This window comes from Apus apus, chromosome 22 (genome assembly GCF_020740795.1).
Source record: "Apus apus isolate bApuApu2 chromosome 22, bApuApu2.pri.cur, whole genome shotgun sequence".
Classification (NCBI taxonomy): Eukaryota; Metazoa; Chordata; class Aves; order Apodiformes; family Apodidae; genus Apus; species Apus apus.
Window position 1 is genome coordinate 3,117,800 of NC_067303.1, and position 282,292 is coordinate 3,400,091.

Genomic DNA, 282,292 nt, shown 5'->3' on the forward strand with positions numbered 1-282,292 from the left:
TCTCTGTGCAAAGCCACGTTTCAGGGCAGAACCTGTAGGTGAAGCTCGTGGTTGTGTCAGAAACGTTTCGGTGGGGCACGAGGATTCCAGGGAAGCTCCTCCAGGGAAGCTCCTCCAGGGAAGCTCCTCCAGGGAAGCACACCCTCCCCAGCTGCTTTGCTTGCACTTCTCGCTTCCTTTCAGTCGATGCAAAGTCGATCGTGAGATGCGGAGTTTTAGGGGAGATGGTTTGTTGTTGTTGTTGGGGTTTTTTAGGGGAAAACCCTCACAAAGAAATCCCTCTTTTTTAAGGGTTCTCGTTAACTAGGAGGGGAAACACCCGCTCCAGAGCAAAACCCGGCTGGGTTGGGATAACCGGGACGTTCTCTTCGAGTTCATTTCCAGCTTTTGCTGGCTCAGAAACATTTTCACTCCCCCTCCCCGACCCCACAGCCCCCCGCCCACCTCCTTACTCTCGCTGAACTTCCCCTCGGGACACGCTGCTCCAGCCGAGCTCCTCTTCCCGCAGGCAGCCTGAAGTTTCCACAGGGAGCAGCCTCGGGATGCTCCCGCTTTTGTGCGGGAGATGCGCTACTCTCCCCCCCCCTCCTCTCCCCGCACCCCCCGCATCTCTCTCTTCCCCGCTCCAGCCCTGCCCACCCCGGACCTGCCCCCCGGGCCGTGCCAGGCTCCGGGACCCGCACCCCCCGCCCCGGTTCCCCCCTCCCCGCCCCCGGCCGCCCCCGCCCCGGCATTGCGCAGGCTCGGCCGGGCTCCGCACACCCCATCATGGCGCTGCGACCGGCGCTGCTCCTGCTTCTTCCCCTCTTCGGTGAGTCCCGCAACCGGCCCCGCACCCACCGGCACCGGGGGCACCTCAGCCCGACCCCGGCTCAACCCGCCGGAGACCCCCGAGCCCGCGTCCCGGGGAGGAGGGACCGGCCGCGCAGCGGGGAGCGGGGGAGATGCGCTGGTGCCGGGAAACGGGGTGCGCTGCCCCATCGCGATAGTGGGCAAGGGGGGGATGTGCTGCCCCATCGCGATAGTGGGCAAGTTGGGGATGAGCTCCCTGGTCGCGATAGTGGGCAAGGGGGGATGCTGCCCCATCGCGATAGTGGGCAAGGGGGGATGCGCTGCCCGGTCGCGATCCCGGGGAAGGGGGATGCTGCCCCATCGCGATAGTGGGCAAGGGGGGGATGTGCTGCCCCATCGCGATCCCGGGGAAGGGGGATACTGCCCCATCGTGATAGTGGGCAAGGGGGGATGCTGCCCCATCGCGATAGTGGGCAAATGGGGGATGTGCTGCCCCATCGCGATAGTGGGCAAGGGGAGATGCTGCCCCCGGTCGTGATAGTGGGCAAGGGGGGGATGTGCTGCCCCATCGCGATGGTGGGCAAGTTGGGGATGAGCTCCCTGGTCGCGATAGTGGGCAAGGGGGGATGCTGCCCCATCGCGATCCCGGGGAAGGGGGATGCTGCCCCATCGCGATAGTGGGCAGGGGGGAGATGCTGCCCCATCGCGACGGTGGGCAAGTTGGGGATGCGCTGCCCCATTGCGATAGTGGGCAAGGGAGGGATGCACTGCCCCGATCCCGGGGGGATGCAGGGACGGGATGGGGGGGCTCCGGGCCCGGCCCGCAGCGAGACCCCCCCCCCCCCCCGGCTGCCCCGCGTGGGGCTGGGAAGAGATGGGGGGGGGGGGGGAGGGAGAAGAACAGGAGTGAGGGGCGGGGGGGGGTGAAACATCCCAAAACCCCAGCTCAGCAAGGAGCGGGTCCAGGGCTGAGGGTGCCAGGAATGTGCAGGCTCGGCAGGCGGGCAGGGCGGACACTAGTGCCTATTCAAGAGCCCGCACAGGCGCCTATTGTTCCGGGGGGCCCCGCATGAGTGTTTGCAGTTTTAATTGCGAAAACATTTGCTAATTCCGCTCAGGGAATGAATTTGGGCTCATTTGTTGTCTGGCTATTAATAGTGGGGGGGGGGGGGGGATAAGGAGGGGGGCAGCAGCCGGTGGGCTTGCATTACCCTCCCCCCCCCCCCCCTGCTGTCTGCCCAGACGGCAGAAGGAGATGGGATGGAGTGGGGACAGGGTGACAGCCAGCAACTGATGGCTGAAATGCACATGCACATGTGTGCAGACACACTGGTAAGTGGTTTGGGTCAAGTCGAGACTGAGGCATATTGGAACCTGGCAAAGAGTTTCATCTGAGGACAAACCAGCTCTCACATAACTTGCAGGGCCTCACATCAAGTGAGATTTGGGCACTTCTTGTCCAAAAAGTGAGTGGAGGGGGAGGAAAGAAGATGACCCCGACACTTCCTGTGATGAGGAGATGGTTGTCACACATTCCAGGGACTGTTCTTTCCTCTGGAGCAGAAACTGTTTCAGCAGGAGAAACTGGGAGTCCCTTATCCTGGAGCACCACACAGTCTCCCAGGTGCTAACTCTGGACTTGGATGCTCCCTTTAAGTGAGAAAAATGACAGACTGAACATACCTTTTCCTGACATTCAGGCTGCAAGGCAGAAAGATAACCCAGTTCCTTCCTCTGGGATGTGAGCAGTGCTGAAGTGTCCTGTTGAATCTGGCCTAAAAGAGCCAGAAATGAACTGCAGACATGTTCTGCTTTTCTTTAGGCAGACAAAAGTTGCTAAAAGCAACCAGACAGCACTAATTTTCACACCTCTGCCTGAGAACATTTATCTGGTGAGCAAACCAAGCAGTAACAGGGGTTGCTCTCCATTAAGCAGAGTGAGTTCTGGCCAAATCAGAGTGCCTCACTCTGCAGTGATTTCCAGTTGTTCCCAAATTTGGGGTCCTAAGCCCAAAACAGAGGGCAGAAGTGAGGCTGAGAATAAAGAAGTTTGTGCTGCTACACTTGGCTTTAGGTACTGGGGGACATCCCACCAAGATCAGGTCACTCTCTCATAAAATCAACACTCTGTACATGAAATGAAGTCTTTGGGGTTGGTGCTGGGATAGGAGTGAGACCTAAAGATGTGTTTGATGCCAGCTGGTTACTTAAAAAGATAAAAGGCACCAAAAAGCAGACAAAAAGTAACAAGATGCTGAGATCCCAAGCTGCAAACCCCTGACATTTCAAGTCCGTAAGTGTGCTTCAGACTCTAAGGTGCTGCTTGGACTAAGTGATGTGGAGCAGGGATTCTGCAGTTTTAGTGCCCACATGGACTCTGGATCACAGGGAACAGGAGCCAGGACATGGGGCATGTCGTGCAGAGCCAGCTCTGGGCACTGAAAGCATCCAAAGATTCTGCACATCAGGGAGATGCCAGGGTCATGATTATACTAGTGGAAGTTACTGGCATCAGGGGTGGGAAGTGGAGCCTCTAACTGACATCAGTTATGTCCTACCTGGAGGTCTCTGTTGGAAGCTTTCCATGGAAACAGACATTGGGATGTTGAGGATTTCCCTGTGGAGCCCTTCCCAAAACTCTCTAGTATTTCCTGTTGAAAATAAAACAAGTTGATACCTTCTAGCCTCTGATGGGGAGATACAGCAAGTCCCTGGCATATTTCAGTTTCAGAGCTCAATCACCTCTCCCTTTTGATTTAATTCTGAGGGTTTGGGGTAATAGGTTGGATTTTGCAAAAGGCTTTTTAAAAATCTACGGAGTAGAAGTTTCTCATTTCCTTTTTTTGTGTGTGTGTTAATATATGAAGTCCATCTGTCCCAGCCACCAGCAACTGTTCCGAGTCAGCTGTCAGTGCCAGAAATCACTCTGTGGAAATGTTGTTAGCTCTGCTGCAGTTATGATAAGTTGCTTGTTGGTATTTTCTGATGGGAAGAATTTGCAGCATTGCTTTCTTTTCAACAGGCAGTAAAAACTCGGGACAAAGAGCTTTGAGAGCCATGCCAAGATCAGATGCTTAATAACATCTTCAAAAAACATTCTTAGGAAGGGCTTGGTGTTCTTATTTGGGTAAGCAATATCTGGCATCACCACCAAAGAGGAGCTGGATGCACATCCACTTTACAGCTGTTGACAAAGAATGTGACACCAGCACATTCCCCCTCTTGCTCTGAATACGTCTGAGAATTATTTAGTTACTGAAGCACAAGTAGATTCAGAGCAGGGGATTGAGATGTTGCTGTAAGTGTGAACTTGGGTTCTTTCACTGACCTGTTTATTTTCCTTGGACAAGTTGAATTCTGGGTCTCTTGGCCCACTGCAGCTGTTTTTCAAGGATCTGTCCACACCCTGAGGATTTGCACCAGGAACACGCCTTGAATTGCCAAAAATCACCTACATGAGTCAATAAAGCAGAATGAGCTGCTGCAGCCCAGGTTGGATGGGGCTTGGAGCAACCTGGTTTAGTGGGAGGTGTCCCTGCCCTTGCAGGGTTTTGGATTTAGATGATCTTTAAAGTCCTTTTCAACCCAAACTATTCCACAATTCTATGATTTAGCTTCAGAAATAAGGACAGAAGCTGCTGTGCATCATGGCTGTGGGTGGGCCTGGTTTCTGAGCCTCCTGCCAGCTTTCCCCTCACTTTAGCTGCTTCCAAAGGGTAAAACCATGGGTTAACTTCACTGGCTCCTGCCTTCCTTGCATCTTACTGGGATTATTATTTAAGTTTCTCTTGCAAATTGCACTCCCTGCTTGATCATCCTCTGCGCCGAGTGTGCGCGTGTTGGAGCAGAACTGGCCTCCCAGTTGTGTATTTAGAGAGCTCATGCTTCACAGTTGATTGCTTCAAAGCCCTGATGATCTGGAGAAGGTTGGTGAACTCCTTACAGAGCAGGCCTGGAGCAGTGGGAGGGAGTTAGCAAGAGGAAAGGTTTCCACAGACCCAACAGGATCCCGAGCCCTCAAGAATCCTTCTCTGCAAAACAAGATCAAATGTGGCCCCTCAACAAGACACAAACAGCTGCTCTCTGCAGAAAAGCTGGTGGCCTGCTTTGAAACTGCTGTTTATCTAAAAAAGAGATGAGTTCAAGATATAAAATTAATTAGAGTAATTACATTCTCAATTTGGCTTCTCTATCAACTGGAATATCAGCTGTACCATCCTTTTTTTTTATTTCCCAATTGGTGAGGGCTGTTTGCCTTCCCTCTGATCCCCTAGGGAATATCATGTTTTTATGAGACACAGGATCAAAAACCAAATGCAACCACTAAATGTCAGTTCCACATGGTGGAGGAGCAAGGGCTGAGTGCCATGCAACTCCTTTGCTGAGTCAGGACGTGGCCTAAGAACCAGTTAATGGCTTTAATTGCACTAATGAATGTTCTGGACACAGTCTTAAATTTTCACCCGAGGGGGCTGGATTGCTGTTTGGGCAGGGTTCTGTCAATAGTTGTGCTTGGGGCAGGGGAAGTACCTGCTGGGTTGTAAGTTTTCCAACTCCCATAGTGGAAACGAGAGTTTTCAGTTTCAGAAAAATAAACAATTACATAAAAACTGGCCTTTTCTTTGGCTGGAAAACTCAGGTCTCTATTTGCTTATGACCCTTCAGAGTGCTGACACCTCTCAGCATTAACTTGAGATTAGATGTCTTGTTTGGAGAGTTTTAAATCTTTTTTTAGAGATTGAAGCAGCATGAGGGTACATCTGTGGGGAACAGGACAGCAACACCCTCCATGGACTTCACCAGAACAAGGGTCTCGAGGATAATAACCATAATCCTAAATGATCACCAAGTCCTCACAAACTTCTGCTTCTCATTTCAGATAAGCAGAGGTCAAGCAGGCTTCCTCTGGGAGTAGATGCTGAGGGAGGTTAAAGATGTTTCCTCCTGCAGAGGGATGGCCAGCTGAGGTGCTGTTATCACTTCTTCCTCAGCAGCCACTCCCTTGCTGCATCTCCCCCTGTAAGAAAGCTTTGTGTGACTCCTGGGCAGAAGCTCAGCTGTCTCCTAGACAGCTTGGAAGTGCAAAACTGGGACAGCTGCAGCATTGAGCTGGTGCCCCGTTCATGTTAGAGCAGCATCCTAAACTAGGCCTTCAGATGTCTCAGAAACAAGTGAGGGCTGGAGGGGCTGTTCCTCTGCAGCTCTTCAGGGTCTTGTCAAAGCTCCTTCTCTGCTGCCTTGGGCAGTGAGGGAAATTGCTTTTGGGTGCATGTTCCAAACCAGACAACTGGCAGGGAAAAGAGCAGCAGATGCAGAAGCAAAAGGTATACATGGGAGTTGGCAAGAAAGAATTTAACAAAAATCCCCTTTTTTTGCAGTTTCTCCTGCTGCTGGGAGCACAGCTGGGTCAGGTTCCCATGGACTCACCTGCAGGCTGCTGAGAGCTGTCAAACAGGAGTCCAGTCCACACTGGCCTGGCATTAGCTAATTAATTAAAAAGAAAACCAATCACACACATGCTGGAACCTGACAGCCCACAGGTACCTGAGATAACCTCCAAACATTCCTGGGAATTGTTCTGTCATGCACAAATCACTTGTCAATATAAGTAATAGGATGTATTGGGTTCTGTAGTGGCCCTGGTGGGGTGGAGATCAGGGCTTAAGAGAGTCAGATACAAGGGGAAATGAAGGTTTCAGTGCAGCACAATAGATGAAATTAAATTGTGTTCAGATAATGCTCAAGGTTTCCTTTTTTTTTTTTTTTAAGTCATAAATCCCAGGGATTTCAGAGTTAAAGCCAGAACACACACTGGCCTCCTCCCATCAAGGTACCTGATTATTGGAACACAGATGTAAGATCAGGAGGTTCTTAAGAGTCCTCCTAATTCATCTGGGCACAGCTGGCTCATCTGAAGACCCTGAGCTTTAGAACTGCACTGTGCCAGGGACTTCCCATACCTGTGGCATGTGGCTAAAAGGTAGCAGGTGAGAAGTGTTCAGCACTAGGGCAAGATTTTTCATCACACTCTTAAAAAAAAAAAAATACACATTTTGGTGGCCTAGGTAAGACTTTCTGCTGAGCTGGAGAAATGCAGTGAAACTTAAGGGGATTTGTTCCCATGAGGAGGTTGTTCCTGATGCCTTTGGCCTCTTCTGAGAATTCCCACCTCAATCAACTTTGGGGCAGCTCCATGTTTATTTTTTTTTTACAGGTAGGATGTAAACAGGAGCACTTGGTTTTAGACTCTGGTTTGGAGGGTGGAAGTACAAGACTTCTAAAAATCCAGGTCCACTGAAAGCATCTGACCTTCCTGCACTCTCCCCCCACCTGAGACACCTGATTCACTGGCCATTTTTGACAGTCTTGCCCAGTATATCTCAAAATCTAGAACCATTAAGTCCTTCAGTGGTTGCTGGAGGAGCCTGTCATATTCTGTGTATCCAAAAGTAAGCCAGAATTTTTGCTTCATTAGCAAGAAGGGATAAAACTGGCAAACAAAGCCAGGAAAGAGCTGTTTGGAGAAACCAAGCTCACCTTTTATAAGAGGAGCAGCAAGCGCTCTGCACAGCAGTCCTGCTTTTCATTCCCAGCAGAAAGATTCCTGCCACTTTCCACCTCTCCAGGGTGGCTGTGTGCTCTCTCATGCCTGCTCCAGTAGGGTGGGTTGCACAGCTGAGGGCTTCAAGGTTTTGTCTGCACATAAATGTACGAGGCTCTGCTTGATCTTTTAGACTAAGAGCAGCCAGTAGTTTTTGTTTTGCAAGGATGGCAAACAAAGGCCTTGCTGGATGTTGCTGCTTCAACCTGCATTACAGCAGCACATCCAGCTTCTGTCCCTGGGTTGGTGTCTGTGCCAGGTGCTGTCAAAGGAAAAAAAAAAAAAGAGTAAGAAGAACCTCACTATATTAATTTGTGTCCAAACTACCCAAAAAGACTGATTCTACTGGGCTGCCATAAAGATGAGGAGCATTCCTTGGAGAACGGGATGATAATGACTGTGTGAGCAGCCCCTAAATCACAGCAGTGGAAAGAACCCAGTGTCCAGAAGCAGGGCAGCTTTTCCCACATACCCTGAGGATCCATTAAGGATCCTGCTGCCTGCTAATGGACTTCCTCCTGAGCCTCTCTGGCTGCTAACACCCTCCTCAATGATTTCCGGGAGCTAACGGCAGGGAAGGTGTTGCAAAGTCCTGCAGTTCTGTGAAACAGCTCTTTTTTTATCCCCTCAAAGGATCTTAGCAGCAGCTATTTTTAATACACACTGAAATCTCTGCTTTAATCCTTTCCTTCTGCCTTGATCTCAGCCAAAGCCCCAAGAGAAAGATTTCTTGACCCACACCGTGTTGTTTGGGGTTGGTGATTTTTAGAGCCTGGAAAACATTTGCTCTGTAGCAGTGAGGCCCTGTGCTTCAGGAACACACCTTAGAAGGGTTTGGACCTCTGGACCAGCCCCAAATTCCCCAATCAGTTCTCCCAACCCATCCTTGGAAGGGTGGGTTGTTCTTGTAGCAACCACAGAGGTGGAAGGAGTAATAGACAGCCCCTGCTAGCATGGGTGGTCTGTGCTTTGCTTAAAGGATGGACACACATGCCATGAAACAGGTTTGCTCCAGCCACCATGGATCTCCTGCTGATCTAGTAGCTCCTGCAGCAGAGGAGGTGGTTTCAGAGAATCACAGAATGGTTTGGGTTGGAAGGGACCTTCAAGATCATCTAGTTCCAACCCCCCTGCATGGGCAGGGACACGTCCCACCAGCCCAGGCTGCTCAGAGCCCCATCCAACCTGCCCTTCAACACTGCCAGGGATGGGGCAGCCACAGCTTCCCTGGGCAACCTGGGCCAGGCTCTCACCACCCTCACACTCCACAATTCCCTCCTCATGTCTCACCTCAATCTCCCTCTTCCAGTTTTAATCCCTTCCCCCTTGTCCTCTCCCTCCCTGCCCTTGTCCCAAGCCCCTCCCCAGCTTTCCTGGAGCCCCTTCAGGCACTGGAAGGTGCTCTAAGGTCTCCCTGGAGCCTTCTCTTCTCCAGGCTGAACACCCCAACTCTCCCAGCCTGTCTCCAGAGCAGAGCTGCTTCAACCCTCTAATCTTCTCCAGGAGCTCCAGAACTGGCCACTCCAGGTGGTGTCTCACAAGAGCCAAGTAGAAAGGGGAGAGCTGGGGAGTTTGTTGTCCTCTTTGGTCTTGGCTGCACTGCTGGGCTTGCACACAGTGTCCATTGGTGGGGCTGGTGTGGTTTCCCAAGGAGTGAGGAGGCAATGGCTCATCTCTTGTGCCCCAGCAAACAGCTGTTAGCTGGCTGCACCTCGGCCAGTGCTGGTGGAGTTGCCTTTGAACTGGTGATCTGGAGATGAAAGGCAGAGTGCCTTCTAATCTCCTTCAGAGTCTCTTGGGTTCTCCCTCAAGCAGAACCACCCATTTGAGTGGGGAAGCATCCTGGTGTATCTGGTGTTTTCCCTTTCTTTTGGCCACTTTTCAGCACCCCATAAATAACAGGGCAGCGTGCAGCTCTGCCTGGCAAAGCCGCCTCCTGCGTGCTGGCGGGGAGGTTAAACCAGGTACTGACTTCTTTCTTCTTCCATCAAAAAAAATCCTCTGGTGGGCCTGGCCAACACACAGCTGTCCTCACCCACAGGCACTGTGTGCTCTCCCACACAACAGGGCAAGATAAGCCCTTTGAAGTCTGTGTTTGGGCTGGCAGCAGCTCCTAAGGCACTCGCGTGCCCCCCTCTCCCAGTTGCCAACTGCAAGTTCTCCAAGTCAACAGCTGAGCTACCATCAGTGGCTGCAGTGCTGGGGACTCCAGATTCCAGCTTCTTTGTGGTGCTCTGGGAGCAGGGGAGGGCTCAGGGACTTTTTCCTAACCTTGCACCCACCAGCAGTCTGCTCTTGGTCAACAAATGTGATTGTTCTCCTCGCCCAGGGAGGCTCCTGGTGTTCTGCTGCAGGCTCCTTCATCCTCCTCTGTCTGCAGATATTTGGAACAGATCCTGTTTGGCCCTTCTGACAGCTTGACTCAGCTCTTAAATGAAAAGGCAAGCTGGCCCCAGGTTTGCTGTGCCACCAAGTAGCTCTGCAGAGAGGGGAGATGAGGGTCAGCTGCAGAGATGAGGCAGCAGGAGGATGTGGGGTGACCCAGCCTCGACTCTCAGGGCTGGAGCTGGCTGGCATGCAGCAGCTCTGCCTGCAGCATGTCAGGAGATCCCTAGCCTTCTTGGCTCTGACACTGCCCAGCCTCCAGGACAGTGTGTTTCTGGAGCTTCTTGTGCCCTAGTGACAAACATAATTCTGGCTGCTTCAGTATTTCCCAAGAGCTTTTCAATTCCTGGCTCATCCTCAGTCACTTCTGAGGCACACATGCCATACGTCTCACATCTGCCACTCAGCCTCATGTTTTGGACACCAGGCAGAAGCTTTCACTGCTACAAAGGCTTCCCTCTTTTCCTCCCCTCCCTGGCTTCCTTTTTGCATGTGTACCTCCTCAAGAAGCAGTAGCTCCTTCAAAGAAATGCCAGGGAGCCCATTTGCAGAATTTACAGCTGCTCCCCAAGGCTTGAGTGTCCTCTTCTTTGGCAGCAAGCTGTTAAGCATGTTCTTAAGTGGGAAGATAAGTGGTGTTATGATCCTTTCATCTTCTGGCTCAGAGAAGGCTGGAGATAACTGATAAGGGGATGACAGCAAGCCAGGAAGATGCATAGACACCTTTGGATTTAATTCCTGCTTTGCAAGGCAGTCTTTAAAGCACATCTCTGGTGGGAACACAGGCTGGTAAAATAAAGCTGGTCCCTCTTTTCTCAGCATATGTCTTTTCCTCATGTCTCTGAGGCACATCCTCTTCTCTGTGCCAGCAGAGCTGGTGCACTGAGCTAGGTTCTCCATTTCAGAACCTTCCTTCTGGTGCTGACATTCGAGGGACTTGGCTTGAATTGCCTCTAGACACTGTTTGGGCTGGTGATTTCATTTCCACAGCTCTCTTTTATTTTTTTTTTTTCCAGCAGTCCTTTGCAGACTGGGGTTGTCCTTCAGGCAGGGCTGGATCTGTAGCATGGGAGCAGCAGTCCTGCCCAGGGTGGGCAGAGATGGATTCCTCTGTAAGAGAGCAACTCAGCAGCAACAGCTTCCCGTGGGTGGGAATCTTCAGGCCACTCTTCAACAGACTCTGCATTCAGCTCCAGAATTCCTGGTTTAGCCCCTCATCTGCTGGCTGAAACAGGTGGCAAGCACATGCCTGTGAGGGTCTTTATTGGGGGTGGTCTTCCAGGCCAGTGGTATCTCCAGCCCACATTCCAGCTAAGTCCCTCTACCTTGTCTTCTGGCCACCCAGCCCAGAGGTTCCTAAGCATGGTTCACATGGTGCTTGTGGAAAACACACCACTTGAAAGCAGTGTGTCTGTGGCCCCAGCCTGCTGCATTTTCCTCCAAGGAAAGGGGAAAAGTGGGCTTCAAAGGAGCCCTAACTAGCATTTTCCAAGTGCCTGCTCCTGCCTCTACTCCTGTGTGAAGCACAGCCTGCTGCTCCCAGCGTTCTCCACACTCTCCACGGTGGCAAATCTTCTTCAGATGAGGCTACAAACCTTCCCATGGCAAACCCCTGTCTCCCCTACCTCACCTGGGGAGCTGCTGCGTGGCTGAGCAGTGCTGGCTTCTCCACTCTCCAGCTCTTCCATCACAGCCCCAAGTGTGCACAGAGGCTGCAGCCTCCCTCCCACACCAGCCCCCAGTGCCTCTGCACCTCAATGTTACTCAGCACTTTTCCCTGACAGGGAATTAAGTAGGATTTCTAGGTCATTGTGGGCTTGTCAGGAGGACTCGTCTCCTGCAGCCCTCATTATCAAGGCTTTTTCTGCAATGCCAGACTTGAGAACAATTGCAGCCTGGTTCCCTAAACACTGACTAATGAGACAGAGCTGTTAGCAGCAGTTGGCTAAATAAAGGCTGTTTCTGCCTGAGACAGAATAAAACCAGACTGGATTTTCTTAACTGTCTGACACACTGAAGGTATTTCAAAGGACCCTTATTAAAATAATGAGCTAGATGTTGCTCTGGTGGTGGCTTCATAGGGTCCATCACTTGATGCTAGTGCCAGGTGCTTCCCCAAAGCAGTGACTTCAAGTCATTTGTGCTCAAGTTATCTAAAAGCCTCTCCAGCTTCCACGGTTTCGAGGTATCTTGAGCATTTACCTGAGCTCCTGTCCCTCTGTCCTGCTCAGAAGGTGCTTTGCTGCCTCGTGGTGGACAGGCTGCCTGGAGCTCTCTGTGCCCTCCACCTCCTCGGCTTCCTCTGGGAGATATTCTTTGATCCCTGGGTTGTAGCAAAGCTTGCTCAGCATTCATGCAGGTGGCTTTGGAAAGGAGTCTGAGCAGGGGGGACAAGTGGCACAAGTCACTGCTGTGGCAGCTTTTGGAAGGAGCTGGAGGTTTGCAGATTCCAGGTGAGATTCCTGCCTGTGCCTGGACCCAGAGCAGGGAGCACAAAGCCCCCACTGGAACAGGTCTGAGGCCAGATCACTTCTTGTTGATGTTCCTACAATGAGATTTTTTTCCCCTCCTGCTCTCTTCCTGTTGTCAGAAGGGCTTGGATTAAAGATGAACCCTGAAGCACGATGAGATGGGTCTGACTGCCTCTGGCTGGAGCAGGCACAGTAGAGCTGGGGCTTATTGCTCGGCCAGTTTGCAGGTTTGTTTGAAGTGGTGCTTTGATGTGGCACTGGGAGCCCATGGAAGGTAAATGGTGTCTAGACAGGTTTTTCTCACTCTCTGTTGTTGTCTCCGAAGCAGCAGAAACGGTGCCAAACAGGCTGAACGGCTCCAGGATGCAAGAAGCAGAGCTATTTCTAGAAAGATGGAACAATGGTTCTTCAGGTGGAACAATGGTTCTTCAGGAGAACCCAAGCCAGCTCTCCCTGAACCCTTGTTGAACCTCCTGCACTGGAACACTGCACTCTCTGTGCCCCACACACTGCCTGGATCAGTTAATTGCAGCTAGAAGCTAATTAGAGTGAGCAAGGGGAAGTCCAAGAGGTGGCCAGGGTGTTTCCAGGTGAGCTGGCATGGCAGAGGGGTACAGCAGAGGTCCATGAACCAGTGCTCTGGCCAGCAGGGTTGGGAATCCAGGAGGTCAGCCAGTTTTGGCAGCTTTCTGGGAGGGATCAGCCCGGCTCCAGCAGCAGTGTGCTGAGAAAAGGCTTCCTCAGTTTGGCTAGCTGGATGCTGCCAGGATTTGCCCAGCAGAGCCGGCCTGTATGCCCAGGAACAACTGTAGCCAGTGGTTCAGCCCTGGTGGGAGGGAAAGGAGAGGCAGGCCATGATCTAGAGAGAGTTGTCTGCTGGCTGGCGAGCTGTGCTCTCCTGGCTGTCTTGGCTCTGATGTGCCATCTCCCCCAGGCTGCTTGGGAGGGGAAGTGGAGGCTGCATTCAGATGCCTATTGTCTGTCCTTCAGCTGGGAGCAGAGCCAGGAGAGAGAGAGAGAGGCTCTGGCAGCATGGGATACGGGGGGCAGATGTCAGGGGAAAGATGCTCCTCCCGACAACGCTGCCGCTGGGATTTTCAAAGGAGCCTCAAAGGTTAAGTGCCCACGTGCTGGAATGTGCACATGAAGGTCAAGAGAGAAATCCTGGGCTCCTGGGATTCCTGCTGAGCTTGGGGCAGCTTTTGGAAGGTCGCTCTTGCCACTGGGACAAGCCCTGGTGCAGCATCTGTGGGTTGTCCGGGAGACAACAGCGTGGCTGGGGAGCAGGGCGAAGCCACACGGTGCCAGGTTTGATCTCTCCTGGGGGCTTTCAGAGGTGTGGGATTGAGTTCAGCCTGGCCCCCCTCCCCTGGAGCCAGCTGCCAGCTTCTGTGAGCATGAGCTGCAAGCTGAGTGTTGCCTGTCCTCTCCCTTCACCCCTGCCAAAGCAGGGCTCGGCCACAGGTTTCAAGCAGAGCTGGAAACTTGGCAGGGAGGCAGGGAGCAGAGGAGAGCCCAGCTTGCTCTTCTGTGCCTGGGCTGGCTGCTGCACTGCTGAGGGGAGGACAAATATGTTCCCAATCTGTTGGCTTCACTGACGTGACTCCAAGGCACACAGGGAACAGGCAGACTGACCAAGAAGGGGCCATTGTTAGAGGGACCTTCTCTGCAGCTCTGCTGGCACCACCAGCCCCTCCATTGCTGGGCTGCAGCCTCCCAGTCCCTCAGCCTGAACTGCCAGGGGCTTCATTCCTCTTTTACTCAGTTGGTTCATCCCTGTGCCCTGGCCCTTTGATCTACACGCCCACCTCTGGCAGGCAGGTGTTGCATCAAGCTGTAGATAAAAGAAGGTACAAGCCATGGCTGCCTGGTGAAGCAGCCCAGACATTCCCTGGCGTGTTGTCACACAGGGGCTGACGGAGCTTGCTGAGCACTGAGGAGCCAGGGGAAGGGAGGGAGGGACTGAAGGACAGGTTAGAATTTGGCCTAAGGAGGAGTAGGGGCCCCGAGAGAAGCCGAGGAGAGGAAGGGAGTTACCTCACTTGTTTCCAGCAGCCAGAGCAGGGTTGTCCTCTGAGAGGTATTTCCTTCAGCTTTCTCCAGTCCGATTTTAGATGCGACTTTTATGAACAATAAAGGCTTCCATGGTTTCCCTTGGAGGACCTGGAATGAATCCAAATAGATTTTAGTGCTGAGAAGCAGATCCTGTTATTAATGTCAGCCTAATCATTTCTCTCTATCTCCTTCCCACCATTTTTGCCATTCATCTTCCCAAACAGCCCGCAGGCACTCAGCAAGTCCAGTCCACCCTCTCTTCTTTCACTGCTTCTGAAATTCCAGACCAGACTGCAGCTTCTCCTGGCTTTTAGGGTCTGGAAAAGCATGTACAATGTAATGGCATTGTCCCCCGTAGCTAAGGAGAGACCCAGCAGTGCAACATGTGAACCCCAAAGCCGGCAGGACAGTGGAGCTGATCTGGGGACCAGCACTGCTGGGGCTGTGTCTTTCTGGGAAAAGGGCCTCCCTCAGACCAGAACTCAACTGGGAGCATTCAGCTGAGAAAATTCTCTGCTAAAAATAGCAGCAGGCGATGTTGAAGGAGAAAAACAAGTCAAGAGTCTGGGAGAAGCTAGTTCCCAGATATGTGGCTAATTCAGCCCCCCCAGGACAAGTCATCTTTTAACCCCTCCCAACCAGGGCTGGTTTCTGCTCTATGGAACAACTTGCCTTGGTCAGGAGTCCAGGTTGGGACAAGCCAAATGGCTTTTGTCACCACTTACTGCTCTGACATGGCATTACTTTCTTTTCTCTTGCCCTGCTCATTTATTCCAGCATCTTCCTAATAGTGCTCTGTGTCAGGCTTTTTCATCTTGAAACGATGTCTGTGACTTCATCTGGGCTCCCTTTAATTCCTAACGTACTTGCTAAGAAAATAATCTCTTCCCAGCCCTGCAGCTCAACTCCCTCTGCAGGTCTGCAGCCCTTGCTCAGGCTGCTAACCAGGTAAGTCTTTTCACATCAGCTGCTGTGATTCAGGGCTGTCCCTAGGACAGATTCCCCCCCCCAAACTTGCATGTCTTCAGGCCAGCACATGGCTCACCCAGCTTGCTTCCCAGTGCCTGTTTCCCCCCCGGTTGGATCTGCATCCTCTGCGCCCGACAGATCGGCTGCAGAGCTTCAAAGCTGCCTTGCAGAAGGCAGCCCCACCTCCTCCCGCATGGAATGAAGGCAGGAGTTTCTCAGGCTCTTGGTCACAGGCTCCCAGGCAGCCGTGGATGTTCCCTGCAGTCACTCAGGCTCTTGCAATGCTCATTTGTACGTTCTTCGTGCGACGCGCTCGCCAGACAATTGGATCCTGCACCCCAGGCTAGAATGATACACACAGACAAGAAAAAAAATGGTACTGTAAAATTGGAAGAAAATGTTCTTAAAGAGAGGGCTGTTTTCCTCTTGTCACAAATGATTTCTCTGTTGTGCTTGCTCATGCCCTCTTCCTGTCCCCTTCTCTTATCCTACATCCAGCTCTAATGACCGCGACTCTCTTCCCAACTCCCATTTTCCACAGGAAGATGACACAGTCGGTCTCTGATAAGTGGAACTTCAGAGATGTGTTTTGTTGGTCAAGCTATAGGCTGGGGGAGACCGGAGGATCAAGAGATTAGAGTCACAGACAGGGGAATAGAGGATTACAGGCTGAAGCCCTGCAAGTCTCTGTATTGATGGCTGGGCCACAGCCAGACGCTGAGGAGCGTTGCAAAGCCTGGTGCTGATAGCGGATCCGCTTAGCTCCTGGCTTTGCATTTCAGGCAGCTTGGGCTGAACGTGTCCTCATCAAAAGGCAGGGTCAGGCAGGTACCCAGCACCCTAGCCCCTCTCCAAGTCAAATACCTGCTGAGATCAAGTCTGTGCATTGCCTGGCACTCAGCCTGGAAAACGTCGCTTTGGCTTACGAGATTCGCAGCGATCCTGGAGTCAAGCTCCCACACAAGACAAAAATAAAGGAACCTGCCCCTTTTCCCTGTCATTCCCCTGTCCCATCTCCCTGATCCTGGCCATAGGTCCCTGCCACGTCTCACTGACCTCACTGCTCTGGACACTTCCTTCAGCATCTGCTTGCTGCAGTGAGAGGAAGGGAGAGGACGGAGGAAGACCATTGCCCCTGGCTCTTATCACAGTTATCTGCTGGTTCCCTCCCACTTTGCACTAATTTGGTATCAGCATCTGCCACTTTTGGGTGGAAAGGGACTTGTTGAAGTGAGAAATAATGTAGGATGTGCTTGTATGGCAGTTCTTGGGGCTGGGTAAGGAAACAATGGCAGGCAAGTGGGAATAGGCAGGAAGGGTTGGTTTCAAGCCTGCCCTCTGCAGATATCCCACTGCTTTTCACTGCTCACCCTTGTTCCTGGCCTTTGCTTTTGCTGTAGGAAGGCACTGTCATCCAGGCAGATCACAGAATTCTCTATCCATGGTGTGTTCCTTGCCCTGCCTGCAACTTCCCTTTCCTCAGGTTTTTCTGCCAGTGACCTGGAGCTGTACATCCTTGCTGAATTGTCAGTGACTGAGGGTTGAATGATCAATACACAGCACTTGAACAGAGGGAAAGGATCAGAGGGAATCTGAGAACCTCAGCAGCCATCCGGGGGCCCAGCCAGTTGTATGCCTTGGGTTTTCAGGCTCCACAGCAGAGGTGGGGATGAGCTGGCCTCCTGAGATCCCCTCCTGTCCCACTTTTCTGTCCATGCACTAATTTTCATGGTCCATCCTGGCTGTGAGCCAGACCAGTTTGAAGATGTAATTACACTGTCCATTTGTTGATGAAAATGGCAAGAACAGCCCTCAGTAGCACACGACTGCTTTGATGGATTCCCAGCCAAGGGATCTCTTAATTGTTTCCTTGTTGCCTTATTTCTCCTCTGGCTTTTGCCAAAGACTTGGTGCAGACGTAATTAGAAGCTCTCCTGCCTAATGGGCTTCCCTCAGAGCCACACAGCAAGGCCTCCTGCCCCTGGTTTTGCCTCCTCACCAGTCAGTGTCCCATTGCAAGGCCAAAGTGTAAGGGGCCTGAGCTCTGAGGCAAAAGAAATGATCTGGACTTAACCCCCTGGTTGGTGGCATCTCATGCAATGCTGAAGCTTCGTGGCCTGCTGCTTCCCCAGTGAAAAAAGACTTCCAGTTCAGCCTCATGTTTCTTTCTGGGGAGGGAGAAGTAATTCAGGAACACCAGGGCTGGTAAGAGCAGCACAGCTTTGCTGTTCATGTTTCCTTTCCATTCCCTCTCCAAACCCGCCTTCATCCCAGATTTTGAGGGGCATATTCTAACTCTTTGCCTCTTTTCTTTGAGCTGAAGATGCCTTGAAATGTATGACAGAAAGAGGTGCAAGCTGACATGCTGGGAACTCTCTACATTCAGTCCTTGCCAGGAGAAGAGCCAGAAACCAGGGCCTGAGCTTGGGAAAACAGGAGAGCTGGGACCAGATCATGCACAGATCAGGATGTTGGGCAAGGCACCTACAGCCACATCTGCAAAGTATTAAATGTCCATCTTCCCCTTGGTGTCAACAGTATTTAGGCACCTCCTGGAGCTCTGGGGCTCTAGAGCCATGTCTGTTCCCGTGGGTGAAAACCTGTTTCAGCAAAATGAGCTAAGTGTGCTAGGTCCTTCATCCTGGGAGCTTTCTCCCCAGGTTGCCAGTCACTGGCTCAGCTCTGCCTCTCTCCTCAAGCATCTGTGCTCCCTTAGGGACAGCAGGACATGAGGAGCTGCTGGTGGACACATTTCAAGCTCAACATGTCCAGCTCAGACTTGTGCTGAGACTGTGAGAAAGCTTGAACTCTTCCTGTTCAGACAGCTCTGGAGCATGGCTCATGGTGCCTCCTCCTCCTCACATGGATTTGTGAAGTGGGTGGTGAGCAGATCTGATCTGGGATGGGCTGTCTCATCTTTGTCAAGGTGCAGATCTGCAGGGCCTCAACATCTCATCTCTAAACACACCACAGTGCCATGAGCAAAATGGCAACCAAAGGTTGGGAAATTCTTACCTCCAGAAGCCTTGTCAGATGGATGTTTGAGGCAGTGTGTCTGCAGCTGCATCCCATCATAATGAAACCAAGCTTTGGGAAACCAAAGGAGGCTGAAACCAAACCTTGGGAATCAGAAAGCATCGTGTGGTCTTCACCAAGCAACACCTGCAATTCTCCCTGCATGGGAGAGAGGAGAAACGTTGCCTGCAGAAGGAAGTTGCTTTGCAGAGAGGCTTTTGGTTCTTAAGAGGGCTCCACATCTCCTTGATAGCAAATCTGCTTCACTGCTGAGTGTGGGTGTACAGGCTGTGTCCCAGTGGCAGTGCTGGCTGATCAGCAGGTAGCACAGGAAATCCTCCTCCTGGATCAGGGGGGAAAGGGAGAAAAGATGAAATGAGAAAGAAAAAAAGGAGGAAAAAAGGCTGTGTGCATGGTGGGGGTGCTAATGGGCCTTCTCTGCTGCAAATACTGCCAGGTTTTTAAGGTCTCAGTTTAAATAAGGAGATTTAAGTCAGGAGATTTAAACAGGTTAAGGTTTTGTTCCAGAACTGTACCTACTCTGTTTGCAGACAGGCATCTCCTTGCCCTCTCTAGTGGTGAGCAGGAAGGGAGTGAATTAAAGGCAAGATCCAGAATTCTTCCATCTTCAAATGGATGCCAGTACTCCATGATCTTCCACCCAACTTTGTCCTGGGGGGCCCTGGTCCTGCTGAGACCATCAGAGATTCCCTTACCATTAACATTTCAGAAGAAACAAGGGCCATCAGCTCATTACCTAAGAGAAAAGCAAAAACCAGAACCTCTTGAAACACCAAACACTGCTCTCTAATGTTGCATTTGCCTTTTCTAGGTTAATTATCCTTCATGTTCCCTGCCCAGGCGGGCACATCTCAGTTTGTAGGTGTCTCTCAGAGAGCTGGCACCCTTTTAACTGAGCAGTACAAGTCATGCATCTAAAATAAGTCATGCTGTTCTATGGTAAAAATAAAGCCTTACCAGCACAAGCAGCTATAACAGCACAGAGGATTTATGATTGAGTGGGTTTTTTTCCAGGGTAGGCTGGTCACAGTCTGGTGATGGCCTTTTTATAACCCTTATCAGCTCCCACACAGACCAGGTCCATCTGTTACTTAATTTGAACGGAGACACTCCTCAGCTTTTGTTTTGCTAATCTCTTGCTGCACATCTACATTGTTCTCTAGCAGGGCAGCCCACCCCTGAGTCAGGCTTGGCTTGCTGATCCTGGGGAGGTGCCATGGAAAACTAGAATAAAAGAAAGGCAGGGAGCTGGCTCTGGTCACTCGACCCACACGGTCCACCTGCCTGCTCCCTTGTTCCAGCTTGAAGGGGCTTTTAACCTGCAACTCAGATGCCAGAGCAAACTTAGAGCCAGCTCCTTGGAGTGGAGGCAAGGGCTGAACGTTAGGACTGAGTATTACAAAGCAAAATCCTACTGACTGCATCTGATCATGGAATGGTTTGGGTTGGAAGGGACCTTCAAGATCATCTAGTTCCAACCCCCCTGCACAGGCAGGGACACCTCCCACCAGCCCAGGCTGCTCCAAGCCCCATCCAACCTGCCCTTCAACACTGCCAGGGATGGGGCAGCCACAGCTTCCCTGGGCAACCTGGGCCAGGGTCTCACCACCCTCACACTCCAGAATTCCCTCCTCATCTCTCACCTCAATCTCCCTCTTCCAGTTTCAATCCCTTCCCCCTTGTCCTCTCCCTCCCTGCCCTTGTCCCAAGTCCCTCCCCAGCTTTCCTGGAGCCCCTTCAGGCCCTGGAAGGCATAGGCTGGGTTTTACAAACAGACCTATATGAGCTGTCACTTAGAAAGGTACTGAGGCACCTAAAAATGTAAGTGAGGATCAGTAGGATGCACTGCAATTCATTAAGAAGGAGGCATGCCATTCAATGATGCCCACACATTTCTGAACCCTTTATAAATCAAGTCTTTGTAAGTCCCTTAAGTTATTCCCAAAATCCCAACCAAAGGACAGCTGGACTAAAAAAAAACATTAAAATGTGCCAGAGGGGGTTAAAGACAATTTTTGGTCTCTCATTGCTACGCTGTGCCAAGGTGTCTGTCCTGCAGCACCTTGGCCAGGCTGGCACAAGTTGCACTGTGGAACTGCAGTGAGATTCCCTAGGGACAGAGAGGAGGGAGAATGAAGAGACTGAAGCACTGAGAGACAAAAGGATGGAGATGTTGAGATGCAAAATGGTTAGATGTTACTGCAAGTGAAGGGTTGATGGTGATTTCCTCAAAAGAAGCTGAGGGCAGAAACCTGGCCTTCTTTCTCAGCACTCTGTGGCTTCCTCAGCTCTTCCTCTGGAGTTTTCTCACACATTTACTAGTTGGCTTCCTCCCTGCTGCACACCCAGCCCACTTCTAAGGCAGGGACAGCCCTGGGGGCAGCTGGGCTGCCCTGAAACAACAATGCTCATCTCCTGCCTGCAGCTCTGATCCTTTGCTCTGCTGTCCTCGGCACCGTTTCTTTCACTGCAGCTCACAGGGCTGAGGATGGATGTTTAGGGGGCACCTCCAAACTGGCAGTCAGAAATGAGCCCACCTCACATCCTCCTAACACCTATCCACGTGTCACCCACCCAGTGCTCCTGCTGCAGAGGAGACACACCATCCAGAAGGCTTCACCAGCCATGTGGTTTATAGCAGCATCATTCCCACATGGCTCAGCTGCATTTTAAATTGCACATCAAGCAGCAGTTTCCTGGTGATGGGGCACCTCAAGAAAGGCAGATTTGGGTTGCTTTGGTGGGCAGGTGTTTAAATACAGCTGCATGGTTTTGTGCTGCTTGTGCCTGACAGTGCATTAACTAAAACCAGCCTGTCAGATAACTGCAATATTGGCAAGGCAGCACTGGGCAGAACTGCAGCATGGACTGCTGGCAGCAACTTCTCTGAACTGTTCCCTGGTCATCCTTTTCACTTGCCTATTATGCTTCAGGAACACTTCACCCCCCTCTTCACATTTCTGCCTGGGGTTTTTCAGCAGAGCAGAGGCTGGGATGGAAGCAGATGGAAGGTCAGGCTTTACATTCAACCTGGCACAAAGAAAGGAGATTTAACACAGTATATTGGCTATAAAGCTGCTAGGGTGGTGGGTTTTTTTTTTCCCCCCTGAAACTGTAATTTCAAGTGTAGCATTTTAAAGTGATTCAGATGACATGAGTCACAGTAACAAGCATGGGCTGGATCTCTTTAGCAGAAAGAAGTGCCATAATAATATGCTATAGACTTCCCTGCCTTGTCCTGGATTCTATTTTGGAGAACTGCTGGCATTTGGGATTCAGCCATACGTCTGGCTGAGTCTGTAGCACATACAGATCTGGTAGGTGCCTCTGTTGTGGCACACATGCTGCTCCAGCAAGGAACGCAGGTCTGTGCCCAGCTCTTCCCCACATCCTGGATGTTGAGGCCTTTGAAGTGAGATTTAAATAACACCAAACCTCTGCTGCTCGTTTGGGCTGCAAGAGGCCTGAAGGAGCAGCCTTGGAATGCTCTTCTCAAAAGCTGGCAGTTGCCATTAATGAGGATTTAACAGGCAAAACAAAGCAGCTCCTGAGCGGGGTCACCAACGCTAAGAGGAGCTGGAAAGGTGTTCTGCTGCTACTCTACCACCTCTGTGGTTACTGGAGGGGTTTCTTTTGGTTGTAGTTGTAAACCTTCTTGTCATGTAGACCTGGCTACTTGCAGCATTCTTCTGCCACACACAGAATAACAACTCTGAGCAGTGATTGAAGCAGCACATTGATCTCTGCCCACAGTCAACACAGCTAATGATGTCAGAACCTCTCACACAATCTCCAAGGACTCAGCTTCTCTCTCCAGTTTGTTGGCACCCTGCTCTGTGCCCGAGGGACAAACCTCTCAGGGTTTAGTGGGTGGGGAAAAGCCTGCTGAGAACAGTTTCTGAGGAAGGAGATGGGGCTGGAGTCTGATGGGGTCCCACTGGCTTGGAGTGGCTGCTTCTAGAGTCATAACTCCCTCAGAGTAACACAACCTCGTGGTGCCTCCACCTTCCACTGAACTTTTATTGCAGCTACAGCAGCTGTGCTTCAGGATTGCTACCCTGCTGTCTCCTACACAACCTGCTGAAAAAAAGATGTGCAAACAGGGATGTGTAACAAAAAAAACCAAACTGGCACATCAAGTTTTCTTTAAGGAACTAGAAACCCTTTCCCTCCCCATCTTTCCTGAGCATTTTCCTGAAGGGGGATTTGTAGGATAGTACAGACCAGATAGATGCAGTCTTCTGCAGCTCTTCAGTGCCACTCTCTCTAGTCATCCACTTCTTCAGGTCTCTGGAGAGAGCTGGGGTTTTGTGTAGAAGAGCCTTTGCAATGCAGCTCCCCAGGGAAGGAGGGTGCTGGCTGTGAAGGAAGCAGAACCTGCAACATCCCCCCTTTTGGAAAACTGAGCCAGGGGCATTATCAGAGCCAGCTGGCCCAAGCAGGAAGCCAATCAGGATCCCCCCAATTAAGCTGAGTGCTCAGGCCTGGGCCCTCAAGAAAAGCTGTCTTGGTTGCAGAAGCAGGAATCTCACAGCAGAAGCCATCAAATGCCTGGCTGGTAGGAAGTGCCCCACACTGTTGTTGAAAAAGTATCCAAAGATTTAAAAAAAAGGATTTTTCCCAAGATTGTTTCTTGTCTTGTGAGAACTAGCTACTCCTAATTCTCTGGGGTTTGCCTGGGATCAGTGAAATCTGTTTATGCTGACGAGGGAGCAAAGCAAGGATCACCACCCCAGAGAGAACACCTGAGAGGATCAAAGGATGAGCAGAGGGCAAGGAAGGTGTCAGCACCTTGTGGTGTCACTACCTTTGTTCAAGGGGTGGGTCTGGAAGCTCCAGGCCTGATGAAAACGGACCCTTCTTCACAGCAGACATGAAGGAGGTACTTGTGGTTGCTCAGACCACCTCCTGGCTGAAATGATCTCCTGCCTCCACCTGCTGAGCCCCAGCCATGGCAACCTGGCTCCTGCAGTGCAGCATGAGCAGGGCTCCCTGCACTGCCCTCTCATTCCAGTTCTGACTACATGACAGCCCAGGGCACTGGCATCTCAGTTCAGTACTGGATTTCTCCCAAATGCTGCATGAACATCTCCAGTGCAGAAGGGGGAAGGATGGAAAGGTCCTGCTAAGAGCAGTTCTGGCTGCCCCAGCTAGTATTTTGTGGATTTTATGTAATGATTATTTTGTACACAAAGGCAGCTTCTAAACTTTGCCAAACTTCAGCTCTCCCCAGTGGTCTTTGGGACACTGGGAGAGTCAGCATTTAACAAACAACCATAGAAGGGTTTGGGTTGGAAGGGAACTTAGTGATCATCTCAGTCCAGCCCCCTGCATGGGCAGGGACACCTCCCTCCAGCCCAGGCTGCTCCAAGCCCCATCCAACCTGCCCTTCAACACTGCCAGGGATGGGGCAGCCACAGCTTCCCTGGACAACCTGGGCCAGGGTCTCCCCACCCTCACAGCCCAGAATTCCCTCCTCATGTCTCACCTCAATCTCCCCTCTTCCAGTTTGGAACGTTGAAAAATGAATTGGAAACGTTTTGGTGCTCAGGGCAAGATTTATCCCTTGTAAAGGGATGTAGCTTGTGCTGTGAGGATGCCTGACAGCATTCCATGATTGAGCTTTTGTCCCAGTGTCAGGCTGGCTGGGACTCTTATGAATAGGACTCCTCTTTTCTCCAGAATTGCAGCCCTTTCTTGATTTATTACCTTGCATTTCACATTACACGCTGAGTCTTCAAATACATGGAGGTATAATCAGCATATGTTAGAGTCCTGGCATGTTTAACCTTCTAGGAACTGACCAGAACTCTTGGGTTTGCTCTGCTTCTTGCCTTTTCCTCATCATCAACTCGATTTGCCAAGTAACACATTCACTCTTGCATTGCCAGAGTTCCTTTACCATCTAAATAAACATAAAGCACAAGGAAATAGCTTGGGCTGGCACTGGTTTTGTACCATGATGTTAATCCTCCTCTTTAACTGCTGCTTCTAAAAATTCTGTTTTCCTGTATTTACGCCATAATTTCTAAATAAACTGTTGGACCAGCCATTAGTAGCCAAGAAGAGGTTTTATCAAGGGAAGTTAGTCCTGGTAGCAGGCTGGGGAGCTTTCTCAGCAGGCAGATGTGTTCCTAGCTGGGTGACTTACGAGCTGTGCTATTTCTTATTACCTTCTGTTTGTTTTTCCAGGCTGCAGACTCTTGGCTGTGGAACTGACATCCAGCAACACCAAGCCCGTGGTGCAGGAATTCCAGAGTGAGTGCTGCAGGCCCTCCTGGCTGCACCCCCCCCCCCTTTTCCCTGGGAATTTGCATCAGTCCAAACAATTGAGAAAAATGGTCCTTCTTGCTCCTGGTTTCCTGGGGGAGGCAGGACTGCCCAGAACCTGAGATTCAGAAAAGAGATTAAGAATCTGTCTTTATCCCTCCCTGTTTAGCAAAGCTCTTGATTGAAAGGGTTTCTTGAAGTCCCCAGCAAGCCACTGGCATTGCAAAGTGTCTGCCTAAGTGCTTTTTTGAACTGGATCCCAAAAGGAGGGAGAGGCAGTCGCCCTGCAATTAATACACTGAAAAGGAGGTCGGGAAATTTCAATTTCATCTTGGCCCTGCTACAGATGAGCAGTGAGATACTGGGTAAAGCCAGCCCTGAGCCCTGCTGCCATGCCTTCTCCTGCAGGGGAGATGGAGGAGACAGTGCCTGCTTCAAAGAGGGGTTTGCTGCATTTATCCCCAGGCATCGTGGTCCTCAGTCTGTGACCAGACACCACCCAGGGAGATCCTGCATCCCTGCCTCCCAGTGCAGGCTCTGATGGGCAGGGAGACAGTGCTCTGGGCTCACCCTGTTAGGAGGTCTTGTTTGCCATAACTTACAGCCTGTAGAGAACAGTGTGTTCATTTCTCTCCCTAGCTGATATCTAGTTCAGCTCTTATTTTTGCTGGCCAAAATCCCTCTTCCCCAAGAGCTCCTGGAACCCAGCAGTGTTTCTGTTTGTCAGGCAGATGAAAGAGGAGGCTTTGCTTTGTGGGCAGCTTCTCCTAATAAAACACTGTACAAGACTGCCTGAAGCAGAGCACAAATACAGCTGCTTCCTATTCATCTGTATTTCCTTTCTTTCCCCTGCTAGGTGTTGAGCTGTCCTGCATCATTAAATCCACTGTAACACCAGATCCCAGAATCGAGTGGAAGAAAATCCGAGATGGCGAAACCTCTTACGTGTTCTTTGACAACAAAATGCAGGGTATGAAGATCCATTGTCCTTAGACTTCCAGAACAGCCTCAGAAACAATGCAACTGGGAGCAAACAAGTCTGTATAGGGCAGGGCCTCTGGCTGTCTTGCTGGTTTCTTCTGGAACCAGAGTTGAGCAGGATGTTCTTTGCTCGCTCTCCTCATTATTGACAGTTGGCCAAGAGCTGGAGTGTGGTCCTAGGTAGGAGACACTTCTTGAGTAAAGAAAGATGCTACAGCTTCTCCAGCAGCTGATGGTCCTTGCATGGTCACTGGGTGTCTGAGCTCTCAGGACCAGACACTGACCCCTCCTGTCTTTCTGTAGGACATCTGGGGTCTCCTGTGATCAGAATCAGGCTCTGGCTGGAGGGTGAACCTCAAGCACAGGACTGCCAGCAGGGCTTGACTCCATCTGGAATGACACCACCCCTTTAGATGGGACCAGCAGCCCGTGAATCTTCCAAAGGAGACAAGACCTGAAAGCTGTCTCAGAAGTCCCATTTTGCCACATTTTTTGAGATTTGGGGTGGTGCTTTCCAGTTCATCTCTTGCATGGTTAGAAGCCTTGGTTTCCTTCCCAGAGGAAAACTTCCTCTGGGGAGAAGGCGGCTCTCAGTTCCTTTCAGGTGCTTCTCTTGACTCCAGAAGGAGCCCAGCCACTTAATTCAGAAGCCTGACGTTAGTCTGTGTGACTGACCTGAATTTTTGCTCTCTCTTTCCTCTGTATCAGGAGACTTTGTGACTCGGGCAGAAATCCTGAGCCGGACATCCCTGGTGATTAAAAACACCACCCGGATGGACACGGCCACGTACCGCTGCGAGGTGGCAGCTCCTTCTGACACCAAAACCATAGATGAGATCAATATCCAGCTCACAGTCCAAGGTACCACATTAAACCCTGATCCCTCTGCAAGGCCTGCTAACAGGACAGCCTGTGGGTCTCTCCAGAGTCTCTGGAGTCACCCTGGAAGTTGAAAACCAGCTGGGAATAACAGAGAGTTCGTAGCACGGTCAGCTTAGCGAGTTTGCACGAAACTCAGAAATGGTTTAATTCTGCTCAGCAGAACCACTCACAAGGTTTGTGTCTTTCCCACAGTGAAACCCATGACTCCCAGATGCGTTGTGCCTAAAGCTGTACCTGTTGGCAAGACAGCCTCTCTCCACTGCCACGAGAATGAAGGGTACCCCAAGTCCACGTACAGCTGGTACCGCAACAGTGAACCCATATCACCAGACACGAAATCTAATGCCAAATCCCAGAATTCCTCCTACACCTTGAACCCCACCACAGGCACTCTGGTAATAATGCCCTTACAGACATAACCAAGATTTGTTTCCCTGGATGGCTGTTTTTGAGCTTGCTTGTAAAAAAGAACCAACACTACATGGCTTTCAGGGAAGGCGTAATTTGAAGGAGGTTACTACGTGTTGTAGGGTGTGGGTGAGTTAGGAAAGGGAGGATTGATGATGGAAGGAGATAATCATAGAGCCATAGAATAGTTTGGGTTGGAAGGGAGCAGACCAGGTTGCTCCAAGCCCCATCCAACCTGCCCTTCAACACTTCCAGGGATGGGGCAGCCACAGCTTCCCTGGGCAACCTGGGCCAGGGTCTCTGGTTTTGATCACTGCCAACACCTCTTACCTGGCTAGAAAGAGGGAAGGAAGATCTCACAGCCCACCAGGAAGCCTGGGCAGTGGAGAGTTGCTTATACGTGCTTGTACCCTCACAGTGCCTTCTGTCCCTCATGTCCTGCTCCCTCTTCTCCTCACCAGGTTTTCCATGCTGTGCACAAAGGGGACACAGGCCGTTACTCCTGCATAGCAACAAATGATGCTGGCTTTGCCAAGTGTGAGGAGCAGGAGATGGAAATCTGTGAGTGGCTCCATATACTTTTTGTCAGTACTGACTCATAAATGACTGTAAATAAATTGTCATCACTGTGGGGAAAGAATTAAGTCTTTCCTGCTTTCTCATATTCCCAAACACCAGGATTTAAAAACAAATAATCTAAAAATTCAGGGAGATTGTTGAGATTCTCCAACAGTTTTAATCTTGGAATCAGGGATTCCAGTTCCCTATGAATTAAAATCCTGGAGATGTCATTTTAGTCTCTGTAAAGCTAGAATATTGCTACTGCCTTAAGGAAATCCTGGATCATGGCTTCTCTCTTTGCCAGATGACCTCAATATTGGTGGGATCATTGGTGGAGTCCTGGTGGTCCTGGCAGTTCTGGTGCTCATCACTCTTGGCATCTGCTGTGCCTACAGAAGGGGTTACTTTGCCAACAGCAAAGAGAATGGGGAAAGGTAAGTTGGGACTCAAAGGCCTCTGACACAAGTCCCTGCACCCACAGCTAGAAGAAATTGGTGGCTAAAATGCATCTCAGTGCCTGACTTGAGTCTCTTTCTTCCTATTTCCCTACCAAAGACTAGAGGCCAACCCAGTTCCTGCCATCTCCAGCTCCCCACTGTAAACCCTGCCTGAAGACTTGTTTCCTAAGGCAGAATTTTGGTGTGGAACCTCTTGTGCTCACTGCCAAGCCCAGGGGTGGGAGTGACAGCTGTTCAATACCCTCAGATTTTGCACAGGAAAGGGGGACCAGCACAATGAAATGCCTACAGGTGTTTGTCCAATGAGGTCTACAATTTCATGAGCAGAGCTCCCTGCACAGTTAGTTGGAAGCATCAGGACATGCACAGAAAATGTATGCAGAAGAGGAGGCTCTCTGCAGGGAATGTGAGAACCTAAATTTGGGATCAAACCCAGACATTTTATCATGCACATTAAAATGTTAAAAACAACAGCATTAGCATCAGGAACAAGCCTTGATGTCCTTACAGCATCTGTAGAAGAGATAATATATGGAAACCCAAGATTCTCACCAGTTCCATTTGTTAAATGTTGCTTTTCAGCAGAAGTCCTGTCTTTTTTGGGTTGGTTTATCAGAAAAAGCTCCAAATACCCTATTTAAATAGGGTTGGCATACACTGGACTTGACAGTCAGATATAAATCCTGAATTCCTATGGGACTGCAAACAAGTGGGGCTTCTGTATAACTAAGGACAATGCTGAAGGCACCTGGCAGCCAGGGTTTAAAATGAACTTTCTAATTGCCACAGGAAAGAAGGCAGGAGGCAGAGAAAGGCAGAACACAGGGAGCAGAGCAGGAGAGGCCAGAAAAGAATCAGTTAATCACTTTGCAGACTTAGTCTTGGGGAAATAAATACACAGCAATCCTTTCACCCTGTGCTGAGGGGGAACTGAGGAAAAAAAATCCCAGTCATGACAAAAGAGGGAATAAGCAGAGATCTATCATTTGAGCAGAGAGCTGGGCTTCTCCCTCCTTTCTTTCCGTTTGCCTGCTCTCTCTCATTTCCATCTTTCTCAGCACCTCCCCTCCAAAAAAACCTGCAGTCTTCTGGTCCCAGAAATGAGGTCTTTTCCTTTATTTCAGCTACAAGACTCCAGCAAAACCTGATGGCGTCAATTATATCCGGACAGATGATGAGGTACCAAATGATCTGCATTTACCACCTCTCTGCTGAGGAGAGGGTGGGCAGAGGGCTTTTTTGGGGCCTTTCTTAGGGTGGGCACCACTCAGAGGGAAGGATGTAGAACAGAGAGAGAACAGAAGGGTGAAGGCTGAGTCATTTCCTTAGAAATGATGAGCAGTTTAAGTTGCCTTAAGTGACTGATGCCAGGAGCTATCAAATGCAGCTCTGCTGTCTCAGTTCTCTCGTGGCCTGACCCCCTTAGGATGAGTTTCATTGGATTAAGTGGGCAAGAATTTGCATTTTGGGATTTGAATAGATCACTAAGCTGAAGATCAGAAAAAGCCTGTCTCTATTAGCAGAGATACTGCAGAGGGAACGAGCAAGTCCCCTGTCATGCCTTGGTAAGAGGGGGGACAGTAGGAGAAGGAGCACCTGGCCAGTATGACCAGTCTCCCTCTCTTTTCCAACTGGAAGGGGGTGCTAGAAGTTAAGACAGGTTGGATCTACCTTCCATAGGGGTGCAGATGGGGGCAGCAGGAACAAAGAGGTGCCTGGGAGAGCCACTAGGTCCTTCCTACATCCAGACCTGTTTTGTTGCAGGGTGACTTCAGACACAAGTCTTCGTTTGTCATCTAAGACGCCGAAAGAAAACTGCAAACCAGCAAAAGCAAGTGTGCAAATACCTCCTCCAGGAACTCAAAAGTGAGAGCAAAAGATGAATTAAGTGCGCTTGGAAGAGTTTGGAACACACAAGAACTTGACAGCTAGCTATCTGTATCTCTTTTTTTCTTTGCCAAAGTTTCAAGTAACTCCTCACTGCCCAACTTGCGTCTGTCTCCCCTGCCTCTGGAGATACCAGCAGGATCACCTAAACCTGTCCTGGGACTAAGGAAGCTTTTTAATACTTCCCGAGAGACTGGGCTGTGGAAGTTTGTGGAATTGCCTTCTATTTGTGCTGCAGGGACACAGGCACAATGTGCAAACCAACCAGGGGAACAGCGTTAGGTAAACGTGTAGTAGCCATGACTAGTACCAATGACTAGTAGACAAAAGAGGTGCTGATCCAGCAGTAGATGGACTTTACAGAATAAGATTTTTACCCATGCAAGGGGGAGTCTTCCTCTCAGCAGCTTGTTGCCCAGGCCTGGCTGGTGACTTCTACACATGGGAGATTGTCTTGTGCTTTTGACTCTGACTGCTCAGGTGCAGAACGGGGTGTCTGAGTAGCCCAGAGGGACAAATACCCACCCAGTAAACACAACTAATGTTCTCAGCCCTTTTGTAAACTTACTGAAATCTGGTTCCTCCATTTAACACGAGCCACGGGCAGTGTCAGGCCAGAAGGATTGCTCCTCTTCACTGCTTGGCAGAAAACTCACTGCACCCTGGGAACCCCTCAGCCTAATCTGCACAGAGCAGCCTGGCCTCTTGTGTCTTCTGCTGTTCTAAAGAGGCTTAGAGGGGAGGCAGAGAACCTAGTGCTAAGACATCCCTTCCAGGAAAATTAAAGCCAAATACTTCCACGGGCTGGGATTGCCATAAGAGGTACTGAGGGTATCTTCAAGCTTTTTTACCTTCTCCAGTTCATTTTGTAAAATCCCACGTTCTAAAGTTTTTGCAAAGATATATTTTGATTACTTCAGAAAAGGTAACATTTCTATTTCAGGTGTAAATAGGTGATGCCAGCAGCGTTGAAGTAAAGTAGCTATTTTTTTACTTTTTAAGCTACAGAGAAGAGCTCAACTATTGCTGCAGTGTGGCACTGTCAGAGCATATCAGTATTATTGCAAAGTGTAATACAAAACTGCAGGTGGAACAGTATCTCTTTCCTCCTAAGCTAGCTTCAGCAATTTCCTTGTCACAAGAGGTCTTACCAGACACAGAACAGAGTCACTCAGGGATAGTTTTTTTGTAAACTCATGGCAGGAGCTATCAACTTTTTTATATATATAAAAAAAAAAACAAACACTTTCTTGCCAGTGCCCAACATTTTGTTTTTGTTGTTGCAAGAAATACCCAGGGATGGCTTTTTGGATTCAGTTCCAACAAGGTGACAGAGTGACTTTCAATGTTTGCTGCCCCTCTGCAAGTCCCCTGCAGCATTAACACAGTGTGACCCCTATGGCAGCTTCACAGGTTTCACCTGCATAGCCAAGGCAACTGTTTTCTGCAGCTGGGAAAGCAAAAGCTCAACACACAAGCACTTTTTGTAGTGTCAGTTGCAACTTTTCTCTAGCTGGTAAAAGGAAAAAAAAAAAAAAAAAAAAAAAGGAAAGAAAACAAAATGAAATCAAACAAATCTAGTTCTCTTGGCTTTAGAGAGAATAATTGGAAAGATGTGTTGCCCAGGAACATATGTTGGGTAATCTGACTGCAAGATGTGGATGCAACACTAGGACTGTGCTGTGGTTTCAGAGTATCTTTTTGTTTTAAATGTAGCATAATTTAGTCTTCTTGTATTTCCAATATGAATTGAGTTGTCTTAACTTTTCCTGTATGCAGTATTTTGGATACTTGACGATTTGGACTTGTCAGTGTTGGTTTTTTTTTTAGTGTTCTGCATTACTCTGCTTTGGTTCCTAGGGGCCTCGCTGGACATGCCATTGCTGCATTTGTTTTTGCCTCAACCAAGTGTTCCCACTTCTTTTCCTAATGAAACACAAAAAAATGAGGATGGGGCAGCAATAACCATGTGTTCTATGTGTAACTCAGACATGACCTCTCATGGTTACCTCCTTCAGACATGCTCTTCAACCCAGCCACACTGTTCCCTGGCTGTGACAGTAGCTGAGTGGAACATTCCTTTGCACCTTCTGTAAATCCACTACTCCTTTTCTATGCTGCTTTTAGGGTACCTATAATAAGGGAAAGAAAAGGTTTGGTCAGGGTAGCTCTGGGCACTGTGGGAGCACAATCTGCAGTCTCGCCGTGAACCAAAGGCAGCCATCGTGTGAAAAGCCAACAAGCTTAAGAATCAAGACTTACTCTTCAGTTCTAAAATGTGACAGTGGCATCTCTAACGAGAGGAATGGGGGGGATGATCCCCCCTGGTACAGCTGATGAGATCTGCTTGATGGAATTCCTTTGTATCATTGTGAATAATATTCAGGTTTGTACTAATGTATTACGTTTAACTTTGCCAAGAATGTTTTACATAAATACCAAGCTATAAAGCATGCTTGTAGGGTTGGTTTGTTGGCTGGTTGGTTTGGGGTTTGTTATTTAAACAGCCATAATAGTGGAGGATTCTGTTTTCAATTCAGTGAAATAAGGGGAAGTCTTTTCTCTCAGAGCACTCCCTCGCATTGGGCTGAAGGTCACAGAAAACCCAAGGGATGCTGCTGCTCATCAGCTTATTCTTGGACATTTGTCTATCCCTGGTTCTTCTCTAGAGAAGACAGATCAATGCTCACAGGGCTCATCTCAGAACAAAAACTAGAAGAGCACAAATTAGGAGATAAACTGTTAAGCTTTGCCACTCCAAGTGGTTCCATAATATTTTAAAGCAGGAGAGAAGGCACAAAATAACTGGATATGGCCTTAAACTGACCATGGCTGGAGCCAAAGCCATTCCATATGTCCTACATTCCCAGGTTTTGGCTTTGATTTTAAGTTTAACCTCACTTGAAGGTTTCTCTGATCTTCAAACAGAATAGGGAAAATGAGGCCAAATGATGGGATTCCAGAGCAGGAGGTAAGTGCCCCTGGAAGGGCTGTGGCAAAAGCAGGCTCAGCCTCTTTGTTTCCACTTGTGCAGAAAAGCCTCCCCCATTTCTGCTGTTCATGCCTGAATAAGACAAACCAGCATGAATAAAATAGATTCCATTTTCAACTGGCAATGAAATCTAGGACAAGAGCTCTGTAATAGAAGTTAACAAGAGAAAAAAAGAAACTTCAATTAGGGCTCCCATGGCATCAGACAGACTAAGGAATGCTCAGATTCCAGCATTTGCACAGCACATTTATGATAAACAAGTTATCTGCACAGAGCACAAAGCTCTGCAGAGGACTTACCAACCTTGCTTTTAGTTGAGTTACTCATATCCTGCTTGCAGTCAAAGAAGTCTCTATTTAAAAGCTGCTGGGGCCAACATTAATTGAACTGAGTGCCTAAGATAGCAGTAGAAGAGACTTAGAGGCTGTAGAAATCTATAGAAAAAAGTAATTTCTCTGTCAGATCAAGAAGAGGGGAGAAGCTGTGGGTGGAATTAATTCTGTAACCATTTATTTTCATAAAATGTTAATAGTGGGAAATAACATAGTTCAAGAATGGAAGTATTCCATATAAAAAGAACATGAGGGCTGTTCTCACACACAGGAGTTTGCACAACAAATAGGAGGTGATGTAGCATGCAATTACCAGATTTAGGGGTGTGGCAGTGACAAGCTGTTCTACCTTTGTTCAAATTAAAGCAAATCTAGTATATAACCAGGAGGGACAATGAGGGATGGAGTGAATAAGCTGAGCCACTCAACTTCCCTGCAAGCTGGGATAAATGCATTTATTGCTAAGCTTGTGGCAATGTTAAGCACTTATTTTTCCAAATGGACAAATTATACATCCTGGGAGTGAAGGGCAAACCTCCCTTTATGCTGCAGCCTCCTGGCACTCCAGTGAGCTTTGCTAACAGCAGCAGCTTATAATACATCCATGTGTTAGTGCAGGCTTTGCATGCCCTTATTCTCAGAGAGATTCATGTAAAAAACAAGCAAGAATAGATAAGGAAGGACGTGTGTCCACGAGGATTTATATTTACAGAGGAAAAGGGACAGACTGGCTCTGTGCAAAAGTTCAATGACAGGATCAGTTCTCTGGTGTCACTGGAGTTCTCCTCTGGGACCGTCTCAGAGGGACAACGTGGCTGCTTCTTTTCCTTGCTGGAGATTCTACTTTCCACTCCCGTGGCAGGGATGGGCTGAGGAGGAGAAAGCAGAATGACCAGTTATTTTAAAGCACTTTCCCAGCCTCTCTCCCTGGGGCTGCTGTTCCAGACCCCTGTTGAACTTACGGTTTCTCTGGTGATGTCAAGCAGATAATATCTCTTGGCTCATCCTCAGCATCTTTCTTCTCTACAAAAAACAAAGGATGTATTTTCATATTTTCAAAGATTCTAGATTTAATCATTGGGGGTCATTTTTTTCTCCCCTCCCCTCTTAGGTTAGAATCACAAAGTTAACTTGCCTGCAGCTGAACCGGGTGTGTGTGTCAAGCTGATGTAGCTGACCCCAGCACCAAAAGTCAAGTCATTAATGGTCTCTGAAAGGAAAAGCACATATTGGCAGTCAGCTTGTGACACAGCCAGAGGGCAAGACATGCTGCAGCAGAACACTTAAGTGCCACAGAGCAAGTACATCCAGTTCACTGCAAGCACGTACACATCTCTCTCTTCCAGACCAGGGTCCCCCATCCAGGCTCAGAAGCCTGTGCTGAATCTGATGGGCCATCTGTGCACATCTGTGCTCCAGACTTCACAGCCTTCAATGCATCTGAAGGAAATTAGCTTAAATACAGGACCTCAGCCATGCACCTCCTGCTCCTACCTGGGTGGGAGAGCCACACCTTCCACTCAAGCTCTGCCACCCTTCCCAACAGGTTAGATTCAGACCAGTTGCTTTCCTAGTCCAGGCAGAAGGCAGGGGCCCTGACAAAGAACCTAAACAGCCATTCCATGAGCAACTGCCTGCAACCAGACAAGGGGAATCACTTCACAAGGAAGCTAGGAAGAATTTAGCTTGCCTGAATAGGCCATAGTTGTCAGCTGTCTCTTTCCTGTCATTTATCTCAGGAGAGATGTCACAATATTCTGATTTTACTGTACTCAACGCTCTGTTTTATGCTCATGTTTCCCAGAACCTTTCACAAGGAATTAAAGCACAAAGTGCTTTATAGGGCAGAAGTTGGAAACTCTGCTAAAAGGACTTCTCTCTACAGACAAAATGGGTTTCATTTCTTCCCTGTCCTGGAAGGGAATCACTGAAGCTTGTAGTGGAAATCCAACTTGGTCTGCCTTAGGTGGCCTCTGCCTCTCTCAAGACTGACCTGCAAGTGTCCTGATTTTGTGCAGTGTGTGCCTCAAGTTACCTTGGCTAATGAGAACTTTCTGTGAAAAGAAGGAAGGAAATGACACAGAACTGTCACCAAGCAGGGCTTCCCCTGCCATCAGATGTGGTATCTTCACACGTGTTTATGTACCACAGTGAGGCAATCCACACTTATCATGGAATGGTTCAGGTTGGAGGGGCCTTCATCCAGTTCCAACCCCCTGCATGGGCAGGGACACCTCCCACCAGCCCAGGCTGCTCCAAGCCCCATCCAACCTGCCCTTCAACACTGCCAGGGATGGGGCAGCCACAGCTTCCCTGGGCAACCTGGGCCAGGCTCTCCCCACCCTCACACTCCAGAATTCCCTCCTCATGTCTCACCTCAATCTTCTCTCTTCCAGTTTTAAAATGTTACCACTTAGTCCTTCTCAAACTAATGAGCAGGAGTTAAGAAGGAGACACAAAGACAGCAGGGGAAGGAGTGACAGTCAAGTAAGCGAGAACAGTCAAGTAAGCCAAAGAGAACAGACAGCTGTTCTGAACTTCTCAAGTACAAATTGGTTTGCAAAGAACTGCCTCTCCAGTGGGTTTAGAATGATTTACCAGAGAAATAAAAATGCTCTATTTTGATTGTCTCTCAGCCTGCAAGACCCAGTGCCACCACACAGATGGCTCAACACACACTCACTGAAGTGATGAGGCTGCTCTGTACAGTTTGTCTCCCTGCTAAAGGGCACATGCTGCCTTGAAGCAAAGCAAGAATTCAGCCCTAGCACCACTGCAGATTAAGGCTCTTCCTCCTTCTCCAACATATGGTGCTTAAAAGAAACAGCCCTGCAAGCTTCTAGACAGAGATGTAGCACCTAAAGATTCCTTCTCTCAAAAACGTGCCCCCATTTTTATTTTTTTTCCACAAAGATCATCCCTTGTTGCTCAGGCAGCAAAGAGAAACATGGAGACAGACAAATCTAACCAAGCAGTGGAACACAGAGTGAAAAGGAGGGTCAGATTTTCCAGTGGTTGCACATCAGTGCCCCTGGTTTGCTCCTGCCTGCTCAGGGATGTCAGGTATTTGCAGACTGCCCCACAGGCTACATCTTGTTTGCTGTCCTGTGTCTGCAGGTCAGGTGTTTGCAGAGACACAACGTGGGCAGATCACTCTGCTTGTGGACCAAGGACCCCTCCCCACCATGATTCACAACTGCCTCTTGAGAAGTGACCTGCCAGACACCTGCACCCCCAGCCTCCCTGGAGCTCTCCCCAGAGCACGTCAGGGTGTTCATCACACCGTTTCCACTGCAGCAGAGATGCCCTACAGGGGTTCAGCAGTGAACTGACACAAAGGAAGGGAATCTACTGCTGGAGCTGAGCTCCATTTGTGCTTTACTGTAGCTGCTTCTTGCAGAAAGCACCCGGGCAGGACTCGGCAGGGCTGTCAGAACACATCCCAGTGAAACCGAGCTGCTGAAGGTCAGCTCTGGGGAGATGGCAGTTCAGCTGCCGTGGCCATGAGCACAGCAGACTCTCAATGTTGTGTATTAGACATTCCTCCGTTCCACAGCAGAGTGAAAAAAAATCCAAATAATCCCTTCTCAGTGCTGAGTTCAGTCCTTTCTTAGGGTAGAACACACACACACTTGGAAATGACTGAAGGTCATTAATCCCACTCGAGCAGATCTGTGTTCTCTTGCAATTGTCCCAGCTCACTGCCTGCTCCAGAAGCAGGTTGTAGCTCACCTAGGATCCTTTGTTTGGATAACAGGAACCCCCTGCCTTACAGCTGAAAGGGACCAGACCTTGAGGATTTTCCTCTGAAGCAGAGCTCTGTAAATCAGCCTGAAAACACTAAGCTGTGGCTCCTGAGTGCAGAAGGGCACGTGTCTCATTGCAACAGCACTTGCACACGTGGGGCAACACGTGCTATTGAGGGACCATGACAACATGCCTCCTTAGCACCCAGAGCTGCTGAAGGCAGAAAGGGCAGTAGCTCTATTACTTCAGCAGCCCAAAATAAAAGCTCTCCTGCACTGACTCCATTCTGTAATACCCTGTGACATGTAAACAGAGACCATATCGGCCTGTCCTTTCCTGTGTGCATCACTCACCTTCAGTTTCAGAAAGCTCTTATTTACTACAACCATTGAGATAAAGAAATCATTTCTAGCTATCAGTGACTAAACTCTTCTGCTCTTTTGGGGAGCCTTGCATTGCTACCTCTCTCAGAGAATGAGCACTCAGCCCAGTTAGGAAAGGGTTCCTTTGGGTTATACTTACGTTCTGGTGTGCTGATTGCACGGCCCACCATAGGAACCTTTTCTCCAGTAGACTGTTGATTCAGGCTTTGAAAGGATACTAGAAACAACAAGGAAATAATTAAGAAGAGAAATGTGTTCACGTGGTGACCTCAAGTGTTTAACAATCAGGCTGTGTCAACCAGATCCAGTTCAATGCCAGACCAGTTTGCAGGAAGCTTCCTACCTTGCTTGCTGCTGGCTGCACTGGAGGGAAGTGATTCAGCTGATAAACTTCCTCCAACAGTCTTCCTGTGATGCTTGTTTCTGGCTTCCAGTGCTTTCCTGGCAGAGTTCAGGATGGCAAGTGTGCTCAAGGATGCTGGCCTACAGGGCAAAACATGACAGGAACAGGGATGTGATGGACCCCGAGCCCAGGCGAGGTGTGTGTAACAAGGAGCCCTTTCCCCTTCCAATCCTTTATGAGCCTAAACACCAAATGTGATGGAGAAGATCACACTGAAGCAGTGGTGACTTTCCTACCACTAAGTAAAGAAGGGAATAGCCCTGTGGAACATAATAACTGGCAAGGTAACCAGGGAGCCATACCTGCGATGGAGTGATGGCTGTTTGAGAACATCAGCAGTGGGTGTAGCAAACTCAGAAGGCACAGAGGAAGGGCTTGATCCAGGTGGTGAGGACTGTCTCCCTCTCACAGGAGACTGAGGATTGTTATTCCAGCCACCAGGAGGTACAGCTGTCTCTGAAGATGGATGTTGCTACAGAAGACAGGAGAAAAGATCATGTGTCTAGTAATAAGATGCAAGTGTAGAAAACCCAGGATCTAAGAGGCTTAGACCTCCCTTCTGTGAGATGAAGATCTGCCCTTTGTGTGGTAGATGTCAAAGGGTGCTAGAGAAAGAATGGCTTGGCCAAAATTTTAACAAGAAGGGAAGTTTTGATGGGATATATATGTCCTAGTTTAGAGGTCTTTATGTAGGTGCTCTTTTAAAGTCAGCAAAAGGTACTTCCAGGGTACAAATCAGCTCATCTTAAGGTAGGTATCTAAAATAGTTCAGGACAGTTGACCCAAGCAGGTACTTCTTTCTTTATACTGACTTGAAGAGAGGAGCTGCATGGCTAGAACAGATGGCAAGCTCCCACTCTATACACCTGAACCCAGGCAAAGGGAAGCCTTCTCTTTTGGACCTGTTTATCATCTTTCTCACTCTGGAAACAGAGAGCAATGCACCGTGTAAGCACAGCCAGTAGCAGATTAGACTTGGTTTTCCCTTTAAAATTAATTCTTTTCAGGTTAATTGCTTGCTGCTCCTCTTTGGCTAATGTGTGTTGTTTATTGTCGTTTTACACCTATTAAATGACCATGAAAGCAAAGCTTCTGCCTGCAGATGTGAAGAGATGTGAGAACATCACATCCCCTGTCTGCCAGAAGTGCTGTAGCAAGGCCCACACACCCAGAAGCTGGGTGTTCTGTGTACCCAGACTTCAGCAGAGGAGACAGTGTGTGTATATGGAGTTAATGGCACCAACTACCTCTGCCTGTGCTCCTGAGACCTGCTCCTGGTCTGACTCCTTCTCCCTGGCCAGCTGCTCTTCATATTTCTTCATATCATACTCCAGCTCAGCTGCCAGCTGCTTGTCCACAGCAAAGAAGTCTTTGATTTCATTTCGATAATCTTGCATCATTTCCTGGAGCAACAAGGAATGTTTAAAGTCTTTCAGAAATCTCTCCTGACTACTGATTCATGGTCTCCATTCAGCTCGCAGCTGCTCATGTGCAAAAGGAAATACCAGTTGGTAGAGCAGAGGTGTTTTTAACAGACTTAAGAGTTGAGATTCCAATTTGTTCTTCAGAACATGGAAAAGCTTTCCAGCCTTCAGGCTTTCTGCCCACGTTCCACTGAGGAGGCTCACACTGAGATCCTAATCTACAGTCCCTCCACCTCCCACATTATTTAACACAGTGGCAGTGTCACAACATCATATGCCACCTAAAATTCCTTCTAAGAAGGCTGCAGGTTCCATTAAGGATTGCACATTTCACACATTCACTCAAGAGTGGAAAAAAACCACAACCCAACAAGAAAACACTCCCCCTTACCCGCAGGTAGTTCATAAGGTCCCTCAGAGCTGGCATCCTCTTCTGCTCCATCAAAGACTTCAGTGATGAGATTATGGGGATGATATTTTCTACAAAGTTCTTCTTTTGAACCTTTTTTGGGACAAGGCATGAACAGTTACACGATGCAATAAAGGAGAAGTCATTCTGTGGCTGGATGAAGGGCCTATGTGAGAGGAGTTACCACTACACAGCAAGGGAGTTACCACAACTAAGCCTCCTTTTACACCACACATGGACATAAGCTCTCAGCCTAAGTGGAACCTTTGAAGATTCATCACTAATTCAGGCAGTTCTCACACGGAAGACAAATTGCCAAAAGGTGCACCAAAAAAAAAAACCAACCATCGTCACACTCAAATGTTTCACCACCGAGAGATCTGTGGAACAACCTGAGCTCAGCAGAGCTTCACTGACTGCATTTCTGATCCCTCCAACTGACCCCTCAATGATAAGCACCCTTCACAAATGCAGCTTGGGTGGTTTGTTTTTCCAACACCCAGTGCTTCCACAGGAGGCCCCAGATCAGCATGGGCCTACAGACACAGCCTGAGTAATGGGCTCAGCACCTCATGGGCACTGCTGGGTTACTTGGATCATTTTTCACCAAATTTCTCCTTCCCAGGAAAGTAAAATTCCTTCTAGAGTGGTGGCCACACCAGATCTTCACCTGTGAGATGAGCTGTTTTTGTGCTGCCTGCATGACAGCATTGGCCATTGCCATTTCATCTTCATCGGGCTGAAGGTCTTCTTCAGGTTTTGATCTCATGGTTGATAGCTTGATTTCTTTGCAGATAAGGACTGCAAATGTATCTGAGAGCAGCTCATTGGCTTCTTGGTCCAGTGGAAGGATCTTATCCACAAAGCATGCTGGAACACACGGGGAAGTAAGAGGTATTTTAGCAGTGCCAGTAAAAGCAGGAAGGTAACAGGGCTGGATTGAGAGCCTGGTGGCTTCATACAGACACCAGTTCTTTCTCTGCCAGATTTGTAAAGACTGACCCTTACCTAGGATGCTGTGGCTGATCTTTGTTGTAATGTTGAACCTCTGCTCATCTGTGAAGTGGTCTAGCAGGAACTTGTAGATATGCATCCTTTTGTCTTTGTTATCTTTCCCCTTCAGAGAGAAGAGATTCTTCGCCCTGTGGCAGAGCAAGACATTTCACAAGGGCCAAGTCACTTTATGCCAATTGACAGAAATAGTAAGACTTTAAATCAGGAAGGCAGACTTGAATGTCACTTCCAAGACCACACACTCCCACAAATTACATGCAGAAGTCCTCAAAGAATTGTCACAGGGAAAGCAGGACACTCTTAATTTAATACTCTTTCCCCTTGCTGCTTCCCCCCTTCTGCATAGAGAATTATAAAGTGTTCAAGGGCAGGGAGGGAGAGGACAGGGGGAAGGGATTAAAACTGGAAGGAGATTGAGGGGAGACATGAGGAGGAAATTCTGGAGTGTGAGGGTGGTGAGACCCTGGCCCAGGTTGCCCAGGGAAGATGTGGCTGCCCCATCCCTGGCAGTGTTGAAGGGCAGGTTGGATGGGGCTTGGAGCAGCCTGGGCTGGTGGGAGGTGTCCCTGCCCATGCAGGGGGGTTGGAACTAATGATCTTGAAGGTCCTTCCAACCCAAACCATTCTATGAGCACTTTGCTGCCACCAAAACCTGCCTGGCCTGACAGTCCAGCCCTGAGCAGGAAGGAGATACAACCATGCTCAACTGACCGCACGCTCTGGGGGAACTTGTTGTACTTCTCATGTTTCTCATAACTATTGAAATGGAAGATGCACTCGATGAAGTGTTGGGAGAACATGACTGGATTCCTCTTCAGCAAGAGGTGCACCAGGCAGAACTCTCCAAACCTGGAAAGGAGGAAAAGAAAGGATTTATCATCGGGTAGCTTCTAAAAGCCACCACTGAAAGACAGTGTAGGGTTTACAAGCTGTAGAGCAGGAGGACTGTTTTCCCCTGCCAAGTCTCCCTCAAAACCACATTTAATTCCTGCCCAGGAATATCAGCTTATTCACTTTTAAGCCTTTTTTCATCCAGAAAGAGAGAGATGTTTTCAGCATCCCCAAGTACTACTTCATTTTTTTACCATGACAGTAAACAGAGAGGGAAATAAATTTGAACTTGAATCCAGGCACGACAATTTCATTATTCAAATAACTTAAATTCCATTGTGGCTCAGACACTTTACAGTACTTTGAAAACAGTTAATCACCAAAAGTCCTGCAAGAGCTGCAAGTCAATCCCAGACTTGAAGAACGTGGTTTTGTCTGGATGCAGACACTGAATGCAGATGCAGAGGAAAAGGCTCCCAAAAAGCCTTTAGCTAAAGCTCCAGGAACATGGTGTTGCAATGTCACCATCTACTGGAATGACATTTTTACATATTAAAAACTCACTGGAGAGAAAAGCAAGGGTGACTGTGCACTGGGAAGCAATGATAGGTTGATGGCTCTGCAAAAAAACCAGCCTGTTTCAGGTAGAAGCAAGTAGCAAGGTGTCCAAGCCTGCTCTGCACCATCTACCATCAACCTGCCCTACTCATGTCTGACATAACTGAGCAGCTCAAGGCTTTGAAACCTACAAAACCTTCTTAAACATGCACCTGAAGCCAGTGTGGACAATTCCTCTTGCAGGTCAAAGTATTTCAAAAGTAGTAGAAGGCTTAAAAAGACAAGGCATGCCAAATGAGATAATAATTCATCCTATTCCTGAAACCAAACCACCACTCAAGACAGAGCCTGTTAGAAAACCACAAGGAAGATTTTGTAAAGGCTTGTTTCAAAAGTTCCTTTTTCTTCCTGGATACCTCAGAGTCAAAAATGGAGCAGAGCTGCTTGTTTTGAAGCCAGCCAGGAACACACAGCTTGCTACTTTGGGACCTTCATGTGAGCTGGAAAGAGGCTCAGCCCTCCTTTGCTGCCACTGCAGACTCTAAAGTGTGAACAACTCTAGAAATTAGGAGGTTAATAATGGGATAATCATCTGCTCTCTCACTGAAGTTTTTATTCACATGCTGAAGGTGGGAGACAGAGACTGGTTTGGAGCACATCTCTGATCTTCAGCTCCCTCATGGTTTTACCTGGCAATATCTGGATTTGGGTCCACCAGGACACTGACGAAACGGAAGAAGAGACAGTCTTTCCATTTCACAAATTCTTCCTGAAAGAAATTGGCAGACCAGAAATCATCAAACTGACCCAGGAAAAAACCCAGTGTGAACCTTCAGGCTGTAGCCAAGGCAACACCTGATGGAGCCCAACAGAATGTACATCAAGCACATGAGCAAGCTAGACAACTTCAGCTGGAGGCAGATGAAATAAACCCCCAGGAGAGAATATTCTGGAGGATGCTTTAAACAGCACTAACCAGCAAGCACTCAGGTTTACCACAGTTACCAATAAAAAAGTAGAACCATGAAAAATTAGTTCTGCCAAGGCACACATGCCCTTCAGCACTGTTCTCAGAGCCAAATGCACTCCAAATTTGCCTTGGTTGGCTTCATATGAACACTGGGAGCGTAAACATCTTCAGCCTCTCAGTGTTTATGCTTTCAGAACAATAAGCAGAGACAGCAGGAGGAAAAGGTGCTGTGATGCTTGTTGTATTCATTCAGACTGGAGTGGAGTGGGAGTTCAAAGAAACAAAGAGAAGAAAACAGAAGAATTAACCATTGACTAAAAATCATAGAATCATGGAATGATTTGGGTTGGAAGGGACCTGAAAGATCATCCAGTTCCAACCCCCTGCATGGGCAGGGACACCTCCCACCAGCCCAGGTTGCTCCAAGCCCCATCCAACCTGTCCTTCAACACTGCCAGGGAGGGAGCAGCCACAGCTTCCCTGGGCAACCTGGGCCAGGCTCTCCCCACCCTCACACTCCAGAATTCCCTCCTCATGTCTCACCTCAATCTCCCTCCTCCAGTTTTCATCCCTTCCCCCTTGTCCTCTCCCTCCCTGCCCTTGTCCCAAGCCCCTCCCCAGCTTTCCTGGAGCCCCTTCAGGCACTGGAAGGTGCTCTAAGGTCTCCCTGGAGCCTTCTCTTCTCTGAAAAATCTCATTATCCAACTGTGTTAAGTGTCCTCGATACGATTTCTGTCTACATAGCAAAAAAAAAAATCGTTAACAAGTCTTCTTGATTAAGTGCAGATTAATCAAGGCACAAGCAACACCCTCCCCGGACAGGCTGCCCGTACTCAGCCCAGCAGAGGTACCTGAAGCGGGTGATCAGAGGCACACCCAGGACCTCTTTACCTGCAGCAGGTTGGTGAGGAGGATCAGGGTCTGCTTTCGGATGAAGGGGTTTGGGTCCTTCAGGCAGAGGGAGATGTTGGGGATGTATCTGTCCACCATGGAGGTGTAGCGCACGCACAGGTCGCACATCACGATCACGACGTTGTTGCGAACGGCCACCTCGTGGGACACCTCCAGCTCCCGGGCCAGAGCTGCAATGCATTTCTTTGCCAGGTCCTCATTCTGTAAACACAGCTTACCTGGGAGACAGGGATGAGATTGGCAGGGCTGGGAATGTATTTCTCCTCCCCCAGCCCAGCTGATTCTCTCCTGTGAGGCCACTACGAGCCGAGAAAGGAACCAGAAAGGAACCGGGGGGGGGGGGGGATAAACAAGAAGCACATGCTGAAACTTGATGAGCAAGCTGCACCATCTCTCCAAGAGATGATACTTCAAGGAGCCCTTCCAAACTCCTCTTAGACCTATCGTGTGGCTCTCTATGCCAAATTGCCTCCTTCACAGCAAACTATTTCTGTATACAGGGTATTATTCACAGCAGCTAAAAAGAACAGCCCCAGAACAGCTGTCACAGGCATAGCAGGGAGACACCCACCTCTAGAAGCATCACTGAACCAACTTCAATTAAAATAGCCTGCATTCTAACAGTACTTCTCCCTAACTTCTTTCCAAGCTCTGTACCAAGCTTCCCAAAGCAGTGAGGGAAAGCATAATGCTGCCTATCTGCAAGGGAAGAGACTTGTTCCTAACCACAGAGACAACCAGAACTTGTGGTACTCTCCATAGCACTGGAGGAGGAGGTTTGACCAGGCTTCCCTCAAAGCAGCTCTTCATCCAGGCTGAGGAGAACAAGTAACTACGTGCAGCCATTCTGCCCTGAACTGCACCAAAAGCACCAAGTGTTCTTCATCCTCTGCTGACCACCTTAATACGTGTCTTCAGCCAGACAGAAACCAGCTCTGAGCACCAGGGCTGGACAATTCTGAAGGACGTTGCTAATTATTAGTCACCATTAATGCATTAACCACCTTGAGGAGCAACGTTTTGGTGGTTTGTGCAACTTGTTGCCATGGGTATTTGCACTGATAAAAGCTGTGAGCTGAGGCAGGGCAAACACTGAGCACTGTGGATATCCAGGAACAACTGGGAACAGCCCTTGAGCAGAACTTCAGCCAGAAAGGGTGGGAAATGGACACAGGAGGGGGAACACATCCTGCTGCAGGATGGCACTCACCTAGAGTAATGAAGGCATGAGCTCTGACCACTGGGGGCATGGCTGATCCTCGGAACTGGGACAGTGGCTGAGAAGCTGGAATTTCCTCACCATCTGGAGAACTAGACACTGGGATAGAAGAGGTCAGGAATGAAAATGGGCTTTTCCAGTCAACGGTGTTGTCTGTGAATTCAGGATTAAAGGCAGGAAGGAGAGAGGCTCACGTTGGTCCTCGTTGGCAGGAGAAGCCAGGATGGACTGAATCAAAAGGAAGACACGTTTCTCCACTTTGGCTGGACAGAGCTGTGCAGCCTCACCCAGGATGAAGAGGTGTCTCACCTGCAGAGAAAAACCAACACTGCAGTCAAGAACTGAGCTGCAAATTCAGTCAGCAGGAATCAGTTTGGTACTTCTCCAAAAGGAACTTCAAATTCCCTCAGTCCTTTCAAGAAGACAGTGGCCAGAGAACAGAGAGAGCAGCTTTGAAACAGAAATCATGTGTTTAATACACCAGAACCCTCCCACATCTACTAATGATATTGAGATATTCCTCAAAACATTGGGAAATAAGTCTGTAAAACCTGCACAAACAGTTGATCTAAGAAGCATGAAGGGAAAGGCAAACAAAAACCATGACATTTTATTAAAAATACTTTGTGTATCCTATTCTTAAAGCAACTGATGATGTCCAGAACTCTTCTTTGCTCCCAGGCCCTTCAATACCAGGCTTCTTTGAGCTTACACCCAGGTTTGCACATCAGTATTTTCCTACTTAAGACAGTTTTTGGTGTGAAATTTAAGGAAATCAAATTCCAAGTACACCTACATCCTTTGACCAGTCTGTGAAGGGGAACCAAACTTACCAAGAGATCTTCTTGCAGCTGCTCTGCTCCATCCTCTTTGAGGACTATATTTGAGATATAGCTTTCACACGTGGACACTAGATCTCCACACACCTGGTTGAGCAGCCCCTGTTGCATAATTAAACAAAATGCATTTGGCAAATTTTTAATTGAACACAATGTAGCTGTAATATCTGTCCACAGATAAATGCCTAAACTGAAAGTCCTGAAGGTAGAACAGACTCAAGCTGCTGGAGTTAGTTTCTCTTTGTTTAGTGAGCTAATAACCAACAGACTGAAGCTGCCTCCAAGAAACAGCCCTCCTAAGCATGAAACAAGCTATTTTAAAAGATATATTTTTAAGTCACACCTGTGCATCCTCTGGCACAGCTGCATGTGCATGGCAGAGCTTCTGCAGAGCTTCTACAGCTGGGCTAATCACCTCCAGGGGACACTGAGACTCCCTCAGCCAGCACTTGATATTGTCTGAAAAGGAGATCACACCCTTAAGATGAGCATTTTCTGAGCTTCTCAGGTGCTCATGGAGTAGAAATTAGTGTGAAGATGGAAGGTATGAACCTGCCTCCCCCTCTGCAGTTTCTCAGGGCCACTCACTCACCAATCAGCATCTCACAGGTCCTTTTAGGGAGGTGCTTTGCAACATGACCAATGACACAGAGTACATGTCCAGTAGTATCAGTGCTCATGTTCTGCTGCCTGGAAAAGAGCAGAGCAGACAAACTGACACTAACACTAAGGAACAACAGCAAATCACAGTAGGAAAGTGCTTTAATCTGGGATATGAATTATTAAGGCAGACCTGTCAAGCCAAATGAAAACTGAAAAAACTTAAGCTAAGAGTTGCTTTCTGCACAGATCTGCAGGCCACTACTTGCCTCCTAGTTTCTTTGAATAATTGTTTGAATAAAGAACTCTGATCTAAGCAGCTACATGGCACCCTGCCTGTGGAAGGACAAAGTGCTCCCTGGCTTTGGTCCTCTTCTTCACTCCCACCCCTTCCCTGCAGAATTCACAGAATCACAGAACGGTTTGTGTTGGAGGGACCTTCAAGATCATCCAGATCCAACCCCCTGCCATGGGCAGGGACACCTCCCACCAGCCCAGGTTGCTCCAAGCCCCATCCAACCTGCCCTTCAACACTGCCAGGGATGGGGCAGCCACAGCTTCCCTGGGCAACCTGGGCCAGGCTCTCACCACCCTCACACTCCAGAATTCCCTCCTCATGTCTCACCTCAATCTCCCTCTTCCAGTTTTGATCCATCCCCCTTGTCCTCTCCCTCCCTGCCCTTGTCCCAAGCCCCTCCCCAGCTTTCCTGGAGCCCCTTCAGGCACTGGAAGGTGCTCTCAGGTCTCCCTGGAGCCTTCTCTTCTCCAGGCTGAACACCCCAGCTCTCCCAGCCTGTCTCCAGAGCAGAGCTGCTCCAGCCCTTGGATCATCTCTGTGGCCTCCTCTGGACTCTCTCCAGGAGCTCCATGTCCTTCCTGTGCTGAGGGCTCCAGAACTGGACACAGAATCCCAGGTGGGGTCTCATGAGAGCCAAGTAAAGGGGCAGAATCCTGTCCCTTGACCTGCTGGCCATGTCTCTTGATGCAGCCCAGTTGGTTTCAGGGCTGCAATGGAGGATGGTGTTCCGAGCACACAGATACCTGCTGACATTGTCCCAGGATTCCATGATCTTGGAATAATCCAGCTTGGGTGAAGAACCTGCCACCTTAGCAAGCAGCATCCAAGCTGGTACAGCATGCTCTGTTTCCACGTGGGACATGACATGGCTGATGAAGGTGGAAGTGAACTTATTCTGCCTGGACCAGATATGAAAAGCTTTGTTCATGTAACGGCTACAAGGAAGAACAAAAAGAAAAGGAAGTTAAAGAAGGAGTAAACAAAACACTTGGTCTGAAGACATTGGCAGTAAAATCCTGCATCCCTGTCCAGGATACACTGGGCAACACACCAAAGCAGCTGTGGCTCAGCATTCCCAGTGCTCAGCACACATCAGGATTTCTACTACATATTGCAGCAGTATTTTTAGACTTCCCACTGACAGTGGTGAGGCACACCAGAGCTGGCCTCCAAGCATGGATGGAGTGCTGTAAGACAGAAGGTCCAAGTGGCACCAGGGCACACCAAGAAAAGATCATTTCAGCAACCTGTGACAAAGACTTTCCTGTAGCTGTTACTTAACACCCATAATGGGACAGGAGACAGTGATGTTAAGATGCTGTAACCTGCTCACTTTTCTATTTAACCCTAGTTATCTACTTCACCTTGAAAAAGTTCTCAGATTTATCAAGCTCTAAGATATTCTAAGGTCGTGAAGGAGAAGGTGCCATGAATCTGCAAACTATGTTCTAAAATAGCCCAAATTAGAACAAGTGACAGTTTCACAGATTGGCAAAGCTCACAACCAGTGTCTCATTTTCTATTTCTGATATGCCCTGTTGACTAATAAACATACAGCTGTCTTTAATCAATGTTGTGTCCTTGTCATACTGTGTGTCATCCCATTTCTTCTGCTTCTTCCCACAGCATTCTGCAAAAGGCAGAATAATCCTATTTGTCATGAGACAAGAACCATATTGTACATCAGAACTAATAAAAGGCAATGTTCTCCCCTCTTTATATATCCTCTCTTACTTCTGTCATCAGAACACCTCCATTTGACTTAAATATTCATGCTGCTATCAACACATCCTATCAACACTTCAAGACCAGCATGCAACCCTCCTGGATATGAACACTCAAGTTTTCAGGGAGAGCACAGGTAACAAGAAGAGCAAGTGAAAATCCTTCATACAAAGGACTGTATCTTCTCACCAGCTGCCAGCTTGTCCATGCTCTACAGCTCCCCTGATCCAGGAACTGGCAGAGCAAAACAAGCTCTTCACATTAGTTTCCATCTCCAGCAGTAACATAAAATCATAGAATGGTTTGGGTGGGAAGGGACCTTCAAAATTATCCAGTCCCACCCCCTGCATGGGCAGGGACACCTCCCACCAGCCCAGGCTGCTCCAAGCCCCATCCAACCTGCCCTTCAACACTGCCAGGGATGGGGCAGCCACAGCTTCCCTGGGCAGCCTGGGCCAGGCTCTCACCACCCTCACACTCCACAATTCCCTCCTCATGTCTCACCTCAATCTCCCTCTTCCAGTTTTCATCCCTTCCTCCTTGTCCTCTCCCTCCCTGCCCTTGTCCCAAGTCCCTCCCCAGCTTTCCTGGAGCCCCTTCAGGCACTGGAAGCTGCTCTAAGGTCTCCCTGGAGCCTTCTCTTCTCCAGGCTGAACACCCCAACTCTCCCAGCCTGGCTCCAGAGCAGAGCTGCTCCAGCCCTTGGATCATCTCTGTGGCCTCCTCTGGACCCTCTCCAACAGCTCCATGTCTTTCCTGTGCTGAGGGCTCCAGAGCTGGACACAGGTGGAGTCTCAGAAGAACAGAGGGGGAGAATCACCTCCCTTGCCCACACATGCACTTTCACTGACTGTTCCAAGCAGGAAATTCAAAGAGCTGGAAAAAAAAACCCAACCCCAAACCTGTACATTTTGTTTCTTTTCCTTGCACAACAGGCAGCACGTGCATGTCAACCAGGTGCAGACTTTGATACCTAGTGTGGCCACACTCTGAAAAAGAGAGTATAAACTCACACCCTTATCTTAGTCCTCCAGTCAACAGGCAATTTCCTCCTATAAAGCAAAACTTTATACTCTAACAGGATCAAAATAAAATGTAAAAAAACCCCTGGATTTTGTCCCTGCATGCTAATATATGATGGCAATAACAACATCCAACACGTGGGACAAAGGGCTGGTAGGGAAGAGCCACCAGAGCCCCTCAGGAAGGGAAAGAGGCACTTACTTCAGCTCCTGGCTTTCTGAAGTCAAGAGGGTGAGGAGATCCCACGCCAGAGCCTGCCTCCCATCCTCACCCCTGAATTTACTGTAATGCTTTATAGGCTGCAACAAGAGCTGATCAAGGCAATCCAAGGCCTTTTCCTGCACAGAGTTTTCAGTGTCCATCACAGCAGGCACCACTCCATTTAACCAGGCCTTCTGCACTAGAACATTCTCCTGCTGAGACTGGGAGAAACACAGGTGGTATTAGACACATTTTTCCATCACTACAGGATCCTATATGCATAGGTGAGCCCAGCAAAAAAAGGCCTAAAAGCCTCTAGGTTCAGCTTTGAAATAATAAACCCCAGCAACTGCTCAACTCGAGGCAGAATGTGGGACAAGGAAACTTGTATCTCCTTGATACCACGAGGTGTTTGATCATATCTATGATTAATCTACCTGGTGCTTCTGCTAAAGTCTTGTTACACTTTGTTCTGAAGCCCTCTAAATAAATCTATCTCCCCTGTAAAACTAGATGATTTAACACTAAGAAAAAAAGATCTTTGCTTAATATAAACCCAGTGCTCCCAGCCTGAGTTACTAATCCCCTCTGAATAAATAGAAAAGGAGGAAAAATATTGCAGTGCTATCATGTACACATTGCATCTCAGCAAAGTGATTCAGGTTTCCTTGTAACTGGAGAAGGCCAGCAACACCAACATTTTCTCCATGACACACAAACCAACAGTCATGACAAAGAAATGCTTCCAACAGTTGGAGGCATCCTACAGGAATCACAAGTACGTGGAAGAATGAGTCACCACTTCCAAGTCCAAAGGTAGCAAGAAAATTCAAGCACAAAGTGAAACTGGCTGAGTAATGCACCAGATTGGGGTTTGTCTCCTCCTCCTTTTAGCCCTCAGTAGGACCGGCTGAGGTTGGGTGTGAGAAGGGAGGGATGGGCTGTTTTCTCACCAGGAGGAGCTCTGTGACAGCCTGCAAGGCTTGCTTCCTCACAGACACAGCAGGGTCCCGGCAGCGATCCTGGAGGGTGGACAAATCTTCTGCAGTGCAAGGAATCACTCTGTGCTTCAGGATGTTCATAAAAACCTGGAAAGAAAGAACTTTGCTGGGAATACAGGCAGTGGGGAGCAAAACGAAACTACCCTCTGCCCCCTGCCAGCTTGAACTAGAGATTCATTTATCTGACTGGGAGGGAAACATCACGTGAACAACTGATGAGTTTTGGGCACAACCAGAGATGTAGAATGAGACTGAAACCATCTTTTCACTCATTCCAATTTTATAACAGCATTTGGATGGAGTGAATGTCACCACTTCCCCTTGAAAATAACATCTCTCTTCTATGAGCCACATCTTTCACCTGGTGAGAGGGAAGAGGAGATGATTTCTTTTTTTAACTGAAAAAAGGATCAAGACAACTGTAAAGCCTTGAGAAGTTCAAATTAGTGTGTGAACTGAGGGGGAAGGCTTGGGGTGAAGAGGCCTAACCGAGGGAGGCAGCCAAGAGAGGGTCCCTCTGGTGAGACCCCACCTGGAGGACTGCACAGCTCTGGAGAGATATGGAGCTGTTGGAGGGTCCAGGGAAGGGCTATGAACATGATCCAAGGGCTGGAGCAGCTCTGCTCTGGGGACAGGCTGGGAGGGTTGGGGTGTTCAGCCTGGAGAAGAGAAGGCTCCAGGGAGACCTTAGAGCACCTTCCAGTGCCTGAAGGGGCTCCAGGAAAGCTGGGGAGGGGCTTGGGACAAGGGCAGGGAGGGAGAGGACAAGGGGGATGGATGAAAACTGGAAGAGGGAGATTGAGGTGACACATGAGGAGGGAATTCTGGAGTGTGAGGGTGGTGAGAGCCTGGCCCAGGTTGCCCAGGGAAGCTGTGGCTGCCCCATCCCTGGCAGTGTTGAAGGGCAGGTTGGATGGGGCTTGGAGCAGCCTGGGCTGGTGGGAGGTGTCCCTGCCCATGCAGGAAGGTTGGAACCTGATGATCTTCAAGCTCCCTTCCAACCCAAACCCTTCTGTGATTTTTATATCACTGAAGCATCTCTCTTTCAAAGCTAATGACTTCATTAAAAACACTGAGCAGCAAGCAAAGCACCACACACCTCACAAAAAGGCTGGATATAACCTCATATCTTTGTCAACAAGGTCAGAACAAACGAAGCAGCCAATATCCTTCAGTTTACAAGGAAGTCACTTAATTGAAATGCCAATTGACATTTGAAAAGAGCCTCTCTTTCTAAATGACAGAGCAAGAGAATGCCAGCAAGGGTACTAGAAAAATTTTCCATCATCATGCTTGCATTATTTACTGATCAGGAATTAGCATCCAAGCCCTTCCTGAGGCCTGGAGGAACAGCAGGAACCTATAGGTGGGCAAAGTGACTTGTTACAGTAGCAGGGCCTAATTATTTCGTTTAATGGCATTGTGGGTCATCACTGAGAAGAGGGCAACAGGTGAAAACCACCCTACCTGGAGAGCAGATTTCCTCACGTTGGTTTTCTCATCTCCAACTCGCAGCCTCAGCGTGGCCATGACTCGTTTCCCTACCCAAAAAAGGAGGATAAAAAGGAAAATTACCCTCCCACCATTTAGCAGCACCAACACACTGTGCAGCAGCAAGGGCAAAGCCACCTCTGAACTCAACTGAGCAACAGTTTCTTGCCTGAGACTTTCAGAGGGCAAAGAAAGGACTGAGCAAAATAATTCAAAATGAGGGATAAGCCAGAGAGGGGGGTGGGGAAAACCACCAACCTTTTTTTCCCCCCATGTTCTTTTAATTTGAAAATAAATCTTTGGACATACCAGAAAAGAAAGTGATATGCCAAATAATTTGATACGTGCAGCAAAAATAATAATCATAATAAAAAAAATCCAATTTCTGACCTGAAGTGTTACTTTTTATAGTAATATTCACACTTATTTCTTCTGCACATTCTCAGGAAAAAAAATAATACATGATGGAGATGATAGTTTATGAAACACACTGAACACAGAGCCACAATCAACTATTTCTCACCTTGTGAATCATTCAGATGGACTCCTGAGAAGGTGGCAATACTGATTTCAAGCATTTTACCATTGCTTTGAATATTTCTATTTATTGCTAATTTGTTAAGATTTCTTACAGCCTGAAGATTTCCCAAATATATGCCCAGCTTTGAGACCTGTTACTTAAAGAGAGATTCATGTGGAGATGCACTCTGCTGCCACTAGGAAATAGGATTAGTCCCAGGGAACTAATCAAAAGTGGTTTAAAAATAGATTTTTACCAAAGGAAGCACAGGGGCTTTGATCTGCATTTTCTTAATGGGCAGCTAACTGTGATAGCATCTTCCTCCTGAGAACAGCTGGTCAGAAAGAGCACAGAATCTTTTTTATTGCAAGATTTTGCCATTCAAATAGTCCAGCTCTTGTGAGGGTGACCCAACCTAAAATAATCACACTTTGCCAATGGATATTGATTTTGCTCATAGGGACACAGAAGAGGAAAACAAAAACCCAAACCACCAACCAACCAAAAAACCTGAGCTCTAAATGGCTGAGAATCACAAAATGGCAGAATTATTGAGGCTGGAAAAGACCTTTAAGATCCTCAAGTCCAGCCCATGACCTGACACCACCACATCTCCAGACCAGGGCACTAAGTGCCACCTCCAGCCTTTCCTTGAACACCTCCAGGGATGGTGCCTCCACCACTTCCCTGGGAAGTCCATCCCAATGTCTGATCACCCTTCCATGGGGAAGTGCTTCCTGATATCCAACCTAAACCTCCCCTGGAGCAGATTCAGGCCAAGCTCTCTGGTCCTGTCACTGGTTGCCTGGAGAAGAACCCAACCCCACCTGACTCCAACCTCCCCTCAGGGAGCTGTAGAGAGTGAGAAGTTCCCCCGAGTCTCCTCTTCTCCAGGCTGAACAATCCCAGTTCCCTCAGCCTTCCTCATCAGACTTTCCCCAGTCCCTTCCCCAGCCTTGTTGCTCTCTCTGCAGAGCAGACATCACCTGCAGATGCTCTTCAGATATTATTTTGCACTGTATCTTTGCCCATCTAGCACGTTTCGAGGATCCTGAGCTAAGATGTATTTCTCTCCTAAAAGATCAGCTGTTTGGACTCCACAGAGGTGGACAATTAGCATCAGCCAAACACAAGTGTGTGCCAGACACCTTCACTAATGCACCCTGAGGGACTGGCACAGCCCAGTGTCCCAGCCACCCTCCTGAGCTCCAGACAGTCCTTTCCCATCCCATCCATTCTTAATTTGTCTTGCCAAGTGCTCAAGCTGGGTATTAGACACCAAACCAGGCACCCTCTGCCACAGGGAGCCTGCAACTAAACAGGGAAGACACAATCCCTGGAGGGCGTTTCTGTCTGAGACAGCAGGTGATTTTTATCAGGGAAATGTTGTAAAATCAAGCTCTCTGTGGGCAAGATTGGAGCCTGGCTCAGGGAGATGGGGGAGAGATCCCATGTGAAGAGCAGCCTGAGTTGTGTAACAAAGACACCAACCCTGGGTGTGAACCAAGCAGGGAACTGAATTGTCAGCAGTTTAGGAGAGGTGAAATGAGAGCAAAGACACAGGCTGAGGCTAATGGTTGGGAAGAACAGTTTTTACATGGAGCAGAAGAGGGAGGAAGAGTGAGAGATAGAGAGAGAGGAGAGGGAGGAAGACAGAGAGGAGAGGGAGGAAGACAGAGAGGAGAGGGAGGAAGACAGAGAGGAGAGGGAGGAAGACAGAGAGGAGAGGGAGGAAGACAGAGAGGAGAGGGAGGAAGACAGAGAGGAGAGGGAGGAAGACAGAGAGGAGAGGGAGGAAGACAGAGAGGAGAGGGAGGAAGACAGAGAGGAGAGGGAGGAAGACAGAGAGGAGAGGGAGGAAGACAGAGAGGAGAGGGAGGAAGACAGAGAGGAGAGGGAGGAAGACAGAGAGGAGAGGGAGGAAGACAGAGAGGAGAGGGAGGAAGACAGAGAGGAGAGGGAGGAAGACAGAGAGGAGAGGGAGGAAGACAGAGAGGAGAGGGAGGAAGACAGAGAGGAGAGGGACAAGACAGAGAGGAGAGGGACAAGACAGAGAGGAGAGGGACAAGACAGAGAGGAGAGGGAGGAAGACAGAGAGGAGAGGGAGGAAGACAGAGAGGAGAGGGAGGAAGACAGAGAGGAGAGGGAGGAAGAGAAAGGAACATTGTGGTTACAAAAGCCAACTTACATGCTGATTTCATGCTATCAACAAATGAGGCCTCCCTACTTGCCATTCTGCACCAGTCCATTTAACCTCACACTCTGTTTTCAACTGCAGCCAATACCTGATGCTGCAGAGAAGTGAATTCCTCCCTACACCACAGTGCTAGTCAAAAGTGCTGTGTTTTATGTAGCAAAAATATATTAGCTCTTTGTGCACTGGAGCAAGAGATTTAATTACCCTTAAATTTATGGAGTTACAAGTAGACCCCACATCAATTACCTTCCTTTTTGGAAAGAATAAATGACCTGGTTTTCAACAAGTGTTGCCACCACATTAGTACAAATGAACGTTAGTATTTCAAGATTAAATGTATTTTTCAGACTGGAGTGGAAGTAGTATTTCTTTATGGCTGGCACTTCCACCCTCTTCATCACCCCTAAGTGTTTTTTAACAGCTCTACAGCAAGTTCTCTCCACTTTCTTTGAAAAATGGACAATGAATACACTTCAGAAAGCCTAACTACAATTCAGGTTTTGAAAAGTTAGCTGAAAAGGCTGGTGTAATTCTGACATACCATCAAGCACAGCTGTATCACTGCTGTCCAGCAACTCAATGGTTTTGAAGGTTGGTAAGGTCTTCAGTGGATGGTTGGACATAGCTGAAAAGAAAGTTACAAGTTTCAAGAAGAAAAAAGGCATTCACCCAGCAAGATGGTTTGCTGTTAAACAGGGAGTCTCATGCATGCCCTAGGTTTTAGAGATAGACATATTTTTAGAAAATGGCATGCCAAGCAAAGCCTGAGACTTACTGTAAGAGAAAAACTCTGTACCTTCTCCACTGACTGTCAAACTTGCAGTGTTTGTGTTTGTTTCCAAGACTGCATGGACAGAGGCTGCCAAAAAGAAATTAAAGAAAGAAATTCAATGAAGTATTTTAATTCCAGATATGCTGTCATTCCCAATGTTTTTCAGGCAAGCAATCTAACCATGGGATGCTCTGTGCATCCTTCTGACTTGTGCCACCTGGCCTTTACCCCACCTGAGGGGGTTCAGAATGCCAATCATCAGCAAACCAACTTAGCAGAAGCAAAAGGCAACTCAAGATTTAATCAACTGTCAGGCAAGAAACAACTTGCCTCTCTCTTTTTTTCCCCCCAATGAGCAATTTTAGTCATCTCTAAATATCCTTCAAAGGTATCTCATGGAGGAATCTATTTAGAACTGATACACAAAACCAAATGCTTTAAGGCTTCCTAACAAGACTCATCTCTTACTGCTCATTATGACACAACACACAAGGACACCACGTGCAGATGTGTAAGTTCCTCTTAATGAGTTCTATCTCCCAGTAATTATTCCTCAGACAGTTCAAGAAGGATTTTCACTCTCTGATTTATCCATAACACTTACAGCTTTGTAACAAATCCTGTATACTCTCCAAGGTAGCAGCAGCTTTCATTTCCAGACAGTGGGCAAAGGTGCTCAAAGCTTTGCTACGGACCACGGGGGCTTTGTCTGAACATCGACCAAACACCATCACCTGGACCAAAAACTTGTGCTTCAGAAACTTCTGGTGATCCAGGGACAAGGAGCTGTCCAAGTTCCTCTCTGGCATGTCCAACAAAGCTAATGCTACATCAAGGGCAAACACTCTGTAGGCAGCCTGAAAGTAAAAGCACACGGGGTGCTCTGTTAGGGTAAGCAGAGACACAGACGTTGCCCACCTGGGTCACTGGCCTTTAGGTACCAGCAGGAACAAGAGTGTTGATCCTGAAGCCTTCAGTTTCAAAACACTGCTGTGTCATGGAATGGTTTGGGTTGGAAGGGACCTTCAAGATCATCTAGATCCAACCCCCCTGCATGGCCAGGGACACCTCCCACCAGCCCAGGCTGCTCCCAGCCCCATCCAACCTGCCCTTCAACACTGCCAGGGATGGGGCAGCCACAGCTTCCCTGGGCAACCTGGGCCAGGGTCTCCCCACCCTCACACTCCAGAATTCCCTCCTCATGTCTCACCTCAATCTCCCTCTTCAAGTTTTCTTCCCTTCCCCCTCCCTGCCCTTGTCCCAAGTCCCTCCCCAGCTTTCCTGGAGCCCCTTCAGGCACTGGAATGTGCTCTAAGGTCTCCCTGGGACCTTCTCATCATGGTGAACAGGCTGACCAGGAGCCAACAACTGCTGCCCTCTCAGCCCAGAAGGCCAGTGCCATCCTGGGGGGCATTGAGAAGAGTGTGGGCAGCAGGTCAGGGAGGTTCTCCTGCCCCTCTGCTCTGCCCTGGTGAGGCCCCACCTGGAGCTCTGTGAGCAGTTCTGGGCTCCCCAGTTCAAGGACAAGGAGCTACTGGAGAGAGTCCAGCCCAGGGCACTGAGATGCTGAAGGGGCTGGAGCATCTGCCTGTGAGGAAAGGCTGGGAGAGCTGGGGCTGCTCAGCTGGAGAAAAGGAGGTTGAGGGGGGATCTAATCAGTGCTGATCAATATCTCCAGGGGGTGTCAGGAGGATGGGCCAGACTCTTCCCAGTGGTGCCCAGGGACAGGACAAGGGGCAATGGGCACAAACTGGAGCACAGGAGGTTTGACCTGAATATGAGAAAATACTTCTTGACTCTGAGGGTGACAGAGCCCTGGGACAGGCTGCCCAGGGAGGTGGTGGAGTCTCCATCCCTGGAGACATTCCAAGCCTGGACGTGTTCCTGTGGGATCTGCTCTAGGGAATCCTGCTCTGGCAGGGGGGTTGGACTAGATGATCTCCAGAGGTCCCTTCCAACCCCCACCATTCTTTGAGGCTGTGATCTGAACCCTGCAGATCCAGGAGCTGCACTTACCTTTGTGTTGTGTGAGTATTTGTAGAGCCAGGAGATGAACTCAGCAAACTCAGCCCCAGGCAGCTTGCTCAGCAGACTGACCAGCGCCTGCGCAGCGTGCGTGCGATAATCCACCTTATCTGGGACCTGGAAAAGAAGGGCAGCTCCGTGGTATCATTATTTCAACACCCTGCTCCAGAAGCCAGAATGGCATTTCAGGGCTTAGGATAACTAGTTTTTATTTAGTGAGGGGATACAGGCACATCCAGAGATGACTGGGAGAACAATCACAGCTCCCTTGGTCACTACTTCAGCACTCAGCAAATTCCCCAGGGGAAAGGTGGAACTTAGGTTCAATCCAGAGGCAGGATTCCCAAAGGGCAGTCTTCAGAGAGCTAGCTAGGCAAAGAGCTCTCATTATCCTCATTTTCCTCGACCAAAACAAGGGGAAAATGTTCACCCTCTCTATGGTCCTAGAGTGTGACACTATTTTGAAGACATCTGAAAGCTCTGATCAAGATCAAAACTCAACCAGGCTGTCAAGACATTTGTGAATGTTGAAAACCATCTCATTCCTCACAAAACCTGGTGAAAATGGATTTCCAGGCTGTCCCAGATCCTGCAAGGTATCCACACATGAGCTCTTCAGCTCACCTTGGTGCAGATGTGCTGCAGCAGTATTCGAAGAAGAGGAAAAGCAGCTTCTTTCAGCTCATCTACTACAGAACTGCACAGAAGAGACAGAAGCAGATTTTAATAAGATCTGGTTTTATAACTGAGCAAAAAATCAAGGACATTCCTCTTGGAAGGCATTTCAGGAGTCAGGGAAAGTGCACATTCTAGAATCACAAGCACTAGTGCAACAGGATGTGGCCAGAGAGCAGAGCTACTGATTTTCTACACTAACCTGGCTTTGCAGACAGCAAATATTTCCTCCAACACCTTTCTACAGGTAGAAGGACAACATGAAAAGCTACTTTATTCTCAGTCTATTTACTGTATTGTTGTCTGGGTATCTCTGCACAAACTGCACTATCCAACAACACTGATCCCCACATGGGAAATAATAAACATAGGTAAAATATGTATTTAAGCAGGAAAACACAAAAGAACTAAGAATAACTGAGCTCCATGTGAAGCTTTTCTTTTATTAATAATACTTTGTAGCAAACTACAAGACCTGAAAAAGTGACACAAAGCAAAACACAGAAGACAGGTCCCTTCCACTGACTTTTCTCTCAAACAGCACCTTCCATCCCTGCACCAGCAAGTTCAGTAAACTCCCATGACAGACATTTTAATTAAACCTCATTTGCACAAACACCTTCAGAGTCAGTGCCAGTTTGTCTCATCCCTTTATCAACTAAGCAACAAAGCAAAGGTGTGCCAGGAGAGAGAGCAGACATAGCCAGGAAGGGTAGTGCCAGAGCTCTGTACTTCACCTGATGAATTTTATAGCTTGATTCCTGGCACTGATCACAGCTGGGGAGATGGCAAGGACAGCATGTCTGGAACCCACCCCATTTTCCAGCATGAGGATGACATTGAGGATTCGCTGGAAGACACAACGAAGAATCTGGAAAGAAAAGGTGGTTTTCAAGTTGATTTCAGCAGCAACTGGAGCCCCTGGGTATGCATTCTGAGCAGGCTTATGAAATAATTCTGCACCACATAAACTTGAATAATAGCACCTGTCAAAATACAGTTCTTGATAGAATAATTCAGAGGGGACCCACTGATACACACGACATCTTTCCTGGCTGTGATGTTCTCCTACATGGCCAATAAGGCCTGAGAAAGGCTTCCTGACAACACCAACAGAGCCCCTCCAAAAGCAGTGGGCTTCAATTCACCAGACATTTGGAATTTCAGGAAGTCCACTGGGTTTTGCACAGAAGACATCTTAAACTAAATGCATGTTTTTACTGCCACGTGCACCTGAACTTGTGGAGCTTCCTCCCTGCCACACTTTTGTGAGCACAGCCTGCACTGGGATCCTGACCTTCACTGAGCAGACAGGAGAGGCAGGGAAGATGAGACAGGTCTTGAGAAGGGAAGCTACTGCAACTCCTTGATACCACAAACATCAAGGGTTCTGAAAAGCCTGTACTGCCCTGAGAAACCATGAGGGCTGAAACCCACAGGTCAGGGGCTGAAACCCACAGGTCAGGGGCTGCCAAGGCTGGGCAGACGCTCAGGTAGATGTCAGGTTAGTGTGTCCTAAGCTCCAGGCTCTCCTGGCTGCTCATACCTTGGCTTGCTAGCCCAGAACTAGGCCAGATGGGTTTACAGAGGCTGGCAAACCCAGCAGCAGGGTGACACCCCAAGTTGAAAAGCCCCATCCACAGGAGCAGCACACAGAGAAGTGGGAGATGACACAGCCTGCTCGACACTTTCACAAAATAATAAAATGCAAAGCTGCAGCCACACTGCTGGTGGAACTGGATGTTCCACGACCACACTGTTCTCTGAATGAGAAGCAGCCCTGCTCACCACCACCTGCACACAGCAGCTCCCCATCATGCTCCACTGCTGCACCACCCAGTGCCACAGCACACTGCCAAGCAGTGCTGGAGCTCCATCTAGCAGGAAACAAGGAAATTCCAGGCAAAGGCAGTCACTTGGAATTCTGATTTTTAAGACAGGAAGATCTAGTGTCACTGTAGCTATTCTGTATTGTCACTTCATTTGCCACAGGAGTCACTGGAGAATTCAATGCACACGAAATGCATCATCCCACAAAGCAAAGGGAATGAGGACTGGGGTGGAAGGATCATCTCACCTCTGACCCAGCAAAAAAAGACTGAGAGAAAAAAAGGTGCAAACAAAAAATGCTGTGCAGAGAAGGAAAAAAAAACAACCAGTCCTTTTCAATACAGCAATGAGAATTTTAAAGATTTTACCTTATCTTCTGTGCCATGGAGAGGGGAGCACAGCAATCTCAGGCCACGGTAGGCCAGCTCAGGAAGGTACTTGGCTTCATTAACATTCCTGAGCAAAAGAAGGCAGAGATGTCTTCATCCCTCATCAGAGAAACATTTCCTACAACTATTACAACTAAACATGCTCACTGACTGGAAAATATTCAATAATCACTAAATGTTGATTACTGTTAGCTAGGTGGAACACATTGTAATTATCTTTAGTGAAAGAAATCATTGCTTTCATTTCCACATGAACAGGATAATAACAACACAAGCACTGAGCACTTTACTTGCCCAAAGCACCAGATAAACATTAAGAATTATTTGCTTACATTGCTGATGAAAACTCTAACTCTTGTCCCACTGGCTCAAAGTTTGTCATTTCAACCAAAACCTGCAAGGAAAAACAGCCAAGCTGAAGTGAACTCACACAAGGGGGAGACCTGCAGGTCTGCTTGGATGCCTGGGGGTCAGATGGTGGAGAAGCTGAAGTTCACTTTAAAACAAGTGGGCCCATGAAGTAGGACACAAGCAGACCCCAAAGCCCAGAGGCTCAATACCACGTGCCTTCCCCCCAGGTACAGGGAGGGTGAATGATAGGATGATGGAATGGTTTGTGTTGGAAGGGACCTGAAAGATCATCTAGATCCAACCCCCTGCATGGGCAGGGACACCTCCCACCAGCCCAGCTTGCTCCAAGCCCCATCCAACCTGCCCTTCAACACTGCCAGGGATGGGGCAGCCACAGCTTCCCTGGGCAACCTGGGCCAGGCTCTCACCACCCTCACACTCCAGAATTCCCTCCTCATGTCTCACCTCAATCTCCCTCCTCCAGTTTTCATCCATTCCCCCTAATCCCATCCCTCCCTGCCCTTGTCCCAAGCCCCTCCCCAGCTTTCCTGGAGCCCCTTCAGGCACTGGAAGGTGCTCTAAGGTCTCCCTGGAGCCTTCTCTTCTCCAGGCTGAACACCCCAACTCTCCCAGCCTGTCTCCAGAGCACAGGTAAAGCACCTCAGAACAAAGCACAAACTGCCCAGGTGGGCACTAACCAGCAAATATTGAGCATAAGAGGCAGACAGGGAGCAGGCACCACAGTTCACAGAGGACAGTCTAACCAGGGCTCACCATTACCCCCCTGACTATGGAGTTCCCTGCATCCACCAGAACTCTGGGTTAGGGGACATAAGGTTCCCTGAGTTGCATCTTCTTATTACCTGGAGGCAGTTCTGCAGACACTGAGGTTTTTCTTTCAGGGAGAACTTGGGTAGAAGTCTTAAGAAGTTTTTCAGAAGAAGGAAGATCGAGCTGCGAATTTGAAGAAGATCCTCCGTGGAAAAGTAAATATTTTCACAGTCCTCTTCCTCCTCCTCCTCTTCCAATAGCTCTTCTACCTATATTGGTAGAAAAGAGAAAGAGCACCATCCTGTCCCCCAGCATTGGGGCTGACCCTTGCTGCATATTTTGGTGCTTCACTGTGTTCTCAGGCTACACTCTGTCTGATTTCACATCTAAAATTCTAAATCTTTTCTTTCAGATTAGTTAACACACTAAAGAGTGGGGGAAAAAAAAATCAAAACAGACAGGAAGAGGGGAAACAAGAAAGCTCCAAACACAGTCTATTCTTGTTTTGAAGGAGAAAGTCCATCAGGACTTCTGACAATTTTCTGAATTCTAATCTAACACTTGGGGATTCATCTCAAGTAATCCCCTTGTGCCTGTGCCCCTCCCTCCCTTGCTTGCCAGCCTGTGGCACTGATGTTCCCTCAGGATTTTTGAGATAAAGCCTCAGTTCTGGTTAAAAAAAAATCATATACTGGTCACATACTAACTTGAAGGTCTCTTGAAGAAGCTGATATAAATTTGTTCTTCCCCTGCTACTGAGCTCTCTCACAATATGCCACAAATAAGCTGTATTTCTTCTGTTAATCAGAAGCCAAAAAACTGCAGCTACTGTTGAATCATCAGGCCTCTGAAATTCCTAATAATAGGTAGCATGGATCAAGAGCTCAGCTGAACTGCTGAATAAAAGGTATACAATTTTAAAAAGGGGTGAAAAAAGAGGAAGAGCATCACATTGACCTAGAAGTGAAACAGCTTGCCAACGATTTGCTTATTAATAGAGATTTATGTATGGAAAGATTACACAGACATCTTACATTGCCATTCCTGCTTGGTTTTCCTTTCTTTCTATTTCTTCTTGCATTGGTTTGAGAGCTTTGAGTCAGCACCTTCTTTCTTTTCCTCATCAGACCTTGTTCTTGGGGCCAACTTTTTTTCAGGGTGTGAAGACATTTATCAAACATCACTTGATGGAACAGCTGGTTGGCTATGCTGCCTGCCCAGAAAAGGTAACATCAGTGGGACAAAACAGAGAGAGAGCAACAAATCACCTGGGCTGCTCTCCGTTTGCTGTGACAGCCAAAGAGATGACCAGGACAGGGGCACTGTCATAGAATCACAGACTGGTTTGGGTTGGAAGGGAATTTAAGAGCATCAAGATCCAACCCCCCTGCATGGGCAGGGACACCTCCCACCAGCCCAGGTTGCTCCAAGCCCCATCCAACCTGCCCTTCAACACTGCCAAGGATGGGGCAGCCACAGCTTCCCTAGGCAACCTATTCTAGTGTCTCATCACCCTGTCCTAGGAGCCTGAAAAGGTTCAGAAGAGTAAAGAACTACATCAGGATGACAGGTTGTCAGTGATGACATTCTCCAGTAGGGTCACCAGTTGCCTGGCCACTTCTAACTGGTAACGTGCAGCACAGCAAAGATCAGCAAAGCTTTGGAGCACGTGTCAGCCTTCAATACTGAAGGACACTGCTGTGAAACAACCTGCTGGAGAACTGCAGCTGCTCCTTATTTTAAAAAAAATACTTTGGTTTTCAGAAATGAGCCTGTCCAAAAGCACAGTGAAATGCTCTCTGGCTCCAGAGCAGGAACAGGAAGAAGCTTCTGCCTTCGCTGTGTGTTGCTGTCACACCAGAGGGCTGTGTGGTCCCACCCTGCAGGCTGCTCTGCTGACCTTGTCACAGACCTGCTCAGGAGAGGCAGAGGGAGGCAGCCCGGGGCTGAGAGCATCAAGCCACCTTCTGGCAGCAGAGCAAGCTGCCATCAGACCCTCCCAGCTGCTCAGCACACAGCACCGTGGCCTGTGATCCCTGGGGACTTCAGATCAAGCAAACTGTTCCAACCCATCACTGGTTCCACCTGGAATTCTGATAAACCAAGAGACGGCCGGTTTTGCCCGAGTGGTGTTTTACCCAGCAACCAAGAGGCACATCCCTGGGCTCACCTGGGATTTCCAGCAGTAGGAAGTACAACCCGGCAGCGTGAAGAGCATAAACCCTCTGCTCTGCATTAGCTCTTCTGTGCTGTCCTGCCTCCACAAAGTGGTGCAACGCGGCCACCAGGGCGTTGGGAGAGAAGTTGTTCTCAGCAAACAAGGTCCAGATATTCTGAGGCAAAAAATGCAACCGTGGTAAATCCCATCAGGACACTGCTGTCTGCCAGTGGCTGTAAGTCAGATTTTAGCAGTTGCCACCGCAAACAAACCCTACGTGACATGTACAGAAACCTATTTTTAATAATTACGTTCCAGTGTGTAATAGTACATTTTATAGCTTGTCTTTTCCAACTTGGGAATAGCTTCCTTCTGGAGCACTCTGGCATATATGAATCACAGAATGGTTTGGGTTGGAAGGGACCTTCAGGATCATCCAGATCCAGCCCCCTGCATGGGCAGGGACACCTCCCACCAGCCCAGGCTGCTCCAAGCCCCATCCAACCTGCCCTTCAACACTGCCAGGGATGGGGCAGCCACAGCTTCCCTGGGCAACCTGGGCCAGGCTCTCACCACCCTCACACTCCAGAATTTCCTTCTCATGTCTCCCCCCAATCTCCCTCTTCCAGTTTTCATCCATCCCCCCTTGTCCTCTCCCTCCCTGCCCTTGTCCCAAGCCCCTCCCCAGCTTTCCTGGAGCCCCTTCAGGCCCTGGAAGGTTGAACACAAGCAGAACAGCTTCGTGCATTCCTAGACTATGCTGTCGATTTCAAATCAGAGCAGACCCAAGGGAACGGAGCAGGAGGTGTCCCAGTGCCAGGGCCTCACCTCTCCCGTCTCCTGGTTCTCCGCAGCGAACGGCAGCAGCGCCTGGTAGAGGCCGGTGAAGGCATCGAGCCCGTCTGCCGTGATCTCCTCGGCTATCCCGGGATCCAGCGGCTCGGCCTCGGTGAAATCCAGGTCCCAGGCGGTGCTGACCCAGACTGCCAAAGGAAGAGCCCCCTCAGGCGGGAGCTCTGCCCCGAGTCCCCCGCCAAGCCCCCCGCGCAACCCACGGCCCGGAGCAGGGACAGCCCGGGGCGCGGGGCTGGGGGCCCGTGCTGGGGACAGGACGTGTGTGCCCCACCGCTCCCCTCACCCCACTCTGCGGGGTGCCCCTCACCCCCTGCACCCCCACATTGTGGGGTGCCCCCCACCACCTGTACCCCCACATTGTGGGGTGCCCCTCACCCCCTGCACCCCCACAATGCGGGGTGCCCCTCACCCCCTGCACCCCCACAATGCGGGGTGCCCCCCACCACCTGTACCCCCAAATTGTGGGGTGCCCCTCACCCCCTGCATCCCCACATTGCGGGGTGCCCCTCATCCCCTGCACCCCCACATTGTGTGGGGTGCCCCTCACCCCCTGCACCCCCACAATGCAGGGTGCCCCTCATCCCCTGCACCCCCACAATGCGGGGTGCCCCCCACCCCCTGTACCCCCACAATGCGGGGTGCCCCTCACCCCCTGCACCCCCACATTGCGGGGTGCCCCTCATCCCCTGCACCCCCACATTGCAGGGGTGCCCCTCACCCCACCCTGTACCCGCACACCTCGGGGTGCCCACCCCCATGCCCCCCACACCCCGGGGTGCCCCTCATCCCACCCCCGTGCCAGGCATAGCTTGGGGTGCCCCTCTCCTCCCCCGTGCCCCCCGCACCTTGGGGTGCCCCTTGCCTCACCCTGTACCCCCACACCTCGGGGTGCTCCCCGACGTAATCCCCACACCTCAGGATGCCCCTCTCCTCCCCCGTGCCCCGCACACCTCGGGGTGCCCCTCTCCTCCCCCGTGTCCCCCACGCCTCCTGGTGCCCACCCCCATGCCCCGCACAGCTTGGGGTGCCCCTCGCTTCCTCCCATACCCCCCGCACCCTGCGGTGCCCCTCTCCTCCCCCGTGCCCGGCATAGCTTGGGGTGCCCCTCACACCCCGGGGTGCCCCTCACACCCCGGGGTGCCCTTCCCCTCCCCCGTGCCCCGCACACCTCGGGGTGCCCCCCCACACCTCGGGGTGCCCCTCTCCTCCCCGGTGCCCCGCATAGCTTGGGGTGCCCACTCCCATGCCCCCCGCACCCCGCGGTGCCCCTCTCCTCCCCGGTGCCCCGCACACCTCGGGGTGCCCCTCTCCTCCCCCGCACCCCCCGCACCCCGCCGTGCCCCTCTCCTCCCCGGTGCCCCGCACACCTCGGGGTGCCCCTCTCCACCCCCGCACCCCCCGCACCCCGCCGTGCCCCTCTCCTCCCCGGTGCCCCGCACCCCCCGCGGTGCCCCCTCGCTCCCCCCGCACCCCCCGCACCCCCCGGGGTGCCCCTCTCCTCCCCCATGCCCCGCACCCCCCGCGGTGCCCCCTCGCTCCCCCGCACCCGCGGCGATGTCCCGCAGCCTCCAGCCGCGCAGCCCGCCCAGCAGCCTCCCGGCCGCCATCCCGCCGCCGCCGCCGCTCCCGCGGGTTCGAACCGTCCAATGGCGCGGGGGCCGCTCCCCCCGCAGCGAATCCCCGCGCGGCACCCGCCGCTCCCCCGGAACCGCCGGGGCCGCCTCCCGCCCCGCGCCTGCGCGGGGTCCCCTCCCGCACCCTGCGGCGGGGCTGGGCGGGGCATGCGCGGTGCGCGGGGCCGGGCCCGGGACGGCGGCGGCGGCGGCGGCGGCGGCGGCAGCGCCGGGGCGGGCTGTGCGGGGAGCGGGAGCGCTGCGGGAAGGGGTGCGGGGTCGCGCGTCCCGCCCCACCGCCCCGCGCTCTGGGCAGCGGGGACAGGCGCTCGGGCCGCACCGCCCCCGCATCGCTGCCGCATTGCGGGCCCCGCGCCGCGGTCGCTGCCGCCCCGCTCGGCAGCTCCTTCTTCCTCCGTCCGTGGTCCCCGCGGGGCTGCGTGCGGGGAAACCCGCCCGCTGCCATGAGCTTCTTCGGGTTCGGGCAGACCGTGGACTTGGAGCTGGTGCTGAGCGACCAGGAGAGCCGGCGGCGGGTGGAGCACAAGACGGAGGAAGGCAAGAAGGAGAAGTACTTCCTCTTTTACGACGGGGAGACCGTCTCCGGGAGGGTGGTCCTCAGCCTCAAGTACCCCAGCAAGCGGCTGGAGCACCAGGGCATCAAAGTGGAGTTCATCGGGCAGATCGGTGAGCGGGGTGCGGGGACAGGCCTGCTGCGGGGCCGGGGGTGGCAGCGATCGACGGCATCCCCTGCCCCGGGACATCCCTGCCCCGGGACATCCTTTGTCCCGGGACGTCCCTTGTCTCGGGACGTCCCTTGTCCCGGGACATCCCCTGCCCGGGGACATCCCTGCCCCAGGAATCCTTTGTGCCGGTACGTCCCTTGTCCCAGGACATCCCTGCCCCGGGTATCCCCTGTCCCGGGATATCCCTGCCCCGGGTATCCCCTGTCCCAGGACATCCCCTATCCCAGGACATCCCTGCCCCGGGACATCCCCTATCCCAGGACATCCCCTATCCCAGGACATCCCCTGCTCTGTGCTGGAGTCCCGGCGGAAGGCAGGGAGGGAGCTCCAGTCCTTTTCCAGGTCATTGTTCTTCCGTCCTCTTTTCTCGCTGCTGCCCGCTCACCGGTTGGGGCTGGGAGGAGGGCTGCAAGCCCTCGGTTTCCGTGCTGCAGACGCGGGGCCGAGCCCGCACTTCCCGGCTCCGGGGCCGCTGTTCTCCATCCTGCCTTTCTCCACAGTTCCCCGAGCTGTCTGCTCACATCCTGATGTGCCCGGTGATCCCGTGAGGGAAGCAGGGGCTCTGCCAAGGGTGGGGGGTTGGATCTGTTTTACTCATACATCTCAAATCACAGGTGGCAGCTTCCCAAGCCCTGCCTCACAGTCCCTTTGATCCAGGTAGATCAACTTGCTTGAGGTCTGTGGGCTCAGCTGGGCTGGTTCCAGTTTTATTCTCCTGCTCTTTGACCAGGCTGCCCTGCACAGTTGGTTGGGTGACTCCAGCTTGTTAAAAACTTGTGCTTATCTCTGCGTTATAAACATTGTAATATTTCATAGAATCACAGAATGGTTTGGGTTGAAGGGACCTTCAAGATCATCCAGTCCCACCCCTGCACAGGCAGGGACACCTCCCACCAGCCCAGGTTGCTCCAAGCCCCATCCAACCTGCCCTTCAACACTGCCAGGGATGGGGCAGCCACAGCTTCTCTGGGCAACCTGGGCCAGGCTCTCACCACCCTCACACTCCAGAATTCCCTCCTCATGTCTCACCTCAATCTCCCCTCTTCCAGCTTAAAACCATCCCCCCTTGTCCCATCACTACAAAAAGCATCTCCCCAGCTCCCCCAGACAAAAGCTGCCACACTCACTCTTCCATCAGCGTGGAGCTGCCTGTGCTTCACGGAGCTGCCCAAGTCCCACACGCCAAAATACGTTCAGGATGTTCCCAGTGATCCCAGGGTGTTCCCAGTCATGGAACTGTGTGATGTCTGGTGGTCCTCTGGGCTTGGGGGAACCCTCAGAAGCCCTGCCCGAGCCCTGGGCCTGCAGCCTTTGCCTTGCAAATCATGGGGTGGAGGAAAGTGAACGAGGTTTTCCCACCCAGCCCTGACTCGACTGCTGCTCCATATTTTTGCTGGCCTCTTTGTGCGTGGTGCTGTTGTTGGGCAGAAAGGGGGGAGGATGGGCAGAGAGGCTGGAATGATGGGGTGTAAGTGAGGCTGTTTGTCAGGAGCTAGCTTATGACCTCCTCCTGCCTGATTGATTACGATCGTTCAGTGGAAATTAACCATGAACTTTGCTTCTGTCTCCTCTCTGCTGCCTTGCCTGCTCCTGATTCCCCATTTTGGAAGACTTTTGAGCTGTAGATAATCTATAATAACTGCTTTCAATTCACACTGTTTCCCAGGCAGAGTGTGTTAAGAGCTGCTGTGGCTCCACATCAGCTGTTTCTCTTTGCCCATCGTGCCACTTTAATAAAGCCCTGAAGCTTGTCCTGCTGGCACTTCCTTCATGCTTTCCATCTCCAAACAGCTTGCCTTACATTTCCAGCTTCCTGTTGCCATGAGGTCAGGACCTGTATGAGACAATTTAACAGGTAGGGAGATTGAGACATAAAGGAGGGATGTGTCACAGGGAAGGTGGCTGTTCCAGAACAGATACCAGAGTCCAGACCATGTGCAGTGTTCTGGCATGATCTCTGGTGAGCACAGAACCCATTTCAGATCTCATTTTGCCTTCAGTTTTGTGTCCTGAACATGCTACTGAAATGCTGGCACGTTGTATTTTTTTCATCTGGAAACATTATAGCTCTGAAAAGCTGAAATTACAGCTTACATCTGTTTGACATGCTAATGTCTTCTCAAGTGAAGAAACATCAATCCTTCTTAAGGCTGCAAAATGCCAGTCTGTGCCCTTCCAAGGTAGCAGAGAATTTAGTACCCTGACATTTGCCTCCCTTTGCTTTAAATTCAATCTTTGCCTTCAGCATCACGTGGGAAGATGATATATTCCTCTTTTTATGTGGCACGTGGCCTCTCCCCGTCAACATCCACAAGCACTGGCCTCTCAATGGACATGTATTCCATGCAGAGAGAGCTGGTTATTTATGTCACCTGCCTGCCCAGCTCGATGGCACTCACTGTTCTGTGTGAGGGGTGTTCTGGTGCCAGGATTTCCATTACAGAGATAAGGTGAGCAAAGGGATGCAAGAAACAGGACTTCAGAGCTGAGATCTCATCGTGCATCTCAGGGAGCAGAGAACTGAGTCTCACTGCTGTTCCTGAACACCACTCGTACCTCTCAGAAGCCTCCTCTGCACAGCTTAGTGCTGACAGGGAACCTGTGTGTCTTTGGCTTTCTGATGACTTAGTTTTTTTGTTTCTTCATCCAAGTGTATCAGATTGGCTGAGGCTTTACCTTTCAGAAGGGCTGTGTGGGTGTCTCGGAGTCACACAGCTCACACGCAGGGCTGGGAAGGGCAGATTTTATTGATGGGTGGTGTGGAATGCAGAGCTCTTCATGCAAGCTGCAGAGTTTGGAGTTTCTGTTGCTTTGACTTAAGGGTGAAATCCTGATGGAAATGTAGAGAGAATTGTTCTCATTCAACCTGTAGTCTCAGTGCAAGGCGGTTGTGGGGAAAACTGAAGCAATGTTGGTTGCTTGAGCTGGTGTGAACTGTGCTTCCAAAGGTGAATGCTCTTCCCTCATGGGTGTTCATGTGGCCATTAGTGTGTTACTCAGGGGAACAGTTGAGTCCACTGCCTCCAACACACTTGCTAATCATGCACTGAACACTGGATTTGTGCACAAGCAGTGAGCATCTCCCCTGCTACTTCTTCCCTGGTGCAAATCAAGACCCCTGGGACTCTTTCTTGTCAAAGGATAAGCAGGAACAGCCCTTCAATTCTGCTCTGGCTCCTCAAACAGTCTGAACAGAATTAATCTTTATCACAGGTGATCTGTGTCAGCTGAGTTCCTGATTTTTTTGTAGTAAATAGGGCTGTGTGGACCTCTTCCTTCCTTTCTCAGGGAGATAGAAAGGCCTGCACCTGGCTCCAGTGGAGAGCAGTGACCAAGTGCAGTGCCCTGCAGCCACAGGCTGCCCTGGTAGGTCCTCTAAGCAGTGGTGGAGAAAATAGTGATCCAGACAAGAGAGTTGCTTATGCATGTGAAATCTCCTGCCTTTCCTCTCTGTGTCATGTGGGATTAAGCATCACTGCTTAACCTGGATTTACATCTTCCTAGAACTCTACTATGACCGAGGAAACCACCATGAGTTCGTGTCTCTGGTGAAAGATCTGGCTCGTCCTGGTGAATTCACTCAACCACAGACATTTGACTTTGAATTCACACATGTGGAGAAACCTTACGAGTCCTACACGGGGCAGAATGTGAAGTTAAGGTGAGTCTCCTCCCTTTGCTGTCCCCAGTCCTTGGTTCTGTGCAGTGTGCAAGTGTTGATATTTGCTGTGATGATACTGGAGTGCAGCATCCCTTCCCAGACATCCTTCCAAGCTCATAATGTAACTCCAAATGGAATTTGGTGGCCTGAGCTGTAAAAGGCTGTCTTGGAGGGCTCGACCTTTAGAAGCATGCATCAGGCTTTATGGAACTTGTTTTGCCCCACTTAAGTGACAAGAGAAATTGGCCCCCTCTGAATCGACCAAATACTTTGTCATTTTTTTGGAAATTCAAAATCCAAAAGAAATTGTTTGGTTTAATGGGGACATTCGTGCTGTCTTGTAATCAATCTTGTCAACTTTAATAAGCTGTTACTCAGATCCCCAAAATGGTGCTTAGGTAGCTCAGGCCTATATGTACATGAAAGCTGAGAGAAATCTTAGAAGTGAGTCTGCTTTTCATTGGAAAATTCCCTTCTGTCTTTTCCAACACGGGATATTGGCTGCTCCAGAAGCCAGGGTACCAGTAAGACTGCTTGAGTAGCCCAGTGCAATCCATCCAGCCCCTATGTGCCTCCCTACTTTGTCTCTGTGCCTGCCTGTACCACCCTACTAGGAGGACTCTCCTTGCAGGTATTTCCTCCGAGCGACCGTGAGCCGCAGACTGAACGATGTGGTGAAGGAGATGGACATTGTTGTGCACACCCTGAGCACCTACCCAGAGCTCAACTCCTCCATTAAGATGGAGGTGGGCATTGAGGATTGCCTGCACATTGAGTTTGAGTATAACAAGTCCAAGTAAGTGTCTCAAGAGCAGCCAGTGGCTGTTGGGAACCATCTGCTGCAGGGGACAGCTTGGTTTGGAATCCCGAGGCACATCTTGCATGTGATTCTCAAAGGGATTCTTTGTTCATGTGCTCCACAAGGCTGGTAGACAGTTGGGAATCTGGCTTGAGGATCCTCCTTGTCCATAGATGTGCTGTCTGGACTAAGGAGTGGGAAGCAATGGCTCTGCTTTACAGCTTGGAGCACAGCATGAGGCTGTTGCAGTAACTTCACGTTCCCTGTATCCCAGGCAAGATCCGTGTTTCCAGGTGTCTTTAAAGTGTAACATCTGCTCTTTACTAGACAATACAGCTGAAGTGAGACCTTAATTCAGGCAAAGAAATTGGGAACAGCTCTTTTAAACTACTTTTAATGCATCTTTCCCAGCTGCTGCTAGGAAATCTCCCTGCAGTGGCATGTTTGGGTTAGTTTTCATTGACCTAAAAAAGTTGGGTTTAGAGGCTTTCCTGTTTCTTGCAGATACTCAGCTTGACAAAATCTGTTTTGAATTTATCTGATGACATCAATGCTCTTGTCAATTTCCAAAAGACCTGAGGATGAAAGATGAAGTGCTGTTCACAGCAGCCTGGGGAGGGTGGCTGATGTGCCATCTGAAATGTACAACTGGGGATTAGAGCAACGTGCCTGAGAAGCAAGTTCCCACCCCTTGGTCTCTGAGTCCTGGTCCTGTGTGACTGTGGTGCTTTCTTCCTTCCCACGCTAGGTATCATTTAAAAGATGTGATTGTGGGAAAGATCTATTTCCTGCTGGTGCGAATCAAGATCAAGCACATGGAGATAGACATCATCAAGAGAGAAACAACGGGGACTGGACCCAACGTCTATCATGAGAACGACACAATCGCGAAATACGAGATCATGGATGGGGCACCTGTGAGAGGTGAGAAGGCAGATGAACCCTTCAGAATTCCTCTTCTGCACTCTTTTGGGGTGGGAATGCAAGTCCTGCAGCCTCTTCAGCTGAATGTGTGTCCTAAGAAGTAGCAAGTGCCCTGTTTCACCGGTGGGCTCCAGGCAGTGGGTTCCACACCGGTGATCCACACCTTCCTTCCCTGGCCTGGTGAGGGAGAACTGAGGCACAGTGAGTGGCAATGATTTAATTCTTTTGATGAAGCAGTGGCAGAACCAGGAATAGATGTAAATTCACTGTTGGCATGGGCCACCAGCTGGCACTGCTGCAATTTGGAGCAGAAAGATGGTGTTCTAGCTCTGTGCCAATCTCCTGTGCCACTTGTTTTCCAGTTCCATTGCCCAGAAGAGTCACCTGCCAGAGAAAATAGCACCTTCCTCAATTTTTCCTGCAGTGCTGTCTTGATGCAGGTCACAGACAGGCCTTGTGCTGTTAAAAAGGAGATGGAATAGCTGTCAGCACGGGCAGGATCTGGCTGTGGAACATGCATGCTGATTTTTGAAGGGACTTGAGGTCCTTCAGATCATCTTGCTCCACTTGTGGAAATGGTCCCGGGGATTGTGGCCCAGTGCGATTTTGTTTTGCTGCAGCTCTGCTAGTTGATACCTCTCCATTTTGTCTGTGCTGATGGTTCTGTGCATTTTGTAGGAGAGTCCATTCCTATCAGACTCTTTCTGGCTGGCTACGAGCTGACTCCAACCATGAGGGACATCAACAAGAAGTTCTCGGTGCGTTATTACCTCAACCTGGTGCTGATCGATGAGGAAGAGAGACGCTACTTCAAACAGCAGGTGAGAAACTCAGCTGTGAGTTCTTGGACCTGCAGGCTGTTGCTTGGGATGCTGTGTTACAAGGACCTTCTGGGAATTTGGGATTCCCATGGGGGAGCATCATGTTCTTGACTGGATATTCAGTAAGGACTAGAGTCTAGAGGACCCAGAAGGAAAGGTCAGATATCTGGTGGTGGGGATGTGTGTAGAAGGTGCCCACCTGGGACTTCTTTTCCACTCTCTTGCCCTGTGGTGGAGCTTCTGTGCTTCACCTAAGGAATCCCAGTGTGGCAGGCAATAGAACAGAGCTGCCCCAGCTGTCCAGGGGTTGCTGCTGTGTGCTCAGGTCCCGGGGAGGAGCACTCTACCCAGATTTTCAGGCAGGCTGCACTGTCAGGCCCCTACTTGCCACCACAAGTGGCCTCACCCGGTGCAGGTTGCTCACCTGGTTCAGCCTGGGGGTCTGGGTGGGGTGAGGAGAAGGTCTGACAAGCCCTGACAAGCCCTGCTGGCTGTGTTACTGCAGGAGGTGGTGCTTTGGCGGAAAGGAGACATAGTGAGGAAGAGCATGTCCCACCAAGCAGCCATCGCCTCGCAGCGGTTTGAGGGGACATCCTCCCACACCGAGGCCAAGACCCCCAGCCAGCCCGCAGAGAACAACGGCCGGCAGTGAGAGAGGGGCCAAGCTGCTGTGGAGCCCCTGGGGACAGCAGCCAGGAGGAAGAAAAAAAAAAACAAAACACTTCAGAGACTTCAGGAAAATAAATAACCCGTTTTTTTGAACTTAATTCCTTTCTTCAAAGGACTCGCCAGGGTGGGAAGGGGATGGGAGGGCAAGGCAAGCTGGAGCTCCGGTGGTGCGGAGTTGAAGGTACCTCAGTGCTTCCCAACCAGCTGCATCCCTCTGGGGTGGGCTGCTTGGGGGCATCTTGCTGCCCAGGGGCTGCGGAGCTGCCTGATCTCCTCTCTGCCCCGAGACCCCTCTGGGGTGGCCGTGGGGAGGGAGAGAGCAAGTGAAGGCCAAATCCGCCACTCCTTCCCACTGGTGGGGAGGTTGCTCTGGGGCCGTGTAGGGTGGATGTTTTTCTTGCCTTTCTGAAATCTTTTCACCAGGGGAAGTGACACAGTGATCAGCTGGAGGGAGTCAGAGGCTGAGGTGCAGCCTGGAGAGTGGCTCGTGTCGTCCCCTCGCTGCCTCCTCTTTGTGCTGGTGCTGGGTTCTGTGGCGCACACGGTTCTGCGGTGGAGCTGTCTCAGCCCCCCAGGACTGCAACACAGCCCCCCAGGACTGCCACACAGCCCCCCAGGACTGCCACACAGCCCCTGGAGCTCCTCCAGAGCTGGGAGGAGGGAGTGAGGAATGCAGCAGGAGGTGGTGGCACAGGCTGGGCAGTGCAGTGAGGGTCCCAGTGCTGCTGGGTGGGCATGAAGTAGGGGGCAGCAAGGCTCCTGGCCAGGGCAGTTCCTTCCTAGTCTTGCCCCAGCAGCTGCCTGAGTGCCCCTGAGATTCAGTCTCTCTGCTGCACTCATACAAGTCCCAGTTGCTGCTGCTGAGCAGGGGCAGACCAGCCTTGAGAGCTTTAGAGAATGGTTCTGGAACATGAGAAAGAAATGGGGGCTCTCTTGGGAGTGGGCTTAGGCTGCACACGCTGCCCTGCTCCTGTCTGTGTCCCTGTGACAGGGCAGGCTTTGTAGCAGGGACAGACAGTAGAGAAAACACGTGTGTGTTGCTTGTTTGATCTCTTGTGCCTGCAGGATGAGGATTAGTAAGGAAAGAAAGTAAATGCACTTGTTTTAGGCAGCTCGTGGCCTGTGTGTGCTGCTAGATGAAGCCAAGCAGTAACTGGAAGGATAGTAGAGCTCTGATTCCAGAGACATTCCTGAGGCCTGAGCTGAAGTCACCAGTGAGGTCAGAGGGTATTCCATGAACTGAGAACCTGAATGTGGGCTTTTTCTTTTCTAAAAGAAGCTTCTTTTATTCTTTAGCTAAGTAGAATCATGAAAACATTCCCAGAAGGGAGTCACTCCTCCATTAAGAGTTAGATGTGGTTTTTGTAGACTTGATTGATTTGAGTCTGGAGAATATCCAGCCTGTTTAGATGCCCTTCAAGGAAGCAGGTGGTTAGATCTCCTACCAGAGAGACAAGCCTGAACTGAATGCTGGGATATGAGCTCTATCAAATGGGATTTGTCTGAATTTCCCTGTGAGTTTGTAGCTTGCTAGGGTTTTGTCCAGCTTCCTTTTGATGCTGGAATGAACATCCTCTGTCCTACAGCTGATTGTAGAACAGTTGTCTTGAAGCTGGGAAATGGAAGTATCTTCTGCTTTGTTTAGTGAAACAGTGCTGGTGGAGGGAGTGGGGCCTGGGTGGGGAGGGGAGCTTTTTATGTTGTAAGACAGCTACTGTATATCAGTGATAAATGTGTGTTTCTGCTTGCCAAAGTAAGTTATCTTTTTACTCACCACGTGTAAGGTTGTGGTTTTTTAGCAGAGCTGGACAGTCTCTCTCTGTTGTAGAGGACACTAATGATCTCATCTGCTGAATGCTTGTGTTACACCATGTTTCTGCTCTGTACTAGTGAAGATGTGGCTTGCTTTCCTTTCCATGAGAAGTCTGTGCCATGGGCTGGAGCCGTGTCTTCCTAAGACTGAAGCAAAAGCTGACTATAGACAACTACCTTGTCACTCCTGGGCAAGGGGTGTTACCTGCTGCAGGTCTCACATGGCAGAAGAACCTGGATGTTACTTTTGACACTCCCTCTATTCCCCCCCAGGTGTGGGGGAACCACCTGTGCTGTGGCAATACACAGTCTTTTAGGGACAAGTGACCTCCCATTGGGAGCCCTGGGGATAGCAGACTATCTTTCCATGGCTAAGCTGAGCACAGCAGCACCCTGACCACCCCTCAGCTTTCCCTCAACTCCCATCCTGCCTAGAATTTTTTTTTCCTTGCCTGTTCCTCTTGAGTGTAGGCCATGTGGTATTAAACCCTATGGATGTCTCTGCATTCCAGGACTGTTTTACTGGCCAAACAGCATCAGTACTGGATCTAGGATAGCTGTCTGACATTGCATGGTCAGGAGAGTTCCATTAAACATCTGTTCATCACTTCTGGAGGGTTTCCTTGGAAAAGGTGCATTAACCTATATGCTGGGTTGGGTTGTGGTGGGGTTTTTTTCCCCCCTACTTTGTGCCCCTCTCCCCCGTGTCCCCATGGAATCAGAATTTAGAAATGATCCCCATTTTACTTAAATGGTCCATTCAACCTGTCCCCCACTGGGCCCTCTGTTTGTCTGGGGTGGAGGAGATGTGCTGAGGATCTTTAGAGCAAAGCTGAAGCATAAGGTCACTCCAGGACAAGGTACTAAAGACAAGTGTTTCATGAGCATGATGAGGGGCAGACACTGCTGGAGCAGTCGTGTCCCCCTGAGCTGGGTGGTTCTGTTCAGTACTTGGCTCATTCCCTCTCCCCCAGGCAGGGGGGAGTGTGCAAGTACTCACCCAATCAGTGCAACCTGTAATTAAGCCTCTGCTGTGTTTACATGTTTCTTAATTCGTCGTCTTTTCAATGGCTGTATTTTAAAACTTGGGTTTTTTGTCTCTCCAATTAAAAAGAGCCAGCCCTGGCTGTCAAACGCTGTGCATGAGTCTGTCTGCTATGGTTTATATTGCCTGGTCCTGCTTTTATTTTGTTTTGGTTTCCCAGTATGAAGACATTTTTCTGTGGTGCCAGAGTGTGCAGCCCTCCAAACGTGCTCAAGGAGTTTTGTTACCTTTATAAATTCTTGGTCTTCCTTTCATCTGTGTCACTGCTTAGAAGCTGTGCTGGTGGAGGAGCCCTGCAGCTGAAAAATCAGCCAGCTAGCTTGATCTCCTTCCATTTCCCTGATGTTAGGGCTGAAATAAGGTGGGAAGTTTCCTGCCCGAAGGAAGTGAACTGTGATCCAGCAGCCAGGCTGGATGTGTATACACATCAAAACATTCTTGTTCTAGGCAGAAGTTTTATGATACCTTTCTGCAGAAAAAAGTCCCTCTGCAGTGCCTGGAACTGCACTGGATCCTGCAGTAAACATCCCCAGGGAGGATGTACCTGTTTTGTCCCTCCAGAGGTAAATTGCACTTTTTTTCCACTATTAAAACTCGAGTAGCTGCAGTTGATTCTAAACAGCTTTATTGAAAAATAAGCAAAAATAACTGTGTGTCAGGATAAGGGACATGTAGCTGCAGGTCGTGGCATGGTCTTGCTGCTGCCACTGAGCAAGTCAACTTGAGAGTGAAGCTGATTTAGGAGGAGGCATCAGCAGGCTGGGTAGAAGCTGTGCTGGTCAGTTTCTTAGTGTGGCTTTTCTTCTTCCAGGCTCAAGACAAAATCAAATTCATCTGTGTTGAAAAGGTAAGGAAGAAAAAGCCATAAGTGGAACTTCCATGTTCTCTGAGTGAGGGCTGCCTCTCAGAGGGAATGGCACCAGGAGTCCAGAGAAGAAGGTTCTTACCTTGTGTCAGTGGTTGGATGGAAAGACGTTGTCTTGTGAAGAGCATCATGTTCTTCAGGGGGCCTCCATCTGCTTTATGAGCCAGGTGGTGAGCCTTGATTTCAGAAAGGGGGATGAATCGTTTTGTCATCCGCACAAACTGGACATCCACCTGGGAAGTGATGGGCAGCAAAGGAGCATGGTTGGAGCAGGACACAGTCTCCAGATGTCACATGGGCTCTTTGGGGGGGGGGATGAAGCTTTTAAGCTGAAGCAAATGATGGGCACTACCTTATAATGGTAGGAAAGCTTCTCCTTGCTCAAGGCTAGAAGAACTTTCAAGTATTTCTGGCAGGTGATCTGTTTATATGAATCTTAGCACTGTGCACTAGCAACATCCACTCATGTTGTCACAGGCAGTACACAATGAAGATGTGGGATGTAGCCACCCTGCCAACAGTGGCTTCCCCATCATTTAGCATGCCTCAAAACTACAGCTTTGTTTGCTGTAGACTGACAGTGGCACTTAAAAGATGTTTGTTCTCTTTCCTAACCCAGAATTCTGCATGCACCAAGGTCAGCTCTGCATCCAAGTAAGATTTGAAAATGTAGGGAGATAAATTTTGGCAGCCTTCTGGAAGAGACAGGGGAAAAGGGAGAGGAAACCTCTCTCTTGAGAGAGAAAGCCAAGCTAGGCCAGAAGCTTAAGATGATAAGCAATACAATGCAAAGAGACTTCTGCCTTCACTGGGCTTGCACACAAAGCTTGCAACAGCTGTCTTTAGTTTACTACATTACCATGGACCACTTGGGGTTCTCTTTTCTGCTGGAGGAATCATAATGAGGATCCTTCTGATCAAACTGTGTGTGATCAGGGTATGCCTCCTTTACGATCTGAAGCAGAAGGGGAGAAGAATGTGAGACAAGTTCCCATCAGTTAAAAACTACTGTTGGCAAAGGGTATGAAATGCCCTCGAGCAAGCTGTGCCAAGACACAAGAGAGAATCCTGGTGCAAAATTCAGCCTTGCTTTCCCTGAACTCCATTCCAATGGTGAGATGTCTTCCCTTTCTTGTCATGTCTTGGGTTGAAGCACTGAAGAGCAAGTGTGGCTGTGAAAGAAGCACTATCACCTCTTTGGAGAGCAATGTGGAAGGAGAACACACAGCAGAGGAAAATGGGGAAGATGATGATGGTCTTTGTGAGGAGTTCTTCTCTTAAAGGAAAAGTTTTCCTGTGCCCTAGGCTTTATACTGCTGCCCTGCAGGCTCAAGCTGACTAGAATGTAGTGATTCATATTTTAATCAGAGTGTGGATCAACACTAGACTTGGCTGGAAGTGCTCTGAAATGTCAGCGGGGAAGCAGCAGTTTGGTTCCATTTCCCTGAGGAAAGGAGCCTGAGTCAGCCCTGCTGGCTGTGCACCACTGAGCCTGGGTGCCCTGGGCTCACTCCTGCTCTGACTGGACAACCTCTGCACTCTGGTGCTGAGACAGAAGTAGGGCTAATGAGCTGTTTGATAAGCCACAGGTTATTACTTTCCCTCCCTGCCCCCAAAACACAGAACAAGAAAGAGGCACTCACCTTGACAATGCCAACGATGCCAGGCTCTTTACAGTTGCTGTGGTAGAAGAAGGCCTGCTGCCCAAGTTTCATGGCTCTCAGGAAATTCCTTGCCTGTCAGGTGTTAAAAAGAGACGTTGAGCTCTTTGTATCAAGCTCTCAGGGTTTCATTATGAGCAAGCTAGGAAGAAGAACTGACACCAAGAGAGGTGTATGTGCTTCAGAGCTGCTCAGGTAAGGTTTCCTACAGTTGTCCAGATGTTTTGTGCTGCAGTGAAATGCACTATAAACAAGGCTGCAGAGCAAGATCCTGTGGATTAGAAGGTATGTAGGAATTCAACTGCTCAGCCACCCTTGTTCAGAGATAGCAGGAGACCTGGGTTAGCTGCCAGCAAACAAGCAGCAGAGCAGATCATACACAGAGGGGAAGCACATATAGTAGGGGGATCATAGTGCTCCTTACCTGGTAGTTCCTTACTCCATCCCAAAAGGTTGTCTGATTGGGCTGGGCTTTCAAGTCATCAATGCTGAACTGCCAGATGGAAGGAAAATACAGGTTAATTTCAGGAGGCAGTCTGATCTTGACTGTCTCTTTGTGCCTGCACATCTGTTCCTAGCAGCTCCTTCAATTCTAGCACAAACTTGACAGTTTTTTGGTTCCCACAGTGGCTAAAGAAAAGCCTTCCCAAAGGAGCAGGATCTGAAATAGATGTTGCCTCTGCTACCAACAGCTAAGCAACCTGAGGGCCCTGACTTCCTCTTTTATCACAAGTATCAAACCCCAGGCTTGTCTCTCTGGAAGAGAACAACATTATGTCTATTTCCAGTAGGACACGTTTTGTTTTTTTTTTAAAATGACAGGATAGTGTTAATATTGCAAACAATCTGAATGATCTGCTCCTCAATGTTCAGGCACAGGGTGTCAGTGCTTACTTTCACATCCACTCCCTTCTCGAGCCTGCTCTCAGGTTCTGATTTCAGCAGCCAGTGACAGTAAGTTATCTTGCTTTCTTCCCCACCCGAGTCAGATTCTTTTGTCTTCTTCCAGTTCTTCCATCCTGACTTTGAACTCCCAGCTGGAGGTTTTGTGGACTTCTCTTCTTCCTCCTTATCCGAAGTCTCCTCCTCAGTTTTGGCCATTTTAGCATCAGGCTCTTTTTTATCTTAAAAGAAACAATTAAAAAAAAACCCCAACACATTCAGCTAAAACATAGTTAAATTTCCCATAAGGACTGATGCTGAAACATTTGTAGTTGCCCAAGCTGGTTTCACACACTGGTATCTGACTGCAGCAGAAGTTTGGTGCACTCCAAATGTCATGTGGAAGATAGTTCTGCACCAGTGTTTGAGTATCTCTAGTTTGCATCTGAAATTAGGATACATTTCTTTCTTGTGGTGTTCACAAATGTAGTTTATTAGTCATAGTTAATCACAATAAAAAGCCAGGATAACCCATGATACTCACACAAAGTGTAATTGAATTTTTTTTATTATTAATTGCTGAGTAATCAGCTGCAGCAACTAAGTTGATTTAGGTGAGTAACAGGAAAATTCAGCAGCAAAGCAAGCTATTCCAATTCCTGCAGTAGCTGGAAACCTTAGATTAAGGGGCAACTGCACTATCTGTTCACAGGGGGTCTACATCCCTGTTTATCCAGGGCCCAGACAGCAAAAAAACAGTTAAGAAGAGATTAAAAGGTAAGAAGGTGGTTATTTCCTGGAGTCAGTTAAGCAGATGAGTGGCATGGAGAAGGCTAACTGTGCAGCTTTTTCATCTCACACCTTAAACACCACATCATGTTGTCTCCAGTGCCAGGTGTGGGGTTTTTGGCAGCTGGTACCACATGGGTTTCCTGGCTATACTTTGAGGGACCATCTCTTAACACACAGGACCCAAAAGCTCTTCATCAAAGGGCACGAGTTACACTGAACCACCTTGCCCTGAGAACACCTCGTGGTCCCTGTGGCAGACCCAGCAGGCTGGTCTCAGTCACACATGGATGCTCAGCCCGTTTTTGGGGAGGAAGTGCTGTCTGCAAGGCGTGGCTTTGAAAGACAGACCGTTAAGATGTCTGTACTTTCACTACAGCTTGGCACCTCAAGCAAGACATGCTACATCGGTGTGTCAGCACAGACCTGCTACTGCTCCTTTGTCCCTCTTTCTGCTCGGCCAAGGCATCTCTGGGTGATTTTCTGAGCTTCAGAAGAGAAGCTTCTGCTCTGAGAAGCACCTGGGGGAGGAGAGAAGAAGAAAGAGTTACTGCTTATTCAGGCAAAAGCAAAAGCACAACAAAAAACAAACAAGAGGGAGCTGAGAGAACAGCAGAAGCTGCAGAGGGAGTGGGAAATAAAGGTTCTTCCTTGAGCTCAGCCATTTCCTCGCTCCGTGGGGACCACACCCGCGGGGGCAGGCAGGCCCTGCCGATGGACACCAGCAGGAGGGCAGCTGCTGGAGGGAAGGCCCGACGGCGTTTCAGTCCCTCTCCGCTTCTGGAAGAGGCAGAGCAGCTTGCCTGCAGCGCTCGGCCCGAGCAGGGGCGGCTGGCTCTGCCTGTTGCTCCTTCCCGTGGGGACCAGGGGACGAGCGGGCTGCTCCCAGCCCGGCAGTGACTCGGCTCCCAGCTGGCCTCCTGCTGGCCAGCCGGCATCAACTTTTCCACCTTCCCCGCCAAGCTTCTCCCACCTCCCCACCCCCTCCTCCCCCCGTCCCCCAGGCTGCCCCTCACCGCCTCCTCGGGGCCGGGGTGGGATGAAGGATGCTCTGCCTGGGCGCGGGAGGAAACTAAAACCTCTCGGCAGCGGTGCCCGTTATGCAAAAAAAATTAAAATTAATTAAATAAATGAAGGCCTGGCCTTGTCGTGTGTGGCTTCGCTTCCCGCAGCCACCGCGAGAGGAGGCTGGCAGGGCAAGGACTACAGCTCCCAGCCCGCCCGGCGCGGCCATGGCGTGGCGAGCGGCCCCGCGGCTGCTGCGGCCGCTGCTGCCCCCCGGGAGCCGCCGCGTCGCCTCCTGCATCCACCGTAAGGTCCCCCGGGGAGCGGGGAGGCAGAGCGGGAGGTGCGGGACCCCTTTCCCGGCGCCCGTGTGCCGGGAATCAGCCCTTCCCCTCGGCTTCCCTTCTCTTGGAATCTCCCCCCCCCCCCAACCCTACCCCCGGGTGGCTGGTTTCCCCCCCACCTGGGTGAGGGTGGGTTGTTGGGTGGGTTGGGAGTGGTTGTTTCAGGAGGAGAAGAGGCTGGGCAGGGGTTCTCCAGGGTTGCCAGACGCTGCCCCGGATTGTTGACATGTCGTCCCCCCTCCCCCAGCAGGGTTAGGCTTGAAACGGCAGCACCGAGTTGGGTGGTGGGGTTGATAAGGTCGGGAAGTCATGCAGGGGCACCTGGAGAAGGTGGGGAACCTGGGGAGGTTTCCAGGTCCTGCAGCTGGGCAAGCAGAGATCCCAGCGCAGGCTGGAGAGCAGCCCTGTGGAAAAAAAAAAAAAGACCTGGGGTACTAGTGGATCAGAAGCTGCAGCCCACAGGGCCAAGCACATCCCGGGTTGCATGGAAAGAAGCGTGGCCAGCAGATGGAGGGAGGTGATTCTGCCCTGCTGCCCTGGTGAGACCTCACCTGCAGCTCTGCATCCAGCTCGGGAGCCCCCAGCACAAGAAGGGTGTGGATCTGTTGGAGCATGTCCAGAGGAGGGCAACCAAAATGATCAGAGGGCTGGAGCACCTCTCTGACGAGGACAGGCTGAGGGAGTTGGGGTTGTTCGTCCTAAAGAAGAGAAGACTCCAGGGGGACCTTACAGTGACCTTCCAGCACTTGAAAGGAGCCTGTAAGAAGGCTGGGGAAGAGCTGTTCTCAGGGCATGTAATGATAGGACAAGGGGTAATGGTTTTAAGGCTAGATTTAGGTTGGACATTAGGAAAAAGTTCTTTAATATGAGGGTGGTGGATCACTGGAAAGGTGGTAGGGGCCCCATCCCTGGAGACATTCAAGGTCAGGCTTGATGGGGCTCTGAGCAACCTGTTCTAGCTGGCAATGCCCCTGCTCCCCTGCTTATTATTAGGAGGTTGGACTAGTTTCCCTTTATAGGTCCTTTCCAGCCCAAGACATTCTATGAGTCTGTGGATTTTAGGAGAGAAACTAACAAAACAATGTTGGATCTACATGCAAATGAAGCCGGAATTTTCAAGTGCAGGATGTAACCAACACTTTAGATGCTGTTTCCAAAGGGCTGCTTTATTCATTGCTTGCTTCTGAGTGTCACTTCTTTGAAGCTCCAGGACTGTGTTCTTGTATTTCTACAGCACAGACCTAGTGAGATGGACTGACAGCTGACATGGACTGTCAGTCTCACAGTGCAGTTAATGCTGAGTAGACTGAGATACTTGGGACTTCAGGTTCCTTTTCTCCCCAGAAAGCCTTCTCCCTCCTAAAGCCCATTTCCTGGTGGTCCCGAGGAAGAGAGACATGGTCTCTGCAGCAGAGCCCCTGAACTCTTTGTGTGAGTTAAGAGACACTCTGAAATTGTTCAGGGTATAGAAGTAGTGGCAGTGCTTGTTTTCCCACAACTGACACATCTTCTGATCTCTTCCTGCTTTTCCAGCATCCACCGGCCTGACTGAGGAGCAAAAGGAATTCCAAAAAGTTGCCCTTGATTTTGCTGCCAAGGAAATGGCTCCTCACATGGCTGAGTGGGATGAAAAGGTATGACAGCCTCAGGAGGGTTGTACTGCTCACTTTTTCCTCCCGTAAGATGTTGTGATCCTTTGGGTCACATCAGAGGGGCTCCTGCAATAGCTCCTCAGTGCTGTAAAGCTACATGTAGAGACTTTCTTTGAAGTTACTGTGGTAGCTGGGGTGGGAAGCCATCAGAAATACCTTGAAGGTTTCCTAGCCAGGCTAGTCAATCATATGAAACCTGAATTTCATCCTGAAGATGGTATGTATCTGTCTAGGTAGCTGCCTCTTCATCATCCCACACAATTATCTTAAACTCTGCAGAAGTCTGGGACTGGACTTGGTAGCCCAGGTGTACCAAAGGAGATGGAATCTTGAGGGCGAGTTGATCATGAATATTCCCTTGTGATGTGCCAATAGGAAATATTCCCTGTGGAAACAATGCGGAAGGCAGCCCAGCTGGGATTTGGTGGGATCTATGTGAAACCAGACGTCGGTGGCTCTGGATTGTCACGACTTGATACCTCCGTCATCTTTGAAGCTTTATCAACAGGATGTACCAGCACCACTGCTTATATGAGCATCCACAAGTGAGTGTGTCTGCTGAGCAGTGGGTGGAGTCAGCCTGGAAACCACAGTTGTTCTCTGGGATCTAAATCCAGCTGGAGACATCACTGGGTGCTGCTGATGGTGCGAAGTTGGGACCCCAAGTAGACACATTGCTGTGAGGATCCCTGGACAGCAGTAAACAAACAGGCTACAGAAGCTGAGATACCACCAACAAGTAATTTTAGCTTGGTGGCATGCAAGATGGGATCAAGTTCTGGATTTTGTTCCCTGTCTTAATCTGTCTATAGATAGTAACCTGCCTGGAAGAAGCTTCTGTCCTTTGGTTGTGCTGTGACAGAGCCCAGAGACACCAGCTGATGTGGGGGCCCTGTCCTGCTTGTACAGACATGTTCAGTGACAGGCACACTTTGCACAGAAAGATGGAGTGATGATGCCTCCTTCCAGGTGCAGTTTTCCAAAGAGACAGCAGGGCCTAGTGTTGAGGGGAACACCAAGGCTGTTCAGTAGGAGCCTGCTGTTCCACCAGGTCCATGGTGAATGGAAGGCAATCTCCTTCCTTCCAGCTTCTGTGACATATAATTATGTTCAGTTTTGAGGTGGAGCCATATGCTTTCAAACCTCAGGGCTTTTGACTGAACCCTTTGGAGCTTTGTTCTTCTGTTCAGCCAGGGAATTTCTTGTATGACCTGCCTTCCTCCCAGGGCTGTGGTCCTGTACTGTAATGCTGCTCCTTCTCCCCTGTTCCAGCATGTGTGTTTGGATGATTGACACCTTTGGCAATGAGGAACAGAGGCACAAGTTCTGCCCATCGCTCTGTAGCATGGAGAAGTTTGCTTCTTACTGCCTGACTGAGCCAGGTGAGCATCCTCAACCAAGAAGTCTTCTCCCTTCCCTCACTCTTAACCTGGTTTAACTGGGCATGAACAGTGCACGGAGCTGGAGGGGAAAAGTTTCCTTTCACATTCATTTGGGCAGTTCCCGGGGAGTTGGGAAGGGGCAGATGATGATTGCTGAGTTGCTCGTGGTACAAACCTGAGTGTGTCATTGGGTGTGATCCCTGGGAGGCTTTCCAGGCTCTGCAGACCTGCTTCTTCACTGGCTGCTTCCTCACCTCTCCAACAGGGAGTGGGAGTGATGCAGCTTCCCTGCTGACCACAGCTCAGAGGAAAGGGGACACCTATGTCCTGAATGGCTCCAAGGTACCTCTTTGCTCCTCCTAAAGCTGCTGGGTGGCAATGTAGGCAAAGGGGGGCCTGGGTCATCACCATCAACCATAGGAGTTGGACAAGATGATCTTCAGAGGTCCTTTTCAACCCCAACCACTCTGTGATCTTTTCTGTTTCCTGCTGTCTCCTCGTCTCTGTGTATTCTCCCCAGGTAGGACGTGCTCTGCAGAGCCTTCACCAGGGCTTAGTATAGTTTGGTTCCCTAAATATCTCCTGGCTGTGGGGTCTTTGTCCCTCTATCTTTGTACCCCAGCTGCTGCTGCGGGCTCAGGGTCAGCATACAGAAGCCACCCCTTTCTTCTTCTGCAGGCCTTCATCAGTGGGGGAGGTGACACTGATGTCTACGTGGTCATGTGTCGCACAGGAGGCCCAGGCCCCAAGGGCATCTCCTGCCTGGTGGTAGAGAAGGGGACACCAGGGCTCAGCTTTGGCAAGAAAGAGAGGAAGGTAAGAGGCTTGGTTTCTTCCTATGGGCTTGAGGGAAGTGCAGCACAGAGGTGAGCTTGTCTGTGCAAAGCCTTAGGGATCTCTTCTTAGATGGGACTGGAGTCCCAGCCTGGCGTGTTTTTTCCAAGCCAAGTCCAGCTCTGGTGAAGTTTGCCCAATATCCTTCCCTTTGCTAAGTGAAGGATTTTAATCTCAGGAACATCAAGGTTCGTTGGATCTGTGCCTTTTCTCAAATACACGTGTTCCAGTTTCCAAACCACACCGACCACAGGCACTCTGCAGCAGCCTGGCAATGAGACCCAGGGCTGAGAGCAGGTTCTCTGATGCTGTGCTGCTCCTCAGGCAGTCTGGAACGTGCTCTGTTTTCTCTCAGGTGGGCTGGAATTCCCAGCCAACTCGGGCTGTGATCTTTGAGGACTGTGTTGTTCCTGTTGGCAACCGGCTGGGAGCTGAAGGGCAGGGCTTCAGCATTGCCATGAAGGGACTGAATGGAGGCAGGATAAACATTGGTAAGAGGGAGAGCTGGGAGCCAGGGGAGGAGGACTTGGGTCATCTTGTTGCCCCTTTGTGTCAGCTTCATATTCACGCCATGTCCTTGGCTTCTTCCCACCAGCATCTTGTTCGTTGGGAGCTGCTTATGCCTCTGTTCTCCTGGCTCAGGAACATCTCACTGTCCGCAAACAGTTTGGGGAGCCCTTAGCAAACAACCAGGTAACCTCTCCATCAGAGCTGCCCTCCCAGAGCTCTGCTCTTCCTGATCCTGGCTGAACGAACAGCCAGAGGGGCCCTGCCACGTCGCTTCACAGGGTCTTCCCTGGAGAACTCGGGAAGCTTCTCCTGAGAAAGAGCCTGTCAGGCCTGAGACCTGCCTGCAGGTGGTGGGGCTGTGGTTGAGGACCCAGGCCCCTCCGAAGGTGCTGAGCTGTGTCCCCTGGCAGTTCCTGCAGTTCAGGCTGGCGGAGATGGCGACGCGCCTGGTGGCAGCTCGGCTGATGGTTCGCAGCGCGGCGCGGGCTCTGCAGGAGGGACGGGAGGACGCGGCCGTGCTCTGCTCCATGGCCAAGCTCTTTGCTACTGATGAATGCTTCATGGTATGTGACTCGTGCCTCCCCTGGCATCAGAACTACGAGCCTGAGGACCCCCTCTTGGTGTCAGATGTCTTGGTGTCGGGATGTCAGAAAGAAGTTTGACGCTGTAGCAACCCAGTCCCAGGCATGTTCCTTGAGCCAGAAGACTCATTCCAGGTCCAGGATGCTTTTATCTGCACCCTGTAGAGGCTGCAGTATTAACCTCTCCACAGTTGAGGCCTCCTGTGCTTTCAACACTACTTTCTAGGGGACCAAGCAGGGAGACAGGACAGGGAGTAAAGCGTTTTTATTTTCCAAGCATAATAAGCACGTTGCCAGCTGATTGGTCCTAGCTAGCAAGTGGTCTTTCCTAGACCTTTGAAAAATACAGTATTACCACAAAATAGACCCTGGCCCAGGTTGCCCAGGGAAGCTGTGGCTGCCCCATCCCTGGCAGTGCTGAAGGGCAGGTTGGATGGGGCTTGGAGCAACCTGGGCTGGTGGGAGGTGTCCCTGCCCATCCAGGGGGTTGGAACTGGATGGTCTTGAAGGTCCCTTCCAACCCAAACCATTCTGTGATTCTATGAAAATATCCCTGAAGAGAGAAAGCAAGAAGGAAGGAAAAGGAAGGAAAAGAAAGGAGAAGGAGATCTGCACCATGACATTTCCCAGATCATGGTCATTTAGAAGCACTCTACATTTTTGCTATTTATTATGTTTTATGTCCCAGGTTGACAGGTTGACTCATGGAGTCATGTTTCAGTAGAAACCAGAGCCCTGAGCAGATCCCTGGCCTGACCCACCACTAGATGGGGATCTGGCGTTTTGCTTTTTCCATCAGTAGCACCACAAAAGTGCAGCAAAAAAACTGCCTTAGTGAAGTAAAGGATTTCCTGGGTACTTCTATGCTCTCGTGCTCACATAAACGGACCATGAATGTGAAACTGCACTTGGGTAACATGAGAGCACTGAGAGCAGCAGTGATGGGGACAGGAGAGCACCTCGCTGTCACACCAGAGTTCCGGAGATGAGATGAGGTGATCAGAAAGAAACAGTGAGCCCCAGGTTCCTGGGTTCTTACCGAGTTTGCGTCACTTCACCAGAGATGTTGTCTCCTTAGATCTGTAACCAGGCTCTGCAGATGCACGGGGGCTATGGCTACCTGAAGGATTATGCAGTGCAGCAGTTTGTGCGAGACACCCGAGTCCACCAGATCCTGGAAGGTAAGAGACTCTTTTACTGCTGTAGCCATATCCATCTATCCAGTTCTACTCGGTGCCTGGAGCCCTACGAGGGCCTCTCAATGCCCAAGTGAAAAGAAGCACCAGCATCTACCACTTTGAAGCCTTTCCCAAGCAATGTATAGTTGTATTTTGGCCCAACACCTCCTAAATGCCACCTCGATTGGTGGGAAGAGCTTTTCAGTGCTGTACGTTGCAGATCAGGGAACAATTCTTGTTGGGTTTTTTTTGGGGGTGGCAGAATTGGACCCTCTCTTAGCTGCCTTTTGCACCCTTTTTGCTGCAGGTACCAATGAGGTGATGCGGATGATAGTTGCCAGGAACCTGCTGCAGGGCTGAAGCCAGAAGCTAATCTCCAGCCTTAAAAAATCCTTCCTCTGTTACAGCTTGGTCTGTTTCCCTCCCCTGTTCACCAGCTCTTTCCCTGGGAGTGGAGAGGGGGATAACCCACTGGAAACAGCCTTATATTAACCAGCACAGCTGGATGCCACCCCCATGCTGCTGTGCCTGGTGGCATCCTGCAGCCTGCAGATACAAATCACAGTGTGAACACCAGCCTCTTGTCTCCAGTTCTTGCTGATGGGCTGCTTGCCACCCATGCCTCTCAGAAGAGAAACACTAGACCTGTTGGTCACCTCTGCTGAGTCAGGACTGAAACAGGAGCTCCAGGCAGAGGTGCAGCCTCATCCCACAGGATTCTTTTTATCAGTGCAATCTTTACTGCGAGGGAACTAGTGACTCTGTGCTGACTGCACCACTCAAAACAAGTTGCCCACAAGTGACTGCAGCTCCCACCACCAGTGGGGTGCAGTGGCTTTTTAACAAAGGAGCAGGATGCCTGTATCCAGAAAGCACTCTTCTCTTTTCCCAGCACCCCTTTTCAGTGCTCCTTCTCCCCATTCCCACCCCAGACTGGTGCTTCATCTCAAAGCAGCCTTTGCAGTACAGAGGTAGAGATCAAATAACTTTAAGGTTCAGCACAGAAACATTTAACTGTTGCCTCAAACCAGGGCTCCCTGCTGTGGTACAATGGAGGGGGAGTGCAAACATCAGTAAATTCAACTCAGATTTGGAAACAATAAAGCCGTGATGGCAACTTTACTGGGAGTGTCAGGAGCTGTGACAGTTTTCTTCTGTGTATTTCAGGTATATAACTAGAGGTAACAGGAGCTTTTTGAAGTAGGAGGTCACAAAATAATTCAGTGCCTGAGTTTAGTGTCTCTATTAACACCTGTAAATGAACAAGACCCTCTTTTCCCCCTCGGAAGGTGCCTGGTACATGCCAGGTGTCGTGGTTTGAGCCAGGATGAAGCCAGTTCTCCTTTTTAATCTGCTCAAAAGCTTTCTGCAGCTCAGGCCCCCATTTAAATTCCATCTCTGATGGGAGGAATCCCTCAGATAGCAACGGCAGCAGCAGCTTCAGTTTCACCTCTCCGTTCTCCCTCCAGCTGACGCTGCCAGCTGCTGATCTGAACAGCACTGCTCTCTGGTTTGATTGCTGCTCCTGAGTCAAACCGTGACAGCAGGGAAGGGGGGAGCACTCGCAGCAGGCATCGCTGTTTTGGGGTGTCAGGCTTCGCTAGAAGCCAAGCTGCTCCTTCTAGCAGCCCCTCGGCTCTCCTCCGTCTCCTTCCCGCCCTCGCCATCCGAAGGCAATTCCTTCCAGGGCGGAGAGAGCAGCCTGAACCGCTTCCCCTTCTCAGGGGATGCCCTTTTTGCGGTGCCTGCCGCTGTTACCTGCGCAGGGCAGGGCCTGCAGCCCGCGGGGTGCTGGGGTGCGGGGCCCACAGCCTGTGGGGTGCCGGGCTCCAAGCCAGTGGGGTGCTGGGGGTGCCGGGGGGTGTGTAGCCCGAACCCTTTGGGGTGCCGGGTCTGAAGCCTTTGGGGTGCCGGGGATTGTCAGGCCCAAAGTCTTTGGGGTGTCGGGGGGTGTGTAGCCTGAAGTCTTTGGGGTGCCGGGCCCGAACCTTTTGGGGTGCCGGGCTCCAAGCCGGTGGGGTGCTGGGGGTTGTCAGGCCTGCAACCTGCGGGGTGCCAGGGGTGCCGGGCCTGAAGTCTTTGGGGTGCTGGGGGGTGTGTAGCCTGAAGCCTGTGGGGTGCTGAGCCAGAACCCTTTTGGGGTGCCGGGCCTGCAGCCTTTGGGGTGCCAGGGGTGCCGGGCCCCAAGCCTTTGGGGTCCTGGGCCTGAACCCCTTGGGATGCCAGGCCCCAAGCCTGCAGGGTGCCAGGGGTGCTGGGCCTGAACCCTTTGGGGTGCTGGGCTCCAAGCCTGCGGGGTGCCGGGGGTGCCAGGGTGGTCAGGCCCGAAGTCTTTGGGGTGCCGGGGGATGCCGGGGGGTGTGTAGCCCGAAGCCTGTGGGGTGCTGAGCCTGAGTCCTTTTGGGGTGCCGGGCCCCAAGCCTTTGGGGTGCTGGGCCTGAAGTCTTGGGGGTGCCGGGGGGTGTTGCTGGGCCTGAACCCTTTTGGGGTGCCGGGCCTGCAGCCTGTGGGGTGCCGGGCCCCAAGCCTTTGGGGTCCTGGGCCTTTGGGGTGCTGGGCCTGAACCCTTTTGGGGTGCGGGGCCCGCAGCCCGCGGGGTGCCGGGCTGCCCGGTTCCAGCCGCACCTGGCGCGGGCCTTCCCGGGCGCAGCCCCGCCCCGCCGGGCCCATTGGCGGTCCCGGTGCCCCGGGAGGTGCCGGCGGGGCCCGGCCCCGGGGCGGCCAATGGCGGGAGAGCGGCGGGCGGAGCGGCCCGAGGCGGCGGCGGCGGCGTTGGCGGCGGGGCCGGGCGGTGGGCGCCATGTGGCCGTGCGGGGGGCGGCGGCAGCGGCGGCTCGGCGGGCTGGCCCTGCTGGCCTTGGTGCTGTGGCTGCTGCAGCGGAGGTGAGAGCTGCCCCGGGAACGGGGGGGAGCCGGGTGGGCATCGCTGCGGGGATCGGGGGGGGCTGGGGGAGCGAGGGATAGCGGGGCTGGGGGGGTGGGGGGGGGGACACGATGGAGGGTGCTGAGGGTTTGTTGCCATCCCCTGCCCCATCCCCTTCGGCCCTGGGATGGAGATCATTGCTGCCTCCCTGCAGGGGAGGGCTGGGAAGGTTGGAATCGGTGTTAACGCGGTTTCTCGCCTCGTCCTAAAAAGTCACGGCGGAGGAAAGAGATGTTTCCAGCGCTGTAAATCAGGCTGGTGCTCTGCCTTGGTGCTCCGGGGCTGCCCGGCACCGCGGGTGGGTAACGCACGTTTGCAGGTCTAGCTGGTTATTTACCTCTCTTTTTTGTACGCCTCGGATATTTTATAATGGGTTCTGGAATCCCTGGGAGGGAGTTACCTGATTTGCAAAGCTGTAGAAGATAAAATATCTGCGTAACTAGGGCTAGTAGAGAGGAGTAACTAGTAAGAGAGGAAAGGGAACGTTACCCAAAGGTAATGGGTGAAAACTGGAAGAGGGAGATTGAGGTGAGACATGAGGAGGGAATTCTGGAGTGTGAGGGTGGTGAGAGCCTGGCCCAGGTTGCCCAGGGAAGCTGTGGCTGCCCCATCCCTGGCAGTGTTGAAGGGCAGGTTGGATGGGGCTTGGAGCAGCCTGGGCTGGTGGGAGGTGTCCCTGCCCATGCAGGGGGTTGGATCTAGGTGATCTTTCACGTCCCTTCCAACCCAAACCAGTCTGTGATTCTAGAAGCAAAATTCTTCTACAGCTGCTCTTGGCTTTGTGCCACAGATGTCCTTAGCAGAGGATTATTGCAAGCCAATACCTGATAAAAGCAGAGAGTCCATCTCCTATCAGAGTGTGTCTATCCAACACCCTATCCATCGGTACCCAGGGCTTTCCCAGGCCACCTGAGAATGAACTAACCCCAAACACAGTGATTTCTGTCCCAGCCATGCTGAGTGTGCCCCACACAGGACCTGAGGTGGCAGAAGACAGAGTTGTCAGTGAAGGCAGCTCCAAGCTTTCACTTTTCTCTGGCCAGAGGAAGCCAGGATAAACAGCAAAGCCCTCTGAGGCAGGTCTGAGGAAGGTTTATGGATTAACTCTAAAGTCCCTTGTCCTCTGAAGTGTCCCCTTCAGTATTGGCAAAGCAAGTTAATGGTCTCCACGTTTTTCCCCTTTTCTGACTTTCTGTTAGCTTCTTCTCCCACCTCTTCTGGGTAGACCAACACCAAAGCTAAATCTCTTCCCTCATGCAGAGAAGACTTCAACTAGGTTTTTTTTTACAGGCATGAATAGTTTAGCAGTTAACTGCCAGTTTCCTTTTCCCCTTGGAGTTTTTGGCTCTTCAATTTAGGTCTTATCAAGGCATATCCTTTCATTAAGGACTAACTTGTCCAACCCGATTTTGAAGCTTCTCTTCTGGATAATCTAATGCTATTTTTTTTTTTTGCAAAAAAAAAACCCAAAGAGACTTCCCTGAAGCAGGGAGGAAATGGCTACAGCAGGCCAGTAATCTTTAAGAAAAGGACAAAGCCAGAATTTTTGCAACCTGTGTTGCCATTATAGAAGGAGAAGAAAAATCTCCTGGGAGCTATAGATTGCTCTCAAGGAGAGAGATCACAGAGCCCAGGTGGGTTTTGAGCTGTGGAAACCCAGCTCAGGGCAACAGGATGAGCTCTCCTGAGTCACAGAAGTCTTTTTTTCAGAAGTCACTTGAATAGATCCTAGTGAGAGATGTGGGATGTTCTGAAAATGTTTGGAGCCTGGGAGTTTCCTTCTTGGTGAGAAAAAAACACTGGAGCTAGGGAGTTTTGAGGTAGGAAACTCGATGGAAACTTGCCAGCTAAGTTATGCCCAGGATTAAGAAGATAAGCTTAAGTGATTTGTTTATTTTTATCTGGTTATGTATGCTTCCTGAGTGCAGCCTTTATTCTGGCACCAGTGGCAGTTAGCAGCAATGTTGTGTGCAGGGGTAATAAGTTACCTAGGTCAGATAAAAAGTGCAAACTTAGGTATTTTCCAATCTAAGCTTTAGGAACTGGAGTTTTGCATCTCCAGACCCCTTTCAAGTTTCCTCCTCCCAGCAACAGAAGCAGATCCAGCTGCAGGGTCAGGACTGCACAAGTTCCAATCTGTCTGAGCTGTAGCTCTCACAGAATTGAGGGGCAGGGAGCCATAGGATATCCTGTGTGGATTGAGAACCACCTTCCCTGCTGGTAAAATTCTTAGCAATTCCTTGGGAGCTGTGCTGCTGTTTCCTAGCCTCGTGTCATCTCTCTCTGGCTGATCCTTGTGCAGATGAGCATTTTTGATCTCTTTCCTATTCAGGCAGTTTAAATATGACTGTTAGGTATTTCGTGCCTGTTTCTTCTACTTTGAGCTGCATTCCTTTCATAAAAGCTCTGCTAATACCCCACCTTCTGGATGGGATACCTTACTGTCTCCTTGCTCAGCACTATATTTTGTGGATGTTTTGACAATAAATGCACGTGACTGCTCACTTGAAGACAGGGAGTGTCTAATCTGGGCTTCCTTTTCCAGGTATTACCCATGCCTGCTGCCGGTTGTTTCAGAGCCCTGTGAGAATGCTGTGCTCTACAGGTACCTCTGTGCTTGTCAGCCAGCCCCTGCAGTATCCTCAAAATCCTAAATCTAGTTCCTTTGTAGTCCCCTTGTCTTGTGCTGGAGGACAGATCATCGCTGCAGCCTCCTGGTTAGCACTCCCCGTAAGCTGCCAGTGCTGAGAAGTCCTCACCCTCTGCTGAGACCCTTTCTATGCCTAGTCTAGAAAACAATCAGAGCTTTGGGTATTTTCCTCTTCTCCAAATGTGACATTTCTCTCAACTGTGGGGGTGACTTTGGCTTTCTTGGGACAGGAATTCATCCCTCGCTGTGAAAACGCCTCCGAGGAACAAGCTGCTATTGTCTAACTCTTTTGTGTATTCAGTCATGGAACTGGGGGGTGGGTCTGGTGGAGGGAGTGTAACTGCTTTGCATCTGGACTAGCTGATCAAATGTTTTCTTGGTTCAGCCCTTATTTTTTCCATGCCTGGTGTTGGAAGGTGTCAGAGGGCACAAGACACCCAGGGCAGCAACCACGAAATGCAGGCGCTGCTGGAGGATGTGGAAATCAGAGTGTGCCATCCTACTGCACAACAGGCAGATCTTACATTTCATAAGTTAGGAAAGTGCTTGCTAGTCGTGTGAGTGAAAACTTCCCTGTTTTGTATGCTCAGCTAGTGAGTTTCATGCCCTGTGCCTGAGCAGTGCTGCATTTCAGTTGCAGAGTCCAGCAGAGTGGCTTGGAGCATTCAGGTTGGAAGCTGCTGGTGAAATGAATATTAAATACACATCTTGGACAGATCTTCCTTTCTTATCTTCTGGAAAATATCTGTGCTCTATGGTTTATGGCTCTATATACTTATGGTTTCCTCAAGAACTAGGAAGGTGAGAGCTGATCCTGCCAGGCAGGGTGGGATGAGCAGCCTCTCCCAGGAGACAGGTTTCATTCCGATAGGCACAGATTCCTGGAGACTGGATCCTTGTACGTCTTTTTCTCTTCTAGGTTTAACTGGAGTGAGCTGGTCCCTCCACAGTTATGGGGGAGGACCCTGGGCTTGCAGACAGAAAACTCCCAGTTCCTCCTGGAAGGCATGCCTTTCCGAATCTTTGGAGGTTCCATGCACTATTTCCGAGTCCCCAGGGAATACTGGGAAGACCGGATGCTGAAGATGAAAGCGTGTGGCTTAAACACCCTCACCACGTAAGTGTCCTCCCTTCCTAGGTTCTGTCACATGCACCTTGCAGCCTCTTCCACGGTAGCTGGGGAGACTTTGTGGTTCATTCCAGTGGGCCATAACCATTTCTGTACTTGTTGTGATGAGGAAGGACTCAGAAAAGAGGAGCAGGGACTTAAGTTTTCTTTAATCATCTCATACTGCCGTAGCCTCAGACTCCAACTGGAACAGATGTTTATCAGATGTGCTTGGAAAGTGCCTCCTTAATGCTGGCCCAGTGAGGAAGGGTCTGGAATGGCCAATCCTTGTGGCTGTGATGTAGGAATTGGTCTGGTTGGGAGAATGAAAGATACACCTGGAGAGAGACCACATCTGACCGCTGGAGAAACTCTGGTGTTGCAGAGTGCAGGAGGAGAGTGCAGCACAGTAAGGGCTTGTCAGAAAAAGGAAAGAAAGCCACAAGAACATGTAAATAGACACTTGGAATGCATTGAGCTCTGATCTGTTACGGGCTGACAAAGGGGGGTAGGTTTTTTTCTGTGCCTCACAAGTGCAATGAAATCCAGCCCTTCACTTCACTGCCCTAACTCTGCATTTCAGGTACGTGCCATGGAACCTGCACGAGCAAGAGAGAGGGAAGTTTGACTTCAGTCAAAACCTGGATCTAGAGTATGTGGTACAGACAGCTCTATTATTAAGTACTTCTGGTTTGAGAGGGTGTGTGTGTTTGTTCTGGATGAAGGTGTCATTTCCAGCTTCTGAAGCAAACCCTTGATCAGGCAATGGAGACTCTCGTTCCTTCATTCGGGAGTCCTGGGAACTTACAGGTTTAATGCCAGTCCTGCATAGTTGCTTCATCCACCAATTCTCTTCAGGTTTTGGTACCTACATTTCATGATGATTGGTGTGTTAGGAGTGCAGGGAGTAGGGATTCTGCAGTCAGACAATAACTGCACTGTCTGGATCTCTAGGGCCTTCCTTTCACTGGCAGCTAAAACTGGACTGTGGGTGATTCTGCGTCCTGGACCTTATATCTGCTCTGAATGGGACCTTGGTGGTCTGCCCAGGTAAGTGTGCAAACAGTTGGGAATGGATGGGAATGTTTATTTTCCATGTCTCCAAAGCAGGTGAATCCTCATTAAGTTCGTGAGCTCTCCTAAGCAGTGCAGATAGCAAGCCTGGAACCAGGATTGGTTTTGAGGGGTTATTCTTTAAAATAATAATTGTGTTATGGCATCAGGGTGACAGGAAGAAAATAGAATTGAGGCAACCCATCTTCTGTTGCTGTTACAGCTTGACTCTGTGTAATATGAATAGTATTTATAGAATCATAGAGTCACAGAATGGTTTGGGTTGGAAGGGACCTTAAATATCATCAGGTTCCAACCTCCCTGCCATGAGCAGGGACACCTCCCACCAGACCAGGCTGCACAAGCCCCATCCAACCTGCCTTTCAACACTGCCAGGGAGGGGTCAGCCACAGCTTCTCTGGGCAACCTGTTCCAGTGCCTTCCTACCCTCATGAGGAAGAATTTCTTCCTGATGTCTAACCTAAATCTCCCCTCCTCCAGTTTTATTCCATTCCCCCTTGTCCTCTCACTACCAGTCCCTCCCCAGCTTTCCTGGAGCCCCTTCAGGCACTGGAAGGTGCTCTAAGGTCTCCCTGGAGCCTTCCCTTGGTGTAAGAATTTGCTTTGTCTTGGGTCCATTTTAAAAGCCCTACTAGAACACATGTACTATGTGGCTGGCAGTAATGAAGACCTGTAACTTTTCCAGTCTCTTGTTGCATTTTCTCCTAAAGAAAACATCTTGCTGGTAAAGAGGCTTGGAGAGCTGAGTTGGATACATCAGCAGGGAGACTTGCCTGGTTACTGGTCCCAGTGGAACCAGTGCCAGGATACACACCACTTGTTTTCCTTACCTCCACAGAGCATAAACCTCAGGGGAGACACTTGTTAAAATGTACAGGTTATTTTTTTTGAAGCTTTTCATTGTTCAGCATGGGCTGCCTTTGGCATTCAGGTGCAGAGCTGTGAAGTTGTGTCAGGACTTGGCCAGGAGAGCCTGGCTGCTCCTGAGCAGAGGCAGCAGCTTCTCCTGCATTAGATGACAAGTGCATAGACTGTCAGTTGTTGCCTCATCATCCTTGTATTTTTTAATCAGACAAATAAAATATTCTGATAAAGAGCAACAACACTGCTCTCATTCTGCAGATAAAGAGGCAATGATTTTGTAAGCCCATGCAGGAGCAGGGTCTTTCAGACCTCTGGGAGCACTACTAGTTAATGCCTCCTTTTGCAGAGACAAGGAAGACACAAGCTCACTCTGCTTGAGTTGATACAGCCCTACAATGTTCTGCTTTTTGAACAAATTGCCTTTTTCTGTGTTAACCCCAAATCAGCCAAATAAGTCTTGTACATCAGCAGTAGAAACCTGCTTTTTGCTGCTTTTCTTGTAGTTGGCTACTGCAAGACCCAGAGATGCAACTGAGGACAACGTACAAGGGCTTCACAGAAGCTGTGGATGCCTATTTTGATCATTTAATGCCTATTGTTGTCCCTCTTCAGGCAAGTACAATCCATTACCCTCTCTGTCCACAAGTGGGGACTGTCTGAACAGGCAAATGTGAGCACTGTGTGCTGGCAGGAGGTTGAAGCAGTAACAGATCTACCAGCTTCTCTTTAGGAACCAGTGTGGACTGTAGTTGTCCATGTCAGCTCTCCAGGTCTAGCTGTTGGGTTATGCATATAGACTTTGGGAAGATCAGAGGGTGGAGCTGAGTCCATCTGAGCCTTGTGCATCTCTCCTGCAAGCCACAGTGATTTTGGTCCCTCTGGTTAGAATCCATGGTGAACAACTTCAGAGTATCACAGAATGGTTTGGGTTGGAAGGGACCTTCAAGATCATCTAGATCCAACCCTCCTGCATGGGCAGGGACACCTCCCACCAGCCCAGGTTGCTCAGAGCCCCATCCAACCTGCCCTTGAGCACTTCCAGGAAGAGGGTATCCACGGGTTCCCTGGGTGACCTGTTCCAGTAAAACTTCTCCCTTTTGTTCCCAACAGTACAAGAAAGGAGGCCCCATCATTGCAGTGCAAGTGGAGAATGAATATGGTTCCTATGCCAAAGACCCAAACTACATGACCTATGTGAAAATGGTAATCTTGGCATGTTTACTTGTTTCTGTGGTTAATCTCTCTTACCAACCACCTTCTTTTTAGTATTTTCTTTCTTTTGAGTAACTTCTGAGCATGGCTTCAGAATGCCTTGAAAGTGTCAGTGCATAATCCAGCTGCATTTCCCTTGGTGTTTCTTCCTGGAGTGGAAGAGATGCCATTTGACCCTCTTAATACTGGTAAGCCTGTGTCCTTTTGTCTTCCAGAGAAGAGGATTGTAGGGAAATGGAGGAGTATCTGTAACACATAGCTGGCCTTGAAGAAGCTGGTCCTGTTTTGCTCCTCTAGATGACACTAGAGAAAGGTTTCTCTTTGCTGACCTTCTCGGGGGGGAGGTTTATGTGAATGAGTCACTGACACACTCCTAAACTTGTGTGATCTGGAGCTCAGCATCAGGCAGGTTCATTTGCCTAGGACCTCCCTTATCCTTGTCAAACAGAGACTAGATTGTGCCCTGGCTCCTGCTTCTGAACGGAGTGATAATGAGTTGGGCAGTTCTCAAGGAGGCCAGGTTGTCCTGGTGGGTCCAACAGGAGTCTGACCTGTGCCCTTGCCCCCAGCACAGCTGCAGGGCAGACAGTTCACAGGATCTGCAGTGTATCTCACAAGCTTCATTGCTTAATTTCTTCTTACTGGATGCCTAAACGTGTGGCTGCAGGTGAGGGAGGTTACCTATCCAGAGGTGTGTGACTATGTGCTATACATTTTATGTTCCCTGCTCTTTTGCTACAGCATTATCAGATCCTTTGAAACCTTCTGGGTACCCTAGCTCACCCAGAGCACCCCGAGGTTGGCTTTGGCTCTGGTTGCCCTGTTGCTCAAGGTATACAGAGGCTCTTCAACCAAATCAATTACATAGCAGGAGTCCTAATCTGCTCAGTGGTGCCTTCTCCTGCACTCACTCCACCTTGTGGAGTGGTTTCCCACTGCTTAGAGGGTTAAATATGAAGTGTATGTACAAACAAAGAACGAATTGCCAGTATGAACTGAATAATGTCAAAGTTGTCTATGATTTCTATGTAGTTTCCTAACCTGTGTCCCACTAGTGGCAAGGATATAAGCAGATGGCTTTCAGATCCTAAAGGAGTGGGGCAGAGAGGCTCTGTTGTGCCTGAGCAGCCTGCTGCCTTGGTGCTTGCTTTTCCATATCTTGGTGATGAAGGAGCTTGTGATGTTCCACAGACATGTCAGAACAGCTCATGTTTCCTTGCCAGGCCTGTGGGTGTGTTTTTGCAGGGTTGTTTCATCATACTCTGGTATTGTGGGCAATTTACATCTGAGAAAGTATATGACTGTGGTTAAGGATGAAAATGTGGAAAATGTGGGAAAGCAGGATTTGCAGGGATTCCTTTTTGGTTGGAGTGGCATCTAATGTGAGGTGGAGCTCCTGATTTGGGCCTTGAGCTTTGAATGTGGCAGGTTGATTAATTCCCATCTGCATCTAGCATACATGACAACCTTGCAGTCTTCCTGGAATTAACCTACCTGTTAAAAACCCAACAACTCACACACAACTTGAAATCCCTGTCCTTATCTCACCCTTTTGGGTGCAGTGCCTCTCAGAACATGAAGGCCATGAAAGGGTGTCTTGACACCTCCCTCCCCACATGGTGCTTAAGCTGGGGTTAGCTGAGCCCACACCTGCATCTGCCTCAGCCCTGTTTCTATTCCTGGATTCCCTGCTGCACCCTGAAATCCTGAAATGCATTTCAATGTGAGGCAGCTCTGCCATTTCTCCATTTTGCATTTATATTCCAAAGGAGGGGAAGAAACTTAGCAGTTTCTAGCAGGCATTAACTAGTCGGTCCACAAGGTAACCTGAGTGAGCTGATGTGTCTTTATCACTATTTTACAGTTAGTAATTTAGAATGAAGAGACTGGCAGCTTGTTTTCAAAACTCCTTGAAGCTGAAGGAGTGATTTCCAAGACAGTGAAAAGAGGGGTTAGTTTGCAACCAGGCTTTCCTAACCTTTCCTTCAGACATCAGCCACTGTCCTGCAAAAAAGTACCTGTTAGAGAGAAGTCCTAATGGGAAGAACCTTGTGTGTGCATTTGCATTTTGAAAACCTGAGAGTGCTGTTTGATACAGAGCTGTGATACTGAAGAGCCAGGAAACTCATTCAGACTTAACTCTTCTAGAACAGAGGTACCTGAGCTGTCCTGTGGTGGTGGTCACTGGCAAACCAGCAATGTTCTCCTCTCAGCTTCCACTGTTAGTCAGAGCTGCTTTTCTTCTTCCACCTGAAGCCCTCTCTTGGTGGAAAGCAGTGGAGCTACTTATTAAACTCATCTTGGAAGAAGATGATAAAATCCTGAGGTTTGATGCATCAGTGAGAAACTGATCCAGCTTTCTAAAACAAAACAAGATTTTTCAGTTGTCTTTAAGCTGGAAGAAGTAGGTAGGGAAGCTTCAGGAGGAATGAGGATCTTACAGGGATAATATTTCTTACCAAGCTATTACCAGCTTCAAGTTATCCCAAGAGAAAGTGTTAATGTACTTTAATGCTTTAATATACTGACAAATACAAAACTCAGGCTGTTAACATAATGGCTTTTCCTCTTTTTAATTCAGGCCCTGTTAAACAGAGGGATTGTGGAACTGTTAATGACCTCAGACAACAAGAATGGTCTGGCATTTGGCTTAGTGGAAGGAGGTATGTGCTTGTAGGAGAGCAAGGTAAGAACATGTTCCTGTGCTGGGGCAGCTGAGGAGGTGCAGCCTTGGGATGAGAGCAGCAGCCTCATTAGCTGAGCTGCACTCATTAACTCCATTCTGTTTGTGGTAGGAGCTTCAGCCCCAGAGGAGGGAGACCCTGAGCTGGCTGGTACCCACACAGAACAAACCCACTCCCTTCCCAGAAAGGTTTAGAGTGGCTTTTTTCAGTCTGAGGTGTAACACAGGGACAGCAGGACTGCTGAGTGGGGAGCCAGCCTCTCTGCTTTCAAGGACCTGAAGTGTGTGCAGACAAAATACCTTGGTGCTTCTGACTAGTGGTGGGAATCTGTGCTTCCCAGGGAGGCTGGTCAAGAGGTGGCAGCACCTAACATAGCTTGATGTTTCCACCAGAGGACAAGGTTGAAAATCCTACTTTTTATTGCTTCATATAGTGAAGAGGTACTTCAACAATTACAAATAGTAATCACTTATTCTTAGGATTCCTGCTTTGCAATTGGACAGAGAAGAAAAAAAGTCCATCCAAACCTAGACTCTGAAATCTGACATTTGGGAAGTTTAGCAGTAGTTTGTGAGTCAGCCCTGTCTTCTCATCAAGCTTCCTGTGGGGTGTGCAGCCTTTGCAGCCTTTGCAGGCAGGTGTCAGATGTGCATAATGCAAAAGGAGGCCAGTTTTCCCTTTCCCTTTTAAAACTACAATTCTATTACCTGTTTTAAAATTCTGCTTCGCACCTTCCTGCTGTACCCTGTGAAGAAATGGAGGTACAGCTGTTTGAGTTTCACTGTGCCCTAAATCTGACTGTCTGGGGCATAGTGTGATGCTGATTTTCACATTCCCAGATCCAATTCAGGTGTGATTTACTGTGTACATGGACTCTGGTCTCTCCTGTGTTTCTGCCAGCTGCCTGCCTGGGTAGTAATTCCTTCCCTGGATGAAGTGCTTGCAGGATGCAGCCTCTAAGTGCTCCTGTCATCACTCAAATACTGTTCATTTTCTAAATTAAATACTTAATTAAACTAAATACTGTTAATTTTCAAACCTCAAGCACGGAGCTGGTTAAAGGGAAAGACTTTTCCCTCCTTTTGAACCTCCTCTTGTTTTTATATGACAATGAGGGGGACAAATTCAATAACTCTGAAGTCCATGGGCCTCCACCAGGAAGGGTGGTCTTCTCAGTTGTCTTTTTTGGCTGTGCAGCAGTTTCCAGCCTTGACCACACAGAGTCACTCTCTCCCTGCCAGCACATGGGAAATCCCTGTCTAGTCCTCACCATCTTCTGTGGGAATGTTTACTGCCTCAGAGCTGCTCCTTGTTTGCAGTTGTTTCTTCCAGGGTATTGCATGCTAAGAGCTCTTTGATACCAATTTGCCTCTTAGATGTCATAACAATCTGCTCATTAGAGTCAACATGTCAAGTATCAGATGTGTGGAATAACTGGGGCTCAAAGCAGTTGAGCACCAAGGTGGTTATGAAAGCACTAGAGGAGAGAACAAAATCCACTGTAGAAATGGAGAAGGAAATAGAGAGGAGACTCCAGACTGGAGGATGAAAACTAATGCAGTTTCTCTGTGATTTTATTTGTTCTGTTCATCTGTGTTGTGCTGATTTCTTTGCAAGAAGCATTTGCAGGTTCCTGTCAGTGCCAGGAGCAGCCAGGCTGGTGCTCTGCAGAGAAACCTCTCTTGTAGAAGGGCCTGAGATGATAGCACTGGAGCCTTTACTCAGTGATTGCAGAACACTTTCAGGGGATGGGGGGCAAAGCTTTTGTTCTTGTGGATGCCTTCATGCTCCTAAGTACAGTGGGATGTCTCATGCTGAAGGAAAAAAATTGCACACATTGTCCTTCAGAATTGAGAAGTAATGTTCTCATCAGTGCTAAGTCCACACTTTGTTATCTCACTGTGTTTGCCTGCACCAAATTCTTCAGCTCAGCACACTACATAGGTCAGCCCATTAAAATCAAGGTATAAATAGTGAGGAGTGTGCTTTTGCTTCTGTAAACACTCTGTTTGAAGTGCTCTGTCTGACACAACTGGGGCTGGATTTGATACCAGCTCTCTTGGAAGGAGTCAGTTTTCAGTACAGAATCATCCCACTGCTCCTGCATTCTCAAAGTTTCTTGGGAGAGGTATCATCAGTGTCACCACAGAAGTCTGAAAATGGTTCAGTCAGGTACCAGGGGCTGGGACCTTAAGCCAGAATAGTGTCTTCTACTGCATCAGCTCCTGCTGATCTTCCCACTCCAGTGCCTGAAGATCCCACAGTGACCTCCTGCAGGTGCAGCACAGCCAGCCTGGTTCCTCCTCTGCTGCTCAGGGCCCAGGCACAGATAAATCTCCCAGTTCCAGTTTCTATCTGGTTCACTTGTGCTGTGGTTTCTCTCACCCACCCCCACTGACATGACAAGCTGTGAGATATTGCCTGGGTAGCAATTCCTGCAGCCAAAGCCTGGGAGATCAGCATGACATTCAGATATGACTTTCTAATAATAAGTTTTGCTTTGTGTGATGCCTTTTATCTGAGGATCTCTTAAGTGCTCTCCAGCCTCTCATTAAGCTTGTGACACCCCATGAGCTGCTCTGATTCTCTCTTTCTGGTATCTCTGAATGCTAGAGCTGAAAAGATGGCCTGCAAATACTTCACTGTGTGCTGTGGTCCAGTTAGATTCTGCACACTAAGTGAAGACTTGGATGGGAAATTTCTGAGGAGGTTGTACTGGTGGTTCAGAAGATATTCCAGTTCCCCCTGAGCTTGTGCTGGGCTGGTGCCTAAGGAGGTGGTCCCCTAGGCATTTTGTACATGTCTAAATTAATTAAAACTTTTTCTTTTCCCAATAGCACTGGCCACTGTTAACTTTCAGAAGCTGGAACCTGGGCTGCTGAAATATCTGGACACAATACAGGTAAGATGCAGAACGACTTTGTTCATCTAGATTTTCCTGGGCAGCATCAGAAAGGAAGCACTGATGGGCTGCTTTGGTTTTGTGGGTTGATTTGGGGCTTCCTTCTCATTAGGCCGAATTCCTCTAGAATCAGTGCAAATACTGGTGAAGATTTGTCTGGAAAATGAAGGAGATTTTAAGTGTGCTGTTATCCAGCACCTTCTTAAAGGCTTTCCATTCAGCTGTGCCCTGTGTTTAGCCATTAGAGATTAGATTCCTTCACAGTTTCAAGTGTTGATACCCAGTAGCATCCTGCTTTCATAGAATGGTTTGGGTTGGAAGGGACCTTCAAGATCATCTAGATCCAACCCCCTTCATGGGCAGGGACACCTCCCACCAGCCCAGGTTGCTCCAAGCCCCATCCAGCCTGCCCTTCAACACTGCCAGGGATGGGGCAGCCATAACTTCCCTGGGCAACCTGTTCCAATGCCTTGCTACCCTCATGGTGAAGAATTTCTTCTCACTATCTGACCTAAATCTCTCCTCTTTCTATTTAAAACCATTACCCCTTGTCCTATCACTGCCCTCTCTGGTGTAAAACCACTACTACTTTGCAACTGTAAGGATTTAGAAGCTATGTAATCTTTTCCTTGTTCTGGCCTTTTATTCCAGAGGGTGATAAAACTCCTCCTTTGACTAGTTTACTTGGATACAGATTCATTAAACATATTTCCAAGAGCTGGTCTGATGCTGGAACAATTAGATTATTACAGGCACCTGCAGTTGTTTTCTCCTAATGAAACATGAGGTTTTTTTAATGCTACTTAGCTTGGCCATTTCATGTGGCATCAGATAAAGCCCCTCTCAAATAAAGAGCAAAATTGCCTTGACTAGAAATAAATACCATGAGGGGGAAAGTGCCAGCCAAGCTGAGCACATGTTGTCCTGTCGGGTCTGATGGGGCCGGCTGGAATTCTCCAGGAGCTGAGGGAGCTGGCAAGGAGTGACAAATGGGAAGCAATTGCTCTGTGTGTAGAGCCTTTTTAATGAAGACCTAATTCCTGCAAAGGCTAATTCTTTCCTGCCAACACCATATGCAGCATTAAAAAGGCATTAAGCTGCTGAGGTCTGCTGTTGTACCTTGGCTGCAGTGCACCTCAGCTGGCAGTGGTGCAGCTGATAAGCAGACGTGTATAAATGTGGATTTCTAGCAGAATCTAAACACTTGACAGTTGGGTTGGTGTTTCTGCTACAGCTCTACCAAACAACAATACCCAGGACTGGTCAGTATCATCTGACTGTGTGCTGGGGTCTTTGTTTTGTGTCTAGCAGAGTACTTGTCTGCTTTGCTTGTCTCTTCTGGGCGTTGCTGGCCCACAGCACCTTGTTCCTCACTTGCCCAGAGCTCCTTAGCCACTGTGTTTTATGCCACCTTGAGAAGAAAACACTCTTGTAAGCTATGTTGCCAAACTGCATTTGAACAATGGGGTGGACTTCTGACAAGGGCTTGTAGTGAGATGGCAGGGGGGAAGGGATTGAAACTGGAAGAGGGAGATTGAGGTGAGACATGAGGAGGAAATTCTGGAGTGTGAGGGTGGTGAGACCCTGGCCCAGGTTGCCCAGGGAAGCTGTGGCTGCCCCATCCCTGGCAGTGTTGAAGGGCAGGTTGGATGGGGCTTGGAGCAACCTGGGCTGGTGGGAGGTGTCCCAGCCCATGCAGGGGATTGGATCTAGATGATCTTGAAGGTCCCTTCCAACCCAAACCATTCTATGATGTGATTCTGCAGAAAACTGATGAGTCCTGTCTCCATTGTTTCTGTTTTGATACAGAGAGATCAGCCAAAGATGGTGATGGAGTATTGGACAGGATGGTTTGACAACTGGGGAGGCCCTCACTATGTCTTTGATGCAGATGGTGAGCACCAGGCATTGTTCTTGTAGACAGGGGGGGTTGATTGCTCAGCAAACAGTCACAGAGAAGTGACATACAGCTTTTTCAAGTGTTCTGTCCTGCTGTAACCTTTGCTTTGCATGAGTCTTTATAAATGAAGAATCTCCCAGTGAGTGGATCCCATTGGATTTTCTTTAGCAGTGTTAGCAAACAGCAGCTCTTTAAAAACAGAAATACCTTTTTCTTTTTATTCCTGAAAGAGGGACTCTGGAGAGAGCCAGACATCTTAAGATATTAACATCAGTGTGTCCTCAGGCCTCGTGCTACTCTATGTTGACTTTAAAAATTATTTAAATCATCTCTTTCTCCTCCTGAGGTAATCTAAAGCCTATGAAGGCTTTCTTTGTATTTTGTAAAAATGTCTCAAGTGCTGTGAAAGCTCCATCATAACGACCCTGCTTCTCTAGGGAAGAAACACTCCTCACTGGGAGGGGATTATTTTACCTTCTCTGGAAATATGGTGAATTTAGGCCTTTTGCAATTGCAGCACCTTCTGAAAAGAATCAGGGTGGGTTTTTTTTTTTTGTTTAAAGTTCATTAGGGAGGAAAGACTAGTGCTAAAAAAAACCAAAGCCCAACAACCCCAGAACCTCCAGGGCTTCTGAAGGACAGTGGAAAAAACCACCTAAGACTATTCTAATGAATAGTCTCTCATCCTCCTGCAGTTGTCTTTGTAATTGAGCCATCAGCATGTTGAGTTTGGGAGCCTGATGGAGTGGTCCTTGCAGCTTATAAACAAAATTGCTGCTCAAGTACATGAACTTCACCCTTTTCCACCTATAGGAGGGGTATATTTGAATGTACTAATATGTTCTGATGTGTCAGTAGACACGCTGCCCTTCCTGAGGGCAAAACACAAATCACCATACAAATCACTGCAATTAAACAGGCATGACTGATTAACAAGGACCAGAATGTTTGGGTCTGCTTTGAATTCCTGGAAGAGGGTTAGCCTGGCTTCTTGGTCTCTGCCCTTCCTTTACAGAAATGGTGAATACTGTAGCAAGTGTCCTCAAATTCGGAGCATCCATCAATCTCTACATGTTTCATGGAGGCACCAACTTTGGCTTCATGAATGGTGCTTTGGAGGCTGACGAGTACAAGTCAGATGTCACCAGTTATGGTGAGTTTTCTTTCACTGCCCTGCCCCTCTTGTGAGAGTGCAGCTCAGCCTTCAGGCTAGTTAGGGTGGGCAGAAGCATTGAGAGATGGTTAGTACAACCACTTGGTCATGGAGACATGAGTTGACATGTAGCTCAGAAGCAAATGTCTGTCCAAAGAGGGGTTTACATTAGTGTTTCCTATCTCCAGACCCATTCCAGGATGTGGAGGATCCCCTCATTCTAAACTGGGAATAGAAGTCACAGATGATGACTTGGCTTCATGTTATCTCCATGCTGGCTCTTCTTTCTAGGGAAAGTTGGTGATCCAGTTCTGTTTTTAAATTTTACCAAGTCAAACTGCACTGTAAAGCTCTTTGCATCCCAGCAACCCTTTCTTAAAATGATTAATGCTTGACTTCATCCTGTGTGGAATTCTGGGGACGTGCAATTCAGATCCCTAACAGGATGTTGCTCCTTGGTGAGTGGCTCTTCCCCGAGTTAAGCAGCGACTCTCCAGCTGTCCAGCTGCTTTCCCACAAATTAAAAGTGTACAGGTTTCCATAATAGAGACAGTGCCAAAGAAAATGGTGTTTTAGGTTTTTCCTACCTCAGGGACACTGCACGTGAAGGCAGTCCCAGAGCTGCTGTGTGGTTTTGAAACCATGTGCTTCCTTTGCAGACTACGACGCCGTGCTGACCGAGGCTGGAGACTACACCTCCAAATTCTTCAAGCTCCGACAGCTCTTCAGCATGATCATTGGTAACTGTAAAGCCAAGAACCAAAATGCTCTCCTCCCTGCAGTGTTAAATGCTCTCCTCCCTGCAGAGGCTTGTTTAAACTGGCCCTTCTGCTGGAGCCCTGGCACTCTGGTTGACTGACTGGCGGGGTGATTTTTCCAAAAAAGTGGGAAGGAGGATCCAAAGGAGGTTTTTGCATCTGAAACACTTGTTCTGTCTTTCTTTCTGGATCACAGGCCAGCCTCTTCCTCTCCCTCCCATGGTTGAAAGCAAGGCAGCATATGGAGCAATCCTGTTGCATCAATACATCTCCCTCTGGGATGTGCTACCATCTCTTTTACAGGTACTACCAATTTTAATGCATCTCACTACTTAATCTTAGCTGGAAAAGGTGATGATTGCAGGGACTGTGGGGATAAGGTTGGGGAATGTTTTGTCAAGGATATGCAAAGGAGGCAGATCTTTTATCTCACCTTTTGTCCTGCTACTTCTCTTGGAATTCCAGTTTTGCCAGTCCTTGGCTCCCTTTCCTGCTACTTTGTCTTCATGGCTGTAGGTTTCATAGTCTAATCCCTGCCAGGGTGAATGCAGCCTGGGGCAGGGTGGAACCCCTGGCTTCAAGGATGTTTTGCCTCCACATGGCCTGTCAGTGCTGAGAGGCCACTTCTGCTCTTCAGTTTGTTTCTCTTTTGCAGCCCATTAAGTCAGAGTTCCCCATTAACATGGAGAATCTGCAGCTCAACGATAGCTACGGGCAGGCCTTTGGGTATGTGCTCTATGAGACTGTCATCTTTGGGGGTGGCCACCTGCACTCGAGGGACCACGTCCGGGACCGAGCACAGGTGAGGAGCAGAGGAGCTGTGACCACCTCCTGGCAGGTGCAAACACTTTGGTCTTGGCAGCCTAGGCAGGACATGGGTCAACCATAGAGGAAAGGGTCAAGTTTTAGATGAGAAGTGTGATTGGCTCTTTGCAGTTCTCAGCTAAGACCCAGCCCTTAGCATTGGTGGATCAGCTTGAGGTTCCAACCTACACTAAAACTTACCCTCTTTAAACATCAGAATATTGAACGTTCTGAGAAAGGGGGTGGTTTTTTTTCCCCCCCCACACACACCTAGACTGAACCAGTGACACAGTTAAGGATGCTGAGTTCTAGTTCCAAGTAGAGACAATTTCCAACCCCAAATACACCCTCAGTAACCACTGCAACACATGATGATAGGACAACTGCTGAGAAGTTTTTCTCCTCTCTTGTGCTCTGTTCTGCAGGTGTTTGTTAACACCATGTATGTTGGTGAGCTGGACTACAACACACTGGAGCTTTCCCTCCCTGAAGGACAGGTAACTCATGGGAGATTGCTGACAGCAACCTAGTTAAAAAGGTCCCTGTGCACTGCAGGAGGGCTGGACCAGATGAGCTTTAAAGGTCTTTTCCAGCCCCACACATTGTGTGATTCTGTGGCAGCAATAGTATGTGGATAACAGAACCAAGACCACTAAAGGGGTGTAGCTGTCAAGAAGGCACCAACTTCCCACCTGTAGCTCTCAAGAAGGCACCAACTTCCCACCTAACCCATTTTAACTAGCTAGTAAGGTAGCCTGACACAGGGAATGGTTGTTCTACCCTAATTAGACTCTACTTCATTAGAGAAATACAGCAGGATTTCATTGCCAAGTTACTCTTTATGGTTGAGAAGTGGGTTTTGAATACTTTTCCATGGAAGAAATTCAAGTCAGTGCAGTCCTTGCTGCCCCAAATTTGCCATCCTTCCTGCCACACCCACAAAACCTGTTACCCTCTTTGTGCAGGCTCAGTCTGTGTAGGCTTCATCTTCCTTAGCACAAAGCAGGGCTTTAAGGGGGCTTGTGGGCTTTTGCACTTTTTTGATCTCAAATAAAACGAGGGGGAGTGTTTCTTTTTAGCTTACAGAATATCCTTACCCTGGCAGGAGCTGGCAGTAAGCCTGGTGTGTTGAGGGAATGTCAGCAGAGCTGTGTGGGGCTCCTAGGGGCAGGGGAGGGGGTGGATGTACTCGTTGTTCTCATGAGTTGTGGGAGAGCTCTATGACATAAGCCTGTGCTGTGTCAAACTCCCATTTCTGGCTCTGTGGGGGATACCAAAATGGCACTTAAAAATGCAACAGAAATGAAAAGGAACACTTCATGAGAAGGCTGAGAGTTCAGTGGTGTAACTGTTTGGCAGTAGGTGAAGGATGTGGGGGCACTGTTCTGTCATGGAGTAACTAATAAAGAAGTAAAGAGATAAGTTGCAACTGCCAAAGGTACTGGTGCCACCTCCCCTCTTCAACACCTCTACTGACCTCTGCTGACCAAGCACTATGGCTGATGCAGCCCAAGCTGTGCTCTGCTCCAGCTGATGCTCTTCCTTTTTAATTTTTTTACAGGGCTTCAGGCAGCTCAGGCTCTTGGTGGAGAACCGTGGTCGTGTCAATTATGGCCTGGCACTGAATGAACAGAGGAAAGGTAAGTTAAGTTCTTTGTTCTCAAGCTGTCCTGGATAGTTCTCTTGAGTTTAAACACTGTAGAACTGTCTTCCTTGTGTGAAGACCCCAAACAGCTTCTGTAGTGCTAGCCAAGGCTGCCATCTGGGAGTTGGTGGGAAATGAGATAACAGAGGGGACTTGTTGAAAAACACAGTTCATCACCCTCTGGCTGGATCCAGATGAAAACTAGTGGCTGCTTGGTGGCTTGCTTTAAGCTTCTCATTTTACAGGGATACAACTAAAGCCCTAGTGAATCTTACTCTGCTCTAGGTGATGTGAGGGTGCCCTTCCTCCTGCTCTGTGAGCATGTTACTCCCCAGGGAGAAGAGGAAAATACCTTGTTTAATCTGTGTTTTCCCCTTGGGGGTTTGATACTGGAAGATCACAACATTTAAGAACTCACACAGTATCAGAAGGAATGAACTGCATTCTGGTGAGCAAAATTTACTGAAGTGCTCAAGCCTGTCACACACAGTGGAGCTGGAAGAGGTTGAAACACCAGGATTTTCTTCTAGTGGGGAACTGTATGCAAAAACTGTACAGAATAGACTAATGGAGCCAGGCATCTGACTGTGCTGATTTTATTTCACTGCAGAAGAGGTGCAGAAAGGCCCTGCACTGCTTAGGCAGTCTCAACTGCAGTCCTGTAATTAGGAGGTTGGATTAGGATCCAGGCTTTGTCTGCTACATGGAGATAACTTTATCTAACAAGAGAGTGCTGAAGGTAAATTACTTATTAAGGTGTCTTAAGATCCTTGGATGAAAAGCCCTGGATCAGCACTGGACATCACTGCTTGCCCATGTTACATTTTGCTGTGCCTATTAGAGAAGTAACTGATCTACTGCTTTAAAAAAAAAAAAAATCTCTACATGGACAGCTAACTAAAAACCAACAATAACAAGAAAACCCCATCTGCTGCCTGTGCCAACAATGTTTTCTGCTTGGAGGGTGTTTAATGGCTTGGTGAGCTGAAGCAAAGGAGAGGGTGGAAAGGCCAGAGTTTAGTAATGTTCCCCACTCAGGCTTGATGAGCAATGGGACCATATGGACTCTAATTCCTTTGCAGAATATGGCTGCTTTCCATCTCCTGCTGTTCTTTGCATTCAAATAGGAAAATCTATCAGCTTGAGCTGTTTTTCAACTCTTCATTACCCCCATTGCTCTTGCAGGCTTAATTGGTGACGTCTTCTTGAATAAAACCCCCTTGAGGAACTTCAAGATTTACAGTTTGGAGATGAAACCTGGCTTCATGAAAAGGTTTGTGGGGTTTTAGAATTTTCTTGCTCCTCATTAGACACCCAACTGTTCACCAGCAGTGCAGAATCTAATAGGTGGAAGTTAAATGTATCAGAAAGGCAACACAAGGTAAAAGCAGGTAGGTGGATTTTTGCACTGGTGAGTTCCTTGCTGATACCTTTGCCTGAAATAGTGCAGGAAATGGTGCCACTTTATCCATATGGAAACAGGCTGGGAGAGTTAGGGTGTTCAGCCTGGAGAAGAGAAGGCTCCAGGGAGACCTTAGAGCACCTTCCAGTGCCTGAAGGGGCTCCAGGAAAGCTGGGGAGGGACCTGGGACAAGGGCAGGGAGGGAGAGGACAAGGGGGAATGGATGAAAACTGGAAGAGGGAGATTGAGGTGAGACATGAGGAGGGAATTCTGGAGTGTGAGGGTGGTGAGAGCCTGGCCCAGGTTGCCCAGGGAAGCTGTGGCTGCCCCATCCCTGGCAGTGTTGAAGGGCAGGTTGGATGGGGCTTGGAGCAGCCTGGGCTGGTGGGAGGTGTCCCTGCCCATGCAGGGGCTTGGAACTGGATGATCTTGAAGGTCCTTTCCAACCCAAACCAGTCTGTGATCCTATGATGATTCTGTGTTCTAGGGGTGAAATGTATTCCCACTGGGGAGGATTTAAAGACTTCCTCCCAGCTGGTTCAGCAGGGATAGATCAGAGAGGCAGAAGCATGGCCTGCCCTAAAGGATGGGTCCCAACTCCCCCATGTGTCAGAGGAGTTTGTGTCTTTCTTGAAATTAGCAATAAGGCTGATATATTTAGTAATTCAAACGTGCAAGGGACAGATTAATTCTAGGAAGCTACTAATAGTACATTAACAAGTCCAGATGGCTTAATCTCCTCTAAGTTATTTTGTTTTAATGGAAGAAAGGCTGAAAAATAAATCCAGGGGGGGTAAGTCAAGGAGCCTCTCTTAGTAGATGTAGGAAACCTTAGCAAGTGTTTAAGGCAACAGATGCCCTATGGGCTCTGGCCACAATCCAAAGAGACTGTTTTCAGTGATGTTGTTAATGCCAGAAAGTGACACATGTGCATCCCCCAGGATGTCTCAGCTCCTGCATTCTGTGTAGGAAGGAGAGAGAGGCCACGTTAAACTGAAATGGCTTTTAAAAGGAAAAACAAGTCTGCATTTGAAATCTCTGAGCACAATCTTAACAGGTGCTGCGGGGTAACTGGCAGAACTGATGGGGTTTCTAACTGATGGGGTAACTGGCAGAACCTTTGCCTGCAGGGTTTTAAAAGAGTATTTCCAGAGAGGGACATGAAAGCAGGTAAACTGCCATGGCCAGGCAAAAGCAAGATTAGTCAACACTGCAACCAGGGACTGGCACTTGACCAGTAGCAATGAAACACAATCAGCTTCCAGTTGCTGTGTAGGAGGATGGAGCACATGGTATTGGGAAAGGAATTGTTGTAGGCTTTTAGCTGAATAATTCAGCAGCTCTGGATCAATAACTTCCCTGAATCCAAGAGATTCAGTTTGCAGTGGTTGGAAGGAACAGGTTCTGACAGAAGCTCAAGGCTTCTCTGGGACTTCTACACTCCTTATTTTCTCTTCTCTTTGTCCCCTACTCACAAATTGTTGCCACAGGTAAGAAATAAAGCCAGATTGCCCCTAATTCCTGCAGACTGGCAGGGCTGTGATCATCCTCCTTGACAGGAACACGGGCAGGAATGACAAGGAAATAGGAACCTTGTAACAACATCCATTGTGGGCAGTGGGTTGAAATGATCTGGAGACCAGTCTCTTGGTGCTTCCCTGCTGTTTCCCTTCTGTGTCTGGTCCTTCTCTTCCAGCTTACGACACCTTACTGGATGGAGTGCAGTCCCAGATTACTTTGTTGGCCCAGCTTTTTTCCGTGGAAGGCTGTGGATAGAGCACCAGCCACAGGACACTTTTTTGAAGTTACAGGCAAGTCCTATATTTCTTTCTCCCTTCCCCCCCATTTTTTCTTGACCAAGATTTTTGAAAACAAGATTAGAGTTACACTTGTGTAATAGCTCTGCCTGAGCTCTGTCTTGTCTGTAGTTTTGAAGGGTGTAGGAGTCTTCTCAAGCTGGCAGGTAATTCTGTTCAGTCTGTAGTGGGAAAACTTGAGCAATACTGACCCTGCAGAGCTGCTGATGAACAGTTAGTCTGTTTTATTGACATAGAAATGCTATTTCTTTTCTAGTGGCAGAGCAGGAATGGGCACAAAAAATAAAGGAGGCACTGGTTTTATCCCTGCCTCTTCAGTGTGATATGGAAAGAGTCACTTTGTAGACATGGCATGAGAGGTAGCATTGACATCTTCCTTCTGTGGGAGATTGCTGCTCTGGCATAGAACTGAAGATGAAATATTAAGTATTATTAAACTTCTCCCGTTTCACTCCCTTAGAGCCAAGGTTCTTGTAAATCATGATTGTACTGTTCACTTTTCCATTTATGCTTTGTTGTAAATTATGCTATTCAGTATTTCTGTCACCTGGGAAATAGGTGAGGGGAGATATTCTATGCTTGGGAAGAAATAAAGATATGTCTGTTCAAAAGGATGAAGTTTCCTGTACAAGCTTGCATCATGAATTAGACATTTTTTAAAGCTTTATCCTTTTAATTAGAATGTTAAGGATAACTCCTGCTCAGTGGGGCTTGCTTAGATGTTCATTGCTCCAGGGAAAGGAAGCAGAGAACTTGCAGAAAGTGACCTGAAAGAATGCCAGTGTGGAAGTAGAGTTAGTTTCCTTTAGGGATGCAGCTGCATCAGTAATTCTGGGTGTTGTCCTGGTTCTAGGGCTGGGAAAAAGGAGTTGTGTTTGTCAATGGTCAGAACCTGGGCCGCTACTGGAAGATTGGACCTCAGGAAACACTTTACCTTCCTGGCCCCTGGTTATCTAAGGGGAGCAATGAGGTGAGAGGCTTTGGGGGGGATTTCTTTTTGCATGATTATAGATCCTGCTCTGTGTCATACACAGATAATTAATTACTTATCTCTAGCTGAAAACCAGCACAGTAGAGAGGAAGGGGACTGTTATCTCCTCAGATCCATAAAAATAGGGAAGGTGCTGCTCTCAAGCTGACTGTGGCTCTAACAGCCATTAAGATGTGACAAGGATGGCAGCTAAACTTGAAAGCATCAAGTTCAAAATCAAGACAAACCTGATTTGATGCTGGTTCATGTTCTGCATCATGTGGTGCTGCAGGAGAATCTGGGTTATTGTTCAGACTCACGTTGATTGATCTCTTGAAGTGGTGCTTCCTTCCCTTGCTGTGAGGAACTGGGTGGATATCCCTTCTCTTCTGCAGATTGTCATTTTTGAAGAACGCTCTGCAGGACGGATCATACAGTCTGTGGACATACCTTATTTAGGAAGGACCCAGTACATGGACTGATGAGAGCTGCTTTCCCATGTTTGGTTCATCCTGAATACTCCTGGTTGCATGTCTGGGGACACGATGGCCCAGGCAACTTGGGCATGTTAATTTCCACTAGATGCAGGTAAAGGATTTGCTCTTTGGCAGTAAGTTCAGAAGAGAGGACGGGCCCTGAAGGAACCAGAGTCCATTGTTTCATAGATGGATGCAGAAGTTCATCTCCCTGCACTACTGAGGACCCACAGCTTGGATGGCTGCCCATGGTGTTCCGGGCTGTCTAGTGAAAGTGGGGGAGGAAAAAAAAAAGGTGCTGGAGGCAGGAGAGAGAGAGAAAGAACTGAAGCCATCTGAAATGAAAGCTGAGCTCAGCTCTCCAGTGACTTTAAAAGATGTGTTATTACTGGCCTCCTTGTTTTTATAATTAGATAGGGAGAAAATAGTTGGTAAACATGAGTGTAACCAGGTGTGGAAAACCATTTTGTTGTGCTTCCAGGCAGAATTTAGCAACTCACTCTGCAAAGAGGTCAGTGCTTGTTTACTTGTTGGAAGGCAAGCTGGTTGTCAAATGACTTGAATTCAAACTTTTTTTCCATTAAGTTTACTATGGAGGTTGTCTCTCTCTCAAAGAGGAAAAAAATATGTTTTAAAAAGTGAAATGTGTTTTGTCTTCTGTCAAATAGATCCTTCTGCTTCAGGCCAGGCAGGACTGAGAACTTCCAAGGAGGAGGTGCAGGGCGTAGAAAAGGACAAGTTAGTTTTCCAGACATCACCCCTGCTCTCACTGGGAGACACCTAAAGATGAAATTCCCCCTGGTAAAAGGAGCAGGGATCAGATTTTGGTTGGGATAGAAGGGGTTTCCTTGGTAGTTGCAAACGGGAGAGCCCAGCTGTACCTTCTGGTTAGACCAGCTGTGAAATCTTGGCATCTTGGGTCCTGTTTTCTTTTTTATTTTTGTCCCTCCAAACAGAAACACAGGATTTAAGGAAAACACGACATGTTTTTTTGTAACTCACCAGCCCTGCAGTCACTGAGGAGCTGCCATCTCTTTAGGGAGAGGAAGAGACCAAACTCAGGCTGCAAATCTGTGTGGAACCTCTGGGAAGTCGCTCAGCCCCTGCTCTCAGTTCCAGTAACCAGAGGATTCAGGCTATGAGAGAAACACCAAACATGGGCACTGTCTCTGATAATGGAGTTGGTATTCTGGTATTAGAAACCATCCTTTTATTTAACAAATTTAAATACAGTTTGTTTAAAACTGAGAACAGAGAGTGCAGCTGTAACACACTCCATCCTGGCCAGAGCTGGGCTCACTGAACACACAGATCTCCCCCCGAGGACCACAGTGGCCTCTGTGCAAGTTGGAAGGGCCCAGGCTGGTGTGACCAACTTTGAGGAGAGTGGAACGTGTATGCAGGGTGTTCAGGACTCAATCCTTTGCATTTTTCTGAAAGTTATTTCCTTCTAAGGCGGGGAGGTTGCAACCCAACAGGGACTGGACTTAAGATTAGTGAAACAAAACATGCAGGCAGGGAGGGGACGTCAGTTGGAAACTATTTAAATGGTATGAAAACTTTGTAGTCCTTTAAAAATGCCTTTCCACTCTAGTGTTTGCAGACTGAAGTGAACTTGGAAGGCTAGTACAATAACAGAATCAATCTGCTTGAGTGCAGGGAGCTCCTGTTTTAATACAAGATAATGATGCCTGTTCCCACAGAGCAGCCAGCAGCATCAAATGCTTCCTCTCCAAGTAGAGCTTCAGCCAGTGCATCTAAAGGAACATTTTTTAAAGGCTACATGGCAAGGCTTCTGTGACAGGGAGCTAAAGAATGCACCTTTTCCCCAGTGGTTTTGATATACAGTGGGAGCAAATAACTTACAAAAGATTATTACTTTTAAAATATTAGGAAACACACAATGTCATTAGTCCGAGGGGAGACTTCTGCACTGTGAAGCTAACAATCCAATCATAGCATTTTAATAGTTCTGTGTGTTAGGGCTAAATATAACCAAGTCTATGTCCAGGATTACGTTTTCCCTCAATTCAAAGGTAAAATTGTGCTTCAGAGCTTTTTGAAAGAATTGGGACAGAGGGGGGTTGATCAAACGTTTGACAACAACTGTGGAGGGGCAGGTAAGTTTGGGGTGTTTTTAAAGGGCTGGAGGGAGGGAGAAGGGGTTTGTTGTACCTCAATTTCTTCCTCAGCAAGTTTGTCAATCTCGAATACAGAGTCAACCAAGGTAGTAGCACCCAGGTTCCTCTTCTGCATTGCTCAGTCCTGTATCTCACTGAGAAGCAAAACAGTTTAATCAGAGAACACCCTTTTATCAGTGCTGTCTCAGGTCCTTGGATGTTACAGAACAGGGAAGAGGCAGCTAATGTTCTACACGTAGAGTGTTTCAACCTACCTCAAGCCAGGTGCTGAAGAATCAGAGCACTAAGCACAGGATCCTGCTACCAGGGGGTTCCTCTATCCATCAGGAGTTAACTCTCCAACTTCTTCAGCCTGGCTTGGCTCTGCAGTAACATGGCATGGCCCTGAGAAGGGGCTGGGGCTGAAGGATACCTTCCAGTGGAATGGTAGATACACTAAATTCAGTTTGTATCATTCAATCCCTAGTTTTAAGCAGTTAACTTCTTTTATTTCAGAGGGGAAGTTTGGCCTTATGTCTGAGCACCCTTCAGAGAATCCCACACCTAATGCTTGTGTGAATTAGAGCTAAACAGAGCCAAGATCTGAGCCTGGATGAAGTATGATGGTGTCTGGCCACAACAACCTCATTAAAACCCACTGCCAATTATTTTAGCATGGATGAATAGAGAACCACATGCTATAAACATAACTCCATCCAGAAACATAGAGGTATGTCAGAGTGCCCCCAAACCAGGAAACTAATGAAGGGAAAGGAGAGGGAATACAAAGAGAACAGAGATCCTTAATGGGTTTGTTCTGACCTGCCTTGTTTTTCTCCATCCCCCAAAACCCTTCCTGTCCTGTGCAGCGTAAGAAACACTGATTAAAGTAGGTTTAAAATTAAGGGCTAAGGTGCCATCTCAGAAGGCAGCTGTCCCCTCCATGAACAGAGAGCTGCTTAGGCAGTTGCACACACAGCCACAAGGTACTTGTGTCTCGGGAAAAACAAGTCACCAGGGGCCAACCCACTCCTTGTGGGTGTTCTCACCCTTCCTTTCAGGTCCTGTAAAACAGCCCCCTCAGTCCAGACCACCACTCCAGCTGGGCTGTGTCTTCAGGGCATCATGCCCTGCAGGCACTTCTCCCAGCCCGTGCATCTCCCAAGGCAGCTGCTCTTGTACTGAAGCTGATGTCAGTCCTGTATTTTCTGTGCTTTTTCTCCACCTCCAGAGTGTCTGGTTCTGCTCAGAGTCCAGGAGGAAGGGCAGGGGAATCCGGGTAGTTCATGTATGCAGTGTTGCTTGTTTTCAGTACACTAAAACTCTTGGAAGTCAGCAGAGGTCCTGGCTACTGCAGGTCTGGCTGGTTGTATGCTGTGGAGAGGAACCTTGCAGGTTGTGCGTGAAGAAATCTTCTGCAACAGAGACACAACCAGCATGTATATTACCCTTCTGCCTCTCTGCAGTTAGCTGCCACCCCTTGGACCTGTCCCAAAACCCATCTTGGGCTGCAGCTCTGTGAGTACTGCTGCTAGGCAACAGGGTGTTGGTGAAAAGCAGTTGTGACAGCCCTGAAGAGCTCCGGCCTCTCTGCAAAGCTGCTATATATAGCTCAGATCATGTGCAGTGCAGGCTTCCCTCTGCTGCCCTGCCAAAGGCAGCCACTGCAGCAGGCAGGGCTCCAGCCAGCCCGGGGGACTGTGCTGTAAGAGAGCTCATTAGTGTTAAAAATACACCTCTGCTGAGCAGATCTACCCCTTCCCTTTGCTGCTTTTCTCTACTGGAGAAGGAAAGAGAGCAAGCAGCAACCTTCTCTCCCCTCCAGGCCTGGGTCTACATTCAGGAGGGAGTGCATTTGTTTTTTTCCCCACATAATGATGAAAAGCAGCAACACAGTTTGGATGCAGATGGAAGTGAACAGTCCATCCTTCCCTGCAGAGGGCACTCTGGAGATCCAGATGACTAAACACACCTGGATGCTCAGGTAATTAAGGGTGAGAAGCCAGGGCATGAACAAATGAGCAGGAAGGCAGCCAGGAAGTGCATGTTCCCTCCTCCTTTCCATGGAAGAAGGCAGCATGTACTCACCTTAGGTAAACATATCTCATGGGGGGTTTGATCCAAACCCTCCCTTACCTGTCACTGACTTGATGTAGCTTTGATGTAGATACAAACTAAACTCTGCTCTTAATGAAAGCTTCTGCCTGACTTAGAGATGCTTTCACTGCTATTGCCTTGGCTTTCCTCAGGTGTTTACAGGTGGATGAATCCACATCCTTCCCCCTTGTGCTTTAGCTGTATGAGGACAGTCCATAAGGCAAGCTTCTTGTTTAGACAGGGGTTTGGTTTTTTATAACAAGGTGACTCTGCCTTCTCTCTCACTTCCTGGATTCTTCTCTTCCCTCCAATCTCTCACCAGGTTTTCCCCTTTAGCAGCTTGTCTTCAACATAAAAAAAAGGGAGCTTAACTCATGGCCACAAGAAGCTTTGCAGTAAGGGAGGGTGAAACAAAGAGCTCTTGTCTTTTTCCCATCACTGTCTAGTATTCTCCCTTCTTGCTGTTGCTTCTCATGACTGTTCCAAAACCTTACCTGGTGTTGGTCTCCCTTCAGCCACGCACTGTCAGATTTCCACGTTGGGATCTGTGAATCCTTTCTTCCCCTCATTCACCAGCACAGGCTTTTCTGTCCTCGTATGCCAGACTAAAACCTGAAGAAGCCAACAGAAGCCATTAGCTGCATCTCTTCACTGCACTAACAAATATTCTTGCACATTAAATCAATAGTGCAATTTAACCACCTACCCTGGAGCCTAATGGCGCATTCACAGCTGAGAGGAGGTTTGCATAAAACTTCATTTAGGCAGGCCTACTGATAGCCAAAATGCAAAATTACCCATTTTACAGTGTGCTGCCTTGGGACATTAACCTGCTCCTTCCATGTAGTTATCAACCATTTCCTCGAAAGGCTCATCAAGCTTTTCAGTGGTGTGAGGCAGTTCCTCCAGAACCAGAGAACCACACACCATGTTTCCCCACAGAGCAAGCTCTTGGTTGTCACATTCTTGTATCCAGTGTGGAGTTATTTGCTAAGCTGGGGGTGGAAATGCAAGTTCTTGCCACTTCATGTCACATTGTGCCTCGTGTGTTAGAGGGATAGAGGCAGTTGCAGGGGGTGCAGCTCCAGTTGTCACCGTTGCCTTTGGTTGTCTGAAACATTACAATGAAGTTTTCAGTGCATCTCTGAAAATCCATTATTGGAGGGAAGGCATCAACAGGCTCCCAGACCTATCACTTCTTTTTTTCACTTTTAAGTTCTTTCAAGACCCTGAAGAGATCTGAATGGCACTGATTTCAGTAAAGCATTTAGCACCATCTCCCACAGTGTCCTCGCAGCTAAACGGGGGAAGCGTGGTCTGGATGATGGGGGGGAGAGGTGGGTTGTGAACTGGTTGAAGGAAGGAAGTCAGAGAGTTGTGGTCAATGGGACAGTGTCTAGTTGGAGGCCTGTATCTTGTGGAGTCCCTCAGGAGTCTATGTAGCTTGGAGGAGACTGAGGGGCAACCTCATTAATGTTTACAAGTATGTGAAAGGTGTCTGGATGGAGGCAAGCTCTTCTCTGGGATGTCCTGGGTCAAGGGGCAATGGGTGCAAGCTGGAGCACAGGAGGTTCCATGTAAACATGAGTAAAACCTTTTTCAGTGTGAGGGTACCAGAGCCCTGGGACAGGCTGCCCAGGGAGGCTGTGGAGTCTCCATCCCTGGAGACATTCCAAACCTGGACGTGTTCCTGTGGGATCTGCTCTAGGGGATCCTGCTCTGGCAGGGGAGGTTGGACTAGATGATCTCCAGAGGTCCCTTCCAACCCTGGCCATTCTGTGTCCTGAGAAGTACTGCTGCTCCAGTTCTCTGCTCCAACTTGTGCTGTCTCAGAGCTGCAGGATGCAGGAGCTAGTTGCAGCTCAGGGCCGAACACAGCCCTTAGAACCCAGCAAGCACTGGTCTACCATGATCACCCGTACACATCTCTTTGAAATGCTGGCCCCAAGCTGCCATCCACTGTTCTGTACCAGGTACAACACCTTGCATCACTTCAAAACCCCTCTCCAACTTGCTTAAAACAGAACTGGAGCTTCTACTAAAAGCTTCCCTCAGTCTTAGCAGCAAAGTTTAATACAAATCAATTTCTGTGGAGGAGTACTGGAAAACATAGAAGTTGAAGAGGTGGTCTAACATTCATGGAGAGGGTCAGTATTACAGGTAAAGGGTTTCTGCTGGCACAGACAGTTCTGGAAGCTGTTTAAAATACTCTCCCCTCACTAGGCTCAGTTAGACTTACTGCTTTGCTCCCAGAACCTGGACTGCTGGGAGCAGCTTTATCCCTTTGGAGCTACAGGTTCCTGTTTCCCTTTACCTGTTTGCAGGGATGTTTCCTACCTTGTGGGGGTTTCCCTCTTGTTGCTATGACAATACTCTGCACATTTCACCCAAGTATCTGCAAACCATTTCATACCCAGTCCTGGCTTTTCTGGGGAAAAAAAAGGGGCATGTTCTGTTTCTAAAGGATAAACAAAGTGCTTTCCAAACCCTTCTGGCTGGACAAGAGCACACCCACCTTCCCAAGAAACTGTTTGACCAGACTTGTCTCTGATCTGAGCACTCAGCTGTGTGGGGCTTAAATACCTCCTGCTCTTATTAATGAACTACAGACCAACTGCTGCCTGAAGTGGGTCCAAAATGCCATTTCATCCCTCTCCCACAACCACTTCAGAGCCTGCTCATCCAAGCCAGCCTTTGTTATGGTCTTGCTCACCACTGCAGCAAGGCTGCTGCAATGAGTGTGTTAACTTCCCCGTGAAAAGGCAGCACCAAACAGGTCTGCACAAGTGGCTCTCAGTGCTCCATCTCCTCACCCAACACACAGGGTGTAGAAGCCTTCATGCAGCCCAGGGGCTAGAAAAGTCTTGGAGCCCATCCTTTCCAGCAGGAGCAGAGAAGAGCTCTTTCTGCCTCTGACATATAAACACTCAACCCTGCTGATGGCCAAGGGCTGCACTCCCACAGGAATGGGACCTGCACTTGGGCAACTGCAACCACACACTCCATGGACACAGGACCAGAGCTACAGGTTGTTACCTTCTCTCTAAACTGGTTCCCACTTTTGCATGGGGAAGCCAAGTGCCAGAAAGCAACAGCTATGTTCAATCAACTAAAATGGACCCATTTTCAGAGCCTGATGCAGCAGCTTCTACCATTTTCCATGATGTGCTCTTTGGTGTGGGAGAGAGGCCACCATTTAGTGCAGAAGCACCTGCTTTTCCTCAGCCAACTGCTTGATTCTTTTCTCCACAAGCTGTGTGGTTTATGCTTGGTGCACCAAGTCCAGCTGGAAAGGGAGCAAACAGTGAAGGGGACCAAGTATCTGCCCCTGACCAGTGGTTCCAGTATGTTCCCCTACAGCTCAGAGACAGCCCTTCCCTTCTACAGCACCCACCTAGACACTGGGCTGCTCACCCATGGATTTAATCTCAGATCTGACTCAGCCAAGAGATAAGGAGAGAGGAGGAATCACTACTTTTAGCCACCACTTCAATCCCAGTGAATGGCTACTGAGACCACCTGAGTGCACAAGAGCCTCCCTCACCCAAAGAAATGTACCTACACTGATCTCCCTGGATCCAAGTGGCTCCAAGAGCAGCTGGAATGAGAGACACCTCATTTCCAATTACCTTGTATTTTGTGGTCTCCTGTGCCAGCCCACACTGAGGCTTTTTTAATAACTGGAGCCACTGCAGGTCTTTCTCCTTTAAGGGCTGCCTGGCTGAGCACACTGCAGCTTGTTTCCTCACGTGTTGAGAGAAAATGGGGAGCAGAATATGTCCCAGTTACATCAACTTCATGGGAATACAGCATCTCAGACCTCTATCCTCTGCCAGTGGGCTGAAGGGAGGGTGGTTTGCTTTGGAGGTGTGTGGGGACCTGCAGAAGCAGCAGGACACACAAAAGCACAGCTTGTTTGCAAAGCCTCGTTTCCTTACAACTCCAGGATAAACCAGCTCTTCCCTCCTGATAAGGAGGAATAACTCTCTCCTTTCTCCTTGGCAACTAGTACTGACTTCATTTTCTCCTTCATTTTGGGCAGTTCCCAAATCAAAGAAAATAAGCAGGATATATATATATTTTGGCCAAAGCTTAAGCTTTTTTAAGTGTGCATTTTTTGAAAGTATGCATTTGTGGGCTGAATTCTGAGAAATATGACAAATGGCAGCACTGCACACAGGGAAGGCAGCATTTTTGGAGAGCAGATGTCTATGTTTATCTTACATACTTCTCTGATCCCTCCCTAATGACTGTATGTGAACATGTCATCATTTTTAATGTAGGCTCACTGCAAATCAGGAGTGTGGTTGTGCTTAACAGAAGCAAACCATGGCAACTTCTGGGAGCTCACTAACAGGAGGAGAAAAGAGTTTGTGCTTTGATTTTGGGCAGGAGGATCCCAGACCACAGCCTGTTTCTGTCTTCTGCTGCTGGTCTGGACTCTCCTCCTCCTCATCAACTGGGAGATGGAGGCTACTGGCTCCTGCTAAAAGCAGAAAGGCAAAGCTGGCCCTGCAAAGCTGCACTCAGAGTTTGCCAGGAACAGCCAGCATCCCCTTCACAACAAGGACCCTTGTAAGATCCCCACAGCCTAGCCAGAAACAAAAAGAAATGCAGTCTGCTTCACATCCTGGCCAGCAATTCCTGCTTCCTCCCCATCTCTGCTCTGCAGCTCTCCCTGCAGCTGTGGGACAGCACTGGTGTTTTCCCTCCTGCTTGGAAACAACCTTTTCCTTCCTCTCCTTCCTCCATGGGTTCCTCCACAGCCATCATTTCCTATCCCCAGCCTCTTAACACAGCTTCATTCCAATAGTTACTTACAGCAAGGACACTATACCAAAGATTGCTTGAGTGGCCATGGAGTAAACACTCCTAATCTTCTGTTCACCAGCCTAAAAGCAACCTGTGCATCTCCCCTGGCCTGCTGCAAACACATCCTTTCCAGACAGTGCTTTCTTGTTAGCCAGCAGAGATCTAATTTTAATCCAATCTCTTTTCCTACCCTTGGGAGACCATCTGTGTTATTTTTCCCACTGCTGGACATCCACGACCACAGACATGTAGCTGTAAAATAAGAGGCACAGCAGGTATCAGGTAATGAGCAAAGGTGATTCTCCCCTTCAGCTCCTCTTCCTTATTCCTGGGCTCCTTTCCCTTCCTGGAGGCCTCCTAGAGCTCAGAGCAAAATCCCAGGCATTAAAACATTTCTGTATGATGCCTGACACAGAAAGATCCAGGTTGGTGTGAACAACTACAGGAGTGTTGTGAGGATGTCCAGAGGGAGGAAGCAACTTGGCAGTGATGGAGTGAAGAGTCTTTCCATGTAACCAGGAAGCACCATGGCTGGTACCCCTGGGTTCCAGTTCAGATGGGTTCCAGAGGGCCAAGTCTCATGGGATGCTGGCTAATCCAGGGGTACCTGTACTCAAAAGCAACCCCCCCACTTCAGGAATTCACATAAAGCAACCAACATACATTTCACCTGTGGAATTCCCTGTTCCAGGAGGTTAGCAAGGCCACAGGTAGGCCCATATTGAAAATAATAAGGATGTTTGCTATGGGTAATATAAAAAAGAGGAACAGGAATCCAGGCTGGGAGAGTTGGGGTGTTTAGCCTGGAGAAGAGAAGGCTCCAGGGAGACCTTAGAGCACCTTCCAGTGCCTGAAGGGGCTCCAGGAAAGCTGGGGAGGGGCTTGGGACAAGGGCAGGGAGGGAGAGGACAAGGGGGAAGGGATGAAAACTGGAAGAGGGGAGCTTGAGGTGAGACATGAGGAGGGAATTCTGGAGTGTGAGGGTGGTGAGAGCCTGGAACAGGTTGCCCAGGGAAGCTGTGGCTGCCCCATCCCTGGCAGTGTTGAAGGGCAGGTTGGATGGGGCTTGGAGCAACCTGGGCTGGTGGGAGGTGTCCCTGCCCATGCAGGGGGGGTTGGGACTGGATGGTCTTGAAGGTCCCTTCCAGCCCAAACCATTCTGTGATTCTAAAGATTAAAAAAGAGTTCACTGAAAAAAAAAAAATAATTTTTTTAAAAATCAGTGCATGGAAAACTTGCTCCATCCTGGCTCACACCAGGACACGCTCTGTCATTCTGTCACCAGCTGCAGGGGCAGAGGACTCCGTATTTCAAGGCCACTGGCAACCGCTGGCAGCCTGCAGCCGAGGAGATAACTGCCCTCCCCACCTCTTGGTGGTGGTTGCCCCTTCCCAGCTCCCTTGCAGTGGGGCTGTGCTCCCTGCACACGCCAAGGGGCTGGACTCTGCCTCCTACCCCCGGCTCCTCCCCAGCCCCGGCAGAGAAGCGTCCGTACCTTGGTGCAGTTGGCAGCCTTGGGCTCGAGGTCGTTCAAGGTGACCAGCTCCCGCAGCAGGCTGCTCTCCTGGTAGCCTCCCTTCACCCCTCGCAGTTTGAAGTAAGCCTGAGACCGCTGGAGGATCAGCCTGAGGTTGACGGCGAAGCCTGCCATGTCGATGGCGAAGGGGCGGTGGGGGTCGAAGACGGTTTTCCAGCCGTAGACCTTCCCCGCCGCGTTCACCTTGGGCGACTCGTAGCGCAGGCCGCCCACGAAGGCCACGGGCCACACGGACACCTTCCTGGTGCTGCGCATCTGCGGGCGGGGGGAGAGAGCCACGGGGGCAGCACAGAACCCTCCGGCTCCGGGGAACCCCCTCGGGATCACCCGGCCCGACCCGTCCTCCCTGCTCTAGGGAGCTCTCCCCTCAACCGGCTCCGCCGGCGCCGCGTCCAAAGGACCCTGCAACACACCCGGGGGTGGTGACTCCGCCACCTCCCTGGGCAGCCTGTTCCAGTGAAAAGGTTTTTCCTGATGTCCAGTCTGACCCTGCCCTGGTGCAGCTGGAAGCCCTTCCCTCTTCTTCTGTCGCTAATGACCTGTGAGAAGAGACCAGCACCAACCTCTCTGCAATGACCTTTCAGGTGGTTGTAGAGACTGATGAGATCCCCCCTCAGCCTCCTCTTCCTCACACTAAACATCCCCAGCTCCTTCAAGGGTTCTTCATCAGATTGATTCTCCAGGCCCTTCCCCAGCTTCTTTGCCTCCTCTGTCCTCGCTCCAGCACCTCGAGATCTCTCTGGAATTGAGGTGCCCAAAACTGGACACAACACTCCAGGTGTGGCCTCACCAGGGCTGAGCACAAGGGGACAATCCCCTCTCTGCTGCTGCTGGTCACACCATTTCTAACACAGGCCAGGATGCCATTGGCCTTCTTGGCCACCTGGGCACACACTGGCTCATGTTCAGCCCCTTGTCAGTGAGAACCCCCAGGTCCTTTCCTGCCAGACCCTTTCCAGCCACACTTCCCCAAGCCTGGAGCGTGTCCCTGGGGTTGCTGTGGCCAGGACTCAGCACTTGACCTTCTTGAAGCCCAGACCATTAACATCAACCCAACGATCCAAACTATCCATGTCTCTGCAGAGCCTCCCTATCCTCTAGGGGGTAGGTAGCTAGGAAGCTGGGGTGGGTGCAGCAGGAGGGTGGGCTGCTCCAGGCTTCCAGCACCCACCAGCAGCCCAGCAGAACCACTGCCCTGCAGGAGGCAAATGCACCTGAGCTTCGGCACAAGGTCTAGAGCTGAGAGCCTGGAATTGAAGAGGACGGGGCCAGACTCTTCCCAGTGGTGCCCAGGGACAGGACAAGGAGCAACGGGCACAAACTGGAGCACAGGGGGTTTGACCTAAAGATAAGAAAATAATTCCTGACTCTGAGGGTAGCAGAGCCCTGGGACAGGCTGCCCAGGGAGGCTGTGGGGTCTCCATCCCTGGAGACATTCCAAACCCACCTGGATTTATTCCTATGGGATGTGCTCTAGGGGATCCTGCTCTAGCAGGGAGGTTGGACTGGATGATCTCCCTTCCAACCCCCACCACTCTGTGACTCTGTGATCCTGGGCCAGGTTCCCAGGCACCCTCTGGGTTGGAGCAAGGTGCAGAGCTCGCTACTCACCTGCATAAGGATGCACATCTTAGAGCTGGAGAAGGAAAGTGGCAACTAACAATAGCAATAGTGATGGGTGGCCATGGAACCAGGCAAGAGCTCAGCACTAAAAACAAAGTGGCCAATAATAAACATAATTGAGATTTAAGAGCAGGTGGTTGTGGTTTTTTTGGTCCAAAGGTCTTTAGAGTTGTGGGGCATTAGTTGTCCATGTGGACAGCTGGGGAAATCATGACACAGCAGAGGGAAGCACCTTCTCCAAGGCCACCTGGAAATGCAGGAATGGCGTACCTAGGAATAAAGGTGCTTTCTTTGAAACCTGAGGGGTTTAAGCTGCAGTCTCAGCCTGTGAGCCACAGAGAGGCTAAAAGCATCTTTGAAGTGAAGCACTGCAGCTCACAGCCTCAGGGACAGCTGCTAAGTGCAGGCTCTCCAGAGCAGGGTGGTGCTTTGTAGCTGCTCCTGCTACCCAGCAGAACAACACTGGATGTCTCTGCTCCCTGTAGAGTCAAGGGAAGCAGAGAGGAGCCACCTGGGGACACTCCATGTGCCTGCACTTGCCAGTGCAGATGATCTGAATGCCAGTCTGCCCGCTCACCCACAGCACCCTGTCCTGCTTTGCTGGCAGACTCAGCCTCTCAGTCCAGCCTCTTTGATCAGGGACCTCCCAGAGCTAATCTCATCACTGCTAATTACTGCAAAGGAGACCAGAAGAGCCCTGGCACTTGCCCTTCTGCATCACACACGTGCTAAGGGCAGCCCCTGTCCACAGGGAACCACAGTGTGTGTCTCCTGCAGTTCACAGCACATTCCACTGGCTCCATATGACCTTAACTGCAGCTACAGATCAAGGAGGAGAAGCAAAGTGAACAAATGAACCCTTTCTGCTTTAATAACGTGTGGTGTCTCAAGGTGCTGCCACAGCCAATCTCAAAGGGGGCTGTGGAAGGAAGATATTCAGCCAGACACTCAGAATTCACTTTCAGCTTTAAAAGCTTGTGTGCTCCTGTGGCTGTGCAAGCTAAAGTGAAAAGCATCAGGGAAGGGGGAGGGGGCATGGATGGAATGTACCTTCCCCTGCTCAAGCCCAGCAAGCCTGTGAGGAGATGCTGAAATTCAGCCTGTCACCACAGCTCCTGGAGCTGCCAACGTCCAGGCTGAGATCTCAGCCTCAGTGCCTGCTCACACCAACCTGAAAGACCATCTCTGTGCCCTGATGCTGCAAGAAGAAGAGCTTTGGAGAGGAGCTGCATGTGTCTCCTGGCAGACAGAAAGCCCAGGCAGCCTGTGAAGGGCCCCACTTTTCTGGGAGGAGAAGCAGGCACTGACAAATGCTTGTTCCCCAAATGCTTGCAGCTCAGAGACAACCCCACAGAGCATCTCTGAACAAGATGTCCTGCAAGAGCCAGGGCTGTGCTGACACCACTCAGGTGTAACCCTGAAAGGGCACTGCTGCCTGGGCTGGGGACCTGTGCAGAGCAGGAGCTGGGCTCCTGACAGCTGCAGGATTTAACCCGGGGTGAGAGCAAACCAAGTGCCAACAGCAAGGGAGGAAGGGAAACCCGGGGACCTCCCAAACAAGAGCAAACATGACTTAACAGCCAAGTGCAACACGTGGGGGTTGTGGGAAAGAAAGGTGGGTAACATCAGATCAGGAACCAGCTGGAAGTCTCCTCCAGGGTGGGGCTTGGAAGAAGGATGGCCAAGGTTTCTTTTGCTAGGCACGTGCTTCTACACAGGCATGTTGGAGAGCAGGCAATGCCCCAACCCTGAGCAGGCTCCCCAGGGGGGAAGGCAGCTCCTCACCAGCTTCCTCTGCAGTAAAAACCACCTGCCTCCTGCTCACACAGCCCAGGACAGGCTGGGGCTCCCGCTCCTTCACACAGGATGCCTTTGAGCCTGGGAAACAGCCGCTTGGCAGTGCAGTAACCCAGCCCCAGAGCAAACTTCTGCAGGGTCTTACCTCCTCGAAGAGCTCCAGGCTGTAGGTGTTATCGTCGTCGGCGAAGTAAACAATCCCGGGCTGGCTGTTGTTTTTGTTAAAGGTCTCTCTCAGCCACCTCAGGGCGAGGTTCCTCTGCATGGTCCCCCGGGGGATGCGGGGGTCCCTCATGTCCCCACGCAGCTTGTAGTTGCGGGGGGTCTCCACGTTGAGGTGGGTGTAGTTGAGCCCCGTGTCCCGCAGCAGGCGGGTGACGAGGGGGGTGCGTCGCTGCGAGTCCTCCACCAGGATCCAGTGCAGGTTTGGCACGTGCAGGAGGGTGTTGGCCAGGCGGGTCAGCTCTGCCTTCTGGACCGGCCTGCTGTAGGTGGGTGTGATGACATGGATGGTGGGAAGGGTGTCTGACCACGGGGGTGGGCGGGTATAAACGTACTCTGTCCTCACCACCTCCACAATGTCCCGGTCTGACAGGCAGTATTCCTTGGAGTCCAAGCCTGCAGCGAGATCACGCCGGGAGTCACCACCATCATCTGAGCAAGGGGGTGAGAGAGAAGAAAAAGCCACATGGACTCGGCCTTTTAACACCCTCCCCAGCTGAGCCAGCAGGCTGCCTGCTCACAGCAGGTCACCCTCAGGGCTTCAGAGGAAAGGAAACAAGCTCGGATGGAGGCTTTAATAAATAAGTACAGAAATAAATAAAGGAATCAAGGACAAGCACAGGTGAGAAAAGAAGTTCCTGCTGTTGGAAAGCCAGCACCACATGAGACTGCATAGCCCAGGACAGCACTGTGGCTGAGTGCTCAGAAGAAGCAGCTTCAAAAAGCACCCAGAAGAGACAGGCTTATGCAGCAGTTAGATCTAGATAAAGAAAACAGCAACACAGATTGATGATCTGTCATTCCTGAAGATAGGACAAGGGGTAACGGTTTTAAACTGAAAGAGGAGAGTTTTAGGTTAGACATCAGGAAGAAATTCTTCACCATGAAGGCACTGGCCCAGGTTGCCCAGGGAAGCTGTGGCTGCCCCATCCCTGGCAGTGTTGAAGGGCAGGTTGGATGGGGCTTGGAGCAGCCTGGGCTGGTGGGAGGTGTCCCTGCCCATGCAGGGGGGTTGGAACCTGATGATCTTGAAGCTCCCTTCCAGTCCAAACCATTCCGTGATTCTAAGAGCTCTAGTGCTCTATGTACCAGGCTCAGCAGGACAGAGCTCGTGGCTCTGTGCTCAGGCACTGGAGCAGCTGGACAGGGAGGCAGGGAACTCACTGGTGGAAAACATCAAGTCAGTGAAGATCTCCCAGCAACATTGTCTGGCCAGGACACACCCCACTGCTCTCCTGACAGGCCTGTGATGGGGCACAGAAAAGAAGGGAAAGACACACTTCAAATCCAGAAATGGAGAGTAGAAATTAAAGGCTCTAATTGTAGAGGGTTTTTTTTCCTGCACAGACTTTCAGCTGCCTCTGAATAACCTCTCCTCAAAGGGATCCTACCCGTCTCTGAACGTGGCAGCCCATTCAGCAGCCTGGATGTGAGCAATGAGCAGCATCCAGGTAACACACACTGATCCAAACACAGAGAACCCTTGCCAATAGAGACTTGTTCACAATCAGCTCAAGGAAAAAAAACCAAACCTGTTCATGCACCTGTCACTTTACCAGGGCTCAACTTCCAGTTTTGTGCCACTGTAGACCAGGAGGAAGAGCATGGTCTACAGTCAGGAACTGGCAGAGATGAAGGGACACCTCCATTCAGGAGATAAGCCAGCTCCTCTCTAGTGGGCACATAATACTTTGAGCCACAGATTTTGCAAAACCAGCTGCTACCAGGAACTTCAGATGAGAAAGAACAGGAACAGACAGACATTAGATCTGACCCAGCAGGGTACTACTGATGTTTTTTTCATAGCATGTTACTCTTCCAGTAACACAGACTTTGATACCTGCCTTGAATTGAATGAAGGCCTCATACTCCATGGCCCTGATGGAGGGAGGGTGTCTACCTGGTGGATGGGGGACAGGGACAAGGTGTCCTTCTCAGGCCCTATGTAAGGCCAAGCACATCAGCATCACATAGCAGAGCTCTCTGAAAGCAGAGAACACTGGAATCAATTCAAAAACGAATCTGCAAAATGCATTGGACACAGACACAAATGTGATTAGCCAGGAGGGTGGCAGAGACATTCTCCAAACCCCTGCAGGTCAGACTCTCAGCTGTCAATCCTGGCACGTGTGAGCCCTGCTGGTCTGTGCTTGCTGGGGTAGAGATGCACATCTCCCTCTCAGCACCTGCTGCCAAAGGATGGCAGAAACGTGTAGCAAGGACAAAACAGCTTCTCCCAAGAGTTTCCAGGTCTGACTCTGTCACCACCCATTTTGCCCTGGGGGCTCAGAGAGGCAGAAGTGTCTCACCAAGGCTATGGGTAAGTTCATGACTGAGTCAGAGCAGAGCGGGCTTCAATTTCAGTGTCTGTGGCCATTCACAAAAAGCAGCTCCCAGTTTTTAGGGCATTGAGTCAACCTAGTGAACAGACAGCATCTTCTTGGTAGTCTTTCAAGTCCTGTTTTAGAGTCCAGTAGATCCCTCATCCTCTGAAACACTGTCCACCTTCCAGAGGTGATCAGAGTAATTTTTCCCTTAAGAACTGCCCAGAAGCTCATGGGTGGCTGTCAGTCCTCCAGGGGGAAAGAGAAGCTGCTTGGAACAGTGACTTCTGACACTTCAAACTGCACATCAGACTGCTCAGCAAAAAGATAAGTAACTGGAGGATGACTCTGAACATCAACACGAAAAGGGGAGAGAATCTCCCGAAGAAAGGGACCAGAGAGGGAAAATGAGCTGACGTTCTTCCCCCCAGACAAGCCTCCCCAAGCTGAGCCCCCTGCCCTGGCTCTCATGGAGGGGAAGAACCAAGAATGAAGACTGCAGTGGGCAGTGTGACTCCTTCCAGCCTCCAAGAGTTCTCACAGCCCATGGATACTGCTGCTATACCAAGAAAGAGGACAAAACCTAGGACACTTCTGGCCAGAGAGGATCCCCCAGAACTTCCTGCATTCACCTGGCTGGGGCCAGGGCTCTGTTCAAGGTTTTGTGTGGCAGGCAGCAGGGAGGCTGACTCTCACAGCATTGTCTCTTCACCAAACAACCAGGTGAGATGCTTTCTCTCTTGCCTTCTCCTGCAAGTGCAAGAGCACCAGGCTGCTGCTTCCCTGAGGATACTCAGAAAATGCTCTTTGCCTAATGCCTCCCAGAGCAGCTGTCTCAAGTGGCACCTTTGTTTCCTCTGCTCTTTTTTTTGCAGCTTTCCTGCTGGACTGACCTGCACAGAGAATGCTGCAAAGGCCAGCAGGAAGGGAGTCCTCTCTCACAGATCATCAGGGAACAAAGAAATGCATCTTCCTTCAGTACTCTGGTTCTGGATTTAGGCCATAAAGAGCCCTCCAAGGGCAGAAAGCATAACCCATGGCTTGGAATTTGGTGCCTCTGAAGAACCCCTATGAGCACTGGGCTGCTCCTGGAGCAGAAGTGGGGAGGCTTCTGCATGAGTATGGACTGGGGGCTGAGATGAGCGTGGCTACCATGGAGGAATGAAATGAGAGAGGAGATGAGGACAAGGGAGGGATGCACAGACTTGGCATGGGCTGGTTTGGTTTCTCTCACCCTTGTGCACTGCAAGCAGTGGAGCAATGGTGCTCTGGTGCCAGACGGTGATTAGCAGTGTCCAGGGCAGAACTATCAGCACGATAGCCAGGATGTCTCGTCTCTTCGGCATCTCCAAGACTGACTGGACCCACAGCTCCTCATTACCTGACAGTGAAAACCCCAGAGACAGAACAGCAGAGCACATGGAGAACAGAAATAAATGGGCAAGAAGGAACAAGGACAGAGAGAGAGAGGACGCGAGAGAGGGAGAGAGCAGCGAAGGTGACACGACTCGTAGGTCTTACCAGTGCTCACAACCCACCCATTGCAGAAGCAGGTTTGGAGGGGCCTCGGCTGCTGGGACCAGAAGCAGGAGGGCACTTGGATGGGACACTGCTGGAGCTGCCAGCAGGAGCCTCAGGGACTCATTGGGAAGGAAACCTGCAACACAGAGCGAAGGTGAGTAGGCAGAGGGAAGGACCAGGGAGCTGCTTCATGAAGTGCACAAATTCCCCTCAAGAGGAGCAAATCAAAGTGGGGAAATGAGCAACAGAAATGTATCCCAGCCCTCCAGGGACAGATGACTCCTGGGTGTCCAGAGCCTTGCTTTCCTTTGCATCTACTTGTCAAGCAAGGCACCTGGTTCAGCCAAGAGAAAGTTGCTCAGCGCTGCAGCGCCTGAACCATCCCCCAGCAGAGAAGGACCTTTCATCCAAGAGGCAGCCAAGCCTCACACCACCACCTGCCCCCAGGAAAACACAGATGGCCACAACCTGACACACCAGTGAGTGCTGGGACCCACCAGCCCCTCTCCCTCTGCCAGGCAGAGCACTGGGGGTGACAGTGCCCACGCAGTGGGTAAGAGGGCTCCAGTGACCCCGTGTTTTTCCCATCATGGTCATTCCCTCAGCTCACACCATCCCACTGGCATCTTTGATGCAGCCAGTTTTTTAACTCAGGCTTCCAACAGCCCGTTCAGGTTCATCTCTTCCATCTCAGAGGTGTTGGGACTGGAGTATATTAAACTGCCAGAAAGGCTTAGTTTGATTCAACACGAGTGCAGACAAGATTTAAGCAGACTGCATTTTATCCAAGTATCTTGGCAAGCAAAGTACATCACTTAGCAGGGACACACAAGGTGGACAGTTTGCAAACACGGGCAGCAGTTGAGTAGCTGTTCCCATGTGGGGGAAGGCATTAGCCCTCTGCCAAAAAGGCTGCATTGCAGGCAAGGGAGAGCTGCAGTGCAAGGCAGGAGCACTCTGCTCTGGGAGCAGCACTGATCTCCCACTGGTCAGTCCCAGCAAGTGCCTCAGAGACTGTCAGGTCCCCTTCTTTGCTCTCGTGAGACCCCTCCTGGAGCTCTGTGACCAGTTCTAAAGCCCCAACATCAGAAGGACATGGAGCTCCTGGAGAGTGTCCAGAGGAGGTCACAAAGATGATCTGAGGGCTGGAGCAGCTCTGCTCTGGAGCCAGAGTGGGAGAGTTGGGGTGTTCAGCCTGGAGAAGAGAAGGCTCCAGGGAGACCTGAGAGCACCTTCCAGTGCCTGAAGGGGCTCCAGGAAAGATGGGGAGGGGCTTGGGACAAGGGCAGGGAGGGAGAGGACAAGGGGGGATGGATGAAAACTGGAAGAGGGAGATTGGGGTGAGACATGAGGAGGAAATTGTGGAGTGTGAGGGTGGTGAGAGCCTGGCCCAGGTTGCCCAGGGAAGCTGTGGCTGCCCCATCCCTGGCAGTGTTGAAGGGCAGGTTGGATGGGGCTTGGAGCAGCCTGGGCTGGTGGGAGGTGTCCCTGCCCATGCAGGAGATTGGATCTAGGTGATCTTGAAGGTCCCTTCCAACCCAAACCATCCCATGATTCTGCAATTCTATGATTAAAGCAGAGGGGAGCTCCTCAAGCCTGGGCTGCAGCCGTGATGCTATTTTGCACATATTTTTCCCCAGACCCTTGGGACTTGCTTTTTCTTGCGTGCATTGGGCAGTCATGGAGTGATCCAGGTTCAAATCCCTGATGAGCCCAATTTGGACTGATCTGCATTTCCCTTGGCCATGCCCTGATCACTGGGCTGTACAATCAGCCTCCGGCACTGAGCCCACTGGAAGACCTGAAGTGAAACAACTCCAAAAACTGATGGGTTGTCCTTTTACCATGCAAGCAACTGATATTCAAGTTTCTGGACAGAACCTGCTTCTTCCAAATTAGCACTTAAATCACAGAGGTATTAATTTATGAGGGAAAACAAGGGGTAGGGAAAATGCAGGCTGGCCTTTGTCCTTAAAAGGGACAAGTAAATGTCCCTCAACAAAAGTTTCAGCTAATCCAATTTTTCCCCACACACACACACAAAAACCCCAACTAATCAAAAAATGTCCAGCCAGCTGTAGGAAAAAGCCAATTCCCCACCCACAGGCCTCTCACCAGGGAGAAACCTGCCACCTCCCATACAAAAACCTGTGCCAGAGATCATGGTGCCAGCATCCATGAAGCCAGGGATCCATCCTCCTCATGTGCACCTGCCCTCCTCCAGCACTTTGTAAAGGACACAATGAGCAGATGTGCTGGAGCAAGGCATTTAGGAAATGCAATGACCCAGCAGGATGGAAGAGGGATGTGGTGGGTCAGGACAAGTTGTAGGGAGTGAGGGTGATAACAAGGAGCTGGTCTTCTAGAAAGGTCTCCAGAGGAAGCAATGCAAACCTCTCCACCAACCAGCAAATACATCTGATTCTATGGAAAGCAGGGTTTCCTGCAGTCAAGTACAGGGAACCAGCAGGAAAAGAACTTTCTACAACCCAGAGATAGGCTCTGTACAGCCAGACACCCTAAAGTTTTTCAAGGAAGCATCTCCCAGCAACACAGATTTGCTCCTATTTTATTTCAAAACTGGAGAAAGCAGGCTCATCCAGACAAAATAAATCAGGGAGGAAGAGAATGAATTATTCCAGCAAACACCAGCCTTCTGCTGCATCCCTGTGCAGCACTCAGGGCCAAAGAAATCCCACTGGCCTAACACTGACAAAGCACACAGTGCCCTCAGGAAAGAGCATCTGGCCTCATCCTGGCTGTCCCTGCAATTGCTCTCAGTGCCTGAACAGAGGGCTCTGGGTTCTGACATCCTTTGAATCCTCAAATAATGGCAGGACATGTCCCCTTGAGCACCCCCGTAGGGCAGAGCCAGAAGGGGCAGCTCTGAGGAGACTGACCACCTTGCCCAGCCAAGTGCCTGGGCTGCAAATGCTGCAAGGGAAAGATTTGGCCACTGGAGAGGGGCTGGGAGGAAAGGACATGCTAAAAGAACCACTCAGAGTCACTTCCCAGCAGCTGACAAGCTGCCACCGGGGGCTGGCCTGCCCCAAATGCCCGATGGTCAAGGGCAGTTCCTCTGAATACAATGCTCTTACCTTACAGATGCCTTTTCCCTGCCTCCTGCCATTCCAGACTCAAATTATCAGCATCTTCCCCCTGGACAGGCTGACCCTGTCCTTCATATGAGAGAGAACAGGCACCTTTGGGGGCTGGGGGGGCTACTCTGTTTTCAATGCCTTCAACACAGGGGAAAATGTGCAGGCTCTAATGATTTGTGCATTGGTCTCTTCAGGATCGATTCCTTTTAATTTGTTACAGAGCGTTTAGCTGCTCCCTGGTCAATCATCTGCTGCTGTGAAGCTCCAGCTGCCAAGGGCCAGCCCAGCCCACTCCTGCCCCAGCAGAAGGCTTTGCTTGGCAGCTCTGCTGGGGCTGGCAGCAGAGCCCCCATGGCTGGAGCTCACCACGTGCTCCACATACCCAAAGGGACACAACCCCAGGATGGATCCAGCCACAGATGGAGATCACAGAATCACAGACTCTCAGGGGTTTGGAAGGGACCTGGAAAGATCCCCCAGCCCAACCCCCCTGCCAGAGCAGGGTCACCCAGAGCACATCACACAGGAACATGTCCAGGTGGGTTTGAATGTCTCCAGAGATGATGGGCTGGGGGAGAACACGGAGCCACCTACCACACTTCTGCACCCCGAGCTGCCTGTCAGCACCCGTGGTGAGCCATGCACCCTGCTCTGCAGCAAAGGCATTTGCTCCCTGATAATTCCTGAAGCAATTTGATTTGTTAATGACCCTGAGAAGCCCAACTGAAGGACACGGTAAGAATTCACTTGGGGCTGCTATGAGTGCTGGGAAATTTGGATCCAGACAAAGTATTTCAAGCATGTTGCCACTCAAGTGTTCTTGCTTCTCCTGGAGCAAGTCCAGAGGAGGCTACGAAGATGATGGGAGGGCTGGAGCAGCTCTGCTCTGGAGACAGGCTGAGAGAGTTGGGGGGTTCAGCCTGGAGAAGAGAAGGCTTCAGGGAGACCTGAGAGCACCTTCCAGTGCCTGAAGGGGCTCCAGGAAAGCTGGGGAGGGTCAGGGAGGGAGAGGACAAGGGGGAAGGGATGAAAACTGGAAGAGGGAGATTGAGGGGAGACATGAGGAGGGAATTCTGGAGTGTGAGGGTGGTGAGAGCCTGGCCCAGGTTGCCCAGGGAAGCTGTGGCTGCCCCATCCCTGGCAGTGTTGAAGGGCAGGTTGGATGGGGCTTGGAGCAGCCTGGGCTGGTGGGAGGTGTCCCTGCCCACGCAGGGCGCTGGACTGAGATGATCTTGAAGGTCCCTTCCAACCCAAACCATTCCACAAATCTATTACATTTTCTCCCTGTTAATTCCTGAAGTAATTTCCTTTACTGATGACCCTGAGAAGCCCGACAGAAGGACAGGCTAAGAATTCACTTGGGGCTGCTGTGAGTGCTGGGAAATCTGGACCCAGACGAAGTATTTCCACTGTGTTCCCACTCACCAGGCTAATGCAGGTGAGGGCCTGGGTGCAGGCTGAGCCAGTTCTCAGTGTGACAAAGCCACACTCCCACCTCCCCATCACACGTTAAAGCTGCAAAAGGTGAAATCCATTTTCTCCTGTGAACAACATCAGCTTGGAAGGACATGGTCATGGGTGATTTCACACTGCTGGTGAGAGAAGTCACAGCTTCACAGCCCAAGGCAGAGGCCTTGCCTCTCATCCAAAAAAATCCCTTGCTACCCAAGCTCAACAACACTTTTTTTGTTGCTGTTTATGGCACAAGTGAGGTCAGTCAAAAATTAGTCTGGGGAAACTGATGCTCCTCTTCAAGACATGCTCCCCCCTGCCCCATCATGATACCACTCTCCTTTTCCCACTGATAGTCCTTGAAACAAAACCTGGCTTTGCTCAGATTGTCAGTGTTAGGCTTTTGCTACCTCCTTCTCCAGAGGGAAAAGAAGGAGAAACACGTTTATACATTAATTAATTGAAATGATCCAACTATTTTCCACTACAGAAAGTGTACTTCCTTTTCCCAGCTTTGAAACAACATGCAAAAGTCACACATCACTGGCGATTTGGGAATGAAAATGCTTCTAAACCAAAGGTGTTTAGCCCAGTTTTGAAAGCCTTTCCTTGGCAGAAATCCCTTTGGCCAGTTCTGCCACATGGGGACAGAGATTTCAGATCCTCCGGCAGAGGGCAATGGTGTCAAGGCATGACAATATTAAAAGGGCCCTCATCTAATAATAATAATAATAATAATAAAAGGTTTAATAAATCCTGGAGCCACGTGTTAGTAACACGCTGGATTATTAAACACTGAAGGTTCATTTTTTAGATCTAGTTAATTGGCATCATCTCTGACACTGTAGGAAACACTGATTTGATCTGCAAGCTGATGTCTAGTTTTGCCTCCTTGCTTCCTTTTGGGGCTGATCAGCCCCATTCCCCTTACTCCTTGGTTTTCCCATGTTGAACCGAGGTGGTTTAGAACAAGTTAAACTCAGGAATTGCTTGAGTTGAATTTGTTTACGTGCATAAGTCACTGAAGTGAAAATATTGTCGGTAGGTAAGAAAAACACACACACAGAAGCCAAACAAACACACCAACGAGTTACTGGTATTACAAAACAGCCAGGAAAACAAATAAACAAACCTCAGCCAAATCCTCCAACAAAAGCTTTGCAGAGAAAATAAACAGGCTGCTGGGATACAAAGTGTCTTCTCACTAATAGCTATTGCAGCTGGACAAAGTATCCCTGAAACCCAAACACAAAAGTGACTTTCACCTTGGCAGCAGCAACTGGTTCTGCTGAAAACTGCTGCAGGAGCAGCTGGACCCCCAGGACCCAACAAACCCTCCTGAATTTACACCCAAGCTCGCACGCCTGAGCCCACAGAAAATGCACAGAAAAATGACTGTCCTGCCCACTTCTCAGAGGAGGAAACGGAGGCAACTCTGGCTTTGCAAGGCCACCCCACCCTGCTCCTCTCCACAGCCCCTCCCCAGGGCACAGGCAACACCAGCCTCTAAGGTTTTGGTCTTTGGCAGAAAAAAAGCTTGTCAAGCCCAGGCTAAAAATAAAGGTAGTAATAAAAGCCTCATGCTCATTAATTACTCCCTAAGCCATTACTGCCTATAAACCCCATAACTTTAATAGGGGCTATTATAAATATAGTAGCAAAGCTGTGGAGCTAATTACTGTTTAGTTATTAAGCAGAACACAGCCAGAACTGAGTAATGAGCAGGCAGGATTGCCTGTTCTTTGAGGATTTAATCAGGGGTGCTAACTGCAACCTCAGGTTCTCCCAACCCAGGGGAGAGAAGGACAGAGCAGCCCTGCCCTCCCTGAGGCTGCACGACAAGGCAAGGGGCAACGCACCATCCTTGAGCTCCAGCTGAACTGTACAACGTGAGCCATGAGTTTCAAGTCAAGAAAAGTGAGTGAGAATGATTCAGAAATCTTTCAGACCACGGTTACCCATCTGCCAGCTAGAGGAGAACAGGATTGACCCACAGGAATAACAAATGTTGAGCCAACACACACTGGACCTCACGATGGAGGGTGAAGGGCTGAATCATCTCTTCACCCAGCATTGGTTTCCTTAATTAAAAAAATAAAATAAAATAATAGAAAGCAGTAACACAAATAATAGAGCATTCAGAAATACTGGAAAAGCCTGGAAAGGCAACTTGGTTTCAGGAGGCTTTTTCCACTCAATACTTTCATCCAGCTTCACCTGCAAACCCCAGTTCTGTCACTGCACTCGCCTTGGCTACATGCACAGGGGCCACTCTGTGTTTTCCAACCTCTTGGGGAAACTGAGGCACAAAGAGATTGCAGGATTTCCCCAACCGTGCAGCAGTTGAGGCAAAACCTGAACTACTCTCCCCTTCTAGTCCTGAGCCCTGTTGCAACAAATGGGATCAACAACACAGATCATCTTCCAGAAAAGAAGAGTGTTAACCAAGCCTCTCAGAACAGCACTTCAAGCAAGCAGGAGCAAAGTGGATCAAGGGAGCTCAACGCAAGCACAATTAGCTTCTGTAACTTATTGCCACAGGATACTAAGAGAACAAGCATTTAACAGGATTCAAAAAAGGATTAGTTGTGTCTGTGAATAAACTGCATAGCCAGAATTAGAATGAACCACCCACCACCTTGGAAAACATAAACCTTTGAGTTTCAGAGCTCCAGTCAAATTTTAGCAGGCAACAGAAAATTTCTCTTCTTCAAATTAATCATCCCCCCCCTGCTGCTCCACCTCTGCAGATGATAGCAGAGGTGGCCAGAGCTAGAAACAGGACAGGAGATGAGAGGGCACTGCTCTGATGCCTGCAGGATGCACTGGTCTGTCAGTCAGGGCGGGCACTGCCTGGTCCAGCCTCTCCTCAAGCCACAAAACTGGGGGTTGACTCAGGTCAAAAAGCATTTCCAGCAATCAGGACTTCTTGATAAACAGCTGCACTTCACACATGGTTTTTAAAGAGCCTCTCCATCAAGAGGAAAAGCTGTGTGACTTACAGCCCGCTTCCAAAATAGAAGGACAACTGAAAAGTTGTTTGACATTCCCTGAGGCTGCTGTGAGTGCTGGGAAAGGAGTGCTCCAACAATTAGCTCATTTAGGGGCTGCTCCATCAAGTCTCCTTGAGCTGGTGACACAATGATACCTTTTGTCATCTCAGACGACATCAGCAATGGCACAGACAGACAAATCTCCAGACTGTTCCCACCTCTGAGGTCTGCACGGCCCCGAGCGCTCCGTGCACCGCTGGTTTTAAGAAGTGACACTAACAAAAGCAGACCCAATTTCAACAGGATTGGACTAAATTCCACTGCTCCCTAACAGGCTTTGCATACCCTTTGTCCCAGGGGGTTGAAGACATGTGATCCCCCATGGAATGAGGCAGCAGGCTGTGATGACCAAGCCTCACCTTTCCAACCAGCCCGCCAGCAAAGGCCACTCTTCTGGGATCTGCACGGCTGAATCATGGAGCCAAACATCAGGCTGCCATCAGGCTCCCTGGGGACTTGCCTTTCTCCCTCTGCCCAGAGAAACCTGACAAGCTGAACACACCTAACGTAGCTGGGTGGTGGAAGAACAGGCAGGGCTGGCAGAAGACAGACTGGGGTGCTCACTGGTGCTGGAGTAAGGACCACCTCACCACCACGCAGCTGACAGCTTTTGGTGGTGGTGCTTGAAGCCCCAGGCTTGCACAGACTGCCTGAATGAAGGGTGTAAAATTCTATGGGTGCATCTAGAACCCTGGGGCTGGTGGGATGCATCACACCAACACCTGAGAAAGTTCCCACGTGTGACCATCAAACCTGAAAAGCTGTGCCCAGCAAGACATAACCCCTCAATTTATCCCCCAGGTGGCTCTGCTTTGTGTTCCCAGTTCCAGACCTGGAGATGAAGTGAAGGGGACTTCCCACACGCTTGTTGCCCCTTGACTCCCCCCCCAGCCAGCACAGCACACACATCAGCTGGAAGGCAGCTCACCAGCACCATCCCTGAGACCTGGCTTCAGAGCCATCAGCACTTACTTTTAATTACCGAGCTCTTCCCTTTTTCACCCCTGAAAAGAAATGAATTCTGCTCTATTTAAAAGGAGTTATTAATAGCCTGATTCTAAGGCACAAGAAGAGGGGGGGAAAGCAGCCTGGCAGAGCTGGTGAGCAAGCCAGCCCTCTGCCACTTGCAGCAGGACACCACCCTGCACCCTAAGCACCTTAAAAGGGGATTCAGTCTTCAAAAGCATCATTTTCCCTTTAAATATCTCAAAAGTGGGGTGTTTTGAAGGCTGGGGAAAAAAAAAAACAACTATACAGGCAGCCAAATCCTCCATTACTTTTGAAAACACCAGCTGTTGTAAGCACGAGTCCCTGAAGATGTCACTGAAGTAAAAACTGCTCTGCAGGAGCTGTTGTCAACATGCACGTGTCCAGGCTGAGAGGTGCTCTGGGCAGGCAGGGAAAAGGGTTCATTCCCCTCAGGAGCACATGGTGCTGTTCTTGTTTAGGGGGGCAGAGTGGGCTGCAAATTCAAGCCACTTCCAACACGTGCTGCTCACCAGGCAGCTGCAGCAGAAGCCTGGGATGAGTTGCTTTGTGTTTCAGAGGCACTAAGAGGAGCCACGTAGGTAATCTGAGCTGAAGAGCTTCTGGGCTATACATTCACACCTACATTTCTGCCTTATTGCAAACTACCTTCCACTGCAGACAAGCCAGGGTTCCCAGGTTCACTGCTGCACCCTGCTCAAGGAGCCTGTTCAAAGAGTCCTCAGCAGCTGCTGCACAAGCAACAAACCCTCCAGCATCTCAGCAGAAATGTTTCTATCACAGCAGCAGTGCTCAGAGGCACAGGGCCGTGCACTGAGGCTCAGAAGTGTTTCCTGCAGGTTTTCTCTCCATGGCACTTAGAGCTCTCTCAGCTCCCTGGCTGGTCAAGAAATCATGGAATGGTAAAGGTTGGAAGGCACCTTAAAGATCATCAGGTTCCAACCTCCCTATGAGCAGGGACACCTCCCACCAGCCCAGGTTGCTCCAAGCCCCATCCAACCTGCCCTTCAACACTGCCAGGGATGGGGCAGCCACAGCTTCCCTGGGCAACCTGGGCCAACACCTTACTGCCCTCACAGTGAAGAATTTCTTCCGGATGTCTAAACTAAACCTCCCCCCTTTCAGTTTAAAACCCCTTGTCCTGTCACTACCCTTTCCTAGTGAAAAGTTTCTCCCCATCTTTCCATGATACCAACCTACAGAGGAAGTCCCCAGCTCCCGTCCCCATTAGGGGGCTTCTTTAAGGAGATGAAACTCAAACCCAAAGCCCTGCTCAGTGCTGGGTGGTCAAACAGGACACAGAGTCCAGCAGCCTGTGACCTCTGCAAAAGCCACTGAGGGGACGGAGGGATTAGCATTGATCCTTTCCTGCCACAGAGTGGTAAGGGGAGGAGGGGGGATCTGGGATGCTAAAGCAAAGACCCAGCTGTAATTCAGCATCTCACAACACAATCAATTGCTGCTTGCAGTTCTGCCATCCATTAGTACAGCCACAAACCCACACAACCTTCTCCTTGGAAACAGGAAGGTCGTTTTAAAATGATCATCCTTTGATTTCTGGTCCCTGCTGAAACCCAGCAGGTCCTCCTGGCCCTACTGTGCCTGCTGCTTCCCATCCTGCATCCCTGCTTCCCTCACCTCCTCTCTCCACAGGGAACACAGAGACTTGTGCCTGCCTGGGAACCTTTGACATGTCAGAATATCATGGCCTCTCTTCCATTTGAAAGGAAAGTGTTTATTTTCTTCTACTAGCATAAAACCCCATATGCCCATCCAATAAACCCAGATCTATCCCAGCATTGCCCAGGCAGGTGGGACTTGGCTCTTTGTCCCTTAGTGGGAAAGGCAAGGGCTAAATCTACCAGTTTGTCCAGCTTCCAGCCTCAGCCTGGTTCTGACTCTGCCTCCCCTGTGGCTTAGTTATTTTGGCTCACCTGTACCTCAGCTTGAGGTGAGATGAAAATAGCTTCCTCTTTTTGGACAGGAACCACAGAACCCAAGTAGCTCAGGGGCTAAATACAGAAATGGCACCAGCACTGATGCCTGAGGTGCTGGCAAAGTGCAGCTCACACCAACCCAGTGGCCTGGGGTGCCTGCCTGGGGAAGGTCATTTCTCCTAATTTTAGCAACTCCTAAGAGCCAAACCCAGCCCAGATCATCTCCATACGAACGAGAAATGAAGAAGCCAAACAAACGCTGGAGACAGAGGGAAGCCAGCAGTTTCCCAGCCTGACTCAGGAACCAAGTGAACAAGCAGCACACACAGGCAGGACGTGCACCCCTGGGGGCCTCTCCCTGCTGCCCAGCTCCCCAGTACCACTCCTCAGCCCCTGCCACTTCCAACAGCATCTTCATCACTTGCAAAGCTGTGGCCAAGCACCATCCAAACCACTTGGGCCACAGGGATATATTCCCCGTGGTCTGCAGTGTGTCTCAGCACCTTCAGGTGTCTGGAAGCAGGCACAGGTAACCTGGCAGAGAGAGAGATGCAGGCAGGGCTCCTGGACAGACAGACCCCCTTGCATTGCTTCACTTGCCAGGTGAGGAGTGAGACAAACCCTTGGGGAGCTCTGAGAAACTGGAGGGGTTTTTGTAATGGCTGCTCTAAGAATACTGTAATCATGCAGCAATTACGGTGCATCTCAAATCAACCCGGCAAATTACATGGTTATTATCACAACTGTGATGACAACCTTGTGTGTCAGGGACAGAGAGGCAGGACATCCCTTGCTCAAGGAGGGAACAGGGCTGGGACAGTATCAACAGGGCTACAACACAGACCCACCACACTCCCTTCAGGCCTGTCTAAGCCATGCAATGGCAGCCTGGTGACTTCTTTGAGTGACTAGGACCTCATGTGTCCTTTCCTAGGCTGTATCTCAAGGTACAACACTTAATTAGTCAGGTTGATTTTCCCTTTTTTTTTTTTTCTTTTTTTTTAATGACACAAAAATATATTCAGGCACAAGAGCAGCCCTTGGAACTGTCAGTCTTTCAAATGTCATTCCTACAAGATGACTAATATTTAAAAACCAGAGTTACTAAACACTTCCCTTAGGTTGGATGAGCCTGAGCACTAAGGGTGGTTGAGACAGAGAGGAAGAAATCAGTGCTGCTGGATGCAGCAGGGCTCAGTGCTACACATGGCCCCAAAGCCTTTTTGTAGCTCAAGGCACTGGGAGCAGGATGCAGGCTTTGAAAACGGGGGATGTGGCACAACCCTGAGTCCACCTCGACACACTCGCTCCTCTGAAAAAAGACTGTAACTTGATAAAAGAGAGAATTTCCTTTTTCACTTTCTCTGAACGTGTTGGTTTGCCCAGTGCAGAATGAAGACCTTGTCTCATTCTGCCTCCTCCACAGGCTCCCTTTGGAGCAGCTATCTCTGGACTCCTTGCTCCTCCTTTTTCCCACATCTACCTAATGTAACACCCCAAGGTTCACCAGCTGGAAGTGCTACCAGCAGAGCAGGGCATGTGCTGAAACCAACCTGAATGCAAACACACACCTGCTCCACAGCCCCCTTTCCCCCCCAGGCCAGGGTCTCATCCCTGGTTTGCTGCCTAGTTCACAATTTGCTCTGTGACAAGAATGACTTGGGCTGTCGGGTAAGTTATTAACTTCAGCAGCCAGAGTCTCTTCCCATTAGAGCGTTTTGGTAGAGGATGCCTGGGTGAGACAAAAAGAACTGCCAGGCAGAGCACAGAGCACACAAGACAGGGATGAGAAATAACATTGGCAGCATTATTAAAAGATAAATTGGAGGAAGAAAGGAGGTGCATGTGTGGGGTGACAGCTTCAGAGGATTGTAACAAAGCCTTTGTCAGCCCGGGCTTCATAGCCGTCAAGTTTCCCACAGCCAGGGGAAGGGGCAGCAGCAGGGAGACAGTGAGGTCCCCCCGCCCCACAGGTCAAAGTACCCCTTCCACACGTGTCCTCCAGTGTGAAACACCAAAAAAAATTGAGCAGGAACAGGCTTGTGGTCTGTAAGGTCTTCCTGACCCCAGCACCTCTTCACTTAGGGTGACAATGATCCCAGCATCCTCACAGTGCCATGGGAAGTCACCCCTCCACAAAGGGCTCTCCTCTCCCTCTTCCTCTCCTTTGGGCTTTATTTATAAAAAGACACCTTATATTGCAAGTTTTGCTTCTTCCTAATGCTAGCTTGCCAGGCCAGAGGCAGAGGTAATATCTGCACTTCCAGGATCCAGACAGCTCCACTTTGCTGCCAAGGGATTCATCTTGATTTTCTTCACAGCTGTGCCTGCCAGGCCCCCTTCTCAATACTCTTCTGAGCACTGCCTGCTTCCACAGGGAGAACTTCAGAGTAACTAATAACTCAGAATAACTAACTCTAACTTTAAACTCAGCCACCCAGAAAGGGACTGGACTCTCATCACGTGGCTTCACAGCCTCTTGTAACAACCTCCTGCCCTGCCTGAACCTCCCTGCTCAGGCCAAGCTAGCACAATAATGAGAGAATCAGAGAATTACAGAATGATCTGAGTTGGAAAAGACCTTCAAGATCATCTAGATCCAACCCCGTGCATGGGCAGGGACACCTCCCACCAGCCCAGGCTGCTCCAAGCCCCATCCAACCTGCCCTTCAACACTGCCAGGGATGGGGCAGCCACAGCTTCCCTGGGCAACCTGGGCCAGGGTCTCCCCACCCTCACAGCCCAGAATTTCCTCCTCATGTCTCATCTAAACCATCAACATCATTCCCACTGCCCAAAGAGCCCACCACTGCACAGACACTTCATGTGCAGCTTCCCAAGCAGGTCTTGTCCTCAGCCTCACCACTCAGATTCCACCTAAACTTTTCAATGCTCCCAATTTCAGCCCTTGCAATTTTTGCCTGGCAAAAAAAAAAAAAAAAAAGCATGCCAGAAATTATCCTCATCTAACTGACTAACAGAAACAAACACTTCCAAACCCTTGCAGAAGGTGATTCAGGGGCTGCACACTCTGAAGATTGATATGTTAGAGTCATGCCTTGTGGATGTGCCATTATTATAAGGCAGACATTGGAAGGATTATTCTTGAGGAGTGACTTCTGAAGCTCTAATCTCCATAGCCAGCTGCTGGTCATCCAAGTGGATCACAGCCCATCTGAACAAACCTCTGGGTGACCATACAACCCCAGAGCACACAGCCAAACCAGCCTCTCCTGGGGCACTGCATCCCTGCAGCTCTGGGGTGGGAAGGATAGAACATTGCTGTCGTTCACCAGGGCTGTAGGGAGCCTGCAGAGAGAGAGAGTGCCATGAACTGGCTGGCAGCCTTTCAAGGGTGGCAGGCTAGTGCCAGATTACACTTCTCTCTCCCAAATTAGAAGCAAAACGTGCCACTAGAAAGTCAGGTGAAAGCTGTCTCTCAAGGAAACAAGAGGCTGCCTCCCAGAACCACGGCGTGAGGCAGCTCCTCAAAGCTTTCTGCTCATCTGAGCACAGCCAGTGCCTCCTAAAACATCTCACAGCTGTCAGGGGTCCAGCCTTGCTTTGTTCTGTATCAAACCTGCCTCCTTGCCCTGGCAGGCACAGGTCATAGGTTGCTGATCCCCACCACAACCTGTGCTGGGTTTTAATCACAGCACCTTTGGCCTCCCCTGGAGCCAGAGGAAAGGAATCATCACAAATACTCCTCTTCCTCAGCCTGCAGCCTGAGCTGGGCACTGCTCTACACTGGCTGCAGGACACACAATGAGACCTAACAGGCACCCTCTGCCTCAGTCATGCAGGTTCATCACCCAAGCACCATCCCTGCACACTCCTGCCAGGCTTCCAGCACCAAACAAGCTCCCAGTTCAGAACAGAGCTGCACTTCACTCCACATCTCCCTCTCTCCTTCAGAGACCCAGCTCACTCCCAGATCTGCCTCTCAGCAACCATCATGTGCATCCATTATTCAGAAGAAATACCATCTTATTCATGAACTGAAACAGGTTCCAGGTACCTCACCCAGTCTCTAACAAAATTCCTCCTGCAAAGCTGCTCTTTCTGCCTGGACTCAGCTGAGCAGAGTGCTGCTCCTGCTCTGATCCCTCCAGAGGGTTTTACAGCTTTGTTACGGTGAGGGACAGGAGTTAACAACCTTGTCAGGCCTCTCCCTCATCATCTGGTTAATGTACCTCTTTAATGGCTGTGACAAAATATCACTCACCTCCTGTACACTCCACAAACTCCAACCTTTCCCTTGGGCTTGCAGCTACAGTTCCCCATGGGGAAGGAGGGACAGTAGGGCAAGGAGGGCATGGGAAGTGACATGGTGCCCACAGGAGGACAGGGACTTATCTAGCACGTTGTCACAGGGCCCTGCAGAGTTATTCACACACCAAGGAGGCATCGAGTCACAGCAGGGGCTCACGACAATAGCAAAGTTGTTCTGTGTCCCTTCCAAAAAGTCTGAGTCTGAATGTGGCAGAGCTGGACTGCTCAGGACAGAGCAACAGCTGCCCTGGGTTGGATGATGGCTCCTACACCCAGTGAAGCAGTGTGGGGTTTTTTCAGCATTGTCCCTGACCTACACATCAGGGAAAGACTTCTGGAAGTGCAGCTCCTTTGCTGATGACAGGCAGGGCTGGCTGGGCAGGCACAGGGAGGAGGAGGCAGGAGGAAACCTGCACGTTCAGTGCATCTCTTGTTGCACTGTGAGCATCCACAGCTATTAGAAAAATGAGCAGAGCACATCAGTCCTGACTGCAAAAGGGGCCCCAGATCCTGCATTGGAGCACCCCAAAATAGTACAGAGCCCTGGTGTGCTTCTCCTGTGCAGGGATGGGCTGAAGGCCTCGAGACAGCAGCTCCCACAGCACTGATTCCCACCACAGGGCTGCTGCACTGGTACAAGGGAGGCACTGGTGTTTGTGGTTGCATGGGGAGGCCATCAGCTGAAGCTGGAAAAATCTCACTTGCATGCACCAGCTGGAAGCTCTGCAGAGCTTCTCAGCACAGCTCCAGGTTTACTCCCCATGCCACAACCTATGGAATTCAGATGGAAGCACAGAAGGTCACCTAGACTGGTCCCAAGTGGCCAGACCAGTGTCACCCCCCAGTGCTCCCTGGCTTTTGCTCATTCCCTGAGAAGCTGGACTCCCCCAAGGACCTTTCCATGCAACCTCTGGTAAGGACAGTCCTGGCCCACCTGGGTTAAAAGAAATACTGGGTACACGTTTCTTCTTGAGCTCCAGAAGCTGCTAAACAGATGGAAAAACAAAGCACAAACCTGAGGAGCTCAGCCAGAAAGCTTCAGCACCAAGGGGGCATTTATAGACCAGCCCAGGCACCCACTTCCCTGTCACACTGCACTGCTCTGCAAGAGGCCACAGGGGTGCTGCTCCTGCAGCTTGCTCAGCACCCACACACGTGTGCAACCAGGCCCACTCACTCCCAGCAGCACACAAAGGCAGCTCAGCCCTCTCTTTGTGCCACCAGGACAAGAGCACGGGCTATTCCAAAGCACAAAACTGAGATCCCTTTCCCACTGATGAAGAGAGTTGTGCTTTTTATTCACTGGGAGCTGGGGTGGGCCCACACTGGCATTATGTTATGATGATGCTGGAAGTCTTATAAATGCTTTCCGTGCCAGACAAATCCTGGAGCAGGCTTCCAAATCCTCTCAAAATCCCCACTTGCATCTCTACGTTCATCTATTCATGAAATCCAAAACAGAGCCTCAGCATCCATCCTTTTGCTCCTGGTCTCTTTCCAGCTGAATGGAAGGTGAGGCAGAGTCAGGATATTTCTCCTGGACTACCCTTCTTTTGTCTTGCAGGTGCCAAACCTGAGGAAGAAACTGTGCTGGGGCAGTTAAGAATGACTTGGAGCAAGGCAGCTGGGACAAGCCCCCTGCTTTGTTATCCAGCTGACCTACAGGAGCAGACATCCACGTCAGCACTGCACTTAAGCAAAGGGTTCCCCACCTTTCTGGGGGGTAAGCAGGCTCTGTTCTCTGAGCTACAGCTTTCAATTCCTTATCCACTGGGCTTTGACAGGCTTCCCAGGGCTTTGACAGGCCTCCCAGATGGCAGACAATGCAGAAGAGCTGATTTTTCTGACATACTAACCCACCCAGCCTAGGGAACACAAGGCAGGAATGGAAGGAGAGAGTCTGAGCTCGACTTCCCATGTTGCTTTAGCAGGGCATCAGCTGTTATCTCAGAGGGGATAACCAGTCTCCAGCAGGCACTGGAAGGAACCTGGGGATCAGTGGACATCACTTCTGTGGGCTCTGCAGTGCACACACATCCTTACAGCAGCATGGAGCTGAACAGAGACAACTCCCAGTCCTATTGTGAAGATGTAAATCCTCACCCCAGAGGTTTCAGAACTCGGTTTGGTTTAAATGCCTTTCTGAAGACTGTTCCATTCTAACTGGCAGAATTTCTCCTCTGGGCTCCCACATCTTTGCCAGGGGACTCCCTACATGATCCCAGGCCAGTCACCTTTCCCTTGTCAGCATTTGGCTGCCCTTCCATCACAACCAAGCAGGTAGAATTTTGCTCTGTCCATGCCCTGCTCCAGTGCAGAGACTAGATGTTCACAGCACCAAAGACTCTGGAGTATCAAACCACAACTCTGGAACTAACAAGAAAGAGCATTCCAGGGTAGCATCCAGGCTGGAGCTGGGCCAGCAGTGACCAATGCACTAACACACCCTCTGAGAGCTAATACATCACCTGCTCCTAAAGCCCAGCACAAGAAGCCTGGTACAGAAGCTTAGTTCTTGTTCCATCTTGAGGAACACAGCTCAGATCCAAGCAGGAGGGAGATGTGCAGCATTTCCTGGTTCTTCTGCTGTCAGTGCCAGGCCATATTTCCATACACAGGCCAAGATGGAAAGCACAGGTGTGTGCAGTTGTGTTCCAGGCACAGTGCAAGCACCCATAAAGTACCTCTGCTGGGCAGGAGGCATTTTAGTAGCCTGTAAACAATGTCCCTTGGAAAGTGCCACTTGGTACAACCAACCTATCCTCAGACAGAGAGGGTTAAGAAAGGAGGAGGAGTAAACTGGCTAAATTAGCAGGACAAAGCCATCAGCACAGCAAGAGACTGGGTCTCTTAGTGCCTCAGTTCCCTGGAAGTGTGGGGTTCCCATCAAAAAATGTAGGAGGATACACTGAATAGTGACTAATAAGCTGGATTACTGAGAGCACTTGGGGGTGGTCTGCACATCTAAATCAGGATGTGAAGATTAATCATGGGCCACACCCTGTGATCTCCACTCAGCAAAGCCTTTATTAGCTTCTGAAGGCGAATCCAGCCCTGGAGTCAACTCTCCAACCCAAACACAAACAGCTGGATCTCAGAAGAGAAAAAGAGAGAATCCATCCTTACCCTTCAGATCTAGTAATTGGCAAAGATCACCTGTCTTGCCAACCTGAGCAGCAAAACACTGGTAGGTGAGTGATTCAGGATCTCCACAAAGCATAAGAGAGAACATGTTACAGAACAAGGATCCATGATAAAGACACTGTAGGGGGCCCTTCCATGGCTTCCAGAAGATGCTTTGCCATCAGATGGGTTGAAGGGACATGAAATGCACCTCCAGCCATATCTCCAAAGAAGACTTACAGCCCACCTAACTGTTCAAGGCTCCTGCATGCAGTGGGGGGCTGCAGAAAAAGTGAGGAGTGAGAAAACCACAGAGGGCATCACCCAAGGAGAAAGATGTTGACCAAGGCTGCTGTGTCCCCAGAAGTCAAGAGATCTTCCTGGTAAGCCCATATGAAAAACAGCCCCGGAAACCAGGCAGCCCCTGGCACTGCTCATCCCTGCAGGACAAAATGCACAGGGATTCAAGAAAGGACCATGTTCTCTCTTCCTCTGGATTCCATTCTGTCCACTGGGTTTTGTTTGAAGAAGGAAAAACTGCTTTTGCACAACTGGGTTTCTTTGAGCTGGTAGACACAGAACAAGGACGAGAGAGAGAAGAGACATTGCAAAAGGCAAGTCTCCAAGAAACACCAAAAAAATAACTGCAACATCTGCCCTCGTGTCCCTTAAAAGCAGTTATTTTCCCTTCCCAAGGCTTCTGCTGCTGCAACATGTGGGTGCTGAAGAAGATGGAAAGGACAGATGCACTGTTTTCCTTTCAAAAAGCATTATTTTGACACTGAGCAGCCAGCTTTGCAGGAAGGGAGAGCCTGTGCTCACACTTTGCTCCTGGGAGATTTCTCAGGCCAGGTCTCCCAGCTACAGCAGCTGTTTGACAGGAAGAAGCAAGGTCTGCAAGGGTGCTAAAGCCCAAGCAGGCCCTGCACACTGGAGGCACTCACTGGTCTTCTTGCCCCAGCAGGTGCACGGATGCAGAGCAGAGCTAGAAGGACTCAGATCAACACTGCAAGTCAAGGGTAGAAAGAGAACTAACCCTGTAGTTGGCTGAGAGACACTGCCCTGATGGGGACAAGGCCACAGAACAGACCTGCTGGCCCCAGGGGTGCTGCATCAGGCCCACAAAGCACACAAGGTGACAGTCCCTTCCCAGGGCTGGGCACTATCCCCACTTGGCATCCACTCTCCTCTGTGAGCCATCTGAATGGGTCAGGAAACTTTGGGATGCCAACTAACAAGTGGGAAAGCTCTCCCAGCCTTTTTTACAGATGCCCCCCTGCTTTGCATTCCTTGAGAACCAAAATGCCAGGAGAGTTGGGTCTCCTCCTTTGCATCCCCCTTGGGGCAGCCTGGCTCAGGGGGAGCCAGCTCTCATTAAAAGCTCTTCCTGCCCTGCTAACGACTTCAAGTTCCCAGTGCTGTGCTGGAGAAGCTGACAGCACTTCCCTAGAAAGGTCTATGGGGGTGTGTGGGGAGGGACTGAGAGCTCAGCTGCATGAAAAGGAGAGTACTCAGAGCCAACGTCACCAATTTCATTTCTCTTCCTCTGTCTTTCATTCATCCATACATATTCAACCAGGAAAATGAAACTACTGGTCAACTGCCTTCCCATTCTAGTAGCAGCCACTGCCTGGCTGGCTTTGGCCATTTCCAAAACTCTTGGCCCCTATCACTGAATGAACCATCCCAGGGGAAATACACTTCTTCTCCTATTATTCAATTCCTTCACTACATCATCTTCCATATTCCTCAGTGCTTCAAAGCTGACACAGAAAACAGAGTTGGGTGCTACATACAGAAAGAAAATATTTTTCCCCCTTATCCTGAGTCCTTCTGTTTCCCCACAGCCTTTTGATCCCAGCTCTGTCAGGTAACCCAAGCAATCCCAACCACTGCCACCTTCTAGACAAATCTCAGCCAATTCATTTGCACTGAAGATCTGGGTACAAAGAAGGATCAGCTACATGAGCAAAGCAAGTAAAATGAATCTTGGGTGGGTTAGGAGAATTTCCTCCTATGAAGGCTTATTCAGGGAACAAAAACATGGCTTGAAGCTCCACTGCACATTTCCACAGCTCTTCTCCCATGTTTATGTGCTGGCACAAACACACCCAGCCTCACAAGTTGGTGACACCTCACTGGAGGTGTTCAGGGGCACTAACAATTTGGAGAAGTACCTACAGATCTAAGCAACAGACTGCAGAGTATCTCCCAGCCCACAGCTCTGGGCCATAAGCTCCTTAGATGTGCACACCAGCTCTTACATCAACAGACAGCAAGCTGGGAGTCAGGACCTTCTGCACTGTGTGCACGTAAGGGGGGACTTCTGTGACACACCATCATCTAAGTAACCAAAGCAAATGCTTCCCAACCCCATGCCAAGACTCATCAAGAAGCCCCTGAAGGCAAGAGGAGGAGGGGGTGTCTGACAGCACAGAACAGGTGAATATTGCAGCAGCAAGATCCTGCCAAAGACAGTGAGGGGTGCCCAGCCAAGACCTCTGCTTGCTGGGATTAGCTGGATATGGGCTCCACAGCTGTAAACATTGGGTTCTTCTCAGAGCTTCCCCAAACATCTGGCCTAAGCCACCTCCTCATACTATCTGAAGATGTGCTTTCTTTTCTGACCAAGCAAAATCAGGACTTTCAGGGTCAGAAATGCAGGAATTGAATCAGAGAGAGGCCCAGCAGGGAAAAAGGAAGCATCATTTGTGGGCAGCTTCATTGATCACCAGCGACTTTCTCCCCCATAATCAGTATATCTCATCCCCACCCAAACCCTCAACACGACACAGAAATTAGTCCTCAGATGGCAAAGCATTGCTCAGCCACCTCCTCCTCCTCAAAAAAAAATAGCACTTGGAAAGCTTCTCCCTTGGAGCAGCCTCGAAGTTGGCTCTCAGCACTGCTGGCATGAATGAAAGGGATTTCAGTCCCCCCTCCTCCTAAATCCCATCCCTTCCTGCTATGAAGAAAAGGCAGAGGATGACCAAAGGGGAGCAAAAAGCAACTCTCTGTCACCTCTCAGCTCCCTCCCGTGTTTCTGCACGGATTTACTGGCCAGGCTGGGAGGGCAAGGGGCCCTCGTAGTCCCCAGACATCTTCCCTGAGAGCCACAGGCAAGCCCAGGAGGGGAGCCCCAGAGCAGGTGCAGGGCTGGGAGGGCAAGGCTGGGAGCAGGGTGCTCCTGGAGGCACTCCAGACAGAAGCCTGGAGACACTGGCATTTTCCCCCACCACCCCAGGCAAAAGCAGCTTCCTGTCCTCAGGCACCCAGCCTGAGGGAGGGGGGCAAAGAGATCTCCATCCCTGCAGCCCCCAAGAACCCATCCTGCCTTCTTTAAACGCCCTGGGAGGGGTAGAAAAACCGCTTTGAGTCCTTCCTGCTTCCTCGCACTCCCCGCTGCGTGCACACACACACACACACACACACACACCCCGTGCATGAAGCATCTCTGTCCTGCTGGGCTCGGCCGTGCCACGTCTGCCAGAGGCAGGAGTTACCTTGTTCCCGGAGCATGAACCGCCTTCTCTCTCCATCGTGGCTGGGGAGCTGCTCCCATTCATGCTTTAATCCTCGGGAACAGAGGCACGATTCAGAGCGGCTGCTCACCCACCGGAGCCGGCTCCCCCAGCAGCCTCCTCCTCCTCCTCTCCTCCCTTCTTCCTCCGGGTCCGGATTATTGATTATTACGATGATGATGATGATGTCCTTTCTGTATTCTCTCTTAATCCAGGCAGCAACCCAAGCGACTCCCGCCTTGCCCTCCCCGCTTCACTCGCCAAGAAGCAGCCTCGGGCAGCTCCTTCCTCCTCCTCCTTCCTCCTCCACCGGCTCCGGGGATGCCCAGCTCTGCTTGTCTGCAGCGTGAAAGGGAAAGAAAGCGGGTGAGAGAGGGAGGGAGGGAGGGAGCAAGCAGGGGGGAGGAGGAGGAGGAGGCCAAGGGGGTGCGGGAGGAAGGAGCCAGAGCGTGGCTGGCTGCTTTGTACCCAGACCCGCTTCCGACAGCCCCTTCCCTCCTTCCCCAGCAGGGGAGGACCCGCGCTGCTGACGGTCTGTACCAATTTATTCCACTTCGGCGGGGGCACTTCTCCCTGCGACGGGAGGGAAAAGCCAGGGAAGGCTCCGAGATGGCTCCTGAAGGAGTTGGTGCCTGCTCTCCCCGCTGTGGTTGCAGCCACAGGCTGGGGCAGATGCTCTGCCCGCTCAGCAGGCAGACGGGAGATGGGAGGATAGGAAAGGGTGGGGGTGAGGGAAGGGTCTTGCTGATGAGGAGGGCTTGGCACCTCTCTGAGAGAAAGCAGGGAGCAGAGGTGGAAAGCAAGGTCCCCTCCAGCCCCTCAGGAAGGCAGGCTGAGCTCTGCTCCACTTTCTGCACCAGCACTTGAGTGGAAACACCCTCCACACCTGGTGGTGCCTGGATTGGTGGCTTCCCAGGGTGTCCACGTGGACTTTTCAAGCAGTAGGTAACACTTGTTAGACCTCATGCAACTCCCCTTCTGTCTGGCACCATGTCTTTCTGTGGCCCCTGTCAGCCACCCTACCCAAACAGCAAGGTACCCTGATGCCATGGCATGGCTAAGGGCCCTGGCACTGGGCAAAGGACAGCAGGAACATGTATCCCCCATGGGAAGGAGGCTCTGGATGGGATTAGGACTGTCCCTAACCTGGGGACAACTGCACCAAGCCCAGTGGGCACATAGGACACTTCTGTGACCTCTAACAATGCAGCTGAACCCTAGGGACACTGCCTTCCTTCACAGGGACCACCTGGAGGATGTAGGGCTTCAAGGGTCTGGAGAGGAGAGGCAAGATCTTATCTCCTGATACTGCCCTTAAACAATTAACCCAGGCAGGGCTGACTCACGCTCAGCAGTGAGATGGCTGAACATCACAGTGGGTCTCTGGATGTCACACTCATAGCTGGACAGCTTAAGACTACCCAAAAGTCAGTCCTGAGGTTGGAGGTGAGTTACTCTTTACCTGTCCTGCCCCCACAGCCTGCTCATCTACTTCCAACCAGACCAACCCCCTCCATATACCACCATCTCTCCCTGGCCACGTGTCCCTCAGCCAACATGCACAGATCCACAGCTACAGCTACTCCCTTGTTACTCCCTCTTTCACATCTGGTAAGGTTACAGTGCCATGGTAACCTGGAGGTATTGGGACATTTATTTATGCTTTACCAAAAAAAGGAATAAGGTCCATATTGTGGAGAAACCTCAGTGATCTTCACCAGCAACTCCACCATTTTCACCAGGCTTTTAGTTTTGAACCTACAGCATTCAGACCTCAGTTTTAATTTGAGGATCTCAAGGGGTACTTGGGAGCAGAGATGCCTGCTGTGTAGCCTGGAAATCAGAGCATGACCCACAAATTAGCAAGCATCAAGGCACTGACAAATCCTAACTGCATCATCACAGGGACAAGGACAGTGGCTCCCATCCTCCTTCCCCCTGAGCTGCAGCAAGCTGGAGGACTGCAGGCATGGCCTCAAGCCACTGCTCAAGTGGCAGTGAGCTTGGCTGAGACTGGCAAGGCCTGCACTAGACAATCCAGGGAGATGATGCCTCCTGGCCAGTGCTGGAGTACCGTCCACAGAAGGTGATGCTTGAAGGAAGAGGCTTTTTAACAGTCTCTCCCCTCATACTGCACCTGCTCTGTGGATGAGCAAGGATGGCCAGTCCAGAATCCTTTACAGAGGCCTGAAGAGACCACACAGACTGGCTGGCTTCTGCTCAGCCACCTCCTCTGCAAAATGAGGCAGTTTTTGAAATCAAAAGGAACATGGCCTTTTTTTGTCCTTGGTCTCGTTTTCTGCATGGCACCTAGGGAGAGATCAGCTCCAAAGACTACTTGCCTGGGGATCTTGTGCCAATTCAGCTACTGCTAAGGGTTTCACTGAACTCTGTGTCTAATAAAAATGCATAATGTCCACTTATATCAAAAGGGCAGGTTCAGACCCAGCTCTTTTCCAGGCTACCTGCTGTTGTGGCATTCAGGAGATGGACAGGAAGGAACTGTCCCCTGAGGCCTATAGCAGGAGATAAGAAAGGGCACAGTCATTGACTGTTTCAGGGCTGGGTGAGAGAAGGGAAAACAAGGGAGAAGAGACATAAAAATTCCCCTGCCACAAAACCTAAACACATAAAAACTCAGGGAGGAGGGAAAGGAGCTGTGCTACACCTGAGATTTGTAAAAATTATGGGTGAGCAGTAACATTTCAGGCTCAGCCCTGCATCAGTGTCTCCAAAGACTCACAAAGATGAAAGGCATTGGGGAAAGTGTCAGAGGAGCTCAGGAGGGACACAGACACATACAGAGAGGCATTGCTGAGTCCCTCCCCTGCCCCCCCCCAGGGCTGAAAATTACAGCCTGACTCACTCAGAGCTCCTTTTTTGTGATCAGAGCAGCAGAACAACGGGTGCAGAGACGCTGCTCTGACATTTTCCAAGGTTGTCCCTTTGAACCTTAGCGTATCAACTTGTTTGCGTGCTGGGTGTGGAGTGTGCCACCTCCACCAGAGCCAAATTCCAGAGCCTGCCAGCCAGAGGGGGACAGCAGGAGAGGCTCAGGCAATCCTCCTGAAGGATCCAGGGATAAAGGGGAAGAGGGTGTTGTTTGCCTGGAATCCAGACTGCTTCACAGAGGATGCAAATCTGAAGCAGGCAGCATCTCTGTTGACAGCAGTGTGTATAAACAGAGCAGCATTTTCCCCACTCCCTCCTCCTTCTTATTATAGCACAAAATACCCCGAGTACAACACATGCACACAACAATCCACTACAAAAGGAAAACAAAGCCCCAAGTGCGTGCACAGACACACACACACACTCTTCTGGAGAGCATAGCATATACTCAAGACCTTCAATGCCATTTTTTTAAATATTAATGCTGTGCTTCTGGCTCGGTTTATGTAAGGTTTATTACTGCAGGACTGGAGGCACAAGGAAGCCTGAACTGGGTGCTCACAGCCTGACTCTGCCTGCCCCAGCTGTCCAGAGCTGCTCTTTGCCCATGCTCCATCTCCCCCTTCCAGACTCCAAGGCCACACAGCAGCAGAGTTGGGGCAGGGACAATCCCACCAGGCTTTTTCCTGGGAGGGGACAGAGCTGCTGTTTCCCTTCCCCCTCTTCCCTGCTCTTGCAGCTCACCATCTGGCGCTGCTGGGAGGGTTTGTGCTCGGGACACGCTGCAGCCAGGCACAAACCCCAGCAGTGCCTCTCTCTGGCCAGGCAAGAATCTCATCAGCAGGGAAGAGCAGGAAGGGCAAACACTCAGCCAGCAGCAAGGTGGGTTTCAGTGGTACATTTCCCACCTCACCTGGTTGGCAGCCTCCCCTGCCACAGCTTCATTTCCTCCTTGTCTGCAGGCAGCTACCTTGTCTCAGGCTCTCTAGGAGTTTCCTCAGCCCTTAAGCTGGGCTCCAGATTCTTACCACCTTGTGTTGCCAGACTTGAGATCCAACTATTTGCAGAAGCAGGATGAGGGAAGAGACAGGCCAGGTTTTGAAAGGATGTGTCCCAGCTCTTCAGAGCCAGCCCTGATGTTAGGAAGTGAGAACCTAATTTGCTAGCCCCTCTTACCTGGTTATACAGATGAGAGGGACTCTGGGAGGGGCCATGGAAAAAAACCACACTCCTTAAAGTTTGGTGCCTCTGCCAACCTCAGATGATTCCACTTCTATCCACAGGAGGGCTGAGCAGTAGCTGCTCATAATCACAAATCAAACTAACCACTTGTCTTAACACTCCATGCAACTCAATGCCTCAACCTATTCATGGTGCTCCCTGTAAGCACCACTGTCCATCCCACACTCTGGAATGAATACTTGCTCCCATTTTGGTTGACATCTGCATAGGGGGTAAAAAGATCCTCCAGCAAGCACCTGCTAGCCCAGTTATTATTCTCCAAGGGCCAAACAGAGGCCAAGAGGTTTTCAAGTAGAGCAGAAGCTTTTATGGAGTGGAGTAACACGTTCTGCTATTTGCACAGGCCATTTCCAGCAACTACTGCCCTTGTTGCTGTGCTGCAGAGAGCAATTACCAGCCATTTAGTCTGTTGGGCTTCAGTGGGGGGGAAACTGGCAGATAATTCTGTGACAAATCTACTCTGAAGCCAAGGTTTCTTTTTATTCTAGTAAAGATACAGCAGGCAACAAGAAAAGCTGCCATCCCATCCAAAATATCCTTATGTTCCACTCTAAAAGTCTATCTCATGGGCTTCATCTACACAAGCAATCAGAGAAGCTTTCTCATCACCCAGCTTGACTTCTGCAACCAGCCTTCCAGTGAGCAGTGGGCAGGCACAGCCTGGTAACTCAGGCAGATGCAAGGAACCAGACACCAACAACAGGCTTCGGAAGATCTACCTGATACCATGAGTGTCCAAAAGGGCCTTTGGACAAAAACAATTCCCTGAGCAAGTTCCATCTTGTCTTGAAGCCAAGGCAGGGAGATGCTCTCTTCCCTGGCAGCACTGCCTGTCAGGAGCTGTTTCACCCCATCTGTAGGTGCAGCAGAGCATTTATACCCCCTGACACGTGGACTCAGCCTGCTCTCAGGGTGCTTCACAGACGGATGCAAACCACCTTCGGGAGAGGGGCAGAGCAAGCACTGGGGAGACGAGAAGAAAAGCCGTGGTGATGTATCAGCAGGTGGTGCTGTCCCCTTCTAATCGGCAAACAAGTTAAGCCCTAGCCTGGCATTTAACCACTGGGATTTCCTCCAGTACAGACACCTCAGCCTAACACAAGAGGCCTCTTGTCTGCACTGCTGAGAGAGAGACAGGGTCTGCACCAGTTCAGAGCCCAGCAGAGGAGAGTCACACTTTGCACAGAGCTCCCCTTGGACAGTGGTGCTTCTTAACATCTTGGAAGCAATTCTTCATGGGCTAAAGACCCATGGTGGGTAAACCTAACTCAGGGGAACAACTAAAACAAAACGCTTTAGCAGGTTGCTGGGAGTTGGCAGGAGTGATTCAGTAACCCCTGGACTCCTTGCCCAGCTCCAGCCTTTCTGCAGTCGTTATCTTGGCCAGAATTCAAGGCAGAGATTGTTCAGAGACCAGCACAACCCAGGCAGTGCTAAATCACCTGCAGCCAAACTGTTCTCTGAGGGATTCTAATTTATTGGGAAGCACCCTCTTAGCAAACAAACATACACAGTGATCCAGCTCTCTCCACACAGCTTTGTAATGAAGCTCCACCCGACCTTCCATGCATCCATCACACAGGTCAGAAATTCTTGACTCTGGAATTCTTCACTCTGGATGCCACAGCTCGAGGCCAGAAGAGAGGAAGCAAGAGCATGGATGTGCAGCTGGAATGACTGCTGGGTCACTTGGTGTGCTAAGTGAGACAACCCCAAATGGGAACCTCCAGATGACAGAAGTCATGGGTCCTCTTTCATTTTAGGGGTAAGGAGACTTGCCAGAAAGTCTGAGCCCAGGGCCTGCAGTTCTCTTTCCCTTAATACTTTAGGCACACTGTTGACACATGCTCCTCCTCTGATGTCTCCACATTTTATACCACTGCATTGCCAGCCAGCTTTGGACCTGACTGAGACAGAACCTCCTTCAAGAGCAGCTTGTGACAGTCTGGGATTGCACCACAATGAGTTGATAAAGCAAGACTCAAGAAACGCATAAATAATCATAACATCTCACATGTCCCACAATCACACAAGCAATTTAGACTCTATTTTTTTGTGTCCTGCTTATAAATATTCTTTTCAGGTCTCCTTTAAACCAACAGGGCCTGATGCACAATTGCTCCACAAGCTCCAACATTGCCACGCAGGGGGGCAGGAAAGCTGCACCTCCTCGCAGCCTCACTTCATTCTGCCAGGGTGAGCACGGCCCTGCTGCTCTGGCATCCACAGACCATGACAGCACAGCAGAAAAAAGAACCAGCAGCAAAGATCTCAGCATCTCCTACCACTCCTGTGGCCTTTCTGTCCCTGCCATGTGCCCATTCCCTGCTATTAACCTCCATCTCAGAGCTATGATGTGACAACACGGGAATCACGTCACCTTGTCTGGGTTTACCCAGATGCCACTAAACAGCATCACTTGGATTTAGAAAAAAAAAACAACCTGTTCTGTCCATGTCTGGAAAAAGAAAAATTAGTATGCAAACACAGTGATAAATCCTCAGATGTGCACATTTATGTTTTTATCATGTAGTTAATCAGGAAAGAGTATGTTCAGTTAAGATACAGCTCCACACTTTGCCTCCGTAATCCGAATCCCAGAAGGGCCTTATAAAACCATAATCTGCAATGCAAAAGCACAAAGCATATGGGAGGGTCTATAGATTTTCCAAATCACCTGTGCCCTAATTTAATATGAATAACAATTAGTTTACTCTTATCAGCTAATTGTGCCCCTTGTGGATTCAGCAACACTGCGTCTCGTCACCAAACGCCTTTGTCTGAGCAAACTTTAATTACACTCCCCCCTCTTGGCCCAGCCCTACTGGCAGCTTTGGCAACAAAGGGGAAATTGCTGTTAAACGCAAAACCCACCACCACTGACAACAAAAAGGGAGCAAAACACACTGCTTTCTGATAGTCAGAACTAAACAAAAGCAGACCGGGGGTAATAGTAGGGAGTGTTACTCCGGGTCCCTACAACTCAGCCAACATCCCCACAGCATCCTAGGTCAGCAGCACCAGGAGATTCTCCAGCCCCAGACAGCACTGACAGACTCCACCTACACCTCCAGCTGCTCCAGAAGTGAGGGGACATGTCTCCCAGCCCTGGGGACTGACACTGGAAGATTGGAAAAGGCATTCATTTTACCTCTGGTGCTGTGATTAGCAGAGGATTGAGAGCCAAGGCACCAGGGTCCTATTTCCAGCTCTGCTGCTGACTCCAAATGTGGAAGGCACTTAACTCTCAGCCTGCTTCCTCACCCATTTCAACAGCAGCAACATTGTCACTGATAAAGCTGATGGGATGTGCATACACACTCACCCAGTGCTTTGGTACCAATCCTGCACTGAAACCACCACCAAAGCACTAGTAAGGCTCAAACATTATCTCCTGGCATGGGACACATGTTTTCTTTTCAGTGCCCAGAAGTCCTCTTGTGAATCATACAAAGAACCAGATTGAGGATGACTGTGTTCCTACTTCCAATTCAAACACTGCAGGGTTTTGCACACACACAGGTCCTAAATCTCAGTTACACCATCACCTTGGCAGCAAAATGTTGCTTTTGTGTGGTGCAGGATGCAGGCTACAAACCCTCTGGCAGAGATGAAGGAACAAGCCTGCAGTGTGGCAGATAAAGCCCCTGGTGTTAAGAACGTTCCCAGCCCACTAGATTGAGCCAATGTTGAAGCCACAGAGGATGTGCATCTTCACACCAAGGATGCTGAAATCTCCAGCATGCTGCTGCTCTGTCTCCCTAGAGGACCTGGTACCACCTCAGGGATTTGGCACAGATGCTCTCTTCCCCTCTGCAGCACGAGGGGAAGCTGCAGCTTCTTGCCTCACAGCCTCCAGGGCAGGTGCAAGGGAAGGCTGCCTCATCATCTGAGCTGATTCCTGCTCCTGCACTGCCCTGAACACAGAGGAAAAGGACATTCACCCCGCTCCTGTCAGGGAATCCATCACCTGCCACATCAAATATGCTCATCACCTTCCTATAGCATGACCTCTGCTCTCCTCTAAAAAAGGAATAAGCTGCTGTGAATACTTGATTGCTTTTATTACTCTCCTGTAATTGTTATCACGACCTTTCCATGGACTATTTTGGTGTGCCTCTCACCAGGTCGTTATTTCTGAGCCATAGGCTCCAGTGGAACAGGAACATAAATCCCCTATGGACAGTAGATGCAAGGCTCATGGTGTTTGATCTCTCCTGGGAAAAAATAATGCTACAAGGTAGACCAGGTTGAGCTCTGGCATTCTGGCAATGCCAAGAAAGGTCTGTGAATTTTCCCAGCAGATCCTCCTGCCTCCCTCTTTGATCACCTCCTTAGTTTAGCAAGCAGAGAAGACAAAGCAACTACAACTCCTAACTCTAAATAAGGCCAAGTGTCACTCACTTGAGTAACTGGAACAAGGCGAGTGGGGAGTCCAGGGGCCAGGATAATCCCACAGGCAGCATTAGCTACCTCGGCAGCAGCATGAGTCATTCCCCAAACTAATTCCCATCTAAAGAGAGAAATCAGGCTGCAATTCTCTACAGAGGCTCAAGCAACACCACCCTTGCAGCACTGCTGCCTGCTCCAACCATCCCACACAGCACAAGCAGCATGAGCTGACAGGTGAGAACAGGGCCTGGCTTTGGACTGGCTGATACTTCCCCAAACAAAGCCTGTGGTTCCAGCAGGGCCACTTTGGCTGAAGGAAGAAGCTAGATATAGAAGCCACACAAAAGCAGAGCTGCCAGGTGTGGCAGTGTTCATGCAGGTCTGACAGCCTCACCCAGCACATAAACTGCTTCCTGTGAAAGCAGATCTCATCCATCACAGATCCTGCAAATCCATGGATGACACACAATTGAATTGGCATTTCTGAGAGACTGTAGTTCATCAAGAGTGCTCTTTAAATGGCTACCAACTTATCAAACAGCCTTTTCATAAACAGAACTTTAACATTTACTCGTTGTTCATGCTCCTTTCCCCTTTCCTCCCTTGCCTCCCAGCTCTTCAATCCCATCTAGAAAGAGAGAGACAAATCTCCCAAAGCAGAGCAGCCCAAAGTGAGCAGCAGTCTTGCTCCAGCTGTGAGCAGCCAGCACTGCAGGTGAGGGACTGCCCAGGGCATTTCAGGAAGCAAACAGCCCAAGCTCTGCAATCTTATTCACAGCATTCACTGATGACACAGGCAGGAAAAGGCCCAGCAGTTGGAATCAGGCAAACGTGCACTCCTCCTGCAGGAGTACAGACCTGAGCTTGGAAAGTTGAGCTGTCTCCAACACACAGAGCATTCATGCCCGTGGACGTGCGGGCTGTGCGTGGCATTCACAGCCAGCAGCATCCTCTGCCAAGGAGCTGAGCCCATCATTTCAAAGGAACACACTATTCCAGAAACAACAAACATCTCACTTCTAAATGACCACTTTGTTGCTGAATCTCAAAGCCCTTTTGCACAGCTGCTGCAGTGCTTCTCTCACAGCAGCGTGACAGCAGGGACAGGAGCAGGATCTGGGCTCTTCCTTGGGCCACGGGGCTCCCCTTGCACAGAGGATGTTTTCAAACTGGCCCAAAGTGTCCCTAGAACTAAATAAAATGGGGTCTGCAAATACCCAGTTTAATGCAGTGTTTGATGCTGACCCAATTTCTCCTCCCATCTTTCTTCTAACGAATGCAGCTGCCCAGTGCCAGCCTGGGACAAAGGATCCGTGCAGCAGGGCCCAGAGCCTTGGCTGCTCATGGTGCTTCACTTCATGAAAGCAAGCTGGAGCACCAAGACACCATGCTGGTTTTGCTGCTTATGACAGTCCAGCAGCTCATGCCTGTTCAGGTAAATGAAATATTACCCTGATTAGTTCTGATCCATGTGAACATGCTCTACCAGCAGCTGAGAAGCAGACAGGACAGGAATAACATTTTTCCCTTGCAATGAAGGGAGCAAGTGCAGAGCTCTACTGGGACCACTGGGACACAGCCCTGCAAAGACAGTAATTTCTGTTGTATATGATGTACAGTGCAATTCCCACTAGGGAAACTACTGCCATAAACACATCTGGATTAATGGAATCATAGAATGCTTGGGGTTTGCAAGGGACCTTTAAAGGTCACCTAGTCCAGCCCTCCTGCATTGCCCAGGAAGGGGGCTTCAGCCCACAGCCACTCCTGGGAAGGCTGTTCTTCAGTCTCTATCCTTCCTGACAGGATCAAGCTCTGGATCTACCCCCAGAGTTGCACACCCAGGGCAGCCTGTGCCCAGGCTGTTCTCAGTGCTGCCCCAGCAGCCACGCTTTCCCTCACCCTCATCCCACGGCCTCGGGTGGGAAGCCTGGTGGGTTCCCTCAGGAACTGGCTGATGGAGGGAGCAGCCACTGCCCGTCAGAAAGCATCATGCTCAGGAGCTGTCACCTGCATTCAGCTCCATCCTCTCTGCCACCTTTTTGCTCTGAACAAGCACTCTTAACTTTTCCTTTCAAGGGCACATCTGCCCTCGGGCGACACCGATGGGTTTCAGCTTCTAAATGGGGTGATTATTATTTCATAGCCAGCTGGATGGATGCAAAGCTTTGTGAAGTGGGCCTGCTTTTCAGGTGATCTACTCACTTGAAGGATGCCACAATAAATCTGTGAGGAGAAGAAAAGGTTTGGAAGTATCCAAATCCCTGAGATGAAAGATGCTCTTTCTCCTCTCTCCTTACACTTGTGGTCCGTCACCCAGGGGACACAATGTTTCCTGGTTTAAAAAGGGACCTTATCCAGACATTGAGTGTCTTGCAAAGTATGAATTTGACTGCCCAGACCTACCCCCATGGAGCAAAGTGAGAAGTGTAAGCTTTAGTTTTGCAGTGTTCCCAAGTTCCCAGAGTAGATGAGTACTGAAATCCAAGCCTTCCAGTTGCCAGGCTCTGCTCTAACCTGCTCTCCTGAGACTTGCACAGCTCTGGACAAAGAACATACACATATTTCAGTCTTGCAGCTCACAAAGCCTTGCCATGCTCCTTTCCTGAAACAGGGGGGGTAATGTCATCCCTCCCCCAAGCCACACATAGAGAGGAGAGGCTGAGCTTTGGAGATACCAAGTCCATACTTAGAGCAAGCATATATGAATAAATGGAAAAGTCTGTAGCAGCTCCATGTTTAAGTCTGGACAGTCATTTGCACCTCAAGCAGACCCAAATCCCTCTGCTTCACACTCCCCTGATTGAATCCAGCCTCCAAACTCAGTACAACACAAATGCAGTGAAACATCCCAGGCAAGGGAAGCAAAACATTAACTTGTATTTGCAGGTGATTTCTATTTAAATGTGCACGAAACCCCACTCTGTTGTCCTGTACCTTTCAGCTCCCCCCTGGCTAAAACACCAGTCACACACATTACTCAAGGCTGGGTCTGAAGCAGCAGAAGCCAACATGAAGGTTTCTTTCCCCTTATTATTCCTTTCTAGGATAGTAACAACCCAGGACACTACTAGAAGTCTGCATGCCCAACTCTTCGACTTGCATGGAAAGAGGAAGGACCAAGGTCTACACTGTATGCCCCTAATTGCCACTATTTACCACAATATGATCTCCTCAAGCACCCTGAAGTCCAGTTGCTGTTTCATGTAATTCATAGAAAGGTTTGGGTTGGAAGGGACCTTCAAGATCATCCAGATCCAACCCCCTGCATGGACAGGGACACCTCCCACCAGCCCAGGTTGCTCCAAGCCCCATCCAACCTGCCCTTCAACACTGCCAGGGATGGGGCAGCCACAGCTTCCCTGGGCAACCTGGGCCAGGCTCTCACCACCCTCACACTCCAGAATTCCCTCCTCATGTCCAACCTCAATCTCCCTCTTCCAGTTTTCATCCCTTCCCCCTTGTCCTCTCCCTCCCTGCCCTTGTCCCAAGTCCCTCCCCAGCTTTCCTGGAGCCCCTTCAGGCACTGGAAGGTGCTCTAAGGTCTCCCTGGAGCCTTCTCTTCTCCAGGCTGAACACCCCAACTCTCCCAGCCTTTCTCCAGAGCAGAGCTGCTCCTATGTATGGATCTCTTATATTACAGAACCCTTCCTTCTTTCCTGACTTGCCAATCCAGGGCATCTCTGTTGAGAGGAGCTGGGCTGCACCTCAGTGCCAGAGCTGCCCGTGGCTCCCAGCTCCCAGGCAGCCGTTCCCTGTGGCACAGCTGGGTGAGCAGCCCCTTCCTGTGCTCTGTGCTCTTCACACGCTCTGCTTGCTAATTGCTTTCTGAAATGGGGAAGAAACAGATGATGAGCAGAATGCAGCTCCTGACAAATTCCCTGCCACTGTAAATACGACTCACCTTGCTGTAAACAAGGAAATGTTTAAGTGGTCGTGCTGGTTTGTGCTAAAATTGAAAAGAAAAGGAAAAGAAAAACACAGACTACAGCAAAACCATCTCCAACTCCTATGTCACCAGACAGGCTGCACAAGGGTGAAAACCCTCATCTGTCTGGTGTATTTCACACTGAATACACGTGTGAGCCTCTGGAGAGCACATGCTAATCATACCAGCCCTACTACAAGCTATTTCACTAAAGCTGATTAGTGCTCAGCAGGCTTTCTGTCTTGCTGAAGATACCCAGAATCGAGCTCCCACAAGCGGGCTCTGTCTCTAGAACTACATCCACCAGAGTGAGAAAGGTTTATAAACAAATAACTGTCTTGAATTCAGACTCTAAGCACCTATCAGTTAATCAGATGAGCAGAGTCCCCTGCATTTTACAGTGCACAGCTCCACCACGGAACCAAGGATCTGATGGCTCTTTGCAGGTATTACGTCTCTGCTGCTTTAAGGGAAATACAATTTGTTCTTCAAAATAATGAGATTTAAAATTAATAAGCTTGGGGCTTTCAGGTTTCTGGATTGTGAATCTGTAGCCTACATTTTAAACACACTTTCAGATATCTTCTCTATTGCCACAAGGCTTAGTATCTTATTTAAAAGCAAAAGCTTAAGATTCCTGTGTTTCCAGGAAGAAAGGCTCTACAGTGAAACATCAAATACCATTAGATCCACAATCACGTTGCAAAAATTGACACAACTAGTATATAAGCACACAGTGTTACTGCTTGCCTCCTGATCTAAACTGTTGTGCAGTGATTTGGTTCAACAGCATGACTCATCCCACCCCAGAGGCAACTGCATTTCAGCCTGAGATGTAGGAGCAACTCAAAAACCAGGTGCACACTCACAGCTGCCATTCTTGGGAGAGAGAAGGTGCTGGAAGCACTAAGATGATAGAGGGCTACAAACAATCGGTAACTCCAAGAGCAACAGATTAGTCCCTTCTAGAGATACCCTGCAACTCCTTGTAGAAGGACCTCAGCAGAAGAAAACTTCCATGTGTGGGAAGTGAACTGTGTTACTGTTTGGGGCACAAGGACACCAGCTCTGATAGAAGATATCAACTAAAGTCAAGCAGATTAGGGAAAACGACCATGGAAATTTTAATTCACAGGATCCTTTTTCTGCAGACAGATGGCCGTTTCAGCTTTCTGTCCTCTAATCCCTTGTTCTGCAAAGCAAACATCCTAAATCCCAGATAATGTAGGTTTTACCATCTCATGCATTTCCCACAGCACCAGGCTGGCCCCAGCGATAGGACACATACGCTTAAACATCTGCACGCCTCAGTGACTTACAGCCACGGGATCCTCCTGCCTGCATTCAGCACAGAGCTCACCTCTGCACCCTGGCCACCAGCCCCAGAAGCCAGCATGGGCCCCTGCTAAAGTTGGCAACACAGGGATGAAAGGGAACCTTTCCCTGGGAACCCACTTTCACCTGGGAACCACCTTTCTCTGGCACAGCCGAGATTCTTCAGCCGTGCCTCCAAAGAGGAGATGGTTGAGCCCATTCCAAAAGCTGCCTTTTTACCAGCACTCAGGAAAAAATATCATGCAGCCAGCAGCATGGCAGGGAGTTTTGCATATTAATTGATAGAATAAGACCTCAGATCTGTTGGGTTTTTTTGGGATTTGTTGTTGGACTTAAAGGAAAACTGACCTGCCAATCTGCCGCTTGGAAGCATCAGCAAGAAATCCAGGTTGCAGGCAGCAAGTATTTCAGTACAACATTGAAAGAAGGAGGTTTTGCATGATGTACTTGTCCACCTAACTAGGCACTGGAACAGGTTGCCCAGGGAAGCTGTGGCTGCCCCATCCCTGGCAGTGTTGAAGGGCAGGTTGGATGGGGCTTGGAGCAGCCTGGGCTGCTGGGAGGTGTCCCTGCCCATGCAGGGGGTTGGAACTAGATGATCTTGAAGGTCCCTTCCAACCTTATCTATTCTATTCTATGACTCTATGATTCTAACTCTGGAGGTGCAGAAATTATGGGGAAGCATCAGGCAGAAAGGGGGCTAGAAACTGCCCAAAGCCAAAAATCGGACCTGAAATTGTGCTGGAAAGAAATCAGATGGTCCAGCTGCCAGAGCTTTTGCTCCTGGACTCATGGGAAACAGCTCATTTCTGATGGAAGAGGGAGAGGGGCAGGAGACTGAAGAAGGCCTAGAGCTCAGAAATTCATGATCAATTTTCTCAGTTTCCCTGCCTGTTAGCTGAAATGATTCATAAGGAGCAGTTAGCATCTCATAGCTGCACAGAGAGCCCTCACAATTAAACAGATATTGAAATGAATTTCATGAAATATGCATATTGTTTGCTTCTTAAAAGCTGTTTAGATCAGACCATGAAAAGACCAGAAATTAAGGATTACATCAACAGTCACTCTCCATTTACTCTCTAATGAGATCTGGATGGATGTGGAACAAAGGGATAGTCTGCAAGAGCTCTGAAAGAGGTAGAAGCACTGGCCACATGCTCTGCTGATGTAAATCAACATACTGAGAAATAACCACAGCTCTCTGAAGCAGCTGAAGATCCTGTGTGTCCTCCACACAGGGTAAAATCTCAAAAAAAAACCATTATTGCAACAGAAAAGCCACACCTACGCTATGAATAATAGTCGCTTCAGCCAGGTCCCAAATAGGACTTCACAGTGGCACTCTGTAGAAGCTCCAGAGGCAGAGCAAGTTTTTGGGGAGTACAGGAGGTGTGGAGAATCACAGAGGGGTGGGGGTTGGAAGGGACCTCTGGAGATCATCTAGTCCAACCCCCCCTGCCAGAGCAGGATCCCCTAGAGCAGATCCCACAGGAACACGTCCAGGTTTGGAATGTCTCCAGGGATGGAGACTCCACCACCTCCCTGGGCAGCCTGTCCCAGGGCTCTGGCACCCTCAGAGTCAAGAAGTATTTTCTCATATTCAGGTCAAACCTCCTGTGCTTCAGTTTGTGCCCATTGCCCCTTGTCCTGTCCCTGGGCACCACTGGGAAGAGTCTGGCCCCATCCTCCTGCCACCCCCTGGAGATATTGCCCAGCACTGATCAGCTCCCCCCTCAGCCTCCTTTTCTGCAGCTGAGCAGCCCCAGCTCTCCCAGCCTTTCCTCACAGGCAGATGCTCCAGCCCCTTCAGCATCTCAGTGCCCTGTGCTGGACTCTCCAGGAGCTCCTTGTCCTTCTGGAACTGGGGATCCCAGAACAAGCCCATGGATGCTGATGAAGCCCATGGCTGGAACAGGACCACTCCATGAGAGCAGAGCTCTTTGGCAGGGGTGACAGACCATCCCCCTGTCAGGGGCAGTGCAGGGGGCAGGGTTTCTGACAGGCTCTGTCATCTCACACTGCTGATAGCTCATTGTTTGTATTCATGCACGAGGAGTAAATTCTTCATTATTGGAGAGATCTGACATGTACAAACAATTGGAGCAAATTGATTGTATTTTCCAAACCATCACACGGCCTCTAATTCTATCTGCAAGGCGTGCTAATTTGGACTCGAATTACCTCCTAAATGAGGAATTAGAGCTTTTGACAGAGAAAAGCAGTGACTGTCCTTGTGTGGCAAGGCTAGCAGGGAGGAGGGTGCAGGTCCCTTCCCAACCCACCCTGCAAGAGGCCTTTTGTCTGCCCTCAGAGTTTACTGAAATGGGTTAAAGGCAATAACTGATTAAATGAATTACAGAATCTTAGGGGTTGGAAGGGACCTGGAAAGATCCCCCAGCCCAATCCCCCTGCCAGAGCAGGGTCACCCAGAGCACATCACACAGGAATGTGTCCAGGGGGGTTTGAATGTCTCCAGAGAAGGAGACTCCACAGCCTCTCTGGGCAGCCTGTCCCAGGGCTCTGTCACTCTCACAGCAAAGAAGTTCTTCCTGATATTCACATGGAACCTCCCATGCTCCAGTTTGCACCCACTGCCCCTTGTCCTGTCACTGGACATCACTGAACAAAGCCTGGCTCTGTCCTCCTGACACTGCCCTGAACGTGTTTGTGAACATGGATGAGGTGGCCCCTCAGTCTCCTCTTCTCCAAGCTCAAGAGACCCAGCTCCCTCAGCCTTTCCTCACCAGGGAGATGTTCCATCCCCTCCATCATCTCTGTGGCTCTGGGCTGGACTCTTCCAAGCAATTCCCTGTCCTTCTGGAACTATGGGGCCCAGAACTGGACACAATATTCCAGGTGAAACTCCAGCAGTTTTCAGAGAGGTATCTTGTGTTTAGATGCACATTTCAAAGGAGTAGAATCTTTCAGCTGAATAGTTTTATACCCAGAGCCTACCTTTTTCTCACCCAGGGAACTTGGACTCTCCTGATCCCTTGAAAACTGGGCAGACAAGGCCCTGCACATCTTTTTTTCTTACAGGAAGATGCTCAGTACAGAGCACCACTGAAAATCAAATCTCCAATCATCCAGAAAGTGCATTTGTTCAGACAAACAGGGGGCACTGTGCTCTTCCAGACATGAGGTCATCTGTGCTGCTCCCAGAGGGTGAGCTGCACCAGCTCACTGAGATGGCAAAGAGACTAAATCATTAACTTAACTTGAATCACACGCCCAGGAAACATCTCTGTCTTCAGGAAGGTTCAGCACTTGCCAAGATGCCAGACACGAGGTGTGTTTCTCTGAGATTGCCTTCTCTGCCTGGAACACAACAACATCTGTACCAGTCCCAGTCCTCAGACGCTCCTTTCTCAGGGTAGGGAAAAAAAGAATGTGAGAGATGTCAGTTGTGTCACTGCAACAGTGAAAGGAAGAGGATGGAAACGTACAAGCCAAATATATAAGCTGATCAGGACACAGGTCACTCTGTGTCCTGTGGAACCAGAGAACTCCCAATTCCCTATGGAAATGGGTTGAGGTTCAGGCACTCCCTAGTGCTCACAAAGCAGCTTGTCCCTGTTCTTGGGACATCTGCAACGTCTCCCACACAGATCCTGGTTTCTAATCAGGGTGACCTTGCACTGCAGCCCCCACTAGTGGGATTAAGAGTCTTCTCTGGCCACTTATGTTTGTGAAACACAGGATGCTGCCAGTCCCTTTGGGTAATAAAAATAACATTGCCTTTGAGTTCTCTTTGAGACTGACACACTCTGGAGAAATGTGTTTGAAATTCACAAATGGTTCAAAAAGCTGTCAGAGGGCCAAAGGCAGCAGGATCTCAGAGGTCCTGTCTTCTTCACAAAACTAATGAAAACTGTCTCTGAGGAATAAATATAATTATCATCCCAGCCCAGAGACTGCTCACAACTTCAGCTGGACCTGACACAAAGGAATAGACAAATAAGAAAGTGAGAAAGGGGGAGGAAACACCACCTCTCTTAGATATGCAAAAATATCCAGCTAAACCCCAGGGAGTCCCAAAACTGACTTGGCAAAGGCATGATTAAAGACAAAACAAATGCTGGGAGTTTTTTTTCCTTTGCCTTTCAACTCCAGCAGTTACAGAAATTTAACCTGCAGCATACTCCATCTGCAAACTGTTGATCTACATAACTATTTATGTTCTTAATTCAAAAGGAAAGCTGAGATATTCATATTCTTGTGCAGTGTTAGGAACTGAAGAAAGATACTTTATCAGTCTTGCAGTATTTGATTAAACAATAAGACAGTGGGGTGGGAAAAAGCACCAGAGATAGGACTGGAGCAACAGCACAGAGCTGTTTGGGTGAGGAGAGATTATGTATTTGAGCAGCTGTGTCCTTGGGCTCCTGGGCATCCTCTCCCTCCTGCACTCCTCGTCAAGGAATTGCCAGCCTGGGTTTTCTGGAGGGTTCTTCCAGCTGATTGTGCTGCTGCAGACACACGTTCAGGGTGTGTGTGTAACTCTGCCCTGCCAGATGTGGTTGGGATCATGGCAGAGAAGGTGTTTCTGCTAGTCCAGCCCCTTGCACGCACTGACTGCAGCAGTGCTGGCTGCTGGAACCCAAGATGAGTTTGGAGACTGAGATCCTTGCTAGAAGTGTGTTGTGGGATGAAGATGTGACAGGACTGATTGTTGCTTTCTTTGCTTAGTAACACAGGTTTCCTGGGGTGACTAACAGAACACCTGAGGACGAAGCAAAACAGGTCAGTCATAGGACTGGTGAAGAGTCACCTCTCTGGCAACATCTCTCTAGGACATACAGCAAGTCACTACAAGCCCTAAGGTGAGCTAAGATTGCACTTTAGGACAGGAGGAATTTCCCTTCTGAAAAGCAAGTTTCAATGTGTTTTGGTCCTGGGCCACCCACAGTCTGTCTTCAAGATCATTCTGAATGAGCATGGATCTGCCTCACTGTTCTGTACAACAGTGACACAGTTATTTCTACACTTGCAGCTCCATGCAAAGTGCACTTCAAAGAGAAGTTTTTCATGGCATTTCACTCTTTTGATTTTTAGAGTGTGTATTCCCAAGCTTTTCCCCTCTGCCCATGACCACGAAGATGGGATGCTCCCACAAAGTGTGGGAGAGAGAAAGAAGCACACTGAGATTCTGGGAAAACAACGTGGTTCCAGGAAAAGCAGCTTTGAATGAGGAAACAAAGCACACCAGGTGATGCAGATGAGAACCTAGTGTTATGAATCACAGCTCAGCAAACTGGTCTCAGGTGGCAGTGATGTAGCTGGGAAGAGTGGAATTGCACTCAGGCACGAGATGGGAGAAAAGTCCCTGTGTTCCCCTAACTGCTCCAAGACTTTGAAGCCCTTTGCTCAAAGAATGCACAAATGCATTAAGCTCAACCAAAAATATATCCATAAGCAGTGCTTGTACAAATAGAAAGGTAACTGATTAGGTGCTTGATGGGGTGAGAGTGTTAGTGCCCTGGCTTTATTGCCTGTTAGCAGTTCAGCTCAGTTAGGATCCTGCATTCCTCTGATTGTGCAGATACAAGCTATCACATTGTTCCAGAAACCTGGTTAGAGCTGTGCTCCCAGAGCTGGCTGCAGCTGCAGCAGCTCAGAGACACACATCATTGCTCTCTTTTATGAGAAGGAAAATTGGCCCTTGCTGCTCCTGCAAAAAGCAGCTGTTATTTGTTGTTTTCGGGGTGGTTGTTGGTTTTGGGTTTCCTATTTTGAGCCATGATGATGAGTTTGCCTTCTCTTCCCACTTAATTACTGAGTGTTTATGCTTCCAACCCATTGTGAGGATGGAGATGTCCTGAGCTGGCACGAGGGCTGAAGGCCAGACAGGGGAGATGCTTCCTTCTCCTGAAGCAGAAACAAACCTTGGGCAGGAGGGGTGAGCCTGGGGCTGAGACTGGCAGCCTGAGCCAACCACCTGAGCTGCACCCACCACATCCTCTGCAGCTTTCTGAGCAACAGCAAGAGTAGCAAAGGACCATGCCTGCATGTAATGGCTTAAAACTGGAAGAGGGAGATTGAGGTGAGACATGAGGAGGGAATTCTGGAGTGTGAGGGTGGTGAGACCCTGGCCCAGGTTGCCCAGGGAAGCTGTGGCTGCCCCATCCCTGGCAGTGTTGAAGGGCAGGTTGGATGGGGCTTGGAGCAACCTGGGCTGGTGGGAGGTGTCCCTGCCCATGCAGGGGGTAGGATCTAGATGATCTTGAAGGTCCCTTCCAACCCAAACCCTTCTGTGATTCTATGAATTCAAAGCATCCAGACTTACAGCTCTAGCAAGAGGAATGCAGTGCTGGCTTAATTGCTGGGTAACTCTCAGCAATAACACCCACTTTCATGGCTCCAGATCTGGGCTATCCCAAGACCCACTCACTTTCCTCTTCAGGGAACTAAAGGCCTGGTAATGCTCCTCAGAAACAAAGGCAAAGAGTGGTTCCCAGAGACCGAGCTGCACCCTGAACTTGGTGGCAATACATTTGACATTTGGTTGCTCTCCTCCTATATTTTGGCCAAAGAAACACCTTACCTGGGGCTCTGAGCAGCCTGGGCTGGTGGGAGGTGTCCCTGCCCATGCAGGGGGTTGGATCTAGATGACCTTTAAGGTCCCTTCCAACCCAAACCATTCTGTGATTTGTCAATAATCACTCTCACAACATCCACACCAAACTGCACAGCCTTTGTGTGTGCAGACAGAGCCCAGACTGACTCCATACAAACCCCAAATGAGCAGAGCCCAGCTCCTGCTTCTCCAGAAAGGGTTGGGGGAACATGCAGATTTGCCTTACACTGTAGGAGAGAAAAGTAACCACAGTTCTCCCTCCCAAATGGTCTTTTTTAATAAACCCACCACGGCCATTTCATAAAAGGAACTCATTTTAATATAGCAGCACTTCTGCATTAAAAATGTTTCCCCTTCATAAACCACCACTGCTACACTTTTAATATAATAGCAGTTTGTACTGCCCAGAAATATGCTGCAGCTTATATTTAAAGGGATCTTAAAAATGCTTCCAAGACACAGGTGCTATTCAAAGACAACTTTCTGCTTTTTCTCCCCACCTCTGAGATAAAAAAAGCTTTTCAAAACCCCACAAAACCCAACAAAGGATGCCTTGCTTTTAAATCCCAACTGCTACCCACTTTTCAATCAGGATTATACAAGTCATCTGTGTCCAACCCATAGGACAGAGGTGTGGAGTCCAAGCCACAGGAAGTTTTCTTTCCTCTCTGTGTTCCTGGTTCAGCTCCTGGCACCTCTGCCCAGGTTACTGATGATAATTGACACTTTCACACAACTTGATGGAAGGCCAACAAGTAATCACTATATTCTCATTCCAGATCACACACATAAAAGGCAGGACAAGTGAAGAGTCTCAGGTCCTGATCCTACAATCAGCTTCCTGCACCCAGCTCCATGGACAAACTTTAATGGGATATTTTGCTGCCAGGCACTGGCAAACACACCCACATTTGGCTGGAAATCACAGCCTATTCTTTCCTTTCCTAAGAAGCAGGATGTTTAATTAACTAAAAGCAAGTCATTAAGGAAAATAAATAAATAAAACCGAAGACATGGGAAATCCAAAAGGATTTTGTTCCTTTGCAAACAGGGCTGCAATCACTCAGAGGCACTGCAAAAACACTGCCACAAAAGAAATGTTAAAATAAAGAGACTTACCCCCTGCTGCCAGCTGGCTGCAAACCTCGAGTCTGCTGACAGCAATGTCAGAAGCTGGTTGCATCTTTGCACTTGGTGATGGCCAACCCACGTGTCCCAGACAATTCCAGCTATTGTCATGGGACTGCTGCTCCCTGAGAGCCTCAGGCTTCTTAATATAATATTTCTCATTCTTATATTAGGTGCTTCAACTCCTCCAGCTTTCTAAGCAATAACCTCTTTGCTTTCATCTTGCTTGTCTTGCCACTTGTGAAACCTCCGTTCCCTGGAACTACATCTTGTCCCCAGCCCACCCACCTCAGGCTTTGACTCACATTTCTGCACAGCCTGCACCAAACCTCAAGCTCCCACCTGTGTTAATGCCATTTTAGCCATGCCCCAACATTTCTACTCGGGTTTTCCCTTATGCAAAGTCCATCCAAACTGTGGAACACTTTTCTGAAGCCACCAGAGAACCGAGTGCTCAAAGGCCCAGAGAAGGGTTGAGCTGGGACACCAGGAAAGGGAAGCAGCACATGTTGTCAGCAGAGCCAATTTGCTCCATGTCTGCAGATGGAACTGCTGTCAACACTCAGCAGCAAGGTAAATCTAGCCAATTTGTATCTGTAACTGCAGCAAAACACATCACGGGGGGGAAAAAAATGTACTGTCAGCAAACTGGCACCTCATTCCACCATAAATCCTCTTGCCCAGAAGCTCACTAACCTTGCTCACATCCCTCTTCCTCTCTGGGAAGTTGACACAACTGAGTCCCACCTGCTCACTTGACTCTCTGCAGAGATGAGGAATCAACAGTTGGGCATTTTTTCATCCTGCCACAGGCAAGAGGGCAAACAGAGATCACTGTCACACCACTAAATGCCTAGATGCTTCTTCCCAGATCTCTTTTTAAAAGGAGTGGGGCAAAGCTGGACACACTGATATTTCTTTTACCTCTGGGTATAGCATGAAGCAGAAAGAGGTGATTTGCCTAAGGCAGCAGATCAAGTCAACAACTAAAGGAAAAACTGAGTTAGCCCAGTAGGCTTTGCCACCTCTTGCCTGATGCAGCATCATAAAATGTCTTGGGTTGGAAGTTACCTCCAAAGGTCACCTAGTCCAACCCCTCTACAATAAGCAGGGACATCTCCAGCTAGATCAGGTTGCTCAGAGCCCCATCAAGCCTGACCTTGAATGTCTCCAGGGATGGGGCCTCCACCACCTCTCTGGGCAACATGTTCCACTGATCCACCACCCCCATATTAAAGAACTTTTTCCTAATGTCCAACCTAGATCTACCCTTCTCTAGCTTGAAGCCATTACCCCTTGTCCTGTTGTTGCAGGCTCTAATTCTCCTCCAGAGTAACAGGAAAACATGATTACTTTGGGCACTCATGATTAAGGATTCCTAATCAATTAGGGATTCCAGGGGGGCTGGACTAGGTGACCTTTCAAGGTCCCTTCCAACCCCCCACGTTCTATGATTCTATGACTCTAATCCAACCCCATTCTCAATTCATCACCCACCTTGCCAGCAAAAGCCTGGGTGGCACAAAGAGTGAGTGTTCTCCTCAGGCAGGCATCCTTAATGAAACTCTTTCTTGAACCATAAAGGGCTGATTCAAGAAAGTTTTAAGGACTCCTTCCATAGGAAAAGCCCCAAACATAAGGTGGTGATGGGACTGCTTTAGCTCATGAAACATGCAACCCTTTTCATCACAGGGTAGTAAGTACATGAAAAATGCCAAGATGACAGCTGCTTATAGAAGACTTAACAGAGAGACTATTTTTCCTCTACATTTTGAATCTGCTTTACAATCCCTTATATGAGACATTATTCTATGTTAAAGTCTAGTGGATGATTTACAGGCATAGAAAGGACCTAATCTCTATAGAACTACATAGGTTTTGAGTTATTGCAAAAGAACTCTGTTTAATTCTAAAGGAAACTTTTGGTTTCACCCTTCTGAAATGCCACAGACCTCTCCTCAAGGCATCAACATGGATTGGTGGGGCAGACAACCAGCATTTTAAAAAAAACACCTTAGGACAGAAATAGAGCTGAGGAGTGGTGCAGTGATTGTGGTTGTTTCCTGCTGAGCAATAGTGGTGCTGTTTGCTGCACTGCACAGCAACTCCTCAGCCCAGGAGAGGCTGGGGAACAGAGCTGCTGCTTTCATATCTGTATCACCCCAGAATCCAGAGGAACCCAGGAAAGGGAACCAGAGAATAAAAAGTTTTCATGGGTAGAGAGTACATGGACAAAGTGAAAAATCAGAGAATCACAGAATGGTTTGGGTTGGAAGGGACCTTCAAGATCATCTAGATCCAACCCCCTGCATGGGCAGGGACACCTCCCACCAGCCCAGGCTGCTCCAAGCCCCATCCAACCTGCCCTTCAACACTGCCAGGGATGGGGCAGCCACAGCTTCCCTGGGCAACCTGGGCCAGGCTCTCACCACCCTCACCCTCCAGAATTCCCTCCTCATGTCTCACCTCAATCTCCCTCTTCCAGTTTTAATCCCTTCCCCCTTGTCCTCTCCCTCCCTGCCCTTGTCCCAAGCCCCTCCCCAGCTTTCCTGGAGCCCCTTCAGGCACTGGAAGGTGCTCTCAGGTCTCCCTGGAGCCTTCTCTTCTCCAGGCTGAACACCCCAACTCTCCCAGCCTGTCTCCAGAGCAGAGCTGCTCCAGCCCTTGGATCATCTTCATGGCCTCCTCTGGACTGGCTCCAGGAGCTCCATGACCTTCTGATGATGGAGGCTCCAGAACTGGACTCAAAAAGTAAAGGAAGGCTTAGTATGTTTTGCTGCTTCCAGCTCGCACTGCCCAGTGCCCAAAGCACCTTGCAGACACACAAGACACTGCTGCAGCCCTAAAGGACTGAGGAAACCAGGATGGAAAGAAAGAAGGGGTTGTGTTTCCTGCATGAACATCTAAGTCTGAGGGCTTTGATTTCATTGTCTCCCTGGCCACTGGGATTTCAGAGAGGGGGCAGTTTGCTTCCAGTGATGAATTTAAGAAACTGATCAGCCTCAGAGTTGTCTTGGAGCACAGGGTAGCTGAGCAAACTGACAGTGGGTTGTGTGTAAATTGAAGAGGGAGCTGCAGGTTAAAGAATTGTTTCTACCAGAGCATCTGGAATAAACCCAAGCTCAACAAAGAGATATTTCTGGGAAGCCAGACTGGTTTGTCTTCATAACATCAATCTTCCTTCTTGCTATACCTCCACCCCTGTGTTTCTGCTGCTCCCTGAGCCAATGGAATGAAGAAAAATCCCAAGTTGAGCCTTTATTAGTGTGTGTAAATGCAAGTCAAGCTGCTCTGAACGTCCTCTTGTTGGGCATTAATGCAGGATGCCATTTATCACACAAGCATTTTGCTGTGGCAGACAGAAAGTGACATTTATGGGTCTATCATGAGAATGAATTTCACCATCCATTAAAATGATGTACAGGTAAACACTCCATTCATTTTAAATCTATGAGCTTTGATTCTTTCTTCTGCTCTGGTAGATGGGTCCATCAATACAACTACTATTAGCCAAACTACTTTCTGGGAAGTAAGAACTAGTGAAAAATGTTACAGGCCTGTAATTAAAGGGATTGTAACTTGAAGGGACAGTACAGGAATTAAAGTTGTTAGTGAACTCTCCTCTCATAGATCTGCATCTGTGCAGCTCTGCTGCTGGGAAGGCATTGTCCCCTCCAGCCACCAGGAGACACCACTCCTGGCTCTACCATTTCCACCTCAGGGCCAGGAGACCCATTCAAAGTACAAAAATCAAAAAAGGACAGTGTCAGAAAAGAGCTACAAATCGGGCAGCAAAATGGATAAACCTCTGTGTGGTACAGGCACTAAAAAGAGAGAAGAGTGGAAGCTACTGAGAGTGGATCCTCAGCTACTTACAACCTAATAGGGCAGGTTGGTGTTACCAGTGACCACGTCCCACCCAGGAGGTGGCCACTGCTGAAGGGTGAGTTCTTCACACAACGTGTGACAGGGCTTTAGAATCCTCTGCCAGGGGGGAATTTCCATGTCATAAGACTTCTAGAGAATTGCTAAGAGAAATGTGCAAGTTAAAAGAAAACCTGCTATAAATGCATGGCCACATTGCTGGAAAATGAAATACAGTTGTTTATCCCCTGTAATTGTGGGAATTGATGTAATAACAATTACAATTAAGTGACTCATATGTGCTACTGTGCAATTAATTTAGGCTTAGAGGCAACCTTATTATGCATTAAATAAAAGCCAAATGATGAAATATACAGTTATCTCAGTGATTCAGCTGGTTGCATTGCTCACCTGGACCCAGACCCAAGACATGAACAGTGCAAGAAGAGCTAGTTATGGTCAAACACCCCAGTGACAAGAGCTGCATTCTTAAGCTAAGTTGCCAGAATTCCACAGACACTCAGTACATTGACATGGGTGTTTTTCCTGCAGGGAAGCCACATACTTTGAGCCCCTGAGCCTTAATCCTCTGTCAGCTTTTAACTACTACCTTGCTGACAATCACCCTAAAAATACATTAGAAGGTGTGTTTAGCCCCAAAAACCAAAACAGGAGAATATTTTCCTATGTCTCTTCTTTAACTGACTGATGATCTGTTGTCTGTGGTCTCCTACTTATCCACTAAGAAGCAGAGAATTTTGAAGTCATGGCAGGGAAGTTTTTGAGAGAAAGATCTTTCCTTTTATGACAACATCCTTAAACTAAGGGGAAAAAGAGCACAGAAAAGCTATTCCAAAAAGATATTTCTAAGTAGGATGTGCTATAAAGTACTCCTAGAGGCATCAGCAGGTCTAGTATCCCCATAAATGTTTTCCATAATCAGCCAGCATTTAATTAACACCCAGAACTGCCTGACAGAATTTATACAGATTCTTTAAGACATTTAATTTAGAAAGTGTGGCTGAAATATATTAGAAGTGGTTTTTCTGGCCTGGCCATCCAGTTGTTTCTCTCCCTCAGATGCAAAAGCTTTTTCTCATTGGCAGCTTGTCTGAGTTGGGGAAACCTGAAAAGCTACAATTCTCTTTCAAAGTGGATCTGTTTAATTCATTCTCCTCTTTCTTTCAATTACAGCCCCTTCCCTGAGGAATGGAAACCAAAGAGAACCTGTTAGCTGTGGCTGAAACAAGGAATCAGAAAGCAAGGAGGTAAAAAAAGGTATTTCCTAAAAGCTGCTTTAGGAATAATTGGAAAAACTTGTTATATCAGGCATATTAATTCTTTTCAGAGTAGTCCTCACTCTCCTTGCTAACTTCTGCTCAGAGTCATTTTGAGATGTCTTCAGCTGCCTTGGTATCAGCTTTTTCTTTGATCTCTTTAGTAGCAGAGGTCCTTGGAAAAGTATTTTTAGTAAAAACCAAGCCCTGGAAAATGTTCTTTTGTAGGATCAGCTCTAGTGTGGCCATCCTTGCCTTGCAGTTTTCTGAGCAGGGGTTAAAGCACGATGCTTCTGTTGGAGATTGCAAGAGATTTGCCAACGTTTCCAGGGGAAGGAGGAGAACAGTTCAGTTTGTGTGCAGAACCACACCAAAGCCCACGAAAAATCCTCCTCCTTACCAAAGGCACAGTGTTTCAGAGTGGATAAAACCAAACTGAAGCAAAAAGTGTAACCAGATCTAGGATGAGGACGATGGAGCCACACTTCCCAGTGGTGCCCAGGGACAGGACAAGGGGCAATGGGCACAAACTGGAGCACAGGAGGTTGGACCTGGATATGAGAAAATACTTCTGGACTCTGAGGGTGACAGAGCCCTGGGACAGGCTGCCCAGGGAGGCTGTGGAGTCTCCATCCCTGGGGACATTCCAAACCTGGATGTGTTCCTGTGGGATCTGCTCTAAGGGATCCTGGACTAGATGATCTTCAGAGGTCCCTTCCAACCCCCACCATTCTGTGAGTCTGTGTGAGATTTCTCTTAGCTGTTTTACCCCCATGTTAGCACAGGTTCTTGGCACTGGAAGAAATCCTGCTCTGGTGGGCATTTGATTTTCCAGGTGCTTTTCATATGAAAACTTTGGCTGTTTCCTTTGGCTCATTTCCCATCTCATCTCCAATTTCCACTGGACACAACCTGTGTATTCAAGTGCCTCTGCAGCTCCAAAACACACAAGCTACCAAGATCATGTAAGACAGAACCACCTCAGAACATCTTTAACTCTTTGCTAAAGGTCCAGAGCAGCTCCTAAAGGCACCTGAGCTTTTATGCACCGTTTCAACATAGAGTTTGTTCTCCTGATATCAAACTGTCTGGATGCCCTGTGACAGGACCTTCCCAGATGTCATCTATCAGAAGAGCAGGCACAGCAAAAGCTGCAGCTGTTCACTGGTGGCTGAGCTGTTTCCAGGCAGCTGTGCCCAGCCTATTGTTTCCACTGCAGACAAGAGATGTTTGCAAATGGGTTTCAATTCCCCCAGCCACACTGGATATGTCTGTGTTTGGTTTTTAACAGATTGTAATGGACACAAGATGATTTACACATTATAAAGATTGGTCTACAACGATAAATGGTTGTTTCTAGCCTATGGAGTAAGGGTTTGAGAAACAGCCATTTCTTTCTCTGTGAAAGAGAGGCATTCACTCCCTTCACAAAATGGCTACAAATAAGATGACTGTCAGCTGAAAGAAAATGGTCTTGGGGAAACTCATACTGTGCTTTTTCCCTTTTGTTTTGGCAGTGGGATATGAAACTCTCAGCTCACAGCATCTCCCTGCCACTGGAAGCAAAGTCAAGGCTCATCTCAGGCTGTGGGCTCAGTCTGGCTGCAGATTATGTTCACATACTCAGCAAAACTTCACACAGGCTAAATGTCCAAACCCAACTGCTCACAAGGAACCTCTCACACTTAGGGACAGAGGAGGAAAATACTCCCACAGCAGCATTTAGACCAAGGCTACAGAAGTGACAGGGAAATTCTGAATACTGGGTATTTACTATTACTTTGGGAGCTAGGACTTCAGCTCTTTCCAGTCTACTTCCTGAAACTGGAACAGGGGAGATTGAGGTGAGACATGAGGAGGGAATTCTGGAGTGTGAGGGTGGGGAGAGCCTGGCCCAGGTTGCCCAGGGAAGCTGTGGCTGCCCCATCCCTGGCAGTGTTGAAGGGCAGGTTGGATGGGGCTTGGAGCAGCCTGGGCTGGTGGGAGGTGCCCCTGCCCATGCAGGGAGATTAGATCTACATGATCTCACAGGTCCCTTCCAACCCAAACCATTCCTTGATGAGATGTCTTGCATCACTTGGACAGGTAAGAACACTAGGAGAAACCATACCCTCATGCTGGTTTAGCTATTCAGGAAAATCACACCTTTCTGGGCATGAAAGAACTCACAAAAACAACTCAGAGAGTGTCTCTAGAAAGATCCTGGAAGCCAAGGGCCAGTACACTCACCCTGAGATGAAATAGTGGTGTGTCCAAGCCCAGGTGAGGTCCTGCATGGTGAGGAAGACATCCAGCATCTGCCATGGATGGTCTAAACCCCCTGTTTGAAAGACAGACAAAAAGCTGGAGTCCCAGAGGTACCAAGATCCCACTTGCAGGACAGAAAATGCAACTTCATCACTAATTAATTCAGTGCTGCAGAACACTCCAAGATTCTTACATAAAAGGTAACAAATAAATCCAAAGCATTATCAACAAAATGTTCAGTCTTCTTACAAATTAATTAATTTGTGGCATTTCTTTAATGAGAAATACTATCTAATGAAACTAACACACTACATCAAACAGACTCACACTATTCAGCAGCTAATTCACCAAGAAAGAGTGATAGGAAAATGTCTTTAGGGTTTAACAGGGCAATAGTAAACAAACAGGCAATCACATATGTTTCATTTAATTTAATAACTGATGTCTGTGTGTGAATAAACATTTCATCTCACACCTTTTGATGGCTGCCACAACAGTATTTCAGAGAGAGAGCTACTTCTTCACAAGAAAGTGGGAGCTGCTCTTCTGTGAGAAATGAGAGATGAAAGGCAGCTTGGCAATGTAGTTCCAGGACAGACCTTTTGAACCATTAGGATTTATATGTCATTAAATAATTAACTCAACGATGCATGAGAGAAAGTAATGTGACTCTCTGTAAAAGATCTCAATTAATTGCTTTCATTTCAGCAGACACTGGGTCTTCATTATGGGACATAAGTGAGGTGAACTTTATTTCAGAGATCTCCTGATAAATGCAGCCATAAAGGAAGTGAAAAATGTCTTGTTCAGACCAGACTTTTGTTTGCTGGCATGTTTTTTGTGTTGCAGTGTCTTTGGCTAAAATTAATTGACATAATCAGTTGCTAAAAAGAAATGCTAGGAGCCTTGCCCTTGTGCTACTCCATTTGCTTTGTACTGTTCTCTCTCCTCATGAATTCCAGGGACAGTAAGAGGCAGATCAAGGCATGTCTGAACTGTGGATTTGTAATTAATTTATCTGCTGCCTTTTATCTTTCAATATTCACAAGCTGGTAGAAGCAATTTGCTTTAAACTGTCTGCTGCATTCTGCCACCTCTCTTGGGATTATCCTATAGACTAATAGGCTGTAATTCCTGATGGTGTAAAGCTCTCTGTGCTCTGTTCAATCTCACTAGTCTTATTTAGACTTTACTGCATGACCCTGAAGCCCTTTCCCATCTTGGCACCTCCAGCCTTTCACAGGCTGGTCCTGCAGAGATGGGAGGGAGGAACTGGAAGGCTCAAGTTTTGGACTCAATCCCCAGGGCATCTCATTGCAATAAATTCAGTAGCTGGACAAGCCATTGAATAGAAACAGAACAGCCCAGAACCTGGGCTCTTACAAGCCTAGAGCCAGCTCTGAGGTCAGGCAGCTGTGATGACAGCTACATTTAGAGGGAGGCTCTTCCTTGTTCTTACAGCCTGTGGCAGATTCAGTGAGAACTGCTGGTGGTCACAAAAGGCAGCAGTGGAATATCCACTAGTTTAAGTTTCTGGGCAAAGATTTTCAGCTCAGAAGGGAGCATTTCTAACCCCATATCTAACGTGAGTGGAAATGAAGGCACTTAAACTGATTTCAGCCACACAAACTTGTGTGCCAGTGACCAAGCTCTTACCTCAGCCCACGGTGGGATAACCTGCACTTAACCCTGAGGAAGATTAGGATTACATGATCCAGACAGGGCTAGTTTAGCCAGGTTGCTGCTTCATTATTTAAAAGGTAACTTTAAGAAAAAAAAATTAAAAAAAAAGAAGAAAAGGCTAATCTGATGCCATCTGCTCAGGATGAGGTGAGAAGGATTCTGCCAGCATCTTCTGTCTCCCCTCTCCACTGGGCTCACATGGGTACCCATTCCCACTCAATTACTTGCTGTCACATCCACTGCTGTTCCCTTTGAGCTGGCAGGAAGGCTGGAGAGTGGCTGGAGAGAAAAGCTCTGCTCTCCTCAGCAGATGGCACAGCCTTGGCCAGCAGCAGACAGGCTGTGGGGAGTGCTGAATGGATGCTCTCTGCCCTGTTTCCAGCAGCTCCCTGCCGAGAGGATCAGGCTGTCTGGGAAGCTGTAGCTCTCACCACTGGGAAGGCTGTTCTCCTGGACAATCTCAGAACAAATAGCTTCCCAGTTTGTGTGAGGAAGCAGAGCAGGGCACCAGCCACTCTGTACTGTTTCTGCTGGGGATGGTGCAGTGGGAAGAGAGTTGGAGAAAAGCTGATCCTGCAAGATTTTTTGCACACAGACAGGAAGGAAATATCAGCATTGGCCAGATTGGAAGCAGCTGTCCTCAAGTCATGGTCAGGAGAAGACACTCCTCAGATAAGAATGAATTTCAGAGCTGGATGTCACTGGATATAATTTCTGAGATGGGAGGATACACAGAGTAGCACAACAAGATGAATGTTCTCTTTGCTCTTCAGAGCTCAGATGTTCCAGCTGTCCCAAACTCCTCAAAAACAGCAGGTTCTGACCTTCTAGGAAGCATGTACTACCAAGCACAGCTCAGCCCCCCAGCCTGGCCACTTTACATCTGCTCTGCTACTAGGCAGCACTGTCAGGTCAGGAATAATAGCCATATTGTGACTACTGGACAGACATTGCTCACTTTGCCAGCTCCTTGCAAAGACAAAAATCACCTTGATCACACCAGTGAAACAAAAAAAGGTGCATCTAATGGGTTCTTAATTGGGTGGGATTGACTGGCAGTTGAAGTTCTCCCTGCTTGAGGCTTTGGAAACCAAAAGGAACAGGCTCTTCATGCAGACAGTGACATCAGTTGTGCTCTTCACATGGGCTGCCTGGAATGAGTTTCATTAATGTTTTCCTTGGTATAATCCATCATCCCTTCAACAATGCATTTCTGACAGTTAATTAGACTCCACAGAGTGGAATTAGTAGTGTTGTGTTTGGAATTATAATCCATTACTGAAAAGCAGATAGTAGGAGGCAGATCACCAGCCATAGCTCTTGGACACCTCAAGTAGGTTTTATTCCAAAACCTTGGTCAACCATGTATAGTAAACAATTCTGCCACATATTTGCAAATGGCTCCATGACAAAGAGGATTCAGGAATCAGAGGCCACCTGCTCATTAGCAAACCCCAAAATATATAAACAAACACCAATAGATTCAGCCCCTCTGAATGAAGATGAAACCCAAGTGTCATTAACTACCTTGGATCACACTCAGTACATCAGAGATGAAATCCTTGTGCAGCTGATGCCTGTGGCAAAGCTCCTGCTGACTTCAGTGGGGCCAGAACTTGACAGGAGAAGTCAGTTACATAGACCAGACCAGATCCTTGCAGTGGTGACCTGCTTCCTCTGGAGTACCTGGGACATTTGCTGCTGTTCACTGAGTGTGCAGAACAAAGCCAGGAATCTGGGAGCAGCTTCCAAGTACAGCTGAGATGAAAAGGATCACACTGGATATTAATGAGATTGGATTCATAATATTTGTGACTTGGCTAGGTTAGAAAATCCTCAACCTGGAGAGCTGTTGTGCATGCACAGCAAGGGAAGAGATGCTCAAATGGAGGACAGAACTGGCTCTGTGATGAAAGGCATGAGAGATGTTCTTCCAGAAGTGCTTTGCCTGCCAAGTGCTCAGGTGTCTGCTTGCTTCAGACATGCAACAGTGCTGCTACCTTGAGGCCCTTGAGCACAAGCACACTGTTTTTACAGCCAGCAACAAGATAAAGTGTGACAGGCAGAGCATCAAGTTTAAGCAGACAGAGTCCTCTTCCCACACCTGGCTTAATTTCTCTGTCTTCTCATTCTTAAATCGTTTTTAATTTACTGCTTCTCTGGGCAACATTTGAAAGATGTCCCAGACCTCTCGGGATGCAAGTAATCAGTTGAACATGACTGTGAAAGTTTCCTCACCCCCAGATCTTTAAAAGGACAGTCAGTGCCTTCAGCTTCTCACCCAGCCAGTCTCTTACAACTCTGCCCACATCGCTCCCACTGAACAGGAATACAGGGAAGGTGCCTCAGGACACAGTGCCAGGGCTACTCCTTGGTTTTATCAAACCCTGGCTCTGCCTAGTAGCTACAACAGCTGTCAAGGACACACAGCTTCAAGTGTCAAATTTAAGTTGTCATGAGGCTTTGGGCAAGTCACTTAGAAGAACAAGGGCTCCCAAACATCAGCTGCATGAAGATCAGATGAGTGATCCTCACGTCTTTTCGTGGGCCAAGGCTAAAATGATTTTAAACTACAGTAATTTTCTTCTTCAAAGATATCCATTCCCTGAGGGAGAGATGTGCCACCTGTGAATGCAGGCCATCTATCAGAGAGACAGTTTTCTGGGCAAAAAGCCTGCTTCTGATGACCCTCTTTCTAAACAGTCCCTCAGGTGTCAGAGTAAATGAACTGTCATGGTGAACCACAACCTTCCCTCCTGCCACCTAATGAGTGTGTTTGTTTAGATGAGCAAGTAGCAGCAGCCACCCCCAGCAGCTTCTTTTTTTGCAAAGTGCTCCTTGAATCCAAAGGGGGAGCAGGATGAAGGCTTTCTGGCTGCTCGTGGGTAGTTCAGCTAATCTTCACACATGGAGAGAATCTGGCACTGCTGGGATACATCAAACCTACCCTGTGTGCACAGATCATGTCTATTGCTCGTGCAGCTCTGGAGACCTTTGGTGCACATTCCTCTCCTGCAGTTAAAAGATGATCTGAGAGCTGACCAGCCTGTTGCCCACTGAGCAATTCACTGGGAAACTGTGGAATCTTGGAAGAAGGCTAAATAACACAGCTTGGTAAAGGAAAACTAACACAGCAGAAAAGGGCATGTTTTAATATTAAAAGGTGTTTGCTGCAACAAATTCAGTGGCTAATTCTCATTTCTCCTTAATCACCAGGGAGTCACAAAGAGCCTGGATTTTGCACGTATTTTTAATGGATTAAAACTCTATTAGAAAAGATTTTTGTAATAAGAGCTTGAGCCACAGAAGCTGACACCAAATGTCTGTACAAACTGGAAATAAAGAGACTTCAACTTTATCATTCTTTGCAAGTGTCCAAGGGTAGGTTGGATGGGGCTTGGAGCAACCTGGGCTGGTGGGATGTGTCCCTGCCCTTGCAGAGGGGTTGGATCTAGATGGTCCTTAAGGTCCCTTCCAACCCAAACCACTCTGTGATTCTATGAATTTGAGATATATTTTTTTTTCATTTTATTATGCTCAACTTCTAGACTTTTTTTTTAATAATAATGCAAGATGTAGTACAAGCAGTAGAGAAAGAAGTAATCAGAATTGGAGCAGCAGGTTTGAGCTCTCAAAGCTCCTGATGGCTATTGATTATTTTGAGTGTAGGTTGTGTTGATTATGGTAACATGAAAGCCCAGTGACAAGTGACAAGCTCAGTGTTAGGCAAGGTTCCCAGGCCAGGATTTGTATGCATGAATCTTGTTTGCAAAGCACTGCTGGAATTCATACAACTATGAAGTAATGGCATTTCTATCCCTGCATATCCCAGTACATCTAGACCTCTGACGAGTGTGCTTAATCAGACAGAGCTGTACAGAGTGGAAAAACTGAGGCAGAGGAAGACCTGCTTTGTCCAAGAACCTACACTAAGGAAGTCTCTGGCAGAGCCAAAACTGGACTCAGATTTGACAAACTGAACTCAGATTTGACAAAGCCTGCTACAAAAAGAGCATCTTTCATCAATACTGAATGCCTCCAATCACGTTGTTTTCATGCTGGGGGAAAACCATTTTCCCAGTGTAACCTTTTGTCAACAGTGGATTGATGAGGGGTTGGTATTGGAAAAGCTATGAATTTCTTTTGCCAATCTCTATTGTGACTCCCAGGAAAATAGGCCAGCAATTTTTCACAGGGATGTTCTGAGGACAGATACATGAAAGATTATAAGATTCTCAGATACAAGTATGCAAGACAGCAATGAATGCCAAAGTGTAATTGGAATTCCACAGCAAATATTACCAGTATTGTATTTCTTGTGGATTTTTCCACTGCAACTAAAGGACACAAGACATTCTATGATTCTAAGAAAAACCTGTAGCTTTGGCTTGATAATGCTGGAAAATACTTTGTGCCTGGTTTACTTCCCAGAAGGTTACACAACATTAGTGCAGAATGAAAATGTCACGCTAGGCAGGGAGACCACTGTGGCTTCTGTACAAATTCTTTTCACACTATAAACATAGATCATCCTCTATAATTGCAACACAATCTCGATCTGCCCGTGGTGATAAAGGAAAAAGAAAAAAAAAGCTGTTTAATTTAATTAGAGTCCATTTGAAAACCTAGTAGCATGAAATAATTTGATATACAGAAATAACCCTCACCAGCTACAGACACTATTTCATTGTGTCTTATCTTGGGATGGCAGTAACACTTACATTTCAGAATTTAAACTGTATAAACAGTGTGACTAGAGATAGCCCTGAGAGCATTTTAAGTGACATCAGAATATTACCATTTACTCAGCCCTGTTCTCTGACAGACAAAGATGCTAAAAATGCTGCTAGAGTTAACATTCAGCCTGGAGGAAACATATAGCCATCTCATGCCCATCCCCTCAGTTATCTTCCCTCCCAACATAAGCATCTCCTACTAAAAGGCTCCTTTCCCTGTGGGGAAAACCTTTGCTGGCATCAAGGGGCAATGGCATAGGAAGAATGCCCTCAAATTATTTCTGAGGTATAACATTAAACAACTCTTAAGTTCGTACTGCAGCAGGGGATTAGTGCAGGTGGAAAAATATAGGACTGAATCAAAAGATTGTGGACAAGCTGGCACAAAAAAAGCTCATTTTTTTAAAAACAAAAACCTCAAGGGAAAACCTCCCCCTCCCCCCCCCCATTTCCTTTGAGTACTTTTGTTCACTCATGTGCTCAGTGCATTGCTTCTTGTGGTCTAATGAAAACTGAAAACACCCCAAAGAGAACAAAGTTGCTGCAAATGAAAAGATCTGTTATTCAAGAATGAGTTTTCCTTTGTTTTTACTAACACATTTGGCTTCCAGTGCCATTGCCTAGCTTTGGGAAGCTGAGAAACAGCTGAGAACCCTGCGTTGCTTTGGTATTTTTCTTCCAGAAGTAAATAATTCAAAGGAAAACAAATCCTTGCTCTGGAGGTAAGAGGGAGCCAGCTGATAATCTAGGATGCTCTCTTGTATATCATAGATATTACATTTCCCACGATATAGATGACATTTACCTCTACTAATTCCAGCAATTTCAGCTAAATGAAGGCATTTGTCTCCTTTGGCTAAACTGCAGTTTGCCACAGGCAAGAGTTCTGCAGATCTTTTAATCTGCCTTCTAGTTATGTGAAGCCAGGCAGCTCCCTCCCACACTTCTTACCTTTCAAAAGGAGCAGAACCCACACCAGAGCCACAGATATAGCAGCAGGCTTTCATGTATGTGTGTCTGAGAGAGACTATTTATACATGTGCAAGCTACAGGAGCCTTCCCAACTATCACAGGAGCTAAATCTCTAAAAAACCAGCTTGTGTGTGCATCTCTGTACACATGTGAGAAAGATACAGGACCTAAACCTGTGAAGCACTGCCTGTGCGTGAGGAAATGAAAAAGGAAGGGGGGTTAAATCTACAAAAAATACCTTATCTGAGCAAGAGAAAGGGACAGAGATTCAGAAGTGAGAAAACAGAACCTCTCTCTTCTGTAGGTAATTGAGAGAGCTGGAAATTAGCAGCCTCTGAGACAGGTATTGTCCCTCCTTACTCTCCTCCCATCATGTCAGTATGTGTATCACTTCAGGGAAATCTGTTTTTCCTCTTAGGGATATTTTCCTCTTGTAGCATTAAAGCATTAGAAACTCACTGATTTCCAGACATGGTCTAATCTGCAGGGACATGGGGAAGATGCAATTTAGAGCCCTGCGTGGCAGATGTACATTGATAAACACACTGGCAAGGGGCTGACACTCCTTTTGCAAAGGTTTCATCTAACACTTAGGATCTACAGCCCCTTCTCAGACTTACCCATAACTGCCTTTCTAAACATGGTCTGAACAACCACAGGGAACCTCCCTCTCCCCAGCAGCCAGTCTCTCCCCCTGTGTTAGCCAACAGAAAATAAAAGGAGCACAAACATGCCTGATCTGAACATCTGTACTGAGACTGAACAAAAGCTTGCAAATGCTGTTGATGAAACACTGAGCCATCTCCTGCCACTGCCTGCCAATGTGGATGGCTCTGAGCAAGGGAGAGTTTCAGAGAGCTACTCATTACTATTAATTATTGGGATTTACATTGGGATTAGCATTCAGCAGTCTTAGCCAGGGAACAGAGATTCCACTCTGCCACCTCCTGCTACAGGTGTAGGCTCTGAAATGCTGTAGTGGACCCACTGCCTGTTGGATACTGCTGATTCCTGGCTTAAAAAGGGGGAGGGTGAAGCATCAGGGCACACACTAGTTTCCCATAGGAAAAGAAAAAGAAAACTTGTGTTGGTATCTGCAGGCCTGGCTGGGAGTGACAGGACTGAGTGATCAGCCAGTTCTGTTCCTGCTCTTGATTTGCAGTGCTTCAAACCATCCCCCAGGGAGATGGCTCAGATCAGCACCCAGATGAGAAGGCAGCACGCAGCAGGCTGGTGCTGGTCCAGCTAATCCAGGGCTTATCCCCCCTCTCCTGTCCCACTCTTCTCAGCCACTACCACACCCTTCAGACCACAGGCTCCATTGCAATTGTGATGCCTCCACACAGGCTGCAAACATGACTTATCCCTCCCCGCCTCCTGCCGAGTTGCATCTACATAAACCTGCATTTGCCTCTGACAACAGACCAGTTTTCTCTCTCTATTTATCTACCTGTCGACTCATTTTACAGGCTCTCTCTGGACAGCCACAGAGGAAGAGACAGAACCAGATGCTGTGGCATGCACAGAATGCCAACCAGCTTGGTGGGGTGTGCAAGTGTCCTCACGCAGTGGAAAGGTCCTTTTGTAAACATGCCTGGTGATCAAAGGGCTGATGCTTGCTGGTATTTTTGATATTAATAATCTCCCAGCTGCCTCACTCCATTCTCTGGCTCCCTATTTACCTACCCCTCATAGAGGCAGAGCTGAAAACAGTAAGTTGAAGAAAAGGAAGGTTGTTTAAAACAGAAAATCACGTGAAGAGTAAACCATGTTGACAGAAATGCATCAAATATGTATAAAAATGATTGTATTGTCATATACTGTGCTTGCAGGCTGAGGGGCATCTAAAGATGTGCTTGCAGGCATCCCAAAATAATGCCTATTCCCATTTCCACTCCCTCAAAATCCATGTACTGCACAGAGCCACGTGCCACAGCTCCTTTCCTATTCCCTGTGCAGATAGAAAAGGAATCAGAGAATGAAAACGTGGGTGTGTTTCATTAAACAGAAATTACTGTCAAATATAAATAAATGCCCATACAAGCTGCTCCCAGAAGACCTGTAAGGTGGTAGGGTTTTTTTGGATAGTTTGTTTGCAAAAGAGTAACAAAAAAATCTAAGGAAGCAAAGAGAGAAATTATGCAGAGGTAGAATGAGCAGCAGTAGCACAGCTCTGCAAGACACTGAAGGGAGAATATTTGGTCCAAGTTCTGACTGAGGACCCAAAAATGGAAGGAAAGGAGACATTTTCTGTTGTTTGACTCCTTCTGAGCTCTGTGAAGCAGGAGGTGGTAGGTTCTCAGTCAATCAACAGGACAGCATCAAAGATCCCCGATTCCACTGCCAGTCTCTGCTCCTAACAGATGTCCTTCTATCAAGGAGAAATCTTTCATAAAAGCTGGTTATAAACTATGCATACAGCAGGAAAATGGCATCTGTCACTGCAACACAGCCAGCAGTGGCATGGCAAGCAGCAGACCTTACAACACTGCCAGACAACTGAGCAGCTCAGCAGAGACTGTAACACACCACATCTGTCTGGAACTGCAGGACTGATTTGGAGTGGCAAGAATCCAGCCAGACCACAGCAAACACACTGAGGTGATGCACGTCTCGGTTTGCTGGGCCAGGCTGCTTGAGCTCACATACAGGAGGATTTCCCTCTACTCTGCTCTTGTGAGACTCCACCTGGAGCACTGTGGCAACACTGGGAGCCCCCAACATAAGGAGCTCCTAGAGAGAGGCCAAAAAGATGATCCAAGGGCTGGAGCAGTTCTGCTCTGGAGACAGGCTGGGAGAGTTGGGATGTTCAGCCTGGAGAAGAGAAGGCTCCAGGGAGACCTTAGAGCACCTTCCAGTGCCTGAAGGGGCTCCAGGAAAGCTGGGGAGGGGCTTGGGACAAGGGCAGGGAGGGAGAGGACCAGGGGGAATGGATGAAAACTGGAAGAGGGAGATTGAGGTGAGACATGAGGAGGGAATTCTGGAGTGTGAGGGTGGTGAGACCCTGGCCCAGGGAAGCTGTGGCTGCCCCAGCCCCCAGCCCCATTGGATGGGGCTTGGAGCAACCTGGGCTGGTGGGAGGTGTCCCTGCCCATGCAGGGAGATTAGATCTACATGATCTCTAAGATCCCTTCCAACCCAACCCATTCCACAATTCTATGATTCCCTTCCAGCAAGCACAGCATTTTTCCCATGGAAAACCACTAGCACTGGTCCAGGTGTCCCTTCCACACAGGAGCTGCCTGCTGAGTCACTGGGTTTTCTGAGTCTAAGTCCTCATGTTCAGGCTGTACCAGCTGCCACTCTGCAGAGCTGCAAGACTGGGACCTGTTTAGACAAACAATGTCTCCACACCCTCAGCCACTCCAGCTGGACCTGCAGCAAGGCTCTCCCAAAGCCATCCAGCCCATTTTCATGTCCTCTCCTCTCAGATGCTGCTGGCAACTCGGTGCAGTTTTGCAGAAGTACCATGAGTCTGTCATTCCTATCCCTTTGAAATGCATAAAATAAAGCACAAACAACTGTGACATCTATAAAATTTTATACCATTCTATTACATTCCAGAGACAAAATGTGGCCTACTGCACAGGTACCTGCTTGGGAAGTCAAAGCTACTGGAAACAAGGTCCATTTTTGATCCATTAGAGCCTGAAAATGTCACAAAAATGGGACTAATACTGACTTGCTAGCAAGGGTGAAAATTTATCACTACAAATATTTTGCTTTCCTTCTTTCTTGTACCTAAGGGCTTTCTAAACTCAAAGGTCAGAGAGAAACTGCTGAGAGGAATCTCAATCAGAGAAAATATTTCCAAAGGGGGAGAATCTTTCTGTAGCAAACACATGCTCAGACTGACAAGAAATCACAGCCATGGCTTTATATCATCCCAGGACCTTGCCGTGTGCTAGCTAGAAAAACATACTCCATTTTCACATCTTGTTTTAATAGCTGCATTTCCCAGCATAAGCCACTGAGAATTTGGGGTTATTTAAATGCCTGCTCTACCACCACAGCTCTAATATATGCAAAGCACAGTGATTTTATCTGTTGCTTGAATATTGTATTGCTAGGATTGCACTTTAGATGCCTGCTTATATAGGTTAGGATTTTCCTTCCTACCCTTCTTTCCCTCCCTTCCCTGCACAAATATCAGCATTTAAATGCAGTAGGTGTCATGCCAAGACATTCAAGACCAGGATTTTAATTCCCAGGACATTCCAGGATGTGGACATTCCAGAAAGGAAACCAAAAGCTTCTTGTATCCAGTTGGCCAAGAGGAAGATGACCACAGACAATCAAACACCAGGACTGTGATTCTCAGTCCTCCAGCACTGGAGGCCACAAACTGGCAGTAATTTTAATTTTCACAGACCTGGCAAAGCTCTGGTCCTTCATCTACCCCCTCTGCTTACAGCCAGGCTGGAGGAATCCAGAATTTTCTTGCCCAAGCAAGAAGTCCCTGCAGCTCCCAGCCCTCAACATCAGCACACATCCACCAGCAACCCCCAGGATCCACAGGACTTGTTTTCTGCCTTAGCAGAAGCTGTTCATTAAGAATCCCCATTGCACCTATTGGTGAAAAATCTTCTTCCAAGTCTGGCAGATGGGGAGAGAGGAGAAGTGCAGTGTGAAATCCAAACATATGCTTGCTGCTCTTCAGAAGACAGAGCCCAGGGAAGGAGGGAAGGAGAAGATGTTGTTGACAGGGGTTTACTCAAAGATGTGTAAAGCACAGAAAAACAGAGGAGCTTGCTTGGGAACAAATGGAGTGCCATTTTCTTTCCCCTTCAGATTAATTTCGTTTTGGTGAAAGGCCTCTGACTAGAAGCCCAGGCCCTGAAATGTGTTAAGTCAGCAGAATTGGACAGAAAAGACAGCACCAGCATCTCCTTGGCCCTCCCAGAGCTCCCTCTGCAGGTCCCAGAGGAGTCAAACCCTTTCTATGTCGCGTTTTTCATATAGGAAGGTGTTGCATAACTCCCCAGCGGCCAAGTGCACAGAAGATACGTTCACCAGGAGGCAAACAGGAGCCTGCAGCCCTGAGGATGCTCATCCTTCACTGTGCCATGCAAGGCAGCAAAGAAAACCCTCCTTACACATCCTCCTTGGAACAGCACCCTCCAATGAAGATGTGAGAACTTGGGAATCCATCAAAGAAAGTGGAGGGAGGGAAGAACATCCCATTTACAATGAATTCAGGTAAATTCTTACTTTTTTTCAAATGCACAATTGAATTGTAACGTTGACTACCAGATAAGAGACCAAGAGGGGTTTTTTTAAAGTACCTACATAAATATGGCCAGAGCGGATGGGGCTCTGAGCAACCTGGGCTGGTGGGAGGTGTCCCTGCCCATGCAAGGTTGGAACCAGATGATCTTTAAGGTCCCTTCCAACCCATTCCATGAAATACTGGGCTTGGCCACAGCTGCTGGAAAAAATAAAGAGAAGCCTGAAGATCCCTCTGTGCAGCTGAGCTCACGGCAGCCATTTAGGACAGGGGATGGGCTGGACTCTTCCAGTGGTCTCAAGGAGCACTCCTTATGCTTCTCTTTGCTCCTATGCCCACTCCTGCCCCAGTGCCTTTGCTGGGTGATGCTAATAAGAAACCTCATTAGCATTCAAGGACCAGTTGTGCCAATTAGGCCCCAGCACACACTGGGGCAGGATCCAAGTGCTCACACTGCTTCTCCAGCTGCCAAGTGCCTCCTAGTCATGCTATGGAAGCACATCCAGTGTCACCTTCCATGCAGAGGGAAGAGAGGACATGCTCCTGCAGCCAGGCAGGGCAGCAAGCTGGTGCAGGAGGGCTGGGGGACCCAACTCTGCCCCTCCTGATATAACCTGGCTTCAACTCACACACCAGAGCATGACTGGCTTCTGATCAGGCACTATGTGCATCTTCACAGAGGAAACGAGGTGGGGATAGATCTCTGTGCCATTTTGTGGGTCTCTAGGGCACTGCTGGGTGCTGCCCAGTCCTGGTTAGGCTCTGAGAGGCACAGCCCTGCAGGAAGATGAAATCCCTTGGCAGTTCCCAGAGCAGGAGCATAGCAAGAGTTAGAAAGGTAGCCTGGTAAGCATATTTTCTGGCCTGCCAGGCTGCTTGTGGCAGAGGCAGAGATGGCTCCTGACAACCAGGCAGCCACTGTCTGCTTAGGACCTGGACAGAACTGCAATCCTTGCAGCCAGCTAGAGATGAAAGCCTTCCTGGCTTGCCAGAACGTGCTGGTGGGACCAGGACATAAGAGAAGACAGAAGGCAGAAATCTAAATCAGCTTTAAATTATAGCAGACAAATCTTTGGTGATATGGAACAGAATTTATTATTTCCAAAGGAAGGAAAGGAGGCCCCATCCTTCCCAAATGACTGCAGGATGGACAAGGAAGGGCGTGACCACTGGCAGCAATACTCTTCTTTTCTCTGCCCTGGCACTCATGGACACTTGTCAGGGTAGAAAAGGAGAAATGAAGCTTTCAAGGGGCAAGGGAGGATATTTTTACATGTGCCAAGACCAGTAGACCTTGCTGAATGGAAACAGCAATTTCCTCACTCTGGAATATCAAATGCAGTGACTGTCAGAGTGGTCATACCACAAAGCAACAGAGGTCTGTGATGGAGAGCACAGAAACAGATCAAACAACAGTCATACTTCCTTGATATTGCATTTTGATTGCAGAAAATGAGCAGAAAAAAAGAATGTGTACTATCATCACCAGGTTATTTTTCTTTTCACACCTTCTTACAGCCAGTAAGCAAATAATCAGGCCTTTGCACAGAGCTAGGATCAGAAAGTGATATAACTCTGTCCTGCCTGGATGAATAAAACATGTCCTGAAATGGCCACAGCCTCATAGCTATGGCTCACAGCTGTCAAGAATGATTCTCAGGGTTGAATCTCTTTTCAATTATTTTTTTCATGAATGAACAGCCAAATGACAATAAATCATGCTATAAAAATTAAAATGTCATTTGCTTTTATCAGGACTAAAATTAAGGCACACGCACACTGAAGATATAACAAAGAAGGAGAGGGAAAGAGCAAGAACAGGATGATAACTCATTTTTCTTATATTTTGGGACAGCTGAGATGAGTCATGAAGCCTGTATCTAGAACTGGGTCACAGGACTTTTGCAGACTTAGTGTTCTGGTCTAGACAGTTAAAAAGAAGCCCAAACTGAGACTCCTTAGCAGAGACCAACTCTCAAGACCTTCTCTGAGTCCCCTTAGCACTACAAAGATGCCTGCAAAGTTTCCACTTCTCCTCTAAGGGTCTGAGAACTTGACAAACAGTTTCACACAGAACCTACTTGCATTTAGGCCGTTGAAAAAATACACTGCAACAATAAAGTCTGAATTAGGACTGAACTTTTTACTCCTCCTTTCCTCTCTTCCAGTTGAAGTCTCTGACCTTTTCACACCACTCCTAGTCTGTCTTCAAGCAGAAAGTCTGGGGTTTAGTCCAGGGCTACAGCATTACAACAGTAGCCAGTTTGACATGGCAGATTTTCTCCTTGCAAGGTAAAGCTCAAATGATGCCCCTTTCCAAGAGCAGAAAAGTCCACAAGACCAGACAAGGTTAAGAAAGCTTCAGGCTACTCAGTGCTCCCTTCCAATTCTTTCCAATAATCTTCCCTCCTCCCACATTCCTACAGGAGGAAGAGCTATTTCAGCTTTACAGAGAGCATGAAATGGTGTTCCCATTTTCACAAGGCATTAACCCTGAAGCAGGGGACATCCCATTGCTTGAAGGAGGTGATGTGTTCACTGAGGGGAAAGAGGGAAAACAAATTACATCTGCTTGCTCAGAGGCTGAAAGTGGCCAGAGATATGGCTGCTCATTAATTCCAACAAGAGCTAAGGCACCAAAATAGACCTTTAGCTGCTTGAATTCTCTGCCCAGTTCTGCTCTGTGCAGTAATATTGGGAGAAAGAATTAAGAAAACATAATGGGAAAGCAATGAAATATGACCAAAGTCTTGTAATGATGAAATGTAATGACTTGCAATGAAGAAGAGGCAGAAGACAAAAAAATAATCAATTCTTGTAAAACAAAAGACAGGAGGAAAGTAAAAGACAGAAGAAGGGAGTGAAAGAGAAGAGAAAGGAAACAGCAGCTGGAAATGATTTTTAACTTTTCCACTTAACATTTGAAAACCAAAAAGCAATTACTGCCAGCCTGGCATTGCCTTTCTGCACATTAATTCCCTATTATGAATAAAATTAATGAGTTTAACAAACTCCTCGTCCTTGTAAAGTTGTGCTCTTCATTATTGGTGTTAAGAACCCAGCAGGGACTCGTGACTCCAAAGCTCAACACCATGTCCTGGTTTTTTGAAGTTCAAAAATAAGAGATGAGGTGGGGAAGAAGATTTCAAGAAATGAAAAGTTACAGTGGGCCTCGACCCAGGCTGATGCTCTGCAGAGTGAATGGCACTCTTTATTCAATGGCTTAAGTGGCAGGCTGACCCAGAGAGGAGGATCCTTTTACCCCAGAGCCAAGCTGGAGCCACCCCAAATGCTGCCTGGCAGATTTAGAGTGCTTGAAAAGCAGGCAGACCAGGAATATCTTGTTGTCTCATCCCAGCCTTTCATTTGGACACGACAGGGAGGGGATACATGCATAATTCAGATGGCATACAGGTGGCAGTGGATAGAAGCCCCCTCCAGCTACAGAGAAGCTTACAAGGCTTTGCAGAGTGGCAGATGGTGCTGGTTGCTCAGTGTTGCCATGTGGGATCTTTGTCCTGCCATGAGAGATTCAGAGCTGCTTGATTCTACAGCCTGAGACTCGAGCTCTCCAGGCAAAGGGCAGCATCCCATGTCCCAGGGCTGGGGCTTGAGGAGCCACAGGGCAAACAGTGCAGGTCATGAGGATGTTGGGCTCAGGCTGGGCCATTGTAAAGCTCTGGGACTTCTTCCCAGAAGGTTGGAAGATGGAAATTTCTGCAATGGCAAAAAAAAAAACCAACCCACACTTATCTACCTGAATTCACTGGGGAAACCTGGCTGAGATGGCAGTTTAGCTGTGTCCTCTGGATATGGACTGGGGTTTAGAAACACCCCCAGCAAAATTTACAGGAGTTTTAAGCCAGTGTTAATGGTGACATGGCACTGTCCTTACATTTCCTGGCATCCACACATAGATGTTTACTTCTGTAAAGTGAACAAACACAGCACAGATCCTTTACAGTTCAGAGCACAGAAACATTTTCTTTTTAAAGCCTTCTGGGCAGAGGACACCCTATAGAAAAAGTCAGAGTTCACCAGGCATTGACAGGTTTAAGTCACTTACTTTGTCCTCTCTGCACATTAGAATTTAAAACCTTCAATAAATAGGCCAAAAGGGGAACTTTAATAAAAACATTTTTTAAATCTGTTTGAGATTTAAATTGATTCAGCTTCCTGCACAGCAGCTAATATTTATACTGCACTTTCTGCACAGATTTAAGCACCATCAATGCCCTCATATGCATTTTTTTTTTCTTTTTAGACAAATTGTCTTCTTTCCTCAGATCTGTTATTTCCTAATGGTATGAAATTTTCACAGCCTCTCACTAAATGATCAAGGCAGGACTCAAATCTCCTGAAGCTGATGTTTTTTGCCAGAGGGTGGGTATAAAAGAGGTTAGAATGAAATCATAGAATGCCTTGGGTTGAAAGGGACCTCCAAAAGTCATCTAGTCCAACCCCCCTACAATAAGCAGGGACATCTCCAGCTCGATCAGGTTGCTCAGAGCCCCATCAAGCCTGACCTTGAATGTCTCCAGGGATGGGGCCTCCACCACCCCTCTGGGCAACCTGTTCCCCTGATCCACCACCCCTATATTAAAGAACTTTTTCCTAATGTCCAAAATTCAGATGCCAGGCTCCCAGCTGTCTCCTGCTGAGCTAGAGGGAACCAGGTCCCAGTTGTGCATAAACCCAGACTGGCATTGACTGGGTCATGGCATGGACTGAGTTTGGTGAAGCTCAATCCCTGTGTGGACAGACAGGTCTCTACACCAAGAAATCCCCACTTCAGGTGGCACTAATTCCCCTCCAGTGTTTTCTGCTGACCAGAAATAGGAACAATTTCTCAGCTGCAGAGGCCAGAGGAGGAGGTTTGAGATATTCCAGGGTGTGGAGTAAGAATTTGTTCATTGTGCTCCCCCCTCCTGCAGAGGGTTCCAACCACTACAACTGCTGCAGCATTAGCACCTTTTATCAGCTCTGATCTACTTATGAAAGCATTCAGGGTCACAAAGGCTAAATGTCAATTCAGCATGGACATCTCTGCTGGAAAATGTCCTTCCTTTCTCTCTTGGGTAAGGAGAGGTCTCAAGGAGCCATCAAACAAAAGGCAAGATGACAACTGGGTCTCATCAATAGAAAAATCACTGTTCAAATTGCAGTGATGAGGAATAGCCTGTGATATCCAAGCAAACCTCCCCAAGGCAAGAGGAGTCAATTGCCAGCTGCTGCAGAGGGTCACTTAAGCCAGTGGTTATAGCACCCTGGTGCTTATTCTCACAGTCCATCTCTGCAGTAACTAAGAGACAGCAAATGTTATTGATCAAAATGCACCAGGTACCAATGTATCCATTTAGAGGTCTGGCTGCACAGGAAACATAAATATGTTGTAATCCCACAAAGTGCACAGGAAGAGGAGAAAGGAAGCCTCACATCAGCAGTATGCTCCTGTTCTTTTCCATTTCCAAATGCTGCTTTTGTTCTCGAAAAAGCCACAAATCACCAACTACCAGGATGCAAAAAAGCTTTTAGTAAAAGCTGCCTGGTTTCAGACAGACTTGAGAAGGAGGGCATTTCTACTACACACAGATCACCACTGCTAAAATTAAAAGAAGCTAGCAGACAGAGAGGAAAAAACCCCAACCTGAAATGCTAATTTAATGGTAAAGTTAAGTTCCTGCATGCAAAGATGAGACAATTTCAGAGTCATGTTCAGTTCAGGTCTCTCTGCAGATGCATCCTGTTCAGTCTGCCACTAGAGTGTCCCACCACATCTTATCTCTGTGACCTCATCCTAAGCTGATTTTATCCTCACCCAGTAGACATGGTGCCCTGCAACCGAGCAGCTCCTCAGGGTTTTGTTCTACCTTGGAAGCTCTTTGTGTGCCCTTAAAGCTTCATTTACAGCTTTCTTTTCAAGCCCTGCTCTGCACAGAACCTTTCACTTCCTCCTGATCTCTTCTGGAGTGCCCTGCACACCTACACAAGCTGGATTTATGTTTATAAAACTGAGATGGACTTCATGTGGGAGGGTACTACCCCTTTTCTACATTATGTGCAAAGGAGGAGGGAGGGCAAAGTGGAAATACCAAGGATCTAATGTGTAAATTCCCCTTTGATTTTGTAGTCTGCTTTGAGACACTCAGTCCTGTGCCATAAAGATTTGACCTAAATGTGCTCGAACCCTGTTTCTGAATGAATATAATAGAAATATCAAATTAAATGAAATGTGCATGTTTGTCTTCCTTAAGTTCAACTCAGTTCTCTAAAGATGATAAATATGTACATCAAGTTCTGCTGTGCTCATCAGGAGAGTTTAGAAACACTGCAAACCAAAGCAAAATGTTAGCTCTGTCTTTCTGAGCTAATTCCCAGCCTCCATAGCTCTGATCTCACCCAAGTTGAGTTAGTGAAACTTTACTGCACTCCTGAAAAGAACCCGAGTGTGGAAAATGGGGACTGAATTAAAATGCAAATGCTAAAGGAGGTATTGCCCACAGGTGCTGTCCCTGGAAATGGACCTAGTGCCTTCTCCTGCCTTTTTCTTCATAGCATGGTCAACCCACCAATGAGGGATGTGCAGCTTCTTTATGCTTAAGGGGACTGAGATTTGATCTATAATTTACTGCAATTTTAAACCCCATTACCCCCTCAGCATGGCACTGTAGAAATGCAATCCAGGACCTTTAATTTTCTACACAAAGGTATCATTTGAGTTCCTTTCATAGCTTAATTATTACTTAGCAAATATGTTGTGGGGAGTATTTATGGATAATTCTCAGATAATACCTAATTATATGGTTAATACAATGATGGGAAAGCCTCAAATATCCAGATTTTTTAGACTATCACAGAATCCCAGATATTTCCAAGCACTTTTATACTGAGCTAGGACTTATGGGCTTTTCTACAATTTCTAGCATGCAAAACAGCTCTCGCTGCAATATCTCAGACTGCTCACTGGGATTTGGACTCACAGGTGTGGAATTTCTCAGTAACCTGACATAGCTCCAAACTTGACAAGCTCACCAGATAGCCTGAGCCTACAGAGAATTCATGTGATTAGACTTTTCAGGGAACATCCTCCTAGGGGAAAATGGTCCATGATAAATGGGAGAAAAGGTTTGACTCGATGGAAATTTGATTTCCAAAAATAGATGATATGGCATGGAGATATAGACATGATAGAGCTTGGAGAGAAAAAGATTGTGAAGGAGAACTTAGCTCTGTTTCCCTCATCCCTTGTGAACTGGTTACTGTTCTTTGCTGCAAGCCCTTCCCTGCAGCATGTGGAATTGCTGCACACAGAACAGGACCAATCAGAGAAATAAACAGTCTTTCTTGTGTACTGGTGCAGAGCTAAGCTCCCACCTTCATAGTTCATGAAGTTAGTTCATTAAACCACCCCTGACATCTCAGTCAGCCCCAAATGAAGTTTAGTCTTATCAGGTAACAAACAAGCTCTTGGCCTCCTGGACTTGAATCTATGAGTCAATACCTCTCCCAGCTGAGCCTGTAGACATAATGATTAATTCACTGCTGGCTGCCTGGGTAAATGGCTACATAAATAGAGAAGAAATGGTGCCTAAACAATTAGATACTGCAATCTGCAAAGACAGAAATGCAGAGGTACAAGGAGAAAAGGGAGAGAAACAGGCACAAGATCTTGAGAGTGGTTTTGAATGGGTCACAGCCACCTCATGGAGACAAAGAACTGAGCCAGGCCTCTGTTTTTATCACTTCATGTTGCCTTGTCCAAGCATCAGAGGGGTGACGTTGCCCAGCTGGGGCCCTGCAGGGAAGGTGGGAAACCTTGAGAACCTTATTTGTGGGGTGGTTGCAACAGGCACATGATTTGTAGCTGGGAAGTCTGGATTCCACTGACAGCACCAGCTTCCAATCAAGCAAGCCTCTTTGTACCTCCTAGCCTTGATTCACCCCTGTAAAATGAGTTTAACAGACTGCTTCATGGAGTAGTCTCGATTAATTAGCATTTGTAAAACTGCACTGAGATTCCCAGATGAAAGGCTGGCCTGGAATGGCAAATTGCTAATGATAATTAATAGCTATTCATGATCTCTTTACAGAATTCCATATTATTTTCTGAGGGGAAGAAAATCAGGCCAGAGGCTCTCAAGAAAGATCACCAATGAAAGCACAACAGCTATTCCTCCCTGCCTGCCCCACCTCCTTCCCCAGCACCAACAGGAAGAACAGACACCTCTTGTGAGCAGAGGAAATGGAAGGTAATAAAGGCCCCAGATGCTCCTGTATTCATGACACGTTCTCCCTCTGGCTCACAGCATTGCTGGGAAAGGCAGGAAGAGGGAGTGAGGCAGCAGGAGTGGATGAACAGGGGTGTTCCACTTCTCTCTCAAATGGATGCAAAGGCAGCCCTAATTAAACAGATGTTCTTAATAATACTCTGACAACTGTCTCTGCCTTAATTTGCTTCAGAGTAAAGATGAATATAACAATGCAACAATACTTTACAAGGGGAGAAAAGGGAGCTGGGCTAATAAAAGGCGGTAGCTTACATGGTATAATATTGCTTCTCTTTCTGCTTGTCTAGCAAATATTTACCTCCTCTGGGAGCAGTTTTCATATTTATTTGATTGCTCCTCCAAGCTAAAGCTGACTTTGTGGTACATTGCAAAAGAATTAATGCCAGGGCCAAGAGGTGTGCTGGGTACAGAGACACAGCAGGGGTCTCCATGGTGATTCTCCAGCCAGAGGAAAGACCCCAGCAGCACTGAAGTTCAGTGTTATTAACGACAAGCCAGGCTGGCAGAGTATGAATTCTAGGCTCCTGGAACAGGAAACTTCTGAAGCAGTAGCAGGTGAGGCACAGGAAATAAGAGGTTGCTTTTGGGCTGATCCTCAGACCAAAGGAGTTCCTCCATGCTGCATGATCTCAGTGTCATAGACTGACATGAAATAGGAGAAACAGGGAGCCCAGGCCACAGAGAAGACCATTCCTGAACTCTTGGGAAGGAGTCAGGACTTGTGTGCAGCTCCTCTCACCTCACATATCTGCACTGCATTAGTTCAAAATGAGAAAAGATGTACTTTCTCACCTCCTCTCCATGCAAGAGGCCAATAGCCACCAGATACAACTGTCACAGTGCCTCTTCTCTCACCCTGAGTATGAGTTCCTAGCTCAGTGGACCTGGAGTAACCAAATCTCCAACATTACCTCCTAGCCTTAAGACAGTGTGGCATAATCCTGATGATAGCAAACGTGTGGTCCTGAGTTGCTCTTCACTTTGATTATAACTCAGGGTAGGCTTGTTAAATAATAAAACAATCCCTGGCTGAGCAAAATTCACTTTTGCCCAGTTTAAGTTTCAAGGAATTTAGTAGCTAGGAAGAAACCAAGCTCTCTCAGGTCTGAGAGCTGTCTCTGGTGTCCATAGGTGAGTCTGTACCTTTTTTTTTTATTCAGGTCATTCAAAAAGGGTCCTTTCCACAAACAGGAACAGACTATGAGTCTTTGCTTTTGAAAATAAACTCATGCCTGAATATGATGCTTCATACCTAACAGTTTAGCATCTCCTAAAATTCCGTGTGGGTCAAGAGAGTAGCCTTAAAAGAGAGGGAGAGCACCCCTGGATGAATCATCACCCACATCCAGGTGGGTCACCCACATCCCTGCACTACTGGCTGTTCTGAGGGAAGGTGGTTTCACCACTCAGTGCCCAAACCAAAGTAGCCTAAACAATTTGTCACCTCTGCAAATAATGTCTGTCACTGCTGCATATGCTCTTTTGTGTCAGCTGCTTTCCTCTGCCTGGTAGGCACCCTGATGCAGATCTCTTCCTGGCAGCTTTGTGCTGGGCACAGCCTGGAGTGGAGCTTGGGTTGAGCAGTGACCCTGGGCTTCTGTTCTGCATCTCCCAAATCACACCCAACCAAAAGCACACACAGTCTGTCTGTGTCACAGAACTCCACCCTGACACTTTGTCCCTCCATTTGCCAAATGGATGTGTAAATTATCTCATTCCAGCAAGAGACAAACACAAATGGGAAACAACTGACTTATGGATCACCTCATTAAGTTTTCCACCCCAAATCTCTTCCTTCCCAGCAGCTAGAAGAGTAACTGTGCTGAACACTGGAGGCACTGGGAACACACTCGTGCTGTCTGGCAGAGTGAGAAGCAGAGAGAAGGAGAGAGACAGAGAGAGGAGCAACAGCAGAGAGCATGGAAGACATCCAGGGAGCAGAGACACAAGGTGAAGTGGGCAAAAGAAAAAAGGAGGGATGTATGGCAAGGGAAAGAAAGAAGAAAGATGCAGCTTGTGGAATAGGAGTTACCAGCTATTTGACTACTCTTTACATATTTGAAAGCTCTCTTTTATATGTAATTTGTGAAGCTGTTTACAATAATTAAGCCTTAAGACAATAAAGGGGAAGGCTAAAAGAGCAGAAGCTGGCAGCCACATACATTGCCCTTTGCTGGAATTGATGAGGCTTGCTTACTTGCTGGCTTTTTACAGCTTTCTGAAATGTCAGATGCCACCCAGACTACTTTGGCAAGAACACATCATCAACCCCTCTTCTTACAGCCATCCCCTCAACCTGGGTGTTTTCATCCCTCTCCTGACTTCACTCCAATCTGCTATCCACTGATGGACCTTTGAATGCAGCCTTGAAACACTTTTCACACTGGGCACCAACTGCACTTCTCACAAATGGCCTCATCATTAGGGGTAACACGTAATTACAGCTGCAGCATTCCTGGAGTTGTTAATGGAGTTAGAAGCAGACAAACAATCACTCCAGCTGGAATTACTGTGCACAGGAGAAAGCTCAGACCTCTGGAGCCAAGAGGTTCCTTTGGTCTCTGCTAATGAGCAAGGACAAAGTTGTGCACATCTGCTGAAATTACCACAGCTAACCCCATCTATGCTCCAGGACTGACCTGCTCTTGTTCTTGGCAGTTATACTGCATTGCTCTGGGTCCTTCTTGATGCAGGAACTATTCCCAACACTCCCTACCAGCACCATCTTTCTGCTGCTATTCCAGTTGCCCCTTTCTTTCACACCCTTCTGTCAGCTCAGCTCTAGTGCCCTGGGCACAGTGAGGAAGAGGAGCTTGTCAAGCACCCGTGCTAAGTCCCCCTGCCCCAGGCACACCTCAGCCCTGGTGACAGAACCAGAATTAATGCAGCATTGCAGAGGCAGACTGAAATATTTAGCTGCCCCATAAATCAGTTGGCTGGAGTGGTCCCTGCACAGCAACAACACTGGCCATTGCTCATTACTCTCCTCCTTGCTGGGGCTGCCAAAGTGGGTCTCAAAGGTTAACAACAGAAAATCAATGCCCCTTCCCATTCACAGATGCTTTGTTTTCTGCTCCCAGTCATCCCTCTCTATCACTGCAGGTAGGCTGAGCCAAAGCTGATAGAAACACAGGCCCTGGGGGACTGGACCAGGGCCTCCCACACTCACCCCAGCCCAGTCAGCACTGGGAGCAGATCCCTGCTCCCCAGGCTGGGTCCAGACTTCCAGCCCTGTGTGCTTACCACAGCCTCAATGGGTGAGAAGGCCCAAACTAGCTCCTCATCCCCTTTTTTAGCAATCGTTTGAACCCTCCAGATATTTCTCATACATGGGCAGACTCTTCTCCTACCAGAGGTCTGGTGGCCCTTTGTAAAAATGAGGCTTCACATTAACAACCTGGGTTAACATTCCAGCAAACAAAAAGCATGTACAAACCTGCTGTATGTCCCTCCCCTTTTTCAGAGCACAGGAAAGCCTCACAAACTGATGAAAGCCCTAAAAATACACAACTAGGCTGCTCTAGCTCTATTAAAGGATATAACAGATCTGTCCCTGACTATAGCTGTTGACTGGTAACACATAGTTGTGTCCCTAAGTTATTCAAGGGCCTCAAAGAGTCTTAAGGAGATAAATAAATCCAGTTCTTTTGATTCCAGAAATACACACTTTGCTGCACTGGGCTGTTTCTCTCCTATTTTCTGTGCTGCCCACATGCAAGTCCCTCCCAGCACCTCCAGGTGTGCATCACAATTTAATGCTGGGCTGGCAATTAAACAACTGACAGACACTCTCTATTAGCCCCTCTCTTTTCCCCTACAGGGAAAGGAGAAAAAGAGAAAATAAAGGAAATAAGACTTACAGGTTGGAAACTAAACTGCACAGCTTTGATAAAATGACAGGAAAAGGAACATAATGAAATAGGTATAAATGTATAAAAAAACCTCCACCACATTCCCCCCACAAAAATGCTCACATCATCATTGAGGCTGCAGAGGAAGTCCCAGACTCAGTTCCTAGAGCCAGCAGCAGACAGGAGCTGGATGCAGGAGCACAGACATTCAGGAATAACCAGACCAGGATCAAAAGCACATGAACACACAGAACATCCCAGGATATCAGCCACAAAGAAAACTTGAGCCCCTCTCCTTCCTCAGATTTATACCAGCGTACTTAATTTGCTCAATGTGGGTCACCTGTCAGCTCTGCTTCTCTCCACAGGAGGGTCACAGGTGTGACCACTTTACTCCCTTGTTTCTGGAGCACAAGATGTTTTTCAGAACCAAGCAGTGGTCTTGGTCCTGCATACCTTTCTCTAGCAGTAATTATAAACATCAACTTTATCAGTCTTAGAAGCAGGCACTGACTCAAAAACATGCCATTGATTTGGCTCAAACCAGGACAGTGTGGGATCACAATGGAGAATGTGACATTCACTCAACATTTTTAAATTACATTGAGCCATTGCAGGGTCTAACAGAGTTCTGCAAAGCACTGGTTCTAACTCAACATTATCCAATTAGCCCATTTTACTGATTACCATCTGGGTCACTGTTGTCAGGGTTACAGCTGGCTCAGTATCCACCCATAGATCATATTTAAAAATACACCTGGGGACATGGGGATATTGAAAAATAACAGACCTTCAATGTAACATGATTTCAAAACATTCCCCCAGCTGCTTTACTGATCCTAGAGTGAAATTCACCTCATTAATTTTGTCCACCTCAAGGAAAAATAAAACCACGTTTCCATGTGATCTCTGCACTAACAGTGAGTGTGTGATGCAGAGGACTGAGGCCTGGATACCTTTGCCTGCCATGCAGGGTGTGTGTTTAGCACTAGTGTTCACACAGATCTCAGTCTTTCAAGGAACTGTGTCTGTTTGTGCAAGACAGACAATGCTTGAGGGCTCCTGAGACTTTGCTGGTGGAAATACAAGATCCAGAGCACATATGGATGAAAGACACAGAGTCACAGACAGGTTTCAGTTGGAAGGGACCTTCAAGGTCATCCAGATCCAACCCCCTGCATGGGCAGGGACACCTCCCACCAGCCCAGGCTGCTCCAAGCCCCATCCAACCTGCCCTTCAACACTGCCAGGGATGGGGCAGCCACAGCTTCCCTGGGCAACCTGGGCCAGGCTCTCACCACCCTCACACTCCACAATTCCCTCCTCATGTCCCACCTAAATGTTTCTTGTAGCTTTCCTGGAGCCCCTTCAGGCACTGGAAGGCTGCTATCAGGTCTCCTACGAGGGCCCAGAGAGCAGCAGAGAGTTCCTTTTAACTTATTGTTCCACCCATATAAAAATGACAGTGTTTGTGCTATAATTGCCTGCAAACATGCACAAGAAAGAAAGGGAAGTACAAGTATTTGTATTTTAAATGTTGCTGCTTGTGAACTTGGAATTCTGTGTCTGGCTGCAAGTGTGTGCTCACTACAGCCTGTGTGTTGGAGAGATTTAACCTGCATGATTCTCTTCATAAGATCATAAAAATGCATGGAAGTGCAAAGAGATGGGACAGGAGAGAGAGAACTGGCTCCCACAAATTTGGGATTGTGTGACTGCATGTCTAGCTGTCATGGTCTGTGTGTGACTGCATTTTCCAAGCAGCAGCTAAAGGAGGTCAGTCTGGGACAAGACAGTTGCAGAAATAGGATCATCAGGAGGTCAGAGCCTCAAGTGATGAGAACACTGACACCACTCACAGTTCAAGCCCAAATAAGCCCAAGTCATAGCAGAACCAAGGGTTTGCTTGCAGTACTGTCCAGCCTGGGGTCCCAGGCAGTGAGTGCAGCAGTCATGTGCTTTACACTCCTGGGAGAGAGGGAACTTCCAGACAAGCCATTTGTTTTCTAAAAAGGCTAAATCCTCATTTCTGCCAAGGTGTACCACTGGCCTGAGGTTCCCAAGCCCTAAGCAGAGCCATCAGTCACAGTCAGCTGGGCCTGGACTGCAGGAAAGAGGCAGTCCATATCTTTCAGAGACAAGGAGGTATATAGGGATGAACTGCTGACCTGGCAGAAAGGCAATTGCTCTAAACAAATGCATGGTGGAAACTGGCCCCTATTTCATTTTCAAGGAGACAACAAGCCAGCTATTTACTGCCCTGAGAGAGAACGTCCTTCTTCACTGTCTGTAGATGCAGGAGCCAAACACTATAGCTGAAGATACAGCAGGAATAATAAATGAAAATTAGGTGGCATTTCCCCAAGCATTCAGTGCAGCCTGATGGTGGTTTGGAGCTGATTTACTGTACAACAGAACTGGACAAACACTGAGGGTGTGTGAACTGTTCCATGAATTAATTGCTCTTGAGTGCTTCTTTGGGCTGTTCAGGGAAGCTTCCACCCCAGATGAAATTGATCCTGTTCATTTAATGCACAGGGCCAAGATAAAATTGCAACTGATGTGAAAGTCCAACCTTTACATTGTCTGGTGCCACTGGGCACCAGCCCACAGCTTAAGTGAGCATGACCCAGAGGCACCTCAGTAGTCAGTAATATTTTGAGGAGGAATCTCAAGGATGGAGGGCCATGGTGGGGGTGATACAGATACCTATGCCAGCTGCATGTGCTCCTGGGAACCAGTTTGCAAATGGGTAATCCAGTTTCCCAAGTGCTTTGTGCCACAGAAAACAAATTGGCAGGGCATGGCCTGGAGCTTAGCCCAGGTTCCATGTGATCTCTCTCCTGTATGAAAACTGAAATCTGAAAACTGAGCTCACTTTATCCACCACTGAAATGCAGCAAATTCCACCTTGGGTAGAATATGCCAGCTATTTAAGGATGATGCTACACAGTCTGAGATAGGAAGTGAAAGGAACTGCAACTCGTGCAAATCCAAGGGGGATACAGACAGCAAGAATATGAGTCTGCAGATGAGAAGGTCCCAGCTCACTAGTACTCAGACATGCAGTTTGATGTTCAACCAAGTGGCAGTGACTGATACCACCCCCTGTGACCATATTCCTTTGCCAAGGACCTCATTAGAGGTACTTAATATGCTGATGTTCTTGTTGAACAATATCCTTTCTAGCACCACAGCAGCTTTTTTTTCTTTTTTTTTTTGAGAATTCCCACCCTAAGTACAGATCAAGCCCAACCTGCTTAGCTCTATAGCAGCAGGTCCATTAAGAATCTGCCTCATGCACCGATTTTGCCTTTTTCTATCGCCCATCATGAGCTCACCAGTAAACAGCTAAGCAGAAACTTGATTAAATGTATGACTTACAGCATCTTTGGGAGCCTTCAGGACACTCTTCATCATATCCCTGTACCAAACAAGCTCTCTCTGACCACCAAATTGAATGAAACTTGCTGGAATAAAAGATTTTGAGCCCAGCATTCTAAGGGTTGACATTGTCTTGCTAAAAAGAAAATAAAAAAATATCATGTACATATTGAGTTTTCTCTTCTCCTTTGAAATGTAATCCTGGGGCTGTGTGTAAAGAAGTAATTGTATCTGAAAAAGAGAAATGGGACTGTGTAAAGTCAATCTTTGAGAAGCTCTCGGGGCAGGCAGAGAAGATTTGAATTGGAGTCTGAGACACAGAAAGGGATGACAGTGAGAGAAGACAAAAGCTGGACTGGAGAAAGGCACATGGGTCACTGGAATAGCATTGTGGGCAGAGGGATGAAAGGACAGAATGGAGACAAAACCATGTTAAACAGACATATGCATTCATCTATGTCCACATATTTCTAGACATTTATGTACCCAAACTTTGCCCAGTTTTTATATGCCAGTCTGTCTCTCTGCCCAAAATGCTTCCCTTTTCTTCCTCTTCCAGCCTCCTGCTTCTTTCTCTCTACACCTTCTTCTCTTTCTAAATTTACTCTTCCAGCACATCTCTGCCTCCACTGAAAAAAATATTTCTCCCTCTTCTCATCCATCCAATCCATCACAAGCCACATTCATAGCTATTCTGGACATACTGAAATCCCAATTCTCTGGTACATAAATAATCACTTCTTTTCATGTAATCTCAGTATTATTCATTTTAAAGGGAAGGAAGTAACTTTAATGAATTTTTATAAATGCTGAGATTTTAGAAATAAATGAACAGGGTGCAACAGGACTTTATTAAAATACAAAGAGATTAGCAAGGTCTCCTTCCCTTCAATTATTAATAATGTACTTGTTCTCCAGAAAAGGACCCATGAAAATTTAAAACAGATTAAAACGGTTGTTCACTTAAAACTGCTCAGTTAATCTGTGAGAAATGTTTTATTCAAGGGCATTAAATGAAAGCTGCAAGGTTTGATATGTGACAATCCATCATTCATGTGGCACAAACATGGGGATCGATAGAATGTTGTGTCAAGAGGAGAGGTGAACATGGCACCTCTGCAAGATTTCTGCACAGAAGGCAATTGTTTCAATTCTTTGGATGTCCAAAATCAATATGAAGTCCTAGATTTTACAAACTGGATGCCTTTTTTTGTTTGTTTTTAATTTGTAACTCTGCAGTTTGGAGGCTAAAGTGCCCAGAGTTGAAAGGAGAAGATTGTCTCTCAAAAGCTTTGTTATAAATTTTCACCTAAGGAGGTAGTTTTTGGCATTGAGTTTGGGAATGCCCAAATCACTAGGTTTTCAGGATAGCCACTACAAAGTCAGCCCAGAAGAAAACTTGGATCTGGATTATAGGTTGTATTGGATTTCTCTCCAAAAACAAGCTCAAGGTAAGGTAAAAAAGTCTGGCCAAGGCCTCAGTAAGAATGAAAACCCCTGTAGGAAACATACATCTGGACCTGTCTGCTGCAGCTGAATCAGACCTTTGTCCTTGCAAGCCACAAGCAGTATCAGCTTGGGTTTATTTTGTTCATTGTTTGCATTAGACTAGGGTCAAAAGGTAACCATCTGACATCAAGGCCATCAGAGCACGTGGATGTTGCTTTTGTTCTGAGAAAACACACACAAAAAAGGCCTAAATGGGGAAAAGGGAGAAAATCTGTTACAAAAGGGAAGTGTTTTACCCGTGGTGATCATTGTACCAGTGCAGCTTTGAGTACAAGGGGTCCTTTTCCCCAGAGTGCTTATTCTAGAAGCCATGCATAAGGTTTATTTCTGGTTCTGTTGGAACAAAAGGATTCTTGTATTGATGCATCACGCAAATGTACAATACTCAGAAAAGATGTGCCAGGAACCAAGGCAAGTCCACAGACTCAGAGGGTAGAATCAGAAGGATATATTTTACTGGGTTTTTCACCACTTTAATCTCTACTTCCTTCCTATGTTTGTGCGACGAGATTAGGCACGAACAAGGCTGCTGATCTAAGCACACAGATTAGTTTTATCTCTTAAGGATAAGGCTACTCAGCTCCTGATAGTCTGTTATCTGTATTCATAATGAGCAGAGATGTAATGGAGAATCACCAGACTGCAGTGAGTAGCCAAAGTGAATTGTAAGCAGCCTCTGTGCCTCTTTGTTTAGCTTGCTCTGGGGTGTGATAACACCAAACTGGGCAAAAAGAGATGCCAAGGACACAAAGCCACATGTGTGAGCCACTGCAGCTGGGAGGGTGTGCAGCTGGCCCTAGGTAGTCTAAGCCTAGCAAAAGAAGAATGAAAGAGTGAGGAGGCAATAATTCTTTATTTGAATAAGGCTGGTAACAAAGGAGTGAAATCTGGACAAGCTACCACAAGAAAAGACCACATCTTTTCATAACATTATGGAGGTAATGATGGGAACAATAACTGTGATATCAAACTGGCCTGAAGGCAGAGTGAATTAAGAAAGGAGATGATAATAAAAATTGCATTGTTTCTTTCTGACTTAGCCTGGACAGACCTGCATTGTGGTGTTTTGCTGGGTGAGACAGGGGTCTTGGCAATCTGACTTTCCACATCCTGCTTAAGTATTCCACAGCTTTTTATACCTGGGTTAAAGGAATAATTCCTTACTGGTTCATAACAGTCCAGACACATGATTTATGTGCAAAAGCTAGGGAAATATTTGAAGTGAAAATGCAGATTCTTTTGTAGTTTCCCTGCTCCAGTACAGAAGCTGCTGCCATGGCTCAAAATCTCTCTATGGTGGCCTGTAGAGACTGAACTGCCTGCTGTCCTACACATCTGGGCAGCAATATGGAGAAGAGAACAGCTAAAAGTGCACAGGGCTTTTAAATGTCTGCAACAGCATCTCTGTTTGATTAAAGGAGTGTTCATGTTAATCATATCTTGTGCTTAATGAACTAACACAAATTGCATCAAGAAGTGACTCTTCTATGTAATGTGCTTACCCCTGATACAAACTTCTGCATGGAAAATGAAGCAAAATGACTATTTGAAGCATCCTCTTCCTTCACTTGGATGACAGATCTTAGAAGGTTAAAAATAACAGTGTGTTTCAAAGCTACCAGTGAAGTATTACAGAGTGTAACACACCTTCTTCTGATGAGGAGAAAGACACAAACATGTAGGAATGAGAGGAAAGTAGAGAAAAGAACAGTCTAAGCAATGTGAAGATGTTTATTTTATCAGCTTTTCTTCATCCACACAGTGAATCCCAGCTCTTCTGAGTGTCCTGCCTTGTAAAAAGGCAGCTTTATCTAACTAGTGAGTACTGGTTTTGTCCTTACCTTTCATAATTTCTGATATGTTCATTGCCAGTCTATTCCTGGCTCTATTTCTGACTCACAGCATGAATTTGGATACATTTATTTCATTTTCTCCATACCTCAGGTTCCTTTCTGGTAACATTTAACAAGCTGAAATCCCTGATATGTGTGGAGCACTTTGAAGTTCCTGGGTAAAAGTCAGATACTAGTTTCTGCTACAAAAGATGACCAAATTTGTGAATGAATAAACCTAGGGTCAGATAATATATTGTAAAGATATTTGTAAGAGATAATGGAGCATTTATGTATAGAGCCATCAGAAGTCCAGACCTGGTCTTCTTGTAAATGGAAGCAACAGTTCATTTCTTTGGGCTCTGGGCCAAAATATACAAAGGCTGACACATTATTAAAAACAGAAAAGGTCTGTTTTCCATTTCTTAAGGCAGGTTTTTCATTGTCATATGCTTCTGCTTCTCTTTTTTTCCCAGTGATCCTTCACAGTTCTGCAATCTCTTGCTGTTTTCTACAGTTAAAAATCTGGCCCTCAAAGGATCAGGGAGAATTTCTCCTGCTTCTTCATGCCTTTACACAGGCTTTTATTGTCAATTTTTGCCCTAGCACTTTGGATGCTGCATCAGAATGGTGATACAAATGATCTTGTGTGTGACTTGCCCTAGCTTCTAGTGGTCCTGCTCTGGCAGGGGCCTTGGACTTGATGATTTCTGGAGGTCCATTCCAACTCTGACCATTCTGTGATATGAAACTGCCTAGATCTGTTGATTTTATCCAGGGTCCAAAAGTCCCCATGGAGAAGCTTTCCTAACTGAGGACCTAAGCACCCAGCCAACCAAGCTCAACTGCCAAGCACAAAGTGGACACGGGGAAGACAAGTGTTTCTGTGCTGCAGAACTGCAGTGTGGAGCTGAAAGCACACCCAGGTTTGAGCTACAAAGAAGGAAGGTGCATGAATCCTTTCAGATGGGAATGGAGCAGCCACTCACAAGCAACTTGCTCCTAAAGCTTTTGCATTTTTGCTGAAGTCCTCATAATTTTCCCAGGCACTTCTGCTGCACTGCAGCTATTTCCGTCTGGTCAATGGCTACAAACAAGCCTTAAGGCAACATACTGAGATCCCTTTGCTTCAGGGAGGATTTTTTACTTGTAATATTCTTATTGAAAAAGAATAATACTGCACAATATTCCTAGATTTAGAGAATCTGTCTGCCAATTCAGCTCAGCCTAAGCCAATCTAACCTCCCCATCCATATGCAGAGATATTCAGGAACCCACTTGAGAGCTGGAAAGCAAGAAAGTAATAATTTTCTGGCCTGCTAAGCTGTGGCTGTGAACAAGGTTAACTGAAAGAATTCATCTTCATTAAGTAATGTTTTACTCATGGGGTTTTCAAGGTTGGGGACTGGGCTGCCTGGACACTGCATCATTTTTATCTTTGTCTTCTTTATTTTCCATTTTACTGTTAGAACTTGCTGCTTTCCCCTCCCTCTCTTTTAATTTTCAACCTCTTTGCAAAGGGTTCTGATTTATTTGGCTTCTCCATACCTCTCTCCCTCACCACCTTTGTATTCAGCTCCCCACAGGAAAAAATGAATTTAAAGTAGTGGAACTGCTTCTCCTCTGGACAGGAGGGTGGTGCAGTCAAAATTCTGCCTCTGAATTTTAATTTCATGAAACCCCAATTTGTAGTGCAAATGGTTTCATGTTACAGGGAAGTGTGTGTGTTTGTTACTATGAGATTGTATGTCCAAAATGACCAGGCATGGCAAACATCATGATGTTTAATTTTCTTCTAAACAAACACAACTGACAATCTGATAAATTTCAGTGATTTCCATACAAACTGATGTTCTTCAGGATGAAATCTAATAGGTAAATTCCATTTAGCCTGGGATTCCACTGGGAGCTCACTGCACAGCTACTGCATGCATGAACACCTTTCATCCTGTATATAAAACAGGTTTTACTGCTTTTTATGTGCACAGGAAGATTGTAAGGATGACTGTAAATAAACTAAAACCTGACTAAATGAGGAGAACAGATCATACATCAAACTATTTGTTCTGAATTCTTGGCTGATTAGAAAATTGGTACATTTAACCCCTTCCAGTTTCCTTACTTCCACAACCAAAAGAGATTCTCTGCTGAGAGGTATCATGACTTACAGCAATGTCAACACTCTTTTCTGTTCCTAGTCCTTATGCCTCATAGAATTGTTGGCTGGCTGACTGCTCCAAGTGCTCCAAGAGCATTTTGTTGAGCTACCTAATAACTGAGGTTTAAACTTCAAGAGGCTTGCAAGTAGGACAATAACTTTTTAAAAAATACCTTTAATGTCTCAACAAAGAAATCAATCTGCTGGCTCACCAAATGTTGCTGGGGACCTTTCCTCAGTTTCCCTCAGTCTTTACCTTTATAAATCCTATTTTTAGCAGCTTTGACACTGTTCTCATCCTAACTGATACCTGAATCCCCCTGGAAGTTGGATAGATTTAGAAGCTTGATAGCACCTGAGCTGAAGTCAAATCCCAACCTCAGAATTCTCCCCAGCCTCTGCAGTGGATTAAGCAAGCTCAGTGTAAATTCCCAGCACCCTGTGCTAAGCTTTCTTCTCTGTATTTTGGACAAGAGTGAGTTAAAAAAAAAACCAGAGTTGAAATTCCAGCCTTGCATGTCTGCCATTGGAGCAGATCCACTGCTTGGGATAATTCCTGTGAATTGAACAGCACTAACCCAGGGATGAAGCTAGCCTACAAGCCATATGATTCTCTGCACTGTAAATCCCCCTTCTCATTTCTTGCTCTGGCTCCACAATATTTATTGTCTGGTGAAGCAAGGACCAGTCTCACATGTTCACCACACAAATATGCTGTCAGGGAGCCTTATGTCTGGTGGCCTGGTTGACTAGAACAGGGCCTCAAATATTAGCAGCTTTTATCTAAAAGGAGAGGGAAAGCTCCATTTCCAGGATAGAAGGCATAATATTGAAATGATCCATCACAGCTGATGTACCCAGATGGCTTTATGAATGAGGGAGACAGGAAATGGATTGCCCAGTTCACTGCATTGAAAGCAACAAAACTGAGAAGTAAATCCTCGTGCTATCAGATCCTGCTTCCTGAACAGGAAACATACCTTATCTGTTGCTTGGAAACAAACAGGTAAAAGAAAAATAAAAATGCAGGGTTGTACAAAAGAGTTCCTTATTTTACTCTACTCATAGTACAGTACACCTTTTTGGAAGAAGACATAGACCAAGCAGATAGATGGACAAAGAAATAAATAATTAATTTCAGTGCCTGAACTGGAACACACACTGAACTGACCTCAACACTGAGCAAGCACTGGACAAGCACACTGATACCCAGGTTACATTTTCACTCATTCTCATTTTCACAAAGTGAGATATAAAATGTTTAAGGATCCCTCTGGATGAAAACTGCTATGGAAACCCCAGCAAAATTGTCATTACTGCCTTGTCATACTTCATGTGGTTTTTAAGGTATTTTCTTGCTAAGACTCTGGTATTAAACAACATTATATTAAGCAGCATCGCAGAGTTAGTCAATGTATTTACTTCTTCACATTAAAACTCCTTATCTGCTATGTCTGTTGATTGGTTTGTCTGTTTAATTAGTTACAATAGCTGTAGGAGTTGGGATTCAGTTGCCTGTCAGCATGACAAATTAGCATCCATGATGCAAATGACAACCTCTTGTCTTTTAGGACACCCGTCACATATAAATGCTAAGTGACAGATCACATAATTACCTGGCATTTGCTGTCTCCCTACTCCTGAGCTCCTGGTCTACATCCTTCTGTCTTGAACCATGTCAAAGCCACATCTACAAATTGGTTTCAGATTTAAATCTGCTCTGGCTGATACAACTACAGAAACTTTTCAGCTACCTATCAGGCTCCATTCAAGTCAAGTGCATCAAAGGTCAGAGCCAGGCTATGAATGTGGGTACTGCTGCATTAACTGGAACATGTCTATCTACCTCTAATCTTCTGGTGGCAATGGTCAGGGTTCTGAGCCAAATAGAAGAGAATAATACCAGGAAATTACTGAATAATCAGAGCATAGGATAAGCATCTTCCCTAGCACTGCCATTGGGATGCTGGCTGATAACCTGAGGCAGAACACTGATATGGTGACAATAAACTCTGAAAAAAGTCCTGTGCTCTCCAGAGGGAGCAGTGAAGCGTGTGCCAGGACTCTGGTGTGATATGGCTGGAACTGGAGGCTGTGTAGATAATATCTGAAAATTGCTATTGGGCACCTCTCAGAAAGAGATGCTCTCTACTGGAACCGGGAATTGTTAAGCTTGGTATTATTGTCACCATTTATCTAGCAAGGGGAAAGAATTACTCGGCTGTATGAGGGACACCTACCACAGTGTTCTGGCCTCAAATCACACACACTTAAAAGCTCTGTCTCCTTTTAGTCTGGGACCTCATGGTTAGGGCTTCAGGTGGAGAGCTGGGAACTGTAAGATCTATCAAAGGAGCTGTGATTTATCTCTGTGTATCTCTGTGAAAAAATGAGGGCAAGGCTCATCTTCGTCACAGGATGTTGATGAGGATCTTTTATTTAGTTAAATAATGAGGACTAGGTATTTCCCTCCTGTAGCACTGAGTTACACAGACAGGTAAGTCTTAGGTTATTATTTTAATCACTTGAGATCATAAGCACTCTGGGACAAAACCTCTTGTGCTAATTGCAGCAAGATCAGCACAGCCACAGTGCTGATGGTCTGGCCTTGTGTTCAGCTCTGGTGTTCAGCAGTTCACCTACAGTGCCCACAAACCACCCAGCTCCTTATGCAGTGAGGTCCTGGGCAAAGCACTTGTTCCCCCCTTCGTTTGCCTTCGGTGCCGCACTATTTCTGCTCACTTGGCACACCCTCCTGGCTGGCTGCTCCCTGAGCCTTTTCTGCTTTACCACAGAGCAAGCATTAAAAGAAAGGAAGAGACATTTGCAAATTTTTCATGTTTCCTGAGTTGCCTGAATTCCCCCAGCACTAAGGTGTCTGTGCAGATGCCTCCGTTTTCCCAGCGTGTCCTTCGGTGACTACACTCCGTGCTTTTCTAGCACAGAGCAAGGATTATTCTGGTGGAATTACATGAGACGAGGCAACTCCATCTCTGCAGAGAAAACAATTTCACAGAAGACTACACTAGGTTCGAATGGGAAGCAGGGACACAAAGGCAGTGAAAAAGAAGCTGATCTCTCTTTGGCTTGCCAGAATGAAGAGACAATTAGGGTAAACTCACACCCAGAGTAATTTTTTTTAAAAGGACAGACAGGCATGGAAGTATGAGGTGATTTGATTGCATGTAACTTTCTTTGCCAGCTTAATTACCATTGTATCTTCATTCATCCCCCTCCTGGGCACCTTATTCTTAATGCTGCTTTTCACTGGTCCCACAGAAAGGTTATTCAAAGAGGATGGTACACAGGTACTTGGGGAAGCAGGAACTGGGAAGCCTATGCAGTTTAGCTACTAATTCCACAGATTATTTTGGACAAAATACACATTCTTGGTACTTAAGAAGCCTAATGACAGAAGGGATGGGCTTTGCTGTGGTTTTGCAGAACTGAGATCAGCAGGGAACCAGAACAACACAGGTAGGAAACAAACAGATTGATAAGACGTGTCAAAAATTTGAACAATGAAAAAAAAAAGTCTTATGAAATCTCTTGTTTTGATACTGCACATAGGATTGACCAAAGCACAAGTTTGGAAAAGATAAATCTCTTTTTGTTGGACTTCTAGCTCAAGCCATGTGTGATACATGTAACAAATATAGAAGTATGCATGCAAATAATTTGTTTTGTTCTAATGTAGCATCTGTGATTCAGAGGGACAAAGACAGAAGCCTGTTGCTCTGTATCATCATGCAAATGTACTCCAGCTCTGAGCATTTATGTTTTCCAACTAGGCTTTGGTCATTATCCAGATAGTCCTCAAAGCAAATCCACATCCTAGCAGATCATCCAGGACTGTTCCATGCTACCAGGTTGCACCAGCCCAGTCAGGGACAGTCACAGACCACAGCAGGGCAATGCTGCAGATGGTAAACACATGCTTCACAATTCCCAGTCTCCTTAAACCTGCCAAGGAGCCACATTTCAACTGCCTGTGCAGCCTTAGCTTGATTTCTTAAAGCAGTTCATACACACAACCAGAAACACTCAGAGGTTCACCCTTTTCTATAAGGGGAAGACAATGAAACCTGGGGGACAGAGTGGAATTCTACATCTCAAGAAAACTGAGCTGTTTTCTCACCTCTGTCTGGGGCCTGCTTGCCTTGTGTGAGTGAAACCTTCCTCAGTTTCTCAATTTAGGAGACAAAGGTAATGCTCCTGACCTTTAGAAAGGTGTTGACAGTAGGTGTACAGAATATGCAATCTAAGAACTTGGTGGTACTTCTATAATACAAATAATGGTAGTAACAACAGGACATTTTGTTCTCCTCCCTTCCTGACTTTCCTCCCACATACCATTCATGCCAGACTCACCCCACTCTGCTCCTGCAGCTTATCAGTTTCTAGCCAGAGACACTGACAACAAAAATAAAACATCTGAACACATGCCATCTCTCTCTCTTCTCCCCTCCCACCACCCTTTCACTGCAGGAGTGAATGGTGGATATTTGAAATGTCCATCTCCACCTTTCTCTCTGAGCAGTGACTCCTGCTAGCAGAGGAAAGGTTGTGGTGAGGCTCTAGCACCACTGCTCACAGACATGATTGATGGTGACTGTGCTGGAGACTGGGAGAAGATTGGTTTCTGGGGCTGATTGATAAGGTCTCTCATGCAGCATGAAGCAGTTGGGAAGAAAAAAAATGGGTCGTCTGATTCTTTCTAGCAGCAAATATTTAGTTAGAAAAGCTTATTGGGGGGGTTTCCTGACTAATTTGTCATTATAGAAACTTGCTTTTAGGTATGAATATCACTAGGTCTCCCCTGTGTTAAGCAAGACTGGCCAGTTAGTGAAGGCGAAGGTGCATTTATGGGATATCACAGGAAGCCACAAACATTCCCTTCTGCTGGAGTGATGAGCTGGACTGCTCAGGTGGTCTTGCTTAGCAGAAGGAAGACCCAGTCAAAGAATCTATTTGAGGAGTTCACTCTCCCTGGTAACGGAAACCCATGAATTAATGATTGGATGGGAGACAGATAATGCTGTGATTGAGGGTTTAGTGTGTTTTCATGTATATTTGATAGACCTGTTTTCTTTTTGATGTTTAAAGCTCTTTGATTATTCTTTTTAATCCTTTTCTTCTAGATTTTCTTAAGTGCCAGTTGCAACGCTGGTTTCAAATTCTAGGCTAGAGCAGGTGAGCTGTTCTTCCACTGCTAACAGAGACATGGGGCAAGAGATCTTTGGGCGTTGTTTAAATCTGTGACAGTAACACACGAGGTTCTTTGTCTGACAGTGGAGTCACCTCAATTGTCTGCTGGAAGGGACTGGTGACTTTATGCAGCTGAGAAATGCAAACCATCACAGGGGGAAGCTGCAGATGTTGTTGTCTCTTTAAAATTTACTTTCATCATGTGAATTGCTAAGTGCACCACAAATACACAAGTAATATTCCCTGGGTGGTGGTACAGGTGATTGCTCACCTAACAATGCCACCTCTAAGGTCTTCAGTTGCTTTACTAGCAACCAGTTTGGACGTGGCAATTACAAATGGAAACACAATTTCCCTTTTGCCCCTGGATAGGGTGAAGTCTGAGGAAACAGGGACTCAGTAAACGTGTTGCACTCAGCCTCGGAGATGCAAAAGCAGGAGGAATTACCAAAATCAACAAGAGACTAATCTCTTTAATCCTGGAAATTTTTTTAAGCAAGTTTGAATAATTGATACACTGTCAGAAGCAGCTTGAATCCATGGAGGGGAGATTAATATTTAATGAGAATGCTTCTCCCTTGCTGTATGGGAAAGAGTGGCAAAGTCACAAAACAAGTCCTTTGCACACCACAGTTGGCATGAGGCAGGTAAAACACTGGTGAAATTGCTCAAGTTGTGTCTTCACCCCAGATTTCAGACACAATCTGACCAGTGGTGTGGTGAGGAGAGAAGCAGCTTCCCAGCTCCACCAACTTTGTTCTTAGAGGACATAGCAACCAGGAGATACTGAAAACAAAAGGAAAGGAGCTGTATGAAAATCCACATTAATTGTCTCCCTCTGTGACCCTGAGCTTTATGGGAATTAAGGCTTGGCATCACCCTGCTTGTCCTCTCTCCTGCACTGCCCCTGCTGCCAGCTGACAAGTTTTTGGCTCCCCTGCTCTCTTTTGCCTTTTGCCATGTGTTGGGCTGGGAAAGGGACTGAGACACCCTCCACACTGGCATCCCTGGGTTGCAAATCTGTTGCTGGTGGCATTTGTCCAGCCCCGGAGAGACAACGGGAGCCGATGGCTCCAGATTGCCGTGCCAGAGTTTCCCAGGGAGGAGCCTTCCACAAGAGATGGCGCCGCTCTCTGAAGCCAGGCAGATCAGAGGAAACACAATTCATTAACCTTGCCTGGGGCCAGGCTGGCGAGATGTGCAACCCCTAATACAAAATGGCAGCTGCAGTGGGAAGTGGAGACACAACCGCAGACAGAGCATCTTCCACTGTGCTCACGTTTCACTTTTTCTGTCCTGTTAATTCAGATGAAATAAGGCATTTGTGTCCGTCTCCACAAAGGCGTTTAGATGCTCTCGTGCCGCTGAATTCAGCATCGCTTTGTCACCTTTGGGAGCCTGGGTCTTAAGTCTTATTCCTGCAACATAATGTGATATGCTTAGTGCTGAGAAGGTCGCTGTTCAGATCAAAGTTGCTACATTGCTCACTCTCTTACCAGCCCTGACATGTCTCTGTCGTCACTCACGGTCCTCTTCTCAGTAGAATCTGAAGCTTTTCATGCAAGTTAAAAGCATGCAGCTCTGTCTTTGTCTCTCTCTTATCTCCCATTCAGAAGCAGGACCATTATATTCAATAAACGAATAAAAATAAGTACTGTGAGATTACTCAGGAAAAAAACAGCCTCTCTCTATGACAGGTAGCAATGCTAGGTCAGACTAGCAGTTACGAAATGCAGCAGAAGAAAAAGAAAGGAGGCTGAGAGAGCTGGGGCTGCTCAGCCTGGAGAAGAGAAGGCTCCAGGGAGACCTTAGAGCAGCTTCCAGTGCCTGAAGGGGCTCCAGGAAAGCTGGGGAGGGGCTTGGGACATGGAGTGAGGGGACAAGGGGTAATGGTTTTAAGCTGAAAGATGGGAGATTTAAGTTAGACGTGAGGAAGAAATTCTTCACCATGAGGGTAGTAAGGTGCTGGAACAGGTTGCCTAGGGAAGCTGTGGCTGCCCCATCCCTGGCAGTGTTGAAGGGCAGGTTGGATGGGGCTTGGAGCAACCTGGGCTGGTGGGAGGTGTCCCTGCTCACAGCAGGGAGATTGGAACCTGATGAACTTTAAGGTCCCTTCCAGCCTTCACCATTCTATGATTCCATATACCATGGCAGAATCCCAGCCTGGTGCTCAGGAGATGTGCTGGAACAGTGCTCTGGAGCCTCGTGCCAAATAGATGGGTTCTCCTAGGACAGGGAGTGGGATTGTACCCAGGGTAACGCTTCCCTTAACATTTAATATAAATGTACAGTTTTATTAACCTGCCCCCTGAGATACCTGATAAGGAGCATGTCAGAGGAGAGAAGCAATCAGGAAATTAATAGCAACTGACTGTATTATATATGCATGATAATAATCAATACTACTTTGCACTCAAATAGCAGTCGGCATCCAAAAATCTGCAAAAAGGAAATGCATTAACAATTCATTTATCAAGCACCCAGTCTTTTAGAGGCACTTCAGTATCATTGCATGCTTTGTTGAGCTGGGGCACTTTCTGGGCAACAGGGAAAAGACAAGACTTGCCCAAAGAAACATTGCTCACAGTTGACAGGGTTGCAAAAAATAGCCCAAGTTGCTGTGTCCAAATCATGGGGATTCATGCCTGGTGGAGGTCATTATGTCCATACCACTTAACAAAGGCCACCAGCTTTAAGTCTGTAATTCCTAGATGAAGTGCAGTAATTGTCCTTTCTTTAGTGCCAGTCTCTTGCAGAACTAAAGATTTGCCAGATGGCAGAACAAGCCATGCTTTAGGTCTAATGGTTGTGACCAACCACTCTGAAAAGTCTTCTTCCAAATGGGATGTCTCTTGGTTTGACAGGCAATATCATACACTGTCTCCACAAAACACACACAGCAGGCACAATACAGCCATGGCAGTATGGAGCAAGGACCTTAGAGTGTTCTGGCAAACTGTAAGTGGTACTTGGTGGCAAGTTACAAGCATAGGCAGCCAGCAACTGGTGTGTCTGATTTAACATAACCCTGATGCTTCTGGAGCCTCAGCACGAGATGCCCTTGTGCCAAGAGAAAGCAGCTCACAGGTCAGACAGGACATGGCAGGGAACCTGCTGCAGGTAAGAGAGACTGATGTCCTGGGGAAGTCACCCAACTGGCATTGAAATATGAGAAAGAACCTTCAATTCTCCAGCAACAGCTGAGGAACTGTGCTTTTGGTGTAGCTCAGCACTTCCCTGGGGGTTCCTAAGAGACCATCTCGCACACATCCATTAAACACTCTTATTACAGATGGCAGGGAGATGGAGGATCCTTGGCCCTGGGTTGAGAACATTATTATTTCCTGATCATTAATACATTGAGTGGCTTCTTACAAGCTGAGATATTGCAGAAAAATACGAAATGCATAAGGTACAGGGCACAAGTTCACAGTAAAAAATTTTTCACCCAGGGACTGATTCCAGGCCATGTGGTTTATGGGATGTCTTAAAGATACAAGGGTATGTTCTGTAGACACAGGTTATCTGCCCAAGTCTCACTCCCATGCACTGATTTCAGTGCTGGAGAACAGCTCAAGTGCTGAAATGGCTCTTCCGGGATGTATTTGTTGACTGCAGTTTCCAGTGCTCACAGATGCCTTGTCTCTGGCAATATTTGGTGCTTTTTCTGAAATGTCTTAGCTCCCAGAGCCATTAGATTACAGAGAAGTTCAGTTATGAGGCAGAATAGATTACAGACACAAACTCTGAAGATTTAAACCTCTGCAAGTAAATACTGCAGCTCTGGCTGCTGCTTTGTCCTTTTCTTTTCTTTTCTTTTCTTTTCTTTTCTTTTCTTTTCTTTTCTTTTCTTTTCTTTTCTTTTCTTTTCTTTTCTTTTCTTTTCTTTTCTTTTCTTTTCTTTTCTTTCCTTTCCTTTCCTTTCCTTTCCTTTCCTTTCCTTTCCTTTCCTTTCCTTTCCTTTCCTTTCCTTTCCTTTCCTTTCCTTTCCTTTCCTTTCCTTTCCTTTCCTTTCCTTTCCTTTCCATTTTCCTTTCCTTTCCTTTCCTTTCCTTTCCTTTCCTTTCCTTTCCTTTCCTTTCCTTTCTTCTCCTTTTTCTCCTTTTTTTTTTTTTTTAAACTGTAGGATTAGCAAGACCAGCTAAGAAGCCTGACTCGTGGTTTTTCAATGCTTCAGGTGAGCAGTTTCAGCCAGCTGCAAAGGCCCTTCTCACACAGACTAGCACGTGCTTGTTAAACACATCAATTAATTGCAGCTCATGGGTGTCACACTGGGTAAGACATGAGCTTTGAAACAATCATGGCTCCCTCCAGTTTCAGGCAAAAATGGTGCCTGGTTGTCCTGAAGTAGCACTAAAGTCAAACACACTGAAAATCCTGCAACTCTGACTGGAGAGTAATTGCCTGCTCTCTCAGTACTAATACATTTTTGGTTTCTGGTTGGCTGCATTTGCATCTGGCTTTGCAGGCTGCTTTCCCCTGGAGCATCTTTATCGGATTTGCTTGGTCTCATGAACTACTGCATTTTTTTAGACTAAGTTCTAAATAACTAAAATGAGTCCCAGGATGGCTCAGTTTGCTGCAGCAAACCGAGGTAGAGATGGGAGTATGGGGTAGATCCAGGCAGCCCAGGTGTGGCATGAAGAACCTGGAATACACTCCAGGATGAAAGATCCAGCACTGGAAGTGTTGGAGCTGCTCTTCCCTTCCTTGCAGACCAGCAGCAGAGCCTTGAGCACAACCAAAGCCCACAGCACAAACACTGTAAGTAACATTAATGGGGCCACTGCTGGTGACATCCGAGTAGAAATTAGACTGGCAACTGCAAAGCAGCAGCAAACTGAAATATTTTCACCCTGAGTACTTTCTGGAAATGGTCTTTTACCTCAGAGGCTGAGTCAGAGGCAGGTGACTTGCCTCACTCAGCCTGCTATTGTGGGACTGGTACTTCAGGACAGAAGGAATTTCTGGGAGCCATTCCTGATCCCACACATCAGACTGCAACAATTTCACTTTAGGACAATGTACATATCCAGACAGCACAGGAAAAGCAGTTTCTGTGTGTATTTTTCACCACACCATGATTCATACTTCAGGGTGTATGGGAAGAAAATGGTGCCAGGTCTTTAACAGACAACATGATGACATTCCCTGCAGTGGCTTCTCCTCAATCCACTAGGCATTGCCATGCTGCCACTAGACCCCCATTCCTCTGTTTCCCACTGCATCTCCTGGAAAGGGATGAGCCTTGTTGTTGCTCTGTGCTGCTCCATAATTAGGAGACCCTATCTTGCATCTTCTTGTGTCAAGTAGAGCAGGAGCAGCCTGTTCAGGACTTCTCTCTTTCTCAGCAAATACCTCCAACAAAATCTTAGTAGCAAAACTGTTTTACTCCCAAGGTGTCATTCTTCTGGGATTAACAGTGTTCCTAGCTTTTGGATGGGTTCTCCTGGATAATAAGTCTGTGTAATAAAAGTATGTTAATTTTACAGCTAGAGTGTAAGCATGAATTGTGTAGGAAAGCTCTTGGATGCCTAGCAGACTTCCCTGAAGTGGCCAGGAGTGCCACGAAACAGCCAGGAAGCCAAGGAAGAGCCAATTGAGCAAGGAATGCCCCAACGTGGAGAGTGTGCTGCAGCACTGCCACAGGGAGACAGCAACACAGGCTGGTTTAATCCAGACTGAGGAGCATGGGAGCTGAGGACAAGAACACTTCAGCTAGCAGCTAATTTTCCAGGTTCTTAGGCAGGTTTGTGCTGACTATACTGAGGGCTGTGCTGCTGCAGTTTATATTTTCTGATGCCCAAGCTGTCTAGCATAAAGATAACTCGAGTACATCCAGATGTGTCACACACAGCCCCCAGCTGCAATATCAGTATGGCTTTTCATAGCCCTGTGTGGCAGACAGAAATGCTGACATTCAACTCCCTCAGCCATCCGAGCTCCTCTAGGTGAGGGTGACTTGCACCTCCAGAGCTTGATGCTGGTTCCCGTGTCAGGCTGTCCTGTGCTACTCCCAGTCACACCACACTAAGGTCAACCATGCTCTGCGTTGGCACGGCCATGGCAGACAGTGACAGTCCTGATTACCAGCCATGCACTGCATACCCAAAAAGGATAGAGTGCCTGGCCTGAGGAGGTGGCAACCAAGCTTCCAAGAAGATGGCAGAAGCTGAGTTTATGTCTTGTGTGCCCCGGGCAAAGCTGGGCTGTGATGCCTCCAGAAGAAGCAGGAAAAGAAGCAGGAAAAGAAGCAGGAATTCTGCAGAGCATTGGTTCTGACAACCAAACGAATCCCAAGGCACTTAGTAAAATAAATGAAAAAGGGATAATCAGTAACCTGTCCATGAAGAGCCATCAATTCTTTCTCTGGAAAGAGTTTCCATTATTTTGAGAGACAACCTGAGCCTTTTGTGAAGTCTGAACATATTTCCAAAATCCAAGTTCTCTTATTTGTTGGGTAAACTGACATTCTTTGGGTTGCTTCTTCCCAGCTTTTCTCTTCCCTGGTCCTTTCTGCTGCATTTCAAATTGCTTGGCCAAACCTTGGCAGTGCAGGAGGGGAAACACTCATCAGTGGCAGAGGAAGGCTGGCTCTGACCTTTCCACTTGGCTGTTTACAGCAGCTGTTGAGCTGTTTGTTGAAGTCCCTGACAAGCTGTCTTGCCCTTTTCTACAGTCTGAGCTTGGGTCATCAGGGAGGAAGCTCCTGTCGGAGGGTGAAAACTTGTTACAGCACATTCAGAGACAGGAGGTGACAGCTTGCAGTGCAACAGCCAGCATCAGCAGAATCTGATACACTGCCTAGTCACAGTGTGTGCAGTGTCAGGGTATGCCTGATGGCAAAGGAACCAAGGTTCAAGGTTTGGCAGCACTGAGACATCACTGATGGCAAGGAAGGAGAGCTCTGAGGTTAGTATGTTGGCAGTAATAAATTAGGAGGCACCAATTAAAAGCTATCAGCCTGCTTATCTGGTTTATTTGGATTAATACTTACACTGTGACAGTGGCTCTGCTCTGGGAGTTGCTCCAGCCTACCTTTGTAAGCATAATCCCTTTGTAAGCATAATCCTCCTATCCCGTAAAACTAACTAGGTAACACTGGAAAAGGAGAGAGAGGCATAGGAAAGTAAATTACTTCCCATCAGGCCAAATGCTTTGGTGTGTGACTCAGGGCACCAAAAAAACTCTTCTTTCAGATGGTTTCTAATTTTTCTGCAGTTTAAAGTAGAGATAGAACATACAGATAAATTCTGCTTTCTAGGCAGGTTCAGGCATGGGTTTGATCCCAGTGTTACCTTGCAAATTCATGTGGCCCAACACACTCCTTGCATTTCTCAGGTTAGGTCACACAGGTTCTGTAACAAGTACAAAGTCTCTGTTTCCAAGTTAAACAGACTTGCTTTGGTTTTTTTCATAGGTTTATCTGCCTGCTGCTGTCCTTAATGTGGGATTAATGGATGCAATGCTTTGTGGTCCATTTATGTAAATTGCTGGCAGCAAACAACAGTCATAATACATTTTGTTGCAATGAAATGCAGTTTGCAGTGGAATCTATTATAGTTAAAATATAAATTAATTATAATCCCTTCTGCTGTAGCGAACCTTCATGTATAATTAACATTTACTGTAGGGGGAAAGGGGAAGGAAAAAATCCCCATCTGAATGTTTTGATGCCAGCAATAATTTCCACTTCCCTAATGTCTCTCATAGGAAGGTCTATTAGAGTCTACCTGTCCTCCTACATAGGGCAAGTCACAGCTGTCTTCAGCTGCAGCCAAAAGATGCTGCTGCAGCATGAAGAAAACATGAGCAGTTTCAGCTCATGCTGTGTTCTGGTCTCCAGGAAACCCTGAAAGCAGCTCCTGCTGTGCCTGCTACATCCATTGCAGGACTTGGGAGAAAAGAGTGGGGAGAAGAGGCAGCCTTGCAGGTAGCAGTAACTCTCCCACTCCTGGCAAAGATGTTGGACTCAGGAATGAGTTTCCAGACCCAAGCTGCTGGAGTGGCATGTAAAGGTTGATTTTTCCTGTGTCCCATGGGCTCCATCAGACACTTATGACCCAGCTAGTTGGTCCAGCAAGGAGCTCTGCACACAACTGCACCTGAGCACTCTTCAACCAAAATATTTCTGCTGGAGTGGAGTTTGGTCAACACGGCTAAAATCAGTGCTCGAAATTCACTGTAAGAAAAACACTGCAATTCATCCAGCCTGGGCCACGTGCTTCAAACAGAACTGGTTACTGACTGCTTAAGGACTTGTAAAACCAGACTGAAAGAAGGTGAGAACAGCTCTTGTGAGAATAAGAAAGAAATGTTGATGGCTCAGTGTCTGAATTTGTTCAGGGCACAGGTCAGCACAAACGCTGGGAAACTAAGTCTGGTAAATGAACATTTGGAGGATCCTTCCCCCTTATTATGAGGCCTCCTGCTCCCAATCTCTAATGAGAGTCAATTGTTTCTGATAAATTTTACATAATAGCTTTTTGCTTGTTCTGCAAATGAAGCAGAAAAATTGCCTATTAAAAGCAAAACTGGGGCGATCCTTAAAACTTAGTGTAGCCAATTTAGCTGCTTAGGTCAGATGCAGGGTGGAATCCAAAGTCTCCTTATTAATTTTCTGCAGGGAGCAGCAGTTTGCTCTGCTGAAGCAATGTCTTGCTTCAGAGACCCAGCGAGAGCTGATTTCAGAACCACATCAAAGCGGGCTGGTACCAGAGGGGCTGGATCAGTTCCTCTGCTGGTGCTTAGGTAACTGTCCTTCAGAGCAGCACACCCCTCTCTTCTACCCACTTCCCTGCTGGCCTACTGGTCACTCACACAAGATGTGTTTGTTTGAACCAGCAACAAAGACAGGAAATGCCAGGCTTGGGTCTTAGAGCCTCTTTTTAGCCTGGCCCTGTCACAGCAGCTTTCTACCCTCTGGTGCCTTTCTGACCCACTCCTGCCCTTTAGCAGTCATCTCCATAGTGACACAGAATGCATCAGGCTTATTTAATCCTGAAGCTGAACCTCACAAAGCCTAGCAGAACTAGTCTGTAGGGAGGTGGGGGCACCACTTCCTGACTCATTTCACTCTGGGGCACAGGATGGCACCAATTTTTACTGACTGCTGGGCTTGGCTGCAATCTGAAGGTGGAACAGTGCAGGCTCAGCCCCAACATGGGCAGATATCCCTCAAAGCCTTCTCACAAACCACAGCTGCATATTCACTTTCCCTTTCACTCTCTCCCTGAATGTTTCTCTTCATCCTCTGTATGCTGACCCTGTACAACTCCCCCAGCTGTATTTGCCTCCTTATGTTCATCCCTCTGTCCTAACCACTCCCACATAACACAGATTCACCCTTCCCCAAACCTCTTTCTGCTCTGCACAGGCTCCACTCCACTTGCTTTCTATTCCTCTTCCTCTACAAAGCAGGGCTCTGACCCCACTGGAGACCATCCTGGTGGACTGTTAATTCCCTTTGCCAGGACCTGTTCCCTCCTTTCCATTATTGTACCTTTGTCACTGCATGTTGTTTTGTGTGTTGTTTTTTTTTTTTTTAATTGGCTCTGAGCTGCAGACATTTCTTTGCAGTAATACCCAGAGATCTGAAGCTGCCAGCAAGCCAGCAGCAAGAAGCATAAGCAGTTTGTTGGTTGGGCTGTAGGACAGGAAAAGCTAAGAACCTGCTGGTCATTGTCCTGTTGCCTTTTTCATGTGCAGCTGTTTATGGTGGCACCTTTTTCTTTTTGTTTTGCTTTCAAACCATCTGTTTACTGCATCCTCTCCCCTTTGACAAGTTAGTAGCAAACTTACAGAAAGCTCCAAATTTCAAACTTGGCCATGAGTCTTTCTGGCTTCCTCCTAACTGGCTCATTTTTCTTTCTCTACCCAGAGCATCCCAGACAGCCTCAGCTCCACACAAGTTTAAGAGGTCATAACACACTAGCATGGCCTGGCAATGCTCCAGTCTCCCCCAGCTCCAGATGCTGACCAGAGAACAGTCAGTACTACCCATCAATGACATCAAGAGCTGATAGATCCTCACTCTTCCTCCACTGGCTTTGCCAATAATTGGACCTTACATGTCCTGTCACTCTGCTGGGCTTCATGCAGTGCCAGACCTAAGAATGAACACACACGTGGTTCATCATGTTCCTGTATTTGCATTCATCCTGCCTGCAGTCTGCTGTCTTCACCATCCCCCTGCTCATCCATATGAATAAGCAAACATGCAGAGATGCAGCTGAACTTATTGCAGTTGATTCCATCCCCTCCCCTACTCACTGACCACAAGGCTTAACAGCTCATTTATCTGCACTGATACAGGTTCCCTGCATTCTATCACCTGCACAGGGACCCCCACTCAAAGCCAAGGTGTATTTTTCTTCCTGCTCTTTCCCTGGGTGTCTGTGTACTGCTGAAAACAACTCCAAGTGTCTTTGTTAATCATTGGTATCTCTCAGCCAACCTCATGCTCCTGACACGTGTAGGCCCCTTGCTTATCCTGAGAGTTACCCAGAGATTTGCTCAACTCACAGTGTGCCTCCAACACAGAACCAATGCCAAATAAACAAACAAAAAAGTAACAGGAGGAGGCAAGGGAGGGAAAAAGAAAACCCTGAAAAAAATATCAATTAAGGTGGCCAGATCTAACCATGTTCTGCTTCAAAAGCCACTTGTCCTTTAAGAGCATCATCCAGAAAGCACAAAAAGTGAGTGGTATCTGGACCTGCATAGCAACACAGCAGAGTTCCCTTCAGCATTACCAACATCAGTCATTGTCAGCTCCAGCAGCTCTCAGTTTTCACAGGGATAAATGCACTGGGGACAAATATTATTTATATCTTTTTATTCTGGCTGAGTCTGCGCCAGCACTTGGAAACGTCGCAGCCTCTTCACTTTGCATACACACAGAAATTAATTAAATAACCACTGCTGGCACTAAATAACCACTGCCCCTTGGAGAAAATATTCTTAAATGACAAGGAGAGGTGGTTCTAGTAAAAGCTTTATTGATAGATATGCAAAAAGACTAACAGATGTGACACAAATTTGGAAATTCTTTCAACTGAAGAAAACAAATTAGAAAAACCGAGACATATTTTCAGCATTTTTCTTTTTCAAACTGGCCTTTTCTTTTTTCCATCACCAGGATATTTTATTGGAAAAATATGCCAAATTGGAATAGAATGGATAACCTTCTTCCCCCTTCCTCCAAAACGAATCAATGTTTCATTCAACCTCAAACACGTATTTCCTTCTTTGTTTTCCTTCCACCCCCTGGGAAACTAACAAATGTTTCTTTTCCCAAAAAGTGTGCTTTCTGCTTTTCAGCACATTGCAGAATACAAGCACTTATTGTTTACACAGCCCCATTTATTACCTTTACTTTCTTTTTTTTTGCTGGGGAAACCAATGCATATCAAGGCAAACTTGTTGCTGTCAGAAGGGGGCTGCACAGCAAGCTCCAGTGCCTCCCTCCAGTGGCAGGTCCCTGCCCACCAAGCCAGCCCTGGTTCCTGGCCATTCCTCTCCCACACACCCTATATCCACTTGCCACAAACAACGCTCTAGTTTTGGAGCTCATTTGTAGCTCATTTACGGGGAGAAAATGCTCAGTGTTACCAGACCATTAGCTAGGTAAGATGAGCTCCCACTGTCAAAAACACGTAGCTGTGGTTTGACAGGCTTAGAGCTCAAACCAGAGAGTTTTTACTCTGATATTTTTGCCCCTGGCTAAGAGAGAAGGAAGACTCGCTTATGGTCATTCTCTCATGCCCCTTTTTCCACCTACTTAGCTATGCCAATTGATCTATGTCCCCCCTGAACCTATGGCAGAGATCTGGCCGTGCATTCCTAATGCTCTCCTAGCTCCACACTACCCGAGCACATCTCTGTACAATTAGTTTATCAAAAACCCACAATTCATGTTATATTTATGATTATTCCAGATGTTAGCACTGATTGCTGAGAGAAGCAGCATAGTTCCTGGCAGCCAGTTCTGCTGATTATATATGTTACCAGAAGTAGCCTCATATTTGTATCACTCTGTGAATTAACTTTATCTGCATCAGATCCACAGACACAAAACATAAAGTGGGAAGCAGAGCTTTGGAACCATCTACAAGAATGAGATAACTACTTCATCCTGAGTTTTAATTAAAACAGGCTTAGCCATTTGATTTAATTTATTCTTTTTGACAGCCATCTTCCATTTTCTTCCTAAATACAATCTGCTCCCATTTTTCAGTGCCATTGTAGGGTCATTGACCAAAGTACAGAAATAAAAATCACATGACTGAATTACTGCATTTCCCAAACACTTAGCATTTTATTGCTAGTAGCTAACTGCATTCAGAGAACATCTGCTTTCAGTTGGTAGTGCCATCTCCATCTCAAACTGCAGCTATAACTGCTCTTAAGGAGCTCAAAGAGACAGGCCACAGCATTAAAGACTGACCTACTTCCATCAAAGAATGGTTTTCACCTCTTTTTCCTTTTCTCTCCTTCCATTCGCTTTGCCACCTGCAGCCTTCCATTTCCAAACTGGCTTCTGTTCCTAGAAAATCTGCCACCACATGGACCTGCAAAGGAGGGTAAACTGGAGTCTGTAGGGAATGGTGGGCTTGCAGGGCCCTTATGCCATGAAGCCACAAGTTCAAATGTGTCTTCAATAATAATTTAGCCCTTAATTTAGCACTTCTCTCATCTGAACTTGCTGAAATGAGCAACAGACTTCTTTGGAGGTTTCAGAAAAGCCTTTAAGAATAGTCTTCACACTGTAGATAGATTCCTGAAATCTTCCTGGACTTCACTGGAAAGGAATAAGCTGCCCAACACATCCTAGTGCCTCTAGCCAAATTTGTCCCTGTCATCATTTTCTGAATGGACTGGGTATCTGAATGATGAAAGCAAAAGAACTCCCAGTGCTGGAAAAACATTCCAGCTATTCCCTTTTTCCATTCTGCATCATAAACTCCAACACTGACCAGCCAACTGGCAGCCACCTTCAGAGAGACCAGCAAAGCCTCTTCTTTATTTAAAGGCTGTGGAACCAGAAAGCAGACTGGTGTGTGCAGAAAACAGAAGAGCACCTCAGTGTATATGACAGAACTGGCAGTCAATGAAAGACAAGATGAGAATCAATGGCTTGGGAAAGCAAAAAGAAACATCAAAGGAAAGGCAAGAATGAAGAGAGGAACAAGGCAATAAACTCCACTTCTTTTTCACAGAAACTAAGCTTGTAGGGGTATGGGCTTCATCCAAGGATGAAAGAAAACCATAGCACAGCTGGCAGTGGCACCACCAACCTTTGGATCAAGTCCTCTAGTTTTTTATTTTAATTTAAACTTCTTGCCCATACTTTTGGAATCATCCAACTCATACCTTTGGAAAGGAATAACAGAAAATCCCCACTTTCCTCTCAAGTTATCAGGATAGCAAAACCAGGCTGAACAGGCTCAGGCATCCCACTGAGACAGTCCCTAAAAGAGCAGCTCACACATCTCAGCTCTGGATCCTCTCCTGATACTGAAGACCTGTAGCACCAATTAGGGTCCTTGCTTTGCAGTTCAGTGGTAATTGCAATTAAATGGAAGGTTTGTAATGAAAGCAAACACGGTAATGGAGTTAATTTTAGCTAAGCCACTAACGAGTGATACACCAGCCTCCTTCTTTACCCTTATGGCCAACCTCCTAATGTGCCTTCTCTGGCTTTATTGAAATAATTAACAACTAACCTGCTGCCCTCCTTTTGGAAAACACATTTCTTCCAGATTCTGCTCCATGGGGATCTGAAAGAGCTTTTCCAATCAACAGTTCATTGAATGAAGTCTCCAGAAATCTGCTGTTGTCCTTTGCATCCTGAGCTGACCTTGAGCTATATAAGCCTAGATGGATTTCTACTCCATAGTCCCACCAGCCTAGAGATCCTCCTTCCCACCCTCCACCTGGGATACAAGAGGCTTTTCAGAACATGTTAGAGGAGGTCTGCTAAATGATGCATTGAAAAGAGCTGGAGGGAAAAACAACTTTATCATCTTGTGGCTTAAGCAGGAAGGAGATGGGGTTCCTCAGTGCTTTAAAAGATAATGAAAAAAATGAAAAATCCAGGCAGAGAGCAATGCAAAAGGGAGAATTCATACTTTCTGATGGATGAATAAAAATGGGTTCAACAGAGAGCAAGGTCCCAGGAGAGTTCTATGCACTGTGTGTTCAAATTAATGCAAATTCCACTCTAGTATAACTTGTCCTTGGAAGACAAAATGGTAAAGGGTAAAAGCTCTGTCCAGCTGCTATGGACTTATGCTATGAAGGAGTAGGGGAGTCAGAAACTGGAGATGTTACTGTTCAGAATTTAGGTGGAGCAAGTTAGATAGCAGAAGTTCTAGTGATGGGTGAGGCTACAGTTCATTCAGTGGTCCCTGAACTGAATGAAACTTTAGTATCTCAGATCTGGATTCTGGTGCAGAAGGTTTTACTAGGCACAAGGTGGAATACATGCAATATCTCACAGATGTGGTGTATCCTGGTAGCTGCTCCCACTTTTCAAGAAGCAGCAGGAACTTCAGGGGTGGGTCTGGGTCTGCTGGCAGAGCTCCAAGGGACGAGGCTACATCCATCTTCATTGTTTGGTCCTAACATTGAGCAACTTTCACAAAAGTCATTGCCTTCCTCCAAAACTACTGCCTCTGTCAAAGCCCTGCTAGATGAGCAATTTATCCACAAACCACCAACAGAAGAAAAGTTGCCACATGCCCTACACAAGGTCACAATACCAGCCAGACTCTATTACTGCAAGACAAGAGATCACAGAGAGCAGAAGTCAGAAAAGCTGATCCTTTTGCTTGCATTGAGGATCATGATTTGCCTAACCCTGTGTGATGGATCACAAGAGGAGGCACTATTGAAAAGAAAGGATAAAAAGAGGGGCAAAACAGGACAAACCTTCCCAGTAGCATCATTGTCTCCTGTTGAGCAGTTATCCCTTGGAAACATGCAGCTACATTACTCAAAAAGAGTCAGGTCAACATCTCTCAGTGGGACAAGCCTCCTTAGTTCAGACATTTCTCAAGTGCTCATTTATTCAGATTTTTCTTTGTTGGAATAACAATGAGCAGAAGAACAGATTCTGCTCCTGTACCACCCTGTGGCTGGAGCTGTTCAGTTGCTTTAGAAATCTCAGGAATTAAATGCAAATATTCAAGGAAATCCCAAGATAATATGGCACCCTACCACCATTCCTCCTCCAGGAGATGCTGATTTGCATTGTTCTGGGTCAATGTGTTTTTGTATTTGATGAATATTTATATAATAACATAATAAAAGGTAATAACCATGCAATAAATGATGAAAGTACAGTGCTGGGTACAGCAAGCCAAGCCAGCAATGCCATTATCCACCCACTTCCTTTTTCCCTTCCTAAAAATGTATTTTAAATCTTTCTTTGTGGGTGTGAAAATTAAGGAACAAACAAATTTCCAGAGCTCACACAGGCAGGAGCAGAGTAAACTCCTATCATACAATTCAACACAACTATAGCTCAGTAGCATGTGAGGTTATAAATCCCTACACAGCCGTGCCAGTGCCTCTGAATCACATCCTGCCACAGCATGGTTATTCCACAAAGCTTTGCCCACATACAACAATTTTTGCCTGCCAATAGCCTGCTGGCCCTGAAGCCCCTTCAGAGATTTGCCTGCTCAGCCCACACCTTCACACCAGCATCATATTTGGCTCACACTTGTTGCCGTGTCCTCTCTCACCTTGACAATGGAGCCTCTCTCCTGGCTCCCTCATGTTTCTGGGGTGCCAACCCTGCTCTAGCACAAGGCATCAAAATATCCAGGGAATGCCAAGCAGCATTTTCCAGGTTTCCACACCGTTTTCTTGTGTGGTGTGTTTACAACAGCTCTGGAGGTTTTCATACCAACCCCTGCCTAACAGGACAGCCGTCACACAAGTTCACCTTGCACGGCAGCTGTTATCTTGTCACTCAATGCAGACAACCCTCCTACATGTGCACATTTCATACGGCATCAGGCAATTTATTTGTGACATCAACAACTCCAAGAAGGGGGAGATTGCTCAGTAGGAGTGTAAAAAAACTAACCTTGCTCAGTCACGTGGCTGCAAACATCCCGAAAGCAGAAGTGGTAATTTTTTGCCTCAAGTCTTTCTAGGCTTGTATACAGGCTTGTATATATGGATAGAAGAAGGACATGGATCTCCTGGAGGGAGTCCAGAGGAGGGCACGAATATGATCAGAGGGCTGGAGCAGCTCTGCTCTGGAGACAGGCTGGGAGAGTTGGGGTGCTCAGCCTGGAGAAGAGAAGGCTCCAGGGAGACCTTAGAGCACCTTCCAGTGCCTGAAGGGGCTCCAGGAAAGCTGGGGAGGGGCTTGGGACAAGGGCAGGGAGGGAGAGGACAAGGGGGATGGATGAAAACTGGAAGAGGGAGATTGAGGTGAGACATGAGGAGGGAATTCTGGAGTGTGAGGGTGGTGAGAGCCTGGCCCAGGTTGCCCAGGGAAGCTGTGGCTGCCCCATCCCTGGCAGTGTTGAAGGGCAGGTTGGATGGGGCTTGGAGCAGCCTGGGCTGGTGGGAGGTGTCCCTGCCCATGCAGGGGGGTTGGGACTGGATGATCTTTATGGTTCTATATCACTCAGCACCACAAGGACAGCACCTGACAACTTACTAACACTCACAGGTACTGCTCACAGATTCTCCTCAAGCACCACAGCCACCAAAGCCCTGATCCAGGGGCACCACAGCCCTGCCATGTGCCTCCCTCAGCCCCCCTCACCCCTTGTGCCCCCAAACCCAACACTCTTACCCCAGCAGCTCCTCCTGCTGCAGCCCCTGGCTCCTCTCCTCTTCTGACAGAAGACATGGCCGAGGCTGCTCCGCGCCGCATCCCGCCACCACACAGAGGAAACCCCCGGAAACTTAAGGTTTCCATTCTATTTTTTGTTTGTTTTGGTTCTTAATTTTTCCCTGCAGCCATCCCCTCACCCTTCCCGGGCTGGGGCAGAACTGAGGTGGCCCTGCCGTGTCCCTCGGCATTCCCTCACGGGCTGCCCCTGCTTCCCGCCCTTTTCCTGCCCTGTCCGTGGGGAAAGGTGGTTCTGCCTCGTGCTCCTTCACTTCTGCCTCGTGCTCCTTCACTTCTGCCTCGTGCTCCTTCACTTCTGCCGCCCGGGCGCCGCGTTGAGAGGGGGTTTTAAAATGGGGGCTGGCGAGGGCAGGAGGTGGCGGCCAGTGCAGGGCCTGGCTGGAAGCTCAGAAACCAGTGTCCCCAGTGGAAGGAGCAGGTGTTCTGTGCTGGGAAGGTGCAGGTAGGCCGGCAGGCTTTGGGATTTTCCCTCAGGCGGGCGCTTCGGGTTTGACCCCCGAGGCCCCGTCGGCACCTTTGCCTGCTCCCCGAACGTGGCTTCTCCTGGCCTGAGGTGATTCTTCCCTGCTAGGCTGCACCTCTGGGGTGCCCAGGAAGCTCTGGGGAAGGAAGGGTGTTGTGGGGATGCCCCGTGGAGGAGGTGGCATGCCTGAAGCTGTCAGTCGTGGTGGTATTTCTAATCAGCTGCACCCCGGCTAGTGAGCAAATGGCATCTCATCTGCAAAGCTTCTGTGCTGTTCTCTCATTAGCATAAGTATTGTTTTCCATTATCCACGGTGACTCACATTAAACTAATGCAAATTCATCTGTCAGCTGAACGTATCTGAGAAAAGGGCAACTGTGAATTCAGTTAATGGCTATTTGCCCTTCTCCTCCTCAGCAACCCAAGGTGCAGGGTTTCCTGCAGAAGTTGTTTGTTGGTGTGGTTTGAATCCCACCCGACTTGACTGCTGAGGAAGCAGATACTTGTCTGTTTGCTACATCAAATTTGAACTTGTAGATATCTAGACTGGTAGCATTAGGAATCCTGGTTCCCAAGGTAACTTGGTCTTTACTGCAACTCCTTGGCTCGTGATAAATGGTGTCTTTTATCCTTACCCTGACTTGATAATTTTAAGTTCCACAATTTGCCCATTTGCTTGAAATCTGTTGTGGTTTATGGTTAGCTTGGATAATGAGAGGGGAAGATAGTAGTCCTAGATCTACATTGAATACAAGAAAAGAAGTAAATGTGAGCTGAGCTCTCTCACATGCTGCAGGGACATCCGATTTCATGCAACATCTTTTATAACTGCAGGAATCTAGTCCTGGATAAAAGTTTTCAGTGTTGATCATGCTATTGCATGAATTTTCTCTCAGTTTCACACTATAATTCTTTGTGCTTTACCCAGGACAGCTACATTTGCTGGTTGGTTTCTACCATGGTCCTCTCAGCAGTGTTGGCCTGCCAGTGTTGTAGAATAGACCCCTCCTGGAAAGAGATGTTGAAGTGTTGTACTTTGTGAAAGGCTAAGGGATCCTCTCAGGTGATAAGTGCTGCTGAAATGCATTATCAGCTCATACTACCCTGTGGGGAGAAAGTGACAGCAGTGGAGTTCCCTTCTGGATGCTCTGAATAGGTTGGAGTGGGAGCCGTAAGAACAAGCAGAGAGTCCACAAAGTACTTTCCATCACCACAGCCACCCAGGATGTAATTGTCCAGGGTGTGTACTCTATAAATTCCCTTGCACTATTGGCATGTTAATGGCACTTGGGGAGATGTCACTTCAAAACTAAAATGAGCAATGACACACCAAGCAGCGGAAGGTAAATGCCTTTTAACTGGGTAACATGTCAGTTAAAGGCTGAATTATTGCCCTGCTGTCACTTCTCTTTACTGTGCTGGCTTGTGTTATTGGCTCCTACTGACAGTGGGTGAGAGAAGTGATGCCCTTGGCCCTGGGACGTGCTGGTTACCTTTGTAGCTGATAAAAGCATCCTGGTTTGTACCAGGAATAGTGTGGCCAGCAGGAGAAGGGAGGTGATCGTGTCCCTGTGCTCACAGAATCAAAGAATCATTGGAGCTGGAAGGGACTTCTAGAGATCATCCAGTCCAACCTCTCTGCTAGAGCAGGATAGCCCAGAGCAGATCACACAGGAACACATCCAGGTGGGTCTTGAACATCTCCAGAGAAGGAGACTCGACAACATCCCCTGAGCAGCCTGCTCCAGTGCCTTGTCACCCTCACTGTAAAGAAGTTTTGCCCCATGTTTAGATAGAATTTCCTGTGTTCCACTCAGCACTGGTGAGGCCACAACTAGAGTGCTGTGCTCAGTTCTGAGCCCCTCAATGCAAGAAAGATGGGCTGGAGTGAGTTCAGAGAAGGGCAACCAAGCTGGTGAAGGGTCTAGAGAACAAGTCCTATGAGGAGAGGCTGAGGCAATTGAGATTGTTTAGTTTGGAGAAGAGAAGGCTGAGGGAAGACCTCATTGCTCTCTACAGCTCCCTGAAAGGCGGTTGTAGGGAGGTGGATGTTGGCCTCTTCTCCTGAGTAAATAATGATAGTATCAGAGAAAATGGCCTGAAGTTGCACCAGGAGAGATTTAGACTAGAGATTAGGAAGAATTTCTTTACTTGAAGAGTGGTCAGGCCCTGGAAAGGTCTTCCCAGGGAGGTGGTAGGCCAGGGTCATTGGTTGGGCTTTCTAGCCCAAGAAGATACCTACAGCTCTAAATATAGGTCTGCATAGGTCTAACGTTCCTGAAGGAGTAGGACCTTGGGAGCAAGATGTACTTTAGTGTGAGGGTGGTGAGACCCTGGCCCAGGCTGCCCAGGGAAGCTGGGGCTGCCCCATCCCTGGCAGTGTTGAAGGGCAGGTTGGATGGGGCTTGGAGCAACCTGGGCTGGTGGGAGGTGTCCCTGCCCGTGCAGGGGGTTGGATCTAGGTGATCTTTAAAGTCCCTTCCAACCCAAACCATTTTATAATTTGGGTCTTCTAGCCCAAGAAGATCCATATAGGTCTAAGTATAGGTCTGCATAGGTCTACTTCTCCTGTAGGAGTAGTACCTTGGGAGCATGATGTATCCTCAAACATTCCTGCAGGACATTAGAATGGGAAAGGACCCTTTATTTCCTAGAACTAGATGTAGGCTTATAGATGCTGGCAATTGCAATCTGTTGTGCTAGGTACTGGAGCAAGATGTGTAATATTAAGGTAAATACTGCTGCCTGAGCATTTTTTCTGGGAAATTGAGGAGAAATTTATGAGTGCAAGTCTCAATTAGTTATATGGGTGAGTCATTACATGAAGGTAAGTGGTGAAAGTAACATTAGGTGCTATAAAACTGATCGAAACCAGAATGTTAAATTCTGAAAATTGATATGTTACCTATAGAGTGGTCTTAGTGTTGGGAAAGCTCTACGTTCTCAGCAGACTAATTGTTGTGAGGGAGCAGCAAAATGGATGAATTGACGTCTGGGTTACAAAGCAGCAAAACCAGAACTTTCTGCTTTTGGTATGTTGGATCTGGTTTGAAAGCTGCCCATGCAGAAATGGTCCTGAGGGTCTGCTTGTGTCAGGGACAGCAGGTGGACATGCTGTGTAGGAGAAGATTTTCTCACTTCCAGATGTTTTGAGATCTGCAAATCAAACCAGACCTTTTCTATGTTATTATCCTTGGTATAAAGGTTCTGTATGTCAAATTAGGGTGTTGTCTACACTTGCAAAGTTTGTTGAAGATTCTGTAGTGCTCTCCTAGGTTTGATCAAACTCTGAAGTGGCAGTAAGTTAAAGAAACTAAAATCAGTGAGTATTTTCTTCAAGTTTTTGCAGATCTTCTTTGGAGTTAGACTAGGAAATTCTGACTTTGCCCAGTTTAGAACCTGAGTCTTTCATCCTTTCTTTTAAGTATGGGAAGTGGATGAGCAAAAGCCCAGTGAATTAGTATCATGGTGTAGCAAAGCCATTTAAAATGCTCTGAGTGTGTCTTTTGTTTCCATTGAGAACCACAGATCCCTGAGCATCTGAGTCCAGTTTAGGAACCTGAGTCAAACAGGATGTGTTCAGAGTTATTTCAAACTCTTGGAACGTGGTAGAAGTCTTTTCTGTTCACTAGTAAACACATGCAAAAACCAGATGGTTTCTTTGTGACAAAACCCTGAACATAACAGGAAGATAAAATACTTTTCCCTCCCTCTTTTAGCTGGGGAAAAGAATCTTAAAAATGCCTTGCATGTGTACTAAATAATTTTAAAATGAACCTTCTGGCCAATCACCATTTAGCTACCCTGCAATTAAACAAATCCACAAACTGGCAACAAATTTACATCTCATTATGGGGAGGCAACTGCAGCAACTGCATGAAAATTTAGAAATTAGACACAATTACCATGTTGGCTGGAGGCAGGAGGGGTGAGCATTATTGCAGGAGGTTTTGAAGAGAAGTTTGATGGTTTCTTAATTGGCTGCTGCCTCCACAGTCCCACCCAGCTCTGCTGTTCAAACAAATTTTTCAGAAAAGAGTCACTGATGCTCTGCCTATCTCTGTTGTGTAGCAGCCCCGAGGATTTAATGAAGCAAGAAATGCAGAGGTCTGCCAGGGAGCCAGAAACCTCTGGGGCTCTCCCCTGGTGTGGCACTGGGCAGGCCTCCCAGCCCTGCTGGCACTCGTGGGGTTTGCAGAGACGTGGTTCAGACACGCTGTCCCTTTGCTCTTGCTGTGCTCTGCAGCTGCATCCCTTCACAGGATCACTTGTTTTGAAGGGCTGGCACACTTAGAATTGTAGTGCAGCTCTCACCAGAGGCAGAGGGTGCCTTTTCCATTCACTTTGATGGCTGAAGGATTTGGCTGACACCAGCGGTGATGGCTGGTTCAGAGGTATTTATTACAGAGGTGTTTGTTGTCTTTGTCTAGCACCCTTCCTCTTCCCTCATCTCTAGCAGTTGTTTGGCTCTGCTGTATATTCCTTACGAGGTGCCAAGTTCCTTTCTCCTGAGGTAGCTGTATTTTTTAGGAGCTGATCTAATGTGTGTATGTGATGGTTTCTGGAACAGGTACAAAAATTAATGGTGTAAAGAGCAAATGCTAATTGGGGAATAGGAGGAAATACTTGAGTGTGAGGGTGGGGAGACCCTGGCCCAGGTTGCCCAGGGAAGCTGTGGCTGCCCCATCCCTGGCAGTGTTGAAGGGCAGGTTGGATGGGGCTTGGAGCAACCTGGGCTGGTGGGAGGTGTCCCTGCCCATGCAGGGGGTTGGAACTGGATGATCTTGAAGGTCCCTTCCAACCCAAACCATTCCATGATGCTGTGATTCTGTGAGTAAGTGGTGATTGGGAATAAGGACCATCCCAGGCATCACTTCTAGGAATAGGATCTAGGCTTTCATAGGGGATGTCTAGACCACTGGATTCAGGAACTTTTCACAGTAATACTGGTTAGGCATAAGACTGGCACTGGTGGTAGGAATTCCCACTGGCAGGTAGACACTCTTTACAAAAGGAAACCACAAGGATTTTCAAAAGGAAAAATGAGACAGAGAGTTGTTTTGGTTTGGTTTTTACCCTCTTGCACTGAGGCAGACACGGGTCTGTCCAGGGATGCTACTCCACCCTGTGGCTGTATTTCTGCAAACTCCAAAAGCACCAGCAATTGTGTTCCAGATCAGTGCAAAGGAGAGGTTGCTGCAAAGAAGTTCAGCTCACTCGAGGGAATCGCCAAGGGCTGAGGAATGAGAAAGCCTGTAACTGCCAATCACACAGCCCACTTTGTCCCTGTGTTTAATAGCCCTATTAAATCCAGCAAGTGTAAATCTTATAGATTGCCTTGAAAAAGATTCAGCTGCTTCACAAATGGAGGTGTATTTTGGATATATGGCTTGTGCTTCAGATCCATGGATAAAAAGTTAGTATGTCTTGCAGTTGTAGGTAAATGCTACTGAGGTGTTTCTTTGTATTTCTGGAAGATGTGAGATCTGTGCTTTCCTACTTGGAACACAGCCCTTTACCACAGTTTTCTACATGGCTTGGGTTGCAAAATCAAAGTTGGCACAACTGAAACGAGTTGAGTGGGGAATGAATGGGAAGTCCTACAGGCTGACTCCTACCCTGCATACCAATTGACACAGTTTGTCTGGTGCAGGGGAAGACAAAGAAAGAAAGGTTTTTCCACGTGTCCTCAGCTGACCCCTTGAAAAAATGGAAGCACTGCAAATGTAAAAATAATAATAAACAAAGCTTTGCCACTTTGTTTAAACTGGAAGTGCTTACAAAATACAGCCTGTGAATTTCAATTCACTTTAAGTAGCTTAAAGTTTGTATTATTAACGTGCAGCCTGGAGTATGCTTGGTTTTTTCCCCCCTCTCAGTATTTCTGTGGGCATCTTATTGTATTTTTCTTCCCTTGAACTGTGCAAGCTCTGTGATAGCTCAGGTATCTCTGATCCATGGGGTCTGTCATCTTGCTGGGCACTGTGACACAGAGGAGAAGCTTTATCACTAACATAAGAATTGATGGACGGTATTGAACTGATGAATTGATAAGGAATTAATGACCTTGTGTCAAGGGACTATTGATGAAGTGTGTAGAGGTCTGCAGGGAATTTATATGTTCTGCTGTAGCTCTGTTGTCAGTAACTCAGGGGCCTGTATGTGCAGCAGTGAACAAGTTCAGAGCTGAAGACAGTTCCCATGGCATTAGTCACCACAGTGTCACTGAATCCAGCAGTATTTTACTCTTGAAGTATCCATAGCCTTGATGGGAATAACTAATGTAGGTGATGTGCATGGTGAAAACTATGCCTTGGCTGGGATGTAGGTGTCACTCAGGGGCTATAAAAGCTGTTTGAAGCCTGCCTTTCACTAGCCCTACCATATTGCTCTCTAGCTCTTTCCCATGCACCTACAGGAAAGGTGTACAACTGACCTGGACACCACCCTGGCCTGACACCACTGCAGCCTGTGTCCCAGCCAGCTGCCCTGGTATCTTTCTACCTTCTGTATAAAACAAGTACATTGATAATTCATAAGGTAGCTGTCTCAGAAGGGTTAATACAAGTGATACTTCAGAATGTGAGCTCTGCTTTTGGATCACAATGTGGTTTGTTTTATTCTAATTTTTGTTCTGCAGATGTTTTGTGTAGGTTATGAGAAGGGAGCTCCAGCTGTTCCCATCTTGCCAATTCATACCCCTGTTCCCTGATCATGGATCACAAGGATCTCAGGAATAATTCATACAGATGACTGCTAGCTTAGCCAAGAGAAGCAATTTCAGCTGGAACAGGGTATAATCCATTTCACCCTGGCATTGAGTAAAGGGAAGGGCACCTGCTATAACTCTGGTTTTTAAATTTATTTATTTATTTGCGAATTCTCGCATGCTATGTTGTCTATGATGATGTATAGAAAGAAGAAATCTAAAGATAGATGTAAAGGATATAAACCAAAACCTCAGGTGTCGTCACATGCAGACTCCATGGAAACTCTGCTTGCAGTCCTCATTTCCTAGTGGGGCAAACCAAGAACTTCAGATAAGCCAATGTGGGCAACTGTAGGAATGAGATGAGGTTTTAATCTTTTGTTTCAGATGTCACAGCACAACTGCATTAGGAACCCTGAGCTCTTGGTTTTGGCAGCAATGGATACTGATTAAAAAGAGTAGTATATTTTTAAAAGTTGGAATAGAGGGTTTTCGTGTCTTTCCTGAGGGATCCAGAGCCTTGCTCTTAGAAAGAAAGCAGCAGTTGTCTCCTTGCAACCTTGTTTTCTGTGTAGTGAAACACATAAGTTGGATCCAAGCAGGTTTAATTCTCTCGTGGATTCCACCTTTTTATTTATTTGCCATAATTGCCTGACTATGTCAGTGTTAGATCTGGAAAGCTCTGGTTAAGATAAATTCCTGCTGTGCTGGGCACAGTTTTATGAAGAGGCATTGTGAGAACAACAAATTAAAACTAATCCCATCTCCTAAACTATTTGATTACACAAACTCAATTTATTATGCAGAGATGCCTTTTTCAACACATGAAAGCTGGTAAGGCAGGGTGGTACAAAAAGAAAAGAACCAACAGAGTGGAACAACCACCCAAGATTTGTTCTACAAGAAAAGTAATCTACAGTAGTAATAGCTCAGAAGACTGCCCTCACCTTGCTGACAGCATGCCTAAAACACTTAGGGGAAGGGATTCTTTTTCGAATTAGGGTCTTTGTGGCGTGCTCTTGCATGTCTTCTGACCCAGGATTCTGTGTAGTCTTTCCCAAACCTCAGCTTGAGTGGTAAGTTGCTCAAGGCTTTTGAATGGAATTTAGATGCCTTTCCACAGGGAGTGGAAAGCCTGTAGTTACGTAGTGGATGAGGTTTTCTTTTGCAATTTCTGAAATCTTTTTATGAACACATTGAGAATATAAACATGATGTGCACAAAATATCTATCTGAGGCTTATTCATAGAATCACAGAATGGTTTGGGTTGGAAGGGACCTACAAGATCATCTAGTCCCAAGCCCCTGCATGGGCAGGGACACCTCCCACCAGCCCAGGCTGCTCCAAGCCCCATCCAACCTGCCCTTCAACACTGCCAGGGATGGGGCAGCCACAGCTTCCCTGGGCAACCTGGGCCAGGCTCTCACCACCTTCACACTCCAGAATTTCCTCCTCATGTCTCACCTCAATCTCTCCTCTTCCAGTTTTCATCCCTTCCCCCTTGTCCTCTCCCTCCCTGCCCTTGTCCCAAGTCCCTCCCCAGCTTTCCTGGAGCCCCTCCAGGCACTGGAAGGTGCTCTAAGGTCTCCCCAGAGCCTTCACTTCTGCAGGCTGAGAACCAAACCCCTGATTTGTGGGTCTCAATGAAAGAGCTATTTTGAAGGCTTTCTGCTGTAAACCACTTGTTGCCATATACCTTGGATTTTTAATTGATCTTGAAGATCTACTGCCTTGAGTAACCCAAAAGAAAAAGATTTCCTGAAGACTGTGATTCCTTTCCCTCCCAAGCACTGTTTTTCTTTTTTTCTGTGGGGAAACGAGGTTTCTCCAAAGAAGGTTTCAAATGAGTGGAGGTGATTTATGCTTCCTTTTATCTCCCTCCTAGTTTAAGCAGAGGTGAGAGGTTCTGTTCAGTTATAGATCTGGGAGCTGCTGTGGAACAATGAGGAAATATATTCCATGCTGGAATTCAGCAGCCCCTCCAATCAATGTACTTTCCAATTAATTTCTCTGCATAAGCAGGACTTCTGAAAACAGTGTGCTGCTGTTAGCTCTGGCTTTATTTTGAAAAATGTGTAATTATCAAGCTGTGAGCAAATTGCCATCCCTTTCACCTGGCTCCTTTCAGAGCTCATTTGCATTCAGAGAAGCCATTGATTAATGAATAGAGAGACAGAGGACAAGGATGATCCAATGCAGCCACAGGATATGAGCTGCATAGAGCAGATTTCAGGAGAACATACCCTTGGGAGTCTGTGTCACATCCCCTGTGAGGCAATTCTGCCCCTTATTGGGGTAAAAGACAAGAATCAGAACTTAGGAGGTGAACTTCTTTTACACAGCCACTCTTAAGCAGTGACTGAGCCAAAGTGCAGCCTGCTTCTTACACCCTCCCCACGCTGTGCTTGTGTGTGAAGCTGTCCTAGCACACCATCAAATGCAGATGACAAGCCCATGCTAAATTCTTAAAGAAGAAAACCATTAAAACTCGACAGTTCTTGAGAGACAAGGACCTTCTGTACTTCTGCATGCTGAAGGACCAAAGGTTTCTTCCTCAGGTGTGCTTCTTAGACTAATTTTTAGTGTCTCCTTTTTCTTTGCTTATGCCTTTTCCACACTTGTGGGACAAAGAGCTGCCTGGTAGCCATCTGTGTGGTTCTGCATAACAATGTTCTGTGGTTTTCTAGGGGACATGAGTGTACCTCATTCTGTATTCCCACTTCTAGAGGTTTAGGTGTGTCTGTGGTGCAACTTCCTTTGATCTCATGAAGTTAGATTCAGAGGCAGGTGTGCACAGACACTGAGCTGATGGGTTTTGCTCCTCTTCAAAATGAAAATTGCACACCTTTCACTTCACTATGTTTTCACTGACTCTCTCAATTTTATTTCTTTTCCAGCTTCCATCTCTGCCCTTATCAGAACGACAATCAGAATGCTGTTGGGTGTCATCTGCACATCAGCTGGGGGATGTGGATTTGCAGGAGTCGAGATGAGCAAAACTGTTTCTTCTGAAGTGCAGGTTAGTGCCACTTAAGCCTTGATACAAGGTACTGACTGAGCACAGGCAGCAGCTATGTTGTATCCCTTCTGCCTTGTCCTCTTCACCCTTGATCATCCTGGGTGTCACTCAGTGTAAGTTTGCAGACCCTTTTCTGGCAAATAGAAGTTCAGATCTGTGTGTTTATTTACTGCCATGTGCCCTCCTTGAAGGAGTGGTAGTCGGGATGGTGATTTGATGTGATGTGAAAACATGTAACTGCTGGAAGACAGGCAGTCCTGCAAATGTTTATTTTAGAGCTCACTGAGCAACTGTTACTGGTAAGTTAAGAGCACTATGAACCAGGCTGGACTGCAATTGTGGAGAGGAAAAAGAATAATAATGTGTGCATCTTTATATAGCCTTGCATGCCTTATTCTTCCTTTGTTTTGGGTCTCTTGGGGTTCTTAATTTGTATAGAGGAAGAGAAGATGTTTTTTGGTTATGGTGTGGTTTGTTTGGTTGGGTTTTTTTAAAACTTCTTTGGGCTAAGCTGCAGAAGCCCTGAGAATGCAGAGCTTGTGGTAAGCCTTTGCCAGGATTCAGGGCTTTGTAGGACTGGACTGTGATCCCTCTGACTCGTTGGAGACTTTCTGGCTTCCTGTTTCTGCAGGAGTTAACAACTGCATGTTAATATAATCAGGTTCTGACTTAATAGCCCCCTAGGATGAGCAAGCTGTAAACTGATACCATGAGAAGTAGGATATCAGCTCCAAAAAGTGGATGAATACTTTATTCTATTGAGTTTGCAATGAAGAATAAAAGAGAAGAGCCTAGCATCTGAGACCAGCAGTTTCTTAGAACCCTGTTACAATCCATTTAACAAATTGTTTCTTCTCTATCTTCACTCTAGTTGTTCTTACATTATGCCTGTTATCTGATGGTTATTTAATCTATATTTTGTAATTACTTCCCTTCTGTCTTTCACTCCAACATACATTCATTTTCTTGCTGCACTAATGCAGTGACCTACATTATCCAAGCTGTAAAAGTCAATTATACTGCCTGTGATTTTTCAAGTGGCATTTAGCAAATGGGTTTGTGTATTATCCACTCGTTACCTGGTTCCTGTCAGGAGCCGGTTTTTCTCAGGCACCTCTTAAAAGCATCTCTGGAAATAAAACTATTCTTCCAGATCTGGCTGTAAATTGCACTGCTACAGTGCTGAGAAGGAATACAGAGTGTCCTGCCCACGCACACGGGCAGTAATGAGCATGCATTATACTTTGGAAATGAAGCATTGCATCAATTGTCTGTTTCTCCCTGTGAAATGGGAATATATTGTTCTGTATCACGATCTGGGCAGATTTCACACTGTACTTGAGCGTGTGGATTTTGCATCTCTGACATCTCATATCAGGCTTTCATTTAAAACCATGTTTGTGCTGTTTGATAGGTGAGAGGTATCACTGTCACCAAACGGATTGCAAAATCATCCATATCCAACAGATGAACGGTTCCCAAGGGGTGGGTGGGTGGTGAAAATAGTTTGTTACTTAATCAAGCCTCACTCATTAATGCCTGAAGCTTCTCTGCATATATATCTTCATCCTTCATGCCTTTCCTGGCTTATTGTTCCAGTATTGAGACGTGAGCACATGGCAGATGAAGTTCAGAGTCCATGCTAAGATGCTCTCCAGGCCCCTGCTAATTCTGTAGCCAAAGAAAAGGAGGTTAGATAGAGGTGCAATAATTCTGAAAATCCTGACCCTTCCTGGCACAAAGGCTGATTGCTTTATGATGGCAAATCAGAAGGTGGCTCACAGCAGTGGCCCCATAGCATGTAGCATTGCTGCTCAAGGGACCCACCAACCATTTGACACGTCCCGTGCACACGTGTCCTGGTGAGGTACACAGGTAACAGGTTGTCCTGTCACATGGGCACCCAGACCTTCATGTGGCCTCCTAGGGATGTGCTTTCACTTTGGAGAGACACGGATAAGGATTTAAACTTGGGCACAAATGTTTAACAGGTACTCCTAGGGCGGTTTTCCAGTGGGAAATGTGTGGCATTTTTCTTCCTGAGGCATTTAGGTGTGGAACTAGTTGTCTGTGTGCCCCTAATCTCCAATGCCACCCTTGAGCACAGCCCAAGTACCAACCGATTTAGCTTCACTTTCCTTCCCCCCCCAATTCTGTTAAAATCAACTGTTCTTCCTTCATTTTAGACAGAAATTAAGGCACAGAAAAAGGAAATAATTTGCCCGAGGTCACTAGAAAGAACTAGGAACAGAATAGAGGTCTGGGGAGTCTAAGATCAGTCTTTTAATCTCAAACTCAGACATAAAGGCTTACATTTGCATGGGAATTTTTTTTTTAAAAAAATTATTTATTTATTTATTTATTTATTTTTATTTATTTATTTTTGGTGAGGTGAGGTGCTATACTTGAAGGAGCATTCCAGGTGGTGGATTGTGAGCTAGTTTGCATTTGTTTGTGTTTTGATACCTGGGTGTTTCCTTGTAGCAGTTTCTAGAATGGATTGGAAATATGATTGTTTTAGAAAGTTACAAATAAATACAAGAATAACCAGAAGCCCCCAATGAAATCAGGGATATAGCTGGGGAGTAAAAATAAGTGAGTACACTTGTCATTTTCGAGCTTGTGTTCTCTTGTAACCCTGTCAGTGCATGACTGTGTGCCTGGGGCTGGCTAGCTGCAGACAACAAGGAAGAAGGTTTAATAGCTCAGCTGTAAATGTGAGAGCATCTTGTCACTGGGTTTCCACAGATTGGTTTGGATGACTGTAAATGTCTGAATTCTAATCTGTGCTCACTGGGAGGTGTTTAGCAATCAGTGCTCTGAGCCCAGCTGGGAAGACAGACCTGTACAGGAGCTAATGCTACAGAAAAAAGGTCTCTATTTCAAGAACCATAAGAGCAAATTTGATTTCCACCAGCCTAGTGCTTATAGACTGGTATTCTCTCCTCTACAGGAAGCCAATCGGAGCTTTCACAGGGCTCCTGCTGGAAGAAATCAAATAGCAAATTCATGCAAGGTTTGCAGTAGCAAAAGGGCAGGTAAGGATGTAACTGGTTTTGCTAGTGGGAGGTGAGAGAAATAAGAGATGTGAGAGAATGGCTCAGCAGGGGAGGAGGAACAAGTTGCTGTCAGCCTCTCTGCACTTTTAAAAACTCATGGAAGATGCTGCTGTCTGCTCTGAGTCACCTTACCTAAAGCAAGAGGTCTTTGGTGGAGGGTGGGCTTTTTGTCCATGGCCTAGGCAAGATCAGGGAAAGACAATGTCAGAATGCTTGCAAGAGTTACATTCATGAAATCATTACTTCAGCCTTTCCCAGTACAGAGATGAGCTAATTCTACCTGAAGTGAGCATTTTTACCAAAACAGTTTCACACATCTATTTATTGACTTGCAAGGTCAAGGGAAGAGTTGACTTTCATTGAAAATCTGTAGGCCTTTTATTTTAGTGGTGAGACTGGCAGCGTGCCCTAGAGCCCTGGTTCCCATGGGTGCTCTCTGGCCACTCTTGGATGGCAGAACTTGTGTCCCCTACACCATGCCTTGTGTTCCTTTTCTCCCTGCTCATTCCTTGGAGTTAGCTGCCAAGGGAAACCAGGATGTGCAGAAGGTTGATAGGCAGCCAGGTCTTCTATCAGCAGTGGCAGCCAGGTTGCTTTTGGAGTGTGTTCTGGAAAAGCAGGACATATGTCCATTCCCCCTGCTGTGGACAAAGCAAGTATTTCCAGCCCTGTGTAGATTCCCAGTAAGACAAGCTGTTGTTACAGAGAGCAAAGTCCTTTGATGCCCTTTAACAAATGCAGGGACTTTTCTTCTAACAGGACCTGAACTTAGCTAGAGGCATGTATTCAATTATAAATCTCTTTGCCAATGCTGCAAGCTGATTCTTGAGTACTAGTTAAATGCAAGTTTTCAAACCAAACCTGAGGGAAGCACACTTATTGTAAGACATTTGGTACTTCAGACAAGACTCTTATTTTATTCTTAATTCTGCAGGGGAGATGTCCACTGGCCCAACAGAATAATTATGTATTTCCTCCAAATCCTCCTGTATAAAATGCAGGGGAAATAGGTGTTGTACCAGGAAAAAACAACAAAAGTGGATGCTTATAGCAGATGAGAGCTGGACTTTGCAGAAAATGGCCCTTTGATGCTATCTTTATGAAAACAAAGGCTTTGGCTGCAAATCTTTGCTTTTTGTTTTGAAATGGCCACCTTCGAAAATTTAATCACAAGTTGCTTATTGGGTAAAAGACATTGAGAAAAATAAAATCAAATCAAGGGAAAAAATTAAGCAGCATAATGCTCTGGGAGGGCAGAAGGGTGAACGGATTGCTGCTCGTGTAGGAGTTACTGAATAAATAAATCATTAGGAATACTAAGATGATTTTCTCAGAGCTACCACGGCCTTTATTGGTGTGTCTCAGTCCTGTTGCTGTCACTGGGACCAGAGGGAGCTGTTGCAAAGCTGCTTGCCTGCAGGGTGATTGAGCACCAGGCTCTGCTCTTGCTGGAGAGACTTGCATTTATACTTTTATGTGTATTGTTAAGACTAGTATTATAGATAGAATGGTCCTTAGTAACGGATGTTGTAATAAGTGCTGTACAGAAAACATAGCAGAAGTGGGAGGGAAGCCCAGGAAGATAAAAAGCAATGCCTCTTTCCATACTTTTACTTGAAAAATCCAACATTTTACCCACCTGCCCTGAGGCTGGGGTAAGATGCTTAACTACAAGACCACATTCCTGATGTAGTCTTATGTTAATAATTTGTGTTATTGTTGTGTTATTCCTTTATTTCTTTGGCAAGCTTTAAATTATACTGGCCATCTTCCCTCCACTCAGAGACTGGTTTTCCCTGTTCCCTCATGTATTAATCCTAGTGACATGAAAATCTGCATCCTCAGCTGAGGCTTGTGGAACTGAAAGCTGAACAGAAAGCTCATGCTATTCTGCAGTGTTCTGAGTATTCTGATGATACCTATCATTCTGTTGCTCAACAATTTAACCAGAATTCATTGGCCAGTTAATGTAGTGCTGGTAAATGTTTAGCTACTGGTGAGGTGGCTTGGCAGAGCCAAAGAGTTGCTTCCAGCAAGGTGGTATTTGGAAGGAGTAGTGAGCAAATAAGATGCAGAGAGAATCTGCTATGAGACATTGAATCTTCCTCCTAACTGCTTCCTCCATCTGCACATGAGAAGAGCTAACAATGAACTTCCAAAATTGGTATTAATGCTTACTCCAGGGTTTTCTAGATGCAAAGGTTAGCTCCTTCAGGGCATTCTCTCTCCTCTTTTCTGAGCAGTCACTCTCCTACAGGCTATCACAAGTCTGGATTGTAAATAAAGTTGATATAAGACATAATAGATTTGGCTCTTAATTCATGTAATGTTCTGAAATACCCCATGGACCTGTGCACAGGATGGGGAAAGGATTTCAGGATGCTAAAGGGGATTTGTTCTTGTGTAGCCTGTAATAAAACAACAGCCTCACTTCTGATTATTGAGATTCTGTTTGGCAAGGATGAGTATATTTATACAAAAGGTGCCGTGGAGACATTGCTACCATTCACAATCAATACAGTTTGGGGCTTGTATTTTAGAAGTAGTAAAAAAAAAGAATAATCACATGAACCTTTATTTAAAAACAAAACAAACAACAAAAACTCAAGCAAACAAAAAAATCTTCCATTACAAAAGCTAAATGAGATAAGTAACCCCTGACAGAGCAAGAAGGTGATCTCACTAAATTGAATGCAGTCAATTTTAACATTCACAGAGCTGGAGGCAATTTGAAAGGGAGTGTAAACCTAATGGAAAAAACATATTCCTGAAGCTGACTTACAGAGCTCTGTCTTTGGGCCCTTAATGATGATAAATCAATGATCTAGAAAATAAAATCCATTTCCTATTAACCAGATGGGCACACAAATTCTTCTCAGACTTTGAGACGTAAGCACCCAAAGTTTTCAACTAGCATTTTACATCCCACTACCTCATAATTATAAGTAATTAAATTGGAACATAGTGCAGACACACATACATAAACTGTCTTTCTCTCCCTATAAAATAATGTCTGTTTGCTGATTGATACAATTCTTTAACTCAGCTGAGAGATTCTCTGCTAACATGATAAGAGAAGCACTGAAGCAGAACTCTGAAATTGAATTACAACCTTTGTATTGAGTCAAAGAGCAAAGTTGTGATTATGAGCTCCTGCCTCTGCTATTTCTTCCCCCTGAGCTCTACTTTCCCAGGCTTTTATTGTGCCCTGAGGAGGCTTGTTAGCTGCAGTACCATTGGGTGCATGAGCCCTCTTAGCTGCCTGGCATTCTGTGCCTTCATGGCCTCTTTGCAACACAACAAAATGCCAACATTTTCCAAAATTGTAAAGGCTGCTACATGTTACACATGTAACATTGACAGTCTTAATCTGATAATTGCAAAGAAGGAATCTCTTTGCATTTAGAATGGAAAACAGTATTGAAATTTCTGTTTAAGTCAATGTAGTAAGTTTGAACTTGGTCAAATTTGTGTAAATTCACAGATTCCAGAGGTGACAGCTGCACCACCTAAAGGACTTCTCTAAAGTAAATTTCTGTGAAAACATGAGTTTTGCATGTTGCATTTGTTTTACATGGTATCTCATAATATTTTACCTAAAGGGCAGTGGTTCTTCTCTGGGCATTTCACTACTGCTGTGCTTAATGCAGTGGGTGAGACATTTCCTCATGGAAAATGTTTATTTTGGGCAATCTCAGACCACAGAAAACATGCAAAGAAAGCAGAGCTTCAGAAATTCTGATTCCAGCAAGCTGGAATTGTTTGGGTCTTGGATTAAACTTAAGGGGAAAATAGTAGGGAAGGTGAAAACCTGAGAACATTGAGAAATATCAAGATTGTCTGGAAGTAAGAGGGACAACATTGTCTCATAGACATCCCTCTCTTTATCAGCTTTGTATTACATTTAAGCTTCCACATGTTTGATGATGTGAATGATTAAATTAGGGTATAAAGTCACTTTTTAATAATAGTGACTGTCATAACTTTAGAGTTTTCTGTGTCTAATAGCAGTGGAATTACATTCCAGTTTTGTTTCCAAACATGTCAACAATTCTTACCCCTATGGCAGAAGGTGAACTACATGACTACATAAAAGCCTTGGATTTTATTCTTAATGAAGTGCTATTAAACTCTAGATATTTACCTACATCATAGTTATGTTGTAATTACAACCACTAGCTTGGTGCATTTTCAGTTGCATAAATTAGTGGCAATTTCAAAAAGGCTCAAGCAAATTCAATTACTTTTTAACCAAAGATAACTCTGATTCTCTACCCAGCCCTTCTCTTTTTTTTCTTCAGCTTTGGACAGAATGTTCCCTTTTGTGTGCCCTGCAGTGTTCAGAACCTGCTGGAAAACTGTTTCTGTGCATCTTGCAGACTGTAATTGCTGTAAGCATGGAGGGAACTCTCTGGGCACCTCTCAGATGTCTTACCTAAATGGACAGGCCTCCCTTTATTTGGAAAGACTGTCCTTGGTAGGCATTGGGCTTCTGTTTGTGCTGGGGTTTAAGTTCATAAGGCCAGGAAGGGCTGCCTCTCCAGTAACTGTTGCTGTCACTATTAAGATAAGTCTGTGATGTCTTTGTGCTCTAATTGATGCATTACCTGATTAACCATGAGAACTTCTCAGTGGAATGAGGCTTTTTCCAATTATAGCCAGGAATAGCCAGAGTCACATTTTGAGAGGGCTGTCAATCCAAGCTTTATGTTCTAATTCTGCCCATAGAGAATCCTGTGGAAATGAAAAAAAAAAAAAAAAAAAGGAAAAGAAAAGAAAGATAAATACTATTTTGGAAGCAGTCAGATGTGAAAAACAAAAGGTTCTTGTATCTGAGCTAATTGAAGAGACCTAACACAGAAAGCTGATAGTTCAGGGTGTTAACTTCTGTACACAGAAACACATCCTGAATTTCTATTCCCCAATTTGTTCTCACATATGGTTGTAATTTACACGACGTTTTGGAAAATCCCTTCTACACTGCTTCTTCAGGTTTGTTCAGATATTGGTTTTGCTGTCCTCTGCCAGGCAAGCATGGAGACGTTTCCTCTGTCTCACATGAGGGAGCAGGAAATTTGCCTCTCTGGTCCTGGGAGCTCTGGCTGCTGCATTGCAGGAGAGGAGCCTGGAGGCTGCTCCAGCTTGCAAACTTCTTCCCTTCCTACAGCTGCAAAGCTCCCAGACAGCAGCTGTACTGAAAATCTTCTCATGCCAACTTGTGTACCTTTTTTTTTAAAACTGAGCAACACAAACTGCTTGACTCCCAGGAAACACTTCCAGAAATCTTGGCTTTCCTAGATCTGGACAGGAAGGTTTAGAGTCATATTTCCTTTTTTTTCTTTTCCTGATTTTTTTTTTTTTCATTTTCCTCTTACATTTTCTATGGATAAAATTGTCTGGGGCCCTTTATTCTCTTGGTTTCTAAATATCAGGTGCACTCAGGAATGGGCAGGATAATAAAATAATCCTGTTCTGTATTGATCGAGCCATAGTTACTTCATCCCAGTCTCTGACTGGAGTGAATCCAGCAGAAACATTTCCTTCTAAGCCTTATTAATGACTTATCCTCCTGTCGTGAGCTGATGCCAGGGGGGCTATCTTACGTGGGGAAGAAGAAGAACCATTTCCCACATCTCCCTATGTTAGCAGAAATGAACAAATCAATAAATCACATTTTTCTGATGACCAGGTGACCAACTTTTCAGTGTTGATAATGTGGAGACACACTTAATTTCCAGGTTCCAACACCTGTAATGCTGTGATTACCCTGTCAGTCAGGGTGTATCAGAGCCAGTGACCTCTACATCTTGCCTTTGGTGCCATCTCATCTGGCTTTTGGAGAACAGGACTGACTTCAAGAGATTGTTTTGTTCGAGCAATGACTGGAGCAACAAGGAGGCTGCCTCTGGTGCTTGACCTGGTCTGTACTGAGCAGTGGATTAGGCTCAGTAAAGGTTTTCCCCACTCCTTTAATCCAGAAATCAAGGAAAACAGCAAGAAGCATTTGAGCACACGAGACACTGGGGGCATGGCTAGGAAACAAGCCCAAAATCTGCTGATTCTCAAGCTAGAGCATTGCCATCAGACAGCTACCCCTTTCCTGGGTTCACATATAAGCTGCACACACCCCCAGCTGATTTCTTTAACAAAAAAGCCCACCCAAACCACAGTGCAGTGTAGATTCCTTTTCACAGTAGGAGCTTTTTGTGTATTGAGAAAGGAAACATTTGTAGTCAGTGCAATATATAAAGGACTAGCAGCTGCAAATTATGAAAGAAATATGAAAAGTAAAAGAACCTTCCCAGGACAGTTCCTGCAGCAATGAGGTGGCCTCTTCCAGTGAACATCCATGGTGCAAAGGAAAAGAATATTTCTACTGACATGATTTGATCATGAATTTCTGCTTCTACAAATTTTAGGAAGGAAATGAAAATCAGAAACTTTGGAGCTGTTTACAGCAAAGGCAAGAAAATTTCCACTCCATCTGTAATTCCAAACCTGCCTGCTGAAAACAGCAATTAGAGATATTTTTACAAGAAAATTTCCCCATCATGTGGATGTCCAGATGGGCAGGCTTTTTGTCCTCATGCTTAATGTAATTTAGAGTAGGCAACTGGTAGGCAAGACTCCTGGGTTCCATTTCCAACTTTACCACTTTTTTCTTGCATGACCTATGAGTAACACAGCTATTAGAGCTTCTGCTTTGTTTGTAAAATTGAGATAATTATGTTTTTCCTCAGGGGGAAAGGGGGGAGCTGTGGTGAGGAATAAATCAGTTGAAAACACAGTATGAGAAACTTCCCCAAATTCTGAGTGCCACCCTGTTTTTCCCAGCCGTTTCTAATGCTGCTATGTTATAAACATATATAATATATGGTGTTGCACAGAATCATAGAATCATATCATAGACTCATAGAATGGTTTGGGTTGGAAGGGACCTGAAAGATCATCTAGATCCAACCCCCTGCATGGGCAGGGACACCTCCCACCAGCCCAGGCTGCTCCAAGCCCCATCCAACCTGCCCTTCAACACTGCCAGGGATGGGGCAGCCACAGCTTCCCTGGGCAACCTGGGCCAGGCTCTCACCACCCTCACACTTCAGAATTTCCTCCTCATGTCTCACCTCAATCTCCCTCCTCCAGTTTTCATCCATTCCCCTTTGTCCTCTCCCTCCCTGCCCTTGTCCCAAGCCCCTCCCCAGCTTTCCTGGAGCCCCTTCAGGCACTGGAAGGTGCTCTCAGGTCTCCCTGGAGCCTTCTCTTCTCCAGGCTGAACACCCCACCTCCCCAAGCCTGTCTCCATAGGAGAGATGCTCCAGCCCTTGGATCATCTCCGTGACTTATAAGACAGCACAAAATGTCTAAGAAAAGAATGTGTGCATGAGGTAGGAAGCAGACACACGCTCTTAATGAAAGGGTCACATCATTTCAGAGACAGAGGCTGCACTCTTTGTCACTAGGAGGAAACACTGGAAAAGGACCTGCAATGACACAAAGGCCTTTACACGCAGTTTGTAGGGCACACCTGTAGCTAGCCTGTTCTTGGGTTTTTGGAGTCCCTGTTTGGAAAAGACAAGGGGTAACAGGCACAAGTTGCTCCTGACAGGATTCCAATTGGACACAAGAGGTCAATTTTCACCATGAGGACAATCAAACTTTGGAATAGCCTCCCAAGGGAAGTGGTAGATTTCCTCACACTGGACAGTTTTAAGTCTCAGCTTGGCAGGGGGCTGAGCAACTATAGTAGTACCTAGTTTGGACCAAACGATCCTTGAGGTGCCTTCCAACCTGGCATTCTAGGATTTTATATGATTCTATGAATTAGAACCAACCAAAAAACCCCTTAAAGACATGCTCACGTGTGCACACACCCCCCTCTCACCAGCCTCAAAGGGAGTCTTTTATGCCTTTTAAAATGTTCTCATGCTTCTTGACTTTCTTGGCTTCATAAGGGTAGAAGCCCAGTGAGATATTCCATCATTCATGTGCCATGAATAAAACAGCTGTGCAAGCAGGATTATTTTTCAAGAAAAAAGCATTAGTTTAATAATACTCTGCACATGAGCTAAGCTGGACAGACTGTGTAAATCTGGGAAATGATGAGTACAGCAGCAGCACAGGATTGCTGCTGGGATGCAGCCCCCAGCTGCTCTTCACCCCATCAGCTGGATGTTCTCTTCAAAGGAAGCAAAGCTTCAAAAATCCTTTCCTACAAAATTACCTGCTCTGGTCTAGCTTTCAACAAGCTGCACAGCTGAGCAAAGGGGGTCCCTTGTGAGCCTGGCTTCTCCCTCCTAAGGAAACAGGTATTTCCCTACAGCTGTAGCCAGGCTGCCTTCTCTCAGCCTCCCTCTGTCTTGTTTGAAATTTGATAAATTCTGCCACACTGTGTGTATTTATATAGTCAGTGTATAAATATACTTTGACTTCCATGCAACCTCTCTCTCCCTCCAGAGATTTAGACCCCTTAAAGGAAATATTATACTTTGCTAGCAGCACATAAGCATCAATTTACAGAATTTTTCATAAGTAAAGCCTTCCCGAGGGCTGCATTATTGATTTACTTTTGACCTAGCACAGCACTGGCGTCATGATCAGAAAAGGCTACTCTCAAATTGGGAAGTTCTGGTTTTCCTTTAACTTCATTATCAAAACATTTACTCTGAGGTCTGTAATAAAGCAGCCTACCTCTGCCAGAGATAAATTTTGTTTATGATCTGAGTTGTCTCTGATAATTGAGACCTGAATGCCAGAAAGTCATAAAAAGTTCCCTCTGGTCATGAAGTTCCCTCTAGTTTGCTTTTCTTGCACTAATAAACTTCTCTTTTCCACATTTTAATTCCTGTTAACCACAGCACATTGAATTATCCAGTCCCTGCAAGAAGCTCTAACAGTTCCTCTGTATCTTTTGAGTTGCTAGGACTGCATTTCATTAACTGTAATAAACCAACATGCAGTGTTTACTGGAATAACAACGCGTTGTACAGGTGGAGATAAGCTCCTGTCAGGAGCTGTCTATAAAGCACAAGCAATTCCAGTGCTTGTTCTTTCTGCTTCTGCCATTGTTGGTGGAATTTCAATTTGGTATCCTGCAAATGCAAGCAGGGCTTGTCATAGTTATGTGCTACTGAGATAGCACCCAGGGACTTCCAATTAGAGGAGCATCCTTCTTTGTGTTTCCTTGTCTGTAATGGCAGCAGTTGGGGAGAATAGCCCTGCTGGGCAAGGTGCTGCATGAAATAACTCAGTGCCATGCAGGGCTCAGGATTTTAAAAAGCTACAGCAAGTTGTGGGAGTGAAATAATAAAACAACAACAAAAATAGAATAAGTCATCAGAATCATAGAATGGTGAAGGTTGGAAGGAACCTTCAATATCATCAGGTTCCAACACCCCTGCCGTAGGCAGGAACACCTCCCACCAGACCAGGTTACTCCAAGCCTCATCCAACCTGCCCTTGAACACCTCCAGGGATGGGGCTTCCACAACCTCCCTGGGCAACCTGTTCCAGTGCCTTCCTACCCTCATGGTGAAGAATTTCTTCCTGATGTCTAACCTAAATCTCCCCTTTTTCAGTTAGAAACCATTACCCTTTGTCTTTTCACTACACTCTCTGGTGAAAGCAAAACCAGAGGAGGTATATAAAGAACTTTAGCACTGAGAAAAGACTTAGGTGCCAGTGGCTGGGCAAAAAGAGAACAAGAACACAGGTGTTGCCTCAAAGCATTTTTAGGTCAGTTCTTCCATGGTCCTCTCTCAAGACATAGATATTTAAATCAAGTCACGAGATCATTTTATCACTTAATTTTTTATATCTCAGAAATACCTGTTCTCAAATTAATGTGCTACTGCTCCTGTGACTCCAAATATGTTATGCTCTTGTCTGAGATTATCGTGTATTAATTCATTCCTTTATTTGCCACAGAAAAATGGAGTCTTACATTTTCCTTGGAGCCTGGAAAACTTCATGAGGTTTAGGGGTTCTTCAGCAACTGATAGAGACAGATGGTGGCTTTTCACCTACTGTTGTGGAACACTTTTCTAGGTGCTTGTCCTCTCCTACTGCTCTGTCTCAGATGTCATATCAATCATTGGAGTACTGGAGAATTACTGGTGTAATGTCATTACTGGCAGATGTCAGATCAGGACTAGTTGACACTTCATGTAAGTCTCTCCTGTCAAGGAGGTGAAAATGTGACATGTCTGAGGTTTGCCCTGTCCTGACTCCTTATGCCTTCTACTTTTCCTTGTGCAGCAATGATTGTTCTCAGTCTTAACAGTATGTTGAGGACAAAACTCAAGCCATCCTTTTTTTGCTATCCATATTCCAACCATGTCATATCTGGAGTTCTGCTTCAAAAGAGAAAACTACTGAGGTATCACATGGTTTCTTTGCTGTCAGCCCCTCTCTACTCAGGATATTTTATGCTCTTTGCCAGTATGGTTTCTAAACACCTCTGGCCTCAGGCTTTGAAGGAATCCAACCCCTCCTAATATTGCCAGTGCTTCTAGTGGTATAGTTTGCATCATTTCTGCAGTGGGCTTTTCCATGAGATTGAGAGCTGTAGGTGATTCAAACGTAAGGGAACCTTCAATTTTAATCTTCTCTCCTCTCCATCAGCATGCTGTTTATAGAGGCAAAGCATCTCTCTATCAATCTTCCTTACAACTCCCCTTTGCTTTGCTCTTTGGACCATACCCCAGGGCATAAACCACCGAGGAGCATTACATATTTTGTCTGCTAATAAGCAAAAGAAAACCAGAAAAAAGCAGCAACAACTTGTGCAATAATTTGTTCCAGCATGTGCTGTAACATTATTAGCTGATTCGTTTGGAAAATTACCACCAGTACAGCTTTGCTGACTTGCACATGTATAATGTATAAATGGAGCCATCAAAGTTTAATACACCCTTAGCAACGTACTTCCTTGCACTGCCTGTCACACGAGTTCCATTTTTTTGTCTCAACAGTTTATCACACTCTGCGTGACACGGGTGCAATATCATGAAGTGGAACTCAGCTGGGCCATCCACAGAGGTGATTTTTTTCCCTCTTGTTCACTCTTCCACCATGGCATCAGTACTTCTTGATGGGCTTTTTAACAGCCTGATGTAGTAGTCAGGCAGCCTGTCTGGATTTACCCTTAGTACTACAGTAGTGCCTGCAGGCCCTAACCATGGTCCAGGGTTCTTCTTTCCTTAGCCTCCCTAGTTACATCCACACAGCCAGCGTAGTCTTTGCCCTGAGGAAGTTGGGATTTAAACAGACTCAACTAAGGAATATAAAGATGAAGTTAATATACGCAACAACAATAGAAGAACAGAACTGTGCCTAGATTTTTCATTCCTGGGATCTTCTGTGACAGCTAGATCAGAGAATCACAGAATGGTTTGGGTTGGAAGGGACCTTAAAGATCATCTAGTTCTAACCCCCCTGCATGGGCAGGGACACCACCCACTAGATCAGGTTGCTCAGAGTCCCATCCACCCTGCCCTTGAACACTTCCAGAGAGGGAGAAGCACACTTTATCTGAATTTTTCTTAGAGTAAAACTATGAGAGAATGAATCCAAACGTTGTTCCCTCTTCCAAAGAATCAGGTTCTGCTGCAGCTCAGGAAATCTTTCCATAATGTCAAGCTCTCTTATATTTTCAACCACTGGGAGAGTTCACAGCACTCCTGTTTTCTACAAGCCAGCAGGTTTTGATTTAATAAGAAGTAATAGTGCTTTCCAATGTGGATTCATTCCAGGATAATCCAATGGCTTTCCAAAATGGAACTGCACTGCTGCTGTAAGCCTGGGACACAGCGTGGCTTCCTGCCTTTCATTGCTGCCCTCCTGTTGCCTGGAATCCTGCTGCAGCCCTCGTGTTGTTTGCCAGCTCAGAGTCAGATTTTGAAAGCAAGAAGAACTGAATTTCCTTCCCATTGCTGTTGTGAAGTTAAGAACACAAACAGTAGGTAACCCTCATTGCTGGTGGGTACATTTCATGCTGCTCTTCTGAAATTTGTGTGAAGTACTATATTTTTGGTGGCTTTTCTAGCTATTCTTTTAGTTTACTTTCATTCCATTGACTTCATTCTTTTAAGCCCACTGGTAAAATAGCAACAGAAGGAATACGTGCAGAGATTGCTGAGTGGTGAGACTGCAGTGGCTTCATGGGTGCTTCTTTGGATAGGGGACTTGATAACTAATCTGCTGGAGAGAAACAACAAGGCTTGGAGGCAGCAGCAGCAAAAACTGTTGATCAAAAGGAGTTAATAGAGCAAAAAAGAAAGGCAAAATTATTTCCTTTGCAAGCAGATCCATCACTAGGCCTGAATCTGGTTTGGAGGCCACCACAGAAGGGTAAACAGCTCTGCAGGCTGCAAAAGTGCTATGGGTGCAAGGAGATGGTGGCACCTCCACGCTGTGTGAGCTGAGAGATGGGCAGGCAGGAAAAACCTTTCTTTCTCCACTTCCCCACTACCCATTATTCATTTTAAACATTAACCTTTTAGGAAAGGAGAAAACAATCACGTATAGTGGAAAGAAAAATTGGTTTGGTCTTTTCTGTAATGGCTTTCCCAGCTCCAAGAAAACATGAAAGTTAATTTTTAAAACAAAGCCAGGACAAAGAGGCCAGGAGTAAGAGAAGCATGAGATGGGTTTTCTTCTTTCCTTCAGCTCAAACTCAGAAGCAAAAAACACTTGATTAATGTGGATAGAAGAGTAAAATCTTCCCTGTGGGAAGACGAGCAAACTGAACCAATAAGGTGGCAGAAAACAATCCTGTAGTTTTCAGGTTTCTTTTTGTTTATGTAAGTAATTGACATATTCTTTTCTCTCAGTGTTGTCAGAGTACCTCTCCAGTCATCTCTTGCATATTTAGTAGCATGAAAGAGAAGGAGAAAGGGGTGAAATTTATAGAACATGCCATTAATTACTGCTTACCTTCTGTTTGATGCCAGCAAGTGATGTATTTCTAATAGGCATGCACCACAGGCAGGGTAAACAGGCAACAAGCCTGAAACAGTCTCAGTGCTGGAACAAAAATTGGCAGCTAAAAAAAACCCCAAATAACAACCCAACAAACCTGTCAGAAGAAGTTTTATCAGAAGCCAAATAAATTCAGTTTATGACCTTTATGTCTTTGTTCACTTTCACTGGGACGGCCACAGATTTTATTTGAGTCAGGGGAAGCTGTGGCTCTCAGGTCATGGGAGATGCAGAGCACAAGCTGTAGCTGAGTAATGCCTGGAAGAGTTAAATGCCATTTGAGAAGTGATCACAGAGGGAAAGAAAAATAGAGGCAGTAGAAATCTGGGCCACATGTCTTTTGAGAGACAGAAGCTTCAATTTCAAATAGGTGGCACGGTTGGAAAGCAAATGCTGAGCACCTAACAATGTTCCTTGAGGTTATGGAGCAGAAATCAGGGCACTTATTTAGAATTTAACTGCAGCAACTGGGGCTTGTTTCTGAAAGTCTTGGCTATGGGGTATTACCAGGTGCAGGGGGGAGAGGTTCACATCCTGTCTGAGGCAGAGGAAGTGTCATAGGTCAGACCAAAGTAAGCTTAGAATAGCTGCATTCTGCTTGAAAAGCTGTAAAATTCTTCAGGTACCTGACACTACTTTTTTTATTCATTTTTTTTTTAAGCAATTCAAGCACTTGAGAGTTAGTTGCATGGTTTGGGGAATGTTATTTGACACAGCAAACCAGTAAACCTAAAAGAAGTTCCATACTTGCATTTTGTGGTTTACTTGCCTACACTATTTCCTCTGCCATAAATTTGGGCTGTCACCATCCAGATGCTCCTGCAGAGAAAAAGCAGGCCAGTTTCTTCAGGGATTTTCTCTCTCCTGTGTTATCCTACTGTAATAAACTCAAAGCCCTTGGAAGACTAATAAATGGACTGGGTGGGTCTGGGAGGTGAGCTCTTTTTCACTCATCAAAACAGACTCATTTATAGTGTCTCCTCTGAGAAGTATTTCCCTTCCTTCATGGATCCTCCTGCTACGAGTCTCTCCACAATGTAAGCATTAGCATGTGGTTATCTTAGGAGTCAGATGCAGGAGATCAGGGCAGCTGAATTTCTCTCTTTGTTTTGCTGTCAGGATATCAGGCTTTGCATAAGCATTTGTCCTGTACCTTTGAGAGCATTGTCTTTTCCCTCCCTGGAGAAGCCTAAGGTTTGAGTAATTGGGCTTGCACTGAAAGCAAGATTTATGGTTTACTGTTGGACTTGATGGTCTTAAGGATCTTTTCCAGCCTAACAGCACACTTGGGCCCTTATCTCAGCTGGACCTGGCATGTTGTGCTCTGTAAGGAAGACAACATGCCAGGTCAAAAAATGTTCAATTGTACATAATATGTGAGGTTTGGACTAACTAATCTGACCACAGGGCTGCAGTACAAAAAGCACTTCAAGCCCTGATGGTTTATTATCAGACTGTAGAAGCTCACCAACAGGAAATTTGGAGTCTGTGCTTGTTTAACCTTTCATCCTGCTGCAAAATAGAGATGCTTAACCCTACCCAGGGGAAAAGAGACACCTATATATCCTGGCTGGCATTTCTGTGAATGTCAGGCCTTCTTTTCTCACACACCTCCTTGAAGAAATGCATAGGGCAGTAGGATAAGGAGGAGGCTGCAGACTGAAGTATATACACTGTCATTTCCATTCCCTTACAAAGAGATGCTTTTTCTGGGCAGAGATATTTCATCTGCCATTTCATACACAGCCAGAAGTTCCCCTGGCACTCTTTTGATGTCTCATGGTGTGTTTCACAGGTGCTTAGATTTCAGAGAGTGGGTAGGAACATCCTTCTACCAGGAAAGCTGAAAGAGTGAGTGCAGAGTCAAGATTTGTACCTTTTCATTTCTGAAACTTTTCACCAGACGTTTTCTGTTCCAGCAAGATAAGTAGAGAGAGCCTTCCTTGTAGAGTGATGAGCAGCTTTTTTCCTTTTGAAACTAGTTCAGGTTCCAGAATTAGTCTGTGGGAAGGGAATAAAAGAGTTATAAGTCACACATTCAGCCAACAGTATAATTAAGCCAGGAAGACTGAAATTAATAACTAAGTTGATGGGTATGAGTAAGTGCCAGAAGATATTTTGTATCTAGGTGCTAGACATTATTTGCCTCAGCTTTTCCATGTCCTACCCACTGTAAAATATATAACTGATAATTCTCTGTCTTGGAAACATCAGATAAACAGAAGGCTGCTTCATTGTTTTCTTTTGAAGAAGCAATCCCAGCTCACTGTCCTCACAAGCCAAGAATAGAGCTGGAATAGAGCTGCTGTGCCAAAAGAGAGGAGAGCAGCAGTGGCTCAGTAGCCTTTGTGACATTAAATACACAGAGGAGAGAGGGGTGGTTGGCTTGGGTTGGGCACTGGGCTCAGCTACAGGTATCACTGCCACAGCAGGTACCCAACAGGCCAGCTCCCTACAGGTTCAGTCAGTGCTGGAGATAAATACCTTCTCTGCCACGAGTGAGTGACTTTAGCTCATTCTATCTACTGTAGCAACACAGTTGGTGCCACTTCTCAAAGGCAGCTAGCAGCTATTACAAGCAAATAATAGCAGAGCATCTCCTTTGCAGAGCCTGGTTCCTCTGGGATTTTTTGGCAGAAGAAGATAAACCAGTAGGTGTGTTACTGTTCTGGTAACTGTGCAACTTGTAATTGACAACTCCCTCATTGTCTGTCTGTGCAAGCATTTCCACTGCCACTTGTTTGGTTTGAGTGTTGTTCAGTATTTCATAGAGACACCACATCCCTTTGCACACGTGCTGAAATTATATTTTGACTTCAGTTAGGCAGCAGGAGGTGGTGCAGTGTCCTATAAGATAGAGACACAGTGAAATTTAGAGCAAGGCTTCTTTAACATGAGGCACTTGTTTAGTTTCTGGCCTCACTCATTTTCCTGGACTCCACAAGGACCTGCACCTACCAGCACAGTTTTGCCAGTGCCATTGCAGGGAAGCAAATCTTTGCTTGGGAAGAGCCTGTTGTGTTTGCAGTCACAAGTGCTTCAGTGAGACCTGTGTGGTTGTTTCGTGGTTAAGAAGCACAACAGAAACCAAGGCTTGCCAAAAGCATAGTTAGGAGCATAACCACAGAATCATGTAGTGGTTTGGGTTGGAAGGGACCTTCAAGATCATCTAGATCCAACCCCCTGCATGGGCAGGGACACCTCCCACCAGCCCAGGCTGCTCCAAGCCCCATCCAACCTGCCCTTCAACACTGCCAGGGATGGGGCAGCCACAGCTTCCCTGGGCAACCTGGGCCAGGCTCTCACCACCCTCATAGTGAAGAATTTCCTCCTCATGTCTCACCTCAATCTCCCTTCTCCCACTTTCAATCCACCCCTCCTTGTCCTCTCCCTCCCTGCCCTTGTCCCAGGTCCCTCCCCAGCTTTCCTGGAGCCCCTTCAGGCACTGGAAGGTGCTCTCAGGTCTCCCTGGAGCCTTCACTTCTCCAGGCGGAACACCCCAACTCTCCCAGCCTGCCTGCTCCAGCCCTCTGATGATCTCTGTGGTGTCCTCTGGACTCCCTCCAGAAGCTCCATGTCCTTATGTTTTAGCTCCAGAGCTGGACACTGCACCAGGTGGGGTCTCACAAGACCTGAGTAAAGGGGGAGAATCACCTCCCTTGACACGCTGGCCAGACTGTTTTGATGCAGCCCAGGACAAAGCTGGCTGTCTTCTCAATACACACTTAATATTAAGGACCTAACATAGATGTAGATAGTTTTTCACTTATCTCTGAGTATCCAGTGAAGTTGCTTATTAATGGGTGTGATTGCCAGTGAGTTTATTCACTGAGCCTGGAGTGTGGAGCACCTGAGTTCCAGTGTCTATATTTTATTCTTACCTACTACTTACTTGGTATAGAATCAGGTGTTACTCTTGTCCTCACACGGACATATTTATAAAGCTTGTGTTTTGCCTGGCTGTCTATCCCAAAGGTCTCTGGTGGACCAGGACCTTGAGCAGAGCCAGGAAAAGCCTCTAATCTTGAGGAGCTAGGTGAAGCAAATGGCCTTTTGTGTTTCCCTGCAGGCTTTTTCCTTGCCAGTTTATAGACCTATATAGCAAGTTACTGGGTACAGTTGGCTGTTGTAACCATGAAAATCTGTTGGAGAACAGAAACATGTGTTTTGCTCAGAGCTTTAGAAAGCACATGAGCTGTACTCTGGGATCAGCTTCACTACTTTTTGGTAGTACAAAAAGTATCTTTTGCCTAGCAGTTAGGTTTTAGGAGACTTCCTGTGCTAGGTTCTGGATTTGAACAGTGTCACGTGCCAAATCTTTCTGGCAGTTGGGATCTGTGCTCAGGCAGACCAAAATGGCCTGAGTTTTCCCTCTTGGTTTTTGTCTCATCATTCCTCACACTCTTGATTCAGTGCCCTCTGCAATTTTCTCCCTATTTTATCCAGTAGAGTCTTTCTGCTCAGTGGTGGCTGCTTCAGCCTCCTGCCTTTTAGGTTTCCCAGCAACATCGATTCCTTTCTTCTTGCTGAGATTTCCTCCCATTTTTTGGTTTTCTCAGAAGGGGATGCAAGAAAGCCAGGAAAAGACTCTTGCTTATTCCTGCAGGTGCCAGAACACACCAGTTAATTGAAAGGGGAAAAAAAAAATAAATCAAGTACTTTGCAGTTGCACTACAGCAGAGCTGAGTTAAATAGATATATGGTGTTCATAAGTATTAGCTCTTTGCACTCCCCACCATGCTGATTTACTGCATTTCTAAAATAGTCTCTGGTTTAAGCAGGCAGCATCAATAATTGGATTTTTTCAAGAGGCCTTTTCTCAGGGATTCTGTTCACAAAGCAACAAGATGGCTATCTTGTCCTACAAGCTCACACAGAAAAAAGGCATCATGCTGGGTCTTCTTTCTGTGAGAACGTTTTCATACAGTTAGGGAGATGAATTTTTAAAAGTTTAATATCTTGCTTCAGCAGTTAGGCAGGAGAAATGCATGCAAGTTAGTGAGATTGCTCTTGCACTGTAAATGGAGTTTCTGTATTACTAATAAATTTAAGGGGTGGTGCCTGTTCACAGCAATGAGTCTTTCTATGGAATAGCTCTTCAGTCTCCCAACAGTTTGTAATTAATGGGCAAGACATTTTCTGTGGCCTTACTTTTTTTAAAAAAAATATGCTAGTGCTGAAAATAAGAACTGATGCTTTTAAAAATCAGATAACTTTGGGTATATTTTTATCCAAGTTGTAGCAAAGAGTGTTCTAACAACTGGGTTGTTATTGTCCACATGAAGATGTGGGTCAGTGCAAGAGTTTCAAATGCACCTAAGAGTGTTCATGTTGTTACTTTCAGGTCATTTGAATAGTCAACACAGAGAAAAATAAATAAAATCCATGCTAGATAATTTTCCCTAAACTAAGAGGTTTAAAACATTTGCATCAGACCTACTTCCAGTGCACCAGGTTAGCCCTTGCATTTGCTAGTTAGTGGATCAAAACTGATTTGCTGTGGTTTGCCCAGGAAAGAAGTCATCCCATTATCTTCCTATCAGCTGAAATATGTAGCAGGTAACAGATTTTAAATCAGTTTACCCAAGCCTTAATTTTTAGGTTTGCACTGATGTTCTAAAATCAAAGCTTTTCCCTATTGCTGATATTCCATCACTGGTGTTGCCTCTTTTTAGAGAGAGCATGTTAAAAAAAACCCAAACAAACAAAACAAAAAACCAAACCTATTTCCAACAAATAAAAAACCAGAATCTTTCTATTTATAAACCTGCTTTTCCAAACAAATCTCTGCAGGAAGCACTGAGCACTGCAGCAAAGACCTGTGTTCCAATTCAGTCTCTTAAACAATCAACCTATATGTGAAGAACCAACAAAGAAACAAGTAACTACAGGAAAAGCCCTTCTCTGTAAAGGAAGATGACAAAACAAAACACACCAAAAGCACTTTCCTAACAGCAAACAGGAAAAGCTGCTCAACACTTCAATTCTGTGTAAAAGCCTTTGAAACTACAGTCTGGTCTCATACAGAACTTGGTAGCCACCTTTAGCAGCTTTGCCACCTCCTCACAGTGAGTTCCACCAAACTGTTCTTTCCTCTTACACTATTCAAACCATACCCACAGCTACAGGAGTGAACTGTTGTGCTGAACTGGGCAATGGGATCAATTGTGAAGATTTTCAGTTAAAAGAGAGATTCCTGAAAGCCAAAACCGTAACTAGAGTGATGGTGGACATTGTGATCATCCTTTCCTGCATAGGTGTAGACAGACAGACAGACATGTCCGGGGACCTGGAGATTACAGGAAGCAAATGTTCTCCTTCTGGGCCATCAGCAGCCAAGGAATTCTTTTTGCACAGGAAGCAGCAGTGCACCAGATGGTGCTCCTGTGAAAAACAGCTGCTTTCCTGCTTATTTATTGCTTTGCTTGCACAGCTAACTGCTTTTGATTAAGGGATAGGAGGAAAGACTCTGTAACTTTTGTTTTTAGTGTTCATTCTGCCACAGGAGGAGAGCCAAGGTGCACCTTGAGCTCGTGAAACATGGCATGATGGGCAGCACTGGTGCTATCCCTGCTCACTTCAGCTGGGCTGGGGATGCACCTTGCAAGGAAAGCAGCATTGAAGACAAACAATAAACTGTGCCTCCTGCCAAGGAAAGAGCTGAGGGAGAAGAATGAGAAGTTTCCTCCTTCAATTCATTACAGTCCAGCAGGGAAGAGGTGAAGCTTCCCCTCCCTGCCTGAAAGCAGTGGGTAGGGTGACAGGTAGGAGCAGCACAGCACCTTTGGAGGAAGCTGATAGCCAGGTTCCCAAGCTCAAGCTCTTGGCTTATTAGCTTTCCTGGCAGACCAGCTGCTATTTGACCACCCTCCCTGCTTTTTGAGGACTTCTCTAACAGGCTGGGATGCTTCTCACCCAGCCTCTGTAGCCCACTCCTTGTCTTTGCCCACAAAGCAGCTCCCAATTTTTGGAGCTCCCAGAAGAATTTTTCTTACCAGCTTGTTTCTTCAGCAGAACAGGGTTTAGCACTCTAGGGTGCCCTTCCTTTTCAGTAATGCAAATGTACTTAGGTGTGTTCTAAGACATGTAGGAGCCACATGGATAACACATAACTCCAGGAATCAAATAAAAAACCATTCTACACAGGCAGAGCATACCCTGCTGGCTCCCTTGCTTCTCCTCAGTAGCATTCTCTGCAGCTGTGGGTAGGTAGCAGCAGCCCCTTTCCCCTCCCTCCATTATCCCCCTTTCAGCTGTAGCCAACACTTCATTTGAGGCAATCAAACTAGCTTTTACTGACTTACAAAAATATACACAAAGCAATTGCTTCGAATAGCAAAACAAGAACCCTTTGTTTACCAGCCCTCCCACACAACACCCTCTACTACCATTTTGCATTTATAAACATCTAGTGTTTTTATAATGTATTTAGTTTCATAATACTAAAGCACTTATCTTGGTTCATTAGGCAGAGCAAATTATTAGGAGGAGAAGGGAAGTCAAATTACAGTAGGAAGCACAAGGAAGGTACAAAATGATACACTGCACCTTTGCAGTTCCAGAAAGGAAGCTCTTGCAGACAAACCAAACAGAAATCTCACAAGTTGCTTGCTAAAGGAACAGAGAGACATTTAGTTTCCCCTTTCAACCACTTCCAGAAGGAATGCCCTGTCTGCTCCACCCAGGCCTGCAAGGCAGCCAGGGCTGTACAGCAGACACACAGTTTAAAGATGACAAAATATGTTTTCCTCTTGCTATGCCCGAGTCACGCCTTCATTATCAGTCTCTTTGAGGGTACCATGCTGGCCACTTCATATTCCTTTGGCAGTCCCCAGGAAGCCTCACTCTTGGCTAGCAACAGCAGCAGGCTTGACTTCAGCTTTTCCTGCTGGGGACTTGAGTTTCTTCAGCCACCTGCAGAGAGGGCTTGGCCTGCACAGCCTGTGACTTGGTCTCCTGGGTATCACTGCTTTGCTTCCCTCTGGTGCCTGGTCAGTCACACCTTCTGCATCTCTGTCTCCTGTCTCTGTAGTGGTCTGCAGAGGCAAGTCCATTGTCACTCCTGTGTTTCCTTCAGCTTGCTGAGCTGCTGCAGGTCTTTCCTGAGTTGGAGCAGGAGTTTGTCTGTCTGGAGTCATGGCTGTAGTGCTGTTTTCAGTCTCCTCTGGCTGTCCTGCAGAAGGCTGGGCCTCATCAAGGTCCTGCAGCTCTGGGCTTGTCACCATCATCTGTGGCACAGGCAGGGAAGCTATGTCACTTTCTCTTCCTGCATCCTCATTCTGCATCCCTGAAGCAGTATCTGGTGATTTCTCCTTTGGAGCAGAAATCACACTGCTCCACGGCACAGCTCCCACAGCTGGCTGGGCAAGAGGGAGATCAACTGCTGAACTTTCTTGCTCAGCTGCTGGCCTTTCAAACTTCCTGGGACTTGAACAGCAACGCCTCCTGTGGCTGACTTCATTCCCCATGATCAGGACTTTCAGCAGCCTCCTCCAGAGAACCTCAAGGCTTTGGGATACTGAATGATTTTGGCAGGAACAGAGCCAGGTTTTATCCTTGTTTCTGAGCTGATAGGCCACTCCTGGGCCAATCATCACACCTGCAAGATAATAAGAAAGTCATTAGGACCCACATCATAGCCCCGTGTAAGAGCCTATTTGCTGCTCTGGCCCAGTTTTTAAGGAGCCTATAGATAAGAAAGAATTTAGAACTTCATCTAAAAATTTCTTTCAATTTCCCCAGCCTGCCAAAAAGCTTCAAAATGTGGGTTCATAGCTAGGCTACATCTGCAACAAGAACAGGAATGTGACTCTGGGTCCTCCTGTGGTAAAGCACTGTTACCATCTCATTTTTATTTTGCCTAAGAAAGTGCCCCTCTAAAATGGAAATCAGATTCACATTTCATTTCAGAGTGGGCTGGACATAATTGGGAGGATTTATTGGGTTTAAGTCAGTTTTAGTTCAAGGGACAGTCTTTTGATTTCACTAAGAGCACTTAGGGAGTCAGTTACACACCATGACTCTCAGCCAATACTGCACTTTCCAGTTATTAGTTTATCTTACCAAAGTAAATACTGTTTAGGTCCCCTCTTATTTCCTAGACTATTTATTAAGTGTAGAAGGAAGCTCACATTTAGCCAGAGCAGCCAGTCATAGGCCTGGTAGGATATGGAAGGGAGGAGAAAAGAAGGGCAAAACATCTCCATATGGGGAGGTGAGAAACATGGATTTCAGGCCCTTAGGTAATTTTTTCCCAATCACCTACTCAATTTTTTAGAAACCACAGTGGCACCATCACTTCAAGCTCAAATAATAGTAAGAGACAGCCTATTCTGAATGCAGAGGAAAATGGACCTCAAGGTATGTTCTAAGAGTGCCATTTTTAAACTACAGCATCATTAGAAAACAGATGAAGTGCTTTGCTGAGAAAGTGCAGAAGAAAACTGTTGAAAAGGGAGAGCCCCACATACAGATGTGTCTATTGATTGATTTTGAAATCTGTGTCATGCAGATGAACTGTCATTGCTAGAAAGAGGCAAACACAACTGAGAGTCATCAAATAATTAAATAGCAGCAGAAGTGCCCTGTTTCTGGCAGAGGAACTCCAAAGTCAACATTACTTAAACCATTTCCAGCATCACAACTGCTCCACTTGGATTTCTTATTCAGGGTGATAAGGTATTGCTCTTAAGGAGGGCAGCTGGTGCACCAAACCATTTCCCCACAACTCCCAGATCATTAGTTCCATTAAAGTGCTGTTCCACTACAAATCCTCTGCCACTTTTGGTAGCTAAATATGTAAAGTAAAATAGAGCTGCCACATAACCTGATATGATTACAGATGGTTCTGCAGAAAGCTTTACCAGCACAGTGTAGAATAAGAGGAACTACAGAAAAACAGATCTATAATTTAGAGATTACAGGTTTTAAAGTGAAGCTAATGGATCCAGAACAGTTTTGCTGCACTGTTTGAGCTGCTTTTATGGGTAGAATCTGTAAAAATGTGTGATTCCATGCCGGGTAGGCACTCACTTACAAGACTGCATGAACTTAATCACTTAAAACTACATAGTTGTAAGAAGAGAAAAGCAGGAAAGAGTAACTCAGCCACCTCCACCATGGGAGAAAAACCTTAAAGTGTGAAAAGACAGAGGGATGCTCTTTGATACCAAAGCTAGAAAAAGGACATCTTACAAATAAATTGATGTTTTGTCAGGCTGACTTTTCAGAGTAAAAAATTACTGGATCAACAGCAATGACTTTGTGGGAATGGGTATAGTAGGGAAGTGGTTTGTGTGGGTTTGGTAGGGCAGTGCAATGCTAGGAGAGGACGGGGCAAGGATAGTTTATTCTCTAGTATGTTTGTGTTTCATAGAATCATAGAATCATGGAACAGTTTGGGTTGGAAGGGACCTGAAAGATCATCCAGTCCCAACCCCCTGCATGGGCAGGGACACCTCCCACCAGCCCAGGTTGCTCCAAGCCCCATCCAACCTGCCCTTCAACACTGCCAGGGATGGGGCAGCCACAGCTTCCCTGGGCAACCTGGGCCAGGGTCTCACCACCCTCACACTCCAGAATTCCCTCCTCATGTCTCACCTCAGCCTCTCTTCTCCCATTTTTAATCCACTGCCTCCTCTCAGCTGTCCTCTCCCTACATTTGGAGACCAATGATCCCTCCTTCCCAAAAGAAAAACACCAAACACCCAAACTTGTGTCCTACACTGCCCTCACTCACTGTCAAAGGAAAAGCCCTCAGCACACAGCTTGTAAGAGAGTAAATGGACCTTAAATAGGGCAGGACAGTAAAACTGAATTGCTTCCCAGCAAAACCCAACAACTGAATTACTGTTCCCTTACACCAGCTCTGCTGCCTAAAAATAAAAGGTCCAGAATTGTTCCTTCTCCATGTTTACAAAACATCATGTAATGTTCTTCCATGATTCACATCATAGGCTTCTGTGCATTTAGAAATTATATTCTCTTTTTCCTGAAAGTATTTAAGCAGAAGTGAAGGAAGATGTGGTAGGGTGTGTCTTTTCTGCAAACTGACAGTAACAACCCATATTGTGGACTGAACAAGAGCTTTAGGACAAAGAGCTGGGAGCTGAGGTGTTACACTGAGGATGCACATCTTCCTTGTGTGCAGGAGCAGCAGATCTCAGGTGCTTTCCATCCAGTTCTGCTGGCTGCACACATGCTGCAGCACAGGAGGCAGATCTGGCTGAGACTTTGTGGTCATATTTCCTCCAGGTGATGCATACTTTGTGTTGGGAAGGGTGTTTTGACCAGCTTTTGGTTCAGAACTTTCCTAACTTTCATGCTGTGGTTGGTTTTGGTTGCAAGATCACAGGCAGATGTTGTAGATTTAAATCTGAGAGGGGATTGCTTAAGGAAGCAAGGAAAATATTTTCTTTCTGCAAGCAGGAATGGCTACAGTATCTAAAGTGATCCAAAAATATTTTGTATTGACCAAAGATACTGATTAACAGTTGCAGCCTTGGATAAGGGAGTGTTTATTTTTTTGTCCAGCTGTTTCCAGAACCTTTTACTAATTTGTGTAAACAGTTTAAAGTAGATTTACTAGTCAAATACTTTGCTTCTATCATCTTAAGAGGGCAGCCTAGAGCCTGGGAACAGAGCTGAGCTATATTCACACCTCTGCATTATTAATGAATTCTCCAATTAGAACTTGCCTGAAAAGATGAGAGAAAGAGCAGCAAAAGGTGTAACTTGCAGTCACTCAGCAGTGACAGGGAGAGCTTCGTGCTGGTGAAGCAGAGGGATGGATGGTTTGCAGACAGGCTGTGCTAGATGGGTACACTTGTTCTGCTGTTGCAGAATGGTCATTCCTTAAGGTCCTTACCCCCTAAGGGTAGGAACAGGAGTGTAAGTTATGGAAGCACTTTAATGCTTTTAAAGTCCTGTTCTTCTCCCAGGAGTTGCATTTGAAAATGTAGCCTTTATTTTCAGCAGAGTTTAAATACAGTGAACCCAGTTAGTGTTAAAAGATTCACAAAGAGATTATCAGGAGACAAGCAGCTTTCATTCTGAGGCCAGTGATATCAATAGTCAGTATTTTACAAGATAAAAAGGGCAAAAACATTAGTTCTGGCATTCCAGTCAATGCAGATACCAGAAAGGAGATAGTCTCCTTTGACATACACAATTACAGCCATTAGAGCTGTCAGAGAAAAATCTTCCCCAGCTGTAAGTTGGGATAGGTTAAAGCAGGACAATCCTGAGAGTAAAACTTGGCTTTACAGCACATCTAAAAAAATTTGAGGCACATCTAAAAAAAAAACCCAAAAGATCATGAAGGAAAGCATCAGAACTGGAATAGAGATGCTGCAAGAGGAAATGTAGCTGTTGTTCTCATTCACCAAGGAAGATCTTACATTGCAAACCTTCAGGTGGTTGTAAATGGAGACAGGACATCACAAAAACTTCTTTGCCCAAATTCCTGCAGTACTGCACCTGGTGGAAGATTATTGCCTTCTGCCAGGAATTTTCAGAGAAAAGAAAACAGGGATTATTCTTTTTTCAGAGAAAAAAAAAAAATAAGGATTATTCCTTTTTTCAGAGCATGAGCAGAACACCTGGGATTCAGCCTGTATGTTCATTTTCCAGATTTACTAATTTGATTTAAATACTAAAACACAAATAAAACTGAGGTGCAGCACCGTGCCACGTTTGTTCAGATAAATGGGTGATCCCCCAGCAGCACGTGGTGTTGACCATCATCAACAACTGTTCAGCACTCAGTTTGGACTAACTTTGCATTTAGGGATAATGTTTGTAAGACTATACCTGCAGTATTATTCCACATGATACCATTTGGGGTGAAAACTGGCCCCCATCACCTGTCCTTTTCAGTGTCAGCACCAACGTTACATCATTATCCATTTTAGTGTGACTAGATCAAACTAGTACCTTCAGCCTGAGTTATGTACCAGCCACAGGAGGAATAAGAGCTGCTGAATCACTCTTAACATGGTTTCCTAACCAGCAGAGGGATGCAAGCATTTACTAAATCATAAGTAAAAGATACAAGGGCAAGGCTGTTTGAAAAGATATGTTTCTTAAATGTGAGAATGCAAAAATGCTCTTCTGCCAGCATCAGGGAGAGATTTTTGCTTCAAGCTTTCTGAAATGCGTGCTCAAACCTGGTGGCTGAACATCACCCTGAGAACCCTTTGATGAGATGACCAGCACTTCCTTGGCTTTTTACCTTCATCTTCCTTGTTGATTCTTCCTTTCTGGCATTTAGCAGAGCCCAGCATGAGACTGTGTGGCCCTCTCTCTCTCTCCACTGAAGCTGTGATTCTCTGGTTGAACACTTCACTGCTTCCTACCTACACTCTTTCTGCCAGATTGTCAAACATTCCTTGGTTTTCCCAGCAACTGCAAGATGGAGAGCAGATGATTAATACCAACCTCTTGAAAATAATGACAAACATTTAAATCAGCATCTCTAACTCAAAGATAGAAGCAGAATGATGCACAGAAGCTTTTGCTCTTGGCTAGCATTGTTCCTTTTTCCATTAATTCCTCAGGCTTCCTAGCTCTCCCAGCACTGGCAAGGGGAAGCCTGCTTACCCACTAATTGTTAATCTAAATTCTATGTAAGGAGGGCATAGATGTGCTTCCAGAATAACAGCAGCAGCAGCTTCATTAGAGGCAACCAAGCCCAGGGCAGGTTGTCAACATAATCAACTGATGTAGGTGCCTTCGGGAGTTTGAGTTACCAGCCAAGGGGAAGGAACATGCTCTGTATTATTTAAGTGATGGGAGAAGAAACACTTCTGGGAACAGGGTCTCCATTTGGATTTGGTGATAAGGGAAAATATTTTAAGTCAGCTTGGCTTAAGTCAGGCTTTCCTGGTCCTTCAGTTCAAAGAAAATCTTTAAGGATACACTGGCTTTCTGATATGATTAAGCACATGAAGACAGTAAAACCAATCACCCTTTAAACAGATTCAAAGCTCTCAAAATCATCATATCCTGACTTGCCTTTAAGTATTATTTTTTCCTCCCGTGAACACTTAGTATAGGAATCATGCAACAACCACAAGAGCTGGAAAAGGTTTCCTGAGGGAAGACCTTACTCTCCCTTGCAGTGCAGTTTTCCAGCTGTCTCATACAAACCATTATTTCCATTTTAAATCTCAATGAGCTCTAACAGAATAATTTGGTGAAAAACCCTTCTTTGGTTGGAACAGAAGGAAAGGAATTAAGCTATATTATTTTTCTGGTTCCCTTCAGCACTACAGCATTTTTAAACTCAGTGACAGTTGCTAAACTAGTCAGGTTTGACAGGAAGACACCCCTCTATTTCGGAGCTGTGTAATTAGAGACTAGCATTGTCTGTGTAGTGGCCTGAAATTTATTAATTGCAGCAAAATGACTACCAGAAGTTTGTCTGTTGGTTACAGCCTGGAGCTACTTCCATAGGCCTCCTGTCAGCTAGCTCACCTCCACTCAACAAGCACAAACCATTAAGCAGATGGCCATCAATAAAACAACATTTCATAGAAAGATGTGTTAAAATGCACCCATTTATTGATTCCAATTGCACCACTGCATCCACTGTCCACAGAGCATCACAGCACAGTCAGTTTCAAATAGTAGTGACAGTCAGAGTGGGGTGTACAGACAAGTGTAATCAATCAATCTCTGACAAGCCAGCCAGAAAATTTAACCCTGTGCCATCACACAAGGGGAGACAATCCTGAAGTGCAAAGACTTGCAGGGTGTATGTGCATGTGGAGAGGAAAAAAGGCAGAGGCATCTACATAAATACACTGTCTGTAGTGAGATACACTCAGCTCTTGCCCATACCCCCTCCCCCAGGAGAGGAGGAAGGGATTTGGTGCCACTTGCAGAAGACAATATACCAGCTCCAAGTTGAGTATCACTTTGCAAAGCAAACTTCAGAACAGCCTGCTTTTTGGGGCCTTTAGAGTACAAGCACCCATTGAAAACTTGGTCCCTTGCAAGTTCAAGGCAGCAGATTCATCACTTGGCTGCAGAAAAACCCTCAGTCTGCTCAGTGGTTGCTGTACCAGATTCCTCATGCTCTTTCAGTGCTCCTCAGGTTTTCCTCCACTGCCAGCTTTGATCTTCTCCTTTTCCTGCAGAGCAGCCTGAGTTTCTGCCACACAGCGTGGGATCTCTTCTGGTGTCTGCCCATCATCACAGACCTCAGCCATTTCTTCAGCTTGCTCTGCTTCAGAAGCGTTTCCTTCCATTTCTTCAGTAATAGGAACCTCTGTATCTTGTTCCAGCTCGGGTGGGGCTTTATCAGCACAACATACTTTCTGCTCTTCTGGAGATCTCTGCACATTTGTAATGGCCTCTCCTGCCTCTGCAGCCTCCCAAGGCAGCTCAGACTCCTCTGTGATGCAGAGAGCAGCTGGGGAGTCATTGCCCTCCTGCACAGGCACTTCCTGGTGAGGCTTTCCAACACAAGTTTCCTCTGGAACACACTCAACTCCAGCCTCTTGCTCTGCACCAGTCAGCAGCTCAGACTCCACTAGAGCAGGCTGAACCTTGCCAGGTCCACCTTGGACATTTGCAGACACATGGACTTCAGCCTTTACTGTAGTCTGGGTAGGAGGTGTCACTTTCTGATCCTTATGGCTGAGCTGCTTGTTGGAAGGACAGCTGCCAGCAGGATGTGGAACATCTTCAGTCTTACTGCTCTCTTGTGGGCTTCTCCTGGAAGACTGGGCTGCTGCTTTTAGCTGTTCAGCAGGTTCCTGGTGCTGCATCACCTCTGTGCTAGGTTTGGCTTCAGTGTCCAGTAACACCTCAGCACCTGGTGCTTCTCCAGCAGTCCCAGAGAGCGGGGGGGCCTCAGCATGCTGAGCACACAGAGGTGCAGCCTGCTCTCCCATGTCCTGTTCAGCCTGGGCAGCAGATTCACTCTCAGGAGTGTCCAATACCACTTCTGGAGCAGAAAGCTCAGGGCCTTTCGGAGTCCTTCCAATGCGTGCTGAATGACAGTGGTTCTCCCCAGTCCATGTTGATGCATCACAGAACCTACGTGTGGCCTTCGATGCCTTTTTTCCTTTGGCCTTATAAAGAACAGCTCTCTTGGGAAACACAGAGTCCCTCTTGTTCTTGCCAAAAACACCTCCCATCGCCAGAGAGGAAAGGAGCAACTCAACTAACTGCCTTCTTCTGCAGAGGCTGCCACCCTGCTAGGAGTTGCACACTGCCTGAAGGTGAGTAGGGAGCTCTGTCTCTTAACAAAAGAGTGGCTTCACACCTGCAAGACATGGATATTGATTAGCCTGCATCCATTCTGGGGAGTCATCTAACCAGTTCTCACACAGGGGGAGCTGGAGGAGGGGAGATTGAGGTGAGACATGAGGAGGGAATTCTTTGCTGTGAGGGTGGTGAGAGCCTGGCCCAGGTTGCCCAGGGAAGCTGTGGCTGCCCCATCCCTGGCAGTGTTGAAGGGCAGGTTGGATGGGGCTTGGAGCAACCTGGGCTGGTGGGAGGTGTCCCTGCCCATGCAGGGGGTTGGATCTGGATGATCTTGAGGGTCTTTTCCTACAGAAACCATTCTATAGAGCATTATCAGAGTTCACAAAAATGAGTTAATGGAATTGAACATAGAGGAGAGGTAGGTACAGAGAGCTTTAAAGAAATAAGAGTCTGAAGAAGAAGGGAAAAAAAAAAAAAGAGATAACCTGTCAATCAAACCAGACCATTCTGGAAAACAATCAGAGCTTTTAGGAGCCAAGCAGACACTGCCCTTTGCTATCTTTTAGCAGCATGGCTGCAGTGCCAAAGGTTTCTAGGTTTCTGTTAATAATATAGTTGGTTAGACTCTAGTCAATCCAGTCAAGAAAGTGCATAGACTACTGGTAATAGATGGGGGCAGGAAGGAAAAGAAGCAAGGCAGGCAGATGAAAGACTGGACATGAAATTACAATTCACGAGACACAGCAGGGTTTATTCCTTAATAGGAGTTTTTCATGAAGAGAAGATTGCAAGAGGTACAAAGCAAACAAAAAAAGCAAGATACCATTTCCCAGCACAAAACTAACTCTTGAGACACAAGTAGCAAAGGCTGCCTTAATCACTTACACAGGTTAACAATAATGAAATTACTTGTACTTATGGAGACCCAGACTCTAAAAAGGTGCATAA

The 282,292-nt window shown here is 47.7% G+C and overlaps 7 protein-coding genes across 15 annotated transcripts; 4 read left to right on the forward strand and 3 right to left on the reverse strand.

The window, feature by feature from the left end:
* Positions 1–753: 753 nt before the first annotated feature.
* On the forward strand, positions 754–32,211 carry JAM3 (junctional adhesion molecule 3). Its single transcript, XM_051638367.1, has 9 exons — positions 754–811; positions 24,502–24,567; positions 25,436–25,549; positions 26,269–26,421; positions 26,635–26,837; positions 27,312–27,411; positions 27,716–27,845; positions 28,994–29,048; positions 29,634–32,211. Exons 1-9 carry the CDS (start codon positions 769–771, stop codon positions 29,667–29,669), a joined length of 900 nt encoding a protein of 299 aa, XP_051494327.1. The 5' UTR covers positions 754–768; the 3' UTR covers positions 29,670–32,211.
* Positions 32,212–33,096: 885 nt separating this feature from the next.
* On the reverse strand, positions 33,097–66,278 carry NCAPD3 (non-SMC condensin II complex subunit D3). Of its 2 annotated transcripts, none has more exons than XM_051638327.1 (35): positions 66,218–66,278; positions 64,645–64,799; positions 63,829–63,991; positions 62,693–62,871; positions 61,751–61,927; positions 60,869–60,930; positions 60,516–60,603; positions 59,055–59,188; positions 58,267–58,339; positions 57,634–57,759; positions 56,222–56,474; positions 55,642–55,704; positions 55,387–55,470; positions 52,105–52,178; positions 50,590–50,724; positions 49,637–49,857; positions 47,431–47,622; positions 46,382–46,479; positions 46,133–46,248; positions 45,784–45,891; positions 45,145–45,259; positions 44,942–45,049; positions 43,711–43,949; positions 42,539–42,618; positions 41,172–41,309; positions 40,455–40,588; positions 40,117–40,316; positions 39,429–39,539; positions 38,861–39,016; positions 37,916–38,085; positions 37,554–37,693; positions 37,350–37,427; positions 34,216–34,290; positions 34,043–34,103; positions 33,097–33,949 (listed from the first exon to the last, which is right to left on the reverse strand). In XM_051638327.1, the coding sequence occupies exons 1-35, from the start codon at positions 66,276–66,278 to the stop codon at positions 33,838–33,840; spliced, it is 4,479 nt and encodes a 1,492-aa protein (XP_051494287.1). In that variant the 3' UTR covers positions 33,097–33,837. The 2 variants fall into 2 exon arrangements, with proteins under 2 accessions (XP_051494287.1, XP_051494285.1); XM_051638325.1 differs by having other exon boundaries at positions 55,621–55,704.
* A 184-nt stretch (positions 66,279–66,462) lies between these two features.
* On the forward strand, positions 66,463–76,855 carry VPS26B (VPS26 retromer complex component B). The gene is made up of 6 exons (XM_051638366.1): positions 66,463–66,971; positions 70,535–70,691; positions 71,323–71,487; positions 72,239–72,414; positions 73,093–73,235; positions 73,741–76,855. The coding sequence occupies exons 1-6, from the start codon at positions 66,749–66,751 to the stop codon at positions 73,885–73,887; spliced, it is 1,011 nt and encodes a 336-aa protein (XP_051494326.1). The 5' UTR covers positions 66,463–66,748; the 3' UTR covers positions 73,888–76,855.
* Positions 76,856–77,369: 514 nt separating this feature from the next.
* On the reverse strand, positions 77,370–82,056 carry THYN1 (thymocyte nuclear protein 1). Of its 2 annotated transcripts, none has more exons than XM_051638370.1 (8): positions 81,975–82,056; positions 81,385–81,479; positions 80,182–80,411; positions 79,712–79,780; positions 79,270–79,362; positions 78,486–78,581; positions 77,709–77,859; positions 77,370–77,595 (listed from the first exon to the last, which is right to left on the reverse strand). In XM_051638370.1, exons 2-8 carry the CDS (start codon positions 81,425–81,427, stop codon positions 77,549–77,551), a joined length of 729 nt encoding a protein of 242 aa, XP_051494330.1. In that variant the 5' UTR covers positions 81,428–81,479; positions 81,975–82,056; the 3' UTR covers positions 77,370–77,548. The 2 variants fall into 2 exon arrangements, with proteins under 2 accessions (XP_051494330.1, XP_051494329.1); XM_051638369.1 differs by lacking the exon at positions 81,975–82,056 and adding an exon at positions 81,762–81,922.
* Positions 82,057–82,074: 18 nt separating this feature from the next.
* ACAD8 (acyl-CoA dehydrogenase family member 8) lies at positions 82,075–89,578 on the forward strand. 2 transcript variants are annotated; one of them, XM_051638353.1, is made up of 12 exons: positions 82,075–82,269; positions 83,652–83,738; positions 83,841–83,941; positions 84,335–84,504; positions 85,232–85,341; positions 85,607–85,683; positions 86,020–86,157; positions 86,531–86,666; positions 86,771–86,868; positions 87,096–87,248; positions 88,345–88,447; positions 88,752–89,578. In XM_051638353.1, exons 1-12 carry the CDS (start codon positions 82,089–82,091, stop codon positions 88,802–88,804), a joined length of 1,407 nt encoding a protein of 468 aa, XP_051494313.1. In that variant the 5' UTR covers positions 82,075–82,088; the 3' UTR covers positions 88,805–89,578. The 2 variants fall into 2 exon arrangements, with proteins under 2 accessions (XP_051494313.1, XP_051494314.1); XM_051638354.1 differs by lacking the exon at positions 83,652–83,738.
* A 1,650-nt stretch (positions 89,579–91,228) lies between these two features.
* On the forward strand, positions 91,229–115,430 carry LOC127393364 (beta-galactosidase-1-like protein 2). Of its 2 annotated transcripts, XM_051638345.1 has the most exons (20): positions 91,229–91,327; positions 93,913–93,972; positions 94,937–95,134; positions 95,709–95,777; positions 96,080–96,175; positions 97,567–97,675; positions 98,174–98,266; positions 100,857–100,938; positions 103,797–103,861; positions 105,671–105,755; positions 106,777–106,914; positions 107,574–107,654; positions 107,869–107,975; positions 108,328–108,474; positions 108,902–108,973; positions 110,038–110,116; positions 111,307–111,394; positions 113,220–113,334; positions 114,194–114,310; positions 114,706–115,430. In XM_051638345.1, exons 1-20 carry the CDS (start codon positions 91,245–91,247, stop codon positions 114,790–114,792), a joined length of 1,971 nt encoding a protein of 656 aa, XP_051494305.1. In that variant the 5' UTR covers positions 91,229–91,244; the 3' UTR covers positions 114,793–115,430. The 2 variants fall into 2 exon arrangements, with proteins under 2 accessions (XP_051494305.1, XP_051494306.1); XM_051638346.1 differs by lacking the exon at positions 93,913–93,972.
* A 364-nt stretch (positions 115,431–115,794) lies between these two features.
* Positions 115,795–154,771, reverse strand: B3GAT1 (beta-1,3-glucuronyltransferase 1). 5 transcript variants are annotated; one of them, XM_051638357.1, is made up of 7 exons: positions 154,268–154,304; positions 132,857–132,975; positions 132,553–132,699; positions 128,918–129,426; positions 125,311–125,607; positions 119,498–119,615; positions 115,795–118,321 (listed from the first exon to the last, which is right to left on the reverse strand). In XM_051638357.1, the coding sequence occupies exons 2-6, from the start codon at positions 132,858–132,860 to the stop codon at positions 119,529–119,531; spliced, it is 1,044 nt and encodes a 347-aa protein (XP_051494317.1). In that variant the 5' UTR covers positions 132,861–132,975; positions 154,268–154,304; the 3' UTR covers positions 115,795–118,321; positions 119,498–119,528. The 5 variants fall into 5 exon arrangements, with proteins under 5 accessions (XP_051494317.1, XP_051494320.1, XP_051494318.1 ...); XM_051638360.1 differs by lacking the exon at positions 154,268–154,304 and having other exon boundaries at positions 132,840–132,943; XM_051638358.1 differs by lacking the exons at positions 132,553–132,699; positions 132,857–132,975 and having other exon boundaries at positions 154,268–154,771.
* Positions 154,772–282,292: the final 127,521 nt, after the last annotated feature.

What these genes read in the sequence shown, in the direction of transcription:
- JAM3 (XM_051638367.1), top strand. Translation starts at nt 769, where the DNA reads ATGGCGCTGCGACCGGCGCTGCTCCTGCTTCTTCCCCTCTTCG. An exon ending in CGTGGTGCAGGAATTCCAGA is followed by an intron (nt 24,568 to 25,435) that starts GTGAGTGCTGCA and finishes TTCCCCTGCTAG; the next exon opens with GTGTTGAGCTGTCCTGCATC. An exon ending in TATCCAGCTCACAGTCCAAG is followed by an intron (nt 26,422 to 26,634) that starts GTACCACATTAA and finishes TCTTTCCCACAG; the next exon opens with TGAAACCCATGACTCCCAGA.
- NCAPD3 (XM_051638325.1), bottom strand. Translation starts at nt 66,278, where the DNA reads ATGGCGGCCGGGAGGCTGCTGGGCGGGCTGCGCGGCTGGAGGCTGCGG. An exon ending in CTGTCACAGAGCTCCTCCTG is followed by an intron (nt 49,858 to 50,589) that starts GTGAGAAAACAG and finishes TGTTTCTCCCAG; the next exon opens with TCTCAGCAGGAGAATGTTCT. An exon ending in AAGTTCCCCCAGAGCGTGCG is followed by an intron (nt 40,589 to 41,171) that starts GTCAGTTGAGCA and finishes GCTCTGCCACAG; the next exon opens with GGCGAAGAATCTCTTCTCTC.
- VPS26B (XM_051638366.1), top strand. Translation starts at nt 66,749, where the DNA reads ATGAGCTTCTTCGGGTTCGGGCAGACCGTGGACTTGGAGCTGGTGCTG. An exon ending in TTTGAGTATAACAAGTCCAA is followed by an intron (nt 71,488 to 72,238) that starts GTAAGTGTCTCA and finishes TTCCCACGCTAG; the next exon opens with GTATCATTTAAAAGATGTGA. An exon ending in GGATGGGGCACCTGTGAGAG is followed by an intron (nt 72,415 to 73,092) that starts GTGAGAAGGCAG and finishes TGCATTTTGTAG; the next exon opens with GAGAGTCCATTCCTATCAGA.
- THYN1 (XM_051638370.1), bottom strand. Translation starts at nt 81,427, where the DNA reads ATGCCTTGGCCGAGCAGAAAGAGGGACAAAGGAGCAGTAGCAG. An exon ending in GGACAAAGGAGCAGTAGCAG is followed by an intron (nt 80,412 to 81,384) that starts GTCTGTGCTGAC and finishes GTTTCTTTTAAG; the next exon opens with ATAAAAAAGAGCCTGATGCT. An exon ending in CATCCAACCACTGACACAAG is followed by an intron (nt 77,596 to 77,708) that starts GTAAGAACCTTC and finishes TTTTCAACACAG; the next exon opens with ATGAATTTGATTTTGTCTTG.
- ACAD8 (XM_051638353.1), top strand. Translation starts at nt 82,089, where the DNA reads ATGAAGGCCTGGCCTTGTCGTGTGTGGCTTCGCTTCCCGCAGCCACCG. An exon ending in TTACTGCCTGACTGAGCCAG is followed by an intron (nt 85,342 to 85,606) that starts GTGAGCATCCTC and finishes CCTCTCCAACAG; the next exon opens with GGAGTGGGAGTGATGCAGCT. An exon ending in TTGGCAAGAAAGAGAGGAAG is followed by an intron (nt 86,158 to 86,530) that starts GTAAGAGGCTTG and finishes GTTTTCTCTCAG; the next exon opens with GTGGGCTGGAATTCCCAGCC.
- LOC127393364 (XM_051638345.1), top strand. Translation starts at nt 91,245, where the DNA reads ATGTGGCCGTGCGGGGGGCGGCGGCAGCGGCGGCTCGGCGGGCTGGCC. An exon ending in GACCTTGGTGGTCTGCCCAG is followed by an intron (nt 96,176 to 97,566) that starts GTAAGTGTGCAA and finishes CTTTTCTTGTAG; the next exon opens with TTGGCTACTGCAAGACCCAG. An exon ending in AAACCTGGCTTCATGAAAAG is followed by an intron (nt 111,395 to 113,219) that starts GTTTGTGGGGTT and finishes CTTCTCTTCCAG; the next exon opens with CTTACGACACCTTACTGGAT.
- B3GAT1 (XM_051638356.1), bottom strand. Translation starts at nt 132,739, where the DNA reads ATGTGCTCTGCTGTTCTGTCTCTGGGGTTTTCACTGTCAGGTAATGAG. An exon ending in ACTGCTTGCAGTGCACAAGG is followed by an intron (nt 129,427 to 132,552) that starts GTGAGAGAAACC and finishes CCCCTTGCTCAG; the next exon opens with ATGATGGTGGTGACTCCCGG. An exon ending in GCCTGGAGCTCTTCGAGGAG is followed by an intron (nt 125,608 to 128,917) that starts GTAAGACCCTGC and finishes CCCCGCCCGCAG; the next exon opens with ATGCGCAGCACCAGGAAGGT.